Genomic DNA, 288,358 nt, shown 5'->3' with positions numbered 1-288,358 from the left:
AGTGGCGGTGCGGTCCCCTACGGCACTGCGTAGGATCCTACGGTCTTATCGTGCATCCGTGCATCGCTGCGGTCCGGTCCCAGGTCGACGGGCACGTGCACCTTCCGCCGACCACTGGCGACAACATCGATGTACTGTGGAGACCTCACGCCCCACGTGTTGAGCAATTCGGCGGTACGTCCACCCGGCCCCCTGCATGCCCACTATACGCCCTCGCTCAAAGTCCGTCAACTGCACATACGGTTCACGTCCACGCTGTCGCGGCATGCTACCAGTGTTAAAGACTGCGATGGAGCTCCGTATGCCACGGCAAACTGGCTGACACTGACGGCGGCGGTGCACAAATGCTGCGCAGCAAGCGCCATTCGACGGCCAACACCGCGGTTCCTGGTGTGTCCGCTGTGCCGTGCGTGTGATCATTGCTTGTACAGCCCTCTCGCAGTGTCGGGAGCAAGTATGGTGGGTCTGACACGCCGGTGTCAATGTGTTCTTTTTTCCATTTCCAGGAGTATATATATATATATATATATATATATATATATATATATATATATATATATATATATATATTAAACAGAACATTACTTTTTCCATCATGTAGCTACTGTATTTAAAGAAACTGTGGAAGTGAAAATCTCCCCTATAAAGGGTCTGTGAGTGTAATTTTATTAAGAATAGATATTTGATGTACTAAGAGATATCATAAACATCTACATCATACAGAAATTTCTGATTTTAATGTGATTTCTGTTGAAGATAGAAACGAGTCTAAAATGAATTTCAGTCGGCGTGGTGTGCCGAGTACTATGGCGATTGCTTGAAGACAGTGCAGTACTTGATATGACAACTTCGAACCTTAACCGTCAGGCGTCAACTAATTCAAATAAGGCTGTAGTAATGCGGCACCGGACTGTCTTTATGACCTTACAGTATTCAGTGGTATTTTATTGGCTTCAATAGAACTGTTGGTTACTGATTTATGAAATCTGTGAGATTGTTTCGCAAATTATCTGACAGCGACAAATGCGATCGAACTGAATTTGAAGTTTATAGCTGATTTACCGCACTCAACGATCAGCTAATTAGCATCCGTTACGGACTTCGTGCAATTGGCTACTGTCTCCTGCAGGCACAAGTCATTGGATCAGATTGTTGCTTCTTCCAAATATTATACTCGAGTTTACAAAATGTTCCTCGTCTTCTTTTCGCATTGTTCATCAGCGTATGTTGCTTCTTTAATGTTCGTAACACCTGTCAGCTATAACTTAAAGCCTTCGACATTATCAAAGGTGGTTTAAACTTTCTTGCTGAAATAGCGTTCTACAAATTTCGACATTCCGAACGTCGGCACCAGGCGTTACTAACGTCCGTTCCATACGTGCGGTCTTTCGTGAGACTGGGAAGCAGTGGGGTGGCGTTATTATCTCCTCCTGAGTTGTGGCGTCTGGTGTACAACAATGGGAAGCGGCTTACAATTCATTGTAGCCACATGAAACATCATTCTGTCAATTTTGTAAACGTGATTTCGTGTTGGGTGTTAGTAAAGGCTCCAGGAGAGCGGCAAGCGGCTTAAGGTGCGATCATACTAACAAGGAGACGGCACGACCATGGGGTCAGGGATTTGTCCGAAATTTTGTGTGGTGAAAGAAGACCCCTAACACCTCACGTGGTTAAAATATTAGGACGCACTACTCGGAAAATCCCGAGAAAAATCGATCCAAAGTTTCTTAGGTGCCTTATGAGTATAAAATGTTAGTCCATTGCCGAGCCGCGTCTAGCCTAGAAGGTTAGGGCTCAGACTCGGACATTTACGCCAGACGTCTCGGGTTCGATTCCTCATCTGGCACTTTTTTTCTTCTGTTTCATTTTCTTTTGTTATTCCACCAATTACTCAAAAAGTTTCCCAAACCAACATTAATTTTAAAACATTATTTTAGCTGAAGAACGAAAAGTTTTTCATTCACTGAAAAATACTCGTGCTCATGCTCGTTGATATTTTACATCAGTAAAAACATTTTGTACTCAGAAAACATACGCTAAAATGCACAACAAAAATACCCAAAACTGAATGTGAATCGGTAAAGAGCAATCAAAAAGAAGCACACAATTAAAACAATTCGTAACTCTACAATGACTAATGAATCCTTTTCGTTAAATCAGACATCTCTTGTTTCCGCTTCAGTTAAGGTCGAAAATCATGAATATGTTTAACGACAGGTCACGGTTGAACGTACGAAAATTAGGAGAGACGGAGACGACCGCAGTTCTAAGTGTCAATTATCATTTCCTTGCGTAGGGCGGCTGTTGACGCGAGCTGTGAATCTGAGAATCTGTCTCGACTGTTAAACACCAGTCTGATACATGATCTAGGTCTTCAGTGAAGCCGAGACTCCTATTTATTCCCTAGCTAAATTAATTGGCATGGTAGACGCTATTTGGCTGGAATAGCGTGTACATCTTTGCCCTCATATAGTTCGCAAGCGTTAACGGTCAGTGCTCGGTGCGATTCTACATACTAGGAGACTTCGTAGTTTAACTCCTTACGAGTTAAGACGAGCCTGTGAACAAGTGTTCAAATAATAACTCTCGCAATCGTCTCAGCACGGCGCGAGTCGCCCTGCTCAAACGCTTGATGATTTTCTGCAAGAGAAGAGCCAGTTATTCTTTTTGCAATTTGCCTATATCAAAACTGGTGTCCATGCGTTTTCTTTCTGGCCAGTCAGGGCGTTCGTACATGTTATATTCCCACCCACTAGAGTTTTTGTAGCCTATCACAGGCGTCGTTTCTTTCATAGGCAGAGTTTAACTTCCGCTACGTACGAGGGTAGAATGAAAAGTAATTACTGCACCGTCGTTAACTGGGTTTGGAAGGGAATATTTTAATAAACAAAATGCAGAAATAAGCCCTAGAATGTGACCTTTAATTACCAATATTTACTTTTCCACATAATCACCAGTCAGTTCACTTGGATACATTTCTGCCAACGATGGACGTTTTCTGAAGCCGTTACGGAAGAAGTCGACACTCACTTTCCGCGACCACAGTCTCACAGTTCTCTCAACGTCTTCATCAGAATTATAATGGTGTTCCCGCAGATCGTCTTTCATTATCGGGAATAGATGGAAGTCAGACGGTGCTAAATCTGGACTATATGGAGGATGCCGAATGGTGGTGAGTTTCAGTCTCTGAAGTTCTGCTGTGGTGACATGTGAAGTTTGTGGTTTGGCGCCGGCCGGAGTGGCCGTGCGGTTCTAGGCGCTACAGTCGGGAACCGCGGTACTCTAGCGCCTAGAACCGCGCTACCGCTACGGTCGCAGGTTCGAATCCTGCCTCGGGCATGGATGTGTGTGATGTCCTTAGGTTAGTTAGGTTTAAGTAGTTCTAAGTTCTAGGGGGCTGATGACCTCAGCAGTGCTCATAGTGCTCAGAGCCATTTTTTTGTGGTTTGGCATTGTCGTTCTGCGGAAAAACATTTCCCTTTTCCTTTCGGACCCTTGTTAGCCGTAGTTTCAGAGTTCGCAGCGTTGTGATGTAACGCTCTGAATTTATTGTTGTTACACGATCAGGAAATCAACATGGATAACACCCTCTGCGTCCCAGAACATTGTGGCCATGATTTTTCCAGCTGAGGGCTGCGTCTTGAATTTCTTTTACTGGGCGAAACTTTGTGTCGACATTCCGTAGACTGACGTTTCATCTCCGTAATGGTGTACCCACGTTCCATCTCCTGTCACAATTGAATGGAGAAAGGTATCACCTACATTCTCTTTACGCGAGAGGAGTTCCTGGCAAATTTAAAGTCTGTGCGCTTTCATTTCAGGAGTCAGTATCCAGGGTACCCATCGTACACAGAGCTTCCGATAGCAAAGAAAAGGAATAATGTGACCCACACGTTATTGTGAAATGCTGATTGTGCTTGCAGTTTCTCTCTGACTGATGCGACGATCGTCCTGAATCAATCTGTCAACATTTTGCTCGTGCTACTCGGTGGTTGCTGTTACAGGACGTACAACTCTTAGTTTGTCACGTATGTCAGATATTCCCACTTCAACATCTTTAAACTTACTCGCCCAACGACGCACAGTACTCACATTAACACAATTACCGTAACTGCTTTCATTCTCTGATGAATCTCCTTTGGGGTAACACCTTCTGCTGTTAAGAATTCAATGACTGCGTTGCTTAGATCGCATTGACCAACCGTCTGTGCAGGGTTCCATACTTTACACTGTAACAACACAACCGCTCAATGCTAAGGCTTCACGCCAACTGGAGCTGTAGAGAAGAGGCTGCAGAACAAGCCAGTACCTGCCGCATACCAATGCTGCCAACTGTTGAAGAGTTACGAAGGTGGAGGCATAATTTTTCAGTCAACCCTCGTGATACTGAGATAAACAGCTTTTTCTTTCATGCGAGTTTTAATGCAGGTGGCTGTAGTGAGTCATCAATGTTTTGAATTAGGTTTCTCCGGACGTTTATCTGCAATCTCCGGCCGTGTTCCTGTTGAAAGGTTTTCCGAAGGTAAACGTTAAAAGCAGGGCAACGTCCGCTTTTTTCAGGCGGCATACGCAGTGGCTACGGCGTCTCGTTGTGTCCGCTAGGTGTCCCGTCTCGAGAGTTTCAGCCGCGCGAAACGGCGTGCCGTTGTAAAGTTCTCCTTTCCCTCAGAACTGCGTCTCATAGCTTGTGTTGGGGAAATTACTTGCTTGCAATCACTAGTGTGAGTGTTGGTGGTTTATATTCACGAAATGTCGGTTTGTTTAATCGCTTCAATTTGTATAATAATAAAATTTGTACATTTTCACATAACTGTGTTGTGTGACATATTGATTTAACCGGAATTGTTTCAGGAATCCAGTGAAAGGTGTGTTATCGTTTGACGCCTTACAACTGCTCTGGAAAACTTCCTTTCAACAATCGCTGTTTCCGATGTAGGCAACGCCTGCTCTAGGTAATGATGTGTGTTTGTTGTGTTTAAAAATACTTGAGTGTAGAGTGAAATACGGAGAGAGCATTAAAGCTGATAGAGTTTTATCATGAACAGGAATACTTATGAGCTCCTACGAACTGCGATTACAAAAGAAAAATGGAAAAGACTAGGATGCTTTGAGGGAAATAACTCAGCTGTTAGAAAGTGACCTTCATGATGTGAAAATGGAAAATAAATTGGGAGTAACTTTTAAATTTATGCTGCAGACACAGCTCTTAAAAACAGACGGTATGTGTGGAAATTTTACAGCAATATTCCAGTTCAGATTTAAGTTAGCGACTAATTTTGTTCCACCACTCTAGTCACCACTTTCTAAAAGAGAGGCCATCCACCACCGTCGTTTGTTCTTCTTCTATCGCTGGTGTCCTGCAGTAACATAAATGATGCAGTTGTGACAACTGCTAAATCATCTTTTTCTCTTATAATATAACTTTTGAAATTGTAATTAAAATGCTAATTTATAACAATAGGAAAAAGGAAGCAACGCTGGCAAGTTATCAGAGCGAACTGCTATTCCACATGGCCGAGTCCCTTGACCCCAAGTCCTTAGTTTAGTGTAGACGAGAAGCCTAACACTAATGCATTGGCGACCAACAGTCGGCCGAATCCAGGCTGTCATTCATTAACCGTTGTTGGCTTAGTCTGTACGTACCTTTACTTTATAGAAATTAACTTCTCTCATTGAACAGAGTGATATCTGCTGGGCGCAAAGTTTTCATGCAAAAAGTATGCTGTATCACATTTCACATTGTAACCTCCCCACAAAATATATTAATAATGAATAATATTCACATTTAGTGTAACCTCTCAACAGTAAAAGTTCCGAAACCTCCCAACAGTAAAATATAACCATAAGATTGACATTTAGCGTAACCTATCAACAGATAAGTTCCGTAACCTACCAATAATACAGTGTGATTAACCCCTCAATTTAATTGCGACTCAATTATAACCTTTCAATAATTGACTGTGAAGTTAAACTGGTAAATTTTGGACGTCACCAGCGCTGCGTCATGGCCCTGAAAATTCATTCTGAATAAATTGAAAAATCTTACCTCAATTAGATCGCCGGATAACGCGTATATATCTGCTCCTATAAGAAATTTTTTCTAGCACACCCCAGTGCAATGCTGGCCGATAGATTTGTCATGTATAAAAAGTAACAACTGATTTTTCTTTTGCAATAATCGGGAAGACCAAGGATTGGAGAAATTAGTAAATTCTTTAAATTGAAATGAATGATTGTCAAAAGTTACTTTTCATGAGAACGATTATTATTAAGAGATTTTTTTAAAAATATTTACATCGGACTTGATATAACAATACTACATATGCGCGAGGCTGCTTTTACCTTATAGTACAACGCTCAGGCTCCGCCATCACGACCGGCCCAGCCAACTCGATACACACGACTGCTCGCTAGCAACTACTTACTGCTACTACCACACAGTTCCTACCGCATACAACACTGCTCTTTGGTCTGAGATTCTCTTATAGCTTACATATCGCAGGCAGCGCGTGAGCAATCCATCGTAATTACATCTGCTCGAGTGCGCTAACAACAAATTCCTTAATCATGGACCTCTTACATAACCCTCCACTGGGGAGGCAAAAATTTGGCAGCGATGGTGAATCAGTTGGACTTGCCATGAGCAACAAATTTTTCTATAATCTATTTAGTTTACTAAGGCTACAGCACAGAGTATATACATTATTGATAAGTGCAGAACATATTAAGAAAGACAAAATGTATACGCAATGAGTACAAAATATATTAACAAATGACATAAAGTGCACATGCACTGTAAAACTCTTTAGCATTTTTACAACAAATAAATATATCAAGGAGTGAAATAAAGTGCACACGCACTGTAGAAGTCTTTAGCATTTTTACAACAAGTAAACAAATCAAGGAGTGAAATAAAGTGTGAAGTGTTGGCGGAAGAGCCAACACCGTGTTGCTAGAGGAGGCTGAAATGCACGCTTTTAGCTCACGCAGGTTGGCGTGAGGTCTGGAACATTACAAGGAAATGAGAACTTAGAAAAACGGACGTAACTGGTAGAATACTTAACTTTAATCCACAATTGGTAACATAGCTCTTGACAGTACATGCTTCATAAGATAAATAGCAAAGGATAAATGCGCCTTGCCAGGTCGTAGCAAATGACGTAGCTGAAGGCTATGCTAACTATCATCTCGGCAAATGAGAGCGTATTTGTCAGTGAACCATTGCTATGAACGTTGGCTGTACAACTGGGGCGAGTGCTAGTAAGTCTCTCTAGACCTGCCGTGTGGTGGCGCTCGGTCTGCAATCACTGACAGTGGCGACACGCGGGTCCGGCGTATACTATTGGACCGCGGCCGATTTAAAGGCTACCACGTAGCAAGTGTGGTGTCTGGCGGTGACACCACAAAGTGCACACGCACTGTAGAAGTCTTTAGCATATTTAGGACAACTGATCTTGTTGACAAATGAAATGAAGTGCACACGCACTGTATATGTCTTTATCGTTTTACAAGAATTTAAACGCGCTGTAAAAGTCTTTACCATATTACAAGAACTAGGAAAGGAATGGGAAGAATTGCATCATAGTTGTAGCACAGTAGGTTGCACGTTGCTACACTGAAAGTCCATATCTTTCTACAGGAGCACAACACCAAGTGAGACAATCTGAATTTCTCTTCCCTGAAGTATTTATCAGTGTAGCCAAGACACTGAAATGTTGTATTAATATTGTATGTTATCATTTTGATAGTACATTAGGTACACCAAACAGTAGGACCATTATAACATCTCCATCGTTCAAGGTGGTGGACAGCTTGGTATGTCAACACCACATCCTTGTAGAATCCATACCCTTACATCAACGTAGAGTTAGTGCAAAAACCAAATATAGTGCTCCATGATCATGAGGTTGGACAGGACATACGGATGTTGCAGTAATTGCTGGTAATTGGGTCAGAAGGTGAAGGACATTAAGTCTTATGCTAGTCATCATAGAATTACACTAGTGTATCAACCGATCTGAACAATTACTGGCATTCATTGGCTAGTTACTAAACATTTCTATGTATGTATGGAGTATTACAGAACAATATTCATAAGTCATCTTATTACAGTAATCATTGGCATAGTATTTATGCATAAGTCATTTCATTACAGTAAGCAGTGGCATTCATTTATGCATATGTCATCTTTTTACAGTATTCAGTGGCATTCATTTGTCAGTTACTAAACATGTAGCAAATATTGAGTATTACAAAACACTATTCATAACTCATCTGATTGCAGTAATTATTGGCACTCATTGGCCATTTACAAAGTATTCATATAGTTTTACAAAACATTATTCAGTATTATTCACAAGTCATCATTCAAAACAAGAGCTATTGAGTGTAGCATCAAGCTATTGGTGTTTATATATATCATGTAAGTGACATAAGACATATTTAAAATGCAAGGCATTTTAACTATTACTCAAGGTATGTAGTACAATAATACATAGACATAATGGAATCAATACATCAGAGAAATTTGCATTATATTTAGGACTAGAGCATAATTTAGTTGTATACCGGTAATAGCTGGGACTGGTAATAATTTTTTTTTTCTGCTAGCAATGCATTGCGTTGGGATCGATAATTAATTGCTGGGGCATGAAATTATTTGCTTTTGACTTATTGCTGGAAATAAGGATTAATAACGTCATTTGTCATGAGTCAGCTGTAACAAGGTTATGAAACAAGTAGAGTATATGAGATCACATTCATGAATGATACACACAAATGGGTAAAAAAAAAAGCAAGTATTAGAACACCTTTCATAACTAAGTGTTTATAGCATATTAATATCATGAAAAGCTTCTCTTGGAAAAAATACAAAATGGATTATTGAGCTGAAAGAAGAAATGCATATTATGCTGAAAAGTAGTGAACTTCGAATTAACAGGTAATGATACGTGTACTCAATATGTATATACTGTAGCTGTCTTTTCCAAAACATTCAGTCATTATACTATCTGACATAAGACATGCTGTCAAAAGGAACTGCAACAAATACTTAAATAACTACATAGCATTTCTTAACTAACAGTAAATATATAAACGTCATCATTATCATCATCTGCAAAGAAAAACTTCATTATTCATATTACCATAACTTCATCACTATCATCACCTGCAAAGAAAACCTTCATTATTCATATTAGCATATTCTTCATATAATTATTCATCATCATTTATTATCATCTGCAAAAAATAGACACTTCATTATTCACATTCATATTACCATTTACTTCATACAACTATTCATAGTATAGAATTTCTTATTTCTAGCATATTTCATCTCTAAAATTAACATGTGTAGTTCTGTCTGACAGCTCGCATCAATCGCCTCATATTCTGAAAGAAAAACAATTAGTTAAGACTGTTACTATACAGTGTGTATTGTATATTCTTGTTAATGCTTGTTACTTCTGATCCATTTACTCTTCGTGACAAGTCGTTGCGTTTTCTTTCGTTCATTCCGATGGTGAAATTTCTGTTTCATAGTAAACCGCTGTGGTTGTTTAATTTATCTCTTTTAGACGGTATTGCTTTCTGAAAATAATGAATAAGGATTAATATCTTGCATTTAAATCACATACTCATTAAATGAAAACTTTTTTCTAGTGATATAATTAAGCATACAGCATAGCATGACAGAAAACGTATTTGGTCAAAAACATAGACAGTTTTCAAGTTAAAAATTGTACACACAGTATCATAATGTAATAGCAAAAATGTAGAACAGTCAAGAAGTGAGATATCATAAGAAAAAATGCCAAAGTCAACTGTTGTTTATTACATCTTAAAGATTTCATAGTACATACAGAGAAAAATTCTACTTTCGATAGGAAAACAATCATACATACACATAAAAATGGAAAATGTGCATGGTGTGATGTCTAACGACAAGAAAAGCGACCCGCTAACCATACCTTGCTGCGCATTTGCCAAGAAAAATACGATCATTATCAGTAAGTGGTCATATGAATATAATTGCTTAAGTGGTCATATAAATATCAGGAAATGGCATTACAGTGTGATAAATCGTAAAGTATGTCCATTCAATGAAGGGTTTAATATGGGAGACATTGTGATTGCCCTTGCTTTCTCTGGTTCTCAAAGTTTCAACATGTACTACATTGGGGTGAGGAATGCTGCGAATTCTATATGGACCAGTGTATAGAAGCTCAAATTTACTGCATCTGCTCTTTCCTCTGTTGGATAAATAGTGTGTGCGTACTAATATCTTCTGCCCAATCTGGAAGTCACGGCGTGTACAAACCTGTTTTCGCTCTCTTCTCCGGCGCTCTGCGGCACGTTTGATGTTGTTGAGCGCAATGTCAATTATTTCATGGTGACGTAGTCGACGAGATGTAGGAAAGGTTACTAATTCTTTAATTTTGTTAGGTGGTTCAACATTTTTCAATATAACAGTCGGAGATAGCATAGTAGATTCATTTGGTATGGAGTTAATTACATTCTGGAGTGAGAGTATGTGTGTTTCCCAATCAATATGCATTTTATGGCGGTATATTCTACATAGTTTACCAATTTCTTTCATTAGTCGTTCACAAGGATTCGAAGAAGCGTGGTACCTGGATATATAGATCGGAGAAATGTTTCTTGCTCGTAAGATACGTGTCCATATAGCAGATCGAAACTGTGGTCCATTGTCGGAAATTACTTTCAATACATGCCCTACATGAAATAAAAAATGTTTTACAAATGCATTCGAAACAGATTTAGCAGTAACTTTGCGTAATGGAGTGAAGGTTACAAATTTCAAAGTGAGTTCAACAGCGACAAAGATGTAGCAAAAACCTCTATTGGTTCTCGGAATCGGTCCAAAAAGTCTACAGCGGCCATGTGTCTCAATTTAAAGGGTACAATGGGATGTAACGGAGGAATATGTGAAGTCGTGTCTGATTTAGCTTTCTGGCAGATTTTACATGACGCTAAAACTCGTCGAATACGTTTCTCCATGTTCACAAAATAACAGTTCTGTCTCAGTACAAGAAAACATTTTCTGACTCCATAATGTGCGTAGCTTAAATGAGAATATCAAATTAATTTGTTAACAAGCTTGTCAGGAATACATAATAACCAACTGTTGCTGTCAGGGTGAGAGCGGCGAAACAGAATGTTATTGCGTACAGTGTAATGGTTTATAATGGTAACATTATTCTTATCTTGCCAAAGGTGTTTAATTTCTTTCCACACGTTGTCTTTGCTCTGCTCTTGTGCTATGTCTCGTAATGACGACGAAATGAAATTTTCAAATGCTACTTGTTGAATATACATGACGGTAAAATTTGCTTGGCAGAAGTTGGTTGCAATGTCTTGCTGATTGTTGCTGAGAGAACGGGATAGTGCGTCTGCTACAACATTTTGTGTACCGGGAATGTGAACAATTGTAAAATTAAATTCCTGTAAATAAACTTTCCATCTGCTTAACCTGTCGTGTGTAAATTTTGCGGAAGGTAAAAACTGTATAGCTCTATGATCTGTGTAAACGGTCGTATGTATTCCATAAAGAAAATGCCTAAATCTCGTAAATGCCCATGCAACACATAATGTTTCAAGTTCTGTGACAGAATAATTGCGTTCAGCAGGTGACAGAATGCGACTTGCAAAGGCGATGTTTTTAATTACTGTAGTACCGTCTTCTTCAATTTCCTGAAAAATGTGTACGTCTAAAGCAGTGTTAGAACTGTCGGTGGCAATGGAAAAATTTCTGGTAAGATCTGGGTGTGATGAAAGTAGTGCGTTCAACAAGGCATGTTTCAAATTAACAAATTCAGAATGTGCTTGGCTATCCCAGGACCAAATAGCGTTTTCACCCGTCAATTGGCCTAATCTAGGGGTGTCTAAAGCAGAGTAATGAATAAATTTACGATAAAAGTTAATTAATCCCAAAAAGCTGCGTAGTTGTTTCTTCGTCGTTGGAACAGTAATGTCACGTAAAGCTTGAAGTTTTTCCGGGTCAGGCGCAATGCCTTCTGCTGAAATTACATGTCCAAGAAATTTTATGGAAGTTTTGCCAAAGTGCGATTTGCTAAGATTAACTGTGAGTCCTTGTGCACGAAAAGTTTGCAACAGTTGTTCAAGAATCAGATTGTGTTCAGACCAGTTAGCTTCTGCAATAAGGATGTCGTCTACATACACTCCTGGAAATGGAAATAAGAACACATTGACACCGGTGTGTCAGACCCACCATACTTGCTCCGGACACTGCGAGAGGGCTGTACAAGCAATGATCACACGCACGGCACAGCGGACACACCAGGAACCGCGGTGTTGGCCGTCGAATGGCGCTAGCTGCGCAGCATTTGTGCACCGCCGCCGTCAGTGTCAGCCAGTTTGCCGTGGCATACGGAGCTCCATCGCAGTCTTTAACACTGGTAGCATGCCGCGACAGCGTGGACGTGAACCGTATGTGCAGTTGACGGACTTTGAGCGAGGGCGTATAGTGGGCATGCGGGAGGCCGGGTGGACGTACCGCCGAATTGCTCAACACGTGGGGCGTGAGGTCTCCACAGTACATCGATGTTGTCGCCAGTGGTCGGCGGAAGGTGCACGTGCCCGTCGACCTGGGACCGGACCGCAGCGACGCACGGATGCACGCCAAGACCGTAGGATCCTACGCAGTGCTGTAGGGGACCGCACCGCCACTTCCCAGCAAATTAGGGACACTGTTGCTCCTGGGGTATCGGCGAGGACCATTCGCAACCGTCTCCATGAAGCTGGGCTGTGGTCCCACACACCGTTAGGCCGTCTTCCGCTCACGCCCCAACACCGTGCAGCCCGCCTCCAGTGGTGTCGCGACAGGCGTGAATGGAGGGACGAATGGAGACGTGTCGTCTTCAGCGATGAGAGTCGCTTCTGCCTTGGTGCCAATGATGGTCGTATGCGTGTTTGGCGCCGTGCAGGTGAGCGCCACAATCAGGACTGCATACGACCGAGGCACACAGGGCCAACACCCGGCATCATGGTGTGGGGAGCGATCTCCTACACTGGCCGTACACCACTGGTGATCGTCGAGGGGACACGGTACATCCAAACCGTCATCGAACCCATCGTTCTACCATCCCTAGACCGGCAAGGGAACTTGCTGTTCCAACAGGACAATGCACGTCCGCATGTATCCCGTGCCACCCAACGTGCTCTAGAAGGCGTAAGTCAACTACCCTGGCTAGCAAGATCTCCGGATCTGTCCCCCATTGAGCATGTTTGGGACTGGATGAAGCATCGTCTCACGCGGTCTGCACGTCCAGCACGAACGCTGGTCCAACTGAGGCGCCAGGTGGAAATGGCATGGCAAGCCGTTCCACAGGACTACATCCAGCATCTCTACGATCGTCTCCATGGGAGAATAGCAGCCTGCATTGCTGCGAAAGGTGGATATACACTGTACTAGTGCCGACATTGTGCATGCTCTGTTGCTTGTGTCTATGTGCCTGTGGTTCTGTCAGTGTGATCATGTGATGTATCTGACCCCAGGAATGTGTCAATAAAGTTTCCCCTTCCTGGGACAATGAATTCACGGTGTTCTTATTTCAATTTCCAGGAGTGTATGTTGTGATTCTGTCTTTAAGTTCTGTCGGAAGTATACTATTCAAACCGCGAATAAATGCTGCTGAAGAAATTGTTAAACCGAACAGTAATTTACAAAATTGATAACAATCACCAAAACAGAGAAAAGTTGTGTACTTTCTGCAGTTCGGATGGAGCTGAATTTGCCAAAATCCCGATTTCAAATCTAATGTGGAATAAATAGCAGTACCATGAAATTTCTGTAGAAGTTCTTCTAGTGCATGTGGGTAATCTGTTTCATTAATAATAATGTCATTGATGTGACACGAATCAAGTACATGTCGAAGTGAACCATCCTTTTTCTTAACAATGTGGAGCGGGTTTATGTACAGACTAACTGCCGGTTCAATAATTCCTTGGTCTAGTAAAGCTTGTACTTCTTTCTTGACTTGTTCTCTGTGAATATATGGAATGGGATAATGTTTGGCTTTAAACGTGTCGTGCTGTTTAACTTGAAACTCATACATAAAACCGGACATAGTACCAGGGACGTTGGACGTTGTCAAAAACTGGAGCTTTCTGTAAAAGAATTTTGCGTAGCTCTGTACGTTCGTCGTCTGTATTTACACTGCTCTGTTTAACTTTATCAGAAATCATTTGCATAACGTCATAGTCGGCTTCGTCTGGTGTATTGTAGTTGTGAACATACGTATCTGTGAATAATGTGGAATGACAGTTTACGTTACGTGATGCAGAAATGACCTCTGTCCGATTAATTGTTTGTTCTTCTGCAGATAAAGCGTGCTGAAATTCTAATGCCAGTTGTACATTTTCATCCTTTAACATTAAATAGGAATTTTGAAAGTCAATAACTGCGACGTATTGTACCAAAAAACTCGTACCTAAAATAACGTCTGTTGTCAATAAGGGAACAATCCAAAAATTTTAGTGGAATGTATGACCTGCAATACAAAATAATAAGTGTGTCTGTAATTTTACATCTACTCCTTTACCAGATACTGCTCCTTTTACTTTAGTTTTGCCTAATGGTAACGTAGGATAAATACTTTCTTTGTTACATTCGTTGAAGTTTTCTTCATTTATAAGTGACATAGGTGATCCAGAATCGATTACTGCTGAAAATGTGGATGGTCCAATCTTTACTCAATGACAGGGTGGGAAATGGTTTTTTGAATAATTGGTTTTTCCGTGCAAAAGAGTGTCTCGGATGTCGTCAAACGTAATAACATTTTCGTGAACAAGATTCTCTGTGTCAAAAGTATTTCTTGCGCTGCTGGAAGATGCAACCTGTACTGTATCTAGTCAAATTCTATCTGACGTGCTGTTATTTGCGGGAGGATGCTGTGGAATTTCGACTATTTGTACTGTTTTGTTATTCCTTCCTGAAGTATTAGGTTCGGGATGATACCTACTGTCTGGTTCATTCATGATAATCTGTTGTTGTGGATGATTTCTGCTGCTGGTAAGACCGACTGTTATTAAATGTACGCTGAAAATTGTGCTCATTACTTTTACGTCTGTCATGATAATCATTGCTATACGGCGCGTTGCGATAGGAATTGATATGATGTGTCTTCTGTACGTAGTGATTTCCTTCTTGCTGTGCATTACTATTTGGTGGAGCCGACGCTATATGTCTAGGCGGCGAAACATTAAAGTTTGGTTGACCTTGTAAACCACATTGTTGGTTAGGTATGCTAACCGACTGGTTTTGTTGATGTTGAGGGGAAAAGCCTCTATTGTTGCCAAATGTGTCTGCGATTGCTGAAAATTTTATACATACTGATGATTAAAATTTTGTCTGTTATTAAAATTATGCTGGTAGTTCTTGTCATTTCAGGAGTGTCTAATGAAAACTGTCACTTTCGGTAAAACTTGTCATATCAGGTTTTCTTTACTCATTCTTAATTCTAGATAGATTGATAGTTGAAGAGCTGTTTTGATAGATGTAAAGGATAGTAAAAGAGAAGGCAGCAGTGCAGAAAACTAAAGATGAAATAGCACTACTACGGCTCGGGGCCCTGTGCACGCTACGGCACATATTCATCGAAGTGTAATGAATCCCCTGAGGTCACTTACGCGCTGCAAATAAATTTTAGTTTCTGCGTTACAAGCAATGCCGGTGAAAATTCAAAAGCAAATTGTTGTATCCAGTCCAAAGAGTGTATCTGTGTTCTGTCATTCTCAAATACCTTAAATTTTCTCAGCGATAGAAACTGTTTGTGATCAAAATTATCGTCTCTGAGTGTCTGAGCAGGTTCAAGATTGCATGAGACTCTATTTGTCTGTCTCTGTTCGGAATCTTCTAACACATGTACTCTCTCTAAATTACCTAAGTTACACTGGCTGTGAGAGTGTGAGAAATGTTCAGAATTTGGCGTATGGTGTGACGTGTTAGAGACTGCAACATTTTTCGTCTCTGTCACTTTAAAACGTTCGTCAATTTGGCTGTTCTGTTTTTCAAATTTCTTATCGACTTTCGCATCCAGACTGTGTGAAAGTTCTGCTGACATTAATATAAACTCGTCGCGTAACTGTGTTACGTTTTCAGAACACTGTTTAGCGACTGCACTTCTTTCATCTCTAAGTGATTTTGTTGAGGCTGCATGTGTATTACGTAATTCTTCGCTACTATTCCTAGCACAAGCCTTAATTTCCTCTCGTAATTGTTCTTTAATATCATGACGTTGTCCGGTAACGGCTATAATCTATTCACTGAGTTGTTCAATAGGGGTGTCAAGTTTTTCATTAATTTGTTTAAACAACCTGTCGTGTTTTTCATTCGACTGTTTGAAACTTTCATTAAGTTGTTTGTTCGATTCATTAAGGTTGTCGTGTTTTTCATTCAGCTGTTTGAGATTTTCATTAGGTTGTTTATAATTGTTGTCTTGTTTTTCATTAAGATGTTTGAAATTGTTGTTTAGTTTTTCATTCCACTGTTTGAGATTTTCATTACGTTCTTTGTACGATTCTTTAAGTTGTTTGTACGATTCATTAAGGTTGTCCTGTTTTTCATTCAACTGTTTGAGATTTTCATTAAGTTGTTTGTAATGGTTGTCTAGTTTTTCATTGAGTTGTAGTAATAATGCCATAACTTGATCCAAGCTAAAATTACCGACTCTATTCTCTGGGTTGTGTGATGCTATATCCGCATTTGTCACGTTCTGTGTAACCATTTGGTCATTGTCTGGTTCACGAAAAGGTTTGCTAATTGGAAGTGCACTGTTGGTCACTACATGGGAATCAAATAAATCTGACATATTTTGAGTACATTGTTCACCGTCGTTAGAAACAATTATCTGTTCTCTACGTAATACAACGCTCAGGCTCCGCCATCACGACCGGCCCAACCAACTCGATACACACGACTGCTCGCTAGCAACTACTTACTGTTACTACCACACAGTTCCTACCGCATACAGCACTGCTCTTTGGTCTGAGATTCTCTTATAGCTTACATATCGCAGGCAGCGCTCGAGCAATCCATCGAAATTACATCTTCTCGAGTGCACTAACAACAAATTCCTTAATCATGGACCTCTTACAACATCAAGCTAGATGTGTTTCCTTCATCAATATGCATCCTTCCAGGACCAACTTTACACTTTCCAGCCTTTAAAATTTTCTCACATTTGGGTTTACGCTATAGTAGAATTGTTGTTGTGCGATACAGTAGAAGCACAGGGGCTTTATTGTCACTAAAAAATTGATGTCGTCTGCCTAATAGCATTTATGTGAAATTTGAAATTCATTATTTCTAATTGGTATCGTACCTAATGAGCATTTTCATAGTCACACTACAGAAGATAACTCATAACACTGAAATATTAGTACATTGATGGACATGAAAGCTGCAGCACCATGAATGCAGTGAGCAACAAACGTCACAATGCATTGATAAGGAAATGAGTAGCATTACAGCACAATTGCACAAAGTAGGTAGAACTTACACCTTTCGCATTTTGGAGATAAGCAGGTTTCTCTTGGTAAATCGCATATGAATGTTATTTTTTGTGAGAAGATGGTGTTTTACATAGTATATTACAAAGTCAAATCTGTCAATAGATGTCAGAATTCAAAGCGGCAGTATCATGGTCTATCCAGAGTGTGGTTTATGATTCTGTTATACTTCTGCTCGCATTGGTCCGATCCCTCAAGTATCATGCGAAAGTGGGCTCGTTGGTTTAAAGAGGACCATACTGAACGCCGTACAAGATCTCAAGGGCCCTGTGCGAGTAGCGCCAGAGAGGCTGACAAATTTTTCTGGCCTATGTAGGATTGCTCAAGCACGTCATGTACCTTGAGTCAGAAAATGGGCACGTATCCACATGGACAGGATGACTCTACAACAGCAGAGAGAGGCGCATTGACAGTGGAGATAGAATGACACCTTGTCGTTTCAGACGGCTACTGTTTGTCGTACAGCATCATGACGAATACATCTATGTGTGAAGTCTTGGAGCAGAAGAAACGTTGCTGGACTGCATTCCTCATCTTAAAATGGCGCCTGCACCTGGGATGATGGGATGGGGTGTCATTGGTTATACAATATTATCACCTCTAGTTCGCACAGCCGGTAATTCTGACAGTATCTTTTACATTTCTGATTTGTTAAGGCCGCCGATTGTTTTCGTAGCCAGCAGGTTCTCTTAATCTCTCACACATTGGAAACACCTGGTCATGAGTGCCTAAGGACTGGCACGTCATCACTCTCCAGCCATTACAACCAATGAACTCTTGACATAGAGTTGAAGCAACCTGGAATGACGTTCCCGTACTGTCATCGAATCTCAATTGGACTCGACATCCAGCTCAGTTAGAAAGATTGTTGCTGCCAGAGTTAGCGGGTCTGGGCGCTAACTTCCACCTTCTTTATACCCCTAATTGAGACAAAAATTTAATCATGTGCTCTTCCAGCTGTAATGGACTCGCACAACAATAGAAATTTCGTTATTTAATATCTTTCCCGGCGTTTTAATTTTAATGGGCAGCGTAAGTAATTCCTATGTAGGTAATGTTTAAAGTTGTTGACCAAGCGACTTAGGTGTGTAACTAGATGTATTTTCATACTAGCTATCTTGTATTTCCTGGGTATGCATTTATTTCAATCTTTTTTAAGTCCATTTCCTCATTCCTCCTCTCTCCATCCATCTCCTCCTTCACTCTTCACTTCTTCCCCCTCTCTCTATCCAGCACTTTCACCCCCCCCCCTCATTCTCTGTCCACCTTCCCCTGACCCATTCCTATGTAGGTAATGTTTAAAGTTGTTGACCAAGCGACTTAGGTGTGTAACTAGATGTATTTTCACACTAGCTATCTTGTACTTCCTGGGTATGCATTTATTTCAATCTTTTTTGAGTCCATTTCCTCATTCCCCCTCTCTCTGTCCATCTCCTCCTTCACTCTTCACTTCTTCCCCCTCTCTCTATCCAGCACCTTCACTCCCCCCCCCCCCTTATTCTCTGTCCACCTTCCCCTGAGCCATTTGTTGCCCATCTGCTCCTCCCCACTCTATCTGTACATTTGCTCCTCCCCTCTCTGTCCAACTGATCCCCCCACCTCTTTTCATCTTCTCCTCCACTCTGTAAGTCTATCTCCTTCTCGCCTCTCTATCTCCTCCTCACCCTCTATGTCCATTTTGTGCCCACTTCTTTGTCCATCGTCTCCTCTCTCTCTCCCTGTCAGTCTCCTTCTCCCTCTGTCCATCTCCTCCACTCACCTCTCTCTGTCCCATATGCTCCTCTTTTCTTTCTCTGTCTATCTTCTTCTCATCTACTTCTCTATCCATCTCCTCCTCTTTCTGTCCATTTCCCCCTCTCCCTGCTCATGTCCTCTCCCCCTCTCTGTGTCCGACTCTCCAATCCCTCGCTGTCTATTCCCTCCCTTCTTATGATCCCCATCCCAACAGGATTTTGTTGGTTCTTACCATCACATTACTTCTTTCCAGGTAGTAAGTAATAAATGTACCAACTTTGGCTGAAATAGGTCCAAGGGTTTTGGAGAGCACTTTTTACCTGTGGCTTCGTCCAGGTACGCACATCACATGTATTCAACATATTTCACACATATTTGTAGCATACTTCATCAGTGTCTCTACCGAATTTGGCTCTACAGTTTTGTTTTCACGCAGATCAACGTTTATGACGCCATATGTCCTGGACTGTGTGTCGTGCAGTGATATACTTTTGAAGTACACTTTGTGGTGTATGTGAATACTGTCTGTAAAATGAATTCCAAGTATAGTTAGTAGTAGAGAAGTAATAAATTGAAAGGTTACCTCTGATGCAGTAGGTTTACTGCGTGAACAGCGAAAACATAGTAAGCGGTAAACGTCCTTCATTTCATGATTGTCTGCAAGGTGTCAACGAGCAAAAGTGTCGTAAAAGTTTGAAATTATGTGTAAAGTTGGTTGCAAGTCACTAGGTGCTCTCATTACCAAATACGGGATAAATACAATCTGGCTCTTTGTGCACTGTGAGCTACGTTTCTTCGTCGCCTCCACACCCACCTATTTGAGAGTCAGTATGTTTTCACCTCCACAGACGTCCCTTGGAGATAGAAACTGAAATGTGTACCAGGTTTGCTTGAAATCGATCCAGTGGCTTAGGAGGAGAAGAGAAACGTACGCATATACATCCACTTTTATAATATGTGTGGTCTCAATATGGGCATGAGGCCTGGACGTTGAAATTCTTAATATTGGTGCAAGCTGCACAGAACATATTAATTTTTTTTTATGAGGTATCTTTTACTTTGCATTCCAGATTCCTACTCGTATTTATTCATCCTCTCTTTAGTGATCCTTCCTCAACTAGGAACACTGGTAGTACGTAATCAGACCGAAACTAAAAGTCAACATGAAACTTCCCAGCAGATTAAAAATGTGTGCTGGCCGAGACTCGAACTCGGAACATTAATTGCCTTTTACAGGTAGGAGATCTTCTGTGTGAAGATTGGAAGGTAGCACATGAGGTACTGGAGCAAGTACAACTGAGAGGACGGAATCTGAGGCATGTCTGGGTAGCTCAGTTGGTAGAGCACTTGGCGGCGGAAAGCCTGGCACACAGTTTTAATCTGCCAGGAAGTTTCATATCAGAGCACACGCGGCTGCAGAGTGGAACTTTCATTCTAAAAGTCAACATATTATGAGATAATAGTGATACAGATGTAACACATTCACTGTTATTGACAAGGATCCGAATGTCTTAATTTCTGGGCAATAGTGCTGGTAAGTTGAATCGATGTATAATTCTAACCCTCTAGTGTGCCCCACATCCGTATTGTTGGATGCAAGGGTCGTTACTGTAAAGAATACCAGATGACAACAAGTATGATGCTCATGAACGTGCAGAGGAATCTAATGAGTAGTGTGCTGTACTTAATGAAGGTAACAGTAACTTTATTAAAACCAATGAAACGCGCGGTGTTCTTTGGAATCCAACAAATACCAACTATAGTAACAAATACAAATTGAGCTCTATACTTGATACAGTACTTTACTGGCAGTGATATGAGGGCAGAGTGCTTAGAGCAGACAGCTATCTTGAGGTAGCTAAGTACACACAACTGCCAATTCTTCTTGAAATGACATAATATTTTTCGTGTTTATCTACGGAAGAATTACTCCAACTAATTTACTACACGTAATTCAGCGTATACGGAATTTGTACGGGTAGTCTTCCATTCCTCTCCCTACCCTCCCCCCCCCCACCCCCCCACCCCACAAAAAAAGAAAACAGAGAAAATGTTTCAGCAGACTAAATTAAAGTGTTCACGATTTCGTTGAATTCGACGAAGAAGCGTCTGGCACACGGAGGTATCGAGGAAAAACCTGACTGCGTAGAGGTAGACGTTAGTAATCGTGTGAGTGATGATGGATGATGATAATAGTGAAGCAGCGGTTCGTTACGCATAGTGTGCGTGTGGGATTTTGTTCGACACGCAGTGACTACTTATGTAAATGGGATCATTAATGTCCAGTTAATCCACCTAATGTAATGGAGACATTAGCTAATAGAGGCTCCATCATCTACCGTCACGTACTTAGTAAATGGTAACGCAAATCTTGCGGCATCTTCCATAGTGGGAAGTATCATCCTATATATTTAGGCTTTCTCCTTTTCTGAATCTGCAAGCTTTGACGTTGTCGTACTACCATGTCGTCACACACGTATTTTGCAACACGGACATTGGACAGTAATTTCATATTCTAAAGAGGAAAAGAATTATTGATTGTACTTTGATTAATCTTTTACTGTTCATTACTTTCCCATGTTGTCTGTAATGCGGATTTCGAGAATCGTTTTCCTTTAAGACACCATTTTCGTTCATTGTAATGTGCATAGTAAAGTGCAGTATTCTGTCAAATATCTTGGTAAATTTTGGCTCTAGGTACTTATTTTCAGTTTTTATGCCATGTTACCGTAAATGTTTACGTAGATGGTCATGTTTGCGATTTGCTGCTACTTTTGATTTTTTTTAATTGTTTGATTCGTTGTGAACGGTGGAAGACTTATTCGCAGTATAGATAACAAGATGCACAAGAGAAACTAATCAGCATATACCGGGTGATCAAAAAGTCACTATAAATTTGAAAACTGAATAAATCACGGAATAATGTAGATAGAGAGGTACAAATTGAGACACATGCGTGGAATGACATGGGGTTTCGTTAGAACCAAAAAAATACAAAAGTTCATAAAATGTCCGACAGATGGCGCTTCATCTGATCAGAACAGCAATAATTAGCATAACAAAGACAAAGCAAAGATGATGTTCTTTACAGGAAATGCTCAGTATGTCAACCATCATTCCTCAACAATAGCTGTAGTCGAGGAATAATGTTGTGAACAGCACTATAAAGCATGTCCGGAGTTATGGTGAGGCACTGGCGTCGGATGTTGCCTTTCAGCATCCCTAGATGATCGATCACGATACACTTGTGCCTTCAGGTAACCCCAAAGCCAATAATCGGACGGACTGAGGTCTGTGGACCTGGGAGGCCAAGCATGACGAAAGTGGCGGCTGAGCACACGGTCATCACCAAACGACGCGCGCAAGAGAGCTTTCACGCGTCTAGCAAAATGTGGTGGAGCGCCATTCTGCATAAACATCGTACGTTCCAGCAGGTGTTTATCAGTCAGGCTGGGGATGATGCTATTCTGTAACATATCGGCGCACCTCTCACCCGTCACGGTAGCAGTTTTGCTGTCCAGCGCCATCTGTCGGACATTTTGTGAACTTCGTGTTTTTTTTTTTTGTTCTAATAAAACCCCATGTCATTCCAAGCATGTGTGTCAAATTTTATCTCTCTATCTACATTATTCCGTGGTTTATTACGTTTTCAAATTTATACCGACTTTTTGATCACATGGTATATGTTTCACTTATAAAGCAACAACAGTGTTTTGTTTTCGTATGTGCTTGGCATAAGGAGACGATTCCATTCAAATATATTAATTCACAATGGTACAAATTACACTGTTCGACTGGCGCTGTCGTATGATAGAGAGAGGCTCACGATATCTTGAAACTCGATTTCTCCCAAACGCTTGAGAAACGTAACACTAGACTAACAGTAGACTAGCACTGGCTACATCTATGTGTGTACTAAATGTAATAATAATAGCGTCACGTGGCTCAGCGGCCTTGTGCAAGCCTTGCAACTGAACGTCACTTCGCCGTCAGAGTTTATGGAAACTGGTGTACACAGACGGCCACCCATCCTAGTACTAAACAGGCCCGACGTGGCATAACTTCGATGACCGGTCAATTACCAGTGTATCCAACGCGACAAGGCCGTTGGCTAAATATGCACTGCAGTCTTGCGAAAGACGAGCAAAATAGTGTGTATATGTATCCCTCATAAGATTCCATCTCAGATTTCACTCTACTCTGATCTTTAATTCACTTTTATGTTCGTTTTTCGCCCATTGTTCTGATAACCATATTGCTTTCTATTTGATACTGCGTAACTGTTAAACTCCAGTATTATCGATTTATAAAGCATTGCCATTAATTATCCTCTAATTAAAAGCACTAGGAGCGATGATTTTTTTTCTTTTAGTTTGCACGACAGGACAAACGTCCGCATAGTAGAACGCAGAAGTAGCATAGATGCCTCGTAACTTGTTGTCATTACCTGAGTTCCGTCAGTCCAAAGTCCGGTGTAACTTGTTAGGGGCCGTAACACCAGCGTCCCAGAAATTCACGTAACCGTACCTGCGCAAAAAGGAGTCTCACAAGCCTTGAGGAGTTTGGCGAGACACCAGAACAGGGATACGCTCGCAGTAGTCTGAACCCAGAAATGGATGTTTCTGAGTCTCACAGCATGAGAAGAAGCAAAATTAGTGTTTGGCGTCCCTTCGAAGACATGGTCATTAGAGATGAAGCACAAGCTCGAATACGAGAGGAACGTGAACGGAAATAGATCGCGTCCTTTCCGAGGAAACCTTCCCGTCATTTGCCTTGAGCGTTTTAAGGAACTCTTTTTGTTGTTGGTGGTGAAGACTGGTCTGATGCAGCTGTCGACGCTAGTCTATCCTGTGCAAGCCTATTCATCTCTCCATAACTACTGTACTCAACATCCATTCTAAAATGATTACTGTATTCATTCGTTGGTCTCTCTCTACATATTTACACTCGCTCGGGGACAGGTCGGTTTGGACTCTTGAGTATTGAATAGCGACGCAATTTCTGCGTGAAATCGTCAATGAGACGGCGCGAGGGTTACAGTACACCGGAAGTGGTGCATCGGAAAAAGGTACATGACTCCCAGGAAGTGTTCCATACGTCGAACGTAGGCGCGTTACCACGCACACTTCCTTCCTTTTCCGAACTGACGACTCGTTAATGTTCAGGATATGTCCTATCAAACAATCCTTTCTTATATACAAGTTGTGAAAGGAATTTATTTCTACCCTGCTCGTGCCTCGTCATCAGTTATTTGATCTACCCATTCAATCTTCAACAACCTTCTGTAGCACCATATTTCAGAACCTTCTGTTTTCTTCATTCCTTCATTGTTTATCGTCCACGTTTCATTTCCGTGCAAGGCTGTACCTTTTGAAAATAAGTCCTAACACTCAAATTTTTATTCGATATTAATACAGATCTCTTTTTCAGAACCGCTGTTGTTTCTATTGCCTGTACACATTTTACAGGGTACAGTCGCATAAACCTGACCATGGCCTATGTTCGATGTCAAAGTGCAATAGCCGCTCACAGATGGCAGGTAGCACCACTAGCAGTAGAAGTATATAAAGTGTCATGCAGGGATGCGGAAAGCAATACAATCTTTGTCATAATGCAAAAAGGGAACCATTTATCTGATGTCCGAATGGGTATGATCATTGGCTTTTGGGTCAATGGGGTAAGCATTTCCGCAACAGCTAAGTTTCTAAATAGTTTGCGTATGCAAAGTATACAGTGCATGCGAAAATGGCGCTATGGAAAACTGGTGCGGAGTAATAGTAGTGGGGCACTTTGTTTGTGTGGATTTCATACATTCAGAGGCAAGCAAACATTCAGGGTGAAATTATACCCTCCCCTTCCCTTATCCTATTGTTATGCTAATTGATTTATGCAGCATTGATTTATGCACACTCTGTAGGTTCATTTATGACCTGGGGGTAATCTGTCACTCTGAGAAACCCCCCTCCTCCCCCCCTCCTTCCCCAAAGAGACTTTTTTTGCCGCCTCACCTCAGTTCAGTTCTGAGACACTTTTCCCCCTCCTGGGAAATCCCCCAGACTTCCTCTCCCCAATTCCCCTTCCCTCCCTCACGTCACTCGATGATAAAAGGATGCAGTCTGTGCTGAGCTGTTGGAGGGGACGGATCTCATAACACGAAATTCGAATCAGTGTCCATTACATTGCAGGCGATAACGGTTTATTTATAAAATTCAGTTTGCATGTTCTTTAATTAGCCAGTTGTGGGAGATGAGGGCTTCTCCCCTTACTCACTTGTGAATTGGCAGAAAAAAGACTGGAGAGGAAGGTGCCATCATTATTTTTGGTGTGAAATTTATTTAGTTGATGGGATGTTGGACAGAGAGGGGTTGATTTGAGGGGTAGAGACCAGACACGAGGTCATAGGTCTCATGTGATTAGGGAAGAATGGGGAAGGAAGTCGGCCGTGCCCTTTCAAAGGAACCAACCCGGCATCTGCCTGGAGCGATTTAGGGAAATCACGGAAACCAGAATCAGGATGGCAGGACGCGGGATTGAACCGTCTTCCTCCCGAATGCGAGTCCTGTGTGCTGACCACTGCGCCACCTCTCTCGGCGGACAGAGAACATTTTAGTATATGCACTATTACCCGTAATCATACAGTCGATGGCTGCATTCATAGCCTCCTACATGATGAATAGAAGGACGTGACAGTGAATGAGTGAAGGGGGAATACTTCTCAGCAAATAATGGTTATGCAGGGATCGGTTAAGGATGCATTTCACAACTCATAGAGACGATTGCTTAAACTGGAACTTTTCATGTTTTCTGAAATGGCCGGTCAATCCACAGTGCAGGAGACAACTTCATCGTATTCTATTAACCTCGATGCCACCACCGCCAGCCAGGAGAGGTCCAAATTCGGCAGAAAACTCTCCTACAATCGCTGCTGGAAGAATTCTCTTTCTTTTGTCAGGGAAAGCGAACTGAAAATTACCTTATTGCCTTGCTCTGGGAAATTCGAATAAAGCTGGCGGAATGATAGAAAACACTATCACGAAAAAACAGTGATCCACTCATAGGAAAACGTTCAAAAGTCGATAACTGAAACCATTAACTCACGCACACCTCGAAAACACTTTGTAACATACCACATTTCGCGGAAAACATCGAATTACACATGGAAAAAGAACATAACAAACCGTTGTAATAACATGCTGGTTGCTGCAGACATAAAACCTTTGCCTGTACCAGTATAAAAACACATTCGTCAAAAACCATCGATGAAATGGCCCCACAACAAAGCAGGATAGTCTGAGAAAAATATAGATGAAAATTGTCCTAATAGCACAGTGCTAAAAAACGACCGAAACAAAACCTTAAACCAGTCTACACATACAAAGGAGTATGTCGTGGGGAAAAAAGAAAACAATGCCACCACTCGTAAATTGTCGAATCTTAAGAAACAGTGGTTAAAGGACATGAGTGAGACCCTTCTAATACAATACATGCAACACACGAATTGGCTTCTGTTGCCACTCAACAATTATACTGAATAGTTCACTATTCAGCCAATCAAAGGGAGCTGTGAGAGCCACAACCGCGACTTGCCGCCATGACAGTAGTCAAAAGCTCGAGCCCAAGCGCGCAGGTGGCAGCTCCCTTTGATGTCACAGTCCAGAAACTGTGGACGGAAGTCAGCATTCTTTAATATTCGATACCTGAGTAATCACCTTCGCTCTCCTCAAGTGTCTACTTCCTGTTGCAAAAACTGCGCTTGAGGTAACCAGTAGACTAAGGTGTTACCCCTCCCCACCTCCACCACTCCCTCCCCCCTTCCCCCCATCCCCCTGCACTTGTGAACTGGCATGAAAAATATTCAGTCTGTGCTGAGCGAAAGGCAAGACATAAGGTACTGATGTACTTCATTAAGTTTTGTGGGTGTTATCCTGCTGGATTGTCCTGTAGCTGCCTCCGCACTATACCACTCCCCACCCCACTTTCCACTGCTCCCAACACCACTTTTTTTGATTGCACATATAAGAATGTATGTTCACCTTGCTGTGTGCCCTAGACCACACAGCTTACAGCTGCCCCTCATTTATCGATGACCAAGCTACAGCCATGGCAGTTCTTGGACTGGTGGGCATCTACATGCACGCAGGGCGAAGATTGACAATGTGGGTGGTCCACTGCTGAGTTGTTATTGAAGCTGTCTCCATTCACAACCACATTTTGCCGTCCCTACCATCGCACCCTACTCCACGCCATACATATATTAACCTATCATACATATCTTGTACATGTCTACTGTGTATAAAACCGATAGCAAATCGAAAGCTTCAGTATTTTGACGTGGAAAGTACAGAATGTCCTTATTATTCAGGAACATCAATTTCAATAAAAATGGGGTCGTGGAATAGGACGAAATTATCTTCTGCACTGACTGCTCATTTAAAAAAACATGAAGAACTTCAGCACAGGCTATAGTCTCTATGAGTGGCGAAATGAATCTCAGCCCATCTCTTTGCATAACTATTATTTGCTGAAAATTATTCCCCCTGAGCTCTTTCATTATCATCTCCTTTTATTCATCATGTAGGAGGCTATAGACGCAGTCCTCAACTATAAGCTTACAGGTAACACACATGTTAAACTCCACCAACATCTCGTTAATTGAATGCATTTCCCACCAAAAATAAGACAGCACCTTTCTCTCCAGTCTTATTCCCGCCAATTCACATGCAAGCGAGGGGAGAGGAACAGTCCTGTCTCCCACAACTGATTAAATAAAGAATATGCAGCCTGGATTTTATAAATAAACAATATATCCTCTGCAATGAAATTGACATTTATTTGAATTCCGTGTTGCGAGATGGTTCGTCTCCAGCAACTTAGCAGGGACTTAGTCTTTTTCCCACTGATTCACAAGTTAGAGAGGAGAGGGGAAGTGGGAGAGGAGAGTGGGGGAGTGAAGGCGAGGAGGGGAGAGCTATGGGAATTCCCAGGAGGAGAAAGAGTGGCTCAGAGCTGACCTGGGGAAGTGCGACCAAAAAATGTGTCCCAGGATCGGCATCCCTTTTCACAGAGGGGTGAGGGAGGAGGAACAGGAGGAGAAGGAGGAGGAGGAGGAGGAGAATGAGGGATGGGGGGTTTCTCAGAATAGTGGATTATCCCCAGGCGATCATATATCAGCCCCCAGAGGAAGTCATAAATCAACCCTCAGGGGGTCATAAATCAATTAGCATAACAATAGAATAATGAGAGGGACGGGGGATAATTTGCCCCTGAATGTATGCTGGCCCTTGAATATATGCAACCCACACAAACAAAATGCAATAGATGTGCAGTTGTTGAGAAGCTGACTTCCCAGATGCACCTAGGTGCTCCGAGCAGATGGGCTCTCGCAGCAGGCGTCTGGTTCATGCACCCATGATGTCTGCCAGATGGCTTTTTCAGATGAATCACTTTTTGTGCTCCATATGACAGGGGGCGAGTACAGCTTGAGGCATCTGAAAGTAAATACCCTGCAAGAATCGCTAGGAGGTTTGAGGCTAGAGGAGGGAACATTAAGGTCTTGGGAATGCTTTCATACTATTTTCCTGTGTGATCTCGTCATTCTGGAACACACACTGGATCAACACGAGTAAGGATCGATCGTTGCAGACCATATCCATTTGTTTGTCCTCAGCTGGATGGCATCTGCCAGTGTGAAAATATAATGTGTCACAAGCTCGTATTGTACGAGAATTGTTCAAAGAGCTCCGGCTGCGTTTACTGTCCTTCCCTGGCTAACAAACTCTCCGAATTTAAACTCAATTATGAATGTGTGAGACTATTCTGATACAGCTGTCTCCACCATGGATCCTCAACCGAGAAACCTAGTGCAGCTGGACACGTGAATGGAGTCTGCATGGCCCCACATTGCTGTCGGTACCTTCCAGAACCTGCACGTCTCGCAGTGGTCCGCGCTGCGAAAGATTGTCATTCAGGCTTTTGACAGGTGGTCGCATTAATATGACTAGACCAGTATATATTCTGTGTACGTCGGCCATCATCAGTCATTTTGTTGCCAAATACTTTTAGTGTTTCTAATTTATTTCCTTCGATATCTCCTGATTTAATTCCATTACCCATGTTTTACTTTCGTGACATTGGTCTTATCTCTTTGGATGACATTATATATTTCGCTCAACTGCTGTTCCATGTCCATTGCCATCACTGTCCGAATTCGGATGTCATCTGCAGGCCGCAATCTTAATACGTCTCCTTTATAAATTTCTCCTTAGTTTCCTTTAGTGATTGTTCACTGCGCAGATGGAATAACATCACGGAGTAGCTAGGGCCCTGTCCCAGTCTCTTTTCAGCTACTGCTTCTCTTTCACGCTATGGAAAACCTAAATGTGGTGCCCAGACCGGTATTTGAAATGCCATCCTCCCGAAAGGAAACTCAATATCATACCTCTGCGTTGCTTTGCACTTAGAGCCTGGTACCAGCATCTGGCATGGGTCCAAGAGCTGAGAGTGTGTGTTTGTGTCATACAGGTCTACGAGTCAAGACCGTCCCCCCTCTCACAAGACTGGCAACCAAAGCCACGATGAATCACGTTGAAAAATAAATTGTAAAAACCTTTTATTCCTATGCGCTACCGGTTTCACAAGACTTACAGCTGGAACTTCAGGTCCAAATACTTATGTAAGAGGAAAAACAATCACGTAGAAAAATAAATAATCCGAGCGTAAGATAAAGCGACAGTGAAAAATGTATTTAGTGGGGCCAAATCATCACATACATAAAATATTAAGGGAAGACCAGCGTTCAGGCGATATATTTTCCACAGAACTGGCGTATGTCCTAAAAATGACACGATATCTTAGAGGACGCTCCAGTGAAACCTATGGAGAAAGGTAAAAAACCAAGGAAGAGGAATTTTATCTAATGTCACCATTCATAAAAAGGAGATGTAAGAGGCACTCATCAAATTTCAATATGTAAAGGTAAACATCCACTATCAAAAGTTATCTCGGTGCCACACCGTACTAGTCCATCCTGGGCAAGTTTCTTCATCCCTGCATGACAGCTGCTATCTAAATCCACTTCAGTCTGGTTACTCTTGTCAGCCCTCTCTATAATGAAAGAGAAGAGCATCACACGCGCACTTCCCTCTATTGCTAAATAAACCGTTCCTTGATATCCTAGAATGTGCCCTATAAACTCGTCCCTTCCTTTATCAGGCTGTATCGTTGAACGGTTAATTCCTTATCTCTCCCTTTCGTTCGAGTACCTATTCATTAGATAGTCTACCTCCGCATCTAATCTTCAGGATCCTTCTGTAACACCGCGTTTCAAAACCGTTTATTCTATTTATCTCTGTGTTGTTTATCACTAAAGTTTCACTTTCAGAACCTTTCTGTTGTGTTTTAACAATTGGCTACAGCCTGGAGTGCTATATATCACACCCTTTGTTGACAGAATGCAATTTTTTTTTCAAGACATCTTGGATTCTGCACTATACGCTGGTGACACAAAGCACTAAAGTCGAGAACTTATTGTGCTGGCGATCGATCTACAGGAGATCCACAAGAAAAAAAGGAAAATTACATGTCCACAGCAATGTCGTCAGGCTACAGAATGACTTCACAGTACTTGGGCAGTGAAACGTTGACGCTGACAGTGCGCGATCGTATCTGGATGCAGAAGGCAGTTATCGAGTAAATGTCTGCCTCCGAATTTTTGTGTGAAAGGTCTTAAGGCTTTTTAAATAAAACAACTTTATTAATATTCTACGGCTTGATTCTTCAAGTCTACATATTTGCAGCCCTCTGACGCTGAAGTAGCGTGTAACAAGACGGTGTGTACCGTGACTATGTCTGTGCATGAGAAACAGCGTACTGAAACTGAGATTCGAATTCGAAGAGTTCGTCCACACATAGGACACCCTCAAATTCAGCATGACGGTGCGTTGCGTCATCTGCAACAAACCCACGCCTTGGGTTCTCTGTCAGCGATCATCCTCCACACAGTCCCGACTTGGCCCCATCCGATTTTAATCTAAAACTTAGTGATCACTGCGGTGTCAGCGCCAGACACCACACTTGCTAGGTGGTAGCCTTTAAATCGGCCGCGGTCCGTTAGTATACGTCAGACCCGCGTGTCGCCACTGTCAGTGATAGCAGACCGAGCGCCACCACACGGCAGGTCTAGAGAAACGTCCTGGCACTCGCCCAGTTGTACAGCCGACTTTGCAAGGAAAGGTTCACTGACAAATACGCTCTCATTTGCCGAGACGATAGTTAGCATAGCCTTCAGCTACATTTGCTACGACGTAGCAAGGCGCCGTATTCAGTTGATAATTAATATTATGAAGCATGTACCGTAACAAGAGCGATGTTCTACAATTGTGGATTAAAGTTAAGTATTATATCAACTACTTACTTTATTTGCTACTATTAATTCCTTTAACTGTTCCAGACCTCACGCCAGTCAGCGTGTAATTAAACGCGCGCATTTCGGGCTCCTCTAGCAATACAGCAATCACCTTTGAAGACTCTGATAGTGCAAGCAGAGATGATGTTGTGGCTCCGTCGACGAAGTCAAACATTCTACAGTGACGGTATCATTGTTCTCTCGTTGGGAGAAATATGTTTGTCGCCAGTATGACTGTGTTGAGAAACAAATACGTAGACGTGAAGAATAGTGACGTAGAATGTTAACAACGCTTCAAGAGTTTTCACATAAATTCTGAGGCATTACTTTTGAGGACGCCTTCGTATGTCGTGTGACCTCTCCAGTGTGCCCAGGAGAAACATGATCTCGCCGAGCCCTGCGTAACAAAATATTAGAACTGGAATTTCAAAGTGAATTTTTTAATTTGCGCCCGGTCTTTCTGCAGATGCGAAGCCACAACATTACGTTTCACTTGCAGCGAGTTAATTAGCTTCTCTGACGCTGTCGTGAATGAAGGATGGCGTCTGAATACGGTCTACTGAATGAAGGCAAACGTATGAACCCTTTTCTGGTGTGCATTTGTTACGATGTAAGTGTTATATATAGGACATGCGCCCTGAAAGCAAGGACTGATCGTCTCTTTAGCTTCAAGCTATCAAGTGGCTGTATCCGACACATTAACATGTCGATACGTCCTGAACTCCCTTCACTGTAGGAAATGGAAGTGTCACAATAACAAGGACCTTAGTGAATCAGGAATACAAGGCCATGAATATATCTGCTACGGATGCCAACTTCAGAAAAGTTGAGACGTGCAAAAACAACCATCGAAACGTTCGTGCATGTGTTATAAATTCGTGTGTCTGTAAGACGATCGATGCGCGAAGTATACAACAAATACTAGCTCATACCTTAAGCAAAAAATCTTGCTGGAAACCCGAGAAAATTCTGGCATTACGTAAATCGCTAAGCGGATCGACTGTTTCTACACAGTTGCTCGCTGCCTAACCTGGTGTGGCAATACAAGAGAGCAAAAGAAAGCTGAAGTTTTGAATTTTGCGTTTAAGAAATTACTCATGTAGGAGGATCATACAAACATACTGTCGTATGAGTGTCGCACACATTCCGTATAAAGAACGGAGCAACAGGCATACCCGACGTAGAGATGCAATTGAAAGATTGAAAAGAAAGAAGTCACCAGGTTCGGATGGAATCTCAAATCGATTTTAGAGAGACTACTATACGGCATTGAACCCTTACTTATCTACCATTTATTGCGAATCTCTTGCCCAATGCAAAGTTCCTAGCAACACAAAAACTGCTATATATAAGAAGGGTAAAAGAACGGACCCAAAAAATTACGCACCAATATCAACAGCGGTCTGTCACAAAATTCTTGAACACATTCTCGGTTAGATTGCGTTAGTTCCTTGAGATGGAAAAGTTTCTGTCCACAATTCAGCATGTATTTAGGAAGTATGGTTTGCTCGATACCCAACATGTTCTTTTTTCACGCGATATCCGACGAATCATGGATGAAAAGTAACAGGCAGGTTCTATATTCCTGGATTTGCGGAAAGCGTTTGACGCGGTGCAGCACTGTAGTCCGTTAACGAAGGTGCTTGCGTGTGGAATAGCTTCCCTGTTAGGTGAGTGGCTCGAAGACTATGTAATAGAATCCAGTACGTTGTCCTCATGGCGACTGTCCACCCAGAGTCAAGAGTAGTGTCAGGAGTGTATAAAGGGAGTGTGTCACGATCGCTCTGTACACATAAATAAACGGACGGACAGAGTGAGCAGTGGCCTGCATCTGCTACGTGATGACGCTGTGGTGTGCGGCGTGTCGTCATTGTGTGACTGCTGGAGGGTACAGGATGAATAAGAAAAAATTTCTGGTAGGTGTGATGAATGGCAGGCTGCCCTAAAACAGAAAAATGTAAGTTAATCCATGTGAGTAGGGAAAACATCCTGTAACGTTCGAATACAGCATGAGTAGTTTGCTGCATGACACACTCAGATCGGTTTAATAAACAAGTTTTACAAAGCGATTTAAGATGGAACGAACACGTAAGGATGGTGCTAGAGAAGGTGAATGTTCGATTTTGTGTTATTGGGAGAATCTTGGGAAAGTGTGATTCGTCCGCAAAAGTGACCGATTTTAGAAGACTGGTGCCAACCATTCTTGAGTACTCCTCGAGTGATCTCCACCAGGTTCAAATGGCTTCTTGTCTACGGTGATGACATGTACGCAATATTTAGACATAGACCCTTTTAGATATTAGCTCTAAAAAAGATACAATTAAAAAAGCTCCTGTACGCAACTACATAATCTTGCGGAAATTCTGGCATTGCTATCTTTTAAGTCATTAATGTGGAGGAGAGTCGCGCAGCAACGGCCGGGTTAAGTTTTCTGGCTTTGCTTTGTAACTGTGTTCGTTAATCGGAAAATTAATGTACTATCCTTTTACTTCAACACTTGTTCTGTGAGTAGCACTGTGTAATAACTTATTTTACTTATAATACTTAATTGCATAGAAAGTGAACAACTATAACAAAGTTGGTAAGAAGTGACGGAGTATCGACCATTGTCTTTTCTATAATAATAAAGACTGTTAATGGTACACTGCAATGGTGCTTAATGAATAACAACAGACCATGTAAGCACGGGAACTTATTGTTTCCTATTTACGTTCAGTTCATGAAAGTTTACAAAAAAAAAAAAATGGCTCTGAGCACTATGGGACTTAACATCTATGGTCATCAGTCCCCTAGAACTTAGAACTACTTAAACCTAACTAACCTAAGGACATCACACAACACCCAGCCATCACGAGGCAGAGAAAATCCCTGACCCCGCCGGGAATCGAACCCGGGAAGAAAGTTTACAGCTCGTTGTTTTAAAGAGATAGCAATATTCTCCTGAACACCTAACATGTGCCCAGAATCTACATTTGGTACCCACCACCAAGTCTTCTTCAAGTGACTCCATAACATAATGTACTGTTCGGTCTCTTTTATTGACCCATTATTTTCAGTAAACTCCAGTTTTATTTGCCGCTTTCCAGTTGGTTTCCATGGCGACATTTTGTGTGTTTATTTTACTTTGGAGCACCCGACGTAAGTTCAGCTTTCTTCAACCCTTTCAGAATTTATATTTTCTGATTTCGATCTCTTCCACCCTCCTCCACCCCATGAACCATGGAAACCGTTGGTGGAGAGCCTTGTGTGCCTCAGCGACACAGATAGCCGTACCGTAGATACAACCAAAACGGTGGGGTATCTGTTGAAAGGCCAGACAAACGTGTGGTTCCTGAAGAGAGGCAGCAGCCTTTTCAGTAGTTGTAGGGGCAACAGTTTGGATAGTTGACTGATGTGGCCTTGTAACATTATCCAAAACGGCCTTGCTATGCTGGTACTGCGAACGGCTGAAAGCAAGGGGAAACTAAAGCTGTAAGTTTTCACGAGGGCATGCAGCTTTACTGTATGGTTAAATGATGATGGCGTCTTCTTGGGTAAAATATTCTGGAGGTAAAATAGTCCTCCATTCGGATCTTCAGGCGTGGACTATTCAGGAGGACGTTGTTATCAGGAGAAACAAAACTCGTGTTCTACGGATCGGAGCGTGGAATGCCAGGTACCTTAATCGGACAGGTAGGTTAGAAAAGGTAGAAAGGGAAATGGAGAGCTTATAGTTAGATGTAGTGGGAATTAGAGAAGTTCGGTGCCAGGAGGTACAAGACCCTGATCAGGTGAATACAGGGTTTTAAATGCAAAATCAGATAGGGGTAATTCAGGAGTAGGTTTAATAACGAGTAAGAAAATAGGAACGCGTGTAAGCTAGTAAGAACAGCATAGTGAACGCATTATTGTAGCCAAGACAGACACGAAATCCACGCGTACCACAGTAGTACAAATTTATATGCCCACTAGCTCCACAGATGACAAAGAGATTGAAGAAATGTATGACGAGATAAAAGAGATTATTCAGATAGTGAAGGGAGGCGAAACTTTTAATAGTCATGGGGAACTGGTATACGATAGTAGCAAAAGGAAGAGAAGGAAAAGTTGTAGGTTAATATGGAATGCGGGTAAAAAAATCATAGCTAAAACTTGGTTTAGGAATCATAAAAGAAGTTTGTATACTTGGAAGAGGCCTGGAGACACTGGAAGGTTTCACATAGATTATATAATGGTAAGATAGAGATTTAGGAACCAGGTTTTAAATTGCAAGACATTTCCAGGGGCAGATGTGGACTGTGACCACAATCTATTGGTTATGAACTGTAGATTAAAACTGAATAAAATACAAAAAGGTGGGAATTTAAGGAGATGGAACCTGGATAAACTAAAAGAATCAGGGGTTGTAGAGTATTAGGGAACAACTGACAAGAAAGGGGGAAAGAAATACAGTAGAGAAATGGGTAGCTTTGAGAGATGAAATAGTGATGGCAGCAGAGGATAAATTACGTAGAAAGACGAGGGCTAGTAGAAATCCTTGGGTAACAGAAGTGATACTGAATTTAATTGATGCAAGGAGAAAACATAAAAATGAAGTAAATGAAGCAGGCAAAAAGGAATACAAACGTCTCAAAAATGAGATCGAAAGGAAGTGCAAAATGGCTAAGCACGGATGGCTACAGGACAAATGTAAGGATGTAGAGGCATATATCACTAGAGGTAAGATAGACACTGCCTACAGGAAAATTAAAGAGATATTTGGAGAAAAGAGAACCACTTATGGAAAACCAGTTCGAAGCAAAGAAGGGAAAGCAGAACGGTGGAAGCAATATATAGAGGGTCTATACAAGGGCGATGTACTTGAGGGCAATATTATGGAAATGGAAGAGGATGTAGATGAAGAGGAATTGGGAGATACGATTCTGCGTGAAGAGTTTGACGTAGCACTGAAACAAGGCCCTGGGAGTAGACAACATTCCATCAGAAGTACTGATAGCTTTGGGAGAACCATCCGTGACAAAATTGTAGCATCAGGTGAGCAAGATGTATGTGGCAGGCTAAATACCGCCAGTTTCAAGAAGAGTATAAGAGTTCCAATCTCAAAGAAAGGAGGTGTTGACAGGTGTGAAAACTGCCGAACTATCAGCTTAATAAGTCACGGCTGCAAAATTCTGACACGAATTCTTTACAGACGAATGGGAAAAATAGTAGAAACCGACCTTGGGGAAGATCAGTTCGCATCCCGTAGAAATGTTGGAGCACGTGAGGGAATACTGACCCTACGACTTATCTTAGAAGATAGGTTAAGGTAATGCAATCGCACATTTCTAGCATTAGTAGACTTAGAGAAAGATTTTGACAATATTGACTGGAATACTCCCTTTCAAATTCTGAAGAAGGCAGGGGTCAAACACAGGGAGCGAAAGGCTATTTATTTGTACAGAAACCAGATGGCAGTTATAAGAGTCGAAGGACATGAAAGGGAAGCAGTGGTTGAGAAAGGAGTGAGACAGGGTTGTAGCCTATCCTCGATGTTATTCAATCAGTATATTGAGCAAGCACTAAAGGAAACAAAAAAAATCTGAGTAGGAATTAAAATCCAAACTTTGAGGTTTGCCGATGGCATTGTATTTCTGTCAGAGGCAGTAAAGGACCTGGAAGAGCAGTAGAACGGAAAGGAGAGTGTCTTGAAAGGAGAATGTAAGATGAATATCAACAAAAGCAAAACGAGGACAATGGAATGTAGTCGAATTAAATCCGATGATGCTGAGGGAATTAGATCAGGTAATGAGACACTTAAAGTAGTAAATGAGTTTTGCTATTTAGGAACAAAATAGCTAATGATGGTCGAAGTAGAGAGGATATAAAATGTAAACTGGCAATGGCAAGGAAAGCGTTTCTGAAAAAGAGAAATTTGTTAACATCGAATATAGATTTAAATGTCAGGAAGTCTTCTGTAAAACTATTTGTGTGGAGTGTAGCCAAGAGACATGGACGATAAGTAGTTTCGGCAATAAGAGAATAGAAGCTTTCGAAATGTGATGCTACAGAAGAATGCTGAAGATTAGATGGGTAGATCATGCTACTAATGAGGAGGGATTGAATAGAATTGGGGAGAAGAGGAATTTGTGGCACAACTTGACTAGAAGAAGGGATCGGTTGGTAGGACATATTCTGAGGCATCAAGGGAGCACCAATTTAGTATTGGAGGGAAGCGTGGAGGGTAAAAATAGTAGAGAGAGACCAAGAGATCAATACACTAAGCAGATTCAGAAGGATGTAGGCTGCAGTACGTACTGGAAGATGAAGAACCTTGCACAGGATAGAGTAGCATGGAGAGCTGCGGTCAAACCAGTCTCAGGACTGAGGACCACAACAACAACATGTCCTCCCTCCAGTGGAGATCTTCCTCCTGTATGATTGTTGAAAACGCTTCATCTGCCACCCTCGCGATCAATTTGTTAGGTGTAACGTTGCTCTCAGACATTTTCATTTACTCTTCATTCCAGTGTCCTGTTACTTTTTCATGATTTTTTGCCATTTCAATCTGGGAAGAAGAGAGAACGAGAAAATGTAATTTAGAACTGTAATTACTTCCGACCGATACTGAAAGACAATCAGTTGGCCGGTGCTTCACGACAAACATGCAGTAGTATCTGGCCATACTGTTCGATCTTTTACAGAAAGTGTCTTGAATCGTTTGGTAGATGTCATTCCTAACACAACATATAGCAACCGAAATATAGCAACGAAATTAATCAGTTGCCTTAAAAATGCGTACCACAGGTCTCAAAATTCCTTCAGTGAACCAAGAGCTGCAGCAACACTATCAAGCACTCAGAGCAGACAAAGCACTGAAGAAGGGAAGAAGATACCCGATTTCAGCGCACACTGATAGACAAGCTTGCTTCTGCTCTCTGTATGCTCCTGTCATTTGGAGGAAGAAAGATAAATCATAGTAGTGGCCGGTATTGTAAGTCGGTCGATACTACTGGACCCTCCCCTATTGCATACCTTTCTCCTAGACGTGGATATAGTAATGCACTTAATCGAATGCTTTTCTAATTTTCAAGACGACAGTATGCACTGAATTATTGCTATCAATCGCCCTTAGGAACTCGTACACGACGAACCGGAGCTGTATCTCGCTGAATCGGTGTCCCGATAACCTGTTCAATTTGTTTTGGCTCTCATTTTGTTGCCAGGAAGTCATTATGTTCGAACTCGAAGTCCAATGTGAATGGCTGCTACTGCTATAGGAAGGTAATTCTATGGTTCTTTTCCCTGTATCTTTTGTAGACGGATATGCGAGGTAATGTTTTCAAAGTGTAGGGGACTACATTAGGGGTCTTTGGTATATTACGATTAAGCGTGGAGTTGATTCACTTCCAAATATCTGTACCTAATTGTTGGATTATTGAACCATGTTCTGTTTTCACCTCCCCCCATGAACCATGGACCTTGCCGTAAGTGGGGAGGCTTGCGTGCCTCAACGATACAGATAGCCGTACCGTAGGTGCAACCACAACGGAGGGGTATCTGTTGAGAGGCCAGACAAACGTGTGGTTCCTGAAGAGGGGCAGCAGCCTTTTCAGTAGTTGCAGGGGCGACGGTCTGGATGATTGACTGATCTGGCCTTGTAACACTAACCAAAACGGCCTTGCTGTTGTGGTACTGCGAACGGCTGAAAGCAAGAGGAAACTACAGCCGTAATTTTTCCCGAGGGCATGCAGCTTTACTGTATGGTTAAATGATGATGGCGTCCTCTCGGGTAAAATATTCCGGAGGTAAAATAGTCCCCCATTCGGATCTCCGAGCGGGGACTACTCAGCAGGACGTCGTTATCAGGAGAAAGAAAACTGGCATTCTACGGATCGGAGCGTGGAATGTCAGATCCCTTAATCGGACAGGTAGGTTAGAAAATTTAAAAAGGGAAATGGATAGGTTAAACTTAGATATAGTGGGAATTAGTGAAGCTCGGTGGCAGGATGAACAAGACTTCTGGTCAGGTGAATACAGGGTTATAAATACAAAATCAAATAGGGGTAATGCAAAAAAATGGTTCAAATGGCTCTGAGCACTATGGGACTTAACATTTATGGTCATCAGTCCCCTAGAACTTAGAACTACTTAAACCTAACTAACCTAAGGACAGAACACAACACCCAGCCATCACGAGGCAGAGAAAATCCCAGACCCCGCCGGGAATCGAACCCGGGAACCCGGGCGTGGGAAGCGAGAACGCTACCGCACGACCACGAGATGCGGGCAGGGGTAATGCAGGAGTAGGTTTAATAATGAAAAAAATATAGGAGTGCGGGTAAGCTACTACAAACAGCACAGTGAACGTATTATAGTGGCCAAAATAGACACGAAGCCCATGCCTACTACAGTAGTACAAGTTTATATGCCAACTAGCTCTGCAGATGATGAAGAAATTTAAGAAATGTATGATGAGATAAAAGAAATTGTTCAGGTAGTGAAGGGAGACGAAAATTTAATAGTGATGGGTGACTGGAATTCGACAGTAGAAAAAGGGAGAGAAGGAAACATAGTAGGTGAATATGGATTGGTGCTAAGAAATGAAAGAGGAAGCCGTCTGGTAGAATCTTGCACAGAGCATAACTTAATCATAGCTATCACTTGGTTCAAGAATCATAAAAGAAGGTTGTACACATGGAAGAATCCTGGAAATACTAAAAGGTATCAGATAGATTATATAATGGTAAGACAGAGATTCAGGAACCAGGTTTTAAATTGTAGGACATTTCCAGGGGCAGATGTGGACTCTGACCACAATCTATTGGTTATGAACTGTAGATTAAAACTAAAGAAATTGCAAAAAGGTGGGAATTTAAGGAGATGGGACCTGGATAAACTGACTAAACCAGAGGTTGTAGAGAGTTTCAGGGACAGCATAAGGGAACAATTGACAGGAATGGGGGAAAGAAATACAGTAGAAGACGAATGGGTAGCTCTGAGGGATTAACTAGTGAAGGCAGCACAGGATCAAGTAGGTAAAAAGACGAGGACTAGTAGAAACCCTTGGGTAACAGAAGAAATATTGAATTTAATTGATGAAAGGAGAAAATATAAAAATGCAGTAAATGAAGCAGGCAAAAAGGAATACAAACGTCTCAAAAATGAGATCGACAGGAAGTGCAAAATGGCTAAGCAGGCATGGCTAGAGGACAAATGTAAGGATGTAGAGGCTTATCTCACTAGGGGTAAGATAGATACTGCCTACAGGAAAATTAAAGAGACCTTTGGAGAAAAGAGATCCACTTGTATGAATATCAAGAGCTCAGATGGAAACCCAGTTCTAAGCAAACAGGGGAAAGCAGAAAAGTGGAAGGAGTATATAGAGGGTCTATACAAGGGCGATGAACTTGAGGACAATATTATGGAAATGCAAGAGGATGTAGATGAAGATGAAATGGGAGATACGATACTGCGTGAAGAGTTTGGCAGAGCACTGAAAGACCTGAGTCGAAACAAGGCCCCCGGAGTAGACAACATTCCATTGGAACTACTGACGGCCTTGGGAGAGCCAGTCCTCACAAAACTCTACCATCTGGTGAGCAAGATGTATGAAACAGGCGATATACCCTCAGACTTCAAGAAGAATATAATAATTCCAATCCCAAAGAAAGCAGGAGTTGACAGATGTGAAAATTACCGAACTATCAGTTTAATAAGTCACAGCTGCAAAATACTAACGCTAATTATTTACAGACGAATGGAAAAACTGGTAGAAGCCGACCTCGGGGAAGATCAGTTTGGATTCCGTAGAAATGTTGGAACATGTGAGGCAATACTGACCTTACGACTTAACCTTAGAAGAACGATTAAGGAAAGGCAAACCTACGTTTCTAGCATTTGTAGACTTAGAGAAAGTTTTTGACAATGTCGACTGGAGTACTCTCTTTCAAATTCTAATGGTGGCACGGGTAAAATACAGAGAGTGAAAGGCTATTTGCAATTTGTACAGAAACCAGATGGCAGTTATAAGAGTCGAGGGACATGAAAGGGAAGCAGTGGTTGGGAAGGGAGTGAGACAGGGTTGTAACCTGTCCCCGACGTTATTCAATCTGTATATTGAGCAAGCAGTAAAGGAAACAAAAGAAAAATTCGGAGTAGGTATTAAAGTCCATGGAGAAGAAATAAAAACGTTGAGGTTCGCCGATGACATTGTAATTCTGTCAGAGACGGCAAAGGACTTGGAAGAGCAGTTGAACGGAATGGACAGTGTCTTGAAAGGAGGATATAAGATGAACATCAACAAAAGTCAAACGAGGATAATGGAATGTAGTCGAATTAAGTCGGGTGATGCTGAGGGAATTAGATTAGGAAATGAGACATTAAAGCAGTAAAGGAGTTTTGCTATTTGGGGAGCAAAATAACTGATGATGGTCAAAGTAGAGAGGATATAAAATGTAGACTGGCAATGGCAAGGAAAGCGTTTCTGAAGAAGAGAAATTTGTTAACATCGAGTATAGATTTTAGTGTCAGGAAGTCGTTTCTGAAAGTATTTGTATGGAGCGTAGCCATGTGTGGAAGTGAAACATGGACAATAAATAGTTTGGACAAGAAGAGGATAGAAGCTTTCGAAATGTGATGCTACAGAAGAATGTTGAAGATTAGGTGGGTAGGTCACGTAACTAATAAGGAGGTATTGAATAGGATTGGGGAGAAGAGAAGTTTGTGGCCCAACTTGACTAGAAGAAGGGATCGGTTGGTAGGACATGTCCTGAGGCATCAAGGGATCACAAATTTAGCAATGGAGGGCAGCGTGGAGGGTAAAAATCGTAGAGGGAGACCAAGAGATGAATGCACTAATCAGATTCAGAAGGATGTAGGTTGCAGTAGGTACTGGGAGATGAAGGAGATTGCACAGGATGGATTAGCATGGAGAGCTGCATCAAACCACTCTCAGGACTGAAGACCACAACAACAACAACAACAACAACTATTTTTAGAAAACTGCATGACAACGATCTGTCTTGTATTCAGTTATTATTGCCACTTTTTGCGGTCTTGAATCAAGATATGGTAATAATAATAAATAAATACAACACAGTTCTGTGTGATGCGTTTTCCAAAAAATATTGCTGCTGTTGACATTTGTCTGAGGAATATATGTTATTTTGTCATTCATACTCTCACAAAACATGCCGTGAAATTTTTTGTACAGAAATAATATACCGAAAGAAACGCTATGTCGGAATATTAGCTCTTAAGACGTATCCAAAAACAAAAGTTGAAAATTGGCAAATTCGTAGTTCACCAGGCGACAGGAGACAAGTAAACCCCTACAGCGGCTGTAACAGATAGCGCACGTGCAGCACGACTGCCATAGCCTGGGGTGACGGCGCATCGGTAAACAGATAACACGGCACAACACGATCGTAATTTGCAAAGCGAACTTCTGTTTCCGTTGATGCTTCCTGTGACACAGTTGCTCTCAGTTACTCTTCGCTCGAATTTGCAACTCACTTAATATCCATAATAATTAGCAGCTGTCTTTGCGATGTCGCTAAGTGTTGACAATGGAGACGAACCTAAAATTATTTTCTTTGTGTTTTCTTCGTATATGCTTGCTAGTATCTTCTGTCCTGGTGCAGTTCCATCTGTGGAATCTAGTTATGGTTTTCAACTTTGCAAAGATTAAATACGAAGAATGTGGAATTCAAAATTGGACTCCTTCTTCTGGAAACCTACACAATTATGTGTTATTCACATTAGTCAGTTTCTCGGTCATGCATTCGAATGACGTCGACATTCCGTTAGAAATTGTGGAAACATTAGAAGATATTGGAAATAACTCCAATGTTTCCGTTTACCATGGTTCAAACGATGACTGTTGTACTAATTAATGGTGAGAACAAATATACAGTATCTTTCTAGCCCAAAGACAACTTTACAGATACAGTTCAATGACAAAAAAGGATGTAAATATTTTTCTTAAACAAAGAAGGGATAAAACGCTTAAAGCTCAACACTGTGCAAAGCCTGTTTCGTTTCGTAAAATCTAAATGTGAACTGTCTAAGTAGAAGAAAGATTTACATGAATTATGAAATATGTACAAAAATGAAACTTGCAAAAGTGAGAGACAAAAACTGTTTTAAGGATTTAGAGCTACCGGTGAGGTTCATTGCACCATTACCGAGTGAGATCCATGAGACTGGGCCCTTCGAATTGCAAATGAGCTAAGAGAGTGAAAAATTATACGGGGAACGAAGTCGCAAAATTACGAAGTTCAAATCAAGTAAATTTGTAGGGGAAATACCATTAATAGGTAACACTATTCAGAAATTCGTAGCTGACGTGAGGACGAAGCTTTTTTTCATCCCTTAAAGTGCTGTGTATAAAGCCAATCTGTTAGGTCTCATACAAGACATTTGTGCATACCGCACTTTATCATTTCTAATGAATGAGAACAGAGTCACTTTCCAGTAGATGATGCAACAATGACAGTGATAAATATCAATCGATTACTGTTTCTGCAGCTTCATATCTGTCTTCAGGAACATAAAGGCAAAAATTAATAAAATTAAAAAAAAACTACTACTTAGTTGCAAGAATTTTGTAATCGATGTAGAAAAATCTGGAACAATGGAAGAGAATAAGTTTCAGTATTACATCCGAAACGCCTTCCTACCACTTGCAGAAAGTAATTCATTGCTTTTGTCGGACGATTGCTCTGAACATAACAATACCTGTGTCTTTAGAAAGACGACGAAAAGACTGTTAATATAATTCGGATTTCACACGGATTGTCATTCAGCCTCTCGATAAAGAAAGTTTTCGACAGTGTAAAGCACTTTTCAATAAATTGTGAGGCAACATAATTTTTGAAAGCTCTTTGTCGTTTCAGGTTTATCACGGAACGGTGTTGTTAAACTTCAGTCATCTGCGCGTTGTCAGTTTGCATCACCATGTTTTACGAATTTGATCAAGTGTACCTGACACCCAGCAAAATGTGCAGAATTACTGCAACGACCATTTCTTACCCCATCCTACTTTTGTCGAAATAAAACTAGCAGTTACTGTGAAATGACTGAATCTATTAATCTCTCTTTTATCAGGTGTGGCTGGTGTGAGGAACTTATTTATCTTCTTCATCCGATAGAAATTTCGCATTTTTGTGATAACTACTGGGAATAAACAAGGAACTATTTTAGTATTAGTAAAATATACAGTATCGAAAAATTATCGTAAATGTGCTACAGGAACTGTTATTAAATATTTCATAGCAGTAATTTAAAGTTCTGAATCATGGAAGTCGTCTGTAATGTAACATCATACACTGCTTGATTTTCTTCCCTCTACTAGTCATGTAACAATGACATCTACAACAGTTCAGCTGTCGATATGAACTGCAAGATAATAAAAAATTAATGATTTTAGGCTAAAACTAACGTGGGAACACTTTGGACTTCGCGCTGCGCAATGCAACGTTCTCTTGTCATGGCTGTGTCTGCTAATTCGCCGACTCGCACGCTAGGTAGGAATAACTGTACAAACCGCTGTTACAAACTGTTGTTCGTGCGACTAAAATGAGTATATTTAACATTTTTTTAAATACTTGCAGTGCGACTTAGCAGGTGAAAATTTTGATAGGGCATTTCTTTCTGAGTATTTTCCTTTGCGAAAACTTTCAGGGAAGGTTTCGACACGTCGGATTGGACCATTCCCTTGTTAGTGCGACGGCAGTTGCACGTTTGTGACACACCTTTACTTCTCTTGGTGAAGGATAGTGTGGAACAGAATTCACAATATAATCGTTTGCTTGTTGATGTCTACTTCACCCTCTGCGTGATTGGCAAGTGGCTGGCGCCTAGGTTTGAAGTCAGCCACGGCCTTTACGAATGATTTGCTATACCTGTGACTAATTATACTTCTGCATGTCCGTACACGTTTAGTTATAAATTTTTGTTGTATTAAGTTGAGATGTCTGATATTAATGAAAAGTGGTTTGTGGATGAATAAATAATTGACTTATTTATTAGGAATCTGGGAGACGTCATGGTGTAGGACATTTCTACGACAGATTTTCAAGATCTTACACGCGGCATTTCTTGTTCTCAAATGTTTTTAATTTAAATCTGTCTTTAAGTGGCGTTAGGATTGTCATTGGAAAAAAAAGTAGAATCATCATGCTACTACCAACTGCACTTGCCTTGAGCGGAAAGAAAGTTGTCTTTCATGTACCAACGAACACACATGCCCAACAACGTTGCTGTAAGTGGTAAACGCAAACAAACCCGTACGGAACTGGTAGTATTGTGACTACCGAGAGCAGCACATACCTAACTCCTGCCATTGTCTAGCGGACAGTAATATACTTACAATCGCGAAACAACTGTGAAGTGTGGTGACACGACTTGCGATGCGAAGTGTGATATCAAGCTTGGCCAGAAATGTAGAAAGCATAGAGAATACTGGGCGGAGTGGCAAACCATTAACAAATTAGGCTGTTTCAAACATGATGTCTGCAGCAGTAGATGCCAGTGTTCTACCCATATGCATCTCGCAGCCAATTAATGAAAACACCTAGTGACGGAATTAGCTGCCGGTTTAACAATGAGCGACGTACATACACGACCACAAGAGGCACGAGTGCGAACCAGCTTAAAAGTCGCGTCAAACTTCACAGCTTTTTCACGGTGCTATGAGTCCGGTTTAAAGCGGCCATTTAACAGTTAACGCGCGCGTCGGCTTGACAAAGTGTTTATTAGATCGGACATAACGGTCCAGCGCCACTGCTACCAACCCCTGCGGGCTAATCGGCGCAGCAGATAAAAAAGTACGTAGTCAGATGGCCGTGTCTGTCCTGTCTGTCCTGTTGCCTCACCCCTGTCTCCCCCCTGTCCTCCCCCCACTTCTCTCTCTCTCTCTCTCTCTCTCCCTCTCTCAGCGTGTGTTCCCATTACACACGCTGGTCTCTTTGTTTTTGCTTCCGATGCTCGCGTTCACGGTCCTGCGTTCTGGCGCGAGTTATTGTGTGTTGGCAGTGATGTAAGCACACGATATATCGCTCCCCGTTCGCAGTAGTAGCTAACATCACACACACACACACACACACACACACACTGCAGATACTGGCAACGCGAAGAAGAAAAACGATGACAGCGGATGTCCGATAGGCTCGTGGTACGTCTGAAAGGTTCCGGCTGATGTTCCGTTTTCCAATCAAACACATGAAACCGGTTCCTGCCGTTGAGAGAAGTAACATCCGAATACAGCGTGCTCAGCAGGCTAACAGATACATGTTCTAGAACGGAGTGAAAAGTAGTACATACTAGTAAACAAATAGTACCTATGCTCCATTTCAATTTCACATTATTTCTGACAATTTGAAACAGTTAACTTCTGCTACCCTTGTGCCTAATGAGGTATAGCTGTTCAGCATATAGCTTGTTCGAAAACTTTAAAGTAAAGTTTATTAGAGATGGTAGAGAATCTTGAACTGAAAAACTTGAGGTAGCGAATTAATGATTGGAAATGAATACAGTGTTCCTTTTAAGTTAAGAGTTAACTCTCTTATTAACTCGTAACAACTGTTCGTACTGACTGTCACTTTTCTCTTTGTCTATACTGCAAAATTCTTGCAGTTCTAGTGCATTCTTTTATTATAATTGTCGTTTATTGCATAGTAAAAAAGCCAGATAGGGCCTTACAGCTCGAATGAAATGATTTGGTGGTTTACAAATTTCAGTGATGAGTGGGCGTGGATTATTGGCAGCGTAGGCAGCCGCAGTTGACAACACTCTGCCTGTATTGCCCGTGCATTATGATGTGTGTGTGTGTGTGTGTGTGTGTGTGTGTGTGTGTGTGTGTGAATTCCTAAGGGACCAAATTGCTGAGGCCATCGGTCCCTAGACTTACACACTACTTAAACTAACTTACGCTAAGAACAATACACACCGATGAAAACGATTGACATGAAACAGCATGTTTGTTCTCAGAGATTCTTCAGTTCCGCCATTGTGTCGGAGCAATTGATGGGAAACATATCGTGCTACAGTGCCCTGTTGGTAGTGGAAGTGAATATTATAATTATAAAGGTTCAGTCAGCAATGTGCTGCTTGCTGTCGTCGATGCCAGATCATTTCAAGCAGTGTCTGGAGGGACTCCTAAAAATGTTTTGTCGTACTCAAAGAATTACTTGGCAGTCATCCTGATGCTTGTTGAATAGTTATGATAATGACACTTGTTTCATCGTATCTGTCAAAATATTAAAATACAAATAACAAGATCCTATTTGCTGTTACCATGTTTGAAACGTGCACTTCACTCGTTTTAGATACGCTTCCACGGTTATTGGAGACCGCATATCTGTGATCTATGAAAGGATGTAATCTCAATACAACAATGCACGATTCTACTTTTATGTCATATCCAAGAGCAGCGGAACAAGATACTCCAGCCAGTGGAGTGAAGGGGAAGGTCCTTTCCTGTGGCCAGCATGATCACCATATGTCACACTGATGAATTTTTTCCTGTGATGTTATGCTGTGTTCGTCATATATGATATTCCCGTAGAAATTGAAGAGGGAGTGACTGATACTCATCGATAGAAATGACTCAGTGATTTACATTCGCTGAGTTGCCTGGTACTGGTCAGTCATTAGCCAATGAAACTCCTTCTAAAGCGCTATGTGCTCAGTGTAGCGCCTGTTAGCAGAAACTATGATCGCTCTATGAGTTATCCAACTTTAGACGGGTGAGGCTATGGTGAGAGGAGAAAGCCCTCTGTGCCTGTACAAAGCAAACAGACAGGTCCCAATGACAAGTATCAGCTACCCCATTGCTAATATGGTATAATGGGCCGATGCTGGGAGTTCAGGCTGTATTATCAGAGCCAGGCGACAAGCCTGCGAGCTGATGACACTTCTCCTGACGTACAGACAACAGTTGTAGTATGGTAATCTGGCCTATGTTGGTAGTTCAGGCTATACCGTTGGCACTTGCTCACGTGACTACAAGCTGCGGAGACTTCTTCTGATGTGGAGAATATGCAATGTTGTTCAGGACAGCATTCGCATTGTTATTGTGGTAAGTTGAATATTGCTGCTAGTTCAGGCTACAGCATTGGTGCCAGCTGACATGCCTTCAAGTTCCTGAGACTTTTTCTGATGTGCAGTCAGCAATCGCTTCGCTTTAGTGATAAATTGGCCGATGTTGGCCAGTTTGCCGATTAGTTCAGAAAGTAGCTTAAGCCGCATACACACTGAGCCTGAAACGTTTTCAAAACATGTTTCCGGCTACTTGATGTGGACACCACTTGGAAACATGTTTTGAAACACAGAAATATCTATCCGTAGCAGTGTCGATACAGATCAAAGAGAACCATGTTTCAGGCTAGCTACCACTTGTCACCGTTGCACGGCGCTAGCGTGTGTGTGTATGTGTCGTCAACTGTTGAGTGATGTTGTGTTTACTGTAGTGTCGTTTACGTTTTATTTTTCTAAAAGAATGGATTGGTCAAGGGAGTAAATTGTTGATTTAATTGCCATGTACCAGGGGAAGGATTGCTTATGGAACGTCCGGAGCAAGGAATATAAAAACACTGTAAAAAAACACGACGCACTTGCAAAATGGCACAGACAAGGAAAGTGTAGAGAAAAAAAATACGATCGCTCGTGGTTGCTTACAGGTGTGAGAAAAGAAAAATTGTTTCCAGCAGACCTTCTGGTAGTGGTGCAGACACTGCATGACTCCAACTGGTTCGGCTATCGGCTGCTGAAGCTCTTTGACGATGTTCATGAATCGAAGGAGACAACAGATGACGTGGAAAATAAGGTCCTATAATTATGCTTGTTTGTCTTTATTAGTATTTTATGGTACACAGTGACATTTACCGACAGTTATTTTACCACGATACACTTCCTTGTGGGCTTAAAAATAGTTAGCAAACTCGTCTCGAATTTGTTTATTCGTGGAAGCAACTTTCCTTGCTATATTCTGCGCTGCAATGAAAACTGATGCAGCGTCATCTCGTCTCCATGTGCCTGCAATCATCTCACCTGACTAAATCGTAGGAATCGAAGCTTCTATGTGGGGTGTACTGGTTCCTTGCCTCAGCATTTCGCCTTAAGAAATTGTGGAGACATACAGGTGTAAGTATGACAGTTTTTGCCTTCTGCAGTTGTAGCACCACAGGTTTTTTGAACACACGAAAAACTGAAGTCATAATGCCGAAAGTGTTCTGAACAACCATTCTGACCATGTTTTCCCGGGTAGGGTTTCATAATGTTTTCCTGTAAAGGAAAAGCATTGTCTGCTACAAAAACATATGCTAGGGCTTTTGTGCCACCTGGTAAGCGTTCAGCTTGTGGCAAGTTAAGTTTCTTTCTGTTAATTAACTCACTTACGCTCGCGTTTTTGAACACACTACCATCCGATATCTGGGTACAAAAAGTTGTAGCTGGCATCGACGACAGCAAGCAGCACATTGCTGAATGAGCCTTTATAGTCTTTTCTAAGTTCATATCTTGCAATTTTTTTAATGTTCCACATATATATTGAAATTTGTTGGTTTTCTTTTCTACTTCTTTGTTTGTATTCAGATTTATGTCACTGCCTAAATAACAGAGACGAGAGACTTGCGTAAGTACTCGTACCTTGTTTTCGAAACAATCTTAGATCTAACGGGGAATTTTCTGTAGTGGGCTATTGCTTTTCTTTTTGTAGTGGATATTTTTAGATTCTAATGGCTTCTTCCGATCTCATATAACTTACGTACAGAGTGTTGTACCTCTGCATTCTTTAACTGCAATTACATTATCAGCATACAGCATAGCATTTAGATGGCAGTTCCTTTACCGCAATATACCTTTATTGAGTACATTCTTTGAGTTTCTTATGAGGTCGTCAACACAGAAGTTAAAAAGAGTCTGGGGCATGCTAGTCAGTTAACTATTTTAACCATTAACATTATTACCTCTTCTTATGGTAATGGAGAAGTCTCTGAAATGGTTACTTTATGTGTGATAGCGAAGCCTTCCTAATAGTAACAGGGAAAAATCGGCAAGGAGGTGAGTGTTTGAATCCAGTCGCTCTTTTTAAGAGAGGTGCAGAAGGGATTATGAACATTCGCCGTATATCAGAGCGTCGACGTGAACGTAATTGCCGGCGGGGCCACGTAATTCGCGCCGGCCAGATGAACTCGGTGGCAGCCGGTGACTCCACTGGGCGCAGTCCGTCACGGCGGCTGCAATTACGTGCCGCTACGTGACCGGCGCCTCAGTCCACTGGGGCACGCTGGTGACGTCACCGGCACCTGCTCCGATCTGCCACTGAGAGAGGGGCGAAAGGTGAGGTCATGTGCAAACAGAGCAGCGTAACCATTACCTTTGCGTCTTTGAAACTTAGTAGAGACGGCGAAGGAGACTCACTGATAGCTGGCTGTTACCGGTCTTCCGACTACAAATTGATGCAGGCCAAAACAATAGTCCTCTACAGAGGTGCGACAAAACTGATGTGTTGCCATGAACATGTGTACAAAATCAAGTAGGGTGACTGATTGAGGTAGCGTCATGAAGCTGGCACATCACGCGGAATGAATTCCTCAAGGAAATTTGCCGCTGCAGCACACTCCAGAGGCAGTTGTGGGCTATGTCTGGCTTGCAAACCACGCTGTTTGTCTACGAAAGGTCTGTTAGCGATCGTCGAAGACGGGCAGATGGAATCTCGACGTAGATTCTGGACACATTAATTAATTGGGCAGAAAACTGATAGTAGAAGAACGCTGCGTATGTTACTTTTAACACTGTATTAGCACCACTCTTCTTGCACTACATTTATTAAACCGCACATTATCTCCCTTGAACGTATAATATCTAACACTAGTGTAAACTATATGTGCGAAGCAATCAGCCACAAGGTAGACAGCAGTCTTGGATAGTCCATGTTATACAACTATTCTTGTCAGGTCTGTAGCAAGATCATTTTGACACAACATTTCAGCAGTCTGACCACTATCTTCAGGTGAAGGACAGAACGAACTAACACACTAGGAAAGGTGTCACAGTCATGTAGCTCTTGTTCCAGGGAATGATCACAAAATCCAACAAATTCGTTCCTAAATGGACAGAGAATTTTTTTTTTCACTCATCAGTCATCTAACTGGTTTGATGCACCGCGCCACAAATTCCTTTCCTGTGCCAAGCTCTTCATCTCGGAGTAGCACTTGCAACCCAATTTCTTAATGATTTGCTCGAAATATCCCAATCTGTCTTCCTCTACAGTTTTTATACTCTACTCCATGATGTCTTAAGAAATATCCTACCATCGAGCCCCTTCTTTTTTTGTTTTCCATATACTCCTTTCCTCGCCGATTCTGCGGAGAATCCCCTTATCCCTTACTTTATCCGACCACTTAATTTTCAACATTCTTCTATGGCACCAAACCGCAAATGCTTCAATTCTCTTCTGTTCTGGTTTCCCCACAGTTCATGTTTTTACTACCACACAATACTGTGCTCCAAACGTACATTCTCAGAAATTTCTTCCTGAGATTAAGGACGTCTGTTTGTCAGGAACGACATTTATACCTGTCCTAGTCTGCTTTTTATGTCGCTGCTTCGTCTGTCAAATGTTATTTTGCTGCCTAATTAGCAGAATTCGTTAACTTCATCGACTTAGTGATACCCAATCCTGATGCTAAGTTTCTCCCTGTTTTCATTTCTGCTACTCTCATTCTTTCGTCTTTCTTAGATTTATCCTCAATCCACTTTCTGTACATATTAGACTGTTCATTCGTTCAAAAATGCTGTAATTTTACTTTACTTTCACTGAGGACGGCAAAGTCATCAGCGAATCTTATCACTGATGCCCTTTAACCTTGAATTTTGATTCCACTTTTGAACGTTTCTTTTAATTCCCTCAGTGCTTCTTCGATATACTGAACAGTAGGGGACGAAGACTACATTCCCATCTTACACTGTTTTAAATCCGAGCAATTCGTTCATGGTCTTACAGTCTTATTGTTCCTTTTTAGTTCTTCTACATATACAGGGGCAATGGCAAGGAAAGCGTTTCTGAAGAAGAGAAATTTGTTAACATCCAGTATAGATTTAAGTGTCAGGAAGTCGTTTCTGAAAGTATTTTTATGGAGTGTAGCCATGTATGGAAGTGAAACATTGACGATAAGTAGTTTGGACAAGAAGATAATAGAAGCTTTCGAAATGTGGTGCTACAGAAGAATGCTGAAGATTAGATGGGTAGATCACATAACTAATCAGGAGGTATTGAACAGAATTGGGGACAAGAAGAGCTTGTGGCACAACTTGACTAGAAGAAGGAAGCGGTTGGTAGGACATGTTCTGAGGCATCAAGGGATCACAAATTTAGCATTGGAGGGCAGCGTGGAGGGTAAAAATCGTAGAGGGAGACCAAGAGATGAATACACTAAGCAGATTCAGAAGGATGTAGGTTGCAGTAGGTACTGGGAGATGAAGAAGCTTGCACAGGGTAGAGTAGCATGGAGAGCTGCATCAAACCCGTCTCAGGACTGAAAACAACAACAACAACAACATATTTTTATTACCCGTGTTATCTCTGTTTCTCTCAGAATTTCAAACACGTTTCACCATTTTACATTGTCGAACGCTCTTTTCAAGTCGACAAATCCTATGAATGTATCTTGATTTTTCTTTACTCTTGCTTCAATTATCAACCACACATCAGATTGCCTATCTGATGCCTTTGTCTTTCCTAAAGCAAACTGATTGTTATCTAATAGATGTTCAATTTCCTTTTACACTATGCTGTGTGTTATTCTTATCAGTAACTTGGACGCATGAGCCATTAAACTGATTGTGCGGTAGTTCTCGCACTTGTCAGCCCTTGCAATATTCGGAACTGTGTGGATGACGTTTTTCCGAAAGTGTGAAGGTATATCATCAGTCTCGCACATTCTATACACGAACTTGAATGGCCGTTTAGCTGCCACTTCCACCAATGATTTTAGAAGTTATGACTGAATGTTATCTGTCTCTTTTGCCTTATTTGATCTTAAGACTCTTAAATCTCTTTTAAATTCTGATTCTAACACTGCAGTCCCTATCTTTTGTAATCGACAGCTGCTTCTGTGTACTTTTATACGTACTGTGTACTTTTTTACGTACCTTAAGACAAAGCCTCAGAATCAGTTGGGAAACACGAAGGCCAATAAAAGATACCTGCAATAAAAGAAAAAAAAAGCAACGGAGGAACGCAGATGAATCTGAAACTTCTCATTTCACAGTATGTGTATGGTTCAAATGGTTCAATTGCTCTAAGCACTATGGGACTTAACATCTCAGGTCATCAGCCCACTACAATATAAGTGGCACACTTTTTGTGGGGCTATGTATTTATTTTGCGATGCATGAAAAAAACTTTAACCAAAGATATCAGACACAGAATCATAAGAAAAACGACTGGTTGTTGTTAAGTATTTCACCAGTGGCTTGAAATGACGTCCTTCCATAGCATGCAAGTTATAACACTAAAAGCATCAAATATGGAAAGAGTTCAATCACCAGCTTGGGGTTTCCTGTCACTTTTTTATAAGAAGTTGTACCAAAAACTAGGCATTTTCAAGGGGTCCTCATGTGATACCCTTCTTAACCAGCTTTTACTCTAGCACGTGACTAATAAAACTCAAATCCACACATCAATTCAAACAATGTAATCCAATATGGCATCTCCTAAGTCCGGCTGGTGACATAAATAGTGGTGCTGGATATGTTTGAGCACAGTTTGCATTGTTGTTAATCTATGATTGGCGCTGACTTGCCCTACTTTAAAACTATTTTTTGATTAAACATTACTGGTAGGAACAGCGTTAAAACAGGCACACCAGAGAGAGCTTCCGCGATCACAAATTTCATGTGTGTCACATTGTCCCCCATCCCGACAAGTGTCTGTGGCAGTGTCGACCAAGCCTGACAGAACCAGCAGCCAACAACACCTCACCTGCACCATTTTCGGAGGACCCAGTGGAACTAGGGCCGTTGCTCTCCTCCTCTTCCTCCACGCCACACCTCCATCTCCCCCGCAGACAACGAAAACTGAGTCTCAACCCAAGAGTCAACGTGTTGCTACGTTTAAAGCACTGGGAAAGTCAAAGACTCAGCAGAACTCGCCAAGCCTAGTTGCCTCCAGTTTAGAATTGCTGATAGGACTCGGACCCACTGCCATTCTATAGAACAAAAAGTTCAGATACTGCATTTGTACTATAACCATTAAAAATTAATTTGTCGTTTCTGTGGAAGCTAATAAAACAAACTGTAACCTGTCTTCGTCATAGTCAAGTACGCAATTTCCACCAACTTCCCCACATTTTCATTCCCCACATGTGTGTGGGCTGGTTTCTGGTTACATTTTTAAAATATAACATGTTAATAACGTAGAAAGACAAAAAATGTGCAGGTGACGTCGATGCGGTGGAGTTAACGTTTTATGGCGAGCTGCTCAGAGTTGAAAAGCTGCGAAAGACGATTCTGATGTGTTTTCTTGTTGACGATAGACGAAAGAGATCATGATAGAATGGTGGAGAGTGAAACAAAGGATGATGATAGAGAGCTAGCGCTGAAGTTGTGGAGACTGGTGTGATTGTGTGAGGTGTGTGGTCATGGACCGAATCTAGGGTGCTCTGGACTTGGAGGGGCCACTCAGTGCTGAACGGCAGTGTTATAGGTAACTGTGTCTGCTCAGGAAATTGGAAGTGGAAGTGGTGTTGGCAATATGTGGCACTGGCATTTAAATGAAATACAGAATGGGTTGCCAAGGAGGCTGGGTAGAGGATATGTGGACCCTCAACTGGGTGGATGTTTTGATGATGAAACAGATGACGTTTTGGGATTGAAATGGTAGCAGGTGGGAAGATTTTTGCAGTCAGGAGTTAAATGATTATTTTAAATGAGGCAGATGAAGCATTTGTGGTAACAGTAAGCTGGGACTTGTGATCAAGAAGGGTCAACTTTGTGTTTAGGGTCATAGATGAAGGCTCCATTCTGAAGGTGGTGATATATTGTTGAGAGATCTGTGAAATGTAAGGCCAGAATGATGGTGAATTCGAAGGGCTTCTGGGATTTGTGAATCAGGATTTCTGCTCTAAATACCCCAATGTGATCTCAGGGTCAACCTCCTAAGACTGGCAAAGGTGGGAGCTGAGGTTGTCTGGGGTATGGTGGTTGAGGTATGTGGATCAAAGATGATGGAAGGTAGTCATTGCAGGAGGTGGGTTTCAAAATTAGGATCAAAGGAATTAACAGTTACGGAGTCCTTGTAAGATATGAGTTGTGATTGTTGTAATTATGTTGAGGTTTGGGAGGTACTTTATAATTTCAGGGGAAAGTGTTTCACAATTGAGGAATTTGACATCAGGATGTAACAGTATGAATGAATGCATTCAAGGCGATTTGTCCGGTGGAATGGCAATTGAGTCCATAGGTTCTTGTGTCTAGAATGGTGAGGGAGAGTCTGTTAGGTACCATAGGTGGTGTGTGTGTGTATTAAGTGGATTCAGGGGTTATTTGAGGATGGAGTGTCAGAGGATGTTGACTGGAGTGCGACTGGATTTTGCATTACTTTTCTTATTTTTCCTACCTGGATCTGTTTTGGTTGGAGCTGATGTAGATATGGCTGATGTGGTCACAGGTTCAGCATATGTTGTTCATGTGGGTTTTGTTAATGCTATGGTAGGAGTGACTGGTACTTCTGCTTCTAGACCCAGATGTAATGATGATGGTGGTGGCAATGGAGCATCAGTAAGGGCTCATGACAATGGCAGTTGATGCAGTTTGGACATTGGTCACAGGGTTGGTGGTGTTGTTGTTGTTGTTGGTGGTGGTGGTGATGGTGGTGGTACAGGTTAGCAGAGGAGCTACAATGCAACCTGGAGTAATGTCATCTGCATGAGGAGAAGGTTAAGCCTGGGGATGTACTGTGTGGAGTGGGAAGACTGATGGAATCATCTGTGTAAAAAAAAAAATGGCTCTGAGCACTATGGGACGTAATATCTGAGGTCATCAGTCCCCTAGAACTTAGAACTTCTTAAACCTAACTAACCTAAGGACATCACACACGTCCATGCCCTAGGCAAGATTCGAACCTGCGACCGTAGCAGTCGCGCGGTTCCGGACTGGAGCGCCTAGAACCGCTCGGCCACAGCGGCCGGCGTCGTCTGTGTAGGTGGGAAGGATGGAGAGAAGGGGAAAGCTGGAGTGTGATCAGTGAGTAAAAGAGCAAGTGTAGGTGGAAGCAAAGTACAGGTGCGAGTAGATGCTTGTGGATGTCATCGTTGTGGTTAGATGCATCATAGAATGAGGAGAGTGACAACATTGAGAAGCAGGTGATGAAATGCCAGTGACTGATGGAGGCAAAGATTGGCAGTGAAGATGTGGTCTGGTGACCACTGGCGATCAGTGGCGAGGGCGAGGTCTGGATGAGAAGGTGATGAGTAGCAACAAAGGCAATGACTGGCAGCGAAGGCAATGATGGGTGGCGAAGATCAGCAGCAAAGATGATGAGTGGCAGTGGGCAGCGAGGACTGTCAGCAAAGGCAAATGACTGGCAGTGAAGGCAATGATGATGGACTGCAAGGCCCCCAGACAATGATTATCATGTAGGTGGCGACAGCTGGAAACTTTTCCCTTCACGATTCCAAACCTGGGAGCAGCCCAGGCAATTTCTACTCCTGTGAGTAACATATGTTCCGATCACGTCAATCTTATGCATGACGTCCATGAATCAGCCACATTTGGAACCAAGTATATTTACTCGAAGTTACAAATTAAATCATAGGCCTCAAAAAGTTCGGAAATATTATACTGATATGTGGAAAAAGAACTACGTATCAAGAGATTAGCGGTCTGAAACCTTGTCATGTACAGCATTTCTACATGAAAAATAGTATGCAGTGTGAGGCTTAGGACTCGGCATAATCCAGCAAAGCTTTCTGTGGTGCTCAGCCACAGTCATGTGGTATTTTTTGAAAGAATATACCGCCATTTTACTGTCTATTTCTGTATATTTCTTGTGTAGCTTTCACGTTGCCGATTATCGCTATGAGTGAGGTGGTGCCCGCTAGGCATTAGGCAGTCTACAGAACCATGTGGCATCGTAACAGTAGTTCAACAATACTGAATTGCAAAATGTTTCATAATCGTAATCGTTCACTGGAGAGTGATAATTCTGTTTGCTAGAAAGGAATGCCGAATTCAATGAATATTGTACGAAAATCAGTGAAATTTGTATCTAGATCGCGTCTGACATGCTCCTTACCGTTAGACTTCTCACTCTATGTAAATCGTTAGAATTGACCACACTATTGTCTTCTGTGATATTTTCTTCACAGTACACTCTATAACCTGAGAATCCTTACAACAAATTTGTCTTTCGTTCGCTTTTTCTAATACTGTTTTCATGTTATCATTTCATTTTTTATGTCAAACTAATTCCCTACAGTTGAACTTGTACACCGAAAAACCAAATATAGCTGCTGTAACGTATATGCAACAAATATGTATGTAACTACAACAAATATACCTATATTCGTCAGTGAAAATGGACTCGATAAGCGACCTGAGCTATCAGTAAACGGAATCTAAACTGGATAACACTGCGTGCAAGATGTATGATTGTCAGTTTCGCTGTCATTTAAGCCTTCAACAGGTCTTTACATGAAAAACTTAAAACTAACATTTGGATTATCTATCTGACTGCGTATTTGAACAAGTATTTACAAGTAATACAGAATATTACTTGTAACAGAATTTACTGGACTAGAGTACATGAAATGTTGAGGTATGTCGGTATCTCTGTTGAAATACAGCAGGTAGTCCGTGTAGCATGGATTCAATAAGGTCTTAGTAGCTTTCTGGAGGAATGTGACTCCACATGTCAATGCACAGGTAATGCCGTTTCGATAAATTGCGGGCCCGTGTTTTGTGGGTCCCGATAGTGACACAGATGTGTTCTATCTTACAGATCAGGCGAGGTAGCTGGACATCATTATTTTTTAATCATAATCACAGACGAATGGAAAAACTGGTAGAAGCGGACCTCGGGGAAGATCAGTTTGGATTCCGTAGAAATGTTGGAACACGTGAGGCAATACTAACCTTACGACTTATCTTAGAAGAAAGATTAAGAAAAGGCAAACCTACGTTTCTAGCATTTGTAGACTTAGAGAAAGCTTTTGACAATGTTGACTGGAATACTCTCTTTCAAATTCTAAAGGTGGCAGGTATAAAATACAGGGAGCGAAAGGCTATTTACAATTTGTACAGAAATCAGATGGCAGTTATAAGAGTCGAGGGGCATGAAAGGGAAGCAGTGGTTGGGAAAGGATGAGACAGGGTTGTAGCCTCTCCCCGATGTTATTCAATCTGTATATTGAGCAAGCAGTAAAAGAAACAAAAGAAAAATTCGGAGTAGGTATTAAAATTCATGGAGAAGAAGTAAAAACTTTGAGGTTCGCCGATGACATTGTAATTCTGTCAGAGACAGCAAAGGACTTGGAAGAGCAGTTGAACGGAATGGACAGTGTCTTGAAAGGAGGATATAAGATCAACATCAACAAAAGCAAAACGAGGATAATGGAATGTAGTCAAATTAAATCGGGTGATGCTGAGGGAATTAGATTAGGAAATGAGACACTTAAAGTAGTAAAGGAGTTTTGCTATTTAGGGAGTAAAATAACTGATGATGGTCGAAGTAGAGAAGATATAAAATGTAGACTGGCAATGGCAAGGAAAGCGTTTCTGAAGAAGAGAAATTTGTTAACATCGAGTATAGATTTAAGTGTCAGGAAGTCGTTTCTGAAAGTATTTGAATGGAGTGTAGCCATGTATGGAAGTGAAACATGGACGATAACTAGTTTGGACAAGAAGATAATAGAAGCTTACAAAATGTGGTGCTACAGAAGAATGCTGAAGATAAGGTGGGTAGATCACGTAACTAATGAGGAGGTATTGAATAGGATTGGGGAGAAGAGACGTTTGTGGCACAACTTGACTAGAAGAAGGGATCGGTTGGTAGGACATGTTCTGAGGCATCAAGGGATCACCAATTTAGTATTGGAGGGCAGCGTGGAGGGTAAAAATCGTAGAGGGAGACCGAGAGATGAATACACTAAACAGATTCAGAAGGATGTAGGTTGCAGTAAGTACTGGGAGATGAAGAAGCTTGCACAGGATAGAGTAGCATGGAGAGCTGCATCAAACCAGTCTCAGGACTGAAGACCACAACAACAACAACAATCATTCAGTGGGGAGTGATACCTCCATTTGCTAGCAAGATGCAGTGTAAGGCATACAGCAAATCAGTGAATAATTATTGAATCAGCTAAATTCAGTGAATACTATACCGAATTCAATGAAATTTTGTATTTAAATCAATGAATTTCACTGCAAACAAGCTCCCCACCGTTACACATTAATGTGGGCTCTACGTGCCTGTTTAACTCAAGGAGGGCGATTCTAATATCTGTTGTGATTCTTACTTCGAAAACGCCCTTAACAAACATCAAAAACTTATTTAGCTAGTACCTTTAGAGTACATGACGTCTTCCAAGAACCATTATAGCAAATCAAAGCTTCCATTCGCTTTTCCTAATACTGATTCTACATGATCTCTCTCTTTTTGTCTCAAACCTGCTGCCCTACAATTCAGCGTGTACAACAAAGTACCAAATAAGGTGATTCATTCAGTCTTAGACTCTGCAAATGACACAACATCGGTTGTTAATATCTCCCAAATTGCAGTTCAGCATTTGCAATTTTCCAGAATGAGATTTTCACTCTGCAGCGGAGTGTGCGCGGATATGAAACTTCCTGGCAGATTAAAACTGTGTGCCCGACCGAGACTCGAACTCGGTATCTTTGCCTTTCGCGGGCAAGTGCTCCACCATCTGAGCTACTCAAGCACGACTCACGCCCGGTCCTCACAGCTTCACTTCTGCCAGTATCTCGTCTCCTACCTTCCAAACTTTACAGAAGCTCTCCTCCGAACCTTGCAGAACTAGCACTCCTGAAAGAAAGGATACTGCGGAGACATGGCTTAGCCACAGCCTGGGGGATGTTTCCAGAATGAGATTTTCACTCTGTAGCGGAGTATCCTTTCTTTCAGGAGTGCTAGTTCTGCAAGGTTCGCAGGAGAGCTTCTGTAAAGTTTGGACGATAGAAGACGAGATACTGGCAGAAGTGAAGCTGTGAGGACCGGGCGTGCGTCGTGCTTCGGTAGCTCAAATGGTAGACCACTTGCCCACGAAAGGCAAAGGTTCCGTGTTCGAGTCTCGGTCGGGCACACAGTTTTAATCTGCCAGGAAGTTTCATATCAGCGCACACTCCGCTGCAGAGTGAAAATCTCATTCTGGAAACATCCCCCAAGCTGTGGCTAAGCCATGTCTCCGCAGTATCCTTTCTTTCAGGAGTGCTAGTTCTGCAAGGTTCGCAGGAGAGCTTCTGTAAAGTTTGGAAGGTAGGAGACGAGATACTGGCAGAAGTGAAGCTGTGAGGACCGGGCGTGAGTCGTGCTTCGGTAGCTCAGATGGTAGAGCACTTGCCCGCGAAAGGCAAAGGTCCCGAGTTCGAATCTCGGTCGGGCACACAGTTTTAAACTGCCAGGAAGTTTCATTTGCAATTTTGTCAGTCATTCCAAAAGAATACATAGCAGCCTCTAATAGTTGAGCAACAGGTTATCAGTGTAATAAGTTTTATGGTTGTAGTAGCCACATTCAACTTGCGTTAGGATTCACAACGTTAACTTGCTAATGATTCAACACTATCCTACAGTCTTTATATCATTATTTTAAAATAAAATATTCCAAAGAGCACTTTGATGGTCTACTGGATACACACCCATTGGAGACACTTACACAAGATAGTTTGTACTCAAACAAATGTTCAACTGTGTGTGATTTCCTATGGGACCAAACTGCTGAGGACATCGGTCCCTATACTTACACACTACTTAAACTAACTTATGCTGAGAACAACACACACACCCATGCCCGAGGGAGGACTCGAACCTCCAGCGAAAGAGACCGCGCAATCAGTGACACGGTGCCTCTAACTGTGTGACCACTCCGCGCGGCCGTTTGTACTCGGTAGTATAAAAGCTCTGGATGTTATGGCTGTAAAAATTTTTCATGAATGCTATTTTTTTCGTGTTATGAACAGCACAGCTTTTTCTAGACAGCTGGGAAGTACCATCCTGAAAATGATTATCTGTAAGAGTAACAATCACAGGCACTGAAAATTATTTCTTTTGCATGTAAAAATTCAGTTCAGTGTGTAACCTGTTGTTCTTGCAGCTTACACTGCTCTCCACACAGCTGCTTAGATTTGTCAAAGGATCAAACATGCTAGTAAAGCAATACTACAACAGATACTTACTTGTTTCCACAGTTACCTGGAATTTCATGTTTACACATTTCCCATCAACTGCAGTGCCAGATCTGAAGTCCAATAATGTCCCACAGGCATTCAATTGAGACGAATTTGATGGAAGGAATCAACACCGGCGCTCCACAAACGACAGTAGCACCATTCGACTTTCTTACCACAGTCAATTATAAGAGAGGTTGTGCAGGAAAATGTGCTGTAATAGTTCATGAAGGTGGGTGATCTGTTTGACGCAGTGGGTAGAGTACTAATGGTTAGTGTAGTGGTACATCATTCCACAAATTAAAACAGAACATCTCTTAGCGAATTCAGTCAGATATCAATACTGGACTGATACAATAGATTCAGAAAGGTTCATAACTAGATGCAGCAGTAATAGTCATGTTAGATTCATACCATAGATTCTCAATTAAGTGTACCACAAAGACCGCACACGTTTTTGATACTGACAGTTTTACTCTTTAACTAACACTGATTTTCGTTGCAAGTAGGCTATGGAGAAATTTGATACTGATACAGAAAATTTATTAATCGTCTGTCATCCCTCCTACAAATAGATAGCGATCTAATGTTCAGTCTACCACTGCATTTAAGGGATTTTTAAGTCGTTTTTAACAATAACTGTAGCCGTTTTACCTAACATAATAAACATATAATATTTGCAGAAGATTTCTGAACGGTGAAAGTTGAGGGAATCTGAAGGTGCGAGGCATTTGGAAAAGCTTTTCAAGACTATAATCTTTTGGTGGGATAGTGAGACTTCTATTTACAAGTTTACACACTTGCATGGGATTTATAAATAATTTTGTGGTGAATACTCATACGATTCCTACAACAAATGTGTCTGTGGGGGAAGTCTTCAGCTGGTCAAGATTGCAAGTATTGGGTGATGAGTGGTAAAATAATGGTGAATGCAAACTGGCAAACATTCAGCTTGTTCCTATACCACTGTAATATGTTTTATTGTAGTGAAATGTATTTGAAAATCATAGAATTACCATTATCCAATGTATTTTATGAATGCTACTCTGAAATACAGGCTAAGAATAATTTATGTGAAGTGGAAATGTGGTGTGAAATTCGGCAATTCATGTGCTGGTCACTGGAGACTACAAAACACTTCATTCTATACATCTGCATGTTGAAACGAATTTATAACATAAGGCACCATGTTACAGCTGATAACAAAAAGCCTGATGTTACACTTAAATTGCAATAAAATGCTCTATCTCTTAGTAAAACTGTAATGAAATGCCCTATGTCACAGTGAAATCTAAACAAAGAACCCATTACAGTATATTGTAACAAAATTCCCCCTTTTGCAGATCAGATGTAACAAAATACCCTATGTTACAGTGAAATTGTAACAAAATCCCCCATTTTATAGTAAAATTGTAACAAATTACCCTATGTTAGAACAAAATTGTAATAGAATGCTTCTGTTACAGCGAAATTGCAACAAAATACCCTATGATACAGCAACAATTATAACGAATTACCCAATACACCACTACGATACAGCAAATTTTACTGAACTCCTGTAGGCAGTAAGTTCCACAATAGCCTTAGGGCAGGCAACAGTCTCATCGTAACTAATTAGTACAACTTCAGTGATATGATTGGCAGAATTTTGTGCTGTTACCGAAGACCAATTACCTATGGTATCCTACAGGAATTTCCCATGGAATAATGGTTGTAGGATCTATTTATTGCAAAAATTTTATAGTTGGTGTAATCAGTATGGTTCTATGATTTCCTATATTCTACACGGGTTTTCCAATCTCACAGTGAAAGTATGTCACTTATACTAAGGATGTGATCCAAGATGGTCACTAAGTTAAATATCCATGTTGGTGGCCTAGTTGTCATCAGTGACAACAATACAAGACAGCTATCCAATATTGCAGACCTGGTAATACGAACACAATCTCAAATACTTGCTCCAGTTTCCATGGTGCTACAGTCACTTACATGCACAACACCTCACAAACCACTCATGAGAAGAACTTGGCAGATGCGTTCAGCACACCTTAGTGAAAAGCTGACCATCATGAAATATTATCAGAACTATGGTGTCTCAAGAAGGAGGAAACTGACTCACACACTCGACTCTAGTAGCAACCACTCTCATTGATTATTAGTTCTGTGTATGTGTTTTCACAACTTTTATTTATCATGTCTTCCTCGAAACAACAGCTCACTCAGTGATCAGAACAGAAATCAACTAAGAAGACAGAGATTTCTTGTTGCAGCACCTGATATATCAGACCAGTATCTGGAATTGCTACCATACTTTGAGTTTCCTATGTGTCCATTATCCGCACTGATAATCGAGGTATCAACATCACATAGTGCACACGATACATTGTAGCAAAAATAACGTCTATATGCAGAACTGTTTCCGGACTTTGTTTTTTCACTATTACTAATATCTGCACCACAGATCGAACATGTAGCATTGGATAGAGCACCAATGATGTGGTTTTGTTCTCTGTAACATACAAGCTGAATATGAATGATGGTAAACCTGTTGTTGTAGACTTGCGATCAGATTGAGAGACAATGTAGGGGTAATTTTTGAGAATCTGCGGTTTAATGACATGAAAGAAGTCTTACCAATCTACGAGTGGCATAATTTATGTCAGAATTAAGTAAAAACAACTTTACTATTCAAGAATATGTGTTAATGGGTTGTTAATGGGTTACCATACAATACGTGAAAAATATAGAACAACAAGAATATACACAGTGCTCTAACTTTCAGGAATCTGCATTCAGAAACTTTTTGTGTGCTGTGAATAACCACCTCATGCAACAGTGGGTGTTTTATTACAATTTTTTCTGCAGTGGTGGGAATTTGTTTCGATTTCAGCGTAACGTGGGGCATGTCCTTACAATTTGATTATAATAGACGAAAATTTTGTTACAATTTTGTGTAACATGGGGCATTTAGATACTGTTTTGTTACAATTTTTGCTCTAACAAGAAGAAATGTGTTATAATTTCACCCTAACGTATGCCTTTTTGTTGAAATTTCTTTGTGATATGCGGTGCATTGTTACAATTTTAATGTAACATGGAACATTTTATTACAGTTTAGCTGTAATTTGCGATGTTTTGTTATGGTTTTACTGTAATATTTTGTCATTTGGGGTGACGTCTTACGCAGCGGCCACTGATCAACTCATGAATTACTCAGTTTCACACAACATTCCACTTTACACGAGATATTTATAGTTTGAAATTCATCCAAAATATTTCAGAGTAGCGTTCATAGAAATATAACTTTCCACGACGTTGAATGCCTCTAAGTTCAACGATTTTCGGAAATATTTCGTCACATTCAAACATATTTCAGTATCCTATAAACAAGCAACATTTCCCGAGTTTGCAATGCAGTAATTTCAGCACTCATCTCCGTGGATGGCAGAAAACCTCCCTATCTGAAGTATCGTATTGGTATTCATCAGAATGTGATTTGGGAATTTTATGGAAGCATGGAAGCTTGTAAATGAGAGTCTCCCTACCCAGTCAATCGATTATGATCATTAATAGGTTTTGCTTATCACTCATCCCTTCGGATTCATCAAATTTTGTTATTTAGAAATCGACTGGAAATGTTGGAAATCTTATAAATAAAATAAAATACTTACAGTTTATCTGAGGAGTCTCTCAACTCACTCAAAAATCACTTATCCTGAACAATAGATTGCTTTCAGTTTATAGGAGTGATGACTGAACTTTGGTATGTAGTCTACGTCAGTATCTATTTTCCGCCACACCAAGGCCTCACTTCATTGTAAAGCAGCGTTAGTTAAAGAGTAACACTCTTACAGCCACAAAAAGTGTGTGGTCATTGGGGCACAACTAGTTGTGAATTTATGGTATGAATCTTTTACTGAAACTAAATCCAGTACGGAATGTACGAGTGTGTGAATCTACAGTATGAGCTACTGCCATTACATCACTGCATACGCCATGGAATCTACTGTTTGAATCTATGGAATTACTACTACAAAAATCATTAATATTCTGTAAATGGGCCACACCGATAATGACCTCTTATGAACTATGAACCATTTAACTGAGTGTGATATAAGGTTAAAATCATGCTACTGTGGTTTGAGAAGCATTCACATTTGTCTGGGATGAATGCATCTGAGACATTACTGCATGTCAGCTCAGCACCTGATACTGCAGCAAATATTTCTTACGAAATACCACATACCTGTGGAAACCTAGAAGGATCTGACAAAGAATTGCCTCGTTAGCATATCTCAGCTGTTTACAATCGTAACCAGCTATGTGGAGTGCAGTATAGTTGGTAACAGCAATAGAGCTATATAGTGAGTTGGATTCTTCCATACAAATGAACCTATTTTGTATGACTGTGAATGTAGCCCCTACTGGTAATGATTATCATGATGGCACATTCCTACGATATCTAGAAATAACTGTGTGTTTTGTAACATGAAGCAAACATGGAATTGTTATTGTAGTCATAACTTCCAGAACCTATACATTGCCAAGTGCAAATATTCTTATTAAAAAAAAATATTTCCATCTTTATTGTGAGAGAAACGTCAGCTGTCCATACAGCACTTAGAACGTGTGTCCGGTAGACCAATGGAGTTCCCCTTGGAGTGTAGGACAGTGTTAAATCACTACAAGTGTAATGCTTTGAGTTGTGACTCATGTTCAGTGCGGCTGCCAAAACCATGAAACGTAATACATTAACGACTCATTCCACAACTGTTAGAGGTTACTATGCATTTCGGTGGATTGGTAAATAAAATTGCAAATGGTGAACCATGATATGAAAGGAATTACGAAAGCATTTGATGCTATGTTGTTCAAAACCCAGTGAGTAGTGTAAGGAGTGTGTCAGATCTCTCCATTACTAAAACAATATATCCAAATTAACACTATTCTTTGCATTGTGTAGGCACTCAGATGTCACTAGTAACAATCAGAGGAATAAAACATAGGAGCTCGATTGTAAGCATTGTTGTGAGACGAGGTCTGTCTGTGAGAGTGGAAGGCTGGAAGTAGTAGTGTCGGTCGAGAGCTCGGAGACGTGTCACGCTGCCCTCACGTCGGTGATGGCAGCTCTTACCACACTCAAGGCCTGATTTTGACCGGCCGGGTTGGCCGAGCGGTTCTAGGCGCTACAGTCTGGAACCGCGCGACCGCTACGGTCGCAGGTTCGAATCCTGCCTCGGGCATGGGTGTGTGCGATGTCCTTAGGTTAGTTAGGTTTAAGTAGTTCTAAGTTCTAGGGGACTGATGACTTCAGAAGTTAAGTCCCATAGTACTCAGAGCCATTTGAATCATGCCCTGATTTCGTCTATATAGCCAGGATAGATTTAGTTGGCTTAACTACGCTTGAAGATGGAATTCAAGTTAAAATTCGCAAGCATAGCGCAAAAGCAATTCCGGGGTTAGGCTCGAGATTGCAATAATCCCATGTTTCGCTTGTCAGTTAAAGAAGCCTCCTTATCCTCTAAATAATAATTATTGTTCTCCACATCTAATTAATGTTAACTGCTGTGGTTATTAAATCTTAATGTAACTTTGAAAACGAAACTTTGTTAATCTGGCACTTAGCAATTATTGATGCTTATACGGTCATTGTGAGGCATTTTGCCATTATTAATACTTGTTCATTGTTATTAATACTGCGCAAGCACGCAGATATGCTGCAACATGACGTGGAATGGAGTCGACTAACGTCTAAAGTAATGTCGGAGGGAACTGACACCATGAATCCCGCAGGGCTGTCCACAAATCCGTATGAGTACAAGGAGGTGAAGATCTCTTCTGAACAGCATGTTGCAAGGCATCCCAGACATAATAATGTTTGGGAAGTTTGGTAGCCAACGGAAGAGTTTAAACTCAGAAGAGTGTTCCTGCAGCCACTCTGTAGCAATTCAGTCGGGTGTTGCATTGTCCTGCTGGAATTGACCAAGTCTGTCGGAAAGCACAATGTGCATGAATGGCTGCAGGTGATTAGACAGGGTGCTTACGCACGTGTTAACTGTCAGAGTCGTATCTAGCCGTATCAGGGGTCCCATGTCACTCCAACTGCACACACCCCACAACATTACAGAGGCACCACCAGCTTGAAGAGTCCCCTGCTGACGTGTAGGGTCCATGGATTCGTTAGGTTGTCTCCATACCCGTCTACGTCCATCCGCTCGATACAATTTCAAACGAGATTCCTCCGAAATGTTTCCAATCATCAACAGTCCAAATTCCGCGCTGACGGGCCCAGGCGAGGCGTAAAGCTTTGTCTAGTTCAGTCATCAAGGATATATGAGTGGGCCTTAGGTTCTTAACGCATATATGGATGATATTTCGTTGAATGGTTCGCACGCTGACACTTGTTAATGGCCCAACATTGTAATCTGCAGCAGTTTGCGGAAGGTTTGCACGTCTGTCACGTTGAACGACTCTCTTCAGTCGTCGATGGTCCCGCTCTTGCAGGATCGTTCTGCGGTCGCAGTGATGTCCGAGATTTTATGTTTTACCGGATTCCTGATATTCGCCGCGCGGGGTGGGAGCGCCATGTCTCGGATTGCGCGGCCCTTCCCGCCGGAGTTTCGAGTTCTCCCTCGGGCATGGGTGTGTGCGTCCTTCTTAGCATAAATTGGTTTAAATAGTGCGTAAGTGTAGGGACCAATGACCTCGGTCCCTTAGGAATTAACATACACACGCACATTCCTGATTTCACGGTATATTCGTGAAATTGTCGTTCGAGGAAATCTCCACTTCATCTCTGAGATGCTGTGCCCCATCGCTCGTGCGCCGACTGTAACATCACGTTCAAACTCTCTTAAGTCTTGATAACCTGCCATTGTAGGTGCAGTAACCGATCTAACAATTGCGCCAGACACTTGTCTTATATAAGCGTTGCCGACCGCAGCGCTGTATTCTACCTATTTACACATCTCTGTATTTGAATAGCATGCCTATGCCAGTTTTTTTGGCGTTCTATGTATATAACCTCTAGTCTGTCTAGTCACATTAATGGGACCAATTATGAAAAGCCCGTATAATAACCTTTCGCGGTGTGGACCACTGCGAGGCCCGCAGAAAGAGAGTCAGTGAGGTTATGAAGGTACCCACACGGATGTGGAACCAAGGGGCTCCCGTACCATGGCAAGCTGTGCTAGGATTTTCGGCTGAGGATCCATAGCGAGAGTAACGCGATTAAAGTGGTCAACAGATTGTGGATTTGATATAAATTAAGGGAGTTTGGTGGGAAGAGGAGTTCGGTAAATTTGTCTTGGTGCTCTTCGGACCACACATAGACATTATGAGCAGTGTGACATGTTGCATTCTCCTGCTGGTAGATGCCATCGTGCCGAGGAAAAAGAAACTCCATGTAGGGGTGGACATGGTTGATACGTGGTACTTACTGGAATGACGGAAAACGTGGGAGGACGCACCAATATAACTTTGTTTTCACACAACCTGTTTATTTAACAATACATAAAATGTAATCGAAACATTTAACCATAAAATTTTCTTTAAGAAAATTCTTTTGACCTTACCTTAATTTGAATAAGGTTTTAATCTTTGCAAAAGAAGTCTGAAGTGCTGTATTGCAAAACAGCAAACAATATGACAGTGATTACAAGACGGCTGACCTGCAGCCCGCCCGTTATCGGGTGAAACGGCGGTGTTTACTACCGCGCTGGACACAGTCTGTCTCATTAAATGCCCTTCTGCAACACAATTGAAAACTATATAAGCACTATTGATGACAAGAGTGATTCAGTTACTCAAAACAGATTATTTAACTTTTACTTTGAAAGCTGTATGTCGAGAACTTAACTTTGTGTTCTGCCTTACGGCGGTTCTTGTCGTGGGAGAAGCCTCGTCAGGGAGGTCCACCGCATGAGCGTCTAGGGAAGTGATTCCAGTGGTGGTTTCCCGTTGCCTTCCACTGATGATGATGAAATGATAATGAGAACAACACAACACCCAGTCCCTGAGCGGAGGAAATCTCCGACCCAGCCGGGAATCTAGCCCGGGCCCCTTGGCATTATGTCGAGAGGTTCTGGGTTAAGATACGCACCTGTGCTTGGAAGTTAAACAGATTAGCAAACACTATGACTATGATAAGGCGTACTTCAGGGCAACTAACCTCTTAATTTCAATCGGCAACCAAGGCGTGACTGGAACCTAACCCGTCCCTTCTGACGGTTGACTAAAGCCCAGGTGACAGTAGGCTGTTAATATTTTCAAGGTTAAACTGATTGTCAGTTATTAAGACCGCTCTGAAGGAACGTCTTAAAACATTACAAGAGAATTCACTCGACGGAACCACAACGTCCAGCTAAAATACACTAATAATGACCCGATTTTTCAAATGCAGAAACGAACAGATTAGTACAACAGGTTGTTCAGATTATAGCTAATGACTGAAAAATGCAATTACAATCAGAGAATTGATACAGTTAACAGCTAAATCTAACCACAATGTCCCTCTTTTGTTTAACGCCCACCTGGGCCTTAGTACAATTATTCCGACTGTGTTTACGACAAATAAGGAGGGCAGGTAGACAATGAAACAAATCACCACGAGGATTACAGAATGTTACTCCCCTTTGTCAGCAAGTAGTTCTGTGGATCCACGGAGCGTCGCAGCAGTTACTGAGTGGTGCCGATGAAAACCAGGTAGAAGAGGGGAGCCAGGCCACGAGCGGTCGTCCGACACGAATGTTGCCAACCAACCGAATGGATATGTGCCTGCTGCTTATAGTCGGCGCTGACCCCTGTGAAGTACTCCGTAATCTTCGCTCTGCGCAGGCCCTCCTTGCGCAGCTCGTGGCTTCGGCCACTCGGACCTCGTGACCACGTTGAAACCTTCCCGTCTCCTCTATATCTCTTTTGTTACGCAACCTTCCTTCTACAATAAGCTATGAAACCTTCCCTCAGGATTTCTCTCTCTTGCTTAATAATAACAAATGTAATCTTCCCTTTGAAATTAATTATCTTTCTCAATCTTCGCATACAAATTTAAATGCTGCTTATTAAAAGTGATTTGCTGATTATTTCGAAGAAACATAGAATGTGTCGTCGTCGTGGCCCTCAGTCGTTATCTGCAACAACCCAAAACTGTTCCTTACCTTTTTTACTGTTACTGAATCGCCATCTGACTGCTACATCTAACTGCGACATGAATATACTTACTCTGTTTTACTATACTCTATTAGCTGCTGGTGTGCTGTCATAATAAGTGGCTGTATTTATTACCAAAGCTGACGTTATTCTTTAATAGCAAAGCTGACGTTATTCTTTAATTAATTTGACTGAAGTTACGTAATTCATAGTTAAACTTTTTCTTGGCAACAATAAAATTTTGCGAAGTTTTACGTTGATGGTTTTTGAGATGGATTATAATCAGTTATGCAATATTGCTGGCAAAAATTAATTATATTCTGAATGAAATGATTTTACAAACGTTCAAACGGGGCTTACTTTTTACAATAATCTTACAACTAGCATTGTGCAAACATACCTTCAGTAGTCTTGAGTTTCTCAAAAAAATAATTCGATAATATTAGTTCCTCTTATGATAATAGTTAGTTGATGTCTCTGTACATCCGTTTATAATCTCTTGTAAATCATAGCTAGTGGCTGCCATACACACCGCTCCTCTCAACCTCTCGCTTCAGACCTGCTACCGACTCGCTTCACATCTCGCTTACTACTGACTTCCTACGAACGCTAAAGTGCCGTCTCTCCTGCCAAAAATGCTTTCTGGTGCGGACAATCCCTGCTAGGATTACAAAATGTATCAATGCACTGTCTTTCCCGCTCTTTTCTTAAAATGTATCCATAAGCGGTCTCTCCCACCCTTTTTAAAATTATATCAATGTGCGGTCTCTCTTGCCAACAATACTTTGGTGCAGACATTCCCTGCTACCACAATTATTTCCAACATGACAAATATTAATTATTCCTACTTAATCCTATTAATAAAATATAAACATCTTTCATAAATTGTGGTTTGACAATAGACAATAGAAATATACACGTCTTACAACCTTTTGTCGCGACGCTACCACCAATTCCCAAACTTCGAGCTTCCTCTCTGGCCAGCGAACCCCATATATATATATCGGCCAGCAATGACCTTCTGGGGATACAACCCACAGATACCAACTCTTCCTCACAAATATTAGCAATGGGGCCGCAAGACGCATAATCGATACTACAACCGAGCCAGTGGCGCCAGACAGTCTGCTAATTCATGGCGCCACGGCTCAATGGTGGTCGAGGATAGATGCATACTTATGTTGATCCTTTAAGCCTTCCATAATAACGATATCACCCAAGGAATGCCATGGAACCATACCCCACACAGTAACACTCCATCCTTCGGCATCGACCCTTCCGACGATAGCTGCAGAGTTCTTTCAGACATTTAACACTACCTGATGGAGCCATCTGAAAACACCACGAGTCACAGCTCAGTGGGCGTCCAGTTGCAGTTGTAGAGTGCAAAATCCAGCTTTCGTCGCCAAGAACAGCAGTCAGTACGAGTGCATGGACCAGGCGCTTGCACCAGAGGCCCATTTGCAGCAACGTTCGCTGAGTAGTCATTGAGGAGACACTGTTGTTAGCCCCTTGGTACATCTGGGAGTTCAGTCACTCAACAGTTGCACCTCTATTCGCTCTTAGACATTTCCGCAGCTGTCATGGACCCTTGTCATCTATAGTCCGTGGTGCGCCACAGTTGCATTGGCGCCTGTTGACGGTAGTGCGCGTTTCACACACGCGTTATACTTTAACCATAGCAGGACGCGAGCCGGTTACAAACTTAGCCGTTTCAGAAATGCTTCTACTCTTCGCCCGAAGACAATGATCGTGCCCTCTAGAACTTCAGATAAATTGCTCCGTTTCTTCATTACGGCAACGACTGCTATATTAGCGCATCCACACACCACGCTTTATACGTATATTCCTCACTGTCATCTGAGAGTATTTATTACACGATGGCGTAGAACGCAGGCGGTTGTCGCATTTATGTGACAGGACAGAGTACTCGTAATAAGGTCGTAGCATTCAATGACTACTAAAAATCAGTGTCTTGTGTTACACTAAACAGCCAAAAATTTTGAAGTCCTAAGCCGATTCAAAAATTCACAGTTTTCACAGCCTAAGTCGATCGCGTTAAGTCCCTGTACGAACCATCATAGATTCCCCGTGATATAACCTCGTAACCTATACTTTCCGAGTAGCTCTCGCTCCCGATCTTGCATAACAACACCCTTTCCACATTCCCGGGACATTGCTCGTGAACAACCTGCACGTAATATAATTTTTTTTTTTTGGTCATCAGTCTACTGACTGGTTTGATGCGGCCCGCCATGAATTCCTTTCCTGCGCTAACCTCTTCATCTCAGAGAAGCACTTGCAACCTACGTCCTCAATTATTTGCTTGACGTATTCCAATCTCTGTCTTCCTCTACACTTTTTGCTCTCTACAGCTCCCTCTAGTACCATGGAAGTCATTCCCACATGTCTTAGCAGATGTCCTATCATCCTGTCCCTTCTCCTTATCAGTGTTTTCCACATATTCCTTTCCTCTCCGATTCTGCGTAGAACCTCATCATTCCTTACCTTATCAGTCCACCTAATTTTCAACATTCGTCTATAGCACCACATCTCAAATGCTTCGATTCTCTTCTGTTCCGGTTTTCCCCAGTCCATGTTTCACTACCATACAATGCTGTACTCCAGACGTACATCCTCAGAAATTTCTTCCTCAAATTAAGGCAGGTATTTGATATTAGTAGACTTCTCTTGGCCAGAAATGCCTTTTTGCCATAGCGAGTCTGCTTTTGATGTCCTCCTTGCTCCGTCCGTCATTTTTTATTTTACTGCCTAGGTAGCAGAATTCCTTAACTTCATTGACTTCGTGACCATCAATCTTGATGTTGAGTTTCTCGCTGTTCTCATTTCTACTACTTCGCGTTACCTTCGTCTTTCTCCGATTTAATCTCAAACCATACTGTGTACTCATTAGACTGTTCATTCCGTTCAGCAGATCATTCAATTCTTCTTCACTTTCACTCAGGATAGCAATGTCATCAGCGAATCGTATCATTGATTTCCCTTCTCCTTGTATTTTAATTCCACTCCTGAACCTTTCTTTTATTTCCATCATTGCTTCCTCGATGTACAGATTGAAGAGTAGGGGCGAAAGGCTACAGCCATGTCTTACACCCTTCTTAATACGAGCACTTCGTTCTTGATCGTCCACTCTTATTATTCCCTCTTGGTTGTTGTGCATATTGTATATGACTCGTCTCTCCCTATAGCTTACCCCTACTTTTTTTCAGAATCTCGAACAGCTTGCACCATTTTATATTGTCGAACGCTTTTTCTAGGTCGACAAATCCTATGAAAGTGTCTTGATTTTTCTTTAGCCTTGCTTCCGTTATTAGCCGTAACGTCAGAATTGCCTCTCTCGTCCCTTTACTTTTCCTAAAGCCAAACTGATCGTCACCTAGCGCATTCTCAATTTCCTTTTCCATTCTTCTGTATATTATTCTTGTAAGCAGCTTCGATGCATGAGCTGTAAGCTGATTGTGCGATAATTCTCGCACTTGTAAGCTCTTGCCGTCTTCGGAATTGTGTGGATGATGCTTTTCCGAAAGTCAGATGGTATGTCGCCAGACTCGTATATTCTACACACCAACGTGAATAGTCGTTTTGTTCCCACTTCCCCCAATGATTTTAGAAATTCTGATGGAATGTTATCTATCCCTTCTGCCTTATTTGACCGTAAGTCCTCCAAAGCTCTTTTAAATTCCGATTCTAATACTGGATCCCCTATCTCTTCTAAATCGACTCCTGTGTCTTCTTCTATCACATCAGACAAATCTTCACCCTCATAGAGGCTTTCAATGTATTCTTTCCACCTATCTGCTCTCTACTCTGCATTTAACAGTGGAATTCCCGTTGCGCTCTTAATGTTACCACCGTTGCTTTTAATGTCACCAAAGGTTGTTTTGACTTTCCTGTATGCTGAGTCTGTCCTTCCGACAATCATATCTTTTTCGATGTCTTCACATTTTTCCTGCAGCCATTTCGTCTTAGCATCCGTGCACTTCCTGTTTATTTCATTCCTCAGCGACTTGTATTTCTGTATTCCTGATTTTCCTGGAACATGTTTGTACTTCCTCCTTTCATCAGTCAACTGAAGTATTTCTTCTGTTACTCATGGTTTCTTCGCAGCTACCTTCTTTGTACCTATGTTTCCCTTCCCAACTTCTGTGATGGCCCTTTTTAGAGATGCCCATTCCTCTTCAACTGTACTGCCTACTGCGCTATTCCTTATTGCTGTATCTATAGCGTTAGAGAACTTCAAACGTATCTCGTCATTCCTTCTTTGCGCATAGATTCTTCCTGACTAATGTCTTGAACTTCAGCCTACTCTTCATCACTACTATATTGTGATCTGAGTCTATATCTGCTCCTGGGTACGCCTTACAATCCAGTATCTGATTTCGGAATCTCTGTCTGACCATGATGTAATCTAATTGAAATCTTCCCGTATCTCCCGGCCATTTCCAAGTATACCTCCTCCTCTTGTGATTCTTGAACAGGGTATTCGCTGTTACTAGCTGAAACTTGTTACAGAACTCAATTAGTCTTTCTCCTCTTTCATTCCTTGTCCCAAGCCCATATTCTCCTGTAACCTTTTCTTCTACTCCTTCCCCTACAACTGCATTCCAGTCGCCCATGACTATTAGATTTTCGTCCCCCTTTATATACTGCATTACCCTTTCAATATCCTCATACACTTTCTCTATCTGTTCATCTTCAGCTTGCGACGTCGGCATGTATACCTGAACTATCGTTGTCGGTGTTGGTCTGCTGTCGATTCTGATTAGAACAACCCGGTCACTGAACTGTTCACAGTAACACACCCTCTGCCCTACCTTCCTATTCATAACGAATCCTACACCTGTTATACCATTTTCTGCTGCTGTTGATATTACCCGATACTCATCTGTCCAGAAATCCTTGTCTTCCTTCCACTTCACTTCACTGACATGTACTATATCTAGATTGAGCCTTTGCATTTCCCTTTTCAGATTTTCTAGTTTCCCTACCACGTTCAAGCTTCTGACATTCCACGCCCCGACTCGTAGATTATTCAATCTTTTTTATCATGCTAACCTCCCCCTTGGCAGTCCCCTCCCGGAGATCCGAATGGGGGACTATTCCGGAATCTTTTGCCAACGGAGAGATCATCATGACACTTCTTCAATTACAGGCCACATGTCCTGTGGATACACGTTACGTGTCTTTAATGCAGTGGTTTCCATTGCCTTCTGCATCCTCATGTCGTTGATCATTGCTGATTCTTCCGCCTTTAGGGGCAATTTCCCACCCCTAGGACAAGAGAGTGCCCTGAACCTCTGTCCGCTCCTCCGCCCTCTTTGACAAGGCCGTTGGCAGAATGGGGCTGACTTCTTATGCCGGAAGTCTTCGGCCGCCAATGCTGATTACTTATCAAGATTTAGGCAGTGGCGGGGATCGAACTCGGGACCGAAGACGTTTCGATTATGAATCAAAGACGCTACCCCTAGACCACGGGTATAAATTCTTATAAACTCATATTATTGAGCATCAGTGCTCACTCATACCGGCTGATCAAAAGTCAGTATAAATTTGAAAACTGAATAAATCACGGAATAATGTAGACAGAAAGGTACAAATTGACACACTTGCTTGGAATCACATGGGGTTTTATCAGAACCGAAAAAATACAAAAGTTCGATGAATGTCCGACAGATGGCGCTTCATCTGATCAGAATAGCAATAATTAGCATAACAAAGTAAGACAAAGCAAAGGTGATGTTCTTTACAGGAAATGCTCAATATGTCCACCATCATTCCTCAACAATAGCTGTAGTCGAGGAATAATGTTGTGAACAGCTCTGTAAAGCATGTCCGGAGCTATGGTGAGGCATTGGCGACGGATGTTGTCTTTCAGCATCCCTAGAGATGTCGGTCTATCACGATACACTTGCGACTTCAGGTAGCCCCAAAGCCAATAATCGCACGGACTGAGATTTGGGGACCTGGGAGGCCAAGCATGACGAAAGTGGCGGCTGAGCACACGATCATCACCAAACGACGCACGCAAGAGATCTTTCACGCGTCTAGCAATATGGGGTGGAGCGCCATCCTGCATAAACATCGTACGTTCCAGCAGGTGTGTATCAGCCAGGCTGGGGATGATGCGATTCTGTAACATATCGGTGTACCTCTCACCCGTCACGGTAACAGTTACTGACGTTTTGCTGTCCAGCGCCATCAGTAGGACATTTTGTGAACTTTGTTTTTTTTTTTCCTTGGTTCTAATAAAACCCCATGTCATTCCAAGCATGTGTGTCAATTTTTACCTCTCTATCTACATTATTCCGTGGTTTATTAAGTTTTCAAATTTATACTGACTTTTTGATCACCCGGTATATCAAAATGCCACTCATATTGTGCTATTTTATTCGTGCTTTGATTGAATCGAACTTTGCGACCTATGCTTAGAGAAAGAAAATTTCTTAACATTGATTAGCGTGCACATACGGCATTTAAAGTATAAGACTTCTTCTGCCTAACCCTTGGTGTGCTCAGTACTACATTATTCTACATAGGTTACCTGTTAATTAGTATTTTACATGCCTATTATAATCAGGTTAATTGGTTAATTGTGTCTTACCTAATTGCATGTGTGTGCCTAAACCTGTTACTTAATCAGTTGTGTCTAATCCTGTGGAATACTGTAGTGTGTTAGATCATTTGACGTATTTAATTAATCGATGAAGTTTATCTGCAAACCTACCTGCCTGTCGACTACATAAATATGCCTCCCGAATAAATTTTTCGCACTGCAGTAAAATGTGCTCCGATATGAAACCTTTGGGTTCCTGTGCCTATTACGTACGCACATTAGAAAACGCATTAATTATAATCACTTACTGTGGGTTCATAGCATCAAAGTAGATGGTGTCAAGCAACGATAATGGATGCCTTATTTCCGATTTACAACCATTCATGACAATTCTTGACAAACAGCACACGAAATATGAAAATGGAAAGGAAATAATGCAGACAACTGCGTGTCAGTTTAGCTGTTACCTAACGTTTTACAAACCAATGTGTAAGAGAAGATGCACATCTCAGTAGACGTAATTTGATAACAGACTCGTAGCTTAGTGGTGGCGCTGTGGTTAGAGCGGTTACTGATGCTACAATGGCAGGTTATCAAGATTTAAATGAGTTGGAACGTGGTGTTATAGTCGGCGCACGAGCGGTGGGACACATCAACCCCCAGGTAGCGACGAAGTGAGGATTTTCCCGTACGACCATTTCACGAGTGTACCGTGAATATCAGAAATCCAGTAAAACATCAAATCTCCGACATCGCTGCGGCCGTAAATGATCCTGTAAGAAAGGGACCAACGACGACCGAAGAGAATCGTTCAACGTGACACAAGGGCAACCCTGCTGCTAATTTCTGCAGTGCTGGGCCATCAACAAGTGTCAGCGTGCGAACCAGTCAACGAAACATCGTCTCTATGGGCTTACGGTGCCGAAGGACCATTCATCTACCCTTGATGACTGCATGACAGAAAAGTTTACGCCCCGCCTAGGCCAAACACCGAATTCGTATTGTGGTTGACTGGAAACATGTTGCCTGGTCAGACGAGTCTCATTTCAAATTGTATTGAGTGGAAGGACGTGTACGGGTATGGAGATAAGTTTATGAATCCATTGACCCTGCATGTCAGCAGGAGACTGTTAAAGCTGGTGGAGGCTCTGTAAAAGTCGAGGGCGTGTGCAGTTCGAGTGATATGGACCCCTGATACGTCTAGTTACGACTCTAACAGGTGACATATACGTAAGCATCATTCTGATCATCTATGTCAATTCATGTCCATTGTGCATTACGACGGACTGGGGAATTTCCAGCACAACAATGCGACATTCCACACGTCCTGAACTGCTACAGAGTGGCTCCAGGAACACACTTCTGAGTTGAAACACTTTTGCTGGCCTCCAGACTCCCCAAACATGAGCATTATTGAGCATATCTGAGATGCATTGCAGCGTGCCGTTCAGAGGAGATGTCCACGCCCTCGTACTTTTACAGATTTGTCGACAGGTCTGCAGGATTCATGGTGTCAGTTCCCTCCAGTGCTACTTCAGACATTAGTCGAATCCATGCCACGTCGTGTTGCGGCACTTCTGCGTGCTCGGGGGCCCTGCACAATATTAGGCACGTGCACCAGTTTCTTTTTGCTCTTAAAATCGCGTGCGGGTGACTTGGGAAACAGTGCAGTCGTTGCCGTCGTGGTTGAAATGTATGGAAAAAAGGCACTATCCAAAACAAGCGCCCAGGCAGTTGAGGTGTATCATGGACCACAGATGGCAGGGGTGGATGACGATTACGGAGATGAGCACGAGGGAATAGACGTACAACTGTTGAGTAACTGACCTCCCTGATGAATCAAGGGGCTACCATCTGTGTCTCCTTAACAACTGTTCGGTGAAGATCGCCGTGTATGGGCCTCCACAGCAGGCGAGTTATCCATGCACAAAGGCTGACTGTTGTTCGGCGACGAAGCGTGGAATCTGCACGCCAGTACCGCAGCTCGATGTCCACTGTGTGGCGAATAAAGTCTTTTCCATCGGAGTGATTGCCGTTGCCGTGTACGCCGTGAAACCTGTGGCAGAAAAAAGTCCTGCAACAGTCATCGCAAAGATCCAGGCTGGAGGAGGGCGTGCTGTGGTCTGGACAGTGCTTTCGTGGTATTTCCTGGGTGATCTCCTCATTATGGAATGCCCAATAGAACAACACAAGTATGTATCTATCTAACATATGTCCAATAACTACAATAAAAAAGACACTGTTTTTCTGCTATTCAGCAACTGCTTTCGTCCAATATTTTATGCACGCTGTCGACCGTGGTGACCGAGTGGTTCTAAGCGCTTCAGTCCGGAACCGTTTTGCTGCTACGGTCGCAGGTTAGAATCCTGCCTCGGGCATCGATGTCTGTCCAAAGGTGGTCGATCTGTTAGTGACGCAGATCATTTGAAATTCTTAGAACGGAAGGTACGTGAGGCACTTTCTTGGAGGTATCACTTTCAAGATGTACAAAAGCAAAACGCTGCTGTGTTCACTGTATACTACGTGATCAAAAGTATCCGGACGTCCACAGAAACGTACGTTTTTCATATTAGGTGCATTGTGCTGCCACCTACTGCCAAGTACTCCATATCAGCGACATCAGAAGTCATTAGATATCGTGAGATAGTAGATGCGGCACTCATTGGAACTTACGGACTTCAAACATGGTCAGGTGATTGGGTATCACTTGTGTCATACGTCTGTACGCGAGATTTCCACACACCTCAACATCCCTAGGTCCACTGTTTCCGATGTGATAGGGAAGTGGAAACGTGAAGGGAACGTACAGGACAAAAGTGTACAGGCCGACCTCGTCTGTTGGCAGACAGAGACCGCCGACAGTTGAAGAGGGTCGTAATGGGTAATAGCCAGACATCTATCCAGACCATCACACAGGAATTCCAAACTGCATCAGGATCCTCTGCAAGTACTATGATAATTAGGCGGGATAGAAAATTTGGATTTCACAGTCGAGCGGCTGCTCATGAACCACACATCACGCCGGTAAATGCCAAACTACACCTCGCTTGGTGTAAGCAACGTAAACATTGGACGATTGAACAGTGGAAAAACATTTTGTAGAGTGACGAATCGCGGTACACAATGTGGAGATCCGATGGCAAGGTGTGGGTATGGCGAATGCCCGGTGAATGTCATCTACCAGCGTGTGTAGTGCCAAACAGCAAATTTCGGAGGCGATGGTGTTATGGTGTGGTCGTGTTTTTCATGGAGGGGGCTTGCACGCCTTGTTGTTTTGCGTGGCACTGTCAAGCGCAGGCCTATAATGATGTTTTAAGCACCTTCTTGCTTCTCATTGTTGAAGAGCAATTTGGGGATGACGACTGCATCTTTCAACACGATCGTGCACTTGTTCATAATGCACGACCTGTGGCGGAGTGGTTACAAGACAATAACATCCCTGTAAAGGAGTGACCTGCGCAGAGTCCTGACCTAAATCCTACAGAAAACCTTTAGGATGTTTTGGAACGCCGACTTCGTGCCAGGCCTCACCTGCCGTCATCGGCACCTCTCCTCAGTGCAGCCCTCTGTGAAGAATGGTCTACCATTACTCAAGAAACCTTCCAGCACCTGATTGAACGTATGCCTGCGAGAGTAGAAGCTGTCATCAAGCCTAAGGGTGGGCCAACACCATAATGAAATCCAGCATTGCCGATGAAGAGTGCCACGAAATTGTAAGTCATTTTCGGCTGGGTTTCCGAATACTTTCGATCACATAGTGTAAGCATACTATCCATTCTCACTGACACCTGAACGAGAAAGTTCGTTCACTTTTTACTCTATTATCCTGTTTGGCATTATATTTTGGGGCAAATATGTACCCTCACAAAAATATTCTTAACCCAGAAAAGGGCGGTGTCAGCTCGCGAACTTCCTGTGAGCCGTTGTTCCGGTGTCTCGGAACTTTTAACTGTGCCAGCCCTTTGCATATATTCCATTCGAGATTTTTTTCTGTTGACAGTATATACTCATTCAGTAGTTTTTCAAGATCGCTGGTAATCCTTTTTATTAGTATTACTATTACCGCACCTTCTACAGTTTATCAGAATATTTGGACTTAGGAACATTTGTATTAGATACTCACTTTGCTAGTAGGTAACTGATAGCGACCTGCGTAAGATGTTGGGTGAAAGCAGAAGCTGGGTAGCGGACAATGAGAAAACGTAGCTGTTTTTCTTGTAATGTAGATATGTAAAATAATTTAGAAGTAATTCCTATCACTGTCATTTATTTATCGTATGATGATACACACACACACACACACACACACAAATGGTTCAAATGGCTCTGAGCACTATGGGACGCAACATCTTAGGTCATAAGTCCCCTAGAACTTAGAACTACTTAAACCTAACTAACCTAAGGACATCACACACACCCATGCCCGAGGCAGGATTCGAACCTGCGACCGTAGCAGTCCCGCGGTTCCGGACTGCAGCGCCAGAACCGCACGGCCACCGCGGCCGGCTCTCACACACACACACACACACACACACACACACACACACACATACACACACAGATATACAGGGTGACACAGAAAAACTGGAACATTTCCACAGTCCAATAAAACTAGAAGTGATGAAGAAAAGAAAGTGCATTCATAGTAATTGAAACCTTACAGCTTTGCTATTTGCGAAATATTGATGGCATTTATCATTTTTTAAAAATTACGTCCTATAGATGGCGTCGTCCTGTACGAGTACATCTGCTGTTGAGAGTCCTCATTGACCGCTACAACATCTCAGCTGGGATACTGTGAATTGCATCCGAATTTCCTGTTTTAACTCATCCAGGGTTCTTCATGGAGTCGTGTAGACTTTGCTCTTGAGGTGGCCCACAAGAAAAAGGGGCCAGGGAATGTTACCGAATCGTGAGATCACACGGTTTCCAAATAATACTTGCACATGTGCCATTTATTGCCGAGCAGTGTGTGATGTCGCTCCGTCCTGTTGAAACCAGGCTTCTTGAACGTTTGGGAAGTTGTTCAATGCAGGTGTAACGAAAGTTCGTAAAATCCCCACGTAACGATCGGCATTGACAGTTATTGTGTTTAAACAGTTCATTTGCAAAAAAATACGGTCCGATAATCCCATGTGGTGAAATACCGCACCGCACTGTCACTTTAATAACGTGTAAAGGGTGCTCATGAACGTCATTAGGTTTTGTGCTTGCCCAGTAACGGTAGTTCTGTTTATTCACATAACCTGTCAGATGAAAATGTACCTCATCTGACATCCACAACTTGTTTAGAAATTCATCGTCATTGTTTTTTTGTTATCATTTGTTGACATAATGGTAATCGTAACCGATAATTGTTGTCCTCCAATTGTTGCACCATGTGTAGTTTGTAACGATGTAATTTTAAATCAAGATGAATTCTGCGAACACTCTCCCGGGATATTCCAACCATTGCTGCTTGCTTACGGATAGAATGCCGTGGTCTCCGTAAAGACAGACTCGCGTACAACGTCAATGTGCGCTGGACAACGCACACTTCTTAGTCGTCCTATTAATTTCTTCTGGAGGGCAGATCCAGTCTTTTCAAAATTATTAATCCAACATTTTATCTCGTGTTTTGGCGGAACGGCATCATGACGTCCTAAATTATAAAAACATCAACCTCCCTCTGCGCTGCTACCAAACTGTTGTTGTTGTTGTGGTCTTCAGTCCTGAGACTGGTTTGATGCAGCTCTCCATGCTACTCTATCCTGTGCAAGCTTCTTCATCTCCCAGTACCTACTGCAACCTACATCCTTCTGAATCTGCTTAGAGTATTGGTCTCTTGGTCTCCCTCTACGATTTTTACCCTCCACGCTGCCCTCCAATGCTAAATTTGTGATCCCTTGATGCCTCAAAACATGTCCTACCAACCGATCCCTTCTTCTAGTCAAGTTGTGCCACAAACTTCTCTTCTCCCCAATCCTATTCAATACCACCTCATTAGTTACGTGATCTACCCACCTTATCTTCAGCATTCTTCTGTAGCACCACATTTCGAAAGCTTCTATTCTCTTCTTGTCCAAACTGGTTATCGTCCATGTTTCACTTCCATACATGGCTACACTCCATACAAATACTTTCAGAAACGACTTCCTGACACTTAAATCTATACTCGATGTTAACAAATTTCTCTTCTTCAGAAACGATTTCCTTGCCATTGCCAGTCTACATTTTATATCCTCTCTACTTCGACCATCATCAGTTATTTTACTCCCTAAATAGCAAAACTCCTTTACTACTTTAAGTGTCTCATTTCCTAATCTAATCCCCTCAGCATCACCCAATTTAATTTGACTACATTCCATTATCTTCGTTTTGCTTTTGTTGATGTTCATCTTATATCCCCCTTTCAAGACACTGTCCATTCCGTTCAACTGCTCTTCCAAGTCCTTTGCTGTCTCTGACAGAATTACAATGTCATCGGCGAACCTCAAAGTTTTTATTTCTTCTCCATGGATTTTAATACCTACTCCGAATTTTTCTTTTGTTTCTTTTACTGCTTGCTCAATATACAGATTGAATAACATCGGGGAGAGGCTACAACCCTGTCTCACTCCTTTCCCAACCACTGCTTCCCTTTCATGCCCCTCGACTCTTATAACTGCCATCTGGTTTCTGTACAAATTGTAAATAGCCTTTCGCTCCCTGTATTTTACCCCTGCCACCTTCAGAATTTGAAAGAGAGTATTCCAGTCAACATTGTCAAAAGCTTTCTCTAAGTCTACAAATGCTAGAAACGTAGGTTTGCCTTTTCTTAGTCTTTCTTCTAAGATAAGTCGTAAGGTTAGTATTGCCTCACGTGTTCCAATATTTCTACGGAATCCAAACTGATCTTCCCCGAGGTCCGCTTCTACCAGTTTTCCAATTCGTCTGTAAAGAATTCGCGTTAGTATTTTGCAGCTGTGACTTATTAAACTGATAGTTCGGTAATTTTCACATCTGTCAACACCTGCTTTCTTTGGGATTGGAATTATTATATTCTTCTTGAAGTCTGTGGGTATTTCGCCTGTCTCATACATCTTGCTCACCAGATGGTAGAGTTTTGTCATGACTGGCTCTCCCAAGGCCATCAGTAGTTCTAATGGAATGTTGTCTACTCCCGGGGCCTTGTTTCGACTCAGGTCTTTCAGTGCTCTGTCAAACTCTTCACGCAGTATCTTATCTCCCATTTCATCTTCATCTACATCCTCTTCCATTTCCATAATATTGTCCTCACGTACATCGCCCTTATATAAACCCTCTATATACTCCTTCCACCTTTCTGCCTTCCCTTCTTTGCTTAGAACTGGGTTGCCATCTGAGCTCTTGGTATTCATACAAGTGGTTCTCTTCTCTCCAAAGGTCTCTTTAATTTTCCTGTAGGCAGTATCTATCTTACCCCTAGTGAGACAAGCCTCTACATCCTTACATTTGTCCTCTAGCCATCCCTGCTTAGCCATTTTGCACTTCCTGTCGATCTCATTTTTGAGACGTTTGTATTCCTTTTTGCCTGCTTCATTTACTGCATTTTTATATTTTCTCCTTTCATCAATTAAATTCAATATTTCTTCTGTTACCCAAGGATTTCTATTAGCCCTCGTCTTTTTACCTACTTGATCCTCTGCTGCCTTCACTACTTCATCCCTCAGAGCTACCCATTCTTCTTCTACTGTATTTCTTTCCCCCATTCCTGTCAATTGTTCCCTTATGCTTTCCCTGAAACTCTGTACAACCTCTGGTTTAGTCAGTTTATCCAGGTCCCATCTCCTTAAATTCCCACCTTTTGCAGTTTCTTCAGTTTCAATCTGCAGTTCATAACCAATAGATTGTGGTCAGAATCCACATCTGCCCCTGGAAATGTCTTACAATTTAAAACCTGGTTCCTAAATCTCTGTCTTACCATTATGTAATCTATCTGATACCTTTTAGTATCTCCAGGATTCTTCCAGGTATACAACCTTCTTTCATGATTCTTAAACCAAGTGTTAGCTATGATTAAGTTATGCTCTGTGCAAAATTCTACAAGGCGGCTTCCTCTTTCATTTCTTCCCCCCAATCCATATTCACCTACTATGTTTCCTTCCCTTCCTTTTCCTACTGACGAATTCCAGTCACCCATGACTGTTAAATATTCGTCTCCCTTCACTACCTGAATAATTTCTTTTATCTCGTCATACATTTCATCAATTTCTTCATCATCTGCAGAGCTAGTTGGCATATAAACTTGTACTACTGTAGTAGGCATGGGCTTTGTGTCTATCTTGGCTACCAAACTAGCATTGTGTTAATAAAACATTTTTACGGCTAACGTACGCTGTTGTCCGTTCCACTGATCCATGATTACTGAAATGGCGAGCTGTTTACTCTAACTGTCACGAACCCGCAGTGCTGCCATCTGCCCATGGCTGCCACTACTCATTTCAAACATTCCCGTTGTTCTGCGTCAACCTTTATTTATATATATCATTTCTGGATAAATATGCGCGGTCATAGGTTCGTAAAATCGTACACCTCTGCATCGGATTCCCTGATCAATTCGATCGCTTTATCCATTGCGTGATAAGTGCCCATTACTGTTCCTTTGTACACTCGAAGAGGAGTGTCAGACGAGACGTAATGGACCGACCGTGAAAGGTGCTTAACAGTAACAATCTGCAGAACCAAACCATCCGCACTTGTGCATTAGGTAATCACAAGTGCCTTGTCCACTTCTAAACTGCTTCATAATCCTCCGTTGATGTCCCTGGAGATCTAATCCTTGTATCCACATGTAAGGGTTCTCAACTAGATGTTAGTAGACTACCTACTACTGCTCCCACTGGATTTTTCATGAACTTTTGACACTGGAAGAGAACCCAACAAGATTGTTTGCTGTGTGCTACGATGATATTTTCCGCGATTTCAAACGGTACCAGGGGCCGTTGTGGCCGAACGGTTCTAGGCGCTTCAGTCCGGAACTGCGCTGCTGCTACGAATCCTGCCTCGGGCATGGATGTGTGTGATGTCCTTAGGTAAGTTAGGTTCAAATGGTTCAAATGGCTCTGAGCACTATGGGACTTAACTACTGTCGTCATCAGTCCTCTAGAACTTAGAACTACTTAAACCTAACTAACCTAAGGACATCACACACATCCATGCCCGAGGCAGGATTCGAGCCTGCGACCATAGCAGTCGCGCGGTTCCGGGCTGCGCGCCTAGAACCGCTAGACCACCGCGGCCGGCTAGTAAGTTAGGTTTAAGTACTAAGTCTAGAGGACTGATGACCTCAGATGTTAAGTCCCATAGTGCTTAGAGCCATTTGAACATTTTTTTTTCAAGCGTTACCCTTTAACTTGTGCAAAATCTCGATGAGTGTGTAGCTCAGGATTCAGGAGACATTGTGATCCTCTTAGAGCTGACGGTCGGGTACTGCTGAGAACTGGAAGCCATTGGTAGTCTGGTAGTCTGTACTGAGAATACATCCCGTAATTATTCGCATCGCCTCACTCAGTTGCACGTCTATCCTCTTAGTGTGACCACTATTGATCCAAGTCGGTCAGCAGTGATCAGCAACAGCGTATTATAACTCTTTGGTTTTGGATCTCAAAATATGAGCAGTAGCTCCCTGTCAGGTACCAGCAAGTTTCTGAAGAATGGTACGTGGCGTGTTTATTAAGTAAGTACCGTTTTGACATTAAAAAACGACGTGGTAAGATATCTCAATTATTTTATTTCTACATGAAAGCCTGTACCTCATTCTACTTTTCTACATAACGTTGTACCAGTTTTTGAATACCCTCCTCATAGAAGTCTGCCGCCTGACTTGTTGACCACTGCATCAGCACTGTTTTGACTTCATCATCGTCTTGAGACGCTGACCACCCAGGTGTTTCTTCAAGTGCAGGAACAGGTGGTAGTCACTGGGCGCAATATCGGGGCTGTACGGAGGATGATCTAGAGTTTCCCATCGAAAAGATGTGATGAGATCTTTGGTCTGATTCGCCACATGCGGACGGGCATTGTCTTGCAGTAAAACGAAGCCCTTGCTCAACTTACCTCGTCTTTTGTTCTGAATTGAACGGTGCAGATTGTGCAATGTCTTACAGTAAGCTGCTGCATTTATTGTGTCACTACGAGGCAGGAATTCCACAAGCAATACTCCTTTTCTGTCCCAAAAACTGTGCAGTGGTTAACAAGTCAGGCGGCAGACTTCTATGAGAAGGGTATTCAAAAACTGGTACAACGTTATGACAAGTGCCTCAATATTGACGGAAATGATGTAGAAAAGTAGATTAAGGTACAGGATTTCATGTAAAAATAATATTATTGATATATATTAGCACGTCTTTTTTTACTTTCAAAACGGTACTTACTTAAAAAACACGCCTCGTATCTTTTCGACTTTAGCAGCTATATTTGAAAGATGCTGCTCATAACCTAGAGTTCTATCTAGTGTTATTCCCACATATTCAGGTTTACTGCAACACAGAAAGATTTAGCCTCTGAATCTGACTTCTGGTTGCAATTTGCTTTCTGTTGCGTAGGTGAAATGCAGATATGCCTGTTTTCTGAGGATTTAGGTGTGGGAACCATTTCTTGAAGAGTACATTCAAGACTTCCATATTACTTGATAAAGTGCATACAGTATCAGAAAGTTGGAGCTCTGGGTCAAGAAACAGACATCATCAGCATAAATGAATTTTCCTACAGATATACTCTTTCCCAGATTATGGGACTATGTGATTTTATTACTATCAACGTAAAGAGTCGTGTGTCCACGTAATATGTTGCAGACATGTGCAAGGTGCGCGACAGTGCAGTACGTGGACTGGAGCGGTTGATACCGTCAGCAGAACACACAGCACGGCGGGCTGGTGAACCGACGGCCTGGAGGGCTGCCCTGTTGTGATAATCCGCTGTCTGTGGCGCCGTGGGCTGCACTCAGCTAGACAGAATAGCGTGGGACGTGGGCTGGGCGCGCAGAAACGTGTGCCGCGCACGACTCTAGCTGGGACGTCTGTGAGCAAGAGGGAGTAAAGATACCTTGGACCCAACGGTTGTGGAGAACAGCTGGCTCAGCAGTATGGTGTTGAATGCAGGAACGGAGGACTTGATGATTAATCTTTACATGGGAAAAGTCGGATTATATTGAGGTTGGGAACATACTATCTTCAAAGGATGGGATCATAGGGCGGAGAAGTATTTGGTCAGGTCTAGACCAGCAAGTAAATTGGTGTAGTCCAGTAAGGATAGATCCCATCGGTTTGATGCTGTGAAGCGATTCTTCCTTTATTCATTTATTATGGGTGAGGTGTCAAAATTTTGTCCCTTGTGTGAGTTTCTATTGTATAAGATATTTTAGGATGTTGGTTGGTCAGGGAACTGACATTTGCTATGGAAGGGGTCCTACTCGGGATGTAGTCAGTTTCATGAGGTAGTAATGATAGTAATGATAGGTGCTGACGTGGTTGTTGTAGGCGGATGTGAAGATGAGTAGGATGGGTGCTGCAGGTGAAACGATTGCTGTTGGAGCTGGTGGCAGCAATAGAGATGCAGCATTTCCTATTTAATGACACTTCCAATGGAATGGGAATATGAAATTCGTGATCTTGAACATTTGCTTTGTATGTCTTTTGGTCGGCCCTAGGGGCGGGGTGGGTGTAGCGATGGGGCGAAGTATAGGAGACAGAGATGCAGCGGTGCACGTAAAATGGTTGGTGGTGAGAATATTTGTTGCTGATTATTTTCGCAACATGGACAACGGGAAAACCAGGACGGAAGAGAATCGAAGCATGTGACATGTGATGCTACAGACGAATGTTGAAAATTAGGTGGACTGATAAGGTAAGGGATGAGGAGGTTTTGCACAGAATCGGACAGGAAAGGAATATGTGGAAAACACTGACGAGCAGATGGGACAGGATGATGGGACAGTTTTTAAGACATCTGGGAATGATTTCCATGGTACTAGAGGGAACCGTAGAAGGCAAAACTGTAGAGGAAGACAGAGATTGTAATACATCCACCAACAGTTGAGAATGTAGGTTCGAAGTGTTACTACGAAATTAAGAGTCTGGCACTGGAGAGGAATTGGTGGCGGGGCGCAAGAAACCAGTCAGAAGACTTGCGACTCATTACGACTAAAAGAAAAAAGAAAAAATCGCCAAGTGATTGTGAGATGATGTCAGTGGAAATATAGCACGAGGCATGGGAAAAGGTTCAGGCGCCACCTATGACAAATGGAAACAGGGTAATGTGAGCAAGAAGAAAAAACGGCGATTGGAAGGACAGTCCTGTTGACAATAAAAGATGACGAGATGGTAGGCAGTCCATACGGCGACAGGCGCAGACTCGGATATAAGTCCAGCTCGTAGCGATCACGACGATAGATGACCTCGGGGATAACGCTCCGGTAAGTGACTTTGGCCAACAGCTGTAAAAGTCGAAGACGTGTGAAGCCTGGGCTAAGGGGAACAAACAACGTCATCTCGTCATGAACAGTAACCATGAGCTGGATAGCTACATTGTGAGTCGATGTATGGCTCTAAACCTCGAACACGGGCACCCACACTTAATCTATGTGTGCAACGTGTGTCACGTAGAGGTTCCTTTTCCAGTATTGCGATGCTCATTTCATCGACGTGCCCACACACGTTGCACACATAGATTAAGTGTGGGTGCCCGTGTTCGAGGTTTAGAGCCATACATCGATTCACAATGTAGCTATCCGCCCATAAACGACAATCTTAGGGACGACTGATGCAGCTATTTTCACTCATGTACATTTTACATAATCGGAATTATGTGTTGTCTGCGTACCAGAAATTGCCAGAAATTCCAACTGGAAAGTACTGCGACTGCAGACTATGTTGATGCGCACGTACCGAGCGATCTCATCAGATTGTGTTTCGTGCCTTCGAAGGGCATTTCTGCAACCGCGTCAGTGATCTGCGCATTCAGGGCCCACGTACCGTGTCAAGAGCTCTTTATTGCCCATTCGCAAGTGTGTAAAAGGAGTACGTAGAAGCTGCATCCTTCAAGGACGGGCTTTGGTTGTAAAGTCGCCGTTCTGTGTGAGGTACTTCGTGATTAAAAAAAAGTGTGGATGATTATTTATGAGTACGTTTAGAGGAGGTACGGAAATGCAACAGGCGCACCATCCCCCTCTAGGGGACCATGAAGGATTTGAACACTGTACGGTATGCAATCGTACGAAGATGATTATCAGCTTACTGCCCGCCTGAAATGTATGAAACCAGGGCAGGGGGGGTGGGGGGCGGGGACTGGTGGTTCAAATGGTTCAAATGACTCTGAGCACTGTGGGACGTAACTTCTGAGGTCATCATCAGTCCCCTAGAACTTAAAACTACTTAAACCTAACTAACCTATGGACATCACACACATCCATGCCAGAGGCAGGATTCGAACCTGCGACCGTAGCAGCAGCGCGGTTCCGGACTAAAGCGCATAGAATCGCTCGGTCTCCGCGGACGGCCTCGTGTTGTTCGAATAAAGCCGCACTGCAAGGTGAAAGTGAGAAGGGGCATCGTCGTCCATAAAAAGGGAATCATTGGAATCTTCACGTAGTTCAGGAAACAACCAGTTTTACAGCATCTTCGAGTATGGCGTTCTTCGCAAACAAAGAAAGGTCCATAAACTTTGTGAACGGAAAGCCGGACGGGGTGGCCGAGCGGTTCTAGGCGCTACAGTCTGGAACCGCGCGAGCGCTACGGTCGCAAGTTCGAATGCTGCCTCGGGCATGGGTTTGTGTGATGTCCTTAGGTTTGTTAGGTTTAAGTAGTTCTAAGTTCTAGGGGACTGATGACCTCAGAGGTTAAGTCCCATAGTGCTCAGAGCCATTTGAACCACTTTTGTGAACGGAAATGGCACGATATACATTTGTTTTCGGTGAGTTTCATTCATGTTCGATGACGTCACCAGAATATTCTGACCCCCCAAATTTATACATTACTTAAACCAATAAATAAAAAGTCGATTCGTCCGACAACGTGAGTGGTTCGGAGAAGAGTCCTGTGCCATAGCCTGGAAAAATGAAATGCAAAATTCATACGTTCTGTTATGGTCGCCGGGACGCAGTCACTGTAGTAACTTCAACTCGTACGGCTTCATTTACTGGCCTCTTTTCAGAACACGCCACACGTTACTTGAGGACGTTGAATTTCTGGCCTGTCCGCCTTGTGAACTTCCTAGGGCTCCGTGTGAACGCATATCAGATACTCTGGACATTTTCTTCAGACTGCGTGGCCCGTCAGTGCTATTCCCTTTGCGTACGCTACCAACTAAGAATTTCGCATGACAGTCACAAAACTGCTTGTGCGGTGCCGGCTTCTTACTGAATCGACGGCGGAATGCACGTTGCACCTGAACAATGGATTGACTTCATACAGATTCCAAAACACAATTTGTGGTGTAGTCGTCAGATCGCTACAAACAACCAACAGCGCAGCTTTATCGAAACTTTTAACTTTCCTCTGTCCAGTGACATGAGCAATGTCTGTTATAGCTTGCCTGTAATAAACAAATGAAATCTTTTCTTTCTTTTTGAATCACCAAGTATGATAATCCCATGTTAAGCACATATCAAATACCATGTATAAACTTTTCACTTTAGTTACAAGCGGGAAAGAGAGAATTAATAAAGTTCCCTACTTGTTCGATCGTATCTTACTGCGGCGGAAGAGAACTACGAAGGTTTCTCCGTTGAAACTGCTAGGCCATTGACATCCAGTCAGGGAGTTAATGCTCACAGTAGGAAGGGGAAGGGGTACTTTATGCCTGCCTTTCGAAAATATTGTAATCTAGTGATGTACTTTATATTTTAAAATTTAAAAAAATATTATTATTAATTATCTCTTATGCCACATTTCGTAATTGTTCTGAATTTCTTAGTGAAATGTAACCAAAAAATGTGTCTTAGTAGTAAATATGGTTTTTTTGCAGTAAATGTCGTATTCATATTTTCAAATTCAGAATCCTTGTTACACATTCACACAGTCTTAAAAAGTATGTTGTGACTAAAACGTGACGATAATTAACAATATCTGTATTTTTTTAAAATTTTTTGTGGTGTTCATGAAGTACCCCTCGTCACTGTGTTCACATTGCGGAAAATGTGTTGTATTGCTAGCATTGTGCTAAAAGATATTTTCAGATTCTAGACCCTTCTTAGACATTTGTATCTGTTTAAAAAGGATGTTGTTGGTAAAAGTTAAATTTATCCACATTTTTTTTTAAGTTTATCGTGGTGGACAAGGAGTAACCCCCCCGTCCTGTAGTACACATTATGTTGGGCTTGATGCGTAAATAAACCTTTCTAAAGGTAGGCAAAGAGATTAAAGGTATAAGATATGGATGAGTAGAAACAAAGGGAATAAATCATCTTCATCCTGGAGTGTTTTAACACCTGTTGAAATGATCACATCCATGTCCAATGTCTGTATTGAAAACATAAGAGGTCTATGAACTAAGTCTTGAGGCAGTCCTTTTGTCACTGTACGAGGGACAAGTAATTTGTTCTGTAATCTTACGCGCTCTAGCAGGTTTGATGCCAAACACAACATACAGCTCAATGTAACTGCATAAAAATATCTCAACTTAACTTTCATCTGTCCATTCCCATACCATGTGTTAACGCTGATGACATTGCTATCCTGAGTGAAAGTGAAGAAGAATTACATTATCTGTTAAATGGAATCAACAATCTACTGAGCACAGAATATGGATTGAGAGGAAATCGAAGAAAGACGAAAGGAATGAGATGTAGTAGAAATGAGAACAGTTAGAAAATTAACATCAGGATTGATGGTCACGAAGCAGATGAAGTTAAGGAATTCTGCTACCTAGGCAGTAAAATAACCAAGACGGACGGAGCAAGGAAGACATCAAAAGCAGACTAGCAATGGCAAAAAGGATATTCCTGGCTAAGAGAAGTCAAGAGTATCAAAGATAGGCCTTAATTTGAGGAAGAAATTTCTGAGACTGTACGTCTGGAATACAGCATTGTATGGTAGTGAAACATGGACTGTGGGAAGACCGGAACAGATGAGAACCAAAGCAAAAAAATGAGTCAAATGGCTCTGAGCACTATGGGACTTGACAAAAAAATGGTTCAAATGGCTCTGAGCACTATGGGACTCAACAGCTGAGGTCATAAGTCCCCTAGAACTTAGAACTCCTTAAACCTAACTAACCTAAGTACATCACACACATCCATTCCCGAGTCAGGAGTCGAACCTGCGATCGTAGCAGTCGCGCGGTTCCGGACTGAAGCGCCTAGAACTGCTCGGCCACAGCAGCCGGCGAGAAACAAAGCATTTGAGATGTGGTGCTACAGACGAATGTTGAACATTGGGTGGACTGATGCAAGGAATGAGGAGATTGTGCGCAGAATCGGAGGGGAAAGGAATATTGTAATATTTCTGGCTTAGTCAGCCATCATGTTAGGCTCCAAGAAGCTGTTGCCAGAGCAGTGGAGATGCAAGAAGTATATAGATCACGAAATGAGGTGTGAGGTACCTGTGATAGATGTTAGATTCGGTACCATTTCCGTGAGAAAGATCGCCTGCATAATGGTACTGCTCTGTGATTGGCTGCTGTGTTCGGAGCAAGGGCGCCAAAACGTTAAAGTATAGTTATTATTATTAGTTAAACTACTCATTGGAATGACTTCACTTTTTAATATAAATAATTCTCAACAGCTGACTATCAATCAGCAATTTTAGAAATGTTAAAAACAATTTAATTCGAAAACAAAAGACTGACGAAATTGCAGACGAAGCACTTCTGAAGCGTTCGGGTCACGCCTTTACTAGTATGGCACGCGAAGTGTTTCGGGCTGTTCGCCACTCTGGATTAGGCAGTCGAGAAGAACAGACATGTTGTCTGTCGTAGGAAATGTTTCCAATTTTTATTGAAGTTCCTGTTCGTCACTCTGGATTAGGCAGTCGAGATGTACAGTCATATTGTCTGTGGCAAGATGTGTTTACCAGTATTCAGTATTAAAAGATTCACTCCGGTAGTCCTGAGGCACAGACACGTGCTACAAATAGTGTAAAGATACATTTTCGTAAACATTGTGTTTGATCACGTACTTTGCTGTATCATAAGGTGTTGTATTAAGATCATGTAGTCTTCTCGTGTGGCTATAGTAAAATACGCGAGTGGCATCCCAAAGAAGTGATACATTATTTCAGAACAGAAACTCGCTAAAAGGCAGTTTCAGCCTCAAGGTACAGAACCACCTGCGTGCTGTTTTCTTCGCTGGGGACATCAACTTGAAGCCAGCAGGTTAGTGAACTACACTCCTGGAAATTGAAATAAGAACACCGTGAATTCATTGTCCCAGGAAGGGGAAACTTTATTGACACATTCCTGGGGTCAGATACATCACATGATCACACTAACAGAGCCACAGGCACGTAGACACAGGCAACAGAGCATGCACAATGTCGGCACTAGTACAGTGTATATCCACCTTTCGCAGCAATGCAGGCTGCTATTCTCCCATGGAGACGATCGTAGAGATGCTGGATGTAGTCCTGTGGAACGGCTTGCCATGCCATTTACACCTGGCGCCCCAGTTGGACCATCGTTCGTGCTGGACGTGCAGACCGCGTGAGACGACGCTTCATCCAGTCCCAAACATGCTCAATGGGGGACAGATCCGGAGATCTTGCTGGCCAGGGTAGTTGACTTACACCTTCTAGAGCACGTTGGGTGGCACGGGATACATGCGGACGTGCATTGTCCTGTTGGAACAGCAAGTTCCCTTGCCGGTCTAGGAATGGTAGAACGATGGGTTCGATGACGGTTTGGATGTACCGTGCACTATTCAGTGTCCCCTCGACGGTCACCAGTGGTGCACGGCCAGTGTAGGAGATCGCTCCCCACACCATGATGCCGGGTGGTGGCCCTGTGTGCCTCGGTCGTATGCAGTCCTGATTGTGGCGCTCACCTGCACGGCGCCAAACACGCATACGACCATCATTGGCACCAAGGCAGAAGCGACTCTCATCGCTGAAGACGACACGTCTCCATTCGTCCCTCCATTCACGCCTGTCGCGACACCACTGGAGGCGGGCTGCACGATGTTGGGGCGTGAGCGGAAGACGGCCTAACGGTGTGCGGGACCGTAGCCCAGCTTCATGGAGACGGTTGCGAATGGTCCTCGTCGATACCCCAGGAGCAACAGTGTCCCTAATTTGCTGGGAAGTGGCGGTGCGGTCCCCTACGGCACTGCGTAGGATCCTACGGTCTTGGTGTGCATCCGTGCGTCGCTGCGGTCCGGTCCCAGGTCGACGGGCACGTGCACCTTCCGCCGACCACTGGCGACAACATCGATGTACTGTGGAGACCTCACGCCCCACGTGTTGAGCAATTCGGCGGTACGTCCACCCGGCCTCCCGCATGCCCACTATACGCCCTCGCTCAAAGTCCGTCAACTGCACATACGGTTCACGTCCACGCTGTCGCGGCATGCTACCAGTGTTAAAGACTGCGATGGAGCTCCGTATGCCACGGAAAACTGGCTGACACTGACGGCGGCGGTGCACAAATGCTGCGCAGCTAGCGCCATTCGACGGCCAACACCGCGGTTCCTGGTGTGTCCGCTGTGCCGTGCGTGTGATCATTGCTTGTTCAGCCCTCTCGCAGTGTCCGGAGCAAGTATGGTGGGTCTGACACACCGGTGTCAATGTGTTCTTTTTTCCATTTCCAGGAGTGTATAACAGCACCTTCGTATTCCACACAGTGCAGTGGAAACAACTAGGCGCCTCACGCGTACTGCATGCACAGAACAAATGTGCTCAGTGACACGTCATCTGCAGTAATGCAGAGAAGGTAAAGGAGGATGATCGTTATTTACACCAACAATCAATACATTGAAACTTCCTGGCAGATTAAAACTATGTGCCGGACCGAGACTCGAACTCGGGATATTTGTCTTTCGCGGGCAGGTGCTCTACCACATGAGCTACCCAAGCACGACTCACGCCCCGTCCGCACAGCTTTACTTCTACCAGTACCTCGTCTCCTACCTTCCAAACTCGGTCTGCCACACAGTTTTAATCTACCAGGAAGTTTCATATCAGCGCACACTCCGCTGTAGAGTGAAAATCTCATTCTGGAAAAATCCCCTAGGCCTAGGCTGTGGCTAAGCCATGTCTCCGCAATATCCTTTCTTTCAGGAGTGCTAGTTCTGCAAGGTTCGCAGGAGAGCTTCTGTCAAGTTTGGAAGGTAGGAGACGAGGTACTGGCAGAAGTACAGCTCTGTGGACGGGGCGTGAGTCGTGGTTGAGTAGCTCAGTTGGTAGAGTACTTGCCCGCGAAAGGCGAAGGTGCCGAGTTCGAGTCTCTGTCCGGCACAAAGTTTTAATCTGCCAGGAAGTTGCATATCAGCGCACACTCCGCTGCAGTGTGAAAATCTCAATCAATACATTCTTCCTTTCTTGCCGTAATATGTGGAAAACACTGCTAAGGAAAAGGCTCTGAGCACTATGGGACTTAACATCTGAGGTCATCAGTAGTCCCCTAGAACTTAGAACTACTTAAACCTAACTAACCTAAGGACATCACACATATCCATGCCCGAGGCAGGATTCGAACCTGCGACCGCAGCGGTCACGCAGTTTCAGACTGAAGCGTCTAGAACCGCACGGGCACCCCGGCCGGCGCTAAGGAAAAGGGACAGGATGATAGGACACCTGTTAGACACGAGGGCATGACTTCCATGGTAAGAGAAAAACTGTAGAGGAAAATAGAGATTGAAGTACATCCAGCAAATAATTGAGTACGTAGGTCGCAAGAGCTATTCTGAGATGAAGAGGCTGGCACAGGAGAGAGACTCGTGGTGGGCCGCATCAAACCAGTCGGAGGACTGACAGCCCCCCCCCCCCCAAAAAAAGTGAATAAAATGTTAACGCAGCCGAATCCAACCCATGCAATACCACTGCTAGCTCCGTGTGCTCGCTCCTTCCAGGATTGTCGACGACACGCGACGTCACAGCTGCCGGAAAAAACGTTTGGCAATAGTTACATGAAGGCGATGCTCGAGTGCTAGCACATGCTACGACAAAGAGTACTTGTGTTAAAGACACCGTGCACTTACAGATTTTAGATGTTCATATTGATATCAAATATAATGTTTGAGACTTCGGAGCAAAGCATCGGCTGCTGTATGCTCTGCAGTTTGACTAACTGGAATGCTGATCAGGTTGTGTGTACGCATGCCCCGTCCTGGAGAGACGGGTAGGGCAGGGAGGCGGCGGCGGCGGCGGCGGCGGCGGCGGCGCCGGAACATCAAAAGGCAAGGCAGAGTCCGCCGCGGACCGCCTCGACTCGCCTCGCCTCGCCTTGAGACTGCCGACCTGCCTCCGGCCCGCCAGCCGTCTTCCCGCCTTTGCAGTCCCCGGGCGACGGGCCTCTTCAAACAAGGACGCCGCCAGCTCCCAGATCTTCCGCGCAATTTCGTCCACAAACATTAAAATCTAATTCGATGCGGCAGATATTCGCCCGGCCCGGCGGAGACGCCGCGACGTCAGACGGTTCCGCTCCTGGCCGCTAGAGGCGCGGCGCGCGCCGTGTCCGCAAACGCGAGCCGCGCGGACGGTCGCAGCGGCACGTGGCGGTTTGTATCGGAGCGCACAGAAAAATGCGCGCGCGGAGCTAGTAATAACAAAATGGGATTACCTGACATTTATTGCGAGCGCGATATTGCGTTACGTACCGGTAGTTCAAAAGTGCGGCGCACTTTGTTTTATTGAAACCGGATTAAAAGTCAGCCAAGCAGATTTATGTGTACCGATATGATTTGCATAACGCCGTTTCCCTGTGATTGGCCGTGCGCGCTGTTTCATTCTTCCACGGATTCTACACGGTCAGAAATACTCCCTGTACAAAAGCTTTTTTGGAGCTTTATGATCCACTCTCTGTGCGTAGCTCCTGTCTGGTTCTGCGTAATCAAAGAGAGTGCCAACTTGATACCTTATCGAAATCTGACGTTGCTCTTATGACCTCGGTAGGTCTAATTCGTTTCCCATACCTGTAACCAGCTTTCCACATCCACCTATTTGTCGATCTGTCTGAAAAATTGACTTTTTGAATATTCGGTTGTTTTCCCACGACTTGTTACTTTTCTGCCGAGCGGGATTAGCCGAGCAGTCTTGGGTGCTGCAATCATGGACTGTGTGGCTGGTCCCGGCGGAGGTTCGTGTCCTCCCTCGGACATGGGTGTGTGTGCTTGTCCTTAGGATGATGTAGCTTAAGTAGTGTGTAAGCTTAGGCTCTGATGACCTTAGCAGTTAAGTCCCATAAGATTTCACACACATTTGAATTTTGTTACTTTTCTGCTTCGAGTCTGTGAGCGCCTTATAAGTGCAAGCAGAATATAGAGATGGTAGTCTCACAGCTTTCCAAGACACATGGCGATTGAGAGAAACACCACGGGTTTCAAAGCAACGAACGTAGCTTGCCAGGAAATCATAAGTCCGCAGCGTAATGTCTTCCGTTGTAAGCCTCATGGAACTACGTCGAAACCGTGCTGAAGTCAATTTTCAAATGTTCCTTTACAAAAGGAGGTATGCGAGTACGGCCCCAGTGTAATTCTCACACTACTCCAAAGACAAGACATGCAGCTACATTATTAATGATGTTGAGAACCTACTGAAATCCCTAAAATTGAACAAGGCCCAGTGAAATCATTATTAGATTCTATAGAGTTTATTGTTTTCAGTGGTTGCAAGTAAAGCAACTCGCACCCGAGTCGAAAAAGGTTCAAATGGTTCAAATGGGTCTGAGCACTATGGGACTTAACATCTGAGGTCATCAGTCCCCTAGAACTTAGAAATACTGAAACCTATCTAACCTAAGGACAGCACACACATCCACGCCCCAGGCAGGATTCGAACCTGCTACCGTAGCGGTCGCGCGGTTCCGGACTGAAGCTCCTAGATCCGCTCGGCCACAACAGCCAGCTGTCAAAAAAGGGCACCGGAAGTTATCCACAAAACCACCATTCATTGTCTTTCACATAAATATATTGTAGAATCTTAGAACATTCACATATTTCGAGGTTAAAAGTGCAGAGATGTCTCGAGGGGAGTGACGGATTAATGCTAACAATGAAACGCGGAAACATCAGTCGCTATTAGGGCAGCCATGCATGTAGGTTTCTCCGCCATTTTTCCTAGTTTTGGGAGCGTTCTAGTGCGTCCTAGGGCGTCCTGGACAAGGGAGGTTATGTACGTGTCCGGGTAAACCCGAACCTTTTTTGTATATGGAGAAATTCGACTGACTGCGAATAAATTTATTTTAATAAGTCTTACTTAAAAGTCACTAAATGAGGACTAGCGTGTAGGTTTTTAAAAGTTTTAAACATTATTTATTTTCCGCCTGTGTTACCAGTGATTTAAATTAAGTTCATATTCATTGTTACGATTAAGTACCGCATTTGAGCATCAACGTCTCTATAATGCGCTCTCACATTTTTCTTTTACTTTCGTATGTAATTTATACCATCGGCGATGATCGGAACGAGGTTCGCGCACGCTGTCATTGTCAGCACTGAAGGCTGGTTCACACGGCCAGTGATTTAGTCAGGTAGAAAATGATTTAGTAGTTCTACTTAATGGCTAATCGACAAGTAAGATAATGCGTATTCACGCTTGATTTAGTTTGCTGTTGTCGAGTGTGCACTGCAACGTGATTCGGAGAGCGAGGACAAAGTGAGTTATAGATCTTGAAGCAATTGTTATCCTGGAAGTGCTGGAAGAAGAGATTGAAACTGTAAGGAAGAGAAAATGGGTTCGAAAAGGGATTTTCATAGCGCATGCAATGTTCTTCTAAGAGAACCCACGGCTGAAGACCCGAAAGAGTACTTTTTCTACAATGAGAATGTCCGAAAGTTGCTTCATTTTTCAATTAAAAAAAGTTCAAAGTGTTCAAAATTGTGTGCATTCCTAAGGGACCATAATGCTGAGTTCATCGGTCCCTAGGCTTACACACTACTTAAACTAACTTATGCTAAGTACAACAGACACACCCATGCCAAAGGAGGGTCACGAACCTCCGGCAGGAGGGATCGCGCGATTCGTGATAGGGCGCCTCTAACTGGGCGGCCACTCCGCGCGACATTAAGGAAATTGTGTGCTGAAATGCAGTGTACTGATACGCGTCGAAGAGCACTCATACCTGCAGAAAGTAAATTGAACGCTGCATCCTATCCTATCGACCCTGGCACACCTCCTTTGACTAGGAACGTCAACCATATCTTTATTACTTCGAGAAATTTGTGATACTATTTATGAAACGCTGAAGGTAAGGACTGAAAAATTATTTATTTAGTTTACTTCGATAAATTTTTAATGTAATTGTTGTAAGATAAAAGAAAACATATTTGATCACCGCACTTTATTTCGCAACGTATGAAATAGACATTATCATCTGTCATTTCTGGGGAGACAACGTCTGTTCTACATTGTGTCGAGTTCAGTGACGAATGAGAAACATGTGGTTCTGTTTCATTACATCTTGACACTTCTTGTTGTATTATGGTAACACGTGATGCTTCTCCATGCGGTTGGGGAAGTGTCTCTCCCACGATCAGTGCACTTTCGATGGAGTTGTTGCTTTCTTGAACTGGAGCGTAAGGTAAAGCCGAACCCATCGAAGTGTGGATGATGACCTCCATTCTGTTTTGCTCAGTGGAGTTTTGTAATATATACCTTCGACTAATGCTGTTTAGGTACAGTTGCATGTGCTCTTCCGCCTCCAGATCCAATACCACTCACAATGTCTTCAGCTGGAATGCAACACGTTTTTCGAATACACCAAACTCGATTTCTTCAGAAGAACAAAACTTTTAAGCTTTTAATTTTCTGTTTAATCTCCTTCTCCCGGAACCCGGGTATCCCCATCACGTTTTCCACCTCTGTGACTGCGGCCACCTTGACTGCTTTATTTCTGTAAAGTCGATATTTCACCTTCCTCAAGCACCCCTACCTAAAGTGAAACAGACTTAACCGTTGTAGCGTCACCCCGACTAGCCATGTTACTGCTCCTAAGAAATAGATGACTGAAAGGTGAGAGCGGAACGAAGACTATCAATAATGCTCGCTACTAAACGGGAAGATGTTTACACGTGTCCAGTGGCTCTCCAGTGGTAAGTGAGACAGGGTGGGGGAATATATTTGACTGGCTACTACTCTCCTTGCTGTATAGGTCCGGCTAAGCCGTTTTACTTGCCAGCTTTTCTCAACAATGTCGTTCAGACACTTTTGTGTAGTAAATCATTTGATGCGTGACTAATTACTGGCCTAGTATGAACAAGCCTTGAGGGACAAACGAGGAGACATTCCCCCTCTCATGTCCCTGCTCCCTGCGGTACACTTTTGTGTAGTAAATCATTCGACGCGTGACTAATTACTGGCCTAGTATGAACAAGCCTTGAGGGACAAACGAGGAGACATTCCCCCTCTCATGTCCCTGCTCCCCGCGGTACACTTTTGTGTAGTAAATCATTCGACGCGTGACTAATTACTGGCCTAGTATGAACAAGCCTTGAGGGACAAACGAGGAGACATTCCCCTCTCATGTCCCTGCTCCCCGCGGTACACTTTTGTGTAGTAAATCATTCGACGCGTGACTAATTACTGGCCTAGTATGAACAAGCCTTGAGGGACAAACGAGGAGACATTCCCCCTCTCATGTCCCTGCTCCCCGTGGTACACTTTTGTGTAGTAAATCATTCGATGCGTGACTAATTACTGGCCTACTATGAACAAGCCTTGAGGGACAAACGAGGAGACATTCCCCCTCTCATGTCCCTGCTCCCCGTGGTACACTTTTGTGTAGTAAATCATTCGACGCGTGACTAATTACTGGCCTAGTATGAACAAGCCTTGAGGGACAAACGAGGAGACATTCCCCCTCTCATGTCCCTGCTCCCCGCGGTACACTTTTGTGTAGTAAATCATTCGACGCGTGACTAATTACTGGCCTAGTATGAACAAGCCTTGAGGGACAAACGAGGAGACATTCCCCCTCTCATGTCCCTGCTCCCCGTGGTACACTTTTGTGTAGTAAATCATTCGATGCGTGACTAATTACTGGCCTACTATGAACAAGCCTTGAGGGACAAACGAGGAGACATTCCCCCTCTCATGTCCCTGCTCCCCGTGGTACACTTTTGTGTAGTAAATCATTCGACGCGTGACTAATTACTGGCCTAGTATGAACAAGCCTTGAGGGACAAACGAGGAGACATTCCCCCTCTCATGTCCCTGCTCCCCGCGGTACACTTTTGTGTAGTAAATCATTCGACGCGTGACTAATTACTGGCCTAGTATGAACAAGCCTTGAGGGACAAACGAGGAGACATTCCCCCTCTCATGTCCCTGCTCCCCGCGGTACACTTTTGTGTAGTAAATCATTCGACGCGTGACTAATTACTGGCCTAGTATGAACAAGCCTTGAGGGACAAACGAGGAGACATTCCCCCTCTCATGTCCCTGCTCCCCGTGGTACACTTTTGTGTAGTAAATCATTCGACGCGTGACTAATTACTGGCCTAGTATGAACAAGCCTTGAGGGACAAACGAGGAGACATTCCCCCTCTCATGTCCCTGCTCCCCGCGGTACACTTTTGTGTAGTAAATCATTCGATGCGTGACTAATTACTGGCCTAGTATGAACAAGCCTTGAGGGACAAACGAGGAGACATTCCCCCTCTCATGTCCCTGCTCCCCGTGGTACACTTTTGTGTAGTAAATCATTCGATGCGTGACTAATTACTGGCCTACTATGAACAAGCCTTGAGGGACAAACGAGGAGACATTCCCCCTCTCATGTCCCTGCTCCCCTTGGTACACTTTTGTGTAGTAAATCATTCGACGCGTGACTAATTACTGGCCTAGTATGAACAAGCCTTGAGGGACAAACGAGGAGACATTCCCCCTCTCATGTCCCTGCTCCCCGCGGTACACTTTTGTGTAGTAAATCATTCGACGCGTGACTAATTACTGGCCTAGTATGAACAAGCCTTGAGGGACAAACGAGGAGACATTCCCCCTCTCATGTCCCTGCTCCCCGCGGTACACTTTTGTGTAGTAAATCATTCGACGCGTGACTAATTACTGGCCTAGTATGAACAAGCCTTGAGGGACAAACGAGGAGACATTCCCCCTCTCATGTCCCTGCTCCCCGCGGTACACTTTTGTGTAGTAAATAATTCGACGCGTGACTAATTACTGGCCTAGTATGAACAAGCCTTGAGGGACAAACGAGGAGACATTCCCCCTCTCATGTCCCTGCTCCCCGCGGTACACTTTTGTGTAGTAAATCATTCGACGCGTGACTAATTACTGGCCTAGTATAAACAAGCCTTGAGGGACAAACGAGGAGACATTCCCCCTCTCATGTCCCTGCTCCCCGCGGTACACTTTTGTGTAGTAAATCATTCGATGCGTGACTAATTACTGGCCTACTATGAACAAGCCTTGAGGGACAAACGAGGAGACATTCCCCCTCTCATGTCCCTGCTCCCCGTGGTACACTTTTGTGTAGTAAATCATTCGACGCGTGACTAATTACTGGCCTAGTATGAACAAGCCTTGAGGGACAAACGAGGAGACATTCCCCCTCTCATGTCCCTGCTCCCCGCGGTACACTTTTGTGTAGTAAATCATTCGACGCGTGACTAATTACTGGCCTAGTATGAACAAGCCTTGAGGGACAAACGAGGAGACATTCCCCCTCTCATGTCCCTGCTCCCCGCGGTACACTTTTGTGTAGTAAATCATTCGACGCGTGACTAATTACTGGCCTAGTATGAACAAGCCTTGAGGGACAAACGAGGAGACATTCCCCCTCTCATGTCCCTGCTCCCCGCGGTACACTTTTGTGTAGTAAATCATTCGACGCGTGACTAATTACTGGCCTAGTATGAACAAGCCTTGAGGGACAAACGAGGAGACATTCCCCGTCTCATGTCCCTGCTCCCCGCGGTACACTTTTGTGTAGTAAATCATTCGACGCGTGACTAATTACTGGCCTAGTATGAACAAGCCTTGAGGGACAAACCAGGAGACATTCCCCCTCTCATGTCCCTGCTCCCCGCGGTACACTTTTGTGTAGTAAATCATTCGATGCGTGACTAATTACTGGCCTAGTATGAACAAGCCTTGAGGGACAAACGAGGAGACATTCCCCCTCTCATGTCCCTGCTCCCCGCGGTACACTTTTGTGTAGTAAATCATTCGACGCGTGACTAATTACTGGCCTAGTATGAACAAGCCTTGAGGGACAAACGAGGAGACATTCCAACTCTCATGTCCCTGCTCCCCGCGGTACACTTTTGTGTAGTAAATCATTCGACGCGTGACTAATTACTGGCCTAGTATGAACAAGCCTTGAGGGACAAACGAGGAGACATTCCCCCTCTCATGTCCCTGCTCCCCGCGGTACACTTTTGTGTAGTAAATCATTCGACGCGTGACTAATTACTGGCCTAGTATGAACAAGCCTTGAGGGACAAACGAGGAGACATTCCCCCTCTCATGTCCCTGCTCCCCGCGGTACACTTTTGTGTAGTAAATCATTCGACGCGTGACTAATTACTGGCCTAGTATGAACAAGCCTTGAGGGACAAACGAGGAGACATTCCCCCTCTCATGTCCCTGCTCCCCGCGGTACACTTTTGTGTAGTAAATCATTCGACGCGTGACTAATTACTGGCCTAGTATGAACAAGCCTTGAGGGACAAACGAGGAGACATTCCCCCTCTCATGTCCCTGCTCCCCGCGGTACACTTTTGTGTAGTAAATCATTCGACGCGTGACTAATTACTGGCCTAGTATGAACAAGCCTTGAGGGACAAACGAGGAGACATTCCCCCTCTCATGTCCCTGCTCCCCGCGGTACACTTTTGTGTAGTAAATCATTCGACGCGTGACTAATTACTGGCCTAGTATGAACAAGCCTTGAGGGACAAACGAGGAGACATTCCCCCTCTCATGTCCCTGCTCCCCGCGGTACACTTTTGTGTAGTAAATCATTCGACGCGTGACTAATTACTGGCCTAGTATTATGAACAAGCCTTGAGGGACAAACGAGGAGACATTCCCCCTCTCATGTCCCTGCTCCCCGCGGTACACTTTTGTGTAGTAAATCATTCGACGCGTGACTAATTACTGGCCTAGTATGAACAAGCCTTGAGGGACAAACGAGGAGACATTCCCCCTCTCATGTCCCTGCTCCCCGCGGTACACTTTTGTGTAGTAAATCATTCGACGCGTGACTAATTACTGGCCTAGTATGAACAAGCCTTGAGGGACAAACGAGGAGACATTCCCCCTCTCATGTCCCTGCTCCCCGCGGTACACTTTTGTGTAGTAAATCATTCGACGCGTGACTAATTACTGGCCTAGTATGAACAAGCCTTGAGGGACAAACCAGGAGACATTCCCCGTCTCATGTCCCTGCTCCCCGTGGTACACTTTTGTGTAGTAAATCATTCGACGCGTGACTAATTACTGGCCTAGTATGAACAAGCCTTGAGGGACAAACGAGGAGACATTCCCCCTCTCATGTCCCTGCTCCCCGCGGTACACTTTTGTGTAGTAAATCATTCGACGCGTGACTAATTACTGGCCTAGTATGAACAAGCCTTGAGGGACAAACGAGGAGACATTCCCCCTCTCATGTCCCTGCTCCCCGCGGTACACTTTTGTGTAGTAAATCATTCGACGCGTGACTAATTACTGGCCTAGTATGAACAAGCCTTGAGGGACAAACGAGGAGACATTCCCCCTCTCATGTCCCTGCTCCCCGCGGTACACTTTTGTGTAGTAAATCATTCGACGCGTGACTAATTACTGGCCTAGTATGAACAAGCCTTGAGGGACAAACGAGGAGACATTCCCCCTCTCATGTCCCTGCTCCCCGCGGTACACTTTTGTGTAGTAAATCATTCGACGCGTGACTAATTACTGGCCTAGTATGAACAAGCCTTGAGGGACAAACGAGGAGACATTCCCCCTCTCATGTCCCTGCTCCCCGCGGTACACTTTTGTGTAGTAAATCATTCGACGCGTGACTAATTACTGGCCTAGTATGAACAAGCCTTGAGGGACAAACGAGGAGACATTCCCCCTCTCATGTCCCTGCTCCCCGCGGTACACTTTTGTGTAGTAAATCATTCGACGCGTGACTAATTACTGGCCTAGTATGAACAAGCCTTGAGGGACAAACGAGGAGACATTCCCCCTCTCATGTCCCTGCTCCCCGCGGTACACTTTTGTGTAGTAAATCATTCGACGCGTGACTAATTACTGGCCTAGTATGAACAAGCCTTGAGGGACAAACGAGGAGACATTCCCCCTCTCATGTCCCTGCTCCCCGCGGTACACTTTTGTGTAGTAAATCATTCGACGCGTGACTAATTACTGGCCTAGTATGAACAAGCCTTGAGGGACAAACGAGGAGACATTCCCCCTCTCATGTCCCTGCTCCCCGCGGTACACTTTTGTGTAGTAAATCATTCGACGCGTGACTAATTACTGGCCTAGTATGAACAAGCCTTGAGGGACAAACGAGGAGACATTCCCCCTCTCATGTCCCTGCTCCCCGCGGTACACTTTTGTGTAGTAAATCATTCGACGCGTGACTAATTACTGGCCTAGTATGAACAAGCCTTGAGGGACAAACGAGGAGACATTCCCCCTCTCATGTCCCTGCTCCCCGCGGTACACTTTTGTGTAGTAAATCATTCGACGCGTGACTAATTACTGGCCTAGTATGAACAAGCCTTGAGGGACAAACCAGGAGACATTCCCCCTCTCATGTCCCTGCTCCCCGTGGTACACTTTTGTGTAGTAAATCATTCGACGCGTGACTAATTACTGGCCTAGTATGAACAAGCCTTGAGGGACAAACGAGGAGACATTCCCCCTCTCATGTCCCTGCTCCCCGCGGTACACTTTTGTGTAGTAAATCATTCGACGCGTGACTAATTACTGGCCTAGTATGAACAAGCCTTGAGGGACAAACGAGGAGACATTCCCCCTCTCATGTCCCTGCTCCCCGCGGTACACTTTTGTGTAGTAAATCATTCGACGCGTGACTAATTACTGGCCTAGTATGAACAAGCCTTGAGGGACAAACGAGGAGACATTCCCCCTCTCATGTCCCTGCTCCCCGCGGTACACTTTTGTGTAGTAAATCATTCGACGCGTGACTAATTACTGGCCTAGTATGAACAAGCCTTGAGGGACAAACGAGGAGACATTCCCCCTCTCATGTCCCTGCTCCCCGCGGTACACTTTTGTGTAGTAAATCATTCGACGCGTGACTAATTACTGGCCTAGTATGAACAAGCCTTGAGGGACAAACGAGGAGACATTCCCCCTCTCATGTCCCTGCTCCCCGCGGTACACTTTTGTGTAGTAAATCATTCGACGCGTGACTAATTACTGGCCTAGTATGAACAAGCCTTGAGGGACAAACGAGGAGACATTCCCCCTCTCATGTCCCTGCTCCCCGCGGTACACTTTTGTGTAGTAAATCATTCGACGCGTGACTAATTACTGGCCTAGTATGAACAAGCCTTGAGGGACAAACGAGGAGACATTCCCCCTCTCATGTCCCTGCTCCCCGCGGTACACTTTTGTGTAGTAAATCATTCGACGCGTGACTAATTACTGGCCTAGTATGAACAAGCCTTGAGGGACAAACGAGGAGACATTCCCCCTCTCATGTCCCTGCTCCCCGCGGTACACTTTTGTGTAGTAAATCATTCGACGCGTGACTAATTACTGGCCTAGTATGAACAAGCCTTGAGGGACAAACGAGGAGACATTCCCCCTCTCATGTCCCTGCTCCCCGCGGTACACTTTTGCGTAGTAAATCATTCGACGCGTGACTAATTACTGGCCTAGTATGAACAAGCCTTGAGGGACAAACCAGGAGACATTCCCCCTCTCATGTCCCTGCTCCCCGTGGTACACTTTTGTGTAGTAAATCATTCGACGCGTGACTAATTACTGGCCTAGTATGAACAAGCCTTGAGGGACAAACGAGGAGACATTCCCCCTCTCATGTCCCTGCTCCCCGCGGTACACTTTTGTGTAGTAAATCATTCGACGCGTGACTAATTACTGGCCTAGTATGAACAAGCCTTGAGGGACAAACGAGGAGACATTCCCCCTCTCATGTCCCTGCTCCCCGCGGTACACTTTTGTGTAGTAAATCATTCGACGCGTGACTAATTACTGGCCTAGTATGAACAAGCCTTGAGGGACAAACGAGGAGACATTCCCCCTCTCATGTCCCTGCTCCCCGCGGTACACTTTTGTGTAGTAAATCATTCGACGCGTGACTAATTACTGGTCTAGTATGAACAAGCCTTGAGGGAGAAACCAGGAGACATTCCCCCTCCCATGTCCCTGCTCCCCGTGGTACACTTTTGTGTAGTAAATCATTCGACGCGTGACTAATTACTGGCCTAGTATGAACAAGCCTTGAGGGACAAACGAGGAGACATTCCCCCTCTCATGTCCCTGCTACCCGCGGTACACTTTTGTGTAGTAAATCATTCGACGCGTGACTAATTACTGGCCTAGTATGAACAAGCCTTGAGGGACAAACGAGGAGACATTCCCCCTCTCATGTCCCTGCTCCCCGCGGTACACTTTTGTGTAGTAAATCATTCGACGCGTGACTAATTACTGGTCTAGTATGAACAAGCCTTGAGGGACAAACGAGGAGACATTCCCCCTCTCATGTCCCTGCTCCCCGCGGTACACTTTTGTGTAGTAAATCATTCGACGCGTGACTAATTACTGGCCTAGTATGAACAAGCCTTGAGGGACAAACGAGGAGACATTCCCCCTCTCATGTCCCTGCTCCCCGCGGTACACTTTTGTGTAGTAAATCATTCGACGCGTGACTAATTACTGGTCTAGTATGAACAAGCCTTGAGGGACAAACCAGGAGACATTCCCCCTCTCATGTCCCTGCTCCCCGTGGTACACTTTTGTGTAGTAAATCATTCGACGCGTGACTAATTACTGGCCTAGTATGAACAAGCCTTGAGGGACAAACGAGGAGACATTCCCCCTCTCATGTCCCTGCTCCCCGCGGTACACTTTTGTGTAGTAAATCATTCGACGCGTGACTAATTACTGGCCTAGTATGAACAAGCCTTGAGGGACAAACGAGGAGACATTCCCCCTCTCATGTCCCTGCTCCCCGCGGTACACTTTTGTGTAGTAAATCATTCGACGCGTGACTAATTACTGGTCTAGTATGAACAAGCCTTGAGGGACAAACGAGGAGACATTCCCCCTCTCATGTCCCTGCTCCCCGCGGTACACTTTTGTGTAGTAAATCATTCGACGCGTGACTAATTACTGGCCTAGTATGAACAAGCCTTGAGGGACAAACGAGGAGACATTCCCCCTCTCATGTCCCTGCTCCCCGCGGTACACTTTTGTGTAGTAAATCATTCGACACGTGACTAATTACTGGTCTAGTATGAACAAGCCTTGAGGGACAAACCAGGAGACATTCCCCCTCTCATGTCCCTGCTCCCCGTGGTACACTTTTGTGTAGTAAATCATTCGACGCGTGACTAATTACTGGCCTAGTATGAACAAGCCTTGAGGGACAAACGAGGAGACATTCCCCCTCTCATGTCCCTGCTCCCCGCGGTACACTTTTGTGTAGTAAATCATTCGACGCGTGACTAATTACTGGCCTAGTATGAACAAGCCTTGAGGGACAAACGAGGAGACATTCCCCCTCTCATGTCCCTGCTCCCCGCGGTACACTTTTGTGTAGTAAATCATTCGACGCGTGACTAATTACTGGTCTAGTATGAACAAGCCTTGAGGGACAAACGAGGAGACATTCCCCCTCTCATGTCCCTGCTCCCCGTGGTACACTTTTGTGTAGTAAATCATTCGACGCGTGACTAATTACTGGCCTAGTATGAACAAGCCTTGAGGGACAAACGAGGAGACATTCCCCCTCTCATGTCCCTGCTCCCCGTGGTACACTTTTGTGTAGTAAATCATTCGACGCGTGACTAATTACTGGCCTAGTATGAACAAGCCTTGAGGGACAAACGAGGAGACATTCCCCCTCTCATGTCCCTGCTCCCCGCGGTACACTTTTGTGTAGTAAATCATTCGACGCGTGACTAATTACTGGCCTAGTATGAACAAGCCTTGAGGGACAAACGAGGAGACATTCCCCCTCTCATGTCCCTGCTCCCCGCGGTACACTTTTGTGTAGTAAATCATTCGACGCGTGACTAATTACTGGTCTAGTATGAACAAGCCTTGAGGGACAAACCAGGAGACATTCCCCCTCTCATGTCCCTGCTCCCCGTGGTACACTTTTGTGTAGTAAATCATTCGACGCGTGACTAATTACTGGCCTAGTATGAACAAGCCTTGAGGGACAAACGAGGAGACATTCCCCCTCTCATGTCCCTGCTCCCCGCGGTACACTTTTGTGTAGTAAATCATTCGACGCGTGACTAATTACTGGCCTAGTATGAACAAGCCTTGAGGGACAAACGAGGAGACATTCCCCCTCTCATGTCCCTGCTCCCCGCGGTACACTTTTGTGTAGTAAATCATTCGACGCGTGACTAATTACTGGTCTAGTATGAACAAGCCTTGAGGGACAAACGAGGAGACATTCCCCCTCTCATGTCCCTGCTCCCCGTGGTACACTTTTGTGTAGTAAATCATTCGACGCGTGACTAATTACTGGCCTAGTATGAACAAGCCTTGAGGGACAAACGAGGAGACATTCCCCCTCTCATGTCCCTGCTCCCCGCGGTACACTTTTGTGTAGTAAATCATTCGACGCGTGACTAATTACTGGACTAGTATGAACAAGCCTCGAGGGACAAACGAGGAGACATTCCCCCTCTCATGTCCCTGCTCCCTGCGGTACACTTTTGTGTAGTAAATCATTCGACGCGTGACTAATTACTGGCCTAGTATGAACAAGCCTTGAGGGACAAACGAGGAGACATTCCCCCTCTCATGTCCCTGCTCCCCGCGGTACACTTTTGTGTAGTAAATCATTCGACGCGTGACTAATTACTGGCCTAGTATGAACAAGCCTCGAGGGACAAACGAGGAGACATTCCCCCTCTCATGTCCCTGCTCCCTGCGGTACACTTTTGTGTAGTAAATCATTCGACGCGTGACTAATTACTGGCCTAGTATGAACAAGCCTTGAGGGACAAACGAGGAGACATTCCCCCTCTCATGTCCCTGCTCCCCGCGGTACACTTTTGTGTAGTAAATCATTCGACGCGTGACTAATTACTGGCCTAGTATGAACAAGCCTTGAGGGACAAACGAGGAGACATTCCCCCTCTCATGTCCCTGCTCCCCGCGGTACACTTTTGTGTAGTAAATCATTCGACGCGTGACTAATTACTGGCCTAGTATGAACAAGCCTTGAGGGACAAACGAGGAGACATTCCCCCTCTCATGTCCCTGCTCCCCGCGGTACACTTTTGTGTAGTAAATCATTCGACGCGTGACTAATTACTGGCCTAGTATGAACAAGCCTTGAGGGACAAACGAGGAGACATTCCCCCTCTCATGTCTCTGCTCCCCGCGGTACACTTTTGTGTAGTAAATCATTCGACGCGTGACTAATTACTGGCCTAGTATGAACAAGCCTTGAGGGACAAACGAGGAGACATTCCCCCTCTCATGTCCCTGCTCCCCGCGGTACACTTTTGTGTAGTAAATCATTCGACGCGTGACTAATTACTGGCCTAGTATGAACAAGCCTTGAGGGACAAACGAGGAGACATTCCCCCTCTCATGTCCCTGCTCCCCGCGGTACACTTTTGTGTAGTAAATCATTCGACGCGTGACTAATTACTGGCCTAGTATGAATAAGCCTTGAGGGACAAACGAGGAGACATTCCCCCTCTCATGTCCCTGCTCCCCGCGGTACACTTTTGTGTAGTAAATCATTCGACACGTGACTAATTACTGGCCTAGTATGAACAAGCCTCGAGGGACAAACGAGGAGACATTCCCCCTCTCATGTCCCTGCTCCCTGCGGTACACTTTTGTGTAGTAAATCATTCGACGCGTGACTAATTACTGGCCTAGTATGAACAAGCCTTGAGGGACAAACGAGGAGACATTCCCCCTCTCATGTCCCTGCTCCCCGCGGTACACTTTTGTGTAGTAAATCATTCGACGTGTGACTAATTACTGGCCTAGTATGAACAAGCCTTGAGGGACAAACGAGGAGACATTCCCCCTCTCATGTCCCTGCTCCCCGCGGTACACTTTTGTGTAGTAAATCATTCGACGCGTGACTAATTACTGGCCTAGTATGAACAAGCCTTGAGGGACAAACGAGGAGACATTCCCCCTCTCATGTCCCTGCTCCCCGCGGTACACTTTTGTGTAGTAAATCATTCGACGCGTGACTAATTACTGGCCTAGTATGAACAAGCCTTGAGGGACAAACGAGGAGACATTCCCCCTCTCATGTCCCTGCTCCCCGCGGTACACTTTTGTGTAGTAAATCATTTGATGCGTGACTAATTACTGGCCTAGTATGAACAAGCCTTGAGGGACAAACGAGGAGACATTCCCCCTCTCATGTCCCTGCTCCCCGCGGTACACTGTGGCATCGGCCCACTAATCGTCGGAAGACTTTGTTTCTCTGGACACATAATCCGATGTGACCCAAATGGCCGGCGTTTTTGAGATCTTTATCTGGGGTCGTCAATTTAAATGATGGCAGGCCTAGTCACGAGAATCCCAATACGTGCTTTTGTCACATGACATCTTGAAAGCCGTGGATCACGGTAATCAGGTAGATGCGGTATTTAGTGACCCCTCCAAAACATTGAACTCATTTCCACACCAACTCTTATTAACGGAAGCACAACTATACGCTGCATGAAATGATATTACGAACGAGCTGATGATTTCTTGGTAGGCTAGATGCAGTATGCTGTCTTGAACGAATAGTCATCGACAAACATCAACTCTTGGTTGAAATCAAATGGCTCTGAGCACTATGGGACTTAACATCTCAGGTCATCAGTCCCCTAGACTTAGAACTACTTAAACCTAACTAACCTAAGGACATCACACACATCCATGCCCGAGGCAGGATTCGAACCTGCGACCGTAGCGGTCACGCGGCTCCAGACTGTAGCGCCTAGAACCGCACGGCCACTCCGGCCGGCCATCAACTCTTGATAAGACCTCAAAGTGGTGCAAAAATTGGTTAACTGCATTGAATGCACATAAATGTGAAGGTAGAAGCTTCACAAAAAGCATAATTGTAATAACCTATGACCACACAGTCAATGAGACAAACTGGAATTAATCAGTTTATACATATATTTGTCTGTAACAATGTGAGGGAATATGAAATAAAATGCTGACACAAGCTCAATCGTATGAAAAAGGTTAAAAGACTTAGGTTCATTGGAAGGATAGTGAGATAATGCAATCACTGTACAAATCCGCCGGCCGGTGTGACCGAGCGGTTCTATGCGCTTCAGTCTGGAACCGCGAGACCGCTACGGTCGCAGGTTCGAATCCTGCCTCGGTTGTGTGTGATGTCCTTAGGTTAGTTAGGATTAAGTAGTTTTAAGTTCTAGGCGACTGATGACCACAGATGTTAAGTCCCATTGTGCTGAGAGCCATTTTGTACAAATCACCTGCCAAGTAAATACTTGTGCATCCCACTTCAGAATGTTTCTCAATTATATGAGATACATATCAAATAGGACTAACTCGATGTCTACAAATAATGACGGCACAAATGGTCAGAAGTTTGTTAGCTCCAAACCTCAGGTCACAGAGATTCTTGCACACTGTAGGAGATATTAGGTGATACATTGTCTTGGATTCTTTGTAAAGGTTAAAGTCATCTGTGGGCTGCTGTTTTGAGTAAGTGGATGCATATTTTAGCACAATACCTTTCTCATGTCTAGCCACTATTGCTGTCAGGAGATGGAGCACTGGAGATATTGTTTGTACAGGCTTTGACAGACACATGCATGATGATATGTGTCAGCCTCTTAGCGGTAATAAAATATTTGTCACCTCTAAGACTTCGTATTTTGTTTCTGAAAAAGTAGTTACACTAACTCGACAGCCATTGCCTCAATTTCTGGATCTGTACTTTGATTCTGGAACCCTGTTGGATCGTGTGGGTGGAGTTGTGTGCAGCACTGGAACCTAACTCTATAGATTAGATGGTGTCAGTCATTAGTCCTGTGTTGTTGTTGGGCGCACCACTATCTGCACTCTTCTCTCTGCTGCAATGCCAAGTGAAGCCTCACCAATGATGCCAGTCCATGGCGCTCCAGAGGCATGAATCCACACGGGCAGTGGGTGCAAACATGATCATATGGTGACTCAAACACGTGACATGGCTGTACGATCCTGCATGCCCAACCATAGTTTGTCCTCTCGAGTTCTAGTCTTACAGTGCAGCTGAGATCCTGCATGGCAGTGAGTATGGTTCTCTTAATTACATCGATTTCTTATTCACTTGACAGTTATGGCATGTAAACCGCAGCCCCGTAGCTATTTCGCGAAACTATGAACTGAAGCCTCCATAGGCTACGACCCTGTCAATGTCGAATTCCATTGTGCACTCTTTCGAACAGCGGAAAATCCAGTATGGAATAACGACAATATTATCAAGAGGGAATATTGCTACTCAACATTTGGAGGTGATGTTGACTCGCAGACAGACGCAACAAAGACAGCCATACATGTTGGGCTTTCAGGCAAAAGCCCTTTTTCTAAAGTAGACAACGCACACACACACACACACACACACACACACACACACACACACATTCAGGCTAGTGCAACTCTCACACATTTGACCACATTCTCTGGCCATTGCAGCCAGACTGCAAGCAACTGCACCTGATGGGAAAAACAGTGGGTGGTGGGGGTAAAGAGGAGCCTGGGGCAGGGAAGGGGAGGGTTAGAGGTAGGGGTGGGGGAGGGTAAAGTGCTGCTTCTGGGAGCATGAATCGGTATGGGGGACAGGGTAAGGCAGCTAGGCGCAGTCTGGGGTTTGGGGGGGGGGGGGGCAGGAGACAGGGATTGGTACTGGAAAAGAAGAGGAACAGGGGAATGGGAAAAAAGACTAGTGGGTGTATTGGCGGAACAGAAGGCTGGGTAGCGCTAGAGAGGAGGCGGAGAATGGGATAGATAAGTGAAGGATCATGACTAATGAGGACTAAGGCCAGAGGGGGTTATGGGAACGTAGGATATATTACAGGGACATTTCCCACCTGCGCAATCCATAAAAGCTGGTGTTGTTAGCAAGGATCCATATGGCACAGGCTGTGAAGCAGTCATGAAAGTGAAGAATACTGTGATGAGCAGCATGCTCAGCAACTGAATTGTCTAGCTTTCTGTAGGCCAGAGATTGTCAGTGGTCATTCATGTGAACAAACGTCTCGTTTGTAGTCATGCCCATGTAGAATGCAAAACAACTGTTGCAGGTTTGTTTTGTAGATATTAGGACTGCACACGCAGGTAGCCTTGCCTTTGATGGGACAGTTGGTGCTTGCAAGTGGACTAGACTAAGCAGTAGTGGGAGGATGTATAGGCTGGGTCTTGCACCTAGGTCTGTTGCAGGGATATGAGCCAGTGATAGGTTGGGAGCAGTGGTGGAGTAGGAATAGACAAGGATATTGCGTAGGTTTTGTGGGTGGCAGAATACAATTGTGGGATGGGTGGGAAGGATAATGGGGAAAATATTACTCATTTCCGTGTATGACTAGAAGTAGTCTAAACCCTGGCTGAAAATGCGATTCAGATGCTGTTGTGTCTTTCTGTGACTGAACACCTGCTCTATATAATGAGTAGAATGTAGAACGTAGGTGACAGTATTGTTAGCTACTTTGTGCAGATGCACTGAAGCGCTAATCACTTGCATATCCAAACAAGTAGTAGGCTTCATGACAGTTTGATTTGTTGCGACTTTCATTCATAGTGCTTGTAAACAGAAGTTAACAAGGTTATGACACTCTGTGTGAATTGACATTACTCAAACGTCCTTAGGAAACTACTTTATTCTCGAGAATAAGATTCGTTTGTACACTTGTTTCTGATATTTAAAAGTGGAGAGCACATTAGAAAATAATAATCACTTCTCCTGTTACTTCCATACCGCTAGTATATCATACTAACCGGAGATGAAACCACAGCTGCTTCGAAAACGTGAAAGAAAAGTAATGAAGGAATAGTCATTTTTCTTTGTAATTCATAATTACTTTTCTTGGGACTGAATTAAAAGTAGTTCATCAATTAATGATTTACAGCTAAAAGTCTTGCTTCTGTTATGCCATGTAAATCCTAAAACACTAAAGGGGGGTAAATGCTACATTGCAACTAAACCATCGTAACGTTTACTGCTCCAAATTTCATTCAAAGGAGGTCATAATATACAGGTTACGCACTAGTTAATTACCATTATTTTATCTCCAATGATACGTTACATACCAGATTAAGTTCAGGATGTCCTGTATTATACCCTAGTGTAATCGTAAATTTTCTAAGGGTTTAGTAATTAAATTAATTCTCGTTTATCGCTTCCAGCTTCCAGTAAATGGCTCGGTGGGAGATCTGGATAATTAAATACCTAATATGAAATTCACTCAGGAGGAGAGACACTTTTAAAATTAAGTATGTGGTACGCTGTATTTTTATTATGTAGACTGTGGTGTCACCGCCAGACACCACACTTGCTAGATGGGAGCCTTTAAATCGGCCGCGGTCCGTTAGTATACGTCGGACCCGCGTGTCGCCACTATCAGTGATTGCAGACCGAGCGCCGCCACACGGCAGGTCGAGAGAGACTTCCTAGCACTCGCCCCAGTTGTACAACCGACTTTGCTAGCGATGGTTCACTGACAAAATACGTTATCATTTGTCGAGACGATAGTTAGCATAGCCTTCAGCTACGTCATTTGCTACGACCTAGCAAGGCGCCATTATCAATTGCTATTGATATTGTGAAGAATGTACAGACAAGAGCTACGTTCAACATTGATGGATTAAAGTTAAGTATTCCACTAAGTACCACCTTTTTTCTGAAGTCTGAATTCCTTGTCCTGTTCCAGACCTCACGCCAGCCTGCGTGAGCTTAAACGCGTGCCTTTCGGCTTCCTCCAAACTCCGTGGGTTGGCTCCTGCCAATCCACAACATAGACATACATTTTTACCATGCTTTCTTCTGATATACATTTTAATTATTCTTTAATAGAATTTAAAGCAATTTAATGACTAGCAGAAAGAAAAGTTCATCATTTCACTTCTTGTACAAAATTACTAAATCGTGCGAATAAAAATTTCTTGTCTATGTATTTCATTTCGGTCAGGTTAGTAGTTTCCAATGTAGGAAGAGAAAAATTTGTGTAATGTCATTTTTCTATGAGGTACGTAAAATTGTCAAAGAGAAGTTAAAGCATTGTAAAACAATACAGGCAATCATTCAAAATCCAAACACTTCAAGTGTTAACGAGAGTTAGTAGTTTTAAAGAGATTTTATTATATGAAATAATTATAGTTTACCATTTTGAATAATAGTGGAGGTAGATGAGATGTGCGTGGCTCGTGTTCCCGCCATCATCTATTTTACACCCTGTTTTTAATGTACTTCCACCTCACTACGTTAATTTAAATTACTGCAGTCACTGAGTTGCTGCTTTGCCTGACCGTGAGCAGCGTAATCAGAGCTTATCGATATATCCCCTCTCGTAGTATCTTTGCTGGACTGCTATTGCTTCCCACTCGTCGTCTGTCGTAAGTCATTTCGGGTCGCGAGTTCGGGCTGCCTGATAGTTGGAACGCGTCTGGAGCACAGTCCGGACCTTCCAGTCTGGGATTTGCAATGCGGCACTAATGCAGTCGGGTTGTGGCAGTGAGGTCTGCATCGACATGGCTCGCCCGACCATTGCCGCCACGTATCACTTGAGCTGGGCCACGGTCTTGGTCGATCGTCGGTCGGTCGTTCTACCGGACGACGCGTTTCATCTCGCCGATCGTTCATGAGTCGGCTGTGTGTGTGTGTGTGTGTGTGTGTGTGTGTGTGTGTGTGTGTGTGTGTGTGTGTGTGTGTGGATCGACTCCCAATTTGTCTTCGTGCGTGCTTAGTTACTGTTGGATATCGTTCAGGTCTTCGTGCAAGTGTTTGTCAGGTTGTATGACTACTATTTTAGATGTTGTGGGCATTCTGAGAGGAGTCGGTCGGTTGCTGCGGACCAGGCAAGTTATCGCCGCGCGGTGCAGTCGGCTGGGTCCGCTGGCTGTCCCACCGCAGTGTCGGAGAGTGTGTGGAGCTGTCCGATAGCTACGAGCTTCGTGGTCACCGACACAGGACGTCAAAGTTGAGAAGTGGTTTGAACTACCTAAGCCACGTGCATTCATGTTGTGTGGTTCGTTTCGGTGGTTCGCTGTTGGGGAGGTTTCTCTGTGAGCAACATCGAGTGTTTCTATTGCTGAAATTTAGCCGCCATGCGGTGTAATTAACTATATTGGGTGTCTACAATTCGAGTGCACCAGCGGAATATTCTGCCTTGTGGCCGTTAGTGTTCTGGTTACCTGCCCTTGCCACTAACATAATTTCAGGCAGCGTCCTTTCCTCGCGTGCTGTCACTGTCCAACATGGTGTGCAATTTTGACATACAAATACTTCAAGTGTTAACGAGAGTTAGTAGTTTTAATATTTCATTGTGGATAGTCACGTTTGGAACCTTAAGTTCTCATGTACTGATTGGTGGCAAGCAATTCGTTGTGACGGGTGGTCTGTGGCTGTCCCCTGGTTGGGTTTCGACAGATCAAGTGAACGAGGGCAGACCGACCTCCTTGGAGGTTTCTGAGTGCCGTTTTCTTTATTGTCCTTCTCACCGGTGTTAATTGTCTATTTATAATCTATCATAGCCAACGATTTAAAAATTTCTTGTTTCTAATGGACTTTATGTATTTTTGAATTTTGGAAAAACAATTGTGGGCCTTAAACCAGTTAAAACCTTATTATTGAAATTACCCTTTAAGCAATAACATTGCGGCCTTCTGCCTTAAAAGGTTGTGGTAATATATTTTAAAATTTTCAAATTTCATTGTGGTCCTGAGCCGCTTGTATTGCACCTTGCATATGTTTGTCCTATTTACTTTTGCCTTGAGTCTTTCCAGCGTAGCTCTGATACCATACATATTTTTATTATTTTATTTGCTGTTTAACTGCATTTTTATTTTGTTGACTTTAAGATTTCTTGTTTGGAGGTCCTCAGCCGAGAAATAATTGCCTTTTTGAAACTCGTAGTTCTAAAGGTTCGGCTATGTGCAGTTTTGGTGTAAGGGTGTTAATAAATTATAACAAATTGCAATTTTGAGTGAACCTGACCGACACCTTATTTGGCCCTTTCCACAATCCTAAGCTGCCCTGCGGGTTTAGCGGGCGTCTTGGTAGGCAACTAAAATAGTTAAATACAACAGTTAGAATATGTGAAGAAATTTGCTTAAACATAAAATCTTAGGAAATTTGGCAAAATAATAGTACTTTAATTTCCAAGTAAACAAAGTATTTAAATGTTTACTTCATCAATATGGAACTTGCTGACAAACTTAAGAGGGGATGCTCATGAAATTGATCGAAAATGTCAATTTTAGGTTTATTTTTTATTTATTACTAGAATCATGGAAAATAAGTTCGCAAAGTTTCAATGATGCAATCGCATCTGAAGTTCCTGGAAAATAATGAAGTGTGTGATGCGACCTTCCAGCCTCACCCAATTTTGAAGCCAGACTGCAATACTAGTTCGATAAATGAGAGCCGGCCGCCGTGGCCGAGCGGTTATAGGAGCTTCAGTCCGGAACCACTGGATTGTCACGGTCGCTGGTTCGAATCCTGCATAGATGTGTATGATGTCCTTAGATTAGTTAGGTTTAAGTAGTTCTAAGTTCTAGGGGACAGATGGCCTCAGATGTTAAGTCCCACAGTGCTCAGAGCCATTTGAACCATTTGAATTTGATAAACGAGATTCCGTAGACTACTTTCAAGCAAACTTGCAGAGAATACATCTAGAAGGGTGTGATATATAATCTTTGGTTTTTATAGGTAATCTGTGACTGTTCCGTATTTTAAAAGGAATAACAAACTAGCTGCTATTTTATGAAGAAGCAACGCCCTAGAACCACATTTGCATCTGCTGTCGGAATTGTACCTTATAATGCAGCTCTTGTATTTGAAAATGGGGACGTAGGGAGGATGCTGTGTACAAATTTGGGGCTTCCTGAAGAGGTGACATAAAAAAATCGTTAAGTTGATCTTCAAATTACCTTTCCCGAAAATTATGTTTTAAAAAGATAATTAGCTATAGATAGGAGGATATGTCAGAGTTTACAAACTTAGGATTGAATGTAGACGTGTGGACGACATGTTTCAAATTTTGACCGTAGAGAGGAATCTTCTGACAGAAGCTTGAAACGTCTCTGTGGAGTCGTTTCATAAACGCTTGTCTCACTGGATTCTGTGCATCCTATTCTGTCCACCACCTGATCGCGGTTTAATTTATTAACTCTTCCAGAAAGACTGAGCAATCACAGTAATGTTATGTTTGATTTTTTGACCTGTATTTATTACGTTTTTTCCCTTCACCCTACCCTATGTGTGCGTAAATGTGACTGCATGAGTGTTTTTACGGGTGGTTTCGGGCTTCTTTTGTGGGTGACGCTCAGTTCGTTATAGTCTGCTAGGAGCAGGTGATGTTTCCTTCTCGTTTGGAGGGCAACGCAGGATGACCAACTTAGGATCCCCTTTTAGTCTGAGGTTGGTTTGTCTGTCAGGTTGACGGCGGAAGCCTACCCCTCTGGTAGCTTCCGTTGCACCGGTACTTAGGCGAAGGTCGGTGGAGAAAGGACTCTCTGCAGCTAGCTGTTGGTGAGTACAGTCCGTAGCTCCTAGAGAGGGTTTCTGTCTTGCTGAGTTAATTTTATTTCGTGACGGCAAAATCATTCTGCTATTGCACCATTAAAATTTCTTACATTTGTGCCTGGTTTAATGTGTAATTTCTGAACATTTAATAAAGTTTACCACGAGCTGAAGTTCGGCCGTTCGTAACCGGCAGTTGCGGATTCCATGTCGTATATCTACTATACAAACCTTGCGAATCTGATGAATCTCTTTCCAAGCTGGTGCATGAGTATAATGATAATAGGTATCTCTCTGAACTATTTCTGTCGTGAGTACGTAGAGGGAATGATTGAATTATTGTGTTCCACTTCCCTTTTGTGTGTTTTTCCTTTTTTAATTGAGCTATTCTACCGTTTTTTGGCGAATTATTTGCTTAAATTTTTCATTCAGGCACCAGTGACGTGCATTCATAGGATGTGCATCAAATTTAGTAATGAAATATATGTGCTATGTAAAAGATAAACTCTGTGTCCTTTATCTTTCTCATTGATGACAGTTTTCAAATTAATTTTCTATTCCCTAATTTTTTAAAAGTTAATCTGCTTGCTTGTGATGAACAAAAATGGGAGGAAAAATTAATTTAATTAAACAAGCTCATTGATACACGACATACAATATTGTTCATCTTGTTAGTGTCTTTAAAAAAATTGCATTCTTATAATTAAATTCTTAATTTAATTCAACTTATAATTTCCAGTTCGGTCTTTTCTTGATTGTTAGGAAGTGCTTGGGCTGGTGGCGACCCTGTAATTTTTAAATTTATAATTGTCCTTGTGAAGTGGCTTAACCAGAAATTGCCCACAAGGGTTACATCTCCCTTATTCTTAGTACGTAACGTGTGTCGAACCTTGGCTAGGATCCGTTTACAGTTCTACATACATACTTTACAAGCTCTGAGACACATGTTCATTCCTCAATGGGTAATTCAATTTGAGAGAGTGTGCCTTCGATAAACTCCAGAAACACAACCCTTTAATCTGTCAGGAAATGTGACAGCAGTGTTGATAGGTATCAGAGCGTTAACCTTCGTGCGTTGCGTCCCTACGGCCGGTCGCTGCCGGCAGAGGCTCCATACGCGGGCTTCGGTTACGTCAGGCGCCAGTCTGTCACACACGTAATTAACTGCGAGCGAGCGGCGGTCCTCCCGAGAGCCGGCTAGGCGGGCCGCGGCTTAGGTTACGCCTAGCTGGCGCCCCGCACCCACATCCACCCACCTCCACTCACCCCCATCTCATTAGCGCGCGATTGTCCCGCGGATCTGCTACAATTGACATTGCTGTTTCAATTAATTCGTCACACGCTTATTTATGTTCATATAATTGGTTTCTGTAATCTATATGTATTAATATCCAATTTATCTCTTTGCGAGAGCGGTTTGTATATATCGATTCGCCTGGGGGCGCGCGAGGGTGGGACCCAAATTGCGGTTGTGGGCCCGGAGGTAGACTGCGCGTTGCAGGTTCTGCGGGAGGCAAGGGCTGCATGTTGCACGAGGAGCGTGTCCGAACGAGTAGCAGCAACAAGACACTACAAGGGACAAGGTACCGACTGTATTAACTAACCGAAACACTTTCGTTTAAAAGATAATTAATTGAAACCCTCAGGTGCCGACAGGTTGATATACCTCAATGGGGACAGCTGAAAATGTGTGCCCCGACCGGGCCTCGAACCCACGATCTCCTGCTTACGTGGCAGACGCTCTACCCATCTTTTTTTATATATAATGTAATAAAGTAAGAAAAAATGGGGTGAAGGTGGTTTGAAACTCAGACTGAGACTACAGCGCTACTCTTTTTTTTTAAATGTCAGACTTACAGCCTTTGCTGACATACATTTTGTTATACTACCGCATAAATAGTGTCTACAATGTCCAAATGTTGACAAATAGTGGCTAATTTGAAAATTAAGTAAGTGAGGAAATGAATAAAACTGAAAATGTCCAAATGAAAAATATATGAAGACATTGGGGATAGTACAAATACAAAAGAAACATGCTCCTCTAGCAATGAAATGAAATTCATGTTGGGTGCGACACCTACTCACGACCCGACGTTCGATAGAGCAAGAGAGCCATCTATCGACCCGTTCTCTAGATGTTGGTGTAAGACTGGGTCGTCTTCTCGAAATCAACTAAGGGTCCGTAAGAGTGATCCATGTCTATCTCGCCTTCTTCGTCTATCTCACCCGTCGCACCCCATCTGGCCGGCGGGTCGGTAAATGTAAGTCGCAGGTAATTAGCGAAGTCTTGCCTATATTTCTTATGGTGTTGTAGCTTCGTTTGTCCATCCAGGAGAAAATGTCATACATCAATTTTTTCCTTTTCCGATTCGTTATAGACGTAGCCCACAACCATTCCCCGTACCAATGTTTTGGGCCGGAAAATAAGATTCATGGGGGGAAAAAGTGTGTCTGATGAAATCTTGTGAGGTGCGGAGCGTAATCTGAGCCACAGAGGACACAAGAACAGCGCAAGTGCAGGGACTAATCCCTTGCACGCCTCCGGTGAGACACACATTCCCAACTGTCCACAATCTACATACGTAACGTTCCTAATAGATATTTGCCCATCCACTTATTACTCGCGCCATCTAAGGTGACGATTCCCGTAAGAGTTCAAGCAACCTGTGCGCATTCGCACAGACGAAGGTCAATGGTCGGGTAGCTTTCAACTATGTATGAAGATACTAACTATTCTCGAAAGAACAGATACCATTGATGACCGTGCAGCTTCTCTAGAATAACTGATAATTAATTGAAATCCTCAGCTGCCGACAGATGTTGTTGATATACCTCGATGGGCGACAGCTGGAAATGTGTGCCCCGACCGGTACTCGAACCGGGAGCTCCTGATTACATGGCAGACGCTCTATCTATCTGAGTCACCGAGGACACAGATGAATAGTGCGACTGCAGGGACTTATCCCTTGCCCGCCTCCCGTGAGACGTACATTCCCAACTGTCCGCGGTGGCTCAGACAGTCGGCTTTCAGCCGTGATACCGTGCGGACGGGCTCGGCGCGCCGGGCAGCGCTCCGTGGGTGTTTACCCGCTACGGCGCGGTTGCGTCGTTGTATTGCCTTATAGTACTGGTAACGACCCGCCATGGCGTTCTCATATCGACAAGCTACAATCGAGCTAACGTTCAACGCATCGTACACCAGACCGAAGGCGCATGAAATTGGTTTCTTCGAGACATCATGCACATCCGCCAGAAATGATAGGCATTCATTTCTTTATTGTATCCAGCAAAGTGTACCTCAAACTGATTGACGAAGCGGCCTGAGACAGACTACTCCAACGATCTGCAAACGGCTTTCGCTTCTGTCACGCAGACGGTAATGTGAGTGTGGTAGGAGTTGACAATGCTGGTGTTGGGGTGCGTGCCGTGCGCATCTTTGAACTACCGTTCGAAGTTCCTGCCAACCTTGTCGTTGATGCGCTGCGACCATACGGCACAGTTCTGAACCACACAGAGGAGAAATGGAACTCATTCGAAACGTACCCTGTCATTAATGGGGTACGACAAGTGCGCATAGAACTTAAGAAGCACGTACCATCATATGTTTTAGTTGGTGGCTGCAGCGCAATTGTTATATATGATGGCCAACCGAGGACCTGCTCGGGCTGCGGCCACGAGGGTCATGTTAGAACTGAGTGTCTGCATCGCCGCCTCGTTCAGGTGCCCCGCAATGAACTTCCCCAACGATCCACGATGACCTCTCTCCCGCTATGTTGGGGCGGCACGACATGATGTGATGGATGATCAAAACGTGATACCTCCTCAAGCCGCTGCGAGCTCCTTTGGAGAGTCAGCGCCAGATGGTGCAGATGTTTCTACAGCTTCTGCCCACCGCAGCGTCGTGGGCACCCAGCCGCCGTCACTGTAGGGAACGGACACAGGGATTTCTGGTGACCGAGACCGTGTCCAGCCCCGCCCTCCAGTGTATGTCGAATCGCGGATCCGCAAGCGAAAATCACCCAAGCGACACAAGAAGAGGCGATTGTCAGTTGAAGAACGGGACAGGGATGTGAAGCCAGCAGAAGACATCGACTTCGTTGACTCGTCCACAGTTGCAACGGACTCCAGTGGCATCATTCACCAGAAGGCGCCTGAAGACAAGGAACACTCTCCTACATCTGGTGGCACAGAAAACGAGATGCATTGCGTCGACTCCCAAAATATGGGCTCCTGTGAAAGCGACGAGCCACCACTGACATCACAATCCTCTCTTGGTGATTTGGCAGACGACATTGAGCCCAGAGGGCTGTGCCAGTTAGGGTATCATACGCCACAGTAATGGACAGCATGCGGCTGGATGGCTGTGTGGAGTGCGAGATCACTGTGGGCTTGCACCAGCACACTGCCTCCGCCGCTTGATATGTCTCATTCATACCGTGTGGGAACAGTCAAAGTAAATGGTGTCCACTCCACTGTCAAGACCCGGATGTTAAAAAATGGTTCAAATGGCTTTGAGCACTATGGGACTTAACTACTGAGGTCATAAGTCCCCTAGAACTTAGAACTACTTAAACCTAACTAACCCTAAGGACAACACACACATCCATGCTCGAGGCAGGATTCGAACCTGCGACCGTAGCGGTCGCGCGGTTCCAGACTGTAGCGCCAGAACCGCTCGGCCACCAGCGGCCGGCCCCACATGTTACACGACATGATCAGAGCGGCAGAGTTGGACATTGCCCTTCTCCAGGAGGTCCGTCCCGAGCTGCGTTTAGATCTATATGGCTACACCACCTACAGTCTACCCTCTGGTGATGGCGCAGGAGGGACGGCCATTCTTCTCCGAGATGGCATAGAAGCGACGGGCGAGGCATCGCTCTCACCCTTGCCGCAGTCCACCTCATTAACGTCTACGCTCCCTCTCGTAATTCGCACTGGGGTGACAGCCATGTCTTCTATTCGGAGGAGGTAGCCCCACTTTTGCAAGGAAATATGGACCATTACATAGTGGGCGGCGATTTTAACAGTGTTATGCAGCCCGAGGACCAGATACCGCATTACGTCCCATGCCCGGCTCTACAAGCATTGATACGTGACCTCGCGCTCCATGACACATGGTTCTTACATCATGGCAACCAGCGTGGATATACGCACTTTACCAGCCACTCTGATAAACGTCTGGACCGGATATACGTCTAACGTGTCCTCGGCACAGCAACCCGCGATGCAAAACTCTGGCCTTCACAGATCATCTCGCGTATATCTGCACTATCACCTTACCCCGACAACTCACAAAACGCAGCAGAGTCCCGTGGACGCTGAACGTCTCCCTCCTTCGCGAGGCAAGCAGTTATTGACACGTGGCGTCGATGTATCACGCGCCTGCCCATGTATGCTTCCACGTTGCCGTGGTATCAAACCTGCACTCCGAAAGATCCAGATCGAACTGGCAAAGGAGAACATCGGAATTTTACTGTACAGCGTTACGTGACCTAGCAACGCAACCGCCGTCTCCCGAACGTCAGATGTCCGTACAACGCATCAAATCTCGCCTATTTCGCATCAGGACAGAGCAGCTAGAAGGTGTCCGAATCCGTGCGTGAGTGCAAGACTGTATCCCCAACGAAACGGCATCAGTCTATCACATTGTGCACGAGAGGCGCCACCGCAAATGTCAGCTCATTACGGCGGTAAACACGGAGGAGGGCGGCCGCGCAGTGACACAAACGGACATAGCGCACACGTTCGCCCGACACTATGGGACCTTGTACATGGAAGATCCGTGAACCGTACGTGATTATGACGAGCTGTTGCACGATTTTACCGCCCCTAGGGACGTGACACCCGATGATAGTCTGCTGTCACCCATCACATCCGACGATCTGACATTTGCCTTGGCACGTGGAGCACCGGACGGTTTACCCCTGGAATTCTATCGCACTTTTTACGACCTTATGGGCGACAAGTGGCTCCAAATGTTTCAAGACCTGATCCGCCCTGATTTCACTGTCCCCGCAGAATTCACAGACGACATTTTCATCTCAGTACCGAAACCGAATGGTGGTTGTAGGTGGCAGGACTTTCGCCCACTCACACTCGTCAACAACGACTACAAGATCTTCTCCCGCATCCTCCGCGCGCGTCTCCACACAGCTATCGCGCAAGCCATCAACACCGATCAGACATGTGGTGTCAGCAACATTCATACGGCGTTAGGAGCATACTGCGACGTAATAGCTTTGACGGCGGCCTGCAAAATACTAGGCGCCCTTGTCGCCGTAGATTTTGACCACGCATTCGATCGCGTCGACCACGACTTCTTACGCGCAGTTTTGCAACACATGGGCCTCTCTCCAGAGTCTGCACAGGTGGTCCTTCGACTGGTCCAAGGAGCGCGCTCCCGCATGATAGTCAACGGTTATCAGTCTGGTCACATTGTTGTTGGACGGTCAGTGCGTCAAGGGTGCCCCCCCTGTCGCGTATATTATTTGCGGCAGCGCTTGAACCAGCTTCTTCATGGTCTACGGCAGCGATTAACAGGCATTTCCATGCGGGACGTGACCTTTCGTTGTGGTGCATTCGCCGATGACGTGGTGTTCCTGGCCAGATCAGAGGATGAAAGGCATATGGCGCTACAGTGGCTACGCCAGTACGGGGCGATCGCTGGGAGCGTCATCATCGTGAAGAAGACAAAATACATGGATGTCGGAAGGGGGCTTTCCCACGCAACGGCGGTGCCCTTTGACAAGGTGCCCGCACCCAAGTGTTTCGGAGTGCAATTCTATAGCAATGTTCGCCGCACGGTGGTGGCTACGTACCGCCGACTCCTACACCAGACACGTGCTTTGATGCAGGACAACAAATTGCGTCCCTTGGATATGCTCCTCAGAACACGCTATGTCAACACCTATCTTGTCTCCAAACAGAACTATTTTGCGTGTGTCGTTCCCTTGACGGCTACGATGGCCGATAGACTTCAAGCAGCATAATATGATGGACATTTCGTAAGCACCGGCCTTGTTTTTAAAGTCCAATACGCCATCCTGACACTGCCGCAGCGGCCGGGCGGTATCGGTTTAATTCATGTATATAACCGTGCGCGAGCGCTTTATCTCAACACTATGCGTCGTACGTGGACCTCTGCCCACGCCACTCTGACGGGCACCCTGATAGCGGAAGTGGCACCACACTCTCTGCATCCCCCGGTGTCTGTAGGACACATTTCACCGGCACTCGCCCACATCAGAGAGTTCTTGATTGACACGGATGCCCAGCACGAAAGACTGTTATCGCCTCTATCAACAGCAACAACCTATAAATACGGTCACCCACAGGCATCCTGATGTTGTCTGGAACACGGTGTGGCGAGCGGTACACACGCCTTTTCTACCTACGACGGTGTGTTCATTGTGGTACGTGGTTGTGAATGAGAAGTTCGTTACTCGTCAGAGGCTACAACTGACGGACGGCCCCTTGTGTCCGACATGCTCAGTCGTTTATTCGGATGCACACCGTCTGACTTGTGCCACGACCAGCGAGTGCTGGCTACTGACGCAGCGCATGCTAGCATTACTCTTGCGGCGATTGCCGGAGTCTATCTCCCGTGATGATATATTGCGCCCCGACGGCGTATACTGTCCATCAACCAGGACGAACGCCGTTAACTGGCTAAAAGGCATGGCCCTTTACTAATAATTTTGCGATGCTCCCAAAGGCACACTAGACTTTTGGTCCCTACTAATTACGACGCATGCAGCTTTCAGCCGCCACCCGAAGTACAAAACCCGTTTCGCAAATTTTTTTAGGTTCATTATTTACGGATCCTCCTGCTCACTGGGGAGTCCCGGGTATGAGACGCTCAAAATGAAGAAGAATCCTTGAGCATATTGATCCTCTACGGACGGAATAGGGGCGAACCCCTCCCAACGGACGAGAAGACGACTCGGACGTTCGGCTATGGCAGTTGTAGGATCTTTTTTGTAATGAAACAAAAAGAAATCCGTAATTGCAATACAAAATAAAAATTAAAAAAAAATTAAAAATGTTGTAAAAATTAAAGAAATAAATAAAACAAACTCACTACATCCTCTTCCTGATCCTTCGATCCTTCGCTCCTCGAACACGTTGCTTGGGCGTGGCGGCGGGTGTCGACCCCTGTCCTACCCATCGTTCTGCTCCTGCAGCGGATAGAGCGTGTGCCATGTAATCAGGAGCTCCCTGTTCGAGTCCCGAACGGGGCACACATCTTCAGCTCTCCCCATCGAGGTATATCAACAACACCTGTCGGTAGCTGAGGGTTTCAATTAATTATCATTAATCTAGAGAAGCTGCACGGTCACCAATGATATCTGTTCTTTCGAGGACAGTTACTATCTTCACTTTCGTTTAGTTAGTGTAAGATGTTTCACCAAGAACCCACAGTCTAATCGATTGAAACCATCAATGCTTCACTCGTGAGTAACCTCGTAAGAACAGCATTATACTCATAAATGTATCGCAAGCAAATAATTGATAACGTATTTTTCTTAGATAAACGATACACTGTGTTGGTTCCAATCTCTCCGTCAACTATTAGAAAAATTTATATTATAATCAGCGGTAGTATATTTTCACAATTTTTGAATAGAAAAGCGTTGTTGTTGTGATCTTCATTCCGATGACGCTGATTTGATGCAGTTCTCCATGCTACTCTAGCCTGTGCAAGCTTCTTTGTCTCAGATTAACTACTTAAACCTAAATGCTTTTGAATCTGCTTACTGTAATCATCTCTAGATCTCCCTATACGATTTTTATCCACCACACTTCATTCCAACACTAAATAGGTCATCCCTTGATGTCTCGGAATGTCTCCTGATAACCGATGCCTTCTTTTATTCATGCTGTGCCACTAATTCGTTGTCTCCCCAAGTCTATTCAGTACCTCCTCATTAGTTACTTGATATACCCACCGAGTCTTCAGCATTCTTCTGTAGCACCACATCTCGAGAGTTTCTATTCTCTTCCTGTCTAAAGTTTTGATCCTGCGTGTACATTGAGTACACGCCAGACAAATCTCTTCAGACAAGACTTCGTAACACTTAAATCTATATTTGATGTTACCAAATTTCTCTTCTTCAGAAACACTTTTCATGCCATTGCTAGCCTACTTTTTATACGCTCTCATCTTCGACCGTCATCAGTTATTTTATTGTCGAAATAGCTAAACTCATCTATTACTTCAAGTGTCTCGTTTCCTATTCTAATTCCTTCAGCATCAGCTCATTCAATTCTACTGCATTCCATTATCGTTGTTTAGCTTCTGTTGATGTTCGTATTACATCATCCGTTCAGCTGCTGTTCCAAGTTTTTATTGTCTCTGAATTACCAGACATCGGCAAACCTCAAAGTTCTTGATTTCTTCTCACTGGACTTCAATTCATACTGCATTCTTTTTGTTTCCTTTACTGCTTGCTCAGTGTACTGACTGAATAACTCCGTTCTCAAACGCTTCCCTTTCATGCCCCTCGACTTACAACTGCCGTCTGGTTTCTGTTCATATGGTTCAAATGACTCTAAGAACTATGGGACTTAATATCTGAGGTAATCAGTCCCCTAGACATAGAACTAATTAAACCTAACTAACCTAAGGACACCACACACATCCATGCCCGAGGCAGGATTCGAACCTGCGATCGTAGCAGCCACGTGGTTCCGGACTTAGGCGCCTAGAACCGCTCGACCACAGCGGCCGGTTCTGCTTTCTGCACAAGTTATAAATAGCCTTTCGCTCCGTGAGTTTTATCCCTGATACCTTCGGGATTTCAAAGAGAGTATTCCAGTCAATATTGTCTAAAAGCTTTCTCTAATTCTACAGATACTATAAACGTAAGTTTGCCTTTCTTAATCTGTCGTCTAAGACTACTTGTAGTGTCAGTACTGAATCGTGTGTTCCTACATTTCTCCGAAATCCAAACTGATCATCCGTGAGGTCGACTTCTACAGCCATTATATCAGGCAAAGATTTAGTTTCGTTATAAACTGCAATTATACATTTCGGACTTTAATTGTATTGTGAACTTATGGAACACATCATCGGGAAAAATAGTTGAACTGTACTCAAAAGTAAATAAATTTAATGTAACCAATGTTTCTCATGCCTCTCCAATAGAGTCACGCAAAACTATTTTATCCAGTTGCAGTAAGGCATTCGTTGGCTAATACAAGTGGGAGAATAAAACTTACACACGACTTCCCATTGCTCCAGACTTCCCTCTGACCCACTCTGCTACCAAATGAGGCACAAGAAACGTTAGCAGAGGAACGTGGCCGGTAGCTGTTAGGGTATAAACTCTCAAGAAAAATGCGAATCACAACCTTTGTCACACTTTTCCTTTACTGTCAACCACCTACATAACATACTCGTAGTTCAGAAGATATAACGAGACGAGACGAGATGCGTGAAAAACTGCTGCATCGTACAAGACGTTTAACTGTATTACTTCTTTGCTAACAATTCTATTCGCAACATGCGAGCCGCGTATATCGCTGACTGTACTTACGCAAACACATCACTGTACGCCAAATACGTCAAGAGATGTGACGTCATAAACATTGAGATGCGTGAAAAAATGCTATATTGTGCATGACGTTTTTATAAATGTATTCTTTTCTTCTAAGACACGTCTACTGTCGAGTCAAATTAAGGAGATCCCGGACATCTGGCATCGATTTGATAGCTTACAAATGTGAAACGCAAATGACTGTAGGCTGAACTGTAGCCGTCTAGAGAGCTATGAAGACGCTGTGCCATAGAGACGTATACAAAGTCGACTTGTAGACACGAGAAGTAGCTGCGACCAGCGTACAGAAACTGTGTGGGGTCAAGTCTCTTAATCTGGATACAGTACTTATGCGTTTGTACATTATGCGCATTTCTTTGTACGACTGCTCTATAATTTCAACAGTATTGTAACTAACACATGGAAATGAAATTTTTTTGATACTTCATCACAAAAATTGTTCACTTTCTTTCGTTTCTAGAAGAAAATTGGCAGAATGGATACCCAGGTATGGTGGGTTTGTCAGCTAGTACATTAATATAATACACTAAGAAATGTTTTCTACACTTGAATTAATCACCATTTCAAAAGGAGTGCGGATGAATTACTAAAATAACAAAGCACTGAGACAATAGCACGAGGCGCCAATAACCTAGTCCCTCTGTGATAAAGGGAGCCGAAAGTAATATATCTAAATAACAACACACACACAAACATGAGAACACGACGATATTCAATAAATGATCTTAGTGCAGTACCTTATTATAAAATGCACTCAACCAAGACTGACATCTTAAGTTAATACTAAACTGAGAACAGAATGTACAATAAGATATTAACCATATCTACATCCCGCAGCAAGTAAGATAGGGAAATGATACAGAAAAAACAAACAAAATTCGTCGTAAACAGAATTCCGTCAAGTAAAGCAGTCCTCCACAAATTCTAGGCCGAGCAGTGGCCGTTTTGTACGGTGGTGAAACAAGGACTGTGAGAAAACCGGAGCATAAGGGAATCGAAGCATTTGAGATGAGGTGCCACAGACGAACATTGAAAATTAGGTGGACTGATAAGGTAAGGAATGAGGAGGTTCTGCGCTGCCTCCCTACCGTTTCTATCTGCTTGGCCGCACAGAAACGCCATCTCGGCTTCTTCCTGACATGAATACCGGACCACTCTGCTGCTTACACCATGATGCGTCAATCACACAACCTGCAACACACAAGGAACACTCAACGCGTGGTCAGAGGAACTTTATTCGTCAGCGCCACCTACCGTGGCAACGATGCATATCCGGACACATGTTCATAGGATCTTTCTTACTCCATTTCCAGATAGGAATCCATCCCTGCAGTTTGTCGGTTTTATTAATGTTCACCCTACATGCAGGCTGATTTTTTTTCCACCGTGTACAAGCTCTAGGGATTGATCTATGAGAGAATACGGAAAAAAAGGGTCTGATGAACTAACGTCTGGAAATACGCGGTTTCCATATTAGAGACCATTTATTCAGTCATACTTTGTTACAGACACTGCGGTCTTACACGAGCTGTACCATGAAGCCACAGTTACAGTAAGCAAGGTTTCCACCTAGAGGATGGTACTATTCCACATACATCACGGCGTAGCGCCCTCTCCTTCCATAGAATTTGTAATGTCGAGTCCGATTCACTTCTCTTGCTGACTCACTTTGTAGTGTATGTGATACAGCGTTATACGCAATGGTACCGTATTCAAATCGAGGGCTTGCCGGCGTGGTGTTTACTTACGGAAAGGCAAATGGCAACGGGCGGCGGGCAGGAGACCTATCCCCGACGACAACAACCATAGCATTCAATGTTTGCAACAATGTTTCGCTGTTTGTCTGAGTCAGGGACGTTTCAGGGAGCAGAAAATCATGAAGGATGTATCCTAAATGTTTGGACACTAGACTTGGAGAAAAATGTGATTAACACTGTGGAAGACGACCGCCATGTCAGTACCAGACAGTTGGCCCGCCAGTATATGATAAGCCAGAGTGGAACATTCTCCATGACAGTTATTACTACCCTTATCACTTACAGCATGTGCGGGGCTTACTAGCCACAGACTTACGGTTTGTGCCATTCACCCTTCTCACAGATTAGACCACCTTTACGCGAAGTAGTATCTTCAACTTTCGTAACAGTCATGTATGGGGTAGTGTAAGACGTCGTGGTCTCCTGACCTTCATTGCTTACATATTCCGCCCTCACAATCATATTCCGCACATCAAGACGCTTCATTCGAACCCAAACTCGATAAGATAAAGTCAATGTTGTATGGATTCATGTAAACGATATGCAAATAACTAATAAATCGCAAGTGCGCACCGTGGTTGAAATACTCGAGGCTGGCCTACACACATACATTCCAGACACGACGGTCACAGGAGCTTTTAGTTCGAGAGAGGCAACCGCACGCTAGGAGGCCAGTCCCAACCCATCTACGTCGGTCGGTGGCCGCCCATGGAGCGGACAGCGTTCGCCCGAGGGAAGCGAGGAACGACCCTGTGTTCTGCTTAAAAGCAAATTCCACTACATTGTGTGGGAGCGTCCAGCCTACGCATTCTTTACACATAGCACGCAGTTTCAGAGATTTTCACAGGGAGACAGCAAACGCCAAACGCCAATACTACAGATTTCCTGATTGGTCGCCTTAAACGAAACGTCATTCTCCCGTTTTAGAAAAACAATGCTGATTGGCAGACGATATTTTTGACGCCTTGAGCTGAAGGAGTAATGGAAGAGACCGAAAGATATACCCCTTCACGTCGCGTGGAGAGGCGCCGTTCCATTGTCGCTCTTGGAGCGAGGAACAAGTTTCTCCTCAGTATGTCACTGGCAGAGCACCTCTGTCGAGAGCGAACCGAAGTGCGACTGTATATTGAGTCCTTGCGATTAAGAGTTGTACACTGTGTTGGCCGACACACTTATTGTGTGGTGTGAATGGGCAGAGTTATAGTTAAACGCCTGCGAGCGAATTTTTGAGTGGCATCGCGGTGGACTGGTTATTTGACCGGTGTACCATACCAATAGTTAGACTAGGGGCGAATAGGAATCCTTGACATCATCAAGGTGTAGGGAGAGTTTGATTGGCGAAGGTCAATCCAGATAGAACGAGAGTTATCTTATTTGTCAGCAGCGAGCGGCGCAGACAGCAGTCATCGCAGCTTAGGGTATTGTGCGCTACAGCTATTGCGAGCCCCTTATTTCCTCCACAACAGTACGCTTCACTGCATTTCACACGCGACAGCCTTGACCGTAACTAGCAACATTCGAAAGGATACTTATTCAAGTTGAGTAGGGGCGCCTCTCAGCCATTCTGCCAAGTCAATAACAATCTTAAACTTTGTATAGAAATTTCATTAGCGAATCCTATCCTTGAGAGGTAACTTCACATTTCGAAAAGAACCAGGATATAACTTGTTCAATTCATAACTAAAAGTGTCATTGTGATTTCTAAGAATTTTTGCAAAATAAATAATATTTTCGTTGGTTTCATGTTTTTATTACACTAACTAGCACTACTCCACTACCCAAGTATCCAACTAGTTACGTACGAAATTTTGTGAATTTTTGTGACTTAAAGCGGACGACTCCAGAAGATATTTATTGCTGAAAGTTTTTCAGGCATTTTTCTTTAGAACGTTAGGAATGTCTGTCTGACTTCTGTAGTAGTGTCGGGGTGGAAATTGCATCTTGCAGGAGCCACAGGGTAAAGGGTACATCTCAGATTAATCCGTTGTGCAGAGTAACAGAATCTCAGATCAACCCCACGCTTAGAATAGTATGCAGAACCCCCATGGTATGGTGATGGCGAATCATCAACATCGATGCAGCCGGAATATGTGGGCCGTGATAATTGGCTTCGGTATTTTGGGACCAGTCATTCTTCCACATTGACTAACGGGACGGAACTATCGGCGTTTCTTGTTGTCGACTTTGTCTCCCCTGTTGGAAGGAGTACCACTGGTGATTCGAAGGGTTATGTGGCTGTTACGAGGGTGAGTCAAATGAAAACCTTAGATATTTTTTTAAATATTATTTATTGTGCAGAAGTGGCATAAAGCTGTATCACTTTTCAACATAATCTCCCCCACGCTCAATCCGTCCTCCAGCACTTACAAAGTGCATAAATTACTTTAGAAAAAAATTCTTTTGGTAGTCCGCGCAACCACTCATGCACCACGTGGCATCCCTCTTCATTAGCACGGAACTTCTTTCCCCCATTGAGTCTTTCATTGGTCCAAAGATATGGAAATCACTTGAGGCAAGGTCTGTTGAGTATGGTGGATGAGGAAGACACTCAAAATGAAGGGTGTTTGTTGCAACTGTTATACGGGCAGTGTGGGGCCTTGCATTGTCATGTTGCAAAAGTGCTCCTACTGACAGCAAACCACGTCGCTTTGATTTGATTGAAGGCCACAGATGATTTTTTAGGAGATCTGTGTATGATGAAATGGTCAATGCTCCAAAATGACGCCTTTTTCATCCCAAAAGAGAGTCAGTATATCCTTCCCTGCTGATGGTTCTGTTCGAAACTTCTTTGGTTTTGGTGATGAGGGATGGCGCCATTCCTTTCGCGCTCTGTTCGTTTCTGGTTGGTGGAAGTGAGCCCAGGTTTCGTCCCCAGTAACGATTCTTGCAAGGAAGCCATCACCTTCTCGTTCAAAGTGCCGAAGAAGTTCTTCACATGCATCAACACGTCTATCTCACTCTGCCGTGGCAGACACTTTGTGAAACTGGAGCACGTCATGCACAATGTGGTGTGCTGATGCATGACTAATCTGTGAACATGCTGCATTGTCATTCAGTGTCGTTCGCCGGTGTTCCTTCACTGTAGCTTCAACTGCTGCAATGTTCTGTGGAGTCACAACTCGTTGTGCCTGACCTGGACGAGGTGCGCCTTCCACTGAAGTCACACCATTTGCGAACTTCCAACTCGATTCGTAGACTTGCTGCTGTGACAAAGATGCATCACCGTACTGAACCTTCATTCGTCGATGAATTTCAGTAGGTTTCACACCTTCACCACGCAAAAACCGAATAACACAACGCTGTTCTTCCCTTGTGCAAGTCGCAAGTGGGGGCGGCCATCTTTATACTGATGCTGGGACGGTATGTGTGCATCTGCACTATGCTGCCACCTACAGGCCATTCTGCACACTGTTTGTAGCACGCTTACCAACTTACAGGATAATGGCGCGAAATTTCGATTTGTTATTACAAACTTAAGATTTTCATTTGACTCACCCACGTACATGATGGTGCTCTAGTCCACTTCGCCGTTAACATCCAGACGCATCTCAATCGTGTCTTCCCTGGTCGATGTATCAGACGAGGGGATCCAGTTGCATGGCCGGCCCGTTCACCGGTTCTCAGCCTATGCGATTTCTGGTTACTTGGCCATCTCAGAAGTATCGTTTATTCCAGATGTGGAGACACTGAAGTAGCATGGTCGTGCTACGCTTGATACTGCTCGGATACAGCCTGGCCGATGTGAACGTGTGAGACAGAATTTCCTAAGGAGCGTATACGCCTGGGCACGTGGAAAGAATTTCCAACACATACTGTAAGTGTGGCTGCACGGTACTACGTCTCTGTAACAATGTATGATTGAATAAATGGTCTGTAGCACGGAAAACATCTATTTCCGGACAAGACATTTTTTTGTTCCGTATCCCCCATTGGTTAAACCACGTAATGTTAAAGTGTCAATACAAAAAAATGTACTTAAGTGATAAATGGATATTTTGTGTTTCCTCTCGCTGTTACCTAACCGCTATTCTGTCTCACGCCTGTTTCAATTCCTCAGCCAGAAGTGGATGAGTTAAACACCTGAAAAACGGAAATGGTTCATTTCCGAGCATGGTCTCTTACTCAAAATATTCTGTACTCCCTTCAGTCTATGTGTGTTAGATGTTTGTAATGGGAATTTTTCGAAAATCCTGCGTATATATACATAAAGAGAGCAATGTTCACTGCTAAGCGATCAGTAATTCTGTTAGTATGTAATATCCGTCATGTCTAATGATTGCTTATGTCATTTAGGTACTTCAGACATTTTATGACGTTTCAACTTTCACTTGGAAATGGCTATAAAGCCGAAATCATGATTGTGTGAAATACATGAGTAGCAATTTACAGACTAATGGCGGAAATTTGTTTCAAAATTGTTCAAATGTGTGTGAAATCTTATGGGACTTAACTGCTAAGGTCATCAGTCCCTAAGATTACACACTAATTAACCTAAACTATCCTAAGGACAAACACACACAACCATGCCCGAGGGAGGACTCGAACCTCCGCCGAGATCAGCCGCACAGTCAACGACTGCAGCGCATCAGACCGCTCGGCTAGTCCCGCACGGCGGAAATTTGTTTCAAAAATGTTGCGGGCATAGGGGAATGACCGAGTTCGTGGTTACGCTTACTAACTCGTGTACTCGTTCTTCTTTCTGAGCGAGTCGAGTCCATTTGTACCCGAAAGCAGACGCAAGTGACAAGTAGGCAGCGGCGGAGACTCACGAGTCAAGTATACGAGCACAGGCGGACGGTGAGGTCTGAGATGACGTCATAGGACTCGCTGGTGAGTTTAAAGCGAGTATTCGGAGCTCATTTCTGATCGCTACCACCCAGCTGCCTTGCTGCTCTCCTATGTTTCTCCAGGCTGCTGCTCTTTTGCTTCAACTTGTAAGAAGAGTTGGCTTTCTTGTCGATTCCAACTGCATTCTGCTTCACTGCGACTGTGAGTCCACGTATGGGGAACCGAGCAGCCACCAGCAACCGCTGGGGCAGGGACGCCGATGTAAAACGAGGCCGACTGGGACACTGTGCATGGTCCCGGCGATACACCAACGAGTTGTGCACAGATGACCACGACCGCAACGCACTGGAACCACGAGGTTGTGGCCTCTACAGTTTCCGTCAATAGACTACCCACTGCTGTGGAGCTGTGCTACATTTCAACTCGGTTTGGCGCTGCATCCACAAAACACAACGACACGCGCGCCTCCAACAGAGGCACGGACACGAGGGTCACACGAGCGCCGCTACCAAGGAGGGAGTAGCTAATTTACGGCACGGTGCCTAACCACGACATTGGAAACGAGCTTCTCCGCACGAGTGCAGCCGATTGCATCCGCAATATATTGCTTAAGCTAGTAGCATGTAGTGATCTCACCAATACATTTGTGCCCGCATGATGTGGAACAACAATCTGCAACCGCACGACAGGGCAGAACAGAGACCAGATCAGGAGTGCGCGAAATTCGTGAGCACTTTCGCAGATGCAAACTGGACCAAGCGACGCCGAGATACAATGTGAATTCTCGCAGCAAACTGTTGGATTGGCCATGGCAAACCAAAGAGCTTTACGCGTGTCGTGTCACCTGTCTGACCAGGCTAAAGAGCTGCGCTAGGCTGTCCACCATCGACAGCAGCGCGTCGACATGCATGCATCTCTGGGCAAGAGGGTATAATGTGTTGACCTACCAATGAAAAGACTCTAGACTAAACCAGCCCTGTTTCAAACGCCAAACTCTGTATACCTTGCGGCAGTATCATTCTTCTAATCCCGTGGACGGACTTATTAACTAGCTAGAAGTAAAGGTGTACGCATGACCTGATCCTTATACTCTGCCGGGATGGTTCCTTTCAAAGGGCACGGCCGACTTCCTTCCCCGTCCTTCCCTAATCCGTTGAGACCGATGACCTCGCTGTCTGGTCTCCTTCCCAAAAACAACCCCAACCCCTTATACTCTTGATTGGCGATTCCATGGAGTGCTGTGTGCACAACGACCTTATATGTTAAATTAAAATGAAGGTCAGCGTTGACCGTAATATTGATGTTTTATTGATGGCAGAATCGATTTTCGATCACATAGTGATCATCTTCAGTGCTGATATGTACAAATCAAACTCAGACGCTGGTATAAAGTTATCAATAACCAAAACTAAGAAGCGATCACAATTTCAGTTATTGTGATCGCTTCTCAGTTTTGGTTATTGATAACTTGATACCAGTGACTGAAGATGATCACTATTTGATCGAAAATCTATTCTGCCATCAATAAAACATCAGTATTACGGCCAACGCTGACCTTCCTTTTAATTTACCTCATACTCTTTCTTAAATTTCCATGAGAGAACAAGTATTTATAATTCGTTTATACTCTTTGTGTTTCCTGGAGACATTCTGCATAACGCACAAAGGTTATTCTCATGACACTACCTGGAGATTTGTACTATTGGATCTCTAGTTCTTCGAAATTTATATCTTTTCGATTTTATGAACACATAAGGAAATTTCCATTTCATTCAGTACTTAAAGCTAAAAAATTGTTGGAATCATCACTCTGGACTAAGTAATTTGGGTCATTTCGTATTTTAGGTCTACTGACACCGTCGTAGGCTCTTTGATTATTTACGTTGTTCTATATTACTAAATGAGCCGGAGGCATGGGCTACACATTAGGGCATCAGATATTGCGACATTACACGAACGACTACCGCTATTTTTCTTTGGTTTGTGTCTCTTTATGTCATTCGTAGAACTGGTGGACGACGTCACCCCTCTAAATTTTCTCTCCGAGCTAAGAATTTTTAATCTTGCATCGTTATACAGTACTTGGCTCTGAGCATTATGGGACTTAACATCTGAGCCAGCCGGCGCGGCCGAGCGGTTCTAAGCTCTGCAGGCTGGAACCGAGCGACCGCTACTGTCGCAGGTTCGAATCCTGATTTGGGTATGGATGTGTGTGATGTCCTTAGGTTAGTTAGGTTTAAGTAGTTCTAAGTTCTAGGGGACTGATGACCCCAGATGTTAAGTCCCATAGTGCTCAGAGCCACTCGAACCATTTTGAACTTAACATCTGAGGTCATCAGTCCCCTAGAACATAGAACTACTTAAACCTAACTACATCACACACATCCATGCCCGACGCAGGATTCGAACCTGCGACCGTAGCGGTCGCGCGGTTCCAGATTGAAGTGCCTAGAACCACTCGGTCACTGCGGCCGGCATACAGAACTTCAGTATGGATTCCCTCCTTGCGTTTGTTCTGATTATGCTCTTCATTTTTTCTTGCGTTTGTTCTGATTATGCTCTTCATTTTTTCTTTTCTTTTTGGTTATGTAGAAGTTTTCTCAAACAAATACGCCACTACGTCGTACAAGGTGCTGTATTACAGCTTAGTTGCATTTGGACGACCAGACGGCTGCCGTCCTAAGTGTGTTTCTCGACATCCGGAGAAACTTCGACATTATGCTAAAAGTCCTGTTGTAAAAAATGCGTACTCATGGTACGTCCCTGCAGACGTAGGACTATACTGAAGATTCCCTGCCAAACAGAACTCATTCCGTCGTTCCTAATGGGGAAAATATGTGTGAATTCCTAAGGGACCAAACTGCTGATGTCATCGGTCCCTAGACCTACACACTACTTAAACTAACTTATACTAAGAACAACATAAACACCCATGCCCGAGGGAGGACTCGAACATCCGGCGAGAGGGGATTCCTAATGGGGAAGCATCATCAGAAACGTAATGTCGCCTACTGTGATATAAGGTCTTAAACAGTTCGGATTACTTTTGAAGTTGAAGAAAAAGGAACACGATGATCAAGTGCCCTTTCTGGAGCTTGTTGAGTAAGGAGTCGACGACGAAGTGATTACAGAGGCAGCTCGAAATTTGCCGGCCAAGGCTGTGGCAAGAAATGTTATTGTTTCCAGTTAACCCTCTAACGTCGACATTAGTCACATGACTCACCAACGAAGTCGTTTCCATCCTATGAGACCAGTTATATGACGGAAAAACAAAAGCGTGCCCTTATTACAAGTACTAACAACGTAATGTTATGAAATATGATCAACTTACTCAAAGTTTTAATCCCGCTATTGTTTTGTTCTTCATTTTCTAACGATGTGTTTTTAGTGAAGTCGTATACAAACACATCGTTATTGAAATGATCGGTACGGTACGTATTTCTTTTAACTTTTCTTCTGTTTCTAGACAGTCGATTGCTAATAAAATGATACAGTAAATGTATAGCAACAATAAATCCTACAATAATGATATATATATAGAACAAACAAAACTGAGCACCAATAATAACGCAGAAAAATCAGTGACTCAACCACCTATCATACTATATGGTATTTTTTATTGTTGAGCTAGACTAAAGTGTTGCTTTTTAGAAAGGGGATGTAGCAAGCTGTAATTTCCTCTGCTACATAATATAAAGTGTAGATTAACATAACCGTCGACAGAGATACCTATTTATAACTAAACCATTGTCGTTCCAGTACAAGGATAGATGAATAACGTGTACCTTATTTCACAGCGTGTCGTGTTGCTTCATGCGTCAGAACTCTCACATATTGTTTCCGTTTACTGTGGAGATCACTCGCGCGAACATACTACGTAACGGCACACCTTGTGCCGTCTGGCTGTCGCCGTCGTTAGGGAGTTGGGCAATTTTGTGAAAGCCCTTAAACGCCGCTTCACACACCGGTGACACGTGATGCCACTGTGACAGCTATCCATAGTGGTCAGAGTTCCTTCCGGGGGCGTGGCACTGCACCTGACTGACCGGAATGGAAAGGTTTCCGGACGAAGATCTCATGCTGATTGCTGTGATTTTGGATGAAGAAGGCGAGAAGCAAGTGAAGAAATGGGCACTGGAGGAAATTTTTACGAATATTTCAGAACATCGGGATATACTTTCGACTAACTATTAAACAAATTGGAAGTTCATTTGAAAAATCGAAGCACGCATTGGATTAATGCCATCACACCAAGAGAACGGCTCGCCACTTGCTTGAGGTTAGTATACAAGATGATTTTTTTCCACTGTATACAAACTCTGGGAAATGATCGATGAGAGGATACGGAATAAAAAAGTCTAATGGACATAAGTTAGGAAATGCATGGTTTTCAAGCTAGATACCATTTGTTCCATATACACTGCTTCAGGACTGCAGTCTAATACGCGCTGTACAATGCAGCCACAGTTTGCATGTGCTTCAACGCATGCGTGAACGCGCCGTAGCATGTTCTGTCTCACATGTGCACGTCAGCCAGGCTGCATCCGAACTATGTCAAATACAGCATGAATACACTGCTCCAGTGTCTCGATATCTGGAATGGGTTCTGCGTACACGATACGTTTGAGATGGCCTCATAACCGGAAACTGTAAGGAACTCTGTATCACATTCACTACAAGGTGAGTCAGCACTTGAGGGCGCTAGGCCATGGCGTATGAGGAGCAGTATCACCCTCTTGAAGGAAACCATGCATACTGCCACTGTGGCATCTTGCTACAGTGTGTATTTGATTGAAGAAATGGCCTCTAGCTTGGAAACCATGCATTTCCGGACATAAGTTCATTAGACGTCTTTTGTTCCATATTCTCTCACCGATCAATCCCTAGAGTAAGTATACGGTGGAAAAAATCGCCCTGCGTAATATTACCAACGCACACTTTGACATTTATCGATTATTATTTATATGAGATCAACATTCATTATTGGCTACTGTAGTATAGTCTTTAGTGTGTTCTTTTGTTTCGCGCGTCAGTGATTCACTACCACTTCGACCACCTGTGAAATTTAGTTCTTACATCCCTGCTGTCCACCATTCTTCAAATATTTGGCCACTGGAGATGCCCTAAACACGATTTCATTTAGTTATCACGTGGGGCATAGTATAGTTCACAAGACCGTACAGGAAACCCGCAAGATAAATGCATGCAATTACGACGAATTGAAGCCTACTACTACAGAAGTATGCTAGAACATCGCTAAGGTTCTCTATGAAATGTAGCATTTTTTCTAACTTGATAGGAGTTTGGGACGGGAAACACCTTTCTATTCAGGCTGCCTTGAACCCGGGCCACTATTCTTTACTTCCAAGACATTCTCCATACCTTTGTTGCTTCTCGTAAATGCTCAATGTATCTATATTACTATTGGTGTGAGGGCATATAGAAAGACCGTATTACAGCCATAGTCAACACTCTCAAAGAACAATCTCTTACCTAGCTGGCTGTATTCATTGATGTAAAATTAGAAATATACACTTACGTATTTACGAGTTGTTTTTATTTTTGCTCCTATTTTATTCCAGCATATATTCTTCAGGTCTATATCCATGTATTTGGGGTTGGAGAGATCGTACTCGGGACCATTGCCTTTCGCGGGCAAGTGCTCTAGCAGGAGAGCTTCTGTAAAGTTTGGAAGGTAGGAGACGAGGTACTGGCAGAAGTAAGGCTGTGAGGAAAGGGCGTGAGTCGTGCTTGGGTAGCTCGGATGGTAGGGCACTTGCCCGCGAAAGGCAAAGGTCCTGAGTTCGAGTCTCAGTCCGGCACACAGTTTTAATCTGCCAGGAAGTTTCATGTCAGCGCACACTCCGCTGCAGAGTGAAAATCTCATTCTGGAAAGACCATCTGTTTGTGAATGTTGTACTGAAGAGAGTTGACCTAGCGTCTTGATGGCTAGGGTGTCGCAGATCTCGATCGAAGCCTCTTGAGATACCTGCATTGCCTCCATTTCACTGATACACAAAAACTAAACTAAATGACCAGCAGGAGGATGAGGGGAAATGTAAAGAAAGTATTCCGAGATCTGTTCTGTTTGTGTATAAAATTAATTTATTAACTTTCCTGCATAAGGTATTATGTGAGCAGTCTAGATCTACATGATTATTCTACTATTCACAGTAAAGTGCCTGGCAGAGGTTCAATGAACCACCTTAAAGCTGTCTCTGTACCGTTCCACTCTCGAATGGCGCGCGGGAAAAAGAGCACTTAAATATTTATGTGCGAGCTCTGATTTCTCTTATTTTATCGCGATGATAATTTTTCCCTGTGTAGGTGGGTGCCAACAGAATGTTTTCGCAATCGGAGGAGAAAACTGGTGATTGAAATTTCATTAGAAGATTCTGTCACAAAAAACGCCTTTGTTTTATTGATTGCCACTCAATTTCATCACCCATGTCTGTGGTACTATCTCTCATATTTCGCGATAATACAAAACGAGCCGCCCTTCTTTGTACTTTTCGATGTCATCCGTCAGTCCCACGTGATGCGGATCCCACACCGCACAGCAGTACTCCAGAACAGGACCGACAAGCGTGGTATAAGCAGTCTCTTTAGTAGACCTGTCGTGCCTTTTATTTGTTCTGCCAGTGAGTCGCAGTTTTTGGTTTGCTCTACCCACAACTTTATCTATGTCATCAATTTAAGATATTTGTAACTGTAATCCTTAAGTATTTAGTTGATTTTGCAGCCTTCAGATTTGTGCGACTTATCGCATAATCGAAATTTAGCTGTTTTCTTTTAGTACTGATGTGAATAACTTCACACTTTTCTTTATTCAGGGTCAATTGCCGCTTTTCACACCATAGAGATATCTAAATCATTTTGAAGTTAGTTTTGATCATCTGATGACTTTTCAAGACGGTAAATGATAGCATCATCTGCAAAAAATCTAAGACGGCTACTAAGATTGTCTCCTATATCGTGAATATAGGTCAGGAACAATAGAGGGCCTATAACACTTCCTTGGGGGACGCCGGATATTACTTCTGTTTTACTCGATGACTTTCCGTCCGTTACTACGAACTGGACCTGTCTGACAGGAAATCGCGAATCCAGTCTCACAACTGAGGCGATATTCCATAGGCACACAGTTTGGTTAGAAGACGCTTGTGAGGAACGGTGTCGAAAGTCTTCTGGAAATCTAAAAATATGGAATCAGTCTGACATCCCTTGTCGATAGCACTCATAATTTCATGAGTCTAGCCCGCATCTCGTGGTCGTGCGGTAGCGTTCTCGCTTCCCACGCCCGGGTTCCCGGGTTCGATTCCCGGCGGGGTCAGGGATTTTCTCTGCCTCGTGATGGGTGGGTGTTGTGTGCTGTCCTTAGGTTAGTTAGGTTTAAGTAGTTCTAAGTTCTTGGGGACTTATGACCACAGCAGTTGAGTCCCATAGTGCTCAGAGCCATTTGAACCATTTTTTTCATGAGTCTAAAGAGCTAGTTGTGTTTCGCAAGAACGATATTTTCTGAATCCGTGTTGACTATGTGTCAATAATTCGTTTTCAGCTATTTGTGTTTCGCAAGAACGATATTTTCTGAATCCGTGTTGACTATGTGTCAATAATTCGTTTTCAGCTATTTGTGTTTCGCAAGAACGATATTTTCTGAATCCGTGTTGACTATGTGTCAATAAATCGTTTTCTTCGAGGTACTTCATAATGTTCTAATATAGTATATGTTCCAAAATCCTACTGCAAATCGACGTTAGTGATGTGGGCCTGTAATTCATCGGATTACTCCCACTTCACTTTTTGGGTATTGGTGTGACTTGAGAAATTTTCCAGTTTTATGGTACGGATCTTTCTCTGAGCGGTTGTATATAACTGCTAAATATGGAGCTATTGTATCAGCATACTCTGAGAGGAACTTGACTGGTATATAATCTGGGCAGGAATGCTTGCCTTTATTTAGTGATTAAAGCTACTTTGCGGCACCGAGGATATCTACTTCTATGTTTCTCTTCTCAGTAGTTCTTGATGGAATTCAGGAATATTTACTTCGTTTGCTTTGGTGAAGGAGTTTCGAAAAACCGTGTTTAATAACTCTGCTTTAGAGGCACTGTGATCAGTAACTTCACCGTTGTTATCGAGCAGTGAAGGTATTGATTGAGTCTTGCCACTTGTGTGCTTTATGCATGACCAGAATCTCTTTGGGTTTTCTGCCAGATTTCGAGACAGTTTCTTTATGGAAATTATTAAAGCATCTCGCATTGAAGTACGAGCAGTATTTCGAACGTCTGTAAAACTGCGGCAGTACCATCACTTATTAATATATATATATATATATATATATATATATATATAATGGTTGTAGGTGTTATGCCATTCAGCCTAGCAGCAACTGCCTTGTGGTCGCTAATCCCTGTATTCATGACGATACTCAGTATCTGTTCATCTGTCCAGGATTATTTGTTGCTAAGAGGTCAAGCATGCTTTCGCAACAATTTACGCTTCTAGTGGGCTCATGAACAAATTGTTCAAAATAATTTTCTGAGATAGCATTCGGTATAATTTTGGATGACATTTATGCTGCCGCGGCTTTAAACGTATAATTTTTCCAGCATATCGAGGGTAGATTGAAGTTACCATTGGCTATAACTTTCTGAGTGAGGTACCAGTTTGAAATGAGACTCAAGTTTTCTTTGAACTGTTCAGAAACTATATCTTCTGAGTTGGGAGTCGGTAAAACGATCTAATTAATAGTTTAGTCCGATTGTCAAGTATAACCTCTAGCCATACTATTTCGAAGGAACTATCTACTTCAATTTCACTACAAGGTAAACTACTTCTGACAGTAATAAATACCACCAGTTGTATTTAATCTATCCTTTCTCAACACTGTTAAATCGTTTTAAAAAAATGTCGGCCGAACTTATTTACGGCTTTAGCCAGCTTTCTGTACCTGTAACTATTTGAGCTTCAGGGCTTTCTATTAGGGCTTGGAGCTCTGGTTTTCTCCAAACACAGCTACGACAATTTACAATTACAATACCGATCGTTTCTACAACTAATTTACTATGATTTACCTGTCCCTTTTTAAACAGATGCCCTTTCTGTGGTTCCTTGAGACCCTCTAACCTAAAAAACGGACCAATCCTTTCCACACAGCCCCCACTCCCCGTATAGCCACTTCCTGTGTGTAGTGGAGTCCTGACCTATTAAGCCGGACCCGGAAACCCACCACTCAATGGCTCAAGTCAAGGAATCTGCAGACTACACGGTCACAAAAGCGCCTGAGCCTCTGATTCAGACCATCCACTCGTCTCTGCACCTGCCGTCCTGCGGTTCTAGGCGCTTCAGTCCGGAACCGCACGACTGCTACGGTCGCAGGTTCGAATCCTGCCTCGGGCATGGATGTGTGTGATCTCTTTAGGTTAGTTAGGTTTAAGTAGTTCTAAGTTCTAGGGGACTGATGACCTCAGATTTTAAATCCCATAGTGCTCACAGCCATTTGAACCATTTCGTTTCTGCACCGTAAGCGCCTCCTTAATTTCGCAAGCAACACTGGCAGTCTTTACCCTCCGATCCAAAGCGACACACGTCATTGGTACCGACATGAGGCACCACCTGCAGTTGGCTGCACTCTGTACTCTTCATGGCATTCGGAAGCACCCTTTCCGCATCCAGAATGACTCCCCCCGTAATGCACACGGAGTGTAAACTGTCTTCCTCCCCCTCCTCGGCAGGCATGTTCCTAAGGGGCCGCATTACGCACCGAACGTTGGATCTCCCAACTACCAGCAAACCCACCCTCTGTGAATGCCCATCCTTGAGGACCGTGTAGCTTCCTCTTGAATAGTGTGGACTACTTCATCCGACTCCGAGACATCGTCAGCCACAGATAACCCCCGAAACGTCAAACGAACCGGAGAGGCCCTGCGATCGGCTTCTCGGAACGTTTTACGCTACCTGCCACACTTTGGAATGATCTCCCACTCGACCACGGGTGCAGGCAGTGCAGTGCAGTGGAGTGAAGGCACTACCCGGAGCGGCAACAGCAGTGGACCAATCGAGGGACACCTGGGATTTCGCTCGACGTCCCTCGCTAACCCGCGTCCGAACCCCCACAGTGGTCTCTCTTGACAGCAGCCTCAAGCTGTGTCACGGAAACCAATGCAGCATGGAGCTGTGAGCGAAGGGTCGCCAAATTAGCTGGCATCTGTACACAGCAATCACAGTTCCTATCCACTACTGCAGTCGTTCGCCGGCCGGAGTGGCCGTGCGGTTCTAGGCGCTGCAGTCTGGAACCGAGCGACCGCTACGGTCGCAGGTTCGAATCCTGCCTCAAGGATGGATGTGTGTGATGTCCTTAGGTTAGTTAGGTTTAATTAGTTCTAAGTTCTAGGCGACTGATGACCTCAGAAGTTAAGTCGCTTAGTGCTCAGAGCCATTTGAACCATTTTGCAGTCGTTCCTGTTTGAAGCTTGTAAAAATATGGAACAAACGAACAGTGTACTCGCCTTATTAGCAGCTGGCACACGGTGTGCGCTGTCTCTCACGGTCCATCCGACACTCACCTGGTGTAATACACCGATGAGCAGCAACAGGATATTTTGTCGATCGAAAATTCAATTTATTCCGCGAAATGTTAATGCAGTGCCCTATGCAGTGGTTGCATATCCTCTGATAATACTATGTACGGAATTTGTGAAATCATAAGACTTTGGACCGAGTGATCAAATGCCGCTATCTCTGGATCTTTGAATATAGGCAGCTACTTAATTACTTTCGAAGTGGATTCAGGAGCGATCACTGCACCACTCATAACCTGTTGTTCCTAGAAGTGATTATACTGTAAACGTTTCATGCGTGGACATCACTAAGTACGATTTTACGTCGAGAAGACCTACGATACTACTTGGAAGCATAATATGCTCGGACAGATCTATGAATGGGGCTTTCCCGGTCCTTTTTCCCTTCACGTTGTTTTAATTATCAAGTCGGTGAATTCCGTCTGACCGCTTGGAACAAGGCAACTGTGTCCAAGAAGGCAGTGTTTTAAGTTTGAATTTCTTTACAACAGCCGATAGTAATATAATATCGACAGTAAAACTTCCTATCTACTGTTCCTCCTTTTTGGAAGATTTCACCATCTTTTGTTCTCCCTCCAGGCGTTCAACAGTACCCATCTCTTCCAACTGACTCTTACAAGATTGGAGAAAGCTATAGAAGAGTGGTTTTAATTTCACACCCGAGTTTTATGTGTATGTTCTTTCTACCGTTCAGGTTTTGTTCTTAACTTTTCTGAGTTGAGGATGAGGGACACTGTCCTTAATTGTGAGGAAACGGTGAGTTTTATTGGTCTCAAATTTAATTTCACGCTTAACTGGTTGCTAAGTCTTAGGAATCTTAACAACACATTCCCCGAAAACACTAAATATTTTGAAATGCATTAGCCGCTGTGCACAGAGAGCAGACCAAACCTGTCTACTCGCGTTTTACAGAGCCTTCTTGCTACCTCTGCTTGATTACAGGTACGCGGTTAATGATTCCGCAGAATCCTCCTAATTAAATTTGTTAGACGTGGAACTGAATCATCGACTTAGCCTTGCAACCAGGTCCCTTAGAACCAGACCCACACCGAGGCTCTGCCCTGAGGTTGCTGTGCCACGGTTCAACGTAAGCTGTTGTCTCCTGCAGTAAATTATCCACACCAAAGACGCCTGCATACCATAGCGTTGCCCGCTATCCAGTACACGTTTTCAGACTGGTAACGAGAAAGTGTTGCACAGATTGTAGAAATTCTACAGATACTGGCGCACACGCGGCAGTAATACGATGTTGCATATCCTCTTCTGTCGTTGGGGGGGGTTCCTGATACACTTTGTCTCTCACTGCGCCCCAGAGAAAGAGGTTTAATGGCGTCAAGTCGGGGGACCGAGCTGTTCCACAGTACAACATGATCTTGTACCTAGTAACAAATATTCTATTTAGTTTTGTCAATACTGAATTTAATAGTCTATGTGTGACATTATTACTCTACTGCATAACAGTAATTGTAAGTTAAATAAAGTTAAGGAGAAGTATTATTAGAAACTAGTTATGTTAAAAACGCATTGAAATTAAAGCTATTGGAAATTAACTCTTATTTCCCTCTTCAAGTAAGGGAAAATTGAGTTAAAGAAACTCAGTTCATTTGCAAAAATTACTTGTTCCATGGTAGAAGACCTTCTGTTTCAAGATTCAAGGAAGTGCACGACCGATGTAGCAAGGCTTTATCGTCCATACGTTACGTAGCTAGTTTTAAAAATGTACAGAATTTTACCAACGATAAAACTCTGTAACTGAATAATTAACAATATCCAACCATATAGCTTTGAAATATGAAAAGCTCGTAATATTTAGAAACGCAGCACAAAGCAGAACCTCATGTATCACAACAACAAAAACATTAGATAATTCGGGAAACTGCTTATAGTGGTCTCTAGTGTGCATTTCTTCATATGACTAAGTTCAGTCACTATATCGACGAAGAAACAGCAGGTAGACTATCCTCCAGGTATATCTATTTATCGTGTGGTAGACATCGCTATTCGTATACACTTTATATACAATATAATTAGAAATTGACATGCAGACAATGAATATAATCAATAGCCTCCTCTGTTGCAATTAGGAAACTCGAACTGGTCATTCTTCTACTATGTGCTGGATTGTTTGTTTTTGAGCACAGCAGTCGCAGTTTGGTGTTGGTATCTTTCTCCATCCGTGGCCAGTGCGTAGGCGATTTAAAATTGTCCACACTTTGAATGAGTGATGGAAGCCGGGCGGCTTCTCATTTATCATGAAGTTTTGGCACTTTGGTGGGCATAATTTTTAACATTTTTATGCAGTATGTATTTATACTTTGGTGGGCGATGTTCTCGCCACTGTTGTTTCCAGAGATTGTGGATGTCAAAATTGGACGTTTTCATCTCTTTAGGAGTTAGTAGATGATCTTCTCGGTTTAAGTTTTCTGCGCTCCAGGCCAGCTGAATCATTATGTATGGGCAGTTGAGGGTTATAAATTACCTTGTCGTATTCGCTGAGGAGACCATTTTCGCCATATCTATGATGGTGATATATGACTCAGGTCTGGCAGCCGTACGGTAGGGGTGGATTTTATTGTGCCACTGATGATGCGTGTGGTGTCGTTCAATAAGTACCACATCAGTTCTGTCTGTGTACGGTTTATTAACCGATACTGGAACAAAGTATTCTGCCGCTGAGGAGACAAGCCCATTTGCTAATGTGCGGAGTGTATTTGCTGTGGAGCCCCAAGTATTGTCGCACTATATGGATGATGATGTTTCTTGTCTTCATTCTGGCTGCGGTCTTTGTCGGGTGATCCTTTTCAGAGAGCGACCTGTCGAGTTCTAGATATCTGAGGTAGTTGTTATGATTGAGGTGTTCCCTTTCAAAGATAACATTGAGCTCTATCCATGACGAGTGCCTGCAAAGGTCTTCGGTCTTGTTCGGGACTGACTACAGTCTCCATTTGCGAAAGTAGCCACTCAGTGACATTAGATCGGTGCACAGAGATATCTCCAGTGGTCTTAAACGACCCGTGTTGTGCAGCAAGGGCCAATCGGCTGCGTAGCCAAACTTCCTAGATTGTTTATGTCAGAAATGTAAAGAATGAAGAACAGTGGGGCAAGGACTGAGCCCTGTGGTAACCCATTGTTGAGTACCTTGGTGGAGCTCTTTCATTCTTCTGTAAACACATTGAAAGCTCTCCCAGCAAACATGTTATCGATCAGTCTGATAGTATCGCCGCATGGAATTATTTTAATTGGCTTGTACAACAGTCCTTGTCTCCAGACACTATCATACGCTGCGCTCAGATCTACGAATGATGTTGCTGTTTTTTGCTTTTTCTGATAGCCTGCCTCTATACGGGTTGTCAGGGAAAGCGCTTGGTCAGCGCAGCTTCTACACTACTGGCCATTAAAATTTCTACACCAAGAAGAAATGCAGATGATAAACGGGTATTCATTGGACAAATATATTATACTTGAACTGACATGTGATTACATTTTCACGCAATTTGGGTGCATAGATCCTGAGAAATCAGCACCCATAGCAACCACCTCTCGCCGAAATAACTGCCTTGATACGCCTATGCATTGAAGCAAACAGAGCTTGCATGGCGTGTACAGGTACAGCTACCCATGCAGCTTCAACACGATACCACAGTTCATCAAAAGTAGTGACTGACGTATTGTGATGAGCCAGTTGCTCGCCCACCGTTGACCAGACGTTTTCAGTTGGAGAGAGATCTGGGGAATGTGCTGGCCTGGGCAGCAGTCGAACATTTTCTGTATGCAGAAAGGCCCGTACAGGACCTGAAATACGCGGTCGTGCATTATCCTGCCAAAATGTAGGGTGTCGCAGGGATCGAATGAAGGGTAGAGTCACGGGTCGTAACACATCTGAAATGTAACGTCCACTGTTCAAAATGCCGTCAATGCGAACAAGAGGTGACCGAGACGTGTAACCAATGGCACCCCAAACCATCACGCCAGGCGATACGCCAGTATGGCGATTACGAATACACGCTTCCAATGTGCGTTCACCGCGATGTCGCCAAACACGGGTGCGACCATCATGATGCTGTAAACAGAACCTGGAGTCATCCGGAAAAATGACGTTTTTCCATTCGTGCACCCAGGTTCGTCGTTGAGTACACCATCGCAGGCGCTTCTGTCTGTGATGCAGCGTCAAGGGTAACCGCAACCATGGTCACCGATCTGACAGTCCATGCTGCTGCAAACGTCGTCGAACTGTTAGTGCAGATGTTCGTTGTCTTGCAAACGTCTCCATCTGTTGACTGTTGACTCAGGGATCGAGACGTGGCTGCACGATTCGTTACAGCTATGCGGGTAAGATGCCTGTCATCTCGACTGCTAGTGATACGAGGCCGTTGGGATCCAGCACGGCGTTCCGTATTACCCTCCTGAACCCACCGATTCCATATTCTGCTAATAGTCATTGGATCTCGACCAACGCGAGCAGCAATGTCGCGATACGATAAACCGCAGTCGCGATAGGCTACAATCCGACCTTTATCAAAGTCGGAAACGTGATGGTACGCATTTTTCCTCCATACACGAGGCATCACAACAACGTTTCACCAGGCAACGCCGGTCGACTGATGTTTATGTATGAGAAATCGGTTGGAAACTTTCCTCATGTCACCACGTTGTACGTGTCGCCACCGGCGCCAACCTTGTGTGAATGCTCTGAAAAGCTAATCATTTGCATATCACAGCATCTTCTTCCTGTCGGTTGAACTTCGCTTCCGTAGCACGTCATCTTCGTGGTGTACCAATTTTAATGTCCAGTAGTGTGTTAGGTCGGAGTCCTGCTTGTTCATCTGGGATTGCTTCCAGTATTTTTGGGCTCAGTCTGTTTTATATATATGACACTGAGCAGTGCAGTTGGTCTATCGCTTTTTGGCTGGTCGCTTGGTTTTCCCGGCTTTGAGTTCATTTTCTGTGATATGTTCCCCGTTGTCATTACATTTGTATAAAGTTCTGGAAGTCATTTTTTGGCATACTTCCCACAGTGAAGAAGCAATTCCGGATGTATTCCATGCCTTTCCTGCCTTGACGTATCTGATTTTAGTAATAGTAAATTTCGAATAATATTTATCCCAAGATGTGGTGGTTACCTTTAGGGCACTCTTACAGGCGCTAAGTTCACGGCGTATTGTTCTTGAATGGTTTTTGTCCCTTGGAGCTCTGGGTATAGCCTGTATGCGAAATGCAATCCTATTTGCAGAAATATCTGTAGAGTTATGATGTAATTTACTAGCTCCACTGAGCTTACGGGGAAGAGACCAGGTCTTTCTACTAGATGTTTTGAAATCTAGCGACTCTTCGGTTTCGACCCATTTCTCTCGCCGAGCATCGTCTATGGTGCGCAACAGGTCATCTGCAGTCTCAGGGTCTCCAGTCTAAAGGAGTATTTGATACTTGATTTCACGCTTTTTGTCCCAGCCTGGTACATATTGTTTGCGGAATCCCCTCAGGCACCTGTGAATCTCTCGTAGCTACTAGCTGTTGAGTTGATCCATCCCGAGCACTTATCGAGTTTCTCCACGTAGATATTCCACTTAGCTTTTCAGAAATTCAAGCTTGGGCATTGTATCTTTGTGGATCCATCATGGACAGGGGACTTCGGATTGTTAAGTAATTGCCAATATAAATGAAATTCACCAACAGCCGCGTAACTGAGATGTTATTTTATCTTCGGGCCGTCCGCCCCAGTAGCTGAGTGGTCAGCGTGACGGATTGCCGTCCTCTGGGCCCGGGTTCGATTCCCGGCTGGGTCGGAGATTTTCTCCGCTCAGGGACTGGGTGTTGTGTTGTGTTCATCATCATTTCATCCCCATCCGGCGTGCAGGTCGCCCAATGTGGCGCCGTATGTAATAAGACCTGCGATATGGCGGCCGGACCTGCCCCGCGAGGGGCCTCCCGGCCAATGACGCCAAACGCTCATTTCATTTCATTTCATTTCATCTTCGGGCCCCTACATAATAAAAGGGTATGCATGTAGTGTAAATCAGGACGTACAAGGCAAGCCTACAGAAAGTGACAGGCAATCGTTAAAGCGCTTAAAACCACAAAATGAAGGAACTGCGTTAAACCAAATCACTGTGTACATCCAGCACAATAGACTAAACCATATGCACATATTTGTTAGTCATAAAACTACTTAATATCACGGCTTTACAAGAGAACATAAACATTTTAAAAAATCGGATCTAGGCCCTCCGCTGCAGTCTCTATACATGTCTGGACTGGCACTAACACTTTGTTTCATCGCCTTCGGCTACTCCAATGCTTTGAGTGGTATTTTTCGTTCCACGAGTACTTTATAATGTGGTTCCAGCAAACGAATTCCTTATTGCGCATCGGTGCCCCTTTGGCGCTCAAATACGTTACTCACTTAGTGGGGTTCTGCTTTGATGATATGGTGGTCTTCGCACACTCGCTTACTTACCTTTTACCTATCTCCATACCCACGTTACCTATCGCGACAAAACTTGCTATGTCTTATTATTTAGATGGGTGGGCCGTTGATAGTTAGGCCGTTGGGATTTTGCATTACACTCCCAGGGAAGTAGTATTACATTGTCAGCTGAGAACTAGGAGGACTCTCTTTAGTTAAGTAGGATTTGAGATCCTTGTTGGTTTCATTCCATGTAGGCTTTCACGGCCGGCGTCTTCATCAGTAAACACTTCCGGGCTAAGTTGCCGTGGTCGATCTGTAGAACTTCTTCTCCCTGACGTTTCGTTCTCAACTACGGAGAACATCTTCCGAGGTGAGTCAACGACTGGCTGCTAGGAGCTGGGGCCGCCGCTTATATGGATATCGTAGGGGGCGCCACCGCACGTCACGTGGCGTCGATGTGCAGCTATCTTTGGCTATCGTCTGTTCTCTCGATTGCAGCCAATCGATTGTCACGTGATTGATGCAACGTCGACCGCCATATCTTATCCAATTTTAATCCTTCTTCTTTACGATCAAAATTGTATTGATGTTTGTGGATTTCAATTGCCTCTCTATACATACGTGTATAATAGTGCGACGTCCTCGCTAACACGCTTGTTTCACCAAATTTTATTTCGTGATCTCCATCCTTAAAAACATGTCCTCTACTGCCGATTTGTCGATATGTCCCAAGCGACAGTTTCTTTTGTGCTCCGTCAACCATGCTTCTTTTGTAGTTCCTATGTAAACCCTGCCACAACTACACGGAATTTTATATACCCCTGGGGTGGCTAGGGGTTACGAGCATCTTTTGTTGATCTTAGGCATTCACTAATTTTCTTAGTAGGTCTACAAATGGTCTCTACCTGAAACGTGGCTAGTACTTTCCCAATGCGATCCGTGATATTATGGATGAATGGAAGAAATACTTTTCCAGCTGATGGTTGTTGCTGTCTCCTATTTTTTGGCATTTTTCTATTTGGGTGAAGTGCTCGGTTAATCTCGTTATTCGTATAACCATTTTTCGCAGAGGCCATTCGTAAATGATTTAGTTTTTCTTGTAAGTAGCCTGGTTCACAAATATTATTGGCCCTATCCACTAGTGCTTTTATGACCCCCCCCCCTTTTGCCAAGGGTGGTGATTTGAGTTCTTATGGAGGTAGCGATCAGTATGTGTACCTTTCCTGTAGGCCTTATGGCCTAAGGTCCCATTCACCCGTTTGATAACTGATACATCCAAGAAGTTAAGTTGTCCATTCTTCTCCTTCTCCATAGTAAATTTAATCTTTGGGTTGATGCTATTTAAGTGTACCAGGAAATCATTCGTCTTCTTCCTCATGATTCCATATTACAAAGGTATCATCAACATACCGATACCACTTCGAGGGGCTTTTTTTTTGGCCGACTGCAGTGCTTGATGTTCAAAATATTCCGTGAATAAATTCGCAATTGCGGGACTTAGGGGGCTTCCCATGGAAGCATCAATAGACGGTTGACGGAGCACAAAAGACACTGTCGCTTGGGACATATCGACAAATCGGCAGTAGTGGAACTTGTTTTTAAGGATGGAGATCACGAAATAAAATTTGGTGAAACAAGCGTGTTAGCGAGGACGTCGCACTATTATACACGTATGTATAGAGAGGCAATTGAAATCCACAAACATCAATACAATTTTGATCGTAAAGAAGAAGGATTAAAATTGGATAAGATATGGCGGTCGACGTTGCATCAATCACGTGACAATCGATTGGCTGCAATCGAGAGAACAGACGATAGCCAGAGATAGCTGCACATCGACGCCACGTGACGTGCGGTGGCGCCCCCTACGATATCCATATAAGCGGCGGCCCCAGCTCCTAGCAGCCAGTCGTTGACTCACCTCGGAAGATGTTCTCCGTAGTTGAGGACGAAACGTCAGGGAGAAGAAGTCCCTTGTTGGTTTGTTTCACTGTGGTAACGCCGACCTGTTAAGTGATGTAAAGGAACCAAATCATATCTTTTCATTTCGATTTGCTGTATAACCTAGACCCAAAAGGTATTTGCGAATATTCTTAGATTGCTCCTTGCATGCTGTTTTTCTCTCAAGATATCAGTTTTTTTCAGTGTTGTGACAACTAATTATGTCAACAATCAACAGTTGTGATAGACCTAGGCCGTAAATATGCATATTATTGTACTTCATAGATTACTGTGTGACATTTTACTTTAAATGAAGATAGTATCTCATGTATACTAGCGGTTTCCTCATCTATAAGAATTATGCAGTATTTCATATTAAAAACAAGCTTTGTTTCAATGGAGCTGCTGATTGTATACTGTCTATTCTGATCGTTTTAATATTTTGCATGCTCTATTGTAAATCCATGGTGTTAAGTGGTTTTATGACTAACAAATATGTACACATGGTTTAGTCTGTTGTGATGGATGTACACAGTAATTTGATTTAACGCCACTACTTTCAATTTGTAGCTTTAAGCGCTTTTACTATTACCTGTCACTGTAAACTTGCCTTTCAGACCCTGAGTCACACTACATGTGTATCCTTTTATTATGTAGGGGCCTGAAAATGGCATAATGGGATGCTGAAACTGGTGGCTTTGAGAATAAAACAGAAAAATAAAATAACATCCCTGTTGCATGGTTGTTGGAGAATTTCATTGATATTAACAATTGGCATTGTATGGCTGTTATTAATGGTATATTACTTCCAATTTCGATCACGACTGGACGGTGTTGGATGTAAGGGAAGTCTGTTAACACTAGAACGGCGGAAAGGATCAAAATGTCCTCTGTGTACGTATTTCGTTCATTGTCATATCCAATTCATCTGCTCCTATTTCTGAAGATGTTTTAGTATTTACAAAATATTTTAATTTTCTTCGCCATTTCATTCAGTATACCTAGAACGGCGGAAGGGGTCAATTTGATCCCACTGCAATTTCTCTTCTGAATATAATTATCCAACCATAGAGTGGCCACATTGAACAGTAACGCAGAGCAGTTGCTCCTCGTTGTTTCAACTTGGCAGGCGAACATTCTAGTCCGCGAAAGCTTATTTTGTGTCTTTGTCCGTGAAACACGTTTTTGAACATGTATCGTCAGCATGGACGTTCTGATAAAGAAGTCTTACATCTCTTGGAGAATTCCGAAGTTGAATCAGAAATTGAGTTCAGTAATGAAGATGATGATTATGTACCTGACACAAGTGAAGATGAAGACATTGTGAACGAGGCGCGATTAGTGGACGAGCATTCAGATGCTGATATACGTCAATCATCACCTCTTTCACCAAAGCTAGTACAGTTGGAAGCGTCTACAAAGATGATTGCAAGGGATGGAACCGTGTGGGAAATTGGAAATTATTCATCTTCTGAAAGGCAGTAAGCTGTGAATGTTCTGAAGGAGAGAAGAGGTCCCACTGCTTATGCTTGCCAGTGAGTGGACATCTCTGTCAACAGTGCCTTCCGTCTCATTTTTGATGAAGCAATGCCACGTCTCATGAAGAAATACAAAGAATCAAATTCTCGAAAAGTACTAAAAAGCAATGACTTGACTGTGTCACTTGAGGAACTGGAGAAACTGATAGCCACCACGTATGTTCGGGGTGTTCTGTGCACGAAAGGTATGTCTGTGGACCGCCTCTGATCGTATTCTTGGGGGGCTGCTTTTATCAAGGACGTTATGCTAAGGTACAGATTTCAGGAGCTCCTCAGATTTCTCCGTTTTGATGGAAAATCAACCTGGGCTGAACGCTAGGCAGCCAATAAATGCGCTCTTGTATCTGAAATTTGGGGAAAGTTCATTGAAAACAATATTCACACTTACCATAAAGGGAAGAAAACAGATCCTAGCAATTATAGGGGACTCTCCCTCTTACCAGTGACCTATAAGATCTTGTCTAAGGCGCTTTTAAAAAGAGCAGAAGAGATACTTGACAAACAGCTAGGAGAGTATCAGGCTGGATTTAGGAAGGGAAGGTCATGTGCAGAACAAATACTAAATTTAAAGAACATAATAGAAATGAGGAAAATCAAGAACTTAAAATATGTAATTACTTTTGTGGATTTTAAAAAAGCCCATGATTCAATTGACAGAAATACACTGCTTGATATCTTAAAAGAATTGGGACTCGATGCTAAAACAACTGAAATAAATAAAGTTACTTTGACAAATACAAAATCGAAAGTAAAATTTAGGGGAGAGCTCTCAAAATCGTTTGAAATAAAGTCAGGTGTTCGACAGGGAGATGGTCTGTCACCTCTGCTTTTCAATTGTGTCTTGGAGAAGGTAGTTCGAGAATGGAGGAAGGCCATCAATACTAAAGGGATTCAACTAGGGAGAAATCCAAACAAGATCACTGTCGACTGTTTAGCCTTCGCAGATGACATGGCACTGATTACAGATTCACTAGACAATGCCCAAGAACAAATAAGATAACTACAAAAACAAGCAGCCGAAGTAGGGCTACAAATATCCTATGAAAAAACAAAGTTTATGACAAACATCTGTCATGCTCCTCAAAATATTGCAGTTGACAACAACACAATACACAAAACAGATTCCTTTAAATACCTAGGAGAGTGGATTACATACAATGCCAAAGAAAAGATAGCTATAGAAACTAGAGTGCACAAAATGGAAAGAGTGTTTCATATGACCAAAAACATTTCTAATAAAAAATCCTTGTCCTGGAACACGAAATTAAGACACTACCAAACAGTGGCCAGACCTGAAGCTCTCTATGCGGCAGAAACACTTAAACTAACAAGAAATGGAGAGCTTGAGAAACTAGAGAAGGTCGAAAGAAGAATTTTAAGGAAAATACTGGGAGCTAAAAGAAACGATAATGCTGAAAACAGGTTAAGACCAAACAGAGAGCTATATCTGAAAACGGAGAAACTAACTGATGTAATGAGGAAGAGGAGACTACAGTTTTTTGGACATATATTAAGAATGGATAACAACAGACTAACCAAGCGGATATTCACGTTACTCAATAGCTACAAATCCAAGCCAGCATGGTTCATAGAGACTGAAAAGGACATTGAAAATGCTGGAGTTACAATAGACACAATAGAAAACAGAACACATTTCAGAAAGGCAGTTCAAATGGCAGAATTTCAGGAGAGAAAGAAAATAACTAGACGAAAGTGGACTCAAGAAGAAAGGGAACAACACTCTAAAAGGATGAAGGAAATTTGGAAACTGAAGAAATCTAATACAATGAAGAGTAGCCAAAGTTGATTCATCGTACCCTCCAAATGGGTTATTCGAAAGAAAAAAAAAATTCACACTTAACGCCCTGGAGAAAATATAACCATTGGCGAGCAACTGTTACCAACCAAAGCAATATGCAGGTTTACTCAATTCATGTCCAACAAACCAGACTAATATGGTCTCAAATTCTGGTTGGCTGTTGATGTAATGGCGAAGTATATACATATATGTAATGATTTCCCAAACCTCGGCAAAGAGGACACGCATAGAGAGAAACAACCACTTCTGCCTCTCATGGAGCCATTTGTAAATCAAGGAAAAAGTGTGATCTCAGACAACTTCTTTACATCTGTTCAACTTGTTAAGAAACTCAAAGAAAAGAAAACTTAGTTGGTACAATAAACAAGATCCGCCATGAAATACCCGATGAAGCAAGGAATGCTGAAATACACTCTACCACAATACTACACAATAGTGGCAACACAGACTGCACCTTGTCTGTATACCAAGGAAAGAAGAATAAAAATATCATTCTTCTGAGTACGCTGCATGCTGAAGTGGCAATAAGCAAGGAAGGAAAGAAAAAACCTGAAATCGTAACATTCTACAGTGCAACGAAGTACGGGGAGGACGTGGTGCCGGCCGTTGTGGCCGAGCGGTTCTAGGCGCTTGGGTCTGGAACCGCGCAACCGCTACGGTCGCAGGTTCGAATCCTGCCTTGGGCATGGTTGTGTGTGATTTCGTTAGGTTAGTTAGGTTTAAGTAGTTCTAAGTTATAGGGGACTGATGACCTCAGATGTTAAGTCCCATAGTGCTCAGAGCTATTTGAACAATTTTTGAGGACGTGGTTGATCAAATGACCCGTAAATATATTACGAAGGTTGCATGTATGACGCGACCAATTTATGTCTTCTACAACATACTGGACATGGCGGCAATAAGTGTATGGGACATCTATAACATAGTAACAAACAAGTAAATGGAATGGAAGGAGTTCATACTTCAATTGAACGAAAGGGCAAGAACATCAGGCAAAGGAAGAGAGTATGGAAGTGAAATCATCTAGGTAGCAGAGGAAGTGCCAGATCAGCCTCTGCAAAGCCAACAAGACCAGCGAAGACTGTATGAAGAGCCACAAAGCCGTGTGAGGAAAATATGCTCGTAGAAGTCACCTGTGCTAAGTGCATCCAGCAGCTTCAAATGACTGGAGTGAAAGGTAATACAGAGCTGTTTGTAAAACACATGTGAGAGTAAAATGAACCAAATATACTAAACGTGTCTAGAAGGTTGTATGAATAGTTCGTAAATTAAAATCTGTAGTTAAGAAACTTGTTAGCAGTAGCTAACTTCTATGATACATTGGTGTTCAAATAAATTAGCTATTATTTTTTATAATTGTAAATAATTGTTGATTACTAGAAATAAACAAACACAAAAAGAAGTACTTGTTTAAGTCAAATATGAAAATATTTTATGTGGAGTCAAAATGACCCCTTTCCGCCGTTTTAGGACTGCCAGAAACTCCGCCATTCTAGTGTTAACACATGTCTTGTAGAACGGGAGCTACAGACATAGCTGCTGGGCTGCCAAACCAACGCGTTATCGTCAGCATCATCGTGTAAACATATCTAACACTCCCTCGCAGACGTCGGTCAGAGATCCGTGTGGGCTCAGGCCAATGAGAGTCAACCCCACAAGCTTTTTCGCTTTTTTGTCTGTAAAAACACCTTCCAATGACGGTGAAAACATGTATGCCAGAGTCTTTGATGCTAACGATAATACCGGACAACTTTCCCTCGTGGTACAGAAGCACGATTCTGTGGGCAGCTGGGAAAGGTAACACAAATGTTATACAAACCAGAAACAGCGGAAAGCACGCCAGCATGGATACCTCTGACGCTGCCTTGACCTCTAAGCCACGTATCTGCGTAGGCCCGCTGGTGTCCGTGCCAGGTGGCCAACGAGAGCCCGGCTGGCTTCCGCGCAGCTTCGCGGGCCGAACCGGACCCCGAGAAACGCTGCGCCTGCGTTATTAGGTTTTCTTGGCACAGTCCCGCGGTAGCCAGCTCTTCATTATCATTCTAATTTAATTTACGAGCGCCCGCAGCTGCCGCTGACACGCTGCCCCGCATTCTACCAGCGTCGCCTGCCCACCCACCCACCCTTATTTTTTTATTTCTTTATTTCCCCTCGCCTACCACCCCCACCTCTCTTGCCACTCCCTTTTCCTCAACAGACTACAGACCAGATGCTCAGCTCGTCGGCGGCCGCCCGAACCCTTGGAACAATTTAGGGAGGGCCGCAAACATTCAATTGTTAATTAAGGATGTTTTCGGCGCCCTTCGGGCTTTCGCTCGGAACGGAATTCTTCAGAACGAAAGGACGTTCTTGCGCCTGCACTCTGCCCTCCCTCCTCTCCTCGCCCCCTCCCTCTTTTTTTTGTCCTGTCTCTATTTGAGACTGCGCTTCGCATCCGAAATTGAGTGAAAGCCGATTAGCATCATCCGCACAGCACAGCGGAGCCGCGCAAGTTTTCGCTAAACTCATTTCGAGTGGCATTCAGGCGCCTGATCCCCTCTGTGCTCCCAAATCCTGTCCTCTTCTGTAAGTGGCTTCGTGGGGCACGGCTGAATCGCCCCCGCCTCTGAACCACTATCTGCAACCTGTACACGGTTCAGAAGCGTCTCCTAATGGAACTTCACAGCCAAACACTGCTGCAGAGACTCCCGTACGATTCGTGCTATGTCGATTTAGGCCGCAAAATGTTCACTGCATACTAACAAAAACACCAAAACAGCAGTGAATCTACAAGTACAGTGTTCAGTTGTCATCAGATTTAACTGCAGCGTCATTAAAAATACATTATGTCAAAGTAACTGCTTTTATTCTTCAAGAACAGCAATTTTCTGAGCTTCAACGCGTTGTTAGGAGTACACTAAAAACTACCCTCGTTAATTTAAAGGGTAAAATATCGTGATATTTCTAACTTCGTGGTATTTCTGAATGCTACAGAATACAGCTAGTTTCAACTACAGGGCTATTACAAATGATTGAAGCGATTTCATAAATTCACTGTAGCTCCATTCATTGACATATGGTCACGACACACTACAGATACGTAGAAAAACTCATAAAGTTTTGTTCGGCTGAAGCCGCACTTCAGGTTTCTGCCGCCAGAGCGCTAGAGAGCGCAGTGAGACAAAATGGCGACAGGAGCGTATGTCGTGCTTGAAATACACTCACATCAGTCAGTCATAACAGTGCAACAACACTTCAGGACGAAGTTCAACAAAGATCCACCAACTGCTAACTCCATTCGGCGATGGTATGCGCAGTTTAAAGCTTCTGGATGCCTCTGTAAGGGGAAATCAACGGGTCGGCCTGCAGTGAGCCAAGAAACGGTTGAACGCGTGCGGGCAAGTTTCACGCGTAGCCCGCGGAAGTCGACGAATAAAGCAAGCATGGAGCTAAACGTATCACAGCCGCCGGTTTGGAAAATCTTACGGAAAAGCCTAAAGCAGAAGCCTTACCGTTTACAATTCCTACAAGCCCTGACACCCGATGACAAAGTCAAACGCTTTGAATTTTCAGCGCGGTTGCAACAGCTCATGGAAGAGGATGCCTTCAGTGCGAAACTTGTTTTCAGTGATGAAGCAACATTTTTTCTTAATGGTGAAGTGAACAGACACAATGTGCGAATCTGTGCGGTAGAGAATCCTCACGCATTCGAGCAGCAAATTCGCAATTCACCAAAAGTTAACGTGTTTTGTGCAATCTCACGGTTTAAAGTTTACGGCCCCTTTTTCTTTTGCGAAAAAAAAAGGTTACAGGACACGTGTATCTGGACATGGTGGAAAATTGGCTCATGCCACAACTGGAGACCGACAGCGCCGACTTCATCTTTCAACAGGAAGGTGCCCCACCGCACTTCCATCATGATGTTCGGCATTTCTTAAACAGGAGATTGGAAAACCGATGGATCGGTCGTGGTGGAGATCATGATCAGCAATTCATGTCATGGCCTCCACGCTCTCCCGACTTAACCCCATGCGATTTCTTTCTGTGGGGTTATGTGAAAGATGCAGTGTTTAAACCTCCTCTACCAAGAAACGTAACAGAACTGCGAGCTCGCATCAACGATGCTTTCGAACTCATTGATGGGGACATGCTGCGCCGAGTGTGGGAGGAACTTGATTATCGGCTTGATGTCTGCCGAATCACTAAAGGGGCACATACCGAACAATTGTGAATGCCTAAAAAAACTTTTTGAGTTTCTGTATGTGTGTGCAAAGCGTTGTGAAAATATCTCAAATAATAAAGTTATTGGAGAGCTGTGAAATCGCTTCAATCATTTGTAATAACCCTGTATTTACGTTACTGACACAATAGAGACACCACTGGTAAGGTATAATAGTATAAACCAATAAAAAACCAATAAATTAATTCCCATATATAAAAACAAATGTAAGAATATCATTGTCTTACGGTCAGTTGATTGCCAGGAAGACCTACTTCTTTTGATTTCGACATCATGTAGTACCAATCACTTGACAAAACGTTCTCATATATAAATGAAATAACGTAGGAAATTTAACAATTAATTACGATTTAATTGTAAGATGTTAATTAAAATACACTCCTGGAAATGGAAAAAAGAACACATTGACACTGGTGTGTCAGACCCACCATACTTGCTCCGGACACTGCGAGAGGGCTGTACAAGCAATGATCACACGCACGGCACAGCGGACACACCAGGAACCGCGGTGTTGGCCGTCGAACGGCGCTAGCTGCGCAGCATTTGTGCACCGCCGCCGTCAGTGTCAGCCAGTTTGCCGTGGCATACGGAGCTCCATCGCAGTCTTTAACACTGGTAGCATGCCGCGACAGCGTGGACGTGAACCGTATGTGCAGTTGACGGACTTTGAGCGAGGGCGTATAGTGGGCATGCGGGAGGCCGGGTGGACGTACCGCCGAATTGCTCAACACGTGGGGCGTGAGGTCTCCACAGTACATCGATGTTGTCGCCAGTGGTCGGCGGAAGGTGCACGTGCCCGTCGACCTGGGACCGGACAGCAGCGACGCACGGATGCACGCCAAGACCGTAGGATCCTACGCAGTGCCGTAGGGGACCGCACCGCCACTTCCCAGCAAATTAGGGACACTGTTGCTCCTGGGGTATCGGCGAGGACCATTCGCAACCGTCTCCATGAAGCTGGGCTACGGTCCCGCACACCGTTAGGCCGTCTTCCGCTCACGCCCCAACATCGTGCAGCCCGCCTCCAGTGGTGTCGCGACAGGCGTGAATGGAGGGACGAATGGAGACGTGTCGTCTTCAGCGATGAGAGTCGCTTCTGCCTTGGTGCCAATGATGGTCGTATGCGTGTTTGGCGCCGTGCAGGTGAGCGCCACAATCAGGACTGCATACGACCGAGGCACACAGGGCCAACACCCGGCATCATGGTGTGGGGAGCGATCTCCTACACTGGCCGTACACCACTGGTGATCGTCGAGGGCACACTGAATAGTGCACGGTACATCCAAACCGTCATCGAACCCATCGTTCTACCATTCCTAGACCGGCAAGGGAACTTGCTGTTCCAACAGGATAATGCACGTCCGCATGTATCCCGTGCCACCCAACGTGCTCTAGAAGGTGTAAGTCAACTACCCTGGCCAGCAAGATCTCCGGATCTGTCCCCCATTGAGCATGTTTGGGACTGGATGAAGCGTCGTCTCACGCGGTCTGCACGTCCAGCACGAACGCTGGTCCAACTGAGGCGCCAGGTGGAAATGGCATGGCAAGCCGTTCCACAGGACTACATCCAGCATCTCTACGATCGTCTCCATGGGAGAATAGCAGCCTGCATTGCTGCGAAAGGTGGATATACACTGTACTAGTGCCGACATTGTGCATGCTCTGTTGCCTGTGTCTATGTGCCTGTGGTTATGTCAGTGTGATCATGTGATGTATCTGACCCCAGGAATGTGTCAATAAAGTTTCCCCTTCCTGGGACAAAGAATTCACGGTGTTCTTATTTCAATTTCCAGGAGTGTATTTTTTTCCTTCGTCAGTGAAGTTTTGAGTGTCAGTGAAGTTTTGAGAGGATCGCAATGTACGAGTAAGCTGAGGTCGACGAAGAAGTGTAGTTGCTCTGCCAACGCAGTTGTTGAAATCTGATAATATTGTTATTCAGAAGCGGGTTACTGGTTACAGATAATAGAAATCACCGTCACAACATGTATCAGTTTCACGTAAGTAGTCTGAAATGTATACAGTCAATACAACGTAATATTTTGAATGCTACCTTCGGCAATAAGACAGCAGAAGTCAAAATTGTATTGAAGCAGATTTGCTTCTCTTCACTTAAATGCGCAAATAACCATTTTTCCTCTTCAAAATACTGTGGAAATTACGAATAAGTGATTTGCTTAAAATCCTCGCTTTAAAATAAACCGTTGAGATAATTTTAGTGACTTGCAGTAGGAGACAACTAGTTAAAACATAATTTTTGATGTATTGGGTCTCACTTGTAACGGGGTAATTTTCGAGTTAAGGTATACACAGTGGCCAAGAATCTAATTAAATAAACTGTGATTGATATAAATACGATACGCCTTAGCATCAGGACGGCGAATCTAATTAGATGCATCAACGCAAAAGAAAAACATAAATGTCTGCCTTGCACGAACAGTCCTATTTCATTACTGATGTTACGCGATTTTGATATACGATCCTCCATGTCCGAGCGAAAGGGATCGTTGTTATCTTCGATGACTTTGAGTCTCTTCCTCCTGAATCCATCGGTTTAGTTTGAACATATCATCAGCAATATCGCGGAACTAAAACCTGTAATCTCGATAGGCAATGATCACGCCAAAGTCTAATTTATCTTCCGTATCCGACTTACTATCATCTCACAGACAACCCACGGTCAAATGTGATATCCGAATGAGAAACGCATTGCGAAACTCTCTCCTATATGCAAAATTTAGATGATGTTCGTTCGGCTTAGTTTGTACGGTTGCATAGAGGTGGTAATCATTTTTGTATCCAAGCGCGTATTAAAGTGAATGACACTTTAACGATTGTGGTATGCGGCTTTCTCGTGATGTAATTTGATTGGTTATTACTGCGTTATTTATTTGATGCACTATGGACTACAACCCGTGATCTCGAATTCTGAACAGAAACCGCTGCGTGAGACATAGAGCCCCACGCACTGCCCCTTCTCTTCTACTCCACACGCCATGCTTCAGCAGGATAATGCCTAGTCACGCGCATGAGAAATGTGCAAACCTTCTTGGTAGAATATACGGGTACCACTACCTCCCTAGCCGAGACGTATGCTTGATGAGTCATTCGACAAACATTAAATTCCATCGGCCACTTTTAAAGTAATCCATTCAGTTGAACTGCATTTATTATAAACACTGAATGTAAGTTTATTATGTGCTAATTGTTTTCAGCGTAATACAGGACGTATTTTCTTGTGTAGTCTTCATGTTAATAAAAGTGGTCGAATTGGGATGTTGAATGTGCACGTAAAACAAATAAAAGAACAAATACGTAAAGAATACGTAAATGTTGGTAGTCATAGACAATGTCAGGCGTGTTAAGTGATAGAAAAATCATATTAATATTCTTGAAGAACATGCAGTGCGTGTAAGTTAAACCTGTGAACAGCAACAGATAAAAAGAAGCAGCAAAATTGTGGACACTGTATGTAACTCAGGTTCCATGCGAGAATTACGCGCGAATAGGAATGAAAGCTAAAATAAACACAGCACTATACTGATCTAAAATCAGCACAAACCGAGAGTCAACCGCGTTTTCATTAAACCTGAAGAATAACAGGAAAAATGTTTTACAGTAGTGGCATTGAGTGTCTATACTGCTTCAACGTAATTCGAAGAACTTAAAAAATACACTTCTAGAAAAAAGTTAATACACCTGAAAAGGCTACGTCGATTTTGATCCGATGACAGTGTGTGCCACCTGGGGGTAGTACATGTACTGATAATGGTTTCATTGTCGTCTGACAACAGATAGTGTAGTGGCATATCCACCAGGGCGCCATTTGTGTCTCCCCTTTAATAAGGAATGGCCGCAGCCAGAAGGCTTTCCTCCACCGACGACCAGCTCCTTAACCTTACCAATCTTCTTTCCCTCCAACGTAACTACCGTCGCTCCGCTATCTTTGTTTCCCTTCACCTCCAGAACGCCTATGACCGTGTCTGGCATCCCAGGCTCCTCTTCAAACTCGACATATGCTCTCCCCATCAACTTCGTCCGTCTCGTTGCTTCCTTTCTATCCCATCGTCCCTTCTATGTGACTATCCACAGTTCCAACTCCCATGCTTTCTATTCCTGTGTCGGCGTGCCCCAAGGCTCCGTCCTTTCCCCTCTCCTCTATCTCGTGTACACTGCTGATATGCCCAAACCTCCCCCTTCTGTTAATCTCCTCCAGTTTGCTGATGACACCGCCTTCCTAGCCCTTAATCCTACCATTCAACGGTCCCAACGCACCCTCCAAACCCACCTTGACCAATTAACCGCTTGGTGCAACCAGTGGTTCCTCCATATTAACTCCTCCAAGACCCAGGCGATCATCATAGGCCGCACCACCCGCTCCTTCCGCCTCCATGATTTCTACCTCACCATTTATGGCCGTCCTATTCTCCTCCCTCCTACCCTCAAATACCTTGGCTTCACCCTCGAACGCCACCTCACTTGGACTCACCATCTCTTTACCATCCAACACAAAGCTCACAACAGACTCTGCCTCCTGAAACTCTTGTCCGGCTGGACGCATCCTTCCACCATCCTTCACACCTACAAATCCTTGATCCACCCCTTCCTCTGTTATGCCAGCATGGCTTGGATTTCCGCCCCTCCCAGGTTCTATAAATCCCTCCAAATCCTCGAACATCATGTGCCCCGCCTCTCCTTCCACATCCCCGTTCCGTCCCCCATGTGCATCCTCTACGACCTCATCCCCTTCCCCCACCTTCTTGTTTTCCTTGAACACATCTGCACACTATATATTGTCCACCGCATTGATCCTCTTCACCCCCTGGTGTCTCCCTTACTCTCCACCGCAGCCCGTTGCCATACCTTTACCGTTGTGTCCCACCCTCTCTCCATCTCCACACCCCCCGCCTCCTGTCCCAACGCAATTTCCACCATCTACCCCTGCTGGATGATGAGCTTCACCTTGACATCTACCCTTCTGTTTTGTACATAGTTCCGCGTAGTCAGCGGATACACAACTTTGCCACTAGAGCGCGCCCCGCTAAGCACAACAGCGCAGGCGCGGCGCTCGTCCGTCTCCGAACTACGAGATGGCGCTGCCATAGAGATGGACGAAATTCTGCATCCTCCGATCTGCGTATTAATATGTAACGCAGCCAATGAGATTGCTGCTAATGTAGAACCATTTCTCCTCGCATATAACACTCGCGCAGTGATACATGAATGTGTGAGGTATTATAACTAGTGTACAGACCTCCGATTAGTCAGTCTGCATTTGTCTGCACCAGTCTGCACCAGTCTGCACCAGTCTGCATTAGTCTGTACCAGTCTGTAATAGTTCTACATTTCTCTGTACCAGTTGTAAGGTGTCAGGCAACACCTTCCATGAAAACCCTGACATGATAAGCAAATCCAGTAGTATGTCACATAGCTCCGAATAAATCGTGACATTAAATTAACCAAAGTAATACGAGTAACGAGTGAGCAAATGGAATACCACAGACTAACACAAGAATGCCTAAATGCATGTCATACCTTCCCACCGTGAGACAGACGCAGTTCCGAAGGGAGAAACGAGAACAGAAGCCGAGAGCAGAACCGTGTTAAGCTGGAAGGCCCTAGGATAAGGGACAGATGGACACCCACGTCGCCAGCTAACCGCTAGGATCACACCACCCGCAAGTTTTAGCGTGAGACTTTTTCGCGTCTCTGTTATGTCAGGACCATCCCCGAGCCCATGTTAAAAGATAGAGCCCTCCAGAAGAACAGTATAGATCTTACAATAATGCTAAAAGTACCACACCAGCTGCAAGTTTTAGCGTGAGACTTTTTCGCGTCTCTGTTACGTTGCAAACTTTAAAAACATTGCCCCACCACGAGAAGTATAACGTTTCTCATTGGATAGTCAGAATTTTTGTAGGCGGAGCTTGAGGTTAACATTGAGACCCTGATTGGTCAGATGAAAACACAGCCAGATAGTTTTTTTAAACCAACTTCGGTAAATTGTAGTAAGGAGAAGTTAGGGGAGAGTTACTTCCGAGACGGCGAGGTGAGCGGAGCTGTGCTGTCCGCCGGCCCCTGACGAACACGGACAAGGTAATGAATGCACGCAATGCCGCATTTTTGAGCACATAAGGCTTCACTCCGAACTGCAGAAGTCTCATCTCTTACATCCCCTTTTTGCGTAATACTAGTGTCGATCGTCAATTAAAGCTCATGGTGTTCACATTTGCCACTTGAAGTAAAAATCTGAAACGCGATGATTTTTCTGTTATATAGTTATTGAGAAGCCACATCAGCAACTGTAATTTACGACAAGTTAGATAAGTAATTAAAGATAATTGAGGGTCACTGTAGATCATTTTGATAGTTTTCTCTTTTGTGAAACTTAATTTAAACCTAGATTATAGATGTGATATGGCATAGGTTATCCTTCGATCCATTGTGGAACTTGGAAACCCATTCAGGGAATATTCGTTCACATTTTTGTTGAACGCAGTCGGTTTTTACCATCCTGTATTAAAACATTTCCTTTTATCAATAGTGCAATTTATAAACAATGTTTCGTGAGTAGAATAAAATTTCGAATGGTAAACGTAACTGCTTTTTCGACGTTATTTTACCAGCTAACTAAAAATAGGAAAGCCTTGAACCCCTTCCACTAAATTTAGTTAGTATTAAGATTCTTTTACAGGGAGTGCAGTGGAGCTGACCCTGAAATCATTAAGTATTTGGTTATATCATCGCTAGTCTCACTGAACTCCTCTGAATTCTACATGTCATGTGTGGTCTGGCGTCTCCTTACCAGCAACAGGTCCCAGGTTCAAACTAGTCAATTCTCTAAAAAAAACGCTCAGAGCGTCGTTGCGCGAAAGTGGTAGGGAGACACGATATAGAACAAACAGACACCATGCAGCATGTTTGACAGTCAATAGTCAAGTTTCAGTCTGCGCCTAATAAGATTACCATATTCCTGTACATAGCCATGAAGATAAATGTATAAACACTTTTGTCAAGTATCAGAGGTATATGTGAGAATAAGATTAACGTACTAATACCAAAGGAACATCAGATTGTCAATTGTAAATAGCATCCAGAACCAAGTTAAGTAATTTTTATGCTTGTTATTATTTTAATAAATGTGTGTGAAAATTAATCAAGTTCTGTTGAAAGTTGGTCACCGTCAATCTGCTACTCTAAGCATGCAAGTGGCATTTCTATCGTCTGACCTAATGGCAGAAGATAAACACGCCACGATAAGACCACAAGACATATTGCTGACACTCGCCTACTTCATTGGAGGGACACGTCAAATAATCTGATGGTGTGTGTACTGCAGGTCTTACACTACGCACGCCACACCTTCCTACCAACTCCAACCCCATCTTCCTCCTGCCTCCTCCTCAGGGCTTCCTCTCCTCCCCCTCCCTTCTCCTGAGCGGTTTTCCTCTCCTACTCCCCCTCCCTCTCTTGTGCTCTCCTTCAGTGTCTCTGCACTCCCTCCTGCCTAGTTTTCCCTCTTCATCTCCTGTCCCACCAGTCTCCTGCCTCTTGGTGTACCGGTTGATGTCCCTCCTCTTTTCTTCCTGCCCCCTCCCCTGCTGCACCCTGCTCTCCCCTCCTTTTTCATCATCTCCGGCCTCTCCCTTGGCAGGTCCCACATGGCAGTTTTATTCTTCGTTGAGTGTGCTCAAAGTGGGTTAAAATGTGCTGTTCTAGCGAGTTTTTAATAATGTGGCCGACTTTTAACCCGTGTGTGTGCTTCAGTGTCTTCTTTGTATTTTAAGAATCACAAACTGTGTTTTTTAACTTTATGTCGACTTTTTTAATTGTCCCCCCATGAATATCTCCAAGTCAGTGTATTTTTACCTCCATTATCTCCCATTATTCTGTTCCATATCCCCCTTCTTTTATCACCTTCTGTGTAACATTTTATTCTTGTATTAGTTGTCTTGTCACTCGGCTGAAGAGCGGCGGATTGTGCCGCTGACAGACCTCCACTGCCCATATGGGGCAGGGGAATGAAATCACAATAAAGAAAAAAACCAGAAGGCTCAGCGTGGTGCAAACACGTGAAGTAAGCAGGCAACCCTGCCATGGAGATGCAGAGGAGCTTCCTGCAGCCAGCTGTGTAAGTCTGAAAGGAGTCAAATTGTGGCCTTCCAAGTGGCGAGATGGCCCTTTCGGAGAATCGTCACAGTAGCTGGATGTACTGCGTCAGCTGTGCAACGATGCTGGTACCAGTGGTCATGTGGACATTCGCACACTAGTAGACGAGGTTCTGGATGCCCATGCTGCACAGATGCCCACCAGGATCGTCTTGTTGTGAGGGCAGTAGTGGCAGTTCGTACATCTGCCACAGCACAGATAAGAGGGCTTCTTAGCCCAGATGCTCTACAACAACTGCGGCGAAGCAGTTATTAGCAGCCGGCCAGGGTGGCCGAGCGGTTCTAGGCACTGCAGTCTGGAACCGCGCGACCGCTATGTTCGCAGGTTCGAATCCTGCCTCGGGCATGGATGTGTGTGATATGCTTAGGTTAGTTAGGTTTAAGTAGTTCTATGTTCTATGGGACTGATGACCTCAGACGTTAAGTCCCATAGTGCTCAGAGCCATTTTTTTTAACCTCCGACGGGGGAATTGAAAGGTGTTTACGCACTCAATCGTATTACATCGTATCGGGAAAACCTTTGGTTTCTGTACCTATGTTTATTACGATTATTTTGTTCTTGTGTCATTGTTCTCTACTCATCCCTTTCACTTGCTCGTTCTGCGTTCTGTATAAAAAAAAACAACCGAATATATATATAAGTGGATCTTATGACCAACGGGAAACAACAGAACGAAGAAGAAAAATTAGCATGGCGTGCGCTGGTTTCAGCTGCGGTGCTGTGAACTTGACCCAGATCTCAGCACACAAACGTCGCTGCACGAGGCTTAACCATTCAAATGTGGATGGAAAACAGAAGTCAAAGAGAATATTAGCACGGCTCACATCACAAGGTAGTTAGTACATGTGCGTCACCAAAGATATGTTTCACATGTAGATTATGACGAGGAAACTCTCCACGTATCAGTAATAGCATACTGTTAAGAAGTGCGAGACAATGAAAATAGGCAAAAACAGACTAGTCTCGTCAAACGTGTATTTAACGATACTGTGGCAACCATCCTCCGTGCACACATACAAGCTGAAATTTGGTCGATTCCCGAGGGGAACATGCCGGCCGCCTTTCATCCGATGCATCTACGTTTAGAGACTCGTAACTGCAGTACCTGTGGAGTTCACACTATACTGATTTCTCACTCAGGGATCATATTCAGCTGTAGTGTGTGTATTCCGATGTACATTATCTGTGGTATAAACCTAACTTCGATCACACGTAATGATTTTGCTGTTCCACATTTCAAAAATGTTAGAGCAGTTACTCTGCAGCCTATATGGTTTGCATTTCAAAAAGGTAAAACGGGGTACGTACATCTCTTCGTTGTCATTGGGAGGGTTATGTGATTCACAAGGAATGTGGCAATGCAAAGAAAACAAGTTCCAGTGAAAAATATAAGTAATTATGAAGTATAATTATGACGTTCTCTGTATATACTTTTCGAGGAAATCATTGCTTACTACCCATTTTTCTTCCGAACAATAGCTGAAGCCTCTATTCCTGCAATCAGGTCATGATAAGATTGGCTAGTAACAAAGAATTTCCAAACGATTGTGTAAATGTTAATGAATGAATCATAATACTTTCTAATGTATTGTTATTTATTTATTTTTAAGTAGTATTGCTATCTTCGAGATCTAAGTGAATGTTCATCTCGGTAGTTTACTATAGTTTTTTGTACAACATGAACATTCCCTGGAAACTGCTTTTTTCTTCTCGCAAGTTTCTGCTGCACAAACGCTGAACTATTTTGCGTGAGCATACACTTTTAGCCTTTAATCCCATTACCCTGCTACAAAGCGACTGAATTTTGTCTATTGAGAGCAAAAAAGACCGTTTCAGCTGCGTGGTATCAGCGAGACAAATATGAGATTGTCTCATATGTCAGAGTTGTGTAGAAGCAGGATTGTAACAACAAGGAAAAGGTAATTATCCGTTGTATACAGATGGCAGAGTGAAAATATTTCTGTGTTCGCTTTGCAACGCAGAAAAATAAACTCTTAGGTTATGGAGTCGTATATCCCGATTCATGTTCGTTTCGTTTGAAGCCATTTGATCTGATCTCACTGGTTTTCAAGAAGGCAGATACACACATTGGAAAGGAATATCAAAGTCGTTTATTTTTCTCTTCCTTTTGATCATCAAAATAATCACTTTGGTCGTGTCCCTTGGTGAGGCTTTCTGCGAAATAATCACAGAGTTACCGGCATGTCCTTCTGATTTATTTTAGGAGACTTGACAAAGCTGGGACTGTGGTACAAAATTCCGCTGTGAGACAAAGTCAGTTTTTAATTCGTATCATCGTTTTATTTACTTTCAGTAAGGGCACGAACGCTATACTACTCCGACAGATGTTGCATATGTTCGTTGGAAGATTATAGAAAACGATTGCAGCTGAGATTTGTAACAATTTACAACTGTACTACGGACCAGGACCCGAACCCTCATCCCTTTGTTTCGTGGTAAGATTCATTCAAAAGCTCGACCTGGTTTCTGACCCACATCACAGCTTTTATTCTCTACTAGTTCCTCTTCTTACCTTCCATACTGCACTGGAGTGTTATTCATTGCGCAGCAGCTACGAACTTGAACTGCAGTGGCATTTGAAAGAGGCGAAGAAGAGCCAATAGTAAACTGCACTTTCGAATCGCTCCTTGAGGCATATTCGGATAGCACAATGGGTAAGACTTTGACCATGATAGGCTAGGATACCGATTCGAGTATCGAGTACCGTTGAGTACAGGGTTGTAACTTGCTTCATACGTTCATCTGATAGAAAATTAAAAAATGTCATCTGAGGACGTGGTCACAAGGGAAGCACCAACGGTCGTCAGACATCGCCCGTGGTCACTGACACCTTGGTCGCAATTTGTTCGTTCTCTTTCGTCAGCTTTAGGCGGTGTGGGTGCCACGATGCATTTATGCCTAGAGACGAGCCCTTCACTGCGGTTTGTGCTATTAAAGCGTCGCCGAATGCATGAATGTGAATAAACTACATATATATCTCGAAAAGAACATGGCGAATAACTTGCACTCTTTCCTCACTTGCTGAAACTCCAAGAGAAGTGTTGCGAATGTGTGAGAATTAAGAGAGAAGCGTACAGAGAAGCGTACCATTACACACCTGTGATGATTCTTGGTGACATAGAAGAGCAGTCCAACTTCAGAAAATGCGTTCCAACGGAGGAGAGGCTTGTTATATCCAAACGGTAACTCTCTTTTTATTCTTTCTATTTAATACCCTGCTCAAGAAAGTGAGGTTGCTCTATATCTGTTATCAGTTCCAATTCTACTACTGTGCTACTCAGTACAGCATCCCAGACTAACTCTGCTGAAGACCAGGACGTAGTTGTTTTAACTGTGTTCGTGCAAACCATGTGCATCATACAGTTTATGCAATCTGTTAATCGTAAGCGAGTAATTTTAATTTACCCATGGTTAATATATCATTCACAGTTAATAAAAACATAATGTTCGGATACAATCGAAAGAAAATATTTTTATTGTAAAAAAAATTACATTTTAAAAACGATTTCACAATGTAGAAAAGAGTTATTCCTCATTCAAAGTTTTCAAGATTTATTTTTTCGTTTCAGAAGCATCACCTAGTTATACATTACAGGGTGTTTGAACTTTCAAACACACACACACACACACACACACACACACACACAGCAAAGAAACTCACCACAGATCTGGAGAAAGAAAACTATGGAATGATTACAGTACATCAAATATAAAAATAGCAAACACATATCCCGATTTTAAGCTAGAGGTAAACATTTCTTGCTTAGAAACTAGCGCCAATTTCATTTGGCTTTGCTGCCACAAGGTCCTCTATAGTGCATTTGGGGGGCACAGTGAACAGGTATGCAAATGAAGCGTGGTTTGTGGTACTCGGCATCCGCTGAGGTTAGGATCTGCGGGGTAGTCCCATTTATTAAGAGTATACGGTGTGCATACATAGACGGCTTAGCGCCTTCCAGATGCGACAGTTTTCATCCCGACCTGATGCTAGTTCTTCGTCTGGCTCCATCCCGTATTGATTTTAGGTGTTCCTCCAAGGTCCACCCTTCTATTAGGTTCTTCAAGTCTTCCTTCGATCTCAGCAAACTTCGCCTTAATTATGATCACTGGGGTGCTTGTGGGGGACCCTTGAGGATCTGACGTCCTGATTCTGCTGATTTAAATAGTTCTTTAAATGCTGCTACCTCTCTACGAATCGCTGGAACGGCGATACCAGCTAGGTGGTGGATCTTGTCCACAGATGTGGGCTTCCGACAGGAAGACGATGCTGTGGTATACAAATGATTAGCTTTTCAGAGCATTCACACAAGGCTGGCGCGGGTGGCGATACCTACAACTCGCCGACATGAGGAAAGTTTCCAACTGATTTCTCATACACAAACAGCAGTTGACCGGCGTTGCCTGGTGAAACGTTGTTGTCATGCCTCGTGTAAGGAGGAGAAATGCGTGCCATGACGATTCCGACTTTGATAAAGGTTGGATTGTAGCCTATCGCGATTGCGGTTTATGGTAACGCGACATTGCTGCTTCCGATGGTCGAGATCCAAGGCTGATAGCAGAATATGGATTTGGTGGGTTCAGGAGGGTAATACGGAACGTCGTGCTGGATCCCAACGGCTTCGTATCACTAGCGGTCGAGATGACAGGCATCTTATCCGCATGGCTGTAACGGATCGTGCAGCCACGCCTCGAACCCTGAGTCAACAGATGGGGACGTTTGCAAGACAACAACCATCTGCACGAACAGTTCGACGACGTTTGCAGCAGCATAACCTATCAGCTCGGAGACCATGGCAGCGGTTACCCTTGACGCTGCATCACAGACACGAGCGCCTACGATGGTGTACTCAACGACGAACCTGGGTGCTCGAATGGCAAAACGTCATTTTTTCGGATGAATCCAGGTTCTGTTTACAGCATCATGATGGTAGCATCCGTGTTTGGCGACATCGCGATGAACCCACGTTGGAAGCGTGTATTCGTCATCGCCATTTGTTACATGTCCCTGTCGCTTCTTGTTCGCATTGGCGACATTTTGAACAGTGGACGTTACATTTGAGATGTGTTACGACCCGTGGCTCTACCCATCATTCGACCCCTGCGAAACCCTACATTTCAGCAGTATAATGAACGACCACATGTTGCAGGTCCTGTACAGGCCTTTCTGGATACAGAAAATGTTCGACTGCTGCCCTGGCCAGCACATTCTCCAGATCTCTCACCAATTGCAAACGTCTGGTCAATGGTGGCCGAGCAACTGGCTCGTCACAATACGCCAGTCACTACCCATGATGAACTGTGGTATCGTGTCGAAGCTGCATGGGGAGCTGTACCTGTACACGTCATCCAAGCAGGCGTATCAAGACCGATATTACGGCCAGAGGTGGTTATTCTGGGTACTGATTTCTCAGGCTCTGTGCACCCAAATTGCGTGAAAATGTAATCACGTCAGTTCCAGTATAATATATTTGTCCAATGAATATACGTTTATCATCTGCATTTCTTTATTGGTGTAGCAATTTTAATGGCCAGTAGTGTACACTTTATCAGCTACTGAATGATATTATTTCATCTGCTCACTTTTAGTTTCGTGCTGTTTGTATGTTAGGGCACTATCTAGTTGGGGAAAAGCTCTAATGGTACCCCTTCCATTCGATCTGTGGTTTTCTGTCGGCCTGTGTGTTCCTAAGGCTGATGGCATGCACTTCTGTTTTCGTTTGATCTGGTCTCGTTGTTTCGTTAATGCTAGTCTAGCTCTACTAATGTCTTACTTAGACATTGTTCCAATTCCTCGAACGTTTTCCCTTGTTCTGTAACTACCCTGTCATCTGCATATTTTTACCCATTTGTACCTTCAGGGAGGGGTAATTATTGCAGTAGATGTTGAAGGGTAGCAGTACCAATACACTTCTCTGTGGCAGGCCATTCCGCTGGTTTCTCCATCTGATACGTTTTCCCTGAAACTCAGCTAAGAATTTACTATTGCGGAGCGGGTTTCTAGTGATGTTTGTAAGATTAATGAATTAATTTTACCTCCTTCATCAGGACAGGAGATTGATGGTGCCGTATGCAGCCGTAAGGTCAATGAAAACGGCACCCGTTAAATAGTCTTCTTTTAAACCATCCTCAATGTGCCGAGTTAGACTGAGCACTTGTGCGGTATAGCTTTCTTCATGACGTAATCCAGCCTGCTGCAGTATGAGGACCGGTTCCTTGACCAATAGGAGACGGTTTTATATAAATCTTTCAAAAATGTTGTATGTGTGGCATAACAAGGAGATTGGGCGGTAGCTCTTTGGGTTGCTGGCTCCTTTACATGGTTTAAGAACAGCTATGATCTTGGCTTTTCGGAAGATGTTAGTAATTTTTGAATGATATAGACGGGCGTTGAAGATGACCAATAGCAACTGTTTAGCTTTCAGTCCGATGTCTAGTCAGATGTCTAGTCCAGCGGTCCTCGGTTGTTTGAATTTCTCAGCTTTTCTATGGTAAAATGGGCGGACAGTTTGGTCGTTTCGATGCCCTCTATTCGGTTAATATTGGTTTCGTCTCTAGGGGGCATTTTATCTGGCCCTCCATTCCTTAAGAGTTGAGTGGCAATTAGATCTTTCGGTACGTTGATATAGGCTCCTGAGTGAGTTGGGTCACTGTTTAGGCGTTTCAGTAATCTCCACGCTCTCTGACTACTTTTGTTCATATCGAGTTTCTCCATTAGTTCATTCTCTCGGCCAGTGATACAGAACTGGTTAATTGATTGTCCGCTTCTATTTGTCTTCTCCCAGGGTTTGGTCTCGAGGAGAGTTGAGCGTCCCTCGTTGTTGTTAGACCTTGGATATAGTTAGTGTTTCTGCCTTTGGGGATGGAGAGTCAGAATTTTTTTGTCGATTTCCACAAATTAGTCGTATGCGCTTGAAACTGGTATAAGAGTATCCACAGCATCCATGTCAATAATATGTTACTCTTTCACGAGTAAACCTCTGAACCGATCTTAATGAAATTTAGAGTGGAGATAGCTTGAGCGCTGAGGAAGGCTATTTTGGAAAGTATGTTGTACAAGAGATTTGTTGATTTGATGAGTATAACATGAAATACGGAAGAATAATTAGTCTTTGGAAAAGCTACTTATTCTTTGACATTTGAAGTTAATCATGTTTGTGTATATGCTTGTATTGTTTGATAGGTTCTGTACAATACGATTCAGCGCAGTGAATGCGAAACTTACACTGTTCTCATCGTGTTTCGTCCATAGTTCTGTACTAACCTCAGTGACAAGCTTGTTGCATTTCAGCCACTAAGCTTCACGCACCTCGTTAGCTTCTCAGACGCATGAAGATCCACAACAACGACAATGCTGTATGACAAACAGAGGAACTTTACATGCAGATCATGGGGGACATTTAGTGAGGCTGTTTTTGATTATAATATGCGAGAGCAGTCGCGCGTAACAGACAGAAAGGTGAGGGCAGCTGACATTAATGCACGTACAAGTGTTATAAAATTTGCTTACACTGAACTACAAACAATTTATTTTCTTTCTTCGTCAGTTTAACGCTATTTGTTAGTTTTTGAAAGTCCACGTTTTATTGTCGTACCATCACTATCATTAATCGTAACCAAAGTATTGTTTAGCTTCAACAGCTTGGTCTTTAGGTTGGCGCTACTGATCATTGGTCACAGGAGTCACGGGTATGATTCCAAGCAGAGTCGGATTTTCTCCGCTTGGTACAGCTGTGTGTGTTGTCATTATCATAATTTTATCATTGTCGACGCGCAAGTCGCCGTAGTGGCGTTAAATAAAATGACTTGCACCAAGTGGCTGAATATCCCGAACAGAGTCTTCTGACCAATAAAGGCATAAGCCCAGTTCATTTCATTTAGCCTGATATGCGAGTGCGTCTGCGGGTAACAGCTAGTTATCCAGCAATTTCTGAAACTTGGTCCACTTTTAAAATTATATCTACGTCTGAAGCAAATGCTATGGAGTGTGGCTACAGCAGTAACCTGACACGTAATTATCCGGCGTTGGATGTTCGGTATGGGTGGGCACAGTACCTTTAAGCATTTGTGGTTTAACCGGTAGCTCACAAGATCAGATCTAGGTTATAGTCTTTGTGCCACCTAGTACTATTAAAGCAGGCTGGTCATTTATTATTTCAAGATAAATCCGTGTTATGATATTTCTCATGCTCAAGATGCCGCAGACTACTTTAACCTTTTAGTAAACTTATAAGTTTCCGACAATACATGGTTTGCTTGTGGGAATTCCGCTGACTGCTTTCAGAAGATCGGCCGTCTTCGTTCGATGTCGGTCGTCGCCGGAATGCCCCCCAATGTCACTGATACTGTGGCAGCAGCCCTATAGGCTACGTATTATGAAAATCAGTTTCAGCTACAAAGTTGCCACATTCCTCACCTAACAGAAATTGCTTGATAAAACAAAGTACTTGTTTTCAAGAGGACGGTGGTTCGACTACCTGTTCCACTATTCATAAATAGACTTTTTATGATTTCCCTACATCAGTTAAGATAAATACTGAGATAGTTTGTAAGATGCGCCTTTCTTCACTTTACCAAACCTCTTGAAGTGTCTCAATTTACTTTGTGAGTCCGTATAAGCTGGAATACGAATTTTATTGTATGGCTGGTTATGCTTTTTCATCTGAGTTTTGCAGGGATTAAGATGATTTGTCCTTGGATTATCTTACGGAGTCATCGCGTAGGATTTCTTCCTATATGTTTTGCCGCAAACTCTCGTAGCACGTCCCTCGCAGAAATAGCATCAGTGTCATTGGATTCTCTGGTAAGTGCAATTCTTTATCCTGCAATTCTAAGTAATCATGTGGGAAGCTATATTACTTGAAATAACGTTCGTAGCCGTCTTTACGATATGTTTATTTAAGAAAACGCCTTAATGTGATACTAATGAAATAAAACATCAGTTATTAACCCGAGCAATTACTTGAGAGCACACTCTTACGGCGGAACTAGTTCTGAAGGCATTCTATCGACGACTGAGGGCTATGGCGCTTTGTCTAGGTGTTGTACTCACAATCGTGAAACATCGTAGCTCTTTGTACAACTTTGTTATTTTAACCATTGTTCATTTGTTTTGAAACGATGTTTTCTTGCGTCGTAATACTTTTTGTAAGAAAGAGCTTATGACCAGCAGACTCCTCCTAATATCTGTAGTAGAATAGGTGGCTTATATTAATAAATATTTGTTAATCGTTATCACTTGCTTCGGGCCAGAGTGGACGCGGTCTCCCTACATATCGTGCGCTGATGTAACTGTCCTTCTCATAGCTAACTACAGCGCCTCACCCCACCGTCCATTGACAAAGCCTGATGGTCCTACAATCTTCTTCCCTGCGATGCATTCTGCAGTACTGCGTGACGTCACTGAATGATACTGACCTATGCAGACGCGATATAAAAAGTAAATCTGGAAAATGAAGAAATTAAATGTGGTTTGAAAATAACGGAACCATAAAAGTTCCATTGAAAGAGTATGGCCGGCTTCCATCACAATCTTTCCCCAATCCGAGGCTGTCCTCCGTCAATAGTGACCTTGTTGTCATTGTATGTAATAATTCGAATTGCAAAAAATTTCAGGTACTAATGCGTGCGAATAATGTCATACGTCCAGTTTAGAAAGTCAAGGTTGTAAAATACTGACACGAATCACATAGAGAAGAGTGTAGACTAATAGGAGCCGATCCTAGTGGAGATCAGTTTGGCTTCTGGTGAAATGTCGGAGCACGCGATGCAATACTGACTCTAGGAAGGTAAATTTACGTTTATGACACGTGTAAATTTAGTTAAAGCTCTTGACAATATTACCTGGCATACACTTTTTGAATTTCTGGAGGTAGTGGGGGAGGGAGGTAGAAATTTTTTTACAAATGCACTGAAAGCAAACTGCAGTTTTTAGAGTCGAAGGACACGAAATGGAAACAGTGATTAGGAAGGAAGTTTGAGAGGCTTGTAGTTTATCCGCAAAGTCATTCAATGCATACGCTCAGCAAGTAGTAGGGGAAAATGGTTCAAATGGCTCTGTGCACTATGGGACTTAACATCTGAGGTCATGTCCCCTATAACTTAGAACTACTTAAACCTAACTAACCTAAGGACATCACACATGCCCGAGGCAGGATTCGAACCTGCGACCGTAGCGGTCGCGGGGTTACAGACTGAAGAGCCTAGAACCGCTCGGCCACACAGCCGGCTAGTAGGGGAAACCAAGGAGAAAGTTGGAAAGCAAATTAAAGTTCGGAGAGAAAAAGACATATCTTTGAGGTTTGCCAATAACATTGTAACTCTATCAGAGACAAGAATGAACTAGGAAGAGCAGCTGAATGAAATGTATGTCATAAAAAGAGGCTGTATAATGAACAACAACAAAGAAATACAAATATAATGAAACGCTTTCGAAATAAATCGTGCGATGCTGAGGTAATCAGATTATAGAATGAGACATTAAAAATTCATGAGTTTTTCTATTTGGGAAGGAAAATAACTAACCATGAGCGGAGTGTGAGAAGCTTTCAGTAAGAAATACAGTACAATTTTTCATCGGGTAGTTTCGATTTAAAAGATACGGAATTTGTTGTGGGACATCGTTGAATGTTCCCGCTACAGCCCATATAGGTTCATGAGGTTCCGAAAGGTGGCGGCGCTAGGGCTAGCCTTAAAAAAGGCTTCTGTGACGGAGGTTCGTTCCAAGCAGAGAGCTGTCATTGAGGTTATTTTGGAGTCAAACAAGAGAATCACAGATATTCACTGACGCTTGCAGAATGTCTATGGAGACCTGGCAATGAATAAAAGCACGGTGAATCGTTGTTCGAGGGGTCTGCCATCGCCGCATTTGCGCTAACCTATTCGCTCTCCCTCGTGCTGGCCAGCCGCACGCAGCTGTCGCTCCTGCGACTTTGGGACGTGCGGACACTCTTATTCGAGGAGGACGAGATCACAAACAGACACCTCAATGTATAACTGGACGTCTCTGTCGGCAGTACTGACAAAATTTCCTCCACTTTGGTGTACTCAATGCTGCGAGTCCGCTGGGTTCCTCAAAAATGGTTCAAACGGCTCTAAGCACTATAGGACTTAACATCTGAGGTCATCAGTCCCCTAGAACTTAGAACTGCTTGATCCTAATTAACCTAAGGAGATCACACACATCCATGCGCGAAGCAGGATTCGAACCTTCGACCGTAGCAGTCGCGCGGTTCGAAGTGCCTAGAACTGCCCGACCACCGCGGCCGGCCTGGGTTTCTCGCCACCTAACGACTATAAAGAGCAAGGGGCCGTCTGTGCGGAATTGCTTGCACGTTACGAGGCTGATCGTGACAATGTTTAGTCGAACATCGTCGCAGGCGATGAAATATGGGTTCATCAGTTCGAACCGGAAAATGAGCTGCGATCCATGGAGAGGCGCCATACCACCTCTCCTCTGAAAAAAAAGTTCCAAGCTGGAACCTCAGACGGTATAAGGTCATGGTGGCTCTCTTCTGGGAATCTGAAGGGGTTATTCTGTTTGTTGTCCTCCCTCACGCTGCAACATCGACTCTGAAGTGCACTGGAGTTACCTCAGGAACTGAAGAAGGGTGGGTGATACAGAGCGTTTTGCCAGACCAGGGTATCTTAAAAAGACCCTTTCCCATTTTGTGCTCGTATGTGTCAACGCCGCACCCCTCTGTGATCATGCAACAGAAGGATGTTAAGCAGGAACTGAGAAAAAGAATACGGAGTCTTTGTTGCTTCGAATCGCGCTCAAGTGCAAGTGAAGCTAGTCGTCGTTCACTGGATGTAGAACTATGCCTTTGTTTGAAGAGACATCGGTCCTGGTGGACACTGAACTATACTGCCATGTATAATCTTACTCTATGCAATTACTGTAAAAATTTCATCCAGTAAAACATTCTAAATTGTTGCTAATCTGTGTTGCCATCTATTTCTGCCTGTACTCTTTTCTAACCTCATTTGGTCCTAGTGAGGAATCTGTGTAGTTACTGTGTGCAAGCAACTCACCTCATAACAGCATTTATTTTGGTGGTAGGGGTCTGTCTTTCTGTCACATTTAAGTGTAATACGCAAATTGCATTTTGTGAATACAACATGAGACATTATCAGTATCGTCTCTATACGCATAAGACGTAAAGGGGGGTGCAAATATGGAGATATCGTTTGAAATGTTTCTTTAAAAAATATAATTGATTTTCCTTCTTTAACTGCGTAAACATAAATTTCTTTTGATTCGTTACTCTAAGACGAAGACATCCTCTGAACGGCTCCAGCGATCTGTATCTCAAATCAGGGCTTTCCAGATATTCAGAGATATATCGATATCATTTGCTAAAACAAGAAAATGTAAAGCTATTTCGATTATTTTTTGAATGCTGGATCACTTTTATCTTGTCTCCCATTTTCTGCAGTGCGGAGATGAGCTACTCTGGAAGTTTCTGTTCGTGTATGCATTTTTCACTGGATTTCATTAACGTTAAACTTCTGTATGTCATTTACACTATTGTTATTACTTACAGAATAATTTCCCTTCCTAGAATTTTGACATGTCTACGGTATACGAATTTATTCACCAATTTTCAGAATATTCAACGGCAGGAAAAGAGAAGTCGGCTCTTTGGAAATTTTTACTACTTCAGAGAAAACTGAGGGTGGAAACATGTCGCGGTTAAACCTGAACATGTTGTGTAACAGTGTCTTTTAAACACGTTTTGCGGCAGTACTAGATTAGAAATGAGTAATCTTGGCTGCTGTTTTGACAACTGGAATTAACATGATCAAGCGAACACCCCGAAGGAAACTGCTGAGGTTGATATATTGCCGTTTCGCATGATGGCCTAACATGTTAAATAAGTTGTAACTAATTTCTTTTAATATGCTGATGAACGTACAAATTCGATACTTACGTAGCAGTGTGTAGCATAACCTTTTGCTCTGACAATAATCATGACATATTTTGTCATTGACATTGCGACACAACGAAACTGTTAGATTGCTGTCCTTGCTGTCCAAGAGCTCTACACAGCCACCCATAAACATGATTAGCCAGTGCTGGGACCTTCATGAGCAAATTTCGCTCCAGAAGTGATCAACATGTGTGATCTGAGAGACCACTAAGTCTATGCGAGTCTGTGGAATGTTACATGCAACGTTACTATGTAATTCTGTTGTGCGCTGGTGGTGCCTTGTCGTGATACAAGTCGCTTGCTTGGCGCAGGGAGTAAACAAACGGATGCACATCGGACAGTAAGTTTGTGTACCACTCGTATGGTAGAAGCAATGCCAGACTCGTCAGGGGATTCACGTAGACTCAGATAAATCTCTTTCGCCAGAGAATACGTCCATCATCTGCCTGAACGGTGCAATGTTGGCAAGTGCGGTGCAAAGTCTCTTGTGGCTTCTGACGTACGTGCAGGTGACCTTTTCCCTAGGCACGAGCTCCCAGTACTGATGTTTCTCCACCCAACAGCCTGGAAAATGCAATGAATAAGATACGGATGAGGTGCGGTGGCTTCTATAGCCCGCAAAAAAGGTCTCATTTTGGAGAATGTTCAGATGCTCGTTGGTTGTCCTTATCTAGGGCTAAATCAACGAGTTTTTTTGAAAAAGATAGCATGTCGTATGTAAAATTTGGCATCAAAGGAAACCGAAAGCTTACACAATGACACGTGATAGATGTGATGTGAAGAAATAACTATTTGTGTATTCATATTCATCAGGAGACTAGAGAGAGAATTTAATTATCAGTCTTAGTCTTCAAGCATTCCTAGCTCTTTTGCCTCGAGTTATGAGAAGTTTAGTACTATTGCTTGTAAATCAAGATTTAAGCAGCAGAGTAGACATAAAACAAAGAATGAGAGAAGCGTATATAATGTATATGAATAAAAAGTTCTTTATTTAAGCAACAGAAATCTCGAAAAGAAATCTCTGTTGAAAGCTGCATTCGGAGGACAGCGCTTTGCGGCTGGAAATGTGGACAGCAGGCAAAAGTGAAATTAAATTCCTTTAACAACTTCATTTATGGTGTTGGAGACACTTGTTAAAAGATGTTAGGGGTGGATGGAACAACCATCCAGTGGGTGACATAGCCACCAAATAAGAAAAAAATAAATTAATTTTAAATGACCAGTATCAACAGAATATGCACTTATTATTCACGGCAGGGAATTGCGTCTTCCAAGGTGATAACAGTAAATTCACATTACTGGAAATGTCGAAACTGGTGGAATGATTTATGCCAATATATCCACAGAAGCTTTCATGATATTTATGGCACCAAATGTGCCAAATACTTTTTCTTTGTGGTCCCGTATTCTGATAGTCTCTTCATAACAAATTACATGAAATAAAAAAGGAAAGTGCTATCTCAAACATAACTTATCGAGAATAAGAAACTGGTGCCAAAATAAAGATAAACTTCGAAGACCGACAAAAATAATTTAAAGTGAGTTTGTGGTTGAAATTGAAAATTTACCATGAATCTTTTCGAATCTTCGAGCCAGGTAGCACTGTTGGAACGAACGGAGATTAGAGTTTAACGTCTCATCTGCGTTTCTGTTATGGTCTTCACTTGGAATCTCGGTTGATGGCGCTCTCCACGTTTGTTTACAAAGTGCAAACTTCCTCATCTCCGAATAAATGCTATAACTACAACCTTTTGATTCAGCTTGCTGTATTTGTGCCTTGGTTTCCCTCAACAATGTTTAATTACCAAACCTTCCTGTACTACTAATCTTACGATGCTTTGATGTCTCTGGTTGTGTCCTATCAAGCGATCCCTGCTTTCAGTCAAATCGAGCCACAAATTTCTTTTTTCATCAATTCGAAACAGTATCTGATCATTTCTCACCCACTTTATCTTCAGTATACTTCTGCAGCAGCACATTCAAAAGCTTCCATTCTTTTCTTCTCTGAAATGCTTACCGTTCATGTTTCACTTCCGTGCACCTCTGCACTCCAGACAAATAACGTACCTTCAGAAAATACTTGCTCACTTTTCACTTTACATCTACATCTACATGGATACTCTGCAAATCACATTCAAGGGCCTGGCAGAGAGTTCATCGAACCACCTTCACAATTCTCTATTATTCCAATGTCGTATAGCGCGCAAAGAATGAACACCTATATCTTTCCGTACGAGCTCTGATTTCTCTTATTTTGTCGTGGTGATCGTTCCTCCCTATGTAAGTCGGTGTCAACAAAATATTTTCTCAATCGGAGGAGAAAGTTGGTGATTGGAATTTCGTGAGAAGATTCCGTCGCAACGAGAAATGCCTTTCTTTTAATGATTTCCAGCCAAAATCCTGTATCATTTCTGTGACACTCTCTCCCATATTTCGCTATAACACAAAACGTGCTGAACTTTCTCGATGTACTCCGTCAGTCCTATCTGGTAAGGATCCCACACCGCGCAGCAATATTCTAAAACAGGACGGACAAACGTAGTGCAGGTAGTCTTCTTAATAGGTCTGCTACATTTTCTAAGTGTTCTACCAATAAAAATCAGTCTTTGGTTAGTCTTCCCCACAACATTATCTCTGTGTTCCTTCCAATTTAAGTTGTTCGTAATTGCAATACCTAGGTATTTGCAGAGAAAACTTGGGAAACACTCCTTGGGGCAGCCAACTGTCCTCGTGTTGTATCAAGTGGTTGCCTATCTGCAGGCACCTCGGGCTACTTTGCAGGCTTTGTCTGTAATATTTTTAAAATTCGTAATAAATGTTGGTTGGCGCCACCGAGGATCTTGCCGAACGTGGGGATATTAGAGGCACCCTTTACCATTTTATATGCGTAAGTGTCATCGTCACACCCATCTGTGATCACGCCCCAGGAGAGTTTGAGATACTACCACTGAAAAAGCATAAGGATCCTGTGCTGCTTCAGATCATGTTCAGATTTCGTAAAATGATTTTGAACATTCCCTAGTGGTTCCACCCTGTACACCAGGGCAAAAACCATTTTGTCATTGCACTGGAAACTGTGGTTTTCGACTGCAAAATACGTGAGAATCAATGTCTCAGGGAGAGATGTGGTTTCATTGATACCCTTTATGCTACCCCTTGAGGCTTTTTCGTTTCGATTCCGAGAAGCGATGTGTCTCAAATGTTTTCTTCGGCCACCCACAACAGCTCCATAAGATTTCAACGCTGGGAGTCGTGGTTCCAATCTCTGTCGCACAGGTGTCAAAAAAGGGGGTGAAATGTGTGTAAGAGAGGCTGTTACGACTTTCCCATCGTGTGATACGCCCATAGTGTCGTAGGGCAGAATTGTGGTGCATTTATTTGGTGTCAGTGTGACATCATTAACCCAACTTATAGGTCACATGAACATCTGAGCTCTGGCCTTTTTTTTCGCGTGTGTCAACATCTTGCTGAGTGAAGTTTTCGTCGAGGCCGAGGGTGATGTCGTAAGGCGCCACACGTTTGCATCATTACAGTGGAAGGTTGTAGATGCATTTGAGCCAAATTTCAAACTTGTGTGTCAGAATGGGAGACAATGACTGTGTTCGAAGAAGGATCCTTTAATTCTGTTGCACAGTGTACATCGAGATCTATTTATATGGAGTGAACATTAACTCCATGACAAAATTTGTAAATTGGTTCAGAAAAATTTTACGATTATTTTGTGGCAAGGAATCTACACTCCTGGAAATGGAAAAAAGAACACATTGACACCGGTGTGTCAGACCCACCATACTTGCTCCGGACACTGCGAGAGGGCTGTACAAGCAATGATCACACGCACGGCACAGCGGACACACCAGGAACCGCGGTGTCGGCCGTCGAATGGCGCTAGCTGCGCAGCATTTGTGCACCGCCGCCGTCAGTGTCAGCCAGTTTGCCGTGGCATACGGAGCTCCATCGCAGTCTTTAACACTGGTAGCATGCCGCGACAGAGTGGACGTGAACCGTATGTGCAGTTGACGGACTTTGAGCGAGGGCGTATAGTGGGCATGCGGGAGGCCGGGTGGACGTACCGCCGAATTGCTCAACACGTGGGGCGTGAGGTCTCCACAGTACATCGATGTTGTCGCCAGTGGTCGGCGGAAGGTGCACGTGCCCGTCGACCTGGGACCGGACCGCAGCGACGCACGGATGCACGCCAAGACCGTAGGATCCTACGCAGTGCCGTAGGGGACCGCACCGCCACTTCCCAGCAAATTAGGGACACTGTTGCTCCTGGGGTATCGGCGAGGACCATTCGCAACCGTCTCCATGAAGCTGGGCTACGGTCCCGCACACCGTTAGGCCGTCTTCCGCTCACGCCCCAACATCGTGCAGCCCGCCTCCAGTGGTGTCGCGACAGGCGTGAGTGGAGGGACGAATGGAGACGTGTCGTCTTCAGCGATGAGAGTCGCTTCTGCCTTGGTGCCAATGATGGTCGTATGCGTGTTTGGCGCCGTGCAGGTGAGCGCCACAATCAGGACTGCATACGACCGAGGCACACAGAGCCAACACCCGGCATCATGGTGTGGGGAGCGATCTCCCACACTGGCCGTACACCACTGGTGATCGTCGAGGGGACACTGAATAGTGCACGGTACATCCAAACCGTCATCGAACCCATCGTTCTACCATTCCTAGACCGGCAAGGGAACTTGCTGTTCCAACAGGACAATGCACGTCCGCATGTATCCCGTGCCACCCAACGTGCTCTAGAAGGTGTAAGTGAACTAACCTGGCCAGCAAGATCTCCGGATCTGTCCCCCATTGAGCATGTTTGGGACTGGATGAAGCGTCGTCTCACGCGGTCTGCACGTCCAGCACGAACGCTGGTCCAACTGAGGCGCCAGGTGGAAATGGCATGGCAAGCCGTTCCACAGGACTACATCCAGCATCTCTACGATCGTCTCCATGGGAGAATAGCAGCCTGCATTGCTGCGAAAGGTGGATATACACTGTACTAGTGCCGACATTGTGCATGCTCTGTTACCTGTGTCTATGTGCCTGTGGTTCTGTCAGTGTGATCATGTGATGTATCTGACCCCAGGAATGTGTCAATAAAGTTTCCCCTTCCTGGGACAATGAATTCACGGTGTTCTTATTTCAATTTCCAGGAGTGTATGATCTCCGGTGGTTCGTTACAGAGAAAATGCTGTAACTGTGACTTGTCAGGTTTGTTATCCTAATTGTCTTACATTCTGTGAAAATAATTTCCTGATTGAGAGAACGCCTGTAATATGCAATAAGGTGGAAAGTTGCGGTATGTCGTACGCTCCTCTGTGGGGACGCAAAACTACTGTGATGTTACCGTCGCAGCTCAGCATAGAATCATGGTGCCACTCATACACTGATTTCATTGAAGCCGTTACTTCATCAGTAAACCTATCCAAATCGCTGCGTATCACTATTAACATACAACTAACACTGCCGGAAAAACACGCAGAACCGAACATTACTGTCACTATATGCAGGCTTGAGAACGATGAGTAAAGTAAGCACTATCCGTCATAAACATCAACAAACGTCAGTGAGAGGAACATACTGTTCTCCAAAAGACAGCGCACACCGCCGATATTTACGCTGCTATGGTTCAAATGGTTCAAATGGCTCTGAGTACTATGGGACTTAACTACTGTGGTCATCAGTCCCCTAGAACTTAGAACTACTTAAACCTAACTAACCTAAGGACATCACACACATCCATGCCCGAGGCAGGATTCGAACCTGCGACCGTAGCGGTCACGCGGTTCCAGACTGTAGCGCCTATAACCGCACGGCCACTCCGGCCGGCTACGCTGCTATGCAGATATTTAAACTGCGGTATAGAAACAAAGGTAAATAGGTGTATTTAATGGAACGAAACTCAGTAACTCTATAGCATGTCACCCCACCGGAACCGACAGGTCCCTGACATTTAAATACGCAGAAAATATTACCGAATAACTTCCGAACTTTAGATAAAATCCTGTCCCTCCAGCTGCCTCAAGTGGTTTAAAATCCACGAGCTTTCGGCCGAGTACCCCACGGAATTGTCAAGTGGTACCTGACTTTTGGTTGCTGCTACAGTTCTTAAATAGCCACGCTGCCTTATGTGATGTCACTGGTACTCGTTCCAGCGCCATGTAAAATTCTGCTTTCGTTGCGCGCACTCCACGCCCACTTGGACCACATCAACAATATCCATGGTGACATCACGTTGACAATGGAGGTAGAGATAGATGGTGCCTTGCAATTCCTTGACGACCACGTCTGCCATAATGCAAACTGGTGTCTCAGCCACAGTGCTCACTGGAAACCCACCTACACGGACCGATATCTGCACGCTGTGAGTTGTCACCATTCTTCGCAGAATCGTTCTGGTATGAGGACCTTGGTTCATCGAGCAGAAGCCGACTTAGACGCTGGAAACCTGCTGAAGGAATTGAGCTACTTACGGAAAGTATTCAAGGAAAATGGCTGCAACAACACCAGATTTCGCAAGCCATCTTTCCGAAAATAAGGAAGGAGGAGGACCCCGAGGAGGACTTAGTTTTTGCCGTTCCGTAGCTCAGTAACAGGAAAGATTCGCCGGCTGCTAGAGGAGCACAAAATCGATTCGGTTTTCAGGGCTCCAACAAAAGTTCGACAACCCATGACGCCTGTGAAAGACGATGATATATAAAATATCTTGTGGGTGTGGACAGTTTTATGTCAAACAGATTGTGCATGCTATAGAACAGCACTGTGTAGAACACCAGATATTGTTTCGTCTTCGGCACCCTGAGAAATCAGTGATAGCAGGGCACGCTCTGGAAAACGGACATCGTATTGCATTCGACGAGACGTTATTACACGGACAGGTAGCCTCTAGCCTAGCGTAATAAAAGAAGCAATAGAGAAAAAAGTTTGTGACAACACCTTTCATAACGACTGTGGCCTGTAGCTGAGCATGGCTTGGGACCCATCCATCGGAAGGTTTAAAGGGGAGCGGCGGGTGCGCAACGAAAACATCTAATATGGCGCTGCAGCAAGCACCAGTGACGCCACAGAAGGCAGCGCGGCTATATAAGGACGGCAGACACAACCAAAATACAGTCACCACTTGACATTGGCCGAGGAATACTGAGCCGAAACCTAGTGGATTGTAAACCACTTGACGCAGCTGCCACTTCGAGAAAATTTTGCCAATACATATCGTCGCGAAACCATTGTAACCTCCCCACCGCAATTTTAAAAGAAAGAAAATTGACAATACTTAATAGAAATGGGAGCCAAGTGTAACCTCCCCACAAAAATTTGAAAGAAAGAAACACGACAATATTTAATTATGAATGCTAATGGACATTGCTCTAATTGTAACCTCGCCCACAATGAGAGGTATTGAAAATGGCAACAAAAATGTGAAATTCGCAATCTGACTCAAATATAAATTCCTCATGAAAAATTAAAGTCCATTCAGTGATAAGAAAATTTAATTAAACCGAAATATCGGTCTTTGGCCCTGTGTAAAACAATCAGAATTAAAGTCTTACCTCGGAATAAATGGATGTCACATATCTGCTCTTGTTGTTGCGCACCGCTTGGAGGAACTGCATTGCAAATAATAATATTCTGTTTTTTTTTTTTTTTTTTTTTTTTGATTCTAGTGAAATTTTCCTTCAAAAGAAGTGGAATGAAATGGGAAGTGCAACGAGATCTTTAGTTCAAAAAAATTAAACTTTTGAGAAAATGCTTTTGAAATAAAAAATTATTATTGGGAGACTTGTTGGAGAATAATTACAATAAATAAAATTTTTCATTATCTAATGATTATATTAATTAACAGTATACCTTATTCCTCATCTTGACCATTGTTGCCGACCGCCTACATCACACAACCGCACTGGGCTGCTACTACTGACCGACCGCTCTGCATGACGACTACAGACTGAGTACTGCTCTCAACTAGACAGAGCTACAGACACGCAACGACTGAACTGACAGACTCGCAACGACTGACTGACTGCTACTCTGCATAGCGACAACTAACTCGCAAAGACTACTACTGACTAAGAACCGCTCGCAACACTCGCGCGGTCAAGCGCATACACTCTGGTCACAGATGCTACAATGCCTCGCCATCGCTGCTGCGTTACATACGTGTTTCATAACCCTCCACTCGGGGGGCAAAAATTTGGCAGCGATGGTGAGTCATTTGGACTTGCCAAGCGCGGCAAAATTTTTCTTTAATTAACAAAATCCTACAACTTACAGAATATTTAAATGTTGTGCACACGCACTAAGTACAAAATATATCAGACAAGGACAAAATGTGAATACTAAACATAGTAGCAAATCAGAAAAAAGTATATACAAACTTTTTGACAGATAAAGTGCACAGGCACTGAAAAAATTCTTTAGCATATGCAGAACAAATAAACAGACTGGCAAGAATAATTAGATGTAGTACATCAAGTAAATGTTGTGCACACGCACTAAGTACAAAATATATCAGACAAAGACAAAATGTGAGTACAAAACATAGTAGCAAATCAGAAAAGTATATACAAATTATTTGACAGATAACAAAGTGCACACGCACTGAAAAAATTCTTTAGTATTTTCACAACAAATAAACATAATGGCAAACATCATGTCGACCAGTGACATCAGTGTACTCACACTGGAGTTTAGCGAATCGAAAAATGTATAACCTATGAACATAAATGATGTTACCAAAAAAAATTTTTTCTTTATGTGACAAGAATCAGGATAGGAAAGGGAAGGATTGCATCATGGTTGTAGCACTTTAGATTGCACATAGCTGCTCTGAAAGTCCATATCTTTCCACAGTAGTACAACACCAAGTGACACAACTTGAAGTTCTTTTCCCATCAGAATTTATCAGTGTAGCCAAGACACTGAACTGTCGTAGTAATGTTCCATGTTTTCATTTTGGCAGTACATTAGGTACACCAAACAGTGGGACCATAATAATGTCTTCATCGCTCATGGTGGTGGACAGCATGTCGTGTCAACACCACACTCTTACAAGGCACACCAACGTAGAATTAGTGCAAAACCAAATATAGTGCTCCATGATCACTGGGATAAACAGGACAAATGGACATTGCAGTAATTCAGGGTAGTCAGCTTATGAGGTGAAGGACATCAAGTCACATAATATTGACAATTACCGTCTTCATTGATAGTTCGTGGCATTCATAGCCCAGTTATTGAACATTTCTGTACCAAGTATGTAGTATTACAGAAAAATGTTCATTAATTGTTTTACATAGAATCAGTAGCCTTCTTTTCCTGGTTACAAAATATTATGAAATAATCGCATTCTTTTCAGTTACAGAGTATAATTAAGAATCATTAACCTTTTCCTAATTACAGTTAATTAATCATTTGTCATTAATTAATCATTTGTCTAATTACAGTTAATTAATCATTTGTATAATTACAGTTAATTAATCATTTGTCGTTAATTAATCATTTGTCTAATTACAGTTAATTAGTTAATCATTTGTAGCCTTAATTAATTACAAAGCATTATTAAACAGTACCATAGTTAATTAATTATGTGTCATTCCAATCTATTAAGAATCATTAGTCTTTTCCTAATTACAAAGCATTATGAAACAGTCACATTTATTTCCAATTACAAAGTATGAACATTGAAAACAAGAGTTAATTAATGGCATAATTAATAACAATTTCGTTGATTGACATTAATTATTGGCACTCAGTGGCCATCAAGTATTGAATAGAATAAAACATAGTTCATCATTCAGTATTATTCAGATCATTACAAAGTCATTATTAAAAATCAGTTAATTACAGTCAAATCATTAGTAGTCACAGGCATTACAATAAACAGTGGCAGTTATTAGCTAGTGACAAAGCATTATTTTGAATATAGTCTCATTAAGAGGTCATTACTCGAGTGACATGCTATTCAGAGTTGATCAGTATTATTCAGAATTATCATAAACTAGTGACATTATGTGGGACTGGTAATACATTTTTTTGGTAGCAATGCATTGCGTTGGGATCGATAATTAATTGCTGAGGCATAATACTTTTTGCTTTTGACCTATTGCTGCAAATGAGGATAGGTAACGTCATTCGTCATGAGTCAGCTGTAGCAAGATTATGTAACAAGGCAGTACATGTGATCACATTTATAAATGATAAACACAAATGGGTAAAAAATATAAAAATGCAAGTACTAGAACAGGTATAATAAGTAACAGGTTTAGTAAGTGTCATGAAAAACTTCTCCTGGAAAAAATACAAAAACGGATTATTGACCTGAAAGAAGAAACGCACACTATGCTGAAAAGTAGTGAACTTCGAATTAACAAGTAGTGAAATGTGTATAAAATGTGTTCCATAGCTGTCCTTTCCAAAACTTTCCGTCATCCTACTATGCAATGTAACACCTGCTGTCAAAGCAAACCGCAACAAATACTTAAATAACTACGTGGCATAAATACATAACTTCAACCTTATCCTCATCTGTAAAGAAAAAACTTCATTATTCATTATCCATATTATCATAACTTCATTATTATCATCACCTGTAAAGAAAAACTTCATTATTCATAACAGCATATCCTTCATCATTATTCATCAGTATTCATTATCATCTGCAAAAAAATCACTTCATTACTCATTACATAACTATTCCTTATCTCTAGCATATTTCATCACTAAAACTAAGATGTGTAGTTCAGTCTGACAGCCTGCATCAATCACTTTGTATTCTGAAAGAAAAAATTAGTTAAGACTGCTATTCTGTGATGAGTATAGTATAGTCTTGTTAATGTTTGTTAATCCTGATCCATTTACTCTTCCCCATAAAGTTATTGCATCTTCTTTCGTTTATTCCGTAGGTGAAATTCCCATTTCTGTTGAATTTATTTCTTAGAATCATCATTCCTTTCTGAAATTGATGAACAAAGATTAATGTCTTGCATTTAAATCCTATACCCACTAAATAATGACTGGTTTATGGTGACACAATTAACCATACAGCATAACATGACAGAAAACGTAATATGTCCAAGACATTGACAGTGTTCGGATGCGAAAAAATGTACACAGAATAATACAATGCAGTAGCAAAAAAAAAATGTGAAACAGTCACGATGTTGAGATGTCATAAGGCAAAAAAAATGTCAAAGTCGACTGGTGTGTGTTATATCTTAACTATTTCATAGTGCATACAAACAAAACTGGAGTACAGTCATATACACAAAAAAATGGAAAATGTGCACGGTCTGATGTGTAACGACAAGAAAAGCGACCTGCTAACCTTACCTTGCCGGGCACTTGCCAAGAAAAAAAATTACGATAATCATCAATAAGTAGTCACATAAATATAATTGCAGAAATAGTCGTAAATGTGTAAATTCATCTGGAAAAATATGCACGGTCTGATGTGTAACGACAAGAAGAGCGACCTGCTAACCTTACCTTGCCGGGCACTTGCCAAGAAAAAAAAATACGATAATCATCAATAAGTAGTCACGTGAATTAATTGCATTAGTAAATGGCATCATAGTGTGTTGAATCATACAGTGGTTTCACTCAATAAACGGTTTAATGTTTGAGATATGGTGATTGCCTTTCGATTTTCTGGTTCTCAAAGTTTCGACGTGTACAACATTGGGGTGAGGGATACTGCGAATCCGATACGGACCTGCGTATAGAAGTTCAAATTTACTGCACTTACCTTTTAATTTGCTGGATAAATAGTGTGTACGTACTAATATCTTCTGTCCAACGTGAAAGTCGCGGCGTGTACAAACCTGTTTTTGCTGTCTTCTCCGGCGCTCTGCGGCACGTTTGATGTTGTTCAGCGCAATGTCAATTATTTCGTGGTGTCGTAGGCGACGATTTTGGGGAATTCTATTAATTCTTTAATTTTGTTCGGTGGTTCAACGTTTTTCAGTATAACAGTCGGAGATAGCATAGTGGATTCATTTGGAATGGAATTAATTACATCTTGGAATGAGAGTATGTGTGTATCCCAATCAATATGTCTTTTGTGGCAGTATATTCTGCACAGCTTACCAATTTCCTTCATTAATCTTTCACAAGGGTTCGAAGAAGCGTGGTACTTGGATATATAGATCGGAGAAATGTTTCTAGCTCGTAACATGCGTGTCCATACACTACTACGAAATTGAGATCCATTATCAGAAATTACTTTCATTACATGCCCTACATGAAATAGAAAATGTTTTACAAATGCTTTCGAAACAGTTTTAGCAGTAGCTTTGCGTAACGGAGTGAAAGTAACAAATTTTGAAGTGAGCTCAACAGCGACAAAAATGTAGCAAAAACCTCTGTTAGTTCTCGGAATCGGACCAAAAATATCTACTGCGGCCATGTGTCTTAATTTAACAGGTATAATGGGATATAAAGGAGGAATATGTGAAGTGGTGTCTGATTTAGCTTTCTGGCAAATTTTACAAGACGCTAAAACTCGTCGTATACGTTTTTCCATGTTAGTAAAATAACAGTTCTGTCTCAGTATAAGAAAACATTTTCGTGCTCCGTAATGTGCGTAACTTAAATGAGTGTACCAAATTAGTTTGTTAACCAGTTCGTCAGGAATGCATAATAACCAAATGTTGCTGTCAGGATGAGAGCGGCGAAACAGAATGTCATTGCGTACAGTGTAATGGTTTCTAATCGTAACATTATTCTTATCTTGCCAAAGGTGTTTAATTTCTTTCCACACATTGTCTTTGTTTTGTTCTTGTGCTATGTCCTGTAATGACGATGAAATAAAATTTTCAAATGCAACTTGCTGAATGTACATGACACTGAAATTTGTTCTGCAGAAGTTGGTTGCTACGTCTTGCTGATTGTTGCCGAGAGAACGCGATAGTGCGTCTGCTATAACATTTTGTGTACCGGGAATGTGAACTATTGTAAAATTAAATTCTTGTAAATACAGTTTCCATCTACTTAATCTATCGTGAGCGAATTTGGCTGAAAGTAAAAATTGTATCGCTCTGTGATCTGTGTAAACTGTGGTATGTCTGCCATAAAGAAAGTGCCTAAATCTCATAAAAGCCCATACAACACATAATGTTTCAAGTTCTGTAACGGAGTAATTTCGTTCAGCAGGTGACAAAATGCGACTTGCAAATGCGATGTTTTTAATTACTGTAGAACCATCTTCTTCAATTTCCTGGAAAATGTGTACGCCTAAAGCGGTATTGGAACTGTCGGTGGCAATGGAAAAATTTCTAGTAAGATCTGAGTGCGATAAAAGTGGTGCATTCAACAAAGCATGTTTCAGGTTCATGAATTCAGAGTGTGCTTGCTTATCCCAAGACCAAATACTGTTTTTACCTGTTAAATGGCATTATCTGGGTGTGTCTAAAGCAGAGTGATGAATAAATTTACGAAAGAAGTTAATTAAGCCCAAAAAACTGCGTAATTGCTTCTTCGTCGTAGGAACAGTAATGTCACGTAGAGCTTGAAGTTTTTCCGGATCAGGTGCAATGCCTTCTGCTGAAATTATGTGTCCAAGAAATTTTATAGAAGTTTTGCCAAAGTGCGATTTACTAAGATTAACTGTAAGTCCTTGTGCATAAAAAGTTTGTAACAGTTGTTCAAGAATCATATTGTGTTCAGACCAGTTAGCTTCTGCGATAAGAATATCGTCTACATACGTCGTAATTCTGTCTTTAAGTTCTGTCGGAAGTATTGTGTTCAAACCGCGAATAAAAGCTGCAGAAGAAATAGTTAAGCCGAACGGTAGTTTGCAAAATTGATAACAGTCGCCGAAACAGAGAAAAGCTGTATATTTTCTACAATTCGGATGAAGTTGAATTTGCCAAAATCCCGATTTCAAATCTAATGTGGAATAAATAGCTGTACCGTGAAATTTCTGTAAAAGTTCCTCTAATGTCTGTGGTCGATCTGTTTCATTAATAATAATGTCATTAATATGACGTGAATCAAGTACAAGGCGAAGTGAACCATCTTTTTTCTTAACAATATGTAGCGGGTTTATGTACGGACTAACTGCTGGTTCTATAATTCCTTGGTCGAGCATATCCTGCAATTCTTTTTTAACCTGTTCTCTGTGAATGTATGGAATAGGATAATGCTTTGCTTTAAATGTGTCATGCGGTTTGACTTGAAATTCATACATAAAGCCGGACATAGTACCAGGAATGTTGTCAAAAACTGGAGCTTGCTGTAAAAGAATTTTGTGTAATTGCGTTCGTTCGTCGTCTGTAATTGCACTACTCTCTTTAACTTTATCGGAAATCATTTGTATTACGTCGTAGTCCATTTCGTCTGGAGTATTATAGTTGTGTACGTACGTATCCGTTAACAATGTGGGATTACAGTCTATGTCACGTGTTGCGGAAATGACCTCTGTGCGGTTAATTGTTTGTTCTTCCGCAGATAATGAGTGCTGAAATTCTAAAGCAAGTTGTACATTTTCATCCTTTAACATTAAATAAGAATTCTGAAAATCAATGACTGCTTCGTGTTGTACCAGAAAATTCGTGCCTAAAATAACGTCTGTTGTCAATAAAGGAACAATCCAAAAATTAGAGTGAAACGTGTGACCTGCGATACAAAATGATAAATGTGTCTGTAATTTAACGTCTACTCCTTTACTCGATACTGCTCCTTTCACTTTTGTTTTGCCTAAAGGTAATGTCGGATAAGTATTCTCTTTGTTGCACTCATTAAAAGTCTCCTCATTTATTACTGATATAGGTGATCCGGAATCAATTACTGCTGAGAATTTCGATGAACCAATTTTAACTTCGATAACAGGATGTGAAATGGTTTTCTGAATAACTGGTCTTTCCTGTAAAAGAGTGTCTCTGATATCGTCAAAAGTAATTACATTTTCGTGAACAACATTTTGTGTGTCTAAGGTAGTGCTTGTATTATTGGAAGATGCGTCCTGTACATTATCTAGTCAGATTCTATCTGACGTGTTATTATTATTAGGAGGATTCTGTGGCATTTCGACTATTTGAACTGTTCTATTACTTCTTCCAGACGTGTTACGCTCTGGATGGTACCTACTGTCGGGTTCATTCATGAGAATATGCTCTTGCGTATGATTTTGCTGTTGGTGAGACCGACTGTTATTATATGTACGCTGGTAATTGTGCTCATCGTTTTTACGTCTGTCGTAATAGTCATTCCTATATGGTGCATTACGATAGGAATTGAAATACTGTCTTCTTTGTACGTAGTTGTTTCCTTGCTGACGTACGTTACTATTTGTTGGACCAGGGGCTATACGTCCACGCGGCGAAACATTAAAGCCTGGTTGACCTTGTGTATTCCATTGTTGGTTAGGTATGTTAACCGGCTGGTTTTGATGTTGTTGTTGTGAAACACCTCTATTGTTACTAAAGTGTTGTTCCTGTTGCTGAAAATTTTGACGGTATTGATAATTAGAATTTAGCCTGTTATTAAAGTTTTGGTAGTTGTCGTTCCTAAAACGTCTGTTATCTTTCCGATTGGAATTACGTCCCTGATCATAATTGTAGTACTGTTGTTGACCTTGGTTGTTACTCGAAAAGTTTTTGTTTACAAAAGAATAATCGGATTGCTGTACTTCCAAGAGCTGTAAAAGATCCCTGAATGCTGAAATGTTTTCTTTTTGCTGGCCTGTTAGAAGCGACACTCGTAATGACCGTGGTAATTTGGAAATGCATAATTGTATAAGTGCAGATTCACTGTACGGTTCACTTAGGTACTGATTTTGTTGGACCATATGCTCAAAAAATTGCGTTACACTGGGAAAATTTGAGTTTTCATAGTTTGGCAAACTAATTAGTTGGTCTTTAATTCCGCGCTGTGTCGTCTTCGACCAGTACGCTGACAGAAAAGCATTCTGAAATTCCTCTACCGAGTAACACTGTCTCGCGATCGGTCTCATACGAGTTGCCGGTTCGCCTTCCAAAAAACTGCAAATAAATTCAAGTTTATGTGTTACAGGCCAAGTCGGTGGAAGAGCAAAGCTAAACTGTTGAATCCAATCCAGTGGGTGAATCTGCGTTCTATCGTTTTTAAATATTTTGAACTTTCTTACTGACAGAAAATGTTTATAGTCGAAATTATCATCTCTGTGTAATGAAACAGGTTCAGGATCGTAAGAGAATCTATTGAACTGCGGTTGATCGGAATCTAAGTCCCGTACTCTCTGTAGATTACCCAAATTATACGCGCTGCGTGAGTCTGATACATGTTCATAAAGTGGCGTCTGTTGTGTATTATTAACAGAAGTGTTTTTCATTTCTGTTACTTCTTGTTGTAAATTTGATAATTTCCTACGTAACGTGTTGTTAGATGAATCGATCTCATTAATAGTCTGCTGTAAATTTTGAAATTCAGGCGTTTGGATAAATGAAACCGGTGCAGTATCGTCTGATTTATTGTCATTAGTATTTTCGATAACATCAATACGACTGGCCAATTCATCACATTTTTCAGTCAGTATTTTAACCTGATCATCAGTTTTAGAATCATACGCATTAATCTGTTTTTGCAACTTGCGCGTAGTTTCGCTCAGTTTTTTAACATCAGCTTTGATGACATCGCAATCCTGTGTTAGATCTAGTTGTTCGAATCTATCTGTCACTGTTTGAATATTTACTGTGTGTGTATCTGTTTTTGCTTTAAGGTCAGAAATTTCATCCCGTAATTCCGCGTTCAATTGTTCTATGGTATTAATTTTGTCGGACACTGTAGTAATATTATTGTCTACATACGTCTTCGCTTTCGCGAATATTTTACGTTTGTCCTCTTGTCTCTGTGCAGTGATTGTTTCCATGACTTGTCGTTTTACTTTGTTTTGATCTTGAATAAATCTGCGGAAACGCGTATCACTGTTCTGTATGTGCTGACTAAAGCGCTCGTTAATCTGAGTGTTCTGCTGTTTGAATTTCGCGTCTATCTTTGCGTCCACTGAGCGCGAAAGTTCTACCGTCATTGCTTTAAACTCGTCCCGTAATTGTGTAGCTTTTTCAGAGCATTGTTTAGCGACTCCGCTAATTTCGTCTCTGAGTGTTTCTGTTGCGGCTGTTTGCATTTCCCTTAATTCTTGTGCAACAGACTTTATTTCTTCGCTATTTTTTTGTGAACAAGCCTCAATTTCCACGCGCAACTGTTCCTTAGTGTCATGGCACTGCGCGGCAACGTCTCTAATTTGTTCACTAAGTTTGTCTTGTTTTTTGTCATTATTGTCAAGTTTTTCGTTCTGTTGTTTGAAATTTTCATCGATTTTATTAAATCTTTTATCCTGTTCACTAAATTGTTGTTTGAAATTGTTGTTTATTTTCTCACTTTGCTGTTGTATCAAACTTGTCATAATTCGTACCAAGTCAAAATTAGCGTTTATATTCTCTGCGCTGTTTAGTGGTGGATCTGGAATTGTCTCGTTTACTGTAACCATTTGGTTATTCTGTATTGTAGAAAAAGGTTTGCCAGTCAAATGTATACTATCAGTCATTGTTTCGGAATTAAATAAATCTGTCGTACCTTGTGTATCCTCTTCATTTTCATTAGACAAATTTGTCTGTTCGTTACTTGGGGTTTCCAAATCGGGTGTATTAAGCTCTGCAGCGCTCATTACCATAGAGCATTCTGCGTCATCAATTGTCGTCAAGTTAACAGACGAGACAATTGAGTTCGTTTGTTCATCATTAAGGTGAAAGTCATCTTTAGTGGTTGGAATGCACTGATTGTTAGTGAACGCAGGATTGACATCATTACGTTGCGTATCACAATTACTATCGGTCACGTTGTTTAAGTCTGTAATTTCATTCAAAATACTTCGCGATACACTATTCACAGTCTTTCGCGGCATTTTTACAATAGTCAAAATTTTTCACAAAGCAAATAAGCACAATGCAAAAGCAACACACAAATACAACAAAGCAGCAAATTGCCGTTGACCTGTAGAAAGAAAGTCACAATATTATTAAAAGCGTTGCGCCAAATCCTAATTATCTAAGTAAATAAGAGCAGATATCTGACTGTCGCTCAAAAGACTCTCAACGAAATACGATCCTGGACTGGGTGTCGCCAAGTGTAACCTCCCCACCGCAATTTTAAAAGAAAGAAAATTGACAATACTTAATAGAAATGGGAGCCAAGTGTAACCTCCCCACAAAAATTTGAAAGAAAGAAACACGACAATATTTAATTATGAATGCTAATGGACATTGCTCTAATTGTAACCTCGCCCACAATGAGAGGTATTGAAAATGGCAACAAAAATGTGAAATTCGCAATCTGACTCAAATATAAATTCCTCATGAAAAATTAAAGTCCATTCAGTGATAAGAAAATTTAATTAAACCGAAATATCGGTCTTTGGCCCTGTGTAAAACAATCAGAATTAAAGTCTTACCTCGGAATAAATGGATGTCACATATCTGCTCTTGTTGTTGCGCACCGCTTGGAGGAACTGCATTGCAAATAATAATATTCTGTTTTTTTTTTTTTTTTTTTTTTTGATTCTAGTGAAATTTTCCTTCAAAAGAAGTGGAATGAAATGGGAAGTGCAACGAGATCTTTAGTTCAAAAAAATTAAACTTTTGAGAAAATGCTTTTGAAATAAAAAATTATTATTGGGAGACTTGTTGGAGAATAATTACAATAAATAAAATTTTTCATTATCTAATGATTATATTAATTAACAGTATACCTTATTCCTCATCTTGACCATTGTTGCCGACCGCCTACATCACACAACCGCACTGGGCTGCTACTACTGACCGACCGCTCTGCATGACGACTACAGACTGAGTACTGCTCTCAACTAGACAGAGCTACAGACACGCAACGACTGAACTGACAGACTCGCAACGACTGACTGACTGCTACTCTGCATAGCGACAACTAACTCGCAAAGACTACTACTGACTAAGAACCGCTCGCAACACTCGCGCGGTCAAGCGCATACACTCTGGTCACAGATGCTACAATGCCTCGCCATCGCTGCTGCGTTACATACGTGTTTCACCATGTATTCGTATATCACGAAATTTTGTCTTTAGATTTCGAGTTCACAGTGTACATTGCATTCCTTACACATGCATGGAAATGGTTTATAAACACGGCGACCAACGTCCACGGTGTCTCAATTTCTTTGTCGCGTATCCAGTTCTCCAGGAATTTGGTTGAACATATATGTTATGTCTTTTACTCTACGGCTGTAGTTGTAAATGTATCGTTGGTTTTGTTCTTAGGCATGTTGCTGCGTGCCTGATCACTAACACAACTTAGAGGCACTCAAAATTAGTTGCGAATTTGGATCGGATGACGCACGGCAGGAGACGCTGATAAGACACCCACGCCTATGGCACTGGAACTTGGTGTGCGACGCACTCCAACAGTTGCGAGACTTGCTGAGCTCTGTAGCTGCGTCCACAGGGCTGAGGGCTGGGCAATTTTTTGGAGCGCGCTAACTAGCTTAGCCGGAAGAGCCAGTGGCAGGCAGCGCGAGGTGGGCCCAGCTCTGCATTATTCATGCGGCGCAACCACAGCCGCGGCGCCCCAAACACGATACGGCCGCCGCGGCCGCACCGCTCGCCGCGCGCCGACACCGCACCGCTCCAGGCCGACCTGTTGAAGTCCTGTTACCGTACACACCACTGGTGGCTTCTTCTCTTACCACTCCTCAACGAGAACTGAACACTCTAAATCCGTAGCGCCCCGATTTCAGGTTATCTTTTGGCTGCCGCTCTAGGTGATCAACGAAATAAACTGCTTGACAAAAAGGGAAATACCTATAAGACTCGGTCCACACATGTACACACTATAGGCGGGTGTGTAAGTGAACAGAATTGCAACCTCTGCGACGGTGAGCCGTTTTGCTGCTGTGGTTGTACACTACTGGCCATTAAAACTGCTACACCACGAAGATGACGTGCTACAGACGCGAAAATTAACCGACAGAAAGAAGATGCTGTGATAAATGATTAGCTTCTCAGAGCATTCACACAAGGTTGGCGTCGGTGGCGATACCGACAACGTGCTGACGTGACGAATGTTTCCAACCTATTTCTCATACACGAACAGCCGTTGACAGGCGTTGCCTGGTGAAACGTTGTTGTGATGCCTCGTGTAAGGAGGAGAAATGCGTACCATGTCGTTTCCGACTTTGATAACGGTCCGATTGTAGCCTATGGCGATTGCGGTTTATCGTATCGCGACATTGGTGCTCGCGTTGGTCGAGATCCAATGACTATTAGCAGAATATCGAATCGGTGGGTTCAGGAGGGTAATACGGAATGCCGAGCTGCATCACAACGGCCTCGTATCACTAGCAGTCGAGATGACAGGCATCTTATCCGCATGGCTGTAACGGATCGTGCAGCCACGCCTCGAACCCTGAGTCAACAGATGGGGACGTTTACAAGACAACAACCATCTGCACGAACAGTTCGACGACGTTTGCAGCAGCATGGAGCATCAGCTCGGAGACCACGGCTGCGGTTACCCTTGACGCTGCATCACCGACAGGAGCGCCTGCGGTGGTGTACTCAACGACGAACCTGGGTGCACGAATGGCGAAACGTCATTTTTTTCGGATGAATCCAGGTTCTGTTTACAGCATCATGATGGTCGCATCCGTGTTTGGCGACATCGCGGTGAACGCACATTGGAAGCGTGTATTCGTCATCGCCATACTGGCGTATCACCCGGCGTGATGGTATGGGCTGCCATTGGTTACACGTCTCGGTCACCGCTTGTTCGCATTGACGGTACTTTGAACAGTGGACGTTAAATTTCAGATGTGTTACGACCAGTGGCTCTACCCTTCATTCGATCCATGCGAAACCCTACACTTCAGCAGGATAATCCACGACCGCATGTTGCAGGTCCTGTACGGGCCTTTCGGGGTACAGAAAATGTTCGACTGCTGCCCTGGGCAGCACATTCTCCAGATCTCTCACGAACTGAAAACGTCTGGTCAATGGTGGCCGAGCAACAAGCTCGTCACAATACGCCAGTCACTACTCTTGATGAACTGCGGTATCGTGTTGAAGCTCCATGGGCAGCTGTACCTGTACACGCCATCCAAGCTCTGTTTGACTCAATGCCCAGGCGTATCAAGGCCGTTATTACGGCCAGAGTTGGTTGTTCCGGGTGCTGATTTCTCAAGATCATTGCACCAAATGTCAGTTCTAGTATAATATATTTGTCCAATGAATACCCGTTTATTGTCTGCATTTCTTCTTGGTGTAGCAATTTTAATGGCCAGTAGTGTATTTACACGTCCCGCTACGTGGTTTCCCAGGTGTTATGGACAGGTATGTTGTGGACTGAGAGCGTCTACTTTGATGAAAATCTTGCTTAATCTGAAGAAGACTAATGAACGTATCCCGGCAGGACGGATGCGTAGCACACAAACAATGAAAGTTAAACAGAGTAATTGATAGTAAGATATATTAACTGTCTTTGATAGCGCTGGTTACTGAAATAGTAAAACGCAGGTTTATCCTACCTGTCCTCCGGAGACTACAGTTCCATAACAGATACGTAACACAGAATAATTAACAGCAAAATATATTATTCATCCTTGGCAACGCTGGTTGCAGAAGTTGTGGAGTGCATATTTATCCTATCCGTCCTGCGTTGACTACATTTCCCTGAACAGAAACTAAATAATGTTCCTTGAACTAAAGTCGGAAGCAAACTAATTTTCTATCTTGATGTGATATTCGAAGAACGGTTTCAAGCTAAAGGTACTCCGTTGAATCTCTAGGCAAGTGGCCGCTCTGTCCACACAAGATAATGCTATTCACTGTTCTGTTTCTACTGGAAACTAACCATTGTCTACCTATTGGCCACCGTTTCTACTTCACTCGACTACTTGAAGACTCGAAGACACGACAATCGTTCTGCAGGAACTCCCTAGCAAGATACGGTGTATCTTGCAACTGACAACTTCTCCTCGTGCACGGTTACTTAAGAGCGCGTCTCATTTTCTGCTGGCACTGCCGCTCCAGGGGGCGTGATTCTCGCGGGCAACGCGTTTGCGCGCAGCAATGTTCCTGCTGCGAACAAACGTCCTCGGTACTTCTGGTACCAACTGTCGAAAACTCTTTCCCGTGTGATACTACAATGCATACACGCGCCGCTTGGGATTTCCCTCAATGCTGCGGACGTCTGAATGAATCCTGAGCTGCCGACCTCTTACTGTTGCGACCGAATTACTTCCATATCTCGGCGAATAAAAAAGTTTCCAGTATTTATCATGCAACATATGTGCATTATTACATGATATTTGAAAAATATGTCGTTTCGATATGTTGAACCGTTTTTGAGGTATGACGATTGTTATGACCACATGATACGCTATGTTCAAGGACTTGAATGGGCGCCTTAAGCGCGACCGTCCTTCAGATATGGAACCCAATAGCTCGAGAAAGAAATGACATTATTTTACTCTCAATTTTAAACAACATTTACATATATTATCTGTATTTCATTCACTGCAATGTACGAGCTAAAATCGACCACGCGCAAAGTTTACACAATGCCTTCTTACGTCTGCAAAATCTTTAAAATTTCTTTCAGTGCTTTACTTAATTTACTCTTTATACCTGAGATTCACAGTCAGGTAGAACTGTATTAAATACATAATATTTACGCCATTGACTGTAAAGTTTCTTTATTTGACGATTGCAATTTCGGCCTTAGATAATTATCAACTGCAGATTCTTGTGGCTTTACGCCATGTCAACTAATACTATGACAACTAATAGTAATGACAACGACATATAAATGTGTCAGCTCGTTTTAAGTTGACATCGCGTGAAGCCACAAAAATCTGCATTTGATAATGGCCTAAGGTCGAAATTTCAATCGTGAAATAAATTGTTACAGTCAATGGCGTAAATATAATGTCTTTTATTTGCTTAATTTGATGCAGCGCGGTAAGTATAATCTATAACGGGAAGATATTCAGTTCTTTATCGAGTGAAGATGTCAGACTGCAAGATGTAAGAAAATAAAATTCCTTTCACCTAACAGTTTTTGAAAAATCGGATTATAAGTATTTCAGATCGGTCAAAGCGCCGTCTGCCAGCACAGCAGCAGCACTTGGCGAGCAGTGTAGCCATGACAAAAGCGTCCTGAGCACAGAATGCAAAGAGTACGTCTGCAACAGCGAAAGGGTTTAGTGTTGTTACCAGACCTGGTAGTGTATATAATGAGCACGAACACCGTGAGATGGCGAGTGACCACTGCGAAGAACACCGAAATGCCAGGTGTGGATCAAGCAAATGGCAGAGTCTGAAAGGGGCGTCATTGCCGATCTCCATTTGACCAGTTGGTCGAATCACGCAATACTCCGATTTGTGGAGCACTGGATGTGACGGTGGTCGTATGTTAGACTGCGGTGCAGGAATATTTGTCATGGTTTTGGTCCACCACATTTGACCGCCACAGTCGAGGATCCCCATTCCCCGTTTTGTGCACGAAGCACGTAGTAGCCCCTTCACATCAGCGTCTGTCATCCAAGAAGAGGTAATGGAGTCCATGACATCCCTGCAACATCGTGTATCATCCTGTGCCATTGCTCAGAGGCTGGCAGCGGCCGGACTGGGGAATTACGGTCTCAAGCCCAGCCCACTGTTATAACATAATGCCAAAAATTGGATATGGAGAGCCGCTGTGACCGGGAGAGACGTACTGACTGGGAAGCGTGGACAGCGGTTGAGTAATCGGGTACAGCTTTCAGTAATGAATCGTGGTTCTGTACTTACCTGGATAATCATTGCTGACGAGAGTGGCGACGACGGGAGAGAGGTCCCATCCTTCTAATGTTTTGCAAAGGAGCAGTGGCGCTACATCCGGCGTCACGGCTCGGCCCTGAGCACTATGGGACTTAACTTCTGAGGTCATCAGTCACCTAGAACTTAGAACTAATTAAACCTAACTAACCTAAGGACATCACACAATCCATGCTCGAGGCAGGATTCGAACCTGCGACCGTATCGGTCGCTCGGCTCCAGACTGTAGCGCCTAGAACCGCACGGCCACTCCGGCCGGCCGGCGTCACGGTTCGGGGAGGCATCGGACATGACTTCAGATAACGGCCGGTAGCGCTTGAGGGAACTCTGGCAGAACAGCTGAACACGAACGGAGGACATCCTGCGTCCTCATGTGTTACCTCTCGCGACAGCAGCTTGGCTTCATGTTACGTATCTCTAACTTCAAATGTTCAAATGTGTGTGAAATCTTGTGGGACTTGACTGCTAAGGTCATCAGTCCCTAAGCTTACACACTACTTAATCTAAATTATCCTAAGGACACATACACACACACCCATGCCCGAGGGAGGACTCGAACCTCCGACTGGACCAGCCGCACAGATCTCTAACTTCTCTGTGATGTTGAGGTAGTGCCGCCGGCAACAAGGTCCCCCAATCTGACCTCGATAGGACATGTACGGAATCAACTAGAACGTATACTCCGTCCCAGTACACTCTCCAGGATATCAAGGACCAGTTACAACAATTTTGGGCCAGCTTGCCTGAGAAGAGGATGCAAAGGCCGTAAGACATCCTTCCCAGTGCAAACATACTGATAAGTGGGCTCATGCTGCCAAGTTATTTGGACATGTACCATTTCGTTTCCTACTCCCCTTCTGGCGCTTCACTTTTCTTGTCAAGCAGTGTATTAAAAACGTACATCTGAGGCGTAACGTGGGGAGCAGAAACACCAGATAATAGACTGCAGCACTTATTTCGTCTGATATTCCGTCGCCAATACCGACGCCATTTTGAAAGAATGAAATTGCCAGTAACATCACAAACGAGTTGTGCAAATTGGTAACAAACTGATTTTCATACAGGCGTCAACGGAAAACGCAAAACTATAAACTCTGGCGGCCGATGTATGACGCTGTCACGCAGTTTTATCCCGCAGATGTCAAAACTATCCGGTCGTAGTGGCCGAGCGGTTCTAGGCGCTACAGTTTGGAACCGTGCGACCGCTACGCTCGCAGGATCGAATCCTGCCTGGGGCATGGATGTGTGTGATGTCCTTAGGTTAGTTAGGTTTAAGTAGTTCTAAGTTCTAGGGGACTGATGACCATAGATGTTAAGTCCCATAGTACTCAGAGCCATTTGAACCATTTTTTTTGTCAAAGCTAGGCAACAGGGGACATGAAGATACTAGGGCATAAAGTCTTTGCGAATTTAATTCCGCGTACTCAGCTGGAGAGTAACGAGATCTCGTGACGGGCGCGTGAAACATATACGGAGATATCAGCATTTAAGAGATGACGTGTAGTTGATCTCAAAGAAGCCGGTTGGAGTAACCGGCGATTCGCTCAACGTTTGAATAGGAGTTTTGCCCTATTCGACGATGTTGGCAGGAATGGATGAACCACGCGCGAACACAGCGTCAAGAAGAAAGCGAGGGACCTAGAGATATGAAACAACTGAGCAATCGTCATAAAGGCACTCAGAGCCCTGGATTCATCATTGATCGGACGTGCTTGTAGTGCTTCACTGACAACAGGGACCATTAATAGGCGGCTGACAGAAAGGGGGATGAGCTCAGGGCGCCCCTTGAGCCGACTACCGTTGATCTCCGTACACCAACAAGGCCGTATGCAGTGGTCTGAAATCATACTTACTGTCACTGATGAGTCCTGCTTCGAATTGGACGCCGATGACCAACGAAGAAGTGTCTAGACACGTCCTGGACAGCGGTGCGATACGAACCTATCGCCTGCCATTCGGTTCCAACAACCAAGAGTGATGGAATGCAGCGGCATTTCATTTCATAGCAGGACACCTAAGGTTGTCATTCGCCGCACCCTTACAGCACAGCGTCATGCCAACTGCATTGTACGCCCCACTTCTTTGCCCTTCGTGGCAAGCCATGCTGCGCTTGTATTTCAGCAAGATGATGCCCTCCCGCAATCGGCGAGAGATTCTACTGCTTTTCTTTCGCGCCAGACCTTACGTTGGCCAGCAAAGTCGCCTGATCTCTCCCCAGTGGACGTTTGGAGCATAATGGGCAGGGCCCTTATACCATCTCGGAATTTTGATGATCTAACGCGCAAATTGGACAGAATTCGGCACAATATCCCTGGCTGCACAAGCGCCAGACGTGGACAAACGCGTTATTGACTTTCTACATCTACATCTTCATCTATATCCATACTCCGAAAGCCACCTGACGGTGTGTGGCGGAGGGTACTTTGAGTACCTCAATCGGTTCTCCCTTCTATTCCAGTCTCGTATTGTTCGTGGAAAGAAAGATTATCGGTATGCTTCTGTTTGGGCTCTAATCTCTCTGATTTTTATCCTCAAGTTCTCTTCGCGAGAAGAGGGAGCGTCTGTCCTGCAAAGTCTTCCACTGGAGTTTGTCTATCATATCTGTAACGCTTTCGCGATTACTAAATGATCCTGTAAGGAAGCGCTCTGCTCTCCGTTGGATCTTCTCTCTCTCTTCTATCATCCCTCTCTGGTACGGATCCCACACTGGTGAGCAATATTGAAACAGTGGGCGAACAAGTGTGCTGTAACCTACTTCCTTTGTTTTCGGATTGCATTTCCTTAGGATTCATCCAATGAATCGCAGTCTGGCATCTGCTTTACCGACGATCAACTTTATATGATCATTCCATTTTAAATCACTCCTAATGCCTACTTCCAGATAATTTATGGAATTAACGACTTCCAGTTGCCGACCTGCTATATTGTAGCTAAATGATAAAGGGTCTTTCTTTCTATGTATTCGCAGCACATTACACTTGTCTACATTGAGATTCAATTGCCATTCCCTGCACTATGCATCAATTTGTTGTAGATCCTCCTGCATTTCAGTACAATTTTCCATTGTTACAACCTCTCGATATACCACAGTGTCATCCGCAAAAAGCCTCAGCGAACTTCCGATGTTATCCACAAGGTCATTTATGTATATTGTGAATAACAACGGTCCTACGACACTCCCCTACGACACACCTGAAATCACTCTTACTTCGGAAGACTTCTCTCCATTGAGAATGACATGCTGCGTTCTGTTATCTAGGAACTCTTCAATCCAATCACACAATTGGTCTGATAGTCCATATGCTCTTACTTTGTTCATTAAACGACTGTGGGGAACTGTATCGAACGCCTTGCGGAAGTAAAGAAAAACGGCGTCTACCTGGGAACCCATGTCTACGGCCCTCTGAGTCTCGTGGACGAATAGCGCGAGCTGTGTTTCACATGATCGTCTTTTTCGAAACCCATGCTGATTCCTACCGCCGGCCGAAGTGGCCGCGCGGTTCTGGCGCTGCAGTCTGGAACCGCGAGACCGCTACGGTCGCAGGTTCGAATCCTGCCTCGGGCATGGCTGTGTGTGATGTCCTTAGGTTAGTTAGGTTTAACTAGTTCTAAGTTCTAGGGGACTAATGACCTCAGCAGTTGAGTCCCATAGTGCTCAGAGCCATTTTTGATTCCTACAGAGTATAAAAGTCATTATACTCGAACATAATACGTATTCCAAAATTCTACAACTGACCGACGTTAGAGATATAGGTCTATAGTTCTGCACATCTGTTCGACGTCCCTTCTTGAAAACTGGGATGACCTGTGCCGTTTTCCAATCCTTTGGAACGCTACGCTCTTCTAGCGACCTACGGTACACCGCTGCAAGAAGGGGGGCAAGTTCCTTCGCGTACTCTGTGTAAAATCGAACTGCTATCCCATCAAGTCCGGCGGCCTTTCCTCTTTTGAGCGATTTTAATTGTTAGTCTATCCCTCTGTCATCTATTTCGATATCTACCATTTCCCAGTTTATGAAGCTCTTTCTCTTGAATATATTATTAAATTTTTCTGAAATTGCAATCATTTGTTTGCTTGCATATGTACATCACAACTACCGTTTCCCATTTGGATAATTTGAATAATTCCTTCGTGGTGCTTCTTTTTTTTCCTTTGAGTGTATTTTTGATGCTTGTAAAATGAAGAGAATCACAGCTGCGTTTAACGTCTATCGTTGTCTTTTTCCCCCACAACAATTCCGGAACACGAGTCTCTTTAAAAGAGTGCATGACATTTGTATTGCAACACTATTTTTGTTTTTATTTACGAACATCAAACCTTTGGACATGCTTTTTTTCAGCTAGCTGTAACACATTAATTTCAGTCCAAGTTACTCTAGAGATCACTTCGTATTTTACGTATCATGAATTCTGAGTGTTTCTCAAATTTACCTCAAAAGCCTTGATATGCCCTCCTCCGCATTACCATCAGCCTGTACTAACTCATTATTCTGCATTTTTCAGCTGAGCCAGTTAGTTGGGAAGCTACGACATGTCGGTGAGTTTCCGCCGCCTATTCACCAGAACACGCTGACAAGTACACGCATCGCGTCGTCTCTTTTTTACAAATCCGTAAATGTCTCATCTCGTTTGCTGACTTCCACCTTCCTCAGTAAATCGACGGTCTTCGCAACATTCGAGAATTGCGATATTTCGCAGATATCATGAGAAAAATTTCCCATCCGTTGTTCCCAGTCTTCACCGTTAAGCTTCGAGATTTGTGTGCCATTATTTTAACTGAAACACAGGAATTGTATTCTCGTAAAGTAACAGGAAGATATATCGCCGAATAATTCTTAAAAATACCAGGATATTGAATAAATGACATCGCTAGGAAGCGGCCCCACTGCTTTGGAGATTTATTTCCAATATCTGTTACTCGCGACTTGTTTCAAATCTTTTTCTGCCGGAGAAAGAGCCGCGAGGAATTTTTGTCGGCTGCGGGGCCGCTTGCTGTAGCGTAAAGCGATCGCCGTGCAAAACGATTACTCGTCAGCATTAGCCGATGTTTCTGCGCACCAAGTAGGCTGATAATACGCGTTACACAACCTACGCCGTCCTACTATCTCGACTGATTATGAGTCTTCAAGCAAAGCAAGGAACACAGTTTATGCCCTGGAATTTAGTGTCAGAAAGTGATGTGACGCAATAATAATGCAATCTGACGTTTTTACTAATAATAAATGAGAACGAGATCACCCAGAGCGCAACAAAGATGGGGAAAGTTACTCGTAAGTAATACAACCGAATGATGAACACGTGCATGAAACTGTTAAATCACGTACAACTTCTAAGAGCTATAATTCGCTTCTTATACGCCTTATGTATTTGGCATCTGTTAAGTACCTGGCCTAACAACCTATAAACATCTGCTTGTTGAATGCAGTGGTTCGCAGTCACGTAGTCTCGGCAGAAGAAAAACTCGGAATAACTGCGTCAGTTTCAAATTGGTTGCCGAAAACCGTATGAAAACAAAAAGCTCTAACAGGGAACGCAAGTGCAACCTAACCTGGAATTCAAGTCCAAACAAAAGGAAGAAACACACCATTCCATGAAAGCGCATGAGAATTTCAACATGGAGGCAAATACACGTGGGTGGAACTGGTAATACCGGGCAAGGGCTTAAGTTAATGAATTCGCGAAATTTAAATGCAACAGATAAACAGTGTAATTTACCGGTGGGTTAGTTATATCACCTTTCTATGGAGGCAAAGAATAAACACTGAGTAGGAATAGCTAAAATTTCTTTTGGCAAAGATACCTCGTTCTAGCAGAGAGAGATGGCGCTTGACTAGGTGTCTGTGATAAAACATCACCAGTGGAGTAGCAATTCCGCGATTAATGAAAGGCACTCATTTCAGAATTGACATCTTTCAACCAGTATGCTATATCACATAGAAAGCGCGAGCATTAATAAAGCAGTAGAGAATTACTTATAACGAACCGACAAAACGCGTAGAAACTCTGCAATGGTGTCGTGTACACTATAGTCAACTACAATGAATAATAATGCCCATAGGATGATTAGCATGATGAATAACTTTTTTTCAACTTATCAGTAAACTGAATTATCAGATGAAGGAGGAAGGTTAGAACTGGATATTACGACGACGTCGAGATCGTTATGTATTGTCATACAGTACTGGCCATTAAAATTGCTACACCAAGAAGAAATGCAGATGATAAACGGGTATTCATTGGACAAATATATTATACTAGATCTGATATGCGATTACATTTTCACGCAGTTTGGGTGCATAGATCTTAAGAAATCAGTACCCAGAACAACCACTTCTGGCCGTAATAACGGCCTTGATACGCCTGGGCATTGAGTAAAACACAGCTTGGATGGCGTGTACAGGTAAAGCTGCCAATGCAGCTTCAACACGATACCACAGTTCATCAAGAGTAGTGACTGGCGTATTGTTACGAGCCTGTTGCTCGGCCACCATTGACCAGACGTTTTCAATTCGTGAGAGATCTGGAGAATGTGCTGGTCAGGGCAGCAGTCGAAGATTTTCTGTATCCAGAAAGGACCGTACAGGACCTGCAAAATTCGGTCGTGCATTATCCTGATGAAATGTATGGGTTTCGCAGGGATAGAATGAAGGGTAAAGTCACGGGTCGTAACACATCTGGAATGTAACGTCCACTGTTCAAAGTGCCGTCAATGCGAACGAGAGGTGACCGACACTTGTAACCAATGGCACTGTAAGTAGGCTGTTTAGGTTTTTATATTGGCAACGTTACGTAGCGCTCTGTATGAAAATCACTGGCTGTGCTGTGTGCAGTCTGTGGCTAGTTTGCATTGTTGTCTGCCATTGTAGCGTTGGGCAGTTGGCTGTTAACAGCGTATAGCGTTGCGCAGTTGGAGGTGAGCCGCCAGCAGTGGTGGATGTGGGGAGAGAAAGGGCGGAGTTTTGAAATTTGTAAGACTGGATGTCATGAACTGCTATATATGTTGAAATGAAATGGCTCTGAGCACTATGGGACTCAACTGCTGTGGTCATAAGTCCCCTAGAACTTAGAACTACTTAAACCTAACTAACCTAAGGACATCACACACATCCATGCCCGAGGCAGGATTCGAACCTGCGACCGTAGCGGTCGTGCGGTTCCAGACTGCAGCGCCTTTAACCGCTCAGCCACTTCGGGCGGCGCTATATATGTTATGACTGTTAAGGTAAATACATTGTTTGTTCTCTATTAAAATCTTTCATTTGCTAACTATGCCTATCAGTAGTTAATGCCTTCCGTAGTATTTAATGGCAGTAGTGGCGCTCGCTGAATTGCAGTAGTTCGAGTAATGAAGATTTTTGTGAGGTAAGTGATTTGTGAAAGGTATAGGTTAATGTTAGTCAGGGCCATTCTTTTGTAGGGATTACTGAAAGTCAGATTGCGTTGCGCTAAAAATATTGCGTGTCAGTGTAAGGACATTCATGTATAATTGTTCTAAGGGGAAGTTACAGCACCCCATACCAACACGACGGGTGATACGCCAGTCTGCCGATGACGAATTCACGCTTCCAATGTGCGTTCACCGCGATGTCGCCAAACACGGATGCGACCATCATGATGCTGTAAACAGAAGCTGGCTGACGTTTTGCCATTCGTGCAACCAGTTCGTCGTTGAGTACACCACCGCAGGCGCTCCTGTCTGTGATGCAGCGTCAAGGGTAACCGCAGCCATGGTCTCCGAGCTCATAGTCCATGCTGCTGCAAACGTCGTCGATCTGTTCGTGCAGATGGTTGTTGTCTTGCAAACGTCCCCATGTGTTGACTGAGGGATCGGAAGGGGGCTGCACGATCCGTTTTAGCCATGTGGATAAGATGCCTGTCATCTCAACTGCTAGTGATACGAGGTCGTTGGGATCCAGCGTGGGATTCCGTATTACCCTCCTGAACCCACCGATTCGATATTCTGCTAACAGTCATTGGATCTCGACCAACGCCAGCAGCAATGTACGATAAACCGCAGTCGCGATAGGCTGCAATCCGACCTTTATCAAAGTCGGAAACGTGATGGTACGCATTTCTCCTCGTTACACGAGGCATCACAACAACGTTTCACCAGGGAACGCCGGTCAACTGCTGTTTGTGTATGCGAAATCGGTTGGAAACTTTCCTCATGTCAGCACGTTGTAGGTGTCGCCACCGGCGCCATCCTTGGGTGAACGCTCTGAAAAGCTAATCATTTGTATATCACAGCATCTTCTTCCTGTCGGTTAAATTTCGCGTCTGTAGCATGTCATCTTCGTGGTGTAACAATTTTAATGCCCAGTAGTGAATAATGAATTGTACGTTGTTAAGCGTCAAGACTGTTGGAAGCCAGCAAGAAAACCCCAAGATAGGAAACCAGAGACACAATGCACAGAGCAGGGAGTTTTGTCAGAGATTGTGTATCGCTCCATCGACCGCCTAGCGCTGTTGTGAGGCGTCACAGTAGAAGGCGGTCACAAAAAAAGAACGTCTTAGCAGCACAGCAAGCTTGATGCTCGCTGCTGAGAATTGCACAGTCAGTATTTTTACACAAATAAGAGTGCTACAGCAGCTGTCCTCTATCGCGACAGCCCACCAGGTGAGTCCAAGTGACGTAAAAAACTGTTGTTGCTAGCCGCGAGAGGAAGGGCCCTGACGTTTAGCTTTCAACTGAACGCTGTTGCTACCGAGCTAAGAGTCAATTAATATAAATTCGAATCAGATCCCTACCTACCAAATAGGAGAAGGGGAGGAATCTGAATGGTTTGGCCAGAGGCGGTGTGGTGGTGGAAAGCAATTCTCCTGATTGGCCGATGCCTTTAAAATGTTGGCGGGTTCGTGGGCCGGCTATAGCAAGAAATAGTGCACAGCCACACTCCTTTCAAAAACCCATATTATTGTGCTCAACAAGAGTTCACAGTCAATCACTGGTGCGCCAACACCATATTGCTCATTGCCAACCTCGAGTAAGCTGCGAAAATTCTGTTTTTCTTACCTGGAACGCTGCTCTAAAAGTTCCTACTTGATGCTACACTACTGGCCATAAAAACTGCTGCACCACGAAGATGACGCGCTGCTGACGCGAAATTTAACCGACAGGAAGAAGATGCTGTGATATGCAATTGATTAGGTTTTCAGAGCATTGACACAAGGTTGGCGCCGGTGGCGACACCTACAACGGGCTGACATGAGGAAAGTTTCCAACCGATTTCTCATACACAAACAGCAGTTCACCGGTGTTGCCTAGTGAAACGTTGTTGTGGTGCCTCGTGTAAGGAGCAGAAATGCGTAGCATCACGTTTCGACTTTGATAAAGGTCGGATTGTAGCCTATCGCGATTGCAGTTTATCGTATCGCGACATTGGTGCTCGCGTTGGTTGAGATCCAATGACTGTTAGCAGAATATCGAATCGGTGGGTTCAGGAGGGTATTACGGAATGCCGTGCTGGACCCCAACGACCTCGTATCACTAGCAGTCGAGATGACAGGCATCTTATCCACATGGCTGAAACAGATCTTACCGCCAACTCTCGATCCCTGGGTCAAAAGATGGGGACGTTTGCAAGACAACAACCATCTGCACGAACAGTTCGACGACGTTTGCAGCAGCGTGGACTATCAGCTCGGAGTCCACGGCTGCGGTTACCCTTGACGCTCCATCACAGGCAGGAGCGCCTGCGATTGTGTACTCAACGACGAACCTGGGTCAACGAATGGCGAAACGTCATTTTTTTCGGATGAATCCAGGTTCTGTTTACAGCATAAAAAATGTGTGAAACCTTATGGGACTTAACTGGTGAGGTCGCCAGTCCCTAAGCTTACACACTACTTAACCTAAATTATCCTAAGGACAAAGACACACGCCCATGCCCGAGGGAGGACTCGAACTTCCAAAAATGGTTCAAATGGCTCTGAGCACTATGGGACTTACCTTCTGAGGTCATCAGTCCCCTAGAACTTAGAACTACTTAAACCTAACTAACCTAAGGACATCACACACATCCATGCCCGACGCTGGATTCGAACCTGCGACTGCAGCGGTCGCGCGGTTCCAAACTGTAGCGCCTAGAACCGCTCGGTCGCCCCGGCCGGCCGACTCGAACTTCCGCCAGGACCAGTCGCACACTTGGCGTGATGGTATGGGGTGCCATTGGTTACACGTCTCGGTCACTTCTTGCTCGCACTGACGGAACTTAGAACAGTGGACGTTACATTTCAGATGTGTTACGACCTGTGGCTCTACCCTTCATTCGTTCCCTGCGAAACCCTACATTTCAGTAGGATAATGCACGATCGCATGTTGCAGGTCCTGTACGGTCCTTTCTGGATACAGAAAATGTTCGACTGCTGCCCTGGCCAGCGCATTCTCCAGATCTCTCAGCAATTGAAAACGTCTGGTCGATGGTGGCCGAGCAACTGTCTCGTCACAATACGCCAGTCACTACTCTGGATGAACTGTGGTGTCGTGTAGATGCTGAATGGGCAGCTGTACCTGTACACGCCATCCAAGCTCTGTTTGACTCAATGCCCAGGAGTGTCAAGGGCGTTATTACGGCCAGAGGTGGTTGTTCTGGGTACTGATTTCTCAGGATCTATGCACCCAAATTGCGTGAAAATGTCATCACATGTCAGTTCTAGTATAATATACTTGTCCAATGAATACCCGTTTATCATCTGCATTTCTTCTTGGTGTAGCAATTGTAATGGCCATTAGTGTACTTCTGTTAGCACTCACTCTGCGGATACAAACACTGACTTCCGTTGTGCAACCAGTTACTTCCTTTGATTTTTCTATGGTTTAGAATCAGCCCTCGGTGACTCGGTGTACTAATTTGACTGCTAATAATTGGTGTTAATCGGTCCCCTCGGTACCACGAGTCTCCTGCTGCGATTATCCTGTCGAATCCCAAAGTCAGCGCCCTAAGTAGGTGCCTGGAGATGGTGTTTGGTGCTGATCCAGCAGGCAACCGTTCTTCACTGGAAGTTTGTGTATCTGCATTTGTTTCTAATGACTCGGAAATTGCAGACTGACCTGTAACCCCACCGTTTCCTCTGTCTTGAGCTAGGACATGACAGTATGAACAAGTAACTTACTTCGAAAAAATAGAAGTGGAAATTAGCCACGGAATTTTTTATGAATATAATGTACTGACAGATCGCAAATGCTAAATTTTGATGACAGGGCATCGATTGCTAAAAAGGGTCATATGTTTTAAATACCGTGCGAAACCTGTCAGTACTTGCGAAGTAACGTCTTAATAGCTTACCACAACCAAGAATTCTTACTTATGCTGAAAGTTTTTTTATTTTAAATCAGTCCATTGACTATAGTTTCTGCTAAATTCTATTTCGTAACGCCCACACTTTATTTAGTGTGTATCACTAACTTATGCCTCGTCCTTTACTTTAATTTTTATCCACAATCTACTGGTCACCATAACTTGTATCTCCTTACCATCATAATTACTGCATTGACCGCCGACCGTAGTAGCCGTGCGGTTCTAGGCGCTTCAGTCTAGAACCGCGCGACCGCTGCGGTCGCAGGTTCGAATCCTGCCTCGGGCATGGATGTGTGTGATGTCCTTAGCTTAGTTACGTTTAGGTAGTTCTAAGTTCTGGGGGACCGATGACCTCAGCTGTTAAGTCCCATAGTGGTCAGAGCCATTTGAACCATTTGAACTGCCTTGGCCGTTTGGTCTACACTCTGAAAACTGGTTTGATGGAGCCCTGCACGCTAGTCTTTGCTAGCCTATTCTGTGCAAGCCTCTGCAAACTTACATCTACTTGAGTCTTCTGAAATTTTTACCCTGACGGTTCGCTATATAAACATATTAACAATTCATTGGTGCTTCAGAATGTGTCCGTTCTACCCATTCCTTTTCTCGGCCAGTTTCCGTTGGAAAATGTCAAAACTTGAAGTGAGACATCGTGAAATACTCCACTTCAACGCCTATTGTTGCATGAAGTTCCGATGGCGGCGTTATAAGTAACCTTCAAAAAAGGTGTCTGCAACGGAAGTGCGTTGCAAGCAGAGAGCTATCACTGAGTGTCTTTTGACGGAATGCCTGAGCATCTTAGATATTTACAAGCGCTTGAAAAATGTCTACTAAGACTTGGCAAGGAACAAAAGCAAGATAAGTTTTTGGGTGGGGCGTCTGTCATCGTTGCAACAATCTCCTGATCTCCTGTGTGCCGGCCGGCTTCATACAGCTGTTCGCCTGCATTGTTGGAACGTGCGCACACTATCATTCTAGGTGATCGATTGATCACAATTAAACACGCCGGTCCACAACTGTACGTCTCTGCTGGTAGTCCTGAGACACTCGTCCACATGTTGGGATGCTCAAATATTGGTGTCTGCTGGATTCCTCGCCGCCTAACGGAAAAGGATAATGAGCAACAGGAGACTACTTTTGCGGAAATGCTTAGACGTACGAAAAGTGTGAAGTTATTCTCATGAGTACTAAAAGAAATCAGCTAACTTTCGACTACGCGACATGTCACACAAATATGAGGGCTGTAAATTCAACTAAATACTTAGGGATTACAGTTACAAATAACCTAAATTGGAACGATCACATAGATAATATTGTGGGTAGAACAAACCAAAGACTGCGATTCATTGGCAGAATACTTAGAAGGTGCAACAGGTCTACCAAAGAGACTGCTTACACTACGCTTGTCCGCCCTATTCTGGAGTATTGCTGTGCGGTGTGGGATCCGCATCAGGTGGGACTGACTGATGACATCGAAAAAGTACAAGGAAGGGCAGCTCGTGTTGTATTATCGGGAAATAGGGGAGATAGTGTCACAGACATTGAAACGTCACAGTTTTACGCTTCATTTAACTAACTGATTAATTTCTACATGTTTAATAATTCATTTTACGCCGACAGCGCCCTTTCAATGTTTCGTCTAACTAATTAACCTCTGGATTCAACAGTGCTTCCGAGTATATTTTTTCTTCTGTTGGTGTCACACCTCCTCTCTCATCCTTTGATCCCGTGATGTATGTGGATGGAAACGTAATTATGCATGGAATATATAATAATCTGGGTTAGTCAAAGATGGTAGCAGTAGGGTAGTTTAGCACCAAAATAACAACGCGAGCAGATTCGTCAGAGAGTTCGTGATTCCAAAGATAGTGGGGATGAGCAGGGCAGAGTTTGTGAGGTTGGTTCTCACTGAGGTCCTACCCCCACCACCAGTTTTTTTTTGAACGGCTGGCGGTTCGTCCTGGAACGCGCCATGTTCGGACACTCTGGGGCCGCCGATTGAACGAGACGGACGCAGGGGTGCGGCGCTCGCCGTGGATGGTGAGAAAAGTTATTCATAATGTATGTTTTTTGGGGTAACATTGATTGTGAAACATGTTCGGGTGTGAATTAATACCAGGAAACGTTCAGCGATATTGTATTTGTAGAAATTTTTCAGATTAATGTGTTTCAATTAGCGGACTTGGGCGCGAGGTGATTGAGGGCATGAACCAACGGTTCTTGTTCTTAGGTCAATAGCAGATAGGTTCATTAAGGTTTCATTTGTTGCATAGTTTAGTTCCGGATACAAGCAATATAAATTTTCCGTGATTCAACGATTTATTTTACTCGTTTCGTTGTTGTCGAACTTGGCCACGTGTTGCCAGCATTCATAACGGTAGTCACTGGATTTGCCTTTCGTTAATCATAGCATGAATAATGTGGAGTTGCATAATACGCGGTTTCAACATGAACTTATCCGCATGGTACTGCATGTGTAGTAACCCAAGTAATGTTTGAGAGAGTGAAAGGTGATATCCTTCCCTACTCCGCGCGTTAAATAGGTGTGACAATAACTAAATGGTGTTAAGAGGCCACCATTCAGTAACATTCATTTTTACCCATTTTAGTTATTATTAGATGTAACTGGCGACGAAGTGTTGTCTATGTTTCCAGTACGACGAGATGCACGAGATAGTGAGTGCTTTATGAAGGTTTTGTCACTGAGCGTGGTCGTTTTCTTCAATATAATAGATTTCATGTATGTTTTGCCACAGAGGGTTATAGTTTTCTTAAATATTATCGAAATAAATCAGGATGATAATTGAAATTCTCTCTTAGCGTTATTCAGTATCCTTCATCGATACCACTGAGATAATGCCTATATTCTATGAATTTTCAATCCAGGCATATCCATTGTATGCATTATGCACTTTATGTGAATAACTGAATCCAAAGTATAAAAAAAAAGAAAGTCTTACAGTCCCTAATGTGCACATATTGTTCCATGGCCATTCACCGATGTTGCGTTATCCGTTGCTTCATTTTTAAATTAGAATACTATCTTTTCTAGCGGGTTTGATCACCCATATCTCAATTTATCGGGCCTAATTGATAGAATTAGACACATAGCTGTAGAAATGGGAACCATGGATCACTGCGTCCGCTTATATTAAAGGGAGACACTTCTTACATGAAAAATAATCAGCATAACAAACAAGGGGTAGACTTTCAACATGATACGAGAATTGGAGTGGAAATCATTAAAACAAAGGTGTTTTTCGTTGCGACGGGATCTTCTCATGAAATTTCAATCACCCATTTTCTCCTGCGATTGCGAAAACATTCTGTTGACACCCACCTACATAGAGAGAAACGATCATCACGATAAAATAAGAGAGATCAGGGCTCGCGCAGAAAAATTTAAGTTCTCGTTTTTCCCGCGTGCCGTTCGAGAGTTGAACGGTAGAGAGATAGCATGAAGGTGGTTCATTGAACCTTCTGCCAGGCACTTTATTGTGAATAGCAGAGTAATCACGTAGATGTAGATGTAGGCTGATCGTGACCAATTTTTGTCGGACATCGTTATGGGCGATGAAACAGGGTTTCATCTCTTCGAACCGGAATGGCTAAAGAAAAATTTCAAAGCCATATCCTCGGCCGGTAAAGTTATGGCAACGGTCTTCTGGGACTCTGAAGGTATTTTTATGTTTGATGTCCTCTCTCATGTTGCAACCATCTGAAGTGTTGTTGTGCTATCCTCAGGAAACTGAAGAAGTGGCTTCAGTGTCTTCGTTGCGACGAAAATGCAAATTAACTTCTTCCTCTCCATGACGACACAAAACCTCACACAAGTTTACATACTCGAGAACAGCCCATAAAACTTCATTCGACTGTTCTTTTTCATCCACGCTACAGCCTGGATTTCGCTCCTTCCGACCTCCATCTGACAATCCGCGGAAATCAATCCGTGCACGGTCGGGATGTTATTGATACAACACAATGTTGGCTCCAACGTCGACCAGTGGAGTGGTACAATGGATACAGGCTCTGCCAGTCAGGTGGCGTAAGTCAGTCGAACTGAATGAAGATGATGATGATGATGATAAATAGGGTTGTGTAGCCAAAAGGGTGGGGAATGGTATAGTTGATACCTCACAACAAGGGTTGAGATAATTTTAAGGTAAAAAATAAGGAAGGTGAACCCACGTATTTCGTAATTTGCGGTTTCATGGAACAAACTTCATTCTAACTTAGTAACTTATTGCTTAGCAACGATTAATATGATTAAAAATTAAAAACTTGTTAAAATGAATAACAGGGCTTATAATAATTTAAAGAAATTGAATAGGGTCAATCAATTAATAACAAACTTTAAGAATTTTTACCACTAAGAACAGGGCTAGAAACCAGGAACATACGTTACTCAAGTACAAGCAAGAAGTAACACGAACTAGGTGTGGCTGCAGGCGGATTCAACAAACTGAGTTTTACCAGTAAAATTAATTACAAATGACTGCCACTAAATCTACCAACAATTGCCAAGCATGGATAACATCTTAAACAACTAGACAACGCCTACCAAAAATATAGAAAGCAGAACAAGCCACGCCACAGATTGTGGCTGTTGGAATGCCCTTAACAATCTATAAGCGTTAATAAGATACACAATCATTCTAAATACAAGCAAATGTGGGGGGGTATATTATTTAAAATCTGACTCGCAGCTGGTAACACGGGGAGAAACATTGATAATGACCCTTAAATCAATATATAACCCCCAAAATACAAGATAAGCTAGGAAGACAAGCAATTTAAATGTGACTCCCAACTGGTACATTCCAGCAGAAACGTTGACAATAATCCTTAAATAAATATACAGTCCCCCCTCCCTCCCCTCCCAAAGAAACAAGATAAGTTGGCAAATACAGCAGGTGATTATCACAGCCAACAGGCAACAAGCTGACAAGTTTTTCAATGAGCGGAGTTAGATAATGACTGTGGATAAAAAGAAAAAAACTCATCTCATAAGGAAAACGCTTTAAAACTTAACTCGCTCCAGAACTAGCAATAAGGGCGCAAGGTTTAAACGATTAGTTAAAGAGCAGGTATAGTGACTAGGAACTTGGGTTTGCAGAACACGCTTCAAAATTTATGTGCTCGCTGAATTCACAATATGAATAAATCAAACGTTCCGGATTAATTGGCGACACTCCGCCGTGGCACATATCAACGATCAAATTTACTTAACTTGAGCCATCAAAAAACGGCTGGTAGAGGCGCCAGATTAAGGGCCAACCTGGAAGCCGTGCAACGACGGAAGTGTCGCCCCAGCAGAATAAAAACATGTCTCTGTTCCGGGCTCAGGAAACGGGAACGCATCGTCCGCTGCAAAATCTACTCTGACAACACGCACAAGAAGGGAACAGTGATCTGCCTAAATAGGCTACAGACGAGAATGTCTCTGATGTAGGCAATATTAACCTATTACGGAAGCGACTACACATACAAGTTACAAGCTTAACACTCCGTAAAATTACTTGAAAATAAACCAGTGAAATAACAGCGCCTGCAAATGCAATTACTAGGGCATATTCGATTATGCGTCATCTTTCAACACAGAAAATGGTTCAAATGGCTCTAAGCACTATGGACCTTACACATCTGAGGTCATCAGCCCCCTATACTAAGAACCACTTAAACCTAACTAACCTAAGGACATCATACACATCCATGCCCGAGGCAGGATTCGAATCTGCGACCGTAGCAGCAGCGCGGTTCCGGACAGAAGCGCCTAGAACCGCTCGGCCACAGCGGCCGGCTTTCAACACAGACTATATTACAATTTCAGTTTCATCAGTTCAATTTGTAACAGAGAATATTCGTACAGTTGCACGGAATATAGCCTGGAACAACAAATTAGCATCAGTTACACTGAGCGATGGCCACGCACATAACCACTCGGAGGCGCGTTAATATGACAAGTCCAGTCCCACATTAACACACACTTGACCTTACGATAACAAGTACCAATAAAGAACAACACCTAATTTAAAAAAAAAAAAAAAAAAAAAAAATGTGTGTGAAATCTTATGGGACTTAACTGCGAAGGTCATCAGTCCCTAAGCTTACACACTACTTAACCTAAATTAACCTAAGGACTAACACACACACCCATGCCCGAAGGAGGACTCGAACCTCCGCCGGGATCAGCCGCACAGTCCATGACTGCAGCGCCTAAGACCGCTCGGCTAATCCCGCGGGCCAGCACCTAACTTCACTCAGGCGTGAAGGAGCCGTGACTTCGAGGATTCCAAGCAGGACTTTTATTGCCTCCAATCTATACAGGTGGTTTTCGAGTTGACGAAAAATTTAAGCTTGCAGAGTTGATCGCGAACTTGCCGTCTAGGTTGCACGCGGCGTCCACTGTTCTTCCCGCAGCTCACCGCTCTCAGTCCATAATCAAGCCGGTAAGGTTTGCCTCCAACCGATTTAACCATAGTGGGTTCTCGAGGCCTATACCGGACAGCAGGAGTCCCCCAAAACCAACAACTTGCCAAGTGCCCTCTAGCTAACTACCACAACACTCGCCTCGACCAATGACATGTGATCAGGATCGATATCAACGGCCCAAATAGGTAGTGGCGCCAGCTGAGCGCCATGTCCGCCAATATCAAAGTCGCCACGGCTCAATAGTGTATTGGAATCCTCACTAAAACCAACCTGCGGTCAGTAAAAATGTGTGGCATTACTTATTGAACTTCTCTTGTATTAGGCAACTGAAGCTATGCCATAAACCAGTTTGTCTTCCCAATACCTTATAGTACCCTTTCATAAATGAGGTATGGTACACTTGTTTCAATCAACTCCCTTTATTTTAACAGTTTATATGTGCTGTATGGGGTTTTGTTCCTAGTGGGTAGTGTACCTAGAAGCACATTCCGTTTTTGGTCGGTACTTCAGTCTAGTAATTATTTTAGAATCATATAAAGGAATGTGCACTAGAGGCCCCCATAAGAATTTTTCACCAAACTTTACAATTTTTGTAGTTGCTAGAGATGAGATTATGCCGTGTACAGCATTTGAAAAGTTTCAACTTCTACACATTTAAGTACTGTATAACACGTTAAACCTGTTTGGAATAAATTGTTAGTTGTTCAATTACAGAATTTTACGATAAGTAAACTCCTGATTTTCTAAGAGCTAGTTATGTGACCTGTCGACAATAAAGCCATACATTCGTCGGTTGTGTACCATCGTCTACCTTGAATCAGACGAAGCTCTTTTGCATCACGAAATATTTGCAAGTTAAATGAGTTTCTATAGTATCTCAACAATTTTACCTGTCTTGAAAATGGAAATATGTATTACTTTCCAACAGTTCCATTTTCAAAATGTATTTATTTAGTAACTGGTTTTTAATAATGCTCCTGCTTAATCTGACCTCACTTACTGACAATCGGTATGTAGTACAGTAGTAATGTGCACTATGTGATCAAAAGTATCCGGACACACCCAAAAACACAACGTTCTTCATATTAGGTGCATTGTGCTGCGACCTACTGCCAGGTACTCCTTATCAGCGACCTCAGTAGTCATTAGACATCGCGAGAGAGCAAAACGGGGCGCTCCGCGGAACTCACGGACTTTGAACGTGGTCAGGTGATTGGGTGTCACTTGTGTCATACGCCAATACGCGAACTTTCCACACTCCTAAACATCCGTAGGTCCATTGTTTCCGATGTGATAGTGAGGTGGAAATGTGAAGGGATACGTACAGCACAAAAGCGTACAGACCGACTTCGTCTGTTGGCTGACCGCCGACTTTTGAAGAGGGTCGTAATGTGTAATAGGCAGACATCTATCCAGACCATCACACAGGAATTCGAAACTGCATCACGATCCACTGGAAGTACTATGACAGTTAGGCGGGAGATGAGAAAACTTGGATTTCATGGTCGAGCGGCTGTTCATAAGCCACACATCACGCCTGTAAATGCCAAACGACGCCTCGCTTGTTATAACGAGCGTAAACAGTGGATGATTGAACAGTGGAAAAACTTTGTGTGGAGTCCCGAATCACGATACACAATGTGGCGATCCGATGGCAGGGTGTCGGATATAGCGAATGCCCGCTGAACGTCATCTGCCAGGGTGTGTAGTGCCAACACTAAAATTCGGAGTCGGTGGTGTTATGGCGTAGCCGAGTTTTTCATGGAACCTTCCTGCTTCCTCCTGTAGAAGAGCAATTCGGGATGGCGAGTGCATCTTTCCACACGATCGAGCACCTGTTCATAATGCACGGCCTGTGGCGGAGTGGTTACAAGACAATAACATCCCTGTAATGGACTGGCCTGCACAGAGTCCTGACCTGAATCCTATAGAACGCTTTTGGGGTGTTTTGGAACGCCGACTTCTTGCCAGACCTCACTGACAGACATCGGTACCTCTCCTCAGTGCAGCACTTCGTGAGGAATGGGCTGCCATTCCCCAAGAAACCTTCCAGTACCTGACTGAACGTATGCCTGCCAGAGTGGAAGCAGTCATGAAGGCTAAGGGTGGGTCAACACTATACTGAAATCCAGCATTACCGACGGAGGGCGCCACGAACGTGTATGTCATCTTCAGCCAGGTGTCCGGATACTTTTGACCACTTACTGTAGCATACTAAATATAGTATTGACAACATTTTTTCGATGATAACGCTTTTAAATTTCAATAAAGAATTTCTATCGAAGTACGTGGTTATGTTGTTCTTTGGAATATATTTTCACATTTGCAATAGCCTTAATTTTGCCGAGCAAAAGACTGCAGCATGTAAAAAGTGAGAGCCATCATTTCAAATAGAAATATCTAAATACATTACACTTCTCTTACATAGTTGAAATTCTCAAAAGTGCCCCAAGGAACAAAAATCTCCCTATGCTATCGATTTCAAATTTACGTAACTCAATCTTAAGACGTCGCTAAGCCTGTTCAGTCGACAACAGTATAGAGCGGAAAATCAAGTAATATACTCATTGAAAATGTATTGCGCAAGCCCAGTTTTTGTGCTTTTGGGTAAAAACGTTACCAACAGATACACTGATGTCGAAATACATACACCTGTCAGACAAGCTGTCAGTGTTACGAAGCATGTAATCATAGAATTCACTGTAACAACTTTATTGTCTGACTACTTCGTTAGTTAGTAGATGTAACTACATAAATGTTCAACATTTTTCCGTAACAATACATTTAAAAATGTTATACTCTCCTTGTGTCTGTATTTTTGTATGGATCATACTTCACTTCCATATGAGGCTACACTCCAGACAAACACTTTCAGAAAAATTTATATTCCAAGTCAACATAAATTTTCTTTCTCAGAAAGAGTGTTCTTGTTTTATTAATCTGCATTTCATTGCATCCTCAATTCTACTTCCGAAATTATTTTTCTCCCCGAATAGCAAAACTACTAGTCTTAATATGTCATTCTTAGATCCATTTCTCTCAGTCTAGCATAACTGAATTCGATTAAGCTCCGTTATCATCATTTTACTTTTGTTGGTGTCCACCTTATAATCCCTTTTCACTACGGTATCCATACCATCCAGCTACACTTGCAAAAATTTTGCCGTTTCTGACAAGTTTTATTTTTATTTTTTCTGCCTAAATTTTAATTCCTCTTTTAAATTTTCTTTGGTTTCCATTACGGGTTGCTCCGTATACATATTGAATAACATTGGAGATAGGCTACGACCCTGTGTCACTCCCTTCTCAACTACTCCTGCCTTTCATGTGTGGTTCTTATATTTTGGTTTCCTTATAAATTGTACATAACTTTTCGCTTTCTATGTTCTATCCTTGACAACGTCAAAGGATGTAATCAAGTCAGCGATAATAGTTGATTTCATCTTTGTTATGCTCTTTAACTTTCGGACGATGCTTTAGAAACAAACCCTCCTTCAGCAGATGAGAACGTTACCTATTCTTCCTGGGACGTGGTAAATAAATCCCAGAATGAATCTCTGACTTTTCGGTGCAGTGTAGGCTGTTTGGAAACTGTACAATAGAGTATGCAGGAGTGGTTCTGTAGAATTTAGAAAATAGGAGACAGTTACTGGAGGAAAGAGATGACCGGACGGGCCTGTAGTTGCGCGAACTTGGTGCTTGGACACAGCAATAGGTGAGAGCATTGCTCTCGAAAAACAGGATTCAGTAGTCGAGTCTCATTCCGGAACAAAATTTTGATCTGATAAATGGTTGTTTCCATGTTGTTCGGAAAACTAATACGCCAAACAAATAACCTCCTACTTCACACCGAAAATACACATCGGGACTTTGAATAAGCTAGTCCAAAAAGACATCAGTTTTCACCTACTCAGGATAAAATGCTCTCTGGTTAGTGAACAGGTACAGATAAACAAAATACCAGATGTGAACCTGATTTCACAGTGTTTGTAGCAAACGTCTAAGTCTTTATCACAAACAGTAGCGTTCGCTTTTCCATCAACTAAAGCGAAAACTGAGAGGCCAGACAAAGAAGATTAAGACTATCTTTGGTGTATTTAACCGCAAATGGCGAGCTCAAGGAAACCACAAGTCCATAAATGCCCTTCGGAATACCATAGTGTTTCTCCACTAAAGAGAATATTACTCTGCTGTTACGAAGATCAATGATGGGAGTCTTTTGCACCACTATAAGCAAAGTCGAGGGCCCTGTCATGTATACAGTGGTTTCTGGGCTGCAAGACACCCATAATTGAGGTGTCTCGATACGATTTACATTGCAGTGAACTTTCTAAATGTGAAGTAGTTCATGTTGTACTTTCATGTGGCGCCTTCGTTCTCAATACATGTTCTTCCTTTATGACTTTATAAAAACTATCCTCTGTAGGTGAGTCAGTTTGAAGTGGCGTGCAACGGAGAGACCAATTGAATCTTACACTTGGAAAAGCGAACGTCAACAGGGATTAATTAGTGCAGCTTTTGGGAAACGAATTTGCTCCATTGAAGAATAGATTACATATAAGTGGAGTACTGTTCGCTTTCCTAGGTTTCATATCAGAAAAAAGTGAAAACATTTGACGGAAAGCCGTGCAGTTTGTAAGGGATAGAAAAATACATAGTTACTTCAAATAGGGTACTTGCAAGGCTTCGTGTCTGTATCGCGGTGTGATGTACCTTCGACGCCATTTGTGTGACTTTAATATACTGCCGTAAAACAAGAAAAATACCAATATCTATTACTCTGGGTTTTTCATTTTCCAAAATTCAGCTCATTTTTTGTGCTGTAACGACAGCCACTATTTCATATCGACCATTATTACTGGTATCTCATGTTAGTCCCGCATTCTCTTCCGACGAAATTGCGACGTTCGTATTACAACAAAACAAAAGGGCAAATTACAGCCAATAACACCTACACTGCTAACTGAATAAAGCATTGAACTGGTATGACGTAAACACTGAATAATATTTTTATTGTATCGTTTCTTTCTAGTCATATCTAACGGGTATAAATAACGTTGTTAATAATGTGTTCTATTTGCCTCTGTCGATGTAGAGCTATGTCAAAACAAGAACCAGAGCTACTTTTCAGTTTCTTTTTGGGATATTCGCTATCAGTTCAATGGAACTGATAGTAACTCTCTGATTTTGTGCAGTGTACATTTTCGACATTTTCGCTGTTGCGCGGTGTTTCATATTAATTAATGGAATACGAGTTAAATCACCCAGGCCAGGAACTCACCTATGAAATCTCATTCCAGACTAGAGAGATGGAGCCTGTAACTGAACTAGTAATTCACTACCAAACCTCAGGAGACGATGTATCAATAAAACTTATGCCCTCATAAAAGTAGCGGCAGTTCAATAATACTTGGGGAGCTGGAAGCACCGTGAAAATAACGGATACAGAGTACATAATCTCACAATGCGGCTGTAAACTTGTATTTCTAAGCTATAAAAGTAAGGAAAAAAGAGAGATTAAGTTTGATGAAAGGCCCCAGGGTTTCCAATCGAGTCGCACTGTTTAGACAAGTGCAGTACCCTCGTGTTCTGGCGAAGTGTCGACGAACTTTCCTTGCTTTATCTTTATTACAATTTATTTTACTTTTCATTCCGCCTCTTGTAAAGCCCGGAGGTCCCTGTATTAATATTATTCGGATGCCCCATTCCCCTCCACCCATCGGGACGGTGGGTCTGGGGTGGCTTGGATGCTGCAGAAGATTCGCAGTGTCTAGGCACTCCGCCAGAAGAAGATGAGAGTAACACTCAACGAAACGTCACGGTATCTCGACACTGCCACTCGGCTGGAATATCGGGAGCTTCTCATCCATAATATGCGGCAGGAATGTACACATTCACAAGATTAGCGTTTAATGTACCTTCAACGAGGATGTCATTTCAGTTAAAAATGATGCCCGTCGCATTTAAAGCCAATCTAAGCCACAAAATGGTAGACTGACAATCACCTGGCAGATATGTAGATTCGTCACAAATTGTACGAACGCGCTGACTCGAGAACTAATGCAGAAGTCGTATGAAATAGTTCTCGAGGTATCATTCTTGTATAAAAGTCTCGGTTTACTTGTCGCGCCATTGCGGGTAAAATATCGAGCTCTGGACGAAATTCTGCATGATCCTTGTCATGACTACTGTAATGGTGACCATTTTTGGCTAATAGGCGGCTTGTGATCCGACAAAGTGCATCTTCATTACTTCATACTCCCAGAGATTATGTCCCTGTCTGCGCCCGGTTAACCATAGAATAGGAAACCCCCGTAAAATTTATGATTCCATTTGGTACCTGTTCGCGTCCCACCAATCTCGTAAGTATAAGGTGAAAAACAGGACATTTTGAACTTATTTTGTGTATGACAAACCGTTAGAGACCTTATGATCTAAATTAACTAACTAAACTATATAATGTGACTTCGTTTGGATGAAATATGGAGTAGTAAATTCCCGATGTTTTAATAACAATGTAATATTTTTTCCCTTTAGTATTCTTTGGTTAAGGACAGTCCTGGTCTCAGGGTGAGTGGAGTTTTTAAGACTCCTCGTGAGTGCGGAAGCAACTACACTGCTCAGTCTATTCTTACTATTACCGATTTCTGTGCTGAGCACCAGACGCAGATTGAAAAGAGAGAACGGGAGAAATCAACACAGTCTCACAAATAAACACAGAAGAATGTTTCGTGAAAGTAAAATCGTGTCCCACATTTCTATATACCGGGGTTATATTATTGAAGAAGCAGCAGAAATGTGCGAGAACAACTTCAGTCGGCACGTAGACTGCAATCTTATAATAGGACCTTCAGACCTGCTAATCTTAGATTTGAATGAATCTTAGGAAGGTCGTTGAGAGACATGCCTTGAGTACCTGGCCAACGGCTTTTAATGTGATGGGCCCTAATTTCCCAGACTATCCATGTTGAAGTTTTATGCGTACCTGCTATATCCGTAACGTTAGCCATGTTTCGGCCAACCGGAAGAAGTGCAAAAGCCAAGGTTCACAGATACCACGCTTTCAAATCCTGCCCGTGTACTGTTTTTTCCCCAATTTCATCGTACAGGATATCATTAAATAGTATATTTCATGCAAAACTATTCGAAAATGGTTATTTTCGCTGTTGTAGCTTCGTTAATAAATGAATAATTGCAGCAAATTTTCTGCGAATGTGTATTCCGTTTCTTACAGAACAGATTAAAGAATAGCCTTACTCGCTATCACTTGCACGGCTTGTTGTGTTAGAACGAGTTTCGCGTTGTATTTGCAGTAGAAGCAACACAAATTCGTAGAGCAAGACACACCAGTTTGTTTGAATTCAAAAAGATTGTTCTTTTTTCGATCAGGTTAGATCCGAACCACGCATATTTGATCATTCCTGTGAAAGCAGGCGCACTGAGCTGATGCAGATTCAAAGAACGTATTTTTACGGAATCTTCCCTCAAAGTGGTTCGTCTATTACCCCTTAGCAACTTTTTTTCATGAAAATTTTTACCTGCCTGTAAAAATAGACGTCAGAGGTTTGAAAAGAGGAGTAAATTAGTGTCAGATGAGATTTACGGTGCAAGTGCATGCTTGTGTTTCATCTACAAAGATTTGACTGTAGAGTGTGATCAGTGAGCCCTACTCCAAAGATTTAGAATTTTAACTAGGAACCACAAACGTATTTGAAGAAAGTCTGTTTTAATCATTGATTTCCTAATGAAATGACTACGGCAAAAAAACTTTTTTCGAATAATTTTGCATGGCATATACTATTTAATGATATTCTGTACGATGAAATTGAAAAAAAAGGAACGTATACGTGTGTACTCGGGATAAGTTTGGACCTATAGCGCCAGCGTGGTAGACTTGAAGCTTAGCTGCTGCGCCGCTTCCGATTGCTCGAGGCCTGACTAAAGTAACAGCATACCAGCTTTTGTATCCCTCCTGGATAGGCAGCGCGTGGGTCTACTCCTGTGGACTGCTTCTGTAAGATAGGCGGAGAGTGAAGGAAGAGAGTAGGAGCAGGAGAGGTGAAGCACTTCGGTGCTGCATGTAACTTTAACACTTTTTACTACAGTCAAAAACACAAGTAAATATCAAAGGCATACATAACTTTGGCTAGAATGAGCACGTAGATGTGAAGCCGTAGTCCATGTCTAATCTAATACAGAGTCTCAAAAGAAAGCTAGCCCACTCGGCAGTCATCTGCTCTAGATGAAATGGACCGAAATCAAGACGGCACTGCCTGAGACATAAATATCGACGCTATACAAGGCACGCATAAAATTGTAACACCTATTTTCTCGGAAAGCTCTCCCCGCTGAAAAGAAACAGAGAAGTGTGCTGAACTGTGTACATTGCTACAAAGTCACTGGCACCACCAATGCGGACATGGGCCCAGCCTCTGGCTGCGTGAGGTAGTGGTGACCTACGCCGACCAACGACGTCTATGGGCTCTAAACGGTCACCACAGCAGGAGCCAAGACATTCAGTTGTTCGTGACGAAGATGATAGAAAATTTCGTAGGAAGTTCGAAATTTTATCCAGATTTGATGCGTCGAGTAAACCGAGAGTGTTATACGCAATCCGTTCACTCACCCTAAATTAGGTATAGGAGCTTGTCAAATCACCTACAGCCGACACAGAGAAAACTATAATCTATGCGTTTTGAACGCTGTCAGAAAAGAACCCTTGTTGATTACTACAAGCGAAAAAGGTTACTAAGCCTGTGGAAAGAATGCCGAAGGTCTCACAGCATGGCGTAAACATTGGGACATAAACGTGGTTGATTTATATTTGGTACCAGCATTGCAGGGAAAAAAAGAAAAAAAACTCAGAATAAATCTCAGTTTCTCAAAGTGGACTTAGTAACACTAGTGACACCTGTATGGGCGACTATGACAAGCCACCAGTGGCAGACAAAATATAGCGGATATTTGGCACAGGATGCCCCACCGGAGTGCATTATAGGTCCACGTAAAAAGCACAAAAAAACGGAAAAGTTCAAGTTATCTATTTTAGAGTAATTTGATACTATAACCATAGATATCCTCTTCTCCCAAACAAATTTGCAAGATAGCGGAATGACTGTTTACTAGTGTATCCTAATGTAGTGCTCTTCATTCTGCTGGTGTTTAATAATATCAGAAAATGTTCAGTACCTTCGCTGAATTAGAAACTGGACATAGGGCACGGAAGTACTAGTTTGGACAGACATGGTGCATGTAGAGTATTGTCTTCAATTGTGACATGAAAGATGATGTCCAGTGGTCCCTTCCTCACTCCAATATAGCCGGCCGGAGTGGTCGAGCGGTTCTAGGTGCTACAGTTTGGAACCGCGCGACCGCTACGGTCGCAGGTTCGAATCCTGCCTCGTGCATGGATGTGTGTGATGTCCTTAGTTTAGTTAGGTTTAAGTAGTTCTAAGTTCTAGGGCACTGATGACCTCAGAAGTCCCATAGTGCCCAGAGCCATTTGAATTTGAACTCCAATATAGGGGTGTGCAGTCATTGTTTGTGACTCCAACCATAGCCACCGGCAATGACATGAAAGAATTTTGCTGCGAGTTCATTACTTTTCCCGGTTGGCAGGCGCAGATATGCACGACACTCCGATCTTCCCCTGCCGTGCTCAGACGTGGTCGATTGGAACCTTGTCGACGTATATGCCTCTCCTCGCGTTCCTATGCCGTCAAATATCGGCCAGTGTCACATCCGAATGCCCCACAAATCTCAAAACTGCACAATTTGACCAGATGGCCAAAAGGAAACGTGCAATGAGACCTCTGCGAACTTTGCCATGTGCTGGTAACGTGTCTCACACGAATATCCGGCGTCTCCATGGCCTTGAGAATGATCATTCATCTGACTGCTCATGTGTCTTCTGTACTTCACCAGGAGTGGTAGCAACGCTAATACGAACAACAGTAATAGACTCTGACGGCCGTTTTACTTGTAATCGAGAACTGTGACGTTATTCATTTACATGCATTCCAACCGATGGTGCAGACGTGAAAAAAAATTACAGTATTACATCCCGTCTACAGCGTGTTTATTAGGGACGGAGACGGAGCACAGTCTCTGGTTACAGAGGGATGGAAAGCAAGCGACCGTGCCCTTTTCAGAGGAGCCATCCCGGCATTTACCTGGAGCGATTTTGGGGAAATCACGGAAGATTTAAATCTGGTTGCTCGGACAATGATTTGAACCGTTATGCTTCCCAATACGAGTCCAATGTCCTAATCATTGCTCCACGTCTTTTTGTTTGCATACGAACTTATACTGACATGCGACAATGTATCCTGGAATGTCTCCTGGACGTTTCCCTTTTCAGGCTCTCTGTATTCAGAACGACAAGCGCAACTCATCCGCTTTTTACCCATGACAGGCAGCGCGCCCAACATGCTCACTAGAACTCCACCTCCTCCGAATGCACAGTAGCACAAAAGAAAATGCTTGTTATGTGTATCCAGCCTCATATGTAACTTATTGTTAGGCACTATTATCACTAAATATGTAGTGACAATTTATAATTTTTGTCTGATCGGGTATCGAACCCATTTCCTCTGCATATCGCCAAAGGTTATAAATGTTCAAATGTGTGTGAAATCTTACGGGAATTAACTGCTAAGGTCATCAGTCCCTAAGCTTACACACTACTTAAGCTAAATTATCCTAAGGACAAACACACACACCCATACCCGAGGGAGGATTCGAACTTCCGCCGGGACCAGCCGCACAGTCCATAACTGCAGAGCCTTAGACCGATCTGATAATCCCGCGCGGCTCGCCAAATGTCGCCGTAATCATTAGGCTATCTGTACACGCTTACAAGCCTAAATGAAACTTTTATTGACATTGTCATTGCCACCTACAATTTCATTACACTACTACCACAGTTCCTCCCACAGATTACGTATGAGTGGCTGCACTGCGGTAAAGGTGTCGGCGGAGCACCGTGTTTTACCTTACTACAAGGGACATACAGGAATGAATTAAATGCAATGAAATGAAATAAATAGATCGGTGGAAATGAGGTAAATGAAGCTTCAACCGACATGGAATGACATTACATATCGAGATACCTCATTAAGTTCTAGCACCGAATATGTAAGAATGTTCTAAAACAGATCAAAGATATTGGACAGTAGTTTTGTGGATCACCTCTGCTACCATCCTACTAAACGAGTATCAGGTATGCCTTCTTCCAGCTTCTGGTCCGCCACAACGTCCTCTCCTTGCCAACCTCTTCATCGGAGAGTAGCACTTCCACCCAACGCCCTCGGTTGTTTGTTGAATGTATTCCAGTCTCTGTCTTTGCCGACAGTTCATACCCCCTATAATTCCCTGGACTATGGAGGTTATTGCCTGATGTCTTAGCACATGTCCTATCATTCTGCCGTTTCTTCTACTCAATGTTTTCCACATGTTCCTCTCCTTGCTGATTCTGTAAGGAATCTCCGCATCTCTTGTCGGCATGACGATATATACCTCACAGAAAATGCAAATGTGCCGTAAAATATTACCTTGTGTAAACTGCTGGGAGGATGATGTAGAAGCACGTTTTAAAAATACAGGGTTTCGAGGGAAGTGACCACAAAATTTCATTACTGTTACTTACATTTTTATTTTGATCGCTGTTAGGGATCCTTCTATATTAATAATTCTGATACAGAAGCTTGAACTTCGAAACGCGTTCATATTGGTGTTTTTATACTGTGAATAGGTGGTTGAGCCCGCATTATAACATTGCCCGTAACAACCACGACCTCGTATTCATTATGGATAAAATCAAATTTTCCTGTATTTCAACGTTATATTGAAAAGAGGGCAATACTAAAGAGATAGTTTATTTCGAAACATATTCAATGAAATAAAATGCAGGAGTTAGCGCTATATTGTGAAATTTTCAGAATGCAGTCCCGCAATACAAAACCACATATAACAGTACAATTATTAGTTTTACGAACAGTGGTTTTTGCGTTTGTAATGCACTGAACCTGCTTCTAACAAAAAACGTGTCAAGCATGTTATCGGTTGGCACCGAGCTCTTCAAAAACAAGTGCGTGGACAGCTTGTAACATAGAAATAAACAGATAGCGTTTTTTTTTCTTCCGATTTTTCATTGTATGTTTATCTGGCCAAATGTAAGCCATGTGTTTTGCTGCAACATCTCTTTACAGCTGTGAAGCTATTTCATTTAACATGTTTACGCATGCTAGCAGTTTGGTAGTTGTTCGACCTCATTCGCATGGAAATGGGAGCGGGTAGTAACCTCGCAGCTCTTTAATTATGGCTCGAATGGCTCTGAGCACTAAACTGCTGAGGTCGTAAGTCCCCTAGAACTTAGAACTACTTAAACCTAACTAACCTAAGGACATCACACACATCCATGCCCGAGGCAGGATTCGAACCTGCGACCGTAGCGGTCGCGCGGTTCCAGACTGTAGCGCCTAGAACCGCTCGGCCACTCCGGCCGGCGCTCTTTGATTAGAATGGTACGATTATGACGTTACGAGTATTCCTTCAGCCAAGTAACACGTCTGTTTTATATTGATGTTGATAGCTGTAATACCCACTGCTGTGACAACGACAGTAACTCATGTCCAGTTGGTCTCCACAACTTGCAAACGGCACCCATAATCTTAAGCCATGTTTTCCTAGGATCAAAATTTTTGCGTCGTGTGACACTAAGACGCCCAGCGTAGTGCGTCGTCCCCTCAAACCATGTCAAAGTAGTGAAGGTATTTTTCGACGCAGCACCATGTGTATTACGCCAGCGGCGTCGGTCAGGTATGAAAGGCCAACTGGTTCTAGACATGTGTAACGCGTTATACGCTTCGTTCTAGAGAAGCAGTTGCTTAAAGTCAGGTAAGGTTCCGTGGAAAATGGCTACAAAGTGTGCGACAAAACCTACAAGTGCCTTTCAGTGCCGAGGAAGATGAGCTGTTAATGAACGCAGTGTCAGGAACAAATTGCTGACTGTTTTCTGCCCTTCGCATAAGTCTTGAACAAATAGTGCTGTTCTTCATATTTGTTGAATAATCGGTAAATCTACGAAGCTCCATTTCTTTCGTCGCACATAATCCATCTATGCTGTGGCGTATGTTATCATTTTGGTTAAAGTTGTTCCAATACTCTACTCAGACAGCACGCATCATCTGAATAGTTACGGTTTTATTTTCTGCGAAAATGCAGCGATTCGTACTAAAGTTTAACGTCCCTGTCAACGGAAAATGCTCTCTCCTGTTTGCGCGGCGCAGAATTCCTGTTCCCAGGTAAACCTGGATTTGGAACTGAGGAATCTCAACACGCCACGCAGTCGCGTTTGCTTGGACGCGGATTTCATTTACATGCAGACTCTTGGGAGGGACACTCCTGAACGCCGAGTTCCACCCAGATAAGAAAGTGTTCCTAATCTGTTCTCTGCTTCTCCACATACCCGAGTGCTATGTTCCGCTCGCGTTCAGGAACGCACGCGCTCCGTCTCATTCAGTCTCGCGGTTAAAACCGTACGTGCGAAGGCTCCTTTATTTCAGAGTTCTTCTCAAGGCCGCTCCTAACTCGTGTAGTTTGTTCTCAGTTAGAACCGATACGCTGTCTGTCACATAGTTCGAGAGGTGGGCGGGAATTCATGTGTATATCGGAGCCTGAGACTATCTTCCACTGTTTTCTCCTGCACAATGCCTGACACACCACTGCGTTGTTCCTAAAACGGCCTGTATTTCCTGAGTCCTGTTGGGTGTAGGTGCTTTGTATTTTTACACTAAGTAGTTCCTCCTTTCTTCATGCATCTCCCACACGGGTATTTTATTGAGCATAATGAAACATTCTCAGATTGGGTAAACAACATATTAGCACACACTCCGCTTCAGAGTGAAAATCTCATTCTGGAAACATCCCCTAGGCTGTGATTAAGCCATGCCTCCACATATACTTTCTTTCAGGAGTGCTAGTTCTGCATGTTTCGCAGGAGAGCTTCTGTAAAGTTTGGAAGGTAGGAGACGAGGCACTGGCAGAAGTAAAGCTGTAAAGACGGGGCGTGAGTCGTGCTTGGGTAGCTCAGTTGGTAGAGCACTTGCCCGCGAAAAGCAAAGTTCCCGAGTTCGAGTCTCGGTCCGGCACACAGTTTTAATCTGCCAGGAAGTTTCATATCAGCGGACACTTCGCTGCAGAGTGAAAATCTCATTCTGGAAACATCCCCTAGGCTGTGGTTAAGCCATGCCTCCACATATTCTTTTTTTCAGGAGTGCTAGTTCTGCATGTCTTGCAGAAGAGCTTCTGTAAAGTTTGGAAGGTAGGAGACGAGGTACTGGCAGAAGTAAAGCTGTGAGGACAGGGCGTGAGTCGTGCTTGGGTAGCTCAGTTGGTAGAGCACTTGGCCGCGAAAGGCGAAGTTCCCGAGTTCGAGTCTCGGTCGGGCACACAGTTTTAATCTGCCAGGAAGTTTCATATCAGCGCACACCCTGCTGCAGAGTGAAAATCTCATTCTGGAATATCGTAATGAATCACGCAGTACTTTACTTAAGCCTCGTTCTTTGTTTCATTAGCCAGCTTCATAAGGGTCTCGGAGTGCGATCGACGATGGAGAATATGGCTAAAGATAGTTCTGTAAGCAACCTTTTCACAGTTGAATTTCACTACCTTACCATACCATCAAACAAATCTTACTATGGCACCTGCGTTCTCTATGGGTAACTTAATTGTTGTTCCACCATGAATTATTTCGAACATATACTATTTGATGTTGAAAGGTGATGGCTAAATCTAAAGACTGAGCACAGATCGTTCTGAGTCTTTTTTTCTGTTTTGATTTATTATATTATATTATATTTGAAAGGAGCGCAATTACCTCGATATTTCGTTAGGTAGCTAACCCTAAACATTTGTTGTTGTCTACAGCTAGACGAGAACTTGGCTTTCGCATGTTGCGTCTCTGAAATAGTAGGTGTGTGAACTTTGCGTAGTACATCCTGTTGACTCAAACATCCACACAGTTTTAATTTGAAATATTTATTCTGTGAACTTGTATATTGTCCGACTGAGCAAATTGTGGTCGTCTGTACACCCGAGGCACAAAGACAGAAATAAAAACAGCGTGCTGTCTGGGATTCTTGGAAATGAAACTATGTCGCTCAATAAACGTCTACGACAACTTAGAGATGAGCGGATATTTTGTTCGACAGTTTTATCGTAATTTATTGACGCTGTAATCTGCACTGTCACGCCTCGTGTGAATAAATCACTGGACATGTAGATTCCCATGATCCTTCCTTTCGTAAAAGTTCCCTGTTGAATTTTTTAAAATTTACTGGCAGGTTAATTGCTAATCTGTAATCTGTTATTGGGCAATAAAAGCTGAGAAGTTTTTGCAGAGTAGGTATTTTCTAATATTCCGCATTACATCACTTAAATCACTGCGCAGTCGCACGTTTATGCCTATTTGATTTGGAATTATTATTGTAAACGCGATGCTGTTTGTACTTTGGGGTAGACGCTCTGACTCTGAAATCACGGGAGTACTGCCTTCATAGACAACGTCAGGATTTTCGCTTTCAGTTCTTTCCTATTCTCCTCCTCCTCCTCCTCCTCCTTGATATGGTAGAATAGCAGGACACGGGTTGCTGGAGTAGCAGGACTAAGTCCAAGTCGAGGATATTCCAAAAATATGTATATTTTTTTCTTTTATTTACTAAGACATTTGGGAGAGTTTACACTGGTAGCATGTGGTTTTACAGAGAAGCTCAGAAATATGAACAATCTGAACAAATATCCAGACAGAGATTAATTAAACCAAAATTTACGTGAAACATTTAAACAAAATTTAACAGACAGGCTCAGCCATCTGAATTATAAACAGGTTCAGATCCAATGTGTAAGCGGTGGCTTGGTTAAATTAGAACTTAACTTGAAACAATTAAGCAAAATGTGATTTTACGAATACACAGCAATCTCAATAATAAAACAGATTCAAGGGCAAATCTTAGACGACGGGTCGGTTAAAGCAAAATTTAAGTTAAACAGTTACGTAAACATCTCCTTACAGGAAAACTCAACAGCCTGATAAGAAAACAGGCTACATTCAAATGTTTACATAGAGCTTAATTAAAACAGAATTTTTACTAAAAATTTTCAATGCAATAAAACGGAAATTTCAGATACTTGAAAATCACGTGCGCATACTTCCATAATTTTGCGCAAGATGTAGATGGAAGCCAATGTCTTTACCGTGTTAAGAGGAATATATAAATTTCTATCATGTGCCAGGCCGCTTAACTGACCTAGGCGCCTTGCTATGCATGGAGTAACTTCAACAGTGTCACACAAATGGGTTGAGTCGATCTGGCAGACGAAACTGGAGTTAATATAGACTGCTCTACAAACCCAGAAATTAGTTGGCAGCAAATGATCGTGACGTATATTTAACCTTAACACAACCAATAACAAGACCACAAGAGAAGCATTATGACCTGATTTAAATTAATGAATTTTTTTTGAGTCATCAGTCTTCTGACAGGTTTGACGCTACCCGCTACAAATTTCTTTTCTGCACCAAACTCTTCATCTCAGAGTAGCGCTAACAATCTACATTCTCAATTATTTGCTGGATGTATTTTGATCTCAGCCTTCCTCTACAATTTTTGCCCTCTACAGTTCCCTCCAGTACCTTAACACAACCAATAACAAGACCACAAGAGAAGCATTATGACCTGATTTAAATTAATGAATTTTTTTTGAGTCATCAGTCTTCTGACAGGTTTGACGCTACCCGCTACAAATTTCTTTTCTGCACCAAACTCTTCATCTCAGAGTAGCGCTAACAATCTACATTCTCAATTATTTGCTGGATGTATTTTGATCTCAGCCTTCCTCTACAATTTTTGCCCTCTACAGTTCCCTCCAGTACCATGGAAGTCAATCCCTGCTGTCTTAATATACATCCTATTATCCTGTTCCTTCTTCTTGTCAGTGTCTTCCACATATTGCTTTCCTCCCCTATTCCGCGTAGCCCCTCCTCATCCCTTACCTTACCAGTTCACCTAATTTTCAACATTATTCTGTAGTACCACATCTCATATGCTTCGATTCTGTTTTGTTCTGGCTTTTCCACAGTCCATGTTTCACTACCATACAATTCTGTGCTTCAGAATTACATTCTCAGAAATCTATTCCTCAAATTAAGGCCTATGTTTGATACCAGTAAACGTCTCTTGGCCAGGAATGCCCGTTTTGCTTGTGCTAGTCTGCTTTTGATGTCTTCCTTGTTCCGTCCGTCACTGGTTATTTTGCTGCCTAGGTGGCAGAATTCCTTAACTTCATCTGCTTCGTGACCATTAATTCTGGTGCTAAGTTTCTCGCTGTTTATTTCTGCAACTTCTCATTACTTTCGTCTTTCTTCGATTTACTCTCAGCCTATATTCTGTGCTCATTAGACTGCTCATTACATTCAGCAGATTCTGTAATTCTTCTTCACTTTCACTGAAGATAGGATGTCATCAACGAATCATATCATTGATATCTTTTCACTTTGAATTTTAATTCCGCTTTTCTGTTTTCTTTTTCTTTCTTTCTTTCTTTCTTTCTTTCTTTCCTTTAATTTCCACCATTGCTTCTTAGGTGTATAGACTGAACAGTAGGGGCGAATGACTACATCTCTATCTTACACATTTTTTTAATCCGAGCACTTCGTTCTTTCCCGTCCACTCTTATTATTCCCTCTTCTTCCTATAGCTTATCTTTATTTTTCTCAGAATTTCCAACAGCTTCCACCATTTTACTGTTGAATGCTTTCTCCACGTCAACAAATCTTATGAACGTGTCTTGTTTTTCGCTAGTCTTCCTTCCATTATCTACAGCAACGTCAGAAATGGCTCTCTTTTAACTTTCCTTGAGCAAAAATGATGGTCATCTAACACATCCTCAGTGTTTTTTTCAATTTATCTGTTTATTATTCTTGTCAGCAACTTGGATGCATGTGCTGTTAAGCTGACTATGCGATAATTCTCAACTTATCAGCCCTCGCAATCTTCGGAACTGTTTGTATGATATTTTTGCGAAAGTCAGATGTTATGTCGCCAGTTTCATATATTCTACATACCGACGTAAATAGTCGTTTTGTTGCCACTATCCCCAATGATTTTAGAATTTCCGATGGTATGTTATCTGTCCCCTCTGCCTTATTTGATCTTAAGTCCTCTAAAGCTCTCTTAAATTCTGATTTTAATACTTGATCCCATATCTCTTCTAAACCGAGTCCTGTTTCATATTCTGTCACATCAAGCAAATCTTTCCCCTCATAGACACCTTCAATGTCCTCTTTCTGTTGTGTAAGAGGTGGAACTATGGGCCACATGGAAAAAAGGTGACCCGGCTGAGTCACGCAATTTGACTCTTAGTCTGATCAAGAGATGTGCGCATTAATTGCACGCGTTGTTCACGTAGGCTGACATGAGGATCAATGAACTACACTTGACTGGATGTATCTGGAGCCTCTTAGGTGATTAGAAAGTTAGTAGACAGGAATACAATTAAATACTTAGCTTTAATTCAGTATCAGCGGTGAACGTCGATCTTGACTTTGTACAATCATATTTACAAGTGCAGTTACAGACAGAACTGCGAATACTTCTTTACAATTCTGATTGCTTCACACATATAGATCAATTGTCAATGCATAAACTGTATGTATCGCCTGGCTAAGTCGTAGCTACTGACTTAGCTGAAGGCTATGCTAACTAGCGTCTCTGTAAATGAGATCTCTGAAGCCATAACAAGTGAACCATTCCTCTTAAAGTCGGCTGTAAAACTGGGCAGTGCGCTAGCTTGTCTCGTAAGACCAGCGGAGTGGCGGCGCTCGGTCTGCTATTGTCGACAATGGCGACTCGCATGTCCGATGTGTACTGATGGACCGCGGCTGATTTGAAGCCTACAACCTAGCAAGTGTGGTGCCTTGCGGTGACACCACACTTTCCATCTATCTGCTCTCTCCTCTGCATTTAACAGTTGAATTGTTAATGTTACCACCGTTGCCTTTAATTTCGCCGAATGTTGCTTTGAGTTGCCTATATGCTGAGTCAGTCATTCCGACAATCATTTATTTTTCGATTTATTCACATTTGTCATACAATCGTTTCGTTTTAGCTTCCCTGCACTTCCTATTTATTTCGTTCCTCAGCGACTTATGTTTCTGCATTCCTGAATTTTCCTGAACATTTTTGTGTTTCCTTCTTTCATCGATCACTGAAGCATTTCTTTTATTACCCATGATTTCTTCGCAGTTACATTCTTTGTACCTACGATTTTGTTTCCAACTTTAGTAATTACCCTTTTTAGAGATGTCCATTCCTCTTCAACTGTACTGCCTACTGAGCTATTCCTTATTGCTGTATCTATAGCCTTAGAGAACTTCAAGAGTATCGCGTCATTCTTTAGTACTTCTGTATTTCACTTCTTTGCATATTGATTCTTCGTGACTAATCTCTTAATTTTCAGCCTACTCTTCATCACTGCTACATTGTGATCTGAGTCTATATCTGCTCCTGGGTACGCCTTACAATCTAATATCCGGTTTCAAAATCTCTGTCTAACCATGATGTAATCTAACTGAAATGTTCCCGCATCACCCGGAATTTTCCAAGTATACCGTCTACTCTTGTGATTCTTGACCGGAGTATTCGCTATTACAAGCTCAAATTTATTTCAGAACTCAGTTGTCTTTCTCCTCTCGCATTCCTTGTCCCAATCCTATAACCTCCTGTAACTTTCTCTTCTGCTCTTTCCTCTACAACTGCATTCCAGTTGTCGCAGGTTCGAATCCTGCCTCGGGCATGGATGTGTGTGAGGTTAGTTAGGTTTAAGTAGTTCTAAGTTCTAGGGGACTGATGACCACAGATGTTAAGTCCCATAGTGCTCAGAGCCATTTGAACCATTTTTTTTTTGCATTCCAGTTCCCCATGACTATTAGATTTTCGTCTCCGTGTAAATACTGTATTACGCTTTCAGTATCTTCATATACTTACCCATCTCTTCATCTTGCGAAGTCGGAAAGTGCACCTGAACTATGGCTGTCGGTGTTGGTTTGCTGTCGATTCTGGTAAGAACAGCCCTATCACTGAACTGTTCAAAGTAACGCACTCTTTGCTATAGCTTCTTATTCATAACGAATCCTACTCTCGTTATATCATTTTGTGCTGCTGTTGATATTACCCTGTTCTCATCTCACCAGAAATCTTTGCCTTCTTTCCATTTCCATTCGCCGACCCCTACTACTTTCAGATTGAGCCTTTGCATGTTTCTTTACAGATTATCTAGCTTCGCTACCTCGTTCAAGCTTCTGACATTCCGCGCATCGTCCCGTGGAACATTATCCTTTCGTTGGCTATTCAACCGTTTTCTTATGGTCTCCTCACCTTGGCAGTCCAGTCCCGGAGATCCGACTGGGGTACTATTCCGGAGTCTTTTGCCAATGAAGAGTTCATCTTGACATTTTTAAAAGTACAGGCAACATGTCCTGTGGGAGGTCGTTGCTCATTGTTGGTTCTTACGCCCTTAGGAGCAGTCCCCCCCCCCCCCCCCCCCCACACACACACACACAAAGGACAAGAGAGTGCCCTGAGCAGCTGTCCGCTCCTTCTCCGTCTTTGACAAGGCCTTTGGAAGATTGAGGGTGACTACTTATGCTGGAAGTCTTCAGCTGCCAATGTTGATTATTAATCAAAATTTAAGCGGGGGTGGGTGTTTAACCCTGGACCGAAGACGTTTTGATGATTACAAAGAGCAAAATTCTGACTGACCACCGTTTAAAAGGTGTATGCTTTCCAAAATCAGAGGAGAAGTAACTCTCAATTACGTTTAAAGGACGGATGAAAATAGACAAAAAATTATCTTGAAGCTCCTCCAAAAGTGAATTTTTCGCAAGCTTCAGCAAATTTCAAGGCAACTATGAAACACACATTGAGAACGCTGTAAGGTTTGCTGGTTTTTGTGACTTTCTTTATTGTTTCTTGTAATGACGCCTTTCGGGATTATTCTGTCATCCTATGTCCAGAAAGTACATATGTACAACACGAGTTTGACATACCAGTCGCGTATCGTCAATTGAAGCATAAGCGTTATCAATTAAAAACTTAATGGCAACCAGAAACCTAAGTGGCATAAGGCTAGAACTGTAACTACTACAGCCGGCCGGGGTGGTCGAGCGGTTTTAGGCGCTACAGTCTGGAACCGCGCGACCGATACGGTCGCATTTTCGAATCCTGCCTCGGGCATGGATGTATGTGATGTCCTTAGGGTAGTTAGGTTTACGTAGTTCTAAGTTCTAGGGGACTGATGACCTCAGAAGTTAAGTCCCATAGTGCTCAGAGCTATTTGAACCATTTTGTAACTACTACAGCTAGCTAACTACGAGGCCTGTTCAGAAAGTAAGCTCCAATTGATTGCCAAATTGAAACCACAGTGAACATCAGAAATGTTTTACTTGTAACAATTAGCTACACCTTTCAGCTACTTCTCTACGTAGTCGCCGTTCTGACTTAGACTTTTGTCATAGCGTTGTACCAACTTTTCAATAGACTCATCATAGAAGGCAGCCGCCAGTGCTTTCCTCTAATTCTCCACGCTGGCCTACACCTCGTTGTCTGTGTCAAAATGTTGTCTTCAAAGACAGCGGTTCATGTGACCAGAGATGAAACTCAGGGGGAGACAATTGCGGACTGTATTGTGGGTAATCTAACATTTCCATTTGAAAACGATGCAAGAGCATCTTCATTGCCCCTGCAGAATGCGGCTGAGAATTGTCATGAAGACGAAACAGCACGACAGTTATGTAATGTTAGCTGCATAGCTTCAGGCGAAATTTCTCACCAGGCCCTCGTAGTTGGCGGCAGACACTATTTTCTAGACATCTTTACGCACTCACTGCGAGCTCAGAAATGTAAAGAGCGACGTGATGCTAACTGGGATTATACTAGAGACACTACCCAACACATCTGTGCAAAGCTTTATCAGATTTTCATTGTCGTTTCCATTTCGCGACCGATCGGAGCTTACTTTCTGAACGCCCCTCGTACATCTTCTAGATCCCTCCTCAGGTCGGGGACAGTTTTTCCAGAATTTTAGTTCCAACAACCAATTACCAAGCTGTAAGTCCGTAGAACGTGAGACGCTGGAGGGACTTAACAAGATGGGCACAGACAAGTCAAAACAAATATCGCCGACGTGATATAGGAACATTACGCTCCGTTTAGGGCGGATGTAAGAGTGACTTCTGAGCCGTGTGTACTTCCATCTTTCCACGGCTCATTTCCTGAGCGTCGTGTGGAGCCAATATTTTTGGTAATCGACGGCGTTTGGGCGAGATCGGGCTCTAGCATCTCGTTGCTGTCTTTTATTGCTTCGCTTCTATTTCGTTTTTCGCGGTTGTTCAGGGTCGGTCTTTTATGAAGCTCTTTCGTTTGAATTCCCGCCCGTAGTGTACCCACTATCGATTGCGAGTTCTGTCTTTGGTGTAGCTAGAAACCGTAGGTTGGTAACACGACCGACTCACGTGTTTACTGCAGCAGACTCTTTGGCCTACACTACGAGGCGCATTCAAGTTCTAAGGCCTCCGATTTTTTTTTTTTTTCTAATTAACTACTCACCCGAAATCGATGAAACCGGCGTTACTTCTCGACGTAATCGCCCTGCAGACGTACATATTTTTCACAACGCTGACGCCATGATTCCATGGCAGTGGCGAAGGCTTCTTTAGGAGTCTGTTTTGACCACTGCAAAGTCGCTGAGGCAATAGCAGCGTGGCTGGTGAATGTGCGGCCACGGAAAGTGTCTTTCATTGTTGGAAAAAGCCAAAAGTCACTAGGAGCCAGGTCAGGTGAGAAGGGAGCATGAGGAATCACTTCAAAGTTGTTATCACGAAGAAACTGTTGCGTAACGTTAGCTCGATGTGCGGGTGCGTTGTCTTGGTGAAACAGCACACGCGCAGCCCTTCCCGGTCGGTTTTTTTTTGCAGTGCAGGAAGGAATGTGTTCTTCAAAACATTTTAGTAGGATGCACCTGTTACCGTAGTGTCCTTTGGAACGCAATGGGCAAGGATTACGCCCTCGCTGTCCCAGAACATGGACACCATCATTTTTTCAGCACTGGCAGTTACCCGAAATTTTTTTGGTGGCAGTGAATCTGTGTACTTCCATTGAGCTGACTGCCGCTTTGTTTCTGGATTGAAAAATGGCATCCACGTCTCATCCATTGTCACAACCGACGAAAAGAAAGTCCCATTCATGCTGTCGTTATGCGTCAACATTGCTTGGCACCATGCCACACGGGCAGCCATGTGGTCGTCCGTCAGCATTCGTGGCACCCACCTGGATGACACTTCTCGCATTTTCAGGTCGTCATGCAGGATTGTGTGCACAGGATCCACAGAAATGCCAACTCTGGAGGCGTTCTGTTCAACAGTCATTCGGCGATCCCCCAAAACAATTCTCTCCACTTTCTCGATCATGTCGTCAGACCGGCTTGTGCGAGCCAGAGGTTGTTTCGGTTTGTTGTCACACGATGTTCTGCCTTCATTAAACTGTCGCACCCACGAACGCACTTTCGACACATCCATAACTCCATCACCACATGTCTCCTTCAACTGTCGATGAATTTCAATTGGTTTCACACCACGCAAATTCAGAAAACGAATGATTGCACGCTGTTCAAGTAAGGAAAACGTCGCCATTTTAAGTATTTAAAACAGTTCTCATTCTCGCCGCTGGCGGTAAAATTCCATCTGCCGTACGGTGCTGCCATCTCTGGGACGTATTGAGAATGAACGCGGCCTCATTTTAAAACAATGCGCATGTTTCTATCTCTTTCCCGTCTGGAGAAAAAAAATCGGAGGCCTTAGAACTTGAATGCACCTCGTATTTATAGCCGATCGCAGTCACGCTGGAGGAGGTTGTCGCGCAGTGGCCTTCGTGTCTGCTCTGGTGACGTCGACATCCTGCCTTCCGCGTACGGGTGTTGTTATCGAACCCGCACTTCTACCCGTGGAGGAACGCCGGCCTGGTTGGGCCCCTCTGTCCGCTCTTCACTGGTTGTCCGCGGGAGGTGGATGACAGTCTAATCATCGACGAAGGCAAACAAACAGTAACCATCGTGGGGCGGTGGAGACGCCGTTCGGCGAGGGTTTCAGTCCGAGAGCAATTCGACTGGGTCAGTGTCTGCCGGGACGACTGGGGACGGCTCAGAATTGTGCACAGCAGTCCCGGACAAACGACGAATGCGCCGAGGGAAAGGAGAAGTGTGAACGTTTCGATTTGATCGTCCTTTGGGATTGAGTTCATCCAGTCATCTTTCCCGCCTTGTGGCCACCGCTGTGGCAATCCTCTGTTCTGTTCACTGGTGCAATTCTGACAGTGCAGGTTCCTCCATGCATCGTTGCTAACCGGTGTAGTGGTGTATTTTGGTAGGTATTTGTGTATATTTGCACTTCTATATTTTGGTAGTTCATCCTCCCACCCTGTGGTTGCAGAATTTCGGGTGGGGAGTTAGTTCCTTGTCTCCCAAGATCTAGTGCTGTATTATTAAAGTTAGTTCTACTTCAGTCTAGTGTTCTGTTAATCCTTGGGTATATGTGTCCGCCATACTATTTGCGCTGTATTTATTCTAAGTGAGTCGCACTGACAGTAGTTGGGGGTTCGAGTCCTGTCACGGAGCTGATAAGGGGTGACATTGGTTCCGGCTTGTCAGTTGGAGGGTGTTGCCTTAGAGGTTTGTTAACATTGGCATGTCAGCGTTGTCTAGCGCTACCGGGACTTAAAGAAGAACATTGTGCCGATTGGGGAATGTTGTTACTCGTTCTTGTTTTCATTTCGATACCTGTATTTGTGAAGGCAACCGCATGAAGTAAGATCTGTTCTGAAGCTATGCTGGATCTTGCGCTCTTGGGATATTTGGTTTTGTTTTGATCCCGACTATTTGGGTGTCAGGAATATGGAACTGTGTTGTTAATGTTTGGCTTCAACAGCGGATACGCGGCTGGTTTAGTACGTGTGTAGTGGCATGGCGTCCTCGTGAAGGCGTGCCCGCTAGATTGCTATTGCGTCTCCTCAAAGTGTAATTTCCACCTTACTAAAATCCCCATGTTAAAAGGGAGGAAGGCAAAAAACTTTAGAAATACCTTCTATTTGCATTAACTATCTTACCTGTCGCTCAAGTAAATATCTGCTCAGTGATTAAGCTAGTGGGAGCACCTATCCTAAAAGCAACTAGCGCACTTCTGTTACGGTGACCCTCGTGCCTATTTTGGTCCGAAAGATTGTATAAACAGGCTTACACGCTCCGTATCGAACTTCTGACGTTGTTTTTTGAGTGATTGTGGATTATTAAAATTGATTATAGTGCAAAAGTTTGTATTTTACCAATCGTGGTTCTAAGTTATTGATGTCATTGGGACCATAGGTTGTCCAGGTAGAAATTTTGAAGACATGCTGTGTTGTGAATTCATGTATTTATGTTTTATATTGCAATGAGAATTTAAATGTGGTAAACCCACGCTTTGTGATTTATAATTAAAGATTTAAGAGTGCATTCACTTAGCGCTTACTTATTTGTTGTGTTATTATTATTTTTAAAAATTATAATAGGCGTATGTTTCTTAAATTAAAGCCTTTCCAATTCCAAAGTGGTGGCCCTCCCATTTTGGGCAATTGTAAGCGTCGAAGCAGGATTTACATAGTTGGTGTTATGTATTGTATGTTATGAATAAATTATTTATGTGTTAAATCACGTCTGATATGTCAATTCCTTGGTCTCGTCCACACCTTGGTCGTAGTCTTTTAATACTGAATGATTAGACCACCGTTCCAACTACTACTGATGAAAACCGAAGAACAAATTCCGAATAGTAACAATCAAATAAAGCGGCTCGCCAAGATGGGTAGTGGCCAACAGAGCAGTTCGCACGGACTCAGTGCTTAAAGCAATTTCGTGAGACGACACACACTGCCCTGCCGTAGCTCAGTACCGCCATACAACGCGCAGCTCCTGTGAAACGCTGCAACAGCCACTTGCAGCTCCACAGTCACCACCCACGCCCGGACGCACCCTTACCCGTGACGCTCCGCCAAGGCTCTCTGGTCCTCTACACATGCGGCCGTTCGGCTGGCAGCCCGCGCCGCCCTCTCTGCGTAGGTCGCGACTGGATGTCCACCAGCTCCCCCTGTACACTCTCCTCCAATTGCCCAATGGTTCCCATTTAAGACTCCAGGCAAATCAAAGAGGCCACTGCCAGAAGCACACTTGCGAGATAAACCCTATGGCCAACGTAGAAGAGCTACGTACTCGGGACACACGTATCGTTTCTCATCCACCTCATCATCATCATCATCATCATCATCTTCTTCTTCTTCTTCTTCTTCTTCTTCTTCTTCTTCTTTCTTCTTCTTCTTCTTCTTCTTCATTACTACATAATGGTTATTTTTTCGTTGTTGTCAATTCGCATGTCGTATGTGGGAGGACGTTTCTTGGAACGAACCCTCTCGGAATTTCAGCAATAAACATCTGCACGTTGCACAACGCTTTTCTGCTAATGTGAGCCACTAGACTTTTGAGCATCTCGTAGCTTGCTCCCGCCGAGTAAACATGCCGCTCTTCTTTGATCCGGCCAGGTTGGGGATTTTCACTGCCCCGGGACTGGGTATTTGTGTTGTTCTCATCATTCGTGACAGTGGCTAAATTGGACTGTGAAAAACATTGGACTGTGAAAAAATTGGGACTTTCTAGGGGCGCTGATGACCGCGCAGTTGAGCGCCCCAAAAACGAAACACCATCATCAGCATCATCATCAGCTCTTCATTGGATCTTCTATCTCTTCTACTAATCCATTCTGGTATTGGTTCCAGCAATACTCCAGAATCGTTCAGACAGATGTTTTGAAAGCCACTTCTTCTCTGGATGAGTTACACTTCCTTAAGGTTATCGCAGTAATTTTCAACCTGGCATCTGCTTATTCTGCTACTTGTTTTATGTGATCATTCCATTTTCGGTGAGTTGGATCCTTCGTACCGGGCAGATACAATACAAATGCGGTTACCCATAAAGTTTAAGCGTTAGCTGTGATTATCGTATGACAGCGAAACTTGGTAGCTATTCTAATATATTAATGCGGAATCCACTTATGCAGCAAAAACATTTTGGCCACCAGCTGCAAATCTGGCGCTGTGAATACAAAAGAAGATGTATAGAAATGTTTCCGTACCTAAGAATTAGGAACGGGACGTGGGCAGAAAATATCAAACAAGCGAGAAAGGCAGAATGTTGACTTTATTCTTAACCGCCACTAACACGCTTTGTTGAATATGAGCATGGGAGACGTCGAAGAGGTGCTGCATCCTTAAAACGGCGTCATCAACAGTTGTTCATAGCAATTCCAGTAGAATATGAGCAATTTCTTCCTGTATACTGGCTTTCACTTCAGGTAGAGACGTGTCTCTGGCTAAAAGTCACATCAGATCATGTGATTTTGAATGCTATGCATCTGGAAAACCTCTGGAGATAACACGTTCGTGGAAGGTTGCATGCCGTGCGAGATTAGCCAAGCGGTCTTAGGCGCTGCAGTCATGGACTGTGCGGCTGGCCCCGGCGGCGGTTCGAATCCTCCCTCGGTCATGGGTGTGTGTGTTTGTCCTTAGGATAATTTAGATTAAGTAGTGTGTAAGTTTAGGGACTGATGACCTTAGCAGTTACATCCCATAAGATTTCACACACATCTGAACATTTGAACATTTGAAGGTTGCATAAAGCAGATCTTTCATTGAAAGAGCGGCATGAGATGTTCCCCCATCTTACTTGAAAACAATGGTTTCAACACAGTTGTGCTCATCCAAAGCATGTATGACATACTGTAGAAGGAAGTCTCGAACGTCAGGGGGACACCTGACGGGTCCTCATTGTGTATTCGTTTCAAAGAAGAGCGGACCGATGTTACATGTGCTTGTGAATGCACACTACACAGTCACACACAGCAAGTGCAGTCGCTCTTAGTGCATAACACTCTGTTTAACAGTTCTCTGTATTCACTGCACCTTGTAGTGTAAAATGTGCCTCGTCACTCCATAGAACAGTGTCCTGCCACAAGTCGTCAACTTCGATCCATGTCAGAAACCGAAGAGCAAATTGGGAATTATGTTGCGGCTGACAATGTTTAAGCTGCTGCATCGTTCGGATACCAATGTAATACAGACCGCAAAATTTTTCGTATTGTTGATCATAGGATGGATATTTCTCGTGACACGGCACGAGCACTAGAACAACCCGATGCATGTGCTGCATGGTCAGTTACAGCAATAGAAACCTTCTCAATAACTTCCACCGTGATAGGACTCCTTCCTCTGCCAGGTACAACACAAAGATCGCCTATATTTTCGAATTTCATTATCATCTTCCTTAAACCATTTGACGGGGATGGGGCCTTAAACGGACCGACTTGGAGCAGGAGAGGCACCACAGGGTATTTTGATTTTCACTTTATATACTTTTACAAACAGATTCATAAATCTTTGTCAGCATGACCATGAAGGATGATTCAGACTCGTATCAGTGAAAGTTCAAAAACATAAGAAAATATGATTTTTACATGTGAAATTTCATCATTTTTTTCACTTACTGTTGGCTGCATTTGTTGCTATAGGTATAATTTTCTTCACAAGTAAGAGATTCTTCGACGAATTTTGCACAGCATGCAAACCATGCTTACAGGTGTATGAAACTCTAGAATTTATTTAATTTATGAAAAGGTGAATAAGCTGTTACATTTTAAACTTCGTATTTAGGAAAAACTGAAATTTTTTAGTTAACTATCTCAGTTTTACTACAGTTTTTAATAGGTTTGAAAAATTCTCGAGTTTCATACACCTGTAAGTACTGTTGTGTATGCTGTGCAAAATTCGTCGAAGAATTCTTACTTGTGAAGAAAAGTGTATCTATAGCAACAAATACAGCCAATAGTAAGTGAAAAAAATGATGAAATTTCACATGCAAAAAAATATATTTTGTTATGTTTTTGAACTTGCGCTGCTATGAGTGAGAATTTTGAATCCATTGTCGTCTTGCCGACGAAGTTTAATGAATTTATTTGTAAAAGCATAGACAGTGGAAATTAAAATGTTCTATTGTGCCTCTCCTGCTCCAAGTCGGCCCGTTAGACGTCCTACCACCCCTTAATAACATCGGGCCTCTAATCAGACCTTTCTGTCTGCGATACTCTGTCAATGCAGCACTGTAATTGCAGGCAGTCACGTAAAATAGTTTCACTAACAGTGCACCGTCTCTCTTCTTGATATCCGTACTGTTCACTAACGTTATGCCTTCTCTAATGACAGCGTGGATGTCATACTGTCATAAAAATAGTGTAGAGCGCCGGATTTGCACCTGGTGGCCACAAGTGGCACTAATATTTCCTTCCTGTGCAAATCGGTTCCGCATTAGCGCATTAGGATATATACCAAGATTCGCTGTCACTCGATAATTTCAGCCAATATTCGACCTCCGCGAGAATACTGTGTTCATCATAAAAATAAACCTAACGTAAACCTTATACCACGTATACCTCCACGTTTGCTTGAATCTCATTGGATTTCATTTCACGTGGAGTGGAAGCCAAGCTGAGTCCAATAAAGTCAAGTACAATCGTGTGGGTACGTTTTATGCTGTGTTGCACGCACGCAAACAGAGCGATAATTCGGGGCAGCTTTACCGGCGCATTTACCTTGGACAGCACTGGTCGTCCAGCTGCCCCAACTAACCTGCACGGTCGCAGGTTAGAATCCTGGCTCGGGCATGGTTGTGTGTGATGTCCTTAGGTTAGTTAGGTTTAAGTGGGTCTATGTCTAGTGGACTGATGACCTCAGATGTTAAGTCCCATAGTTCAAATGGTTCAAATGGCTCCGAGCACTATGGGACTTAACATCTTTGGTCATCAGTCCCCTAGAACTTAGAAGTACTTAAACCTAACTAACCTAAGGACATCACACACATCCACGCCCGAGGCAGGATTCGAACCTGCGACCGTAGCGGTCGCGCGGTTCCGGACTGAGCGCCTAGAAAGTCCCATAGTTCTCAGAGCCATTTGAACCATTTGAATCTAACCTGCAGTGATGTGAGCGGTCGCAGTTCAGACTTAAAATGAGACGAGCAGAGAATAAAGCTTCGAAGGTCATTTACTTTTAAAGAAAATGAAATAATATTCGGCATAACTCCAGCACTACTGCACGCTTCTTACAAGGGAACCTCCCCATCGCACCCCCCCTCAGATTTAGTTATAAGTTGGCACAGTGGAATGGCCTTGAAAGACTGAACACAGATTAATCGAGAAAACAGGAAGAAGTTGTGTGGAACTATGAAAAAAATAAGCAATATATACAAACTGAGTAGTCCATGTGCAAGATAAGCAACATCAAGGAGAATGTGAACTCAGGAGCGCCGTGGTCCCGTGGTTAGCGTGAGCACGTGGGGAACGAGAGGTCATTGGTTCAAGTCTTCCTTCGAGTGAAAACTTTAATTTCTTTATTTTCGCAAAGTTATGATCTGTCCGTTCGTTCATTGACGTCTCTGTTCACTGTAATAAGTTTAGTGTCTGTGTTTTGCGACCGCACTGCAAAACCGTGCGATTAGTAGACGAAAGGACGTGCCTCTCCAATGGGAACCGAAAACATTTGATCGCAAGGTCATAGGTCAACCGATTCCTCCACAGGAAAAGACATCTGATATATTCTATACGACACTGGTGACGGCATGTGCTTCACATGACAGGAATATGTTGTCGTCCCACCTAACTTGTACACTTGGCGAATGGGTAAAAAGATTCTTCTACCTTGCCCGATTTAGGTTTTCTTGTGGATGTGATAATCACTTCCAAAAAAGTGATGAAAACATAAGAGTTTGTCACATAAACTGCAACAAATGAATGCAACAGTTTCACAGTCGCACAGTTTTGCCTGTGCTCTATCAAAACATACGTTTTTAACGTTTTCAAATTTTTCAGTGTGTAGACCGTCAAATCTTGCATATGTCCAAGCAAATCTGAACATGTCATGGAATTTTGGAGAGCGAAGTTGATTATGTGTGAGTGCCTGAACTTTGATAATTGTCTGAAAACAAAAAATTGAAATTTTCATTCGAGGGTAGACTTGAACCAAGGACCTCTCATGCCGCAGGTGTTTACGCTAACCACGGGACCACAGCGCTGCTGAGCTCATATTCTCGTTGATGTTGCATATCCTGCGCATGGACTACTCAGTTTGTATATTTTGCTTATTTTTTTCATAGTTCCACACAACTTCTTCCTGTTTTCTCGATTGATCTGTGTTCAGTTTTTCAAGGCCTATCCACTGTGCCAACGTATAACTAAATCTGAGGGGGGTGCGATGGGGAGGTTCCCTTGTTAGTATACCAGACAGAAAGCATAAAATGCTCTCGTTCTGACGTAACACAGTATTCCAATTACAAACAAGGGTGATGAAAATTCTTAACCTGAACACAAGGTAATTTTTCTAAGTGAGCTATGTGTCATGCATAAGCATATTGTAGGGATTTCGCCGTACTGTTGAATACTGACGCCAATGAATGTGTGTAAAGTTTAATTACAGTCAGTCGTGGCGTAATATCATAGTTCTTTCCATATCCGAATCCGAGAACACATTTCAGTTCTGGAACTGTTATGTGCTACGTTGATAACGAGTCGATCAACAACAGAATCCATGAAGCCACTCAGGTGCCGCATTTTCTGCTCTTCTTTTATGACGTGCCGGTCTACAAACAACTAGCGTTCGGCAGTGACACGTGAAAGAGCTGCGTGCATTAGCTCTAGTAGTTCAGGTACCTCGACAGTCTTCTTATATCTCGCGAAAAATTCATTAACTTGGTTCCAGATCAGTTCTGTTGTGTTCACATTGTAATGGTACAGTGGTAAACGTAAAAATGCAGTATTTGTACGGTGTTCTCGATGCTGTGAAAATGACTGTTTTTCATGTTTCTACGACTCTTGTCATTCTGGTTCTTGTGAAAATAAATCTCTGGTATAAAGCGATGGACATAGTTCAAAGAAAAAGTATTTGGTTTTTCATTTTTTCCTAAGAAATTAAATTGTTATGTTTTCTTAGTTTAAGTAACCATTATTAACAATATTTAATAAAATATCGACAGTTAAGAATTTTGTTTGAAATGGAAACAGGGACTTTGCGGGCAATATATAATTAGAAACAAGAAGACATGTATTAATCATAATAAATTCTGATGAATTTTAGAATGGCGAGAGAAAAAAGGAAGATAACGAACACGAGATCTGAACCAGCGATCCATCAACTAAGACTAGACTATCAATCCACTAGGCTACCGATTGCGCTTTTTTTTTTTAATTTATTCATCAGCAAGTGTCACGGAACTTTTGCATTGACTTTAAATTAGATGTATATATAGTAAGAACTTCTCTCTTTTTCCATTTGTTGTTCATGATTTCTTGTTTTTCGTTCGTCAAGTGTTCTTTCAGGCCGTATATAGACTGTCCTCCGTCGCTGAAGATGTAGTTAGTATCAACCATTCCACATTACTAGCAGTACGGATAGCTACTTACATCCAATGTATGTTCGTCTTTCAACTGTATCAAATACAGTTCCTCGGAAAACTTCAGAGCCGATTTCTTTCTGTAAAAATCGTTGAGGACAACCTGTTTCTCGCTTGCTTTCAAGCGTGTGCCAGAAGTGCTTCAATACGGAGCAGGAAGCGGCCTCAACCATTTTAACACTGCGTATTAACTGCGTGATTCTAGGCTCTTCAGTGTGGCACCGCGCGACCGCTACGGTCGCAGGTTCGAATCCTGCCTCGGGCATGGGTGTGTGTGATGTCCTTAGGTTAGTTAGGTTTAAGTAGTTCTAAGTTCTAGGGGACTGATGACCTCAGACGTTAAGTCCCATAGTGTTGAGAGCCATTTGAACCATTTTATTAACAGCGTGACAATCAGAGCACAACAGTACAGAGACTGTGACTGTACACGGTTTTTGAAATAAAAATTACACAGCTAAAGCGTGATTAAGAAAAACGTGGATGGCTGTTAATACACCTCAATATCTTAAAATTTCATTTAACGTAACTTAGTAATGGGATATCTAATGCATACAGAGAGTAGGGTGGCGCAGTGGTTAGCATACTGGACTCGCGATTTAGGTTTTCCGGGATTTCACTAAAATGCTTGAGGCCAATGCCGGGATGGTTACTTTGAAAGGGCACAGCCGACATCCTTCCCCATTCTTACCTAATCCGATAGGACCGACGACCTAACTGTTTGGTCCCCTCCCCCAAATCAACCGACCAACTATAAGTAGGACCTACTTCTGAGAGCGCAACAACACTAGTTTATGTGTGCCACTCTGACTAGTCATCGTGTTTGTGTTTGCTTACATCAGATTTACTCTTATGATGAACAGTTGCACTTTAATTAAACCGTACGCTGTTTATTGTAGTTAATGTTTCCAGTGATTTGTCGCCAGTAGTGTCATCAACCAGTTGTCGATTTTCTTCGTCAATTTTTATTTTACTTTCAGAGTCAACTGCAATCTCCTGCACTATTCGACAATCCTCTGCAGGCCAAGAGTGCGTCGAAATACTTGAAAGTACTGAGTATTTACAATTAATTCAGCAAATTTTTTTGAACGACAAAGACACACTTTCGAGCAGAAACACTCGGTGTTTACCGATTTGCTTCTCGCTTCGCCGAACTGTTTTCGCGTCCCTCTGAAACGACGTCTGCAGACAGCTGTGGAGACCGCTCGGATGAGCAGGGGACGCGCCCGGCGAGACCCGGGAGGTCAGTATTTACTCTGGCGCCGCCTTGTCTCGGCCTGGGCCTGTTGCGGTTCCCGCGGCGTGCTGTTTACCCCGGCAGACCGGCCGGGGGATTTTTAACGTCCCCCGGAATGGCCCGTGGCACCAGCCCCGCCATCCCGTGTAAACAAGCCGTGCCACCGCAGTCCGCTTTATTACCCGGCTTTGCTCCCCTCGTGTTAATTTCCTTAATGCCCCTCGGTAAACGCTTTTTTTTAATACCGCTTGGCATCTTGGGAAAACGTATTTGCCATAATTTCTACTTTCCGCCAAGTGCCCTTACTGCAGATTCCCCCTTTTATCCTCGCCGTCGTAACGAACCATTTTCGCAGATGTAACTGCTACTTCTTCCGCCAGGACTGCTTTCGCTAATGAAGCATTAGTTGAAAAGTATGTAGAGGAGAGGCGACAATGCCAGTAACTGGGTGAAGAGGTTACTTAATAAGGATCTGCAGGCCTATAGCTTTATCTCAGTACTGGCCGCCCAGGAGACAGTGGTATCTGCTCAATTACATCTACGCAGTTTGTGTGAGATTAGGCCGATTTAGGACCGGCCCGTAGCATATAATGTTACGTAGATGAATCCACGCGCTTAATAACTGTAATCTTGTAATTAACAAGTAGCTACACATTCATTTATTTTGATTAAAGGTACTTGCCTTCAGATGTTTGATACCCGAAAGTTGTACAGTGAGTCGACAAAAGCTATGGGTATCGCGGTGGTATCGCGTTCACAAGATAAAAAATGGCAGTGCATTGCTGGAGCTGTTATTTGCGCTTAGGCGATTCTAGTGGAAAGCTTTCCGAAATGATTATGGCCGCGCAACGGGAATTAACAGACTTTGAACCCTGAATAGTAGGTGGAGCAAGACGCATTGGACGTTCCATTACGAAGATCGTTAGGAAATTCAATATTTCGAGATCCACTGTGTCAAGAGTGTGCCGAGAATACCAGATCTCAGGCATTAACGCTCACCACAGACAACGAGGTGGCGAACAGCCATCACTTAACGACCGAGAGCAGTGGCGTTTCCGCAGAGTTGTCATTTCTAACACACAAGTCACATTGTGTGAAATAATTGTAGAAATCAATGTACGACGAACATATCCTTTAAGACAGTTTGTCGATATATGGCATTAATGGGATACAGCAGCAGAAAATCGAGGCGAGTGCTTTTGCTAATAGCACGGCATCGCCCGCAGCGCCTCTCTTTGGGTCATGACCAAATGGGTTGGACCCTAGACAATGGACACCGTGGGCTGGTCAGATGAGTCGCCATTTCAGTTGGTAAGAGCTGATGGGAGGTCCGAGTGTGATGCAGACCCCAAGAAGCCACGGACTCAAGTTGTGCACTGTGCAAGCTGGAGGCAGCTCCATAAGAGTATAGGCGGTGTTTACATGGAATGGTATTCTGGAGCAACTGAATGGATTGTTCACTGTGAATGGTTACATTCACCTACTTGGAGACCATTTGCAGCCGTTCATGGTCTTCATGCTATGGACGAAAATGTGCCATGTCACCTGGTCATGATTTGTTTCCAGAACGTTCTAGACATTTCGAGCAAATGATCTGACCACCCAGATCGCCCGAGATGAATCCCATCTGTAGAGGCATGTTGGACAAGAATGGGCTGTCAGGATGCGCTGTATTAAGACTCGTCCGAGTTTCCCAAGTGATTTATGATTTATTATTTCCAGCTACTGTGCTCCCGTTCCTCTTGGTCAGCGGGTCCCACAATGCTGAGGACACCACTTCGCTGTCTGCAAAATGGCTTGGCACAGAATGGCTGCCTCAGCGGCCCATGCAGTGCACTGCTGTGTATCAGCCATGTATGGCCATGGAGTTGTCACGACATCAGGATGCACCACCAGTCGACACAGTGGTCTTGGTAACTTATGCCTCAGCGCCACTCACTGGGCTGCAAGGTGGCCTGTCGTGTGCTTCCTCGCTGCCATCGTTAAGATTGCGGCGACAACAAGCGCCTGCGATCTGGTGTCCAAATCTGTGGCCCTCACCTCAGGATACCTCCGGCATGTGTTGGGAGCCAACAAGACTGCCCGCAGTAGCAAGCCATGGCGTGGCCCACCGCTGGCTGGCCGCGGAACCCGCTTTGGCCTCAGAGGGTCGAACTAGTGACCTGCCAGGGACTGGAACGCTGGCGCCCCATCTGCTGCTGCATGTAGCCCGTGGTGTATCACGCCCCGCAGTCCAGGAGAGCTGTCACACTTGAATGTCTTGTTAGTGCCTATTTGTCTATTTGTATGGAGCTGTGCACCTCTGTTTTGCTAACGCGCCACTCGGAGTCATGTACTCATAACACCTGGGTTGGGCCTGAGGCCTCCTTCTGCCTGTAACTTGCACCATGCAAACTGTTGTGTTTACTCTTTTCTGGGGTTCTACAGCCCTGTAGCCTCCATTCTACTTCATAACCGCTGGTAGCGCGTCTTACTGTCTACAGGCCCGCACCTGGCAGTAACTTGTGCCCTCTGAAATATTGCACCAAAGCTAAACTTTCCCTATCTTAAACGGTGGTGCCGCTACATATCTAACATTCATGGGATATAATCAGGAGGTCAGTCCGTGAACAAAATCTTGCACCGGTAACATTTTCGCAATTCTGGACGGCTATGGAGTATGAACCATGGACCTTGCCGTTGGTGGGGAGGCTTGCGTGCCTCAGCGATACAGATAGCCATACCTTAGGTGCAACCACAACGGAGGGGTATCTGTTGAGAGGCCAGACAAACGTGTGGTTCCTGAAGAGGGGCAGCAGCCTTTTCAGTAGTTGCAAGGCAACAGTCTGGATGATTGACTGATCTGGCCTTGTAACAATAACCAAAACGGCCTTGCTGTGCTGGTACTGCGAACGACTGAAAGCAAGGGGAAACTACAGCCGTAATTTTTCCCGAGGGCATGCAGCTTTACTGTATGATTACATGATGATGGTGTCCTCTTGGGTAAAATATTCCGGAGGTAAAATAGTCCCCCATTCGGATCTCCGGGCGGGGACTACTCAAGAGGACGTCGTTATCAGGAAAAAGAAAACTGGCGTTCTACGGATCGGAGCGTGGAATGTCAGGTCCCTTAATCGGGTAGGTAGGTTAGAAAATTTAAAAAGGGAAATGGATAGGTTAAAGTTAGATATAGTGGGAATTAGTGAAGTTTGGTGGCAGGAGGAACAAGACTTCTGGTCAGGTGACTACAGGTTATAAACACAAAGTCAAATAGGGGTAATGCAGGAGTAGGTTTAATAATGAATAGGAAAATAGGAATGCGGGTAAGCTACTACAAACAGCATAGTGAACGCATTATTGTGGCCAAGATAGATACGAAGCCCACACCTACTACAGTAGTACAAGTTTATATGCCAACTAGCTCTGCAGATGACGAAGAAATTGAAGAAATGTATGATGAAATAAAAGAAATTATTCAGATTGTGAAGGGAGACGAAAATTTAATAGTCATGGGTGACTGGAATTCGAGTGTAGGAAAAGGGAGAGAAGGAAACATAGTAGGTGAATATGGATTGGGGGACAGAAATGAAAGAGGAAGCCGCCTGGTAGAATTTTGCACAGAGCACAACATAATCATAACTAACACTTGGTTTAAGAATCATGAAAGAAGGTTGTATACATGGAAGAACCCTGGAGATACTAAAAGGTATCAGATAGATTATATAATGGTAAGACAGAGATTTAGGAACCAGGTTTTAAATTGTAAGACATTTCCAGGGGCAGATGTGGACTCTGACCACAATCTATTGGTTATGACCTGTAGATTAAAACTGAAGAAACTGCAAAAAGGTGGGAATTTAAGGAGATGGGACCTGGATAAACTAAAAGAACCAGAGGTTGTACAGAGATTCAGGGAGAGCATAAGGGAGCAATTGACAGGAATGGGGGAAATAAATACAGTAGAAGAAGAATGGGTAGCTTTGAGGGATGAAGTAGTGAAGGCAGCAGAGGATCAAGTAGGTAAAAAGACGAGGGCTAGTAGAAATCCTTGGGTAACAGAAGAAATATTGAATTTAATTGATGAAAGGAGAAAATATAAAAATGCAGTAAGTGAAACAGGCAAAAAGGAATACAAACGTCTCAAAAATGATATCGACAGGAAGTGCAAAATGGCTAAGCAGGGATGGCTAGAGGACAAATGTAAGGATGTAGAGGCTTATATCACTAGGGGTAAGATAGATAGAGCCTACAGGAAAATTAAAGAAACCTTTGGAGAAAAGAGAACCACTTGTATGAATATCAAGAGCTCAGATGGAAACCCAGTTCTAAGCAAAGAAGGGAAAGCAGAAAGGTGGAAGGAGTATATTGAGGGTCTATACAAGGGCGATGTACTTGAGGACAATGTTATGGAAATGGAAGAGGATGTAGATGAAGATGAAATGGGAGATACGATACTGCGTGAAGAGTTTGACAGAACACTGAAAGACCTGAGTCGAAACAAGGCCCCCGGAGTAGACAATATTCCATTGGAACTACTGACGGCCGTGGGAGAGCCAGTCCTGACAAAACTCTACCATCTGGTGAGCAAGATGTATGAAACAGGCGAAATACCCTCAGACTTCAAGAAGAATATAATAATTCCAATCCCAAAGAAAGCAGGTGTTGACAGATGTGAAAATTACCGAACTATCAGCTTAATAAGTCACAGCTGCAAAATACTAACACGAATTCTTTACAGACGAATGGAAAAACTAGTAGAAGCCAACCTCGGGGAAGATCAGTTTGGATTCCGTAGAAACACTGGAACACGTGAGGCAATACTGACCTTACGACTTATCTTGGAAGAAAGATTAAGGAAAGGCAAACCTACGTTTCTAGCATTCGTAGACTTAGAGAAAGCTTTTGACAATGTTGACTGGAATACTCTCTTTCAAATTCTAAAGGTGGCAGGGGTAAAATACAGGGAGCGAAAGGCTATTTACAATTTGTACAGAAACCAGATGGCAGTTATAAGAGTCGAGGGACATGAAAGGGAAGCAGTGGTTGGGAAGGGAGTAAGACAGGGTTGTAGCCAGTCCCCGATGTTGTTCAATCTGTATATTGAGCAAGCAGTAAAGGAAACAAAAGAAAAATTCGGAGTAGGTATTAAAATTCATGGAGAAGAAATAAAAACTTTGAGGTTCGCCGATGACATTGTAATTCTGTCAGAGACAGCAAAGGACTTGGAAGAGCAGTTGAATGGAATGGACAGTGTCTTGAAAGGAGGATATAAGATGAACATCAACAAAAGCAAAACAAGGATAATGGAATGTAGTCTAATTAAGTCGGGTGATGCTGAGGGAATTAGATTAGGAAATGAGGCACTTAAAGTAGTAAAGGAGTTTTGCTATTTGGGGAGCAAAATAACTGATGATGGCCGAAGTAGAGAGGATATAAAATGTAGGCTGGCAATGGCGAGGAAAGCGTTTCTGAAGAAGAGAAATTTGTTAACATCTAGTATTGATTTAAGTGTCAGGAAGTCATTTCTGAAAGTATTCGTATGGAGTGTAGCCATGTATGGAAGTGAAACATGGACGATAAATAGTTTGGACAAGAAGAGAATAGAAGGTTTCGAAATGTGGTGCTACAGAAGAATGCTGAAGATTAGATGGGTAGATCACATAACTAATGAGGAAGTATTGAATAGGATTGGGGAGAAGAGAAGTTTGTGGCACAACTTGACCAGAAGAAGGGATCGGTTGGTAGGACATGTTCTGAGGCATCAAGGGATCACCAATTTAGTATTGGAGGGCAGCGTGGAGGATAAAAATCGTAGGGGGAGACCAAGAGATGAATACACTAAGCAGATTCAGAAGGATGTAGGTTGCAGTAGGTACTGGGAGATGAAAAAGCTTGCACAGGATAGAGTAGCATGGAGAGCTGCATCAAACCAGTCTCAGGACTGAAGACCACAACAACAACAACATGGAGTATACTGCTCAGAATTTTAGTATGGGACTCCCAACGGCTTGTTGAGTCCATGCCACATCGAGCAGATGCACTAGGCTGGGAAAAAAGAAGTGCAACACGACATTAGGTGGTATGTCATGACTTTTGTCACCTCAGTGTAAAACTCACTTCGACAGTCGTGGTCGCTAAGGCACGCCTGTGCCGTTGCGTTGCAGGTAGCCAATTCAGAAGAAATTGCTGCTGCTTGTGTTTCGCTCGCAAGGGGAGAAGATGTAGTGGGTGCAGTTCTACATCACTAGACTTCACGTTTACGTTCTTGATCATATTGGAAATTTTGTATCTCAGTCTGATGCGAAATCATAAAACTTAAACAGTACAGTAATCATTTTTAATCTGTGCAATGAAGTAAATGAATAGCAAAACCAAGAAATTCCATGAACTAAAATATTGTGGGGAAAGGCGAACCAAAGCCTGTGCTTCATTGGCAGATCTCTTAGAAGATGCAACAGATCAAATTAAGAGACTACACTTGTCCTCTTTCGGAGTACTGCTACCTGGTGTGGGATCCTTACCAGATAGGATTAACGGAGTACATCGCAAAAGTTCAAAGAAGACCAGATCGTTTTGTAGTAACGAGAAAATTGGGAAGAGACTGCCATAGACAGATACAGGATTTGGGGTGGACGCCATTAAAACAAAGGTGGCTCTTGTTGCAGCAGGACCTTCTACCGAAATGTCGATCACTAACTTTCGCCTCCAAATGTGAAAATATTTTGTTGATGCCGACCTACATAGGGAGAAACATTCATCATAATAAAATAAGGGAAATCAGAACTTGCACGGAAAGATATAGGTATTCATTTTTTCCGCGCGCTGCTCGAGAATGGAATAACAGAGAATTAGTGTGAGGGTGGTTCGATGAACCCTCTGCCAGGCACTTAAGTGTGATTTGCAGAATATCCATGTAGATGTAGACGATAGGCCAGTCAGCGGCTCAGACACTGTGTGTTAGGGTCGGCGGCCCACGCGACACCCCAGAGTCGCTCCGTGTGGTCACCTGTTGTAGCCGGAGCCATTCTCTGTATGGCCACTGAACCAAACGTCTCTGCAGTGTCTCAGGATGTGCCCATGTGACACTGTTGTTGCTGATCTGTCTGTCAGGTGGGGATGTAAAGTTTGGTGTCTCCTTATTCGAGAGGAGTAAGCGATGTGCCGTATCTTGGCTCTACCTCTTCCTTCTCTCTGTCTCACTGTAGTCAACGAAACAAACATTACACCAGACCCTTACACTTACCTCAGACTCACCTACTGTAGACAAATACACTTAACAGAAAGATCTCACGTTTCACGACCTATAGCTACCATTGTGTGGGAGGAAGTAATGTGTATTCATTATGACTGCTGACCAACACCTTGGTGTCTCACAGCCCATAATAGCATACTATTTAATTTACTTCTACAGTGAACAACTAGTACTGTGTTACATATGATTTCGTGGTTGTAGTTGTGTAGTCGACTAGTAGGTATTGTATTAGCCATGATATGGAGAAGGGTAACTCTTGTCCTTTCTGGAGAGAATGAGTCTGTCAGTAATCCTGATAAATGTGTCGTAATCTGGATCGGCTAGGCTGTTTTCAAGGTTGAATGATTTCTTAAGGATGGCTGGTGTTTTGCAACGCCTGTGAGAAACGAACTTGAAAGTTTCTAACCGGAAGCAGTTTTTCACTTGCTAAACCTGCTACTCCTTTCAAAACCATACCTGATTGTTCATACAAGATGATTGACCGTTTTTGTGCACTGAATATGAGTCTTTAATTACTGCGTCTGACTTCGACGATTGACTTATATGGCAAAGTTTACCCAACGGACAACGAAAGGGGGGGGGGGAGGAGGAGGGGGCGAGGGCATACACAGAAGAACCACAAGTAATCACTGAACTAGAACATGAACAGCAAGTGTTATTCGGTACTGCCTCACAGTGAAGTCACGAGCTATAGTCTCGATCTGTGCGGGACAGAAGTTTTTTTTGTCTGTTGCCTGAACTACCTAGTAACGTATAAAGAGAGAGCTTGAATGATGAAAGTGGCCGAGAGGTTCTAGGCGCTACAGCCTGGAACCGCGCGACCGCTACGGTCGCAGGTTCGAATCCTGCCTCGGGCATGGATGTGTGTGATGTCCTTAGGTTAGTTAGGTTTAAGTAATTCGAAGTTCTAGGGGACTGATGAAGTTAAGTCCCATAGTGCTCAGAGCCATTTGAACCTTTTTTTTTTTTTTTTGAATGGTGAAAGCAATAATTTACGATGACGCCGTCTCTGTGACTTGAAGACATGCGTCAGGGACACCTTACCTGAATTGCTGAAATTTCTTATGAAAAATAAATGCGACCACTGCAAGCATGCCTAACGCAGCCACTCAGTGAAATATCATGTAAGTGAATGGCGCACGTATTGCATGAAGCAAAGGTCAAAATTCAAACGTGGAAGCGAAGTACTCGGACTAGAGTTTGTGAGCAAAGGAAAGATGTGAGATGATGAATTTGCGAAGTCCAAAAGTATGAAACACCCAGTATAATACAAGACGAGATCTGACACACAACCTGGAATAGCTACAAACAGATTTAGAGTCAGATATTTAACATACCTTCCTAACACCATATCACAGAATTACGTAAAAATAACGTTACAAACTGTTCGTAAATATATTGTGAGTGGGAGAGGTTGTTTGTAATTCACATGAGTTTACATATGGTTAACTCGGAGATGGATACTTATTACAACGTCATCTGCAAAGGAAAACGAGGAAAGAGACTTAGCGTTACGCGTGATAAATCCACATCCAAAAGCGAACGCGAAAAGGATACGAATGCGACCTGAATACTCGCTGCTTAAGTGATATCACTATTATGTTGAAAGCTGACTGTTGAGTATAGCCCTGCCTTTGTGTTTCAAACTGCATGAGGTAACCAGCGGAAGGTGCGCTCCTAGCGCTGTGAGTAGCCAGCCACGGTCAGAGCTCTAGCCTAGACACAAAACGAACGCACCCTGTCAACGCATTCACCAAACTATTCATTTACTGCTCGTTCATGCCAGTAATGTGACTCAGTTAGCTTCCTAATGGCAGGATTAGATATCGCTCCTACATAACTTTTGCACAACTCCCCGTCAACGGCTCTGCTTCCGCTGTGGCCTCGACATTTTGCTTGCCAAACTACCCCCAGAATGTGCGTACATTAACTATAAAGTTCTTATTTACTGCAAAGTAAAAATATCCTTTTCTTCAGTCTACCGCACCATATTGTAATGACATTTCACTATGTCACATACAAATCAATAGAGAAGTCCTTATCTCTAAACACTGCTGCTATTGGGTGGGGAACCTAGTAAGCTGTCTACAACGCTATTGCTATCCCTTCCGACATATCGATTTTAGTATCTTGTATCACATCATCGTCCATGACCATGCTTAAAATAGCACTACACCTTTGCACTGAACTCATCGATAGTAGATCCCCGATTACAGTATCTATTCAGGCCAACTTCGTCCCCAACTCATTTAACTCTGTAACCTACTTCGCCAACAACTAAAAGATCGCTAATCCTGGTCTTATAATGAGCCACTCAAGCTTGTGATCTACTCACCTGGCCACACGGAGGCTATTTACACCACAACAACAAAACAACCACTTCCAGCTACCGAGCGAGGTGGCGCAGTGGTTAGACACTGGACTCGCATTCGGAAGGACGACGGTTCAATCTCGCGTCCGGCCATCCTGATTTAGGTTTTCCGTGATTTCCCTAAATCACTCCAGGCAAATGCCGGGATGGTTCCTCTGAAAGGGCACGGCCGACTTCCTTCCCCATCCTTCCCTATTCCGATGAGACCGATGACCACGCTGTCTGGTCTCCTTCCCCAAACAAACCAACCAACTTCCAGCTCTGAGAGGGTTGAACTAACTACACTGATAGTACTACTCATGTCCTTTTGCTGCAGTTCAGTCAACATCACCGGCTAACCAAGACCTGCCTCAGTTGCTAGGACAACTCTGCCACTGAGCCTTCTGGAAATGGCCTGCATCCGCAACTTCGTATTTGAGTTCTCATTTCGAAGACAGCCACCACCCAACATGACCATGACTGCCGTGACTGAAACGGCACGTAAAAAGCCAGATACATTCTCCAGCTTAGAAATTACGGCTATCAGACTGTGCCCCAACTTGCACAATGCACAACCGCACTCTGATACCATTAATGTAGGTGGAGTACAGTTCGAGCGGAGGGCTGTGCAGACGTGGGGGCTCAATATTATTATTACCAGTTTATTTACAACAGAAAGACCAGTTTAACAGGATAGAAAACACTATTACAAAGAAAAGATGCCTTGAGGCACAAATAAACTTTTGCATGACTCGAACAAAGTAAAATCTTGAAATAATAAGAGTGATTATTACAAAACAATATCAAACTGACCCCACATGGACAGACCAATAACGACATAACACTTTACAATATATTGTCTTTGGCCTTCAATAATTGTGACAATAATTATTTATTATTCCAGAAATATTCACTTATCTGTGATAGGAAACTGGGTAAAATCGCCGTTTAGCTACTTCTTGCCTGCGTAGTACTAGCTACATCCAATCACCAACACACCAATCACTAATGTACTGCCGGCTGCTGTGGCCGAGTGGTTCTAGGCGCTTCAGTCCGGAACCGCGCTACTGTTACGGTCGCAGGTTCCAATCCTGCCTCGGGCATGGATGTGTGTGATATCCTTAGGTTAGTTAGGTTTAAGTAGTTCTAAGTCTAGGGGAATGATGACCTCAGATGTTAAGTCCCATAGTGCTCAGAGCCATTTGAACCATTTTACTAATATACTACTCAACTACCTACACTTAAATCTGAGTGATAAGTATACCAGTTACATATATAATGAATTCATTCATATAAGAAAATACAGTAAATCGCAATACACATCAGTGAACCCCGAGTTCAAGAACTATACTCAATCAACATAGTAACGAGATAGTAAGAAAGAGATCCGAAATCGTAATAAGATTTTAATTTGCACTTAACTTTTCACAATCACGTGCACTGTGCATGCTAATATGAAATGACTTGCTTTATGACACAATATTCATTTAACATGCCCCACATTCAATAATAATAACATGCTGTAACTCGATGCTCACAACTTCTGGATGAAGTCAAGTGCTAATAAATTCACATAATGCGCTTTCGCATGTAATCCTGTGACACAGCTTGAACGCAGGATACCAACATTACATCAAATGCACTCTGACTGAGATCGTTGCAATCTGCTGAAGCCATTACTTGCCTTCCTGCAATGCCACGTGTGTGGCCAGAGAAAACTTCTCAGACTCGAACAGACCACATGCCAGTCACACCGGTACTGGTCGTGTCCATTCGGTGTTGATGCAAATGCCAACTCGGTGAGGATCTTGGAGTTGATTTTCTGCAGACGTAGTTTCTATCAACCCTTTCACTGAATTTGCATCTCCAGTCTCATGCCGATCTTCCAGTCTCGACCACTGTCACAGTCCTCTGCACCCCGCGTTGCCCGTCGACGGCCCGCAGCTGGCCTGGACCACAACTCTGCGCTTGCCTTCGGGAACAAGCAAAGAAGGAAGATTGAGCTTAACGCTCCATCGACATCGAAGTCATTAGAGACGGAGCGCAAACTCGGATTGTGTCGAGGTTGGAGAAGGAAATCGACCGTGCCCTTTCAGAGGAACCATCCTTGCTCGGGAGATGTGACCATTTTAACTGCGTCCAGGTGACTACCCACCACCCTCCCTGTCTCTTCCCAGGACGACTACAGCGGCTTTCCCTTCTGTCGCAAGTTTCGCTTCAGCTTCTACAGTGAATAAACCAAAATAGGAAACTAACAGATATGTTACAATCAACAACAAATAAACTCAAGTATTTAACAAAGCCTTTGTAAGCTTATTTGGCATATCAGAGAGGCCAGTGAGATGGCTTCAGACTGTGCGTCTACAGGGAAGAAACTCATGGGATAAGAGGGTAGTCGGCACCTGAAACTGTAATACTGTACATGATCACATAGCCTCATTTTCTGTTTACACTAACCATTATGCACTTGATAACGATGTTTACTTAGATGCCAAACTAACTCTGCAATAAATGGTTGATTTGTACAAATAAAGCTGGCGAGGGTGGCCGAGTGGTTCTAGGCGCTATAGTCTGGAATCGCGCGACCGCTAACGTCGCAGGTTCGAATCTTGCCTCGGGGATGTGTCTAATGTACTTAGGTTAGTTAGGTTTAAGTAGTTCTAAGTCTATGGGACTGATGACCTCAGATGTTAAGTCCCATAGTGCTCAGAGCCATTTGAACCATTTTGTACAAAGAAAAACATCCAGAAACTAAAGTCAATTAGAAGTATTACCTTTAGTTTTTTTAATGAAAAGTTTTACCTAACTTTTGGACTACTTCAGATCTACAGTGTGCTTCAGCTTCCCCTACCAATGACTTTTTAGACAACTCGCAACACCTAACCACATGCGCCATGCAACACTAATGGGAACGTGCTTGTATTACGAATAGATCGTGTTACGTACTCCGTCAGTTCGGTGTTTAATACGTTATTTACTTCACTGTTATCTCGTGCTATGCATTATTTTTACAGAGCGAGATGGCGAAGTGGTTAGCAAACTGGACTCGCATTCAGGAGGATGACGGTTCAAACCTGTGTTCGGCCCTCCTGATTTAGGTTTTCTGTGATTTCTCTAAATCGCTTTAGGTAAATGCTTGGATTGTTCCTGTGAAACGGAATGGTTGACTTCCTTCCCCACCCTTCCCTAATCCGATGGGACCGATGACCTCGCTGTTTGATCCCTCCCTGGAAAAACCAAGCATTAATTTCTTTATTTGTTTCACCCAACACAAAAAAAGTGTTTCAAATGGCTCTGAGCGCTATAGGACTTAACATATGAGTTCATCAGTCCCCTAGAACTTAGCCCAAGGCAGGATTCAAACCTGCGACCGTAGCGGTCGCGCGGTTCCGGACTGAAGCGCCTAGTACCGCTCGGCCACGCCGGCCGGCATCCGACACTAGACATGACATATTAACATAGTTACAGGATTATTTAGTTGCCCTACCGAAATTGTCCAATGCCCCCCAACAAATGTGTGAAGTCGTTCAAAATTGTTTAAATGGTTCTAAGCACTATGGGACTTAACATCTGAGGTCTTCTGTCCCCTAAACTTAGAACTACTCAAACCTGACTAACCTATGAACATCACACACATCCACGCTCGAGGCAGGATGCGAACCTATGACCGTAGCAGCAGCGCGGTTCCGGACTGAAGCGCCTCGAACCGCTCGGCCACAGTGGCCGGAGAAGTAGTCATAAGATCAATATTCCCTGCTGACTTACTGTGTGAGACTAATGTTCAGCAAGCTCATCTTGCAATCGATTCTGAACATACCTGACAGGTGGTGTAGTCCGTTCGCAAAGCATCAATCTTCCGTACCATTTATCTATGTCCATCCACCATGTAATTAGGTATTGTGTCGTGTATAATGACATTGTGTCATTAACATAATTGAACACACATCGTTTAACTGAACGTACATTTGACCTTCTGATTCCAGAAGTACATGTAAATTTCTCTATTCAAGACGCTTATGAAACACCACTATAAATGAAGAGCAATAAAACGCAGGACATTCGTCGTCTGATGTGTTACATTCCTTTAGAACATATAGAGTTTTTTGAGAAGATTTTAAAACTGCCAACTGTACATGATAATGTGGGATGAGAAAATTGTGGAATATTGTTTTGAAAGACATTAATATAAAAGAAAGGATTGAGTTACAGGACAGAAAATAAAACAAAATATAGTTATTTGTAACAACAAAGACACTTGAAATAGTGCAATAATTTATTACAGAACGGACACCTGCTCCAATATATGTTATGAGAATTAGGTCCTTTCAATAAATTAATATGATTTTTTTATTCAGCTTGCTCTTCATACCTTATCATCTTCCAATTCAGTTAAATTGTTTGACTTTCGTTTGAATGACATTTCCGTCATTTGACTGTACAAACGGTATTTTATATTACTGTCATGATTTCGGCCATTTTCAAGAGGAAAAATGGTGGGTATAGTTAGACTCCATTAATGAAGTTATCGTCAGGGTCTATTGAACTGTTGTACTTCATAGTGGCTTAAGGCCGAAGTCATGATATTAATAAAATAAAGAAATTCGAACAGTCAAGTGGCGGAAATATAATGCAAACATTATTACATGACTATGGCCAAAAATTATAAAAACATTATAAATTATAATACTTTCCCTTTAGCTTCAAACACACTTTAAAGTTTTTTACTTCCTGAAAAGATGTGTTTTTGGACTGGCGCCCTGTGTAAAATGATCGATTCAGTTAAAAATGAAGGAACGTAAGTCTTGGCCAAAATGAAGGAAAGGATGTCAACAACCTGCTAACATACTTAAGACACATCAGAGACAAAGTCTTCTCATGTATCGCAAAAATAAGAGCACAGAATGTAGAGAGGTAGATAAATAAATAAAAAAAAATTGCGTTAAACACCCTATGCTTCGCTACGGAGTACCATCTCAGCTGGAAACGGATTACACGAAAGAAAATGCTGGTAGAACCTCTAAGGAAACAAACTAGTTTGAATGTCGCACACGACTAGGAAAACGTATATGAGGCTGTGAATATCGTACATCCCACTTACTTTTGTGTCATCAGTCATCCGAGAGATTTTAAGCCGTCCTCCATGTCTTCCTATCTGCATCTGCCTCTACACTCCGCAAGCTACCTTACGTAGTGTGACGAAGCGTATTTCACGTGCCACTATTGTTAATATCCTGTTAGCTATTCTAGTCGCGAATGGCGCACGGAAAAACGACTGTCGAAAAGCGACTGTAAGAACATATTGTTTTGTGGTTCTACCGTCAAAATCAATTTGCTAATTATATATGCTAACCTATATATCTCTGTATCCCATCTGTATTATCACATATGGTCTATGGATAGCGTCTTTCATTAGTAATTCATAAAACGTCCGAGACCCCGGGTTGGAATCCTACGACGGCTTAAATTTTGAATAAAAATCGTCAGCATTCGTGGCCGAAGACAGCTCTCATAAGAAATCACCCTCACTCTGCAACAGCATTGTCACAGAAGCCCTTGGAACGGACAGAGGTTCAGGACACTCGCTTGGCCTTGGGTTTGGAAACAGACCTTAAAGGTGGAAGAATCAGCAATGATCATCGGCATGAGGATGCAGAAGGCAATGGAAACCACTGCACTGAACACACATAATACGTAACCACAGAACATGTGGCCTGTAAACGGAAAAGTGTCATGATGATCTTTCCATTGCCAAAAGAGTCTAGAATAGCTCCCATTCGAATCTCCGGGAGGGGGCTGCCAAAGGGGAGGTGACCGTGAGAAAGAGATTAATAACCAACGAAAAGATAAAGATCTACGAGTAGAGGTGTGGAGTGCCAGAAGTCTGAACGTGGTAGTGAAATTCAAAGGCTCAATCTAGATGTCGTGGAGTTCGGTGAAGTGAAATGGAAAGAAGACAAGGAATCTGGTCAGATGAGTATAGGGTAATATCAAAAGCAGCAGAAAATTGTAGAACAACAGTAGCACTCGTTGTAAATAGGAACACAGGGAAGAGAGTGTGTTACTCTGAACAGTTCAGTGATAGGGTTATTCTTAACATAATCGACAGAAAACAAACATCGACAACGATAGTTCAGGTATTACATGCCGACGTCGAAAGCTGATGAACGAGAGATAGAAAAAGTATATGAGGATTTTGTACGGTTAATTCAGTACGTAAGGCGATATGAAAATCTAATAGTCATGGAGGACAGAAATGCGGTTTTAGGGGAAGGAGTAGAAGGAACGGTTACGGGGCACTATGGGCTTAAGACTGGCAATAAAAGAGGAGAAAGACAAACTGAATTCTGCAATTAATTTCAGCTGGTAATAGCAAACTGTGTGTCCAAGAATCACAGGAGAAGGAGATGCCCTTGGAAAAGGCCGGGGATACGCGAAGATTTCGGTTAGATTACATCAAGGTCAAGCAGAGATTCCGAAATCAGATACTGGATTGTAAGCCGTACAAACGAGCAGATATAGACTCAGATTACAATTTAGTAGTGATAAAGTTTAAGAGATTAGACAGGAAGACTCAATACGCAAACAATTGTGATATGGAAGTACTAAGGAATGAACACATAAGCATGAAATTCTCTAAGGCTATAGGTATTACATAAGAAATAGCTCAGTAGGCAGTTCGGTGGAACAGGAATGAACATCTCTAGAAAGGGCAATTAGTTGGAAAGAAAAACATAGGTGGAAACAGGGGAACTGCGAAGAAACCGTGAGTAACAGAAAAAATACTTCAGTTGATCGATAAATTACAAAAATGCTCGCAAAAATGCAAGAATACAGAAATACAAGTCGCTGAGGAATGAAATAAACCAGAAGGGCAGAGAAGCCAATACGAAATAGCTGCATGAAAAATGTGAAGAAATCGAAAAAGAAATTGTTGGAAGGACTGAATAAAGCACATAGAGAAGTCAAAACAACCTTCGGGAAAATTAAAAGCAAGGGTGCTAACATTAAGAATGGAATGGGAATTGCACTGTTAGATGCAGAAGAGACAGTGGACTGGTGGAAAAAGTCGAACGCTACCATCGGCTCTGGCCAGGTGATGGTCATCCAGTCGCCAAGGGCCTTACCAATATGGTCACGAGCCCGGAAGACGTGGCATAGGCGATGCTAACAATCAACTTCTACATAAAATACACCATAAAGAAACAGTAGTTCGTAATAAATATTCATTCAGATGTGTGTGAAATAAAATTTGAACCCTGCTCGAAATTTACATATGCTGACAACCAGATTTCATGAGCTACACCTTAGAGAACATTGTAGCGTAGATAGTAATAAATGAGCTTCTGGTTCTCATTTTGAATAACACTGACGTAATGTCTGATTTTTTCTGCGCACGTCCTGTTGCTAACCCATTACATAAAGAAACGTCGCTATATGTCTTTCTTGCTTTCACGGTGTCAGACTTGCACCTGGTGGGCAATATTTAAAGAATTTCTTTTGTCAGTGAAATGGGATTCCACGTTAGCGCATTACAATATCTACCAAGTTTCGCTGACATACGATAATTACAGCCCTCACTCAACCGCTGCGAGCAGCTGAACTGTAATTATAACCACCGGTTACTTCTAAATGCATTTGTGCCACAGAACCACTAATTGGACCCTGATAATCTAGTTTAGCTGTCACCACCCTCGGTGTCTTAATTCAACTACGAGAAAGTACACAGAGAAACACGACTACAGAGAAGGGCACCACGCAGTTTGACGTCGTCGTCGTCTTAACACCAGCTGTCACCCTGTTTACCACAGCACCCCTCCCGTACTTCCTGCTTGTGTGAGTGAGTGAGTGAAAGCGAGACGTCCAGGAAGCGGAGTCTTTTGCCACGACACGGAGGCCGCGGCAGCCTCCTTAGCCATCGCTTTTTGCCGCTCTCTTTGTTTTAAGGGGCGAGTAAATTCTGAGCCGAATTAGTGGCACGGTGCGGGCGCGCGCGCCTTTTTCCTGGCTCCCCGCGGAGCTGCAGTCACATTTAGTCGGCCGGCGGCGGCGTCCCGACTTTTTGTTGTCGCGCCCGCTGTTATATTCAATTAAGTGGGGCGCACCGCACTCCGTAGATTGCTTCGCTGCCGGCCTGGCCGCACCGCCCTTTCTGCCGCCACCGCCGTCTTTCCAAATGTTGCGCAGAGCTGCCGCGGCGCAGGAAGCAGGGCAAATGTCGCCTCCGGCCTCTACTGCCGCCGCAAATATGCCACTGCGCGGCTGCCGCATCCCGGCGTGCGCGTCAGGGAGCTCTCCAGATAAGAACGGCAACTGTATGCACAGTAATACCTTATAATAGCGCATACGCGAAATAGCTGTCTTAGTACGGAACATGATCTACATCTATATATATACTCCGCTAGCCACCAAGCGGTGCGTGGCGGAGGGTCAATTCGCGCCAAAGTAATACACTACTGTCCATTAAAATTGCTACACCAAGAAGAAATACAGATGATAAACGGGTGTTCATTGGACAAATACACTCCTGGAAATGGAAAAAAGAACACATTGACACCGGTGTGTCAGACCCACCATACTTGCTCCGGACACTGCGAGAAGGCTGTACAAGCAATGATCACACACACGGCACAGCGGACACACCAGGAACCGCGGTGTTGGCCGTCGAATGGCGCTAGCTGCGCAGCATTTGTGCACCGTCGCCGTCAGTGTCAGCCAGTTTGCCGTGGCATACGGAGCTCCATCGCAGTCTTTAACACTGGTAGCATGCCGCGACAGCGTGGACGTGAACCATATGTGCAGTTGACGGACTTTGAGCGAGGGCGTATAGTGGGCATGCGGGAGGCCAGGTGGACGTACCGCCGAATTGCTCAACACGTGGGGCGTGAGGTCTCCACAGTACATCGATGTTGTCGCCAGTGGTCGGCGGAAGGTGCACGTGCCCGTCGACCTGGGACCGGACCGCAGCGACGCACGGATGCACGTCAAGACCGTAGGATCCTACGCAGTGCCGTAGGGGACCGCACCGCCACTTCCCAGCAAATTAGGGACACTGTTGCTCCTGGGGTATCGGCGAGGACCATTCGCAACCGTCTCCATGAAGCTGGGCTACGGTCCCGCACAGCGTTAGGCCGTCTTCCGCTCACGCCCCAACATCGTGCAGCCCGCCTCCAGTGGCGTCGCGACAGGCGTGAATGGAGGGACGAATGGAGACGTGTCGTCTTCAGCGATGAGAGTCGCTTCTGCCTTGGTGCCAATGATTGTCGTATGCGTGTTTGGCGCCGTGCAGGTGAGCGCCACAATCAGGACTGCATACGACCGAGGCACACAGGGCCAACACCCGGCATCATGGTGTGGGGAGCGATCTCCTACACTGGCCGTACACCACTGGTGATCGTCGAGGGGACACTGAATAGTGCACGGTACATCCAAACCGTCATCGAACCCATCGTTCTACCATTCCTAGACCGGCAAGGGAACTTGCTGTTCCAACAGGACAATGCACGTCCGCATGTATCCCGTGCCACCCAACGTGCTCTAGAAGGTGTAAGTCAACTACCCTGGCCAGCAAGATCTCCGGATCTGTCCCCCATTGAGCATGTTTGGGACTGGATGAAGCGTCGTCTCACGCGGTCTGCACGTCCAGCACGAACGCTGGTCCAACTGAGGCGCCAGGTGGAAATGGCATGGCAAGCCGTTCCACAGGACTACATCCAGCATCTCTACGATCGTTTCCATGGGAGAATAGCAGCCTACATTGCTGCGAAAGATGGATATACACTGTACTAGTGCCGACATTGTGCATGCTCTGTTGCCTGTGTCTATGTGCCTGTGGTTCTGTCAGTGTGATCATGTGATGTATCTGACCCCAGGAATGTGTCAATAAAGTTTCCCCTTCCTGGGACAATGAATTCACGGTGTTCTTATTTCAATTTCCAGGAGTGTATATTGTACTAGAACTGACACGTGATTACAAAAATGGTTCAAATGGCTCTGAGCACTATGGGACTCTACTGCTGTGGTCATAAGTCCCCTAGAACTTAGAACTGCTTAAACCTAACTAACCTAAGGACAGCACACAACACCCAGCCATCACGAGGCAGAGAAAATCTCTGACCCCGCCGGGAATCGAACCCGGGAACCCGGGCGTGGGAAGCGAGAACGCTACCGCACGACCACGAGATGCGGGCGACATGTGATTACATTTTCACGCAATTTCGGTGCATAGATCCTGAGAAATCAGTACCCAGAACAACCGCCTCTGGCCGTAATAATGGCCTTGATACGCCTGGGCATTGACTCAAACACAGCTTGGATGGCGTGTAGAGGTACAGCTGCCCATGCAGCTTCAACACGATACCACAGTTCACCAAAAGTAGTGACTCGCGTATTGTGACGATCCAGTTGCTCGGCCACCATTGACCAGACGTTTTCAATTGGGAGTGATTGGGAGATTGTGCTGGCCATGGTAGCAATCGAACATTTTCTGAATCCAGAAAGGTCCGTACAGGACCTGCAACATGTGGTCGTGCGTTATTCTGCGCAAATATAGCGTTTCTCAGGGATCGAATGAAGGGTAGAGCCACGGGTTGTAACATATCTGAAATATAACGTCCACTCTTCAAAGTGCAGTCAATGCGAACAAGAGGTGACCGAGACGTGTAACCAATGGCACCCCATACGATCAGGCCGCATGATACACCAGTATGGCGATGACGAATACACGCTTCCAATGTGAGTTCACCGCGATGTCGCCAAACACCGATGCGACCATCATGATGCTGCAAACAGAACCTAGATTCATCCGAAAAAATGATGTTTTGCCATTCGTGTACCCAGGTTCGTACACCATCGCAGGCGCTCGTGTCTGTGATGCAGCGTCACTTGCAACCACAGTCACGGTCTCCGAGCTGATAGTCCATGCTGCTGCAAACGTCGTCGAACTATTCGTGCAGGTGGTTGTTGTCTTGTAAACGTCTCCATCTGTTGACTCAGGGATCGAGACGTGGCTGCACGATCCGTTACAGCCATGCGGATAAGATGCCTGTCATCTCGACTGCTAGTGATACGAGGCCGTTGGGATCCAGCACGACGTTCCGTATTACCCTCCTGAACCCACCGATTCCATATTCTGCTAACAGTCATTGGATCTCGACCAACGCGAGCAGCAATGTCGCGATACGATAAACCGCAATCGCGATAGACTACAATCCGACCTTTATCAAAGTCGGAAACGTGATGGTACGCATTTCTCCTCCTTACGCGAGGCATCACAACAACGTTTCACCAGGCAACGCGGGTCAACTGCTGCTTGTGTATGAGAAATCGGTTGGAAACTTTCCTCATGTCAGCACGTTGTAGGTGTCGCCACCGGCGCCAACCTTGTGTGAATGCTCTGAAAAGCTAATCATTTGCATATCGCAGCATCTTCTGCCTGTCGGTTAAATTTCGCGTCTGTAGCACGTCATCTTCGTGGTGTAGCAATTTTAGTGGCCAGTAGTGTTTGAGGTGACCCACGGATGACAAGTATCTAGCTGCACAACTGGACGTCTCCGTTGTTAGTGCTGATAAACTCGCCCATCGGGTTACTCAAAGGGGTCTGTCCGCTGGGTTCCTCACCATCAAACAGAAGACCATAAAGAGCAACGAACGACGATTTGTGCGGAATTGCTAGCGCATTACGAGACTGATCGTGAAAACTTTTTGTCGAACTATGAAACGTCCCCTTAGAAAAATTATTGAATTACTGTGCTGATAAATCTCTTACATTATTTGATTTTCAAACAGCTGAGCAAAACTGAACGTACTCAAACATTTCGCTCTTTACCTATTCTGATCAACACTAAACTGACACACAATATTTTTTAGCGCAACGCATTCTGACTTTCAATAATCCCTACAAAACAATGGCCCTGACTAACATTAACCTATACCTTTCACAAATCACTTACCTCACAAAAATCTTCGTTACTCGAACTACTGCAATACAGCGAGCGCCACTACTGCCAGCTAAACAAATGATTCAAACTACTGAAGGCACTAACTACTGATAGGCATAGTTAGCAAATGAAAGATTTTGATAGAGAAAAAACAATGTATTTGCCTTAATAGTGCTCAAAAGTCATAATATATATAGCAGTTCACGACATCCATTCTTACAAATGTACTGTTTCTGATGGGCACACGTCCAGATCATACGCTCTCAAAAATCCGCCATCTCACTTCCCCACATCCACCACTGCTGGCGGCTCACCTCCAACTGCCCAACGCTACGCGCTGTTAACAGCCAACAGCCCAACACTACAATAGCGAATATTACAACAATGCCACTCAGCCACAGACTGTACACTGCACAGCCAGCGCTACGTGGCGTTACCAATATAAAAACCTCTACTTACAGAACTTCGTCAAGGGCGATGATATATGGTTTCATCACTTCGAGTCGGAAGCAAAACGGCAATCCATAGAGTGGCGTCACACCAGATCTCCGAACATAACTCCTTTACCATCAGCCGTTAAAGTCATGGCGCTTGGCTTCTGGGACTCTGAAGATGGTATTCTGTTTGATGTCATGCCTCATGGTGGAACGATCAACCCTGAAATGTGGCATCCTCAGAAAACTGAAGAAACGAGTTCCTGCGTTGTCATTTTTGTGGCGACGAATACGCTGGTCCCACATAAGTGTACGCAACTAAGAGAACCTCACAAAACATCATTTGACTGTAGTTCCTCATCCACCCTATCGTCCGGATGTCGCACCTTCCCGCATCCATCTTCTTGCCCCAATGAAGGATGGACTCTGCAGGAAGCAGAACGTGGGTCATGGGGACGTAATAGATGCGGCAAGACATTGGCTACGAAGGCGACCAGTAAAGTCGTACTATGCGGGCGTACAGTCCCTCCCAGCAACATGGGCCAAGGCCATCGAACTGAACCGAGATTTTATGGAAAAATAGGGTTTTGTAGTCAAAACTGTGGGGAATAATTTGGTGTAATGGAGACCTTTTCTTTCAGAAAAGAATGTGTTCCATTACTTACCGAATGCCCCTCGTACATGTAACAGATACCTGATAGGTACACAGGTACGCAAAACTTTGGGACGAAAATAACTTTCGCACTATGTGTTACTGCCAAGTAATGTAGCTCGATGGATCTGAGGGTGCACTGTCTTGCTATCTTGCTGATACGGTCATCGTCTCCGAACTATTCCGCTACTGTACGCAGTACAAAATGCTGAAAAGAGTCTTCGTATCCTTCATTTAGCGTTTTCTTAACTATAATAAGGAAACCACATCCTAAGCACGGAAAACATCGCCATCGCGTAACATCATCTCCTCCATACTTCAATGACTGCATTACCCAAAATGGCAGGTAACGTTCTACAGGCAGTACCCTAACCCAAACCCTTCCATCGGACTGCCACAGTGAACAGCATAATTTATCGCTCCAAATCACGCCTTTCCGATTATCCACTGCCAAGTGGTGTCGATCTTTACGCAATCTCAAACGTCGTTTAGCATTGACTAATGAATCATGTTGGTTATAAGGAGCCTACGAGCCATGGCACCCTGTTCTTTTTTAACTCTGTGCACTGTCATTGTGCAACTTGGACTGTTGGTAGCGCTTAGAAATTCACGATATTTATTTACAGCCAGCCTCCGAAGAGCTCGGAGATTCCTGTCCGTCAGTACGTGAGGTCTGCCCGATTTCACTTTAATGTGTATGTTCCTTCGCGTTTTCACTTCACAATCACATCACCAACAGTCGAGCTGGGCAGCTTTAAAAGGACTGAAACGTCCCTGATGCATTTGTTAGGTGACATCAAATGGCGAGCCCACGTTCAAAGTCTCTAAACTTTACTGACCAACACATTTTGCTTTTTCTTCTTCTCTACTGATAACGCAATACTCACTGCCTCATTTTATATACGCGAGTGCGCCTCTCATGACATGCAGTGGTCAGTTATAGCCATTACAGAGCGGTTCGGGTCTTTTTGATCAGATAGTATGCATCACTCCAACTCCATCCTGGAGCTTTCCGTTTTAAAATCATTACTTTATAAACGACTGGCTTTGATTTCTCAAGTTGTTTTAGCTAACTGACCATAATGTCAATTATTAAGAGGCTTGATGATGTGCTCAGACATCAAACGTCATTTGTGAGGGCGTTACAAAGGTGTAACTTAGAAATTTGCAGTTAAAAAAAATGTCGTGTGACTAGGGCCTCCCGTCGGGTAGACCGTTCGCCGGGTGCAAGTCTTTCGATTTGACGCCACTTCGGCGACTTGCGCGTCGATGGGATGAAATTATGATGATTAGGACAACACAGCACCCAGTCCCTGAACGGAGAAAGTCGCCGACCCAGTCGGGAATCGAACCCGGGCCCTTAGGATTAAAATTCTGTCGAGCTGACCACTCATTTACCGGGGGCTGACAATTTGCAGTTGATACCACATTATAAGTACCAAGCTACGTTTTTATTTCATACTTTTACTCCAAAACCATTAGAAACTGATACCAAGATACCAAATGTATGATTTGGTGTCTGTCGTCTAATGCATCGCGCAATAGTTCTTTAGCCTATCCAGAAATTCCTGCCGATTTTCTAATGGGGAGGACGTCTAAATTGTAATTATTAGAAGCGTTCTGTTGTGAATTATGTCTTCCCGCCTGTCAGTGAAGTTGGATCCAAAAGCCAGGCATCGAGCGAGGAGGAGCCGGGGTAAGATACTTGATTATTGTACGGGAGGACATCGGATCAGATCCTTTGCAGATTATCCAGAATTAGGTTTTCAGCTTAAGGCGGAAGCCGGAAATTTCCTCCCTTCATCACCCACTCACCCTCGTGCTCTGTCTCTAGTAACCTCCACGTCGACGGGACGTTAAACATTAATATTTTCTCCTTCTTCTACAAAAAATACTAATAAGTCATGTGTTAGCGAAAAGTTCAGTTCGCTTTTTTTACAAAAGTGATTTATACCATGAGTCTTACCTAAATAACAGTCAGCGCTAATAGTTTAAATTAACAAAGTCTCACGCCACTATACTTTGCTGGTACGCTTGATTTTCTTCGATATAAATCGCCGAATAGGCGTAAGTTTGTTACCGTGTGAAAGGAAAATGATAGACGGGTAAGATGGACGCTGTGTCCAGAGGGAAGAGGGTCTGCTTTAAAAAGGCTGAGATTAGCAAAATTTTGTATTCACGGGCCGCTCCGCGCTTTGAAGTCGACTCACAAAGCTCCTGCTTCCTCTCCGCATACAAGACAAACCAGCCCCTGCGTCTCCTTTCAGAGACAGACAGTTCTGTGTGATATTATCACGGTCTTACCTGTCAGGCACTGATGAAACGTAAAAGTACTATATTTCATGGAATTTCCTAACAGATTAAAACTCTTCAAAAAAATTAAGGGAAAGCAGCTGGGTAACTTCCTCAACAACTGCCAGTATCTTGATAGGTGAACAACTCGACCTTTGTAGGGTACGAGTGAAATGATAGACCGCTTTACGTGACAATTTAAACCATCGGTGAGTGGGGTCACGTCAATCAGGTACAAAAAAGGCGTATGCAGAAACACAACGCCCTGTAAGCAAATAGCGACACCACACACTGAAAGGTAATACGTAATAGTATTTCCCTGTGACCTCTCTACAGTGTGACGACTGTCAAACAGCCCACTGTAATCGATACCACAAAAGAGGAGCTCTCAATAGTGTGGTGCAAGAACCTTCACCAGACAACCACTTTGGACTTCCGTAGTTCCTTTACCACTGTCTTAGTATAGTTTTATTGATGATCTATGTGACCTATGGTTTCACCAACCCGTTTGGTAAGTAGTCAACTTTAAGTTCTTGACTCTATTACACACAGCCTTGAGTATTTTATTGGAGCATGAGTTTTAGTGCTTTCGACGTTAATTCCGAGGTTAGCTATTCGGTGATCGACCTTCAAGAGGTTACGCAATTATTCCGTATACAGCTTCAGTGTTAGAACATCGTACATCCTCTCTAGCCTTATAAAGTGAAGAATTATTATCAGCTATAATGGTGGGAACCGGATGTGTGGCCTCATAAAAGAACATGTATACAGCTAAAGCAGCCTTGAATCATTTTCATTCATCTTCAAAAAAAGTTTAAACGAGTGTTTAAGATTATTTTGGAGAATTTTTGGAAATTTCTTTACAGTAACAAGGTATTTGTTTGGGCTGACTCCAGCTACATTTCACAAAAACAAAACTAGAAATATCAGCCGAAACACCAAACAAACTGCGTCTGACGAATGCCATTGGCACACTGGAAGAGGCTGGTAACGTTGACCTGAACACTGATGAGATATCCAACGTGACGAAACACAACGACGTCGACGCACAGAGGTCTCCAGCGGCAGTTATCGGCTTTATGTGGCTCGCAGACCAGTTCATTCACGAAGAGGGACGCGAGTAGAATTCCCACGATTAGCTCCATTGAACACACATTTTCTCCATTGACCGTATACTGGTCATGTTGTTCTTTCTGTGGTATACATAAATAAAAGCTTCAATATAGTAGTAAACTTATAAGATCAAAAGGAAAGATACATGACCTCTCAGTAAGGACATGAGCTTATAAAATTTCGCCAAATCGAACAAACTTATTTCTGTCACAGAATGCACTTATATTTACATAACATCAAATATTACAGAAACTATTTCTATTCCTTTCTTAAGAAAAGTCGCACAACCATTTAGAAAACACGAATCCTCTTTCGCTCCTCCCTGGGGCCTCAACCAACTACTGTATGCTGATACACAGCTGTTAGTGACTTTTTATTGAGCGTTGCACTTTTCCGAAGGTTTTAAACGCTGAAATTTAATTATAGCAAATACTAACCAGAACGATACGTCTTTC

This window comes from Schistocerca serialis, chromosome 7 (genome assembly GCF_023864345.2).
Source record: "Schistocerca serialis cubense isolate TAMUIC-IGC-003099 chromosome 7, iqSchSeri2.2, whole genome shotgun sequence".
Classification (NCBI taxonomy): Eukaryota; Metazoa; Arthropoda; class Insecta; order Orthoptera; family Acrididae; genus Schistocerca; species Schistocerca serialis.
The sequence above is the reverse complement of the archived record's forward strand: the minus strand, read 5'-3'. Positions refer to the sequence as shown.